This window comes from Sphaeramia orbicularis, chromosome 9 (assembly GCF_902148855.1).
Source record: "Sphaeramia orbicularis chromosome 9, fSphaOr1.1, whole genome shotgun sequence".
NCBI lineage: Eukaryota > Metazoa > Chordata > Actinopteri > Kurtiformes > Apogonidae > Sphaeramia > Sphaeramia orbicularis.
The window spans coordinates 32869628-33133803 of NC_043965.1; the positions used below are offsets into that span (position 1 = coordinate 32869628).

The 264176-nt window shown below is 39.2% G+C and overlaps 12 protein-coding genes across 29 annotated transcripts; 5 read left to right on the top strand and 7 right to left on the bottom strand.

Moving 5' to 3' along the window:
* Positions 1–13015: 13015 nt before the first annotated feature.
* On the bottom strand, positions 13016–23569 carry LOC115425676 (TBC1 domain family member 10A-like). Its single transcript, XM_030143354.1, has 9 exons — positions 23388–23569; positions 21830–21929; positions 19764–19871; positions 19357–19463; positions 19122–19236; positions 17558–17623; positions 16870–17059; positions 16590–16744; positions 13016–15495 (listed from the first exon to the last, which is right to left on the bottom strand). The coding sequence occupies exons 1-9, from the start codon at positions 23567–23569 to the stop codon at positions 14974–14976; spliced, it is 1545 nt and encodes a 514-aa protein (XP_029999214.1). The 3' UTR covers positions 13016–14973.
* Positions 23570–24387: 818 nt separating this feature from the next.
* On the bottom strand, positions 24388–29316 carry sf3a1 (splicing factor 3a, subunit 1). 2 transcript variants are annotated; one of them, XM_030142490.1, is made up of 16 exons: positions 29211–29316; positions 29045–29112; positions 28452–28560; positions 28147–28351; positions 27807–28064; positions 27629–27703; positions 27389–27539; positions 27104–27300; positions 26831–26948; positions 26436–26743; positions 26096–26341; positions 25810–26017; positions 25446–25600; positions 25036–25137; positions 24862–24933; positions 24388–24765 (listed from the first exon to the last, which is right to left on the bottom strand). In XM_030142490.1, exons 2-16 carry the CDS (start codon positions 29082–29084, stop codon positions 24664–24666), a joined length of 2346 nt encoding a protein of 781 aa, XP_029998350.1. In that variant the 5' UTR covers positions 29085–29112; positions 29211–29316; the 3' UTR covers positions 24388–24663. The 2 variants fall into 2 exon arrangements, with proteins under 2 accessions (XP_029998350.1, XP_029998349.1); XM_030142489.1 differs by having other exon boundaries at positions 28452–28558; positions 29040–29112.
* Positions 29317–29348: 32 nt separating this feature from the next.
* Positions 29349–33218, top strand: ccdc157 (coiled-coil domain containing 157). 2 transcript variants are annotated; one of them, XM_030142491.1, is made up of 10 exons: positions 29349–29651; positions 29907–30057; positions 30147–30846; positions 30926–31003; positions 31206–31375; positions 31487–31663; positions 31744–31912; positions 32311–32450; positions 32598–32692; positions 32823–33218. In XM_030142491.1, the coding sequence occupies exons 1-10, from the start codon at positions 29404–29406 to the stop codon at positions 33070–33072; spliced, it is 2178 nt and encodes a 725-aa protein (XP_029998351.1). In that variant the 5' UTR covers positions 29349–29403; the 3' UTR covers positions 33073–33218. The 2 variants fall into 2 exon arrangements, with proteins under 2 accessions (XP_029998351.1, XP_029998352.1); XM_030142492.1 differs by having other exon boundaries at positions 32598–32696; positions 32823–32893.
* Positions 33219–34377: 1159 nt separating this feature from the next.
* On the bottom strand, positions 34378–41865 carry slc7a4 (solute carrier family 7 member 4). Its single transcript, XM_030142493.1, has 5 exons — positions 41731–41865; positions 39707–40770; positions 38883–39589; positions 38580–38688; positions 34378–36559 (listed from the first exon to the last, which is right to left on the bottom strand). Exons 2-5 carry the CDS (start codon positions 40686–40688, stop codon positions 36342–36344), a joined length of 2016 nt encoding a protein of 671 aa, XP_029998353.1. The 5' UTR covers positions 40689–40770; positions 41731–41865; the 3' UTR covers positions 34378–36341.
* A 2997-nt stretch (positions 41866–44862) lies between these two features.
* On the bottom strand, positions 44863–47059 carry dgcr6 (DiGeorge syndrome critical region gene 6). 3 transcript variants are annotated; one of them, XM_030142495.1, is made up of 6 exons: positions 46930–47059; positions 46682–46788; positions 46134–46294; positions 45902–46002; positions 45674–45814; positions 44863–45528 (listed from the first exon to the last, which is right to left on the bottom strand). In XM_030142495.1, exons 2-6 carry the CDS (start codon positions 46783–46785, stop codon positions 45451–45453), a joined length of 585 nt encoding a protein of 194 aa, XP_029998355.1. In that variant the 5' UTR covers positions 46786–46788; positions 46930–47059; the 3' UTR covers positions 44863–45450. The 3 variants fall into 3 exon arrangements, with proteins under 3 accessions (XP_029998355.1, XP_029998354.1, XP_029998356.1); XM_030142494.1 differs by having other exon boundaries at positions 46682–46793; XM_030142496.1 differs by having other exon boundaries at positions 46934–47053.
* Positions 47060–47519: 460 nt separating this feature from the next.
* On the top strand, positions 47520–70223 carry rasal1 (RAS protein activator like 1). The gene is made up of 21 exons (XM_030142488.1): positions 47520–47665; positions 47937–47993; positions 51579–51692; positions 52060–52121; positions 54832–54961; positions 55520–55601; positions 56651–56791; positions 56926–57017; positions 59255–59372; positions 59514–59667; positions 61108–61172; positions 61377–61489; positions 62132–62324; positions 62505–62642; positions 64069–64213; positions 64881–65053; positions 65950–66087; positions 66350–66485; positions 67044–67164; positions 67365–67444; positions 68563–70223. Exons 1-21 carry the CDS (start codon positions 47601–47603, stop codon positions 68709–68711), a joined length of 2466 nt encoding a protein of 821 aa, XP_029998348.1. The 5' UTR covers positions 47520–47600; the 3' UTR covers positions 68712–70223.
* Positions 70224–70994: 771 nt separating this feature from the next.
* On the bottom strand, positions 70995–125009 carry dtx1 (deltex 1, E3 ubiquitin ligase). 2 transcript variants are annotated; one of them, XM_030143460.1, is made up of 10 exons: positions 124523–125009; positions 123554–124164; positions 92142–92889; positions 82439–82500; positions 82119–82250; positions 78768–78829; positions 78431–78589; positions 76875–77036; positions 75349–75438; positions 70995–75055 (listed from the first exon to the last, which is right to left on the bottom strand). In XM_030143460.1, exons 2-10 carry the CDS (start codon positions 123810–123812, stop codon positions 74831–74833), a joined length of 1899 nt encoding a protein of 632 aa, XP_029999320.1. In that variant the 5' UTR covers positions 123813–124164; positions 124523–125009; the 3' UTR covers positions 70995–74830. The 2 variants fall into 2 exon arrangements, with proteins under 2 accessions (XP_029999320.1, XP_029999319.1); XM_030143459.1 differs by having other exon boundaries at positions 82119–82280.
* Positions 125010–128968: 3959 nt separating this feature from the next.
* Positions 128969–138531, bottom strand: slc20a1a (solute carrier family 20 member 1a). The gene is made up of 11 exons (XM_030144501.1): positions 138423–138531; positions 136838–137490; positions 136618–136758; positions 135719–135804; positions 135537–135633; positions 132829–132948; positions 132516–132719; positions 131936–132407; positions 131665–131850; positions 130468–130552; positions 128969–130337 (listed from the first exon to the last, which is right to left on the bottom strand). Exons 2-11 carry the CDS (start codon positions 137187–137189, stop codon positions 130182–130184), a joined length of 1899 nt encoding a protein of 632 aa, XP_030000361.1. The 5' UTR covers positions 137190–137490; positions 138423–138531; the 3' UTR covers positions 128969–130181.
* A 2874-nt stretch (positions 138532–141405) lies between these two features.
* On the bottom strand, positions 141406–145434 carry vgll4l (vestigial like 4 like). The gene is made up of 5 exons (XM_030143783.1): positions 145233–145434; positions 143414–143537; positions 143014–143263; positions 142336–142417; positions 141406–142177 (listed from the first exon to the last, which is right to left on the bottom strand). The coding sequence occupies exons 1-5, from the start codon at positions 145297–145299 to the stop codon at positions 141876–141878; spliced, it is 825 nt and encodes a 274-aa protein (XP_029999643.1). The 5' UTR covers positions 145300–145434; the 3' UTR covers positions 141406–141875.
* Positions 145266–160187, top strand: syn1 (synapsin I). 4 transcript variants are annotated; one of them, XM_030143781.1, is made up of 14 exons: positions 145266–145270; positions 150851–151169; positions 153176–153233; positions 153808–153899; positions 154042–154198; positions 154275–154364; positions 154832–154894; positions 154987–155129; positions 155297–155371; positions 155458–155560; positions 155647–155799; positions 155945–156014; positions 156127–156643; positions 157434–160187. In XM_030143781.1, exons 2-14 carry the CDS (start codon positions 150859–150861, stop codon positions 157567–157569), a joined length of 1968 nt encoding a protein of 655 aa, XP_029999641.1. In that variant the 5' UTR covers positions 145266–145270; positions 150851–150858; the 3' UTR covers positions 157570–160187. The 4 variants fall into 4 exon arrangements, with proteins under 4 accessions (XP_029999641.1, XP_029999639.1, XP_029999642.1 ...); XM_030143779.1 differs by lacking the exon at positions 145266–145270 and adding an exon at positions 150196–150437 and having other exon boundaries at positions 150747–151169; XM_030143782.1 differs by lacking the exon at positions 145266–145270 and adding an exon at positions 150196–150437 and having other exon boundaries at positions 150747–151169; positions 157472–160187.
* A 5813-nt stretch (positions 160188–166000) lies between these two features.
* unm_hu7912 (un-named hu7912) lies at positions 166001–173528 on the top strand. The gene is made up of 2 exons (XM_030144027.1): positions 166001–166211; positions 168880–173528. The coding sequence occupies exon 2, from the start codon at positions 168928–168930 to the stop codon at positions 172141–172143; it is 3216 nt and encodes a 1071-aa protein (XP_029999887.1). The 5' UTR covers positions 166001–166211; positions 168880–168927; the 3' UTR covers positions 172144–173528.
* A 1700-nt stretch (positions 173529–175228) lies between these two features.
* gapvd1 (GTPase activating protein and VPS9 domains 1) lies at positions 175229–202442 on the top strand. 10 transcript variants are annotated; one of them, XM_030142599.1, is made up of 31 exons: positions 175229–175375; positions 177623–177656; positions 179524–179742; positions 180173–180440; positions 180543–181115; positions 181219–181302; positions 181424–181558; positions 183423–183615; positions 184204–184284; positions 184561–184584; positions 186509–186666; positions 187268–187397; positions 187592–187717; positions 187845–188018; positions 190669–190806; positions 192000–192134; positions 192798–192917; positions 193203–193280; positions 194073–194419; positions 194596–194683; positions 195481–195513; positions 196160–196231; positions 196330–196458; positions 196553–196679; positions 196782–196894; positions 197576–197735; positions 197841–198028; positions 198151–198364; positions 198803–198875; positions 198994–199191; positions 199469–199609. In XM_030142599.1, the coding sequence occupies exons 3-31, from the start codon at positions 179558–179560 to the stop codon at positions 199607–199609; spliced, it is 4485 nt and encodes a 1494-aa protein (XP_029998459.1). In that variant the 5' UTR covers positions 175229–175375; positions 177623–177656; positions 179524–179557. The 10 variants fall into 10 exon arrangements, with proteins under 10 accessions (XP_029998459.1, XP_029998460.1, XP_029998462.1 ...); XM_030142600.1 differs by lacking the exon at positions 177623–177656 and having other exon boundaries at positions 199469–202442; XM_030142602.1 differs by lacking the exon at positions 177623–177656 and having other exon boundaries at positions 196330–196455.
* The last annotated feature ends 61734 nt before the right edge of the window (positions 202443–264176 follow it).

The following is a 264176-nucleotide window of genomic DNA, read 5'->3' on the forward strand; positions in this document are numbered from 1 at the left end:
TTACGTAATCCTGCTGACAGACAGACGGACACTGGGGCAAATATGAGTGATCACATAATGTCCTTGGCAGAACAAAAAAATAGCTCCACTACTAACAGTGTGTTTTCAGTGCTGGCTCAATCCCATCAATGTCATTATGTTCAGGAAATAATGGTCTTTATCTAATCTCAAAGGACCTTTGCTATTAGCCTTCTTTCTTTCTCCTGGGTGGTGAATTTTCCTCTAAGATATAATTATTCGCAGCAGACCAGAGCTATAGCAGGGCCTGGAAGATGTCTGTCACCTGTTGTTCACACAAGCAAACATCTATACCAGGCATGGTGCTCCCCCTGCCCTTCCTGTGCTTACGTCTTTGATCAATATTTATGTGGTCACCCGTCAGCCATCAATATGTGCACCAGAGAGGGGCCCATTGTCATCTAATTACAGGCCTACTTCTCTCTGTGCTGGAGCCAGTGCTTGTGTGATTGTGATTAAAAGTCAGCTGGGGCATGCTTCGGTTTCTACTTATTCTTTCAACTGGAACCAACAGCTTGAAAACACAGCACAGGCAAACAAAGCTTTGTTCAACACACTGGAGTCGTGGCAGCGTTGATATTTTAAATGCTATTGGTGTTGACGTTTCTCTTAGATGGCAGTTCACAGACAGTAGAAGTAACGTGATTGGGCATATAATTTGTGATGAAATTGATAGCACCTGCGACATCTGGAGAGGCTGGAGCTGGATCACACATGAGCGAGAAGAGTAGAACATCAGGACAGTGGACAACAGCATCATGACCACTGTAGGGAAATAGAGCAATACTACTAAATACTTTGTCACCAGAATACAAACATAATCAAAATCAGTATATTATGTAAGAGGAACACTTTTTACACAGTTACATTTCAATATGGATCAATTCCATGTGTCACAATACAATGATTTGTATGTATATGACATGTTTTTGTTTTTTTTGTCAAAAATTCTTAAGGTCACCTCTGGTTTCTTCAGTGTACTGCAACAAGGTGCAACACCAACAAACCATTAACTTAGAAATACATTCAGATATTGACAAAAAAGATGTCCAGCGATGACAATCCTCCAAATTGAAACAATAACTGCATTATTTCCTCTAATGTATAAACATAACATGCTGCACACTTTTAATACCCCTCGGCCAAATATAGTGTAAGATTCTATTGAAAGTTACTGCCCTATCATTTAGATTACATTGTCTTTGTGTAAAACTTATTACGTACATATTTATATTTGAAAGTACTCAGATATTATAACTGCACAAGGCCATTTGACCTTGAAAAAGTAGGTCAAGGTCACCTATTTTCAATAGGCTTCTGCTCCATGCCAAGATGCATCCACAGTAAAAATTTGGTGAAGATATCTCTATACATTCCTCAGATAATGCGATCATGTTGTTGAATGGACAGACAGACGGACAGACAACAAAAGGAGAGGTAAAATGCATCACTAATTTCTCATATGCACCTGATTTAACTCAAAATACAAAAGCATAGCCTATTAGCACCGTATGATACAAGAGGATAGAGTTTCAATCGTCAATCAACTTACATTTCCACTTCAGCTGTAAATTTATGTTATAATTTAAGTTTTTTTTCAGCTATTTCATGTTGTACAAAGACAAAATTGTAAAACTGCCAGGTGTCATTTTGCTCTAAGAGGAATAGTTATGAGGAAACTACAGGACTAAACTAAATAGTTTAGTTCATTTCTCCCAGCAGACCAGCAGGTTCTGTACCATGTGACCTGGTGTTTTATAAATGCACCTATTACATTTAGCATAAGTGGTAGAACACCTCTGTTTTAGGCCTGTGGACAACCAGCACACACCTTTCCTTCTGGTCGAGCTGGTGGCAGCAGTGGCAGAGTCTGTGGTTTCTGCGAGGGCATCAACAGGGGTCTGGAACTCCACCACCATGGCAAGAGCAGCTGCTGTATGCGGGGGGTTCTTTCGCCAGGGTCATCATGGATTTCTGCCATTGCCACTGCTGCCACCAGCACAAGAGGAGTGCTGGTTATGCACAGGCCTGAAAAAGAGGTTTTCTACCACCTGCACCAAATGCAGCAGGTGCATTTGTAGAGAACACCAGGTCACATCGTACAGGACCTGCTGGTCTGTGGATGGAAATGAATTAAACTAAACTAAACTAAACTAAATACATACAGACACACACACGCACTCACACTCACACACTCTCAATCCATTTATCTGTTTCTCTCAAACACACACATACAGTACATCACATTTTCAAAGCCTCGATATTTTTCTGTTTCAAATTTGTCCATATTTTATATGTTCTGTTGTGTCTCTTTTGTTGTTGAAGCTTTCAAAGGTTTACAATCTGCACAATAAATGTTCAGACTGATGAATCAGCTGTTGATTCAAAAATTATTTTGCACACACTCACACAAACAAACAAATCACTCTTGGGGCCCCTGGTAGTCATATGGCTCCATAATATGACTCTTTAAAGTGGTTGCATCTGGTGGAATACAGTGAAAATATCAAATATCACTACGTATCTTCAAAATGAAATGTTGACATTAGAGAATACATGGTTATATATTGTAATGGCAGTGAGATTTAAAAATCTGATTTTCATGGAAGTCAATAAGATATTTTTGGCCACAAAGGTATCCAGAGGGAGCATCTGACACGACATAAAAAACACTAATAAAATCAAATCAGTTTCTTTGGCTAATCTTTGACATATCCAAAACTCTAATCACCACCAATACCCTATCCCCATACTATTTATTATGTGGAAAATAATTAATATTTGTGTATTTTTTAATAATTAATTAATTTAAATGATTAAACTGACATTTAAAGGGTTAAAATCCTGAAAAGGATTGAATGTTTGGTAGTTTTGAGTAAGTTTGAAATTGGTTACAAGATTAATGAAAAAAAAAGCCCCCCCCCAAAAAAATAAAAAACACATTGAGGTATGATGATTTAATAGCAGTTACATGCATAGATTTTTGGCACAAATTTTCCAGAGGGTAGTAAATTTAGAAGGGGGCAAGGGTTAAGAGCACGTATTCTGTAATTTATGGTTAATATACACGTTTAGATGACCCCGCCCAACACTGATCATGAGAGACAATGACAGGCAAAGTCATTGAGGTCATGTGTTATAAACTACGACTATTGTTTGTCGCAAATGATTATTAGAGCGTTGGTGTGTATGTGTGGTGTATATACTATGTCTGTGCTTGCATTTCAGTGTGTTTGTACAGTTTGTACCTTAACCTCGCTCCCTTCCTGTGATCGCTGGATTGCTTTATTTGATTTGCAAACATTTTGCAAATCCGTTCAAGATGGCCACCAAGCCTTTTGCCTGCATAAAGTCTGCAGTAAACCCATAGTGGTGGAAGGAGGATAGCTTTTCCTGAGGGAACACTCACAGGAAACACCTTCTCCTTTATTATCTTTCCTGCTGTTATCGCTGGCAGCGTCGACTCTCTGTTCTAATCTCTATGGATGGCGTAGCCTGCACGCCATCCTGACATAACTCCTCTTTCTCAGGGCCCCACTCCCTCAAGCATCTTTCTAACAAGATCATTATACTCATATTACTTTGCTATGTATTAAAATGCACAGGTGATAAGTGAAAGACATGTGACATGTTAAAAGTGTATACATTTAACCTGTTCAGCTGAAGCTTCATAAAAGCAGTTCACTGTATCTACTTATTGTCAGTGCTCTTATAATTGGAGTTAAACAGGAAAGGTCAACCTCAATAAAGCATCTGCTCATGTGTTTCTCAGTGATTAAGAATTAGTGCTTTCCTCTCATCTGCAGCAATCATGTTCTTACATCTATCACGATCTAAGGCCTGACGGGGCCTGGAGCAGATGTTAGTCTGAGGTTAAAGTTTTGGTGACAACAGTACACACATGCAATCATGGCTGCAGATGGACCACAGCAAGATTTATGATATGGCATAATGACTTCATATTAATGTATGAACCAAACCTTAGCTAAAGCTCAAAGTCCAGATGTGCTGTTGTAATATGTTACAAGACTCCTGTTACATCCAAGATGTTTAGTCCAGTAAAGAGGCTGTTTATTTTCATTCAAGTAAAGTTCAAACTAAAGTCATTGGTAAATTAAAGTTCAGGCAGTTAAAGCATTATAAGCTTCTCTTCTTACTTTGTTAGTCATCAATACTGCATCAATATTAACCCTTTCATGCACAAATTATGAGAACCTTAGTCAAGATTTTTTTCTTCAGTGTTTAGCCATGAAAAACACAATGCGATCAAGTTTTTTTTTTCTATGGAGTTACAAAAATATCCATGCATTTAATTTTTGAAGTAAAGAAACATGTTTAAAACCCAATATCAGAGAGGGATATGAAAACAATGAAATAAAAAAAATTTTAATGCTGCTAATCTGATGTCTTCTCACATTTTAACATATTCTAATGCTAGTAATGACTCACTTCATGGAGATAATATGCAAAAAAAAAAAACCTTCTTGTCTAACAAATAAAAATTGATTTAGACTCAATCATGTTACTGCAGATCAGGTTTATCAAGAACAGCAAAGTTACAGTAATGACCTGAATTACAGTGTATGGGATGGTGCATAAGCGTCCACTGTGTTGGCTGATATGGAACTAAAACAACAAAACCCATTAATATATAAGAGAACAGCTGGAGAAGAACTGTCCACTGGAGTGGACAGTGCATGAAAGGGTTAAATGTTATTTTCTTTTTGCATCGTATTTTTGTGCATTTAATGGAATAACTTATATTTGTGAACACTTATGTAGAGAATTTTAAACAACATTTTAAAGAGATGTGTAAAACAATTAAGGCTAATCTGAATTGTTGCAGGATGATAAGAATTTGCTTGGCAGACATTTTACTGTGTTTTGTTATATCTAAATTAAATTCTTTTCTCATATGTCATAATGATTCTTAAGCCAGCGAGTCAAGATGCAGAGCCATTGAGTTTCTGTACAACTGGCTTTTAAAGATTTGGACAAAAAGCAAGCAAGTAAAACATCATCACTGCCTCATTTTAAACAAATATAACATAATCAGTTTTAGCATTTTCTACATTTGAACTTTATAAAGCTAGTATTTAAATGTTTAAATGGACTTGCTCCTCAGTGTCTCTGTTAGTATATACAGTAAATAAACTGCAGCAGATCCAGATCCAGATCCAAATATCTTCCCCTCAGACATGTGAAAGGACCAAAACTCTGCAACTCACTGCTCAATCATCTGAAATGTGCCACAAACTTCCCCACCTTAAAGAGAGCCAATAAATCCTGGTTTATTCAGCAACAAACCCCTCTAATATTAAATGTGATGTGTTTTAAATGTAAATTCTTGGTATCTTGCCATGATCAGTTTTAATGAGCATTACTGAATTTCAAACAGTACTAAGGCCATACTTCATATTTTACTTTTTGATTATGTAAAAGCCCAAGTGCCGCAAATATGCATACACTACAAACACTATTACATTATGGTCTGTGTATGTGTATCTGTCCCTATCAAATAAACATTAATAAGCTGGTCACTTGTTGATTTCTAAGCAAATCTGAGCTGTAGTGTAGCTGCTCACTCAGGACTGTGCAAAGGATTTTTGCAGAAATTCCAACCTAATCCAACCCACAGAAATCAGCACAGAGGCTGATTTTGTGAATGTAGGCAACTAGGAAAATCAGCGACTATGCTCATATATTAAAAGTGCTATATATTACAATCCAAGTTCAGACAGACTTTGATAAAACAGCATTTTCCTACCATGCACCATGGTTGTGGAATAATCTTCACAAAACTGTAAAACTACATACATTCATTTCTGTTAATGATTGTAAAAGTATCATGGATAATGCAGTGAAGGCGGAATGTCACTGTTTTCCTTGATGCCATTATGGTTGAATAGATGTTATTGTGTTTTATCGTTCATTGTGTATCATGTGTTTGTTTTGTATTGTTTAAACTTTGTATGACTGCTACCTTGGCCAGGTCTCCCTTGCAAAAGAGATTTATAATCTCAATGGGGCTTCCTAGTTAAATAAAGGTAAAAAAAATAATAATAATAATAACATAGAGATAAAAATGTGATTAAAACATGTGCACTCCTTCATGTATGTTACATTTATTTATCAGTATCTATGGTCTTTTATGTGATATGATGTTATAGAATCATATTAACATGTTGAACAGCTACTGTATTCAGCAAATAGTGTGACAGAATGAATGCAGGTGTTTATACTCTTGCTCTATCTCAGTATTTACAGTTTTCTTGGCCCTATCCCTCTCTAATCACCATCTCAACTGACCTCTTTTGTGCTACATAAGGAAACTTGTGTTGCTTTTAGCTTAGGACATGCATATATTGAGGATTAGGAGCCTAAAGAGTTGGGAACTGTCCTGCAGCTGAACCCTCTCGTGATGCCTTTATGTTCATACCAAGGAAGTCGGCCCAACAGTATTAATCAACAATCAATCTATGTGAGCCCAAATCCAAAGTAATCAAACAATATTTTGCGATCAGATCCAGGCTGCAGGCTAAAACTGAAACCTGCAGCCAGCGATCTGTAACAGCACTGTTAACAAGTCCGACCGCTGAGCCCTGATCCTCCTCAATCATACCCCAGCTCGGAGATGAAGGGGCTTTGTCTGTGCAGCTCTGAAGACACAACACCCTCTGCACTGATACATGAGCTGCTGTTTCATCCACACAGCTCATAGTAAATAACAGAAAAGCCAAACTCAAGCTCTTTCCATGGGAAACAAACCTGCTTCGTGTTACTTAAGTGTGTATATCTAACCTACTCAAGTGAGGCTGTCCTCCTCACAGAACTGGACTCCAGGGCCAGTTCTTTTTAAAGGGGCCCCATCTATACATGTTGAACATCAGAATTTTTGGTTGAGTTTATGGTTCCCTCTCTGTAATGCTCAGGTTTCTCCTCATCTGGTCTACATAACACAGGAGCTGTCAGGGGGTATCCTTGGCTCCATCTCAGGGATCAGTACTGTCTGATTTAGGAGAAACCGAGGAGTGGAATACAGTTACAACACTCTACATCTAGCATCAATTAATCATTAAATCCATCATAAAGAAGGGAAAATAAAAACGGATTATCCTTAATTTGATAGGTGGTACCTTTTCATGGAGCACTGGCCACTCTGACCTCCGATCTTCTCAAACAATGTCAGGGTGGTGGAGAAAGACAAGCATTTCCTCTAAAAGACCAGCCCATAATCAGTATAATTAACCTGAGAAATCCATGCTATCACCTCAGGGCTACTATTACAGTGAAATATGTACACACACTTGGCCCTGTTTCCCTAATGTAGGCATTTCAGCAGCACAGCAGTGTCCTGGCACAGTTTCATAGTTTATCCAGCTAATAGCATCAGTCTGGAACAGTTTCCAGAGGCCATCCACGATCCAGAGATCCAGAAGGGTGATAAATCAGAATTTTAATTTCTTGCTTTTGTTTGCAATTGAAATAGAAAACAGTGGTGGGTCACTGGGTATGCATAAATCAATCAGCATGTTTCAGGTTGGATTTTCCATAGAGACAATCCTAATATACATATACGTGTTGTACACTAAAGAGATTTAGATGAAAGCATTTACACCATCAGAAAGCATTGTGTTTGTGTTAAACCTTGAGTGTCGAGAGAGACCATCAGTCCAGCAGAGCGCTGACAGTTGGAGTCATCAAAGACAGTTTACTGCTACCGCATCTCACAAAAACCCCAAACAATGGCAGGAAAGGGCTGCAAGTCTTCAGGAGATGAGCCACACACAAACATCTTCAAGCAGTATTCATTAGACTGGCGCTGATGCTGTGGGGGGGGTCCTTTCATTTCCTGTTTTTACCTCCCAGTGAAGTGATGACGATGGCCTGCGTGTGCCAACACCACTAATGACTCCAAACTTGTGAGCCGTTACTAACACAGTCATTCAATACTCTATTATGCCCAGAATGGAAGCGGTGTAGACCATGCATCCTTGGGTCTGCACATGTGTATTGGCAACAACACCTTCTCATCATTAGTGGTGACCAGAAATGATGCCAGTGACTGTGTGTCTCCAGCTTCAACACAATAGTTTATTAAGAGCCTCCTAACACAGAGGACATCCTCCCCATATGGCTCGGGGAGCCTGGCTCCAATACTAATCTGCTCCCACTGTTTATAAAATAAACAGGCCCCCAACACTAACCTACAGCCTGCCCAGTTTCCCCCCTCCTGTGCCCTCTGCATTGCATCTGGCTGACCTTTGACTTGGACTGTTTGAACTGTGCTTCCTGTCCAGTGCAGAGAATAAGACATACTGTTAAATTCTGCACAGTAGGCATTTTTCATTCAGCGGAAAAGGGGATTACCAACACATCCCCATACAGCTGGCACATATGGCAACATCCTACGCATGAGTACACAGAGGGTTAAAGCCAGAACTTTGATTATGAATGGAATGAAATAACAAAGGTGTTGTGGTTAATTAATACAAAGATGAAGAAAAACACAGCCACCACCAGTCTGTGACTATGATTTATCGGTTGGTAGCATTATTCAGTCTCTGTGGGCTGTGGGTGACAAACATGCTACAGTTTATCTTGTAATAATCCTCATTAAATGCTAACATGGAAAGACAGTATGCAACTCACATTCACACACTGGCTCACATCTGTTCCATCATAAAAAAAAATGGCACAATCAGTTATAGAATGACAGAACATTACGCTGCATTACACAGTTTAGCAACAAGAGTTCATCTTAATAAACTGACTTAATTAAAATGAACCAAAATAAAATTTGTTGAAAAGGTAAGTAACAGTAAATAATAAAAGGCAATAAAAATGATGAATACTGTTTTGATAGGACTATGCAAATGAATATTTCAGTAATAAAATGCTCCTTTAAGTGGTGTAAAATTACTTCTAATTACAAAATCTGCGCTAATGAAAGACAACAGCATTACCTTTTCAAAACAGAGGATATTTTCACAGAGACACCCCCCAACACACGCACACACGCACACGCACACACACGCACGCACGCACGCACACACACACACACACAGATTCATAAACGCCTGCCCCCCCTCTCTGGGAGTCTAGAGCCTGCTAGGCCGAGTGGTGGTGGAATGAGACGAGATAAGCCCATGGTCGGACTCCATCAACACATGAGGCTTGCCAAAGCGAGTAGAGTTACAGACAGGCACTCCTCTGGGGCTCAGTGGGAGTGGGATCGGACAGGGCTGCCCAGACACTGGGAGGCTGCTAATCTGCCCCCAGCCAGCCTGCTGATGCCCACCATCTGTGTCTGTAACTTATCACCCGCCGGCCAGGAGCCTCTGCAGGCTTTGCACAAGTAAACAAACACCTAGAGAGAGCCATTTAACGGCTAATTCTCTACCTGGCTTGGTTAATTACCGATTATCTGTCCCACCCAAAAAGCAGTGGATAGGAGCCTAAGCAAAGAAGGTATAGGCTCCTAAGAAGACCAGATAATAGGAACCTAGCTCTACTTCGTTGTCCCCTTCATACCAATCTCCTGCCTGTTTGCTTTGTGTTTTCAGGTGTTTCATTTGGCTTTGCACCATCCTACAGCCAATCTCATCAGGGTCACTGTTTTTTTTTTATGTCCAACCCAGTGCTCATGTCTTTTTATTTCACTTTCTATTCTACATAATTTGACTTTAACATTTTTTTTCTGGAATCATATTATCCCGGAAAATTCTGCATTATTTTGGAAATGGGAATCATGTAAGGTGAGGACTTTGTTATCAGACAGTATTAGTCTCCACCACCCCAAACATATTGGTGTTTATGCTCACAAACTTACTTTCCCATGTAGATTGTACTTAACTTGTACTTATTCTAGTTTATGTGCCTTGCGCTGTTTTGCTGTTACTGTTTTCCACTTCTTCAATGTTGACTTTTTCCATCTGTTATTAGTTATGTGCTACTACTGTTCACTGATGTAACTTTTATTTTCTTCTTCATGTTATGGACAATGCCTTGTGCTACTGCTTAAACTTTTGTTGACATACTCTGCATGTTTTGGGTTTTTTTCTCTGACCTGACATGGAATAGATATAGTATCATCTGCAAAGTCTTCCAACAATAGATTTCAGTGACTATTCTTATTCATATGACAAAAAGCCAGCTGTGAAAGCAGGCTCCACTGCTTCAGATTGATTCATCATCCTCATTATGAAGGGACTAGTCAGAACAAAGGTACATGAAAAACCAATTGTGACAGGTTTAAATACCCTAAAGCAGGGAGAGAAGACAGAGTCAAGTCAAGAGAGTTCAGGAGTGTCGGGAAAAATGTGTCGGGTGCGTATGGTTCGTTTACTTGACAAGACCTCACAACCATAATTGCGCATGCCTCTAGCACTTCAGAGCCATGGGATGCAGAAGGTTAAGAGGTCAGAGGGATGGGAGCAGGGGGACAACTGGAGATTAAATGAAATGCCTTAAAGTCCTCAAGCAGTGTGACGGGCCACGCAGGTGTGCAGCACTTACCCCTACATAACCCCCACACACCCATCCGTTAGAGCTGAAATATCCTTTGGGTGTAGCATCGGGCAGGTGATTAGCAGACACAATTACTCTGCCTCACTTAGCATTTTACCATTCACCCACGTGTTTGGATCTCACTTGAAAGCCTTGTTGCTTCACGTGATTTCAACGCCCAGATTGGCAGACTGAGTTGTACTAAATAGCTGCACTTTTTCACATTTTTAACATCTGCTAATGCAGGGTGGTGAGTCCACTGGGAGTAGCTGGAATGAGAACAGTGATGACATTTAAAGTACTTTGCTAAATGCACCCATGAGAATTTTGGGTTGTTATTCCACGTTAAATTTACCAGTAAGTATTAACCTTATATACAGCCATTTGTACACCATAAATGGAAGAAAAATTATACAAAGGAAACTACATGTAGGTGCCAAAACTACATCTCTAAGGTATTTGCATAAGACACGACTGAAAAGCTGAGCCTGCAGGCACTTCTCCAGACTGAAAACATTAACAGAAACAGCATTAGAAACTTACTTTAACAGTAGTCTCAGTTTATGATGGACAGAAATAGTTCACAGCAGCCAGTGGATAGAAAATATTTACAGAGCTGGAAAAAGAGCTGTCAACCTTTTATCCGAGAAGAAATCTGAAGCAACAGACTGCAGGCTGTGATTAGTATACAGACTAAAATACTAAAGATATAAATGGCAGGTATAAATATTTTTTGTCTGAACATGATGGGAGTACAGTCATTTGTAAAGCTAAGTGAGGATAATAAAGGAGAGGGCTTTTCCCTTGGCAGATGGGCATGAGGTCCAGACTGGAAGAACAACAGAGAGGTGATTCAATTATCCACCATGGCCTCTGCACAAGGATCCCCCTTCTTAAATCCTTTTCCACAAAGACTAATGTTTTCCGTTGGTGCAATAAATTACTTTTTATTCCCACTGCTGTGGGGAGTTCACCTGTGCAGACTATCACAATGCCTGCCCTCATATTTGTTACTACGGCCTTTTAATTTGACCTGAGCCAACCTGTCATGCTCCATCAAACGTGGGAATCGGATACCTCAGGAACACAGGCGCCTTTGCTTTGCGTTATGCCATCCCCCCCTGCGCTTTAACACATTGAGCCTGGGAGCAGAGAGAAAGTCACCCGCATCACATGAATCAACCACTGTGACAGGGGTCCGTTAGGTCTGGGATCACACAGAGGATCACAAGTCTCTCTTTTTACTGCTGCCTCTCCCATCTCTATGAGCTGGGGATAAGAGCGGCGGGGATGGCCCTCTAAAGGCATATATTTCCGTTGATGAAGAGATAAATCAGATCATTTCTGGAGTAAGGAAGAGAGCACAGAGAGAGCCTTCTTGGTCGTCCCCCTTTGAGATGTAAATGGACGGTGGCACTGAAAGAGGGCCAGGTGTCCAATGCAAAGAGGGAAAGCGTGACGGTGCATGCATTCCTCAGGGACCTAGACCATTAACTGTTGCTGTGCCTCATGTGGGCAAACATCAACAGATACCATAATGGTCCATAATGGCCTTGGGGGAATAGCACCGTACAGGAATGATTAATAGTTGCTATTGACAGGTACTTTCAGACAAGAGGCTTATAATACTATTCAGGCCACACAGAACTCCCAAGACTGATATTTCCTAATTGAATAGCATCTTGAATGAAAATCCCAAATTAAGTGTAAATCCTTGCTTCTGTCTGAATCACTGATCTGAGCTAGAGGTCAACAGCTGCAGGCCATGCCTTCCTCGATGATTAGACAGGAGTTAGCAGGCTTACAGAGGCCATCAAGGTAGTAATTTGCAGTTAACTCTTTAAACTCCAAGGCAAAGGTTCAAATATCCAACACCTCAAGGTGACAAAAAAGGCATTTGACAGTTAAAACCGTAAACTACCAAAAGAATAGTAACCTGTCATTATTCTAAACGAGGACTGACACCAGGAATGACCTCTTGTGGGAAGTCGTCCAAGCTGTAAAAGAAAGCTTTAAAGGTCAAATACTTGTGTCATGAATGTATACAGTGTACTCCTATACTGGCTGCCCAATCTCTTTTTTATTTCCAGGATGCACAGACAGACAGACACCAGACCATGGACTCCCTTTTTGATAAGATTTTGTACCATGAAGACGCTCTTGGGAAAGATAAGGAAGTCATCCATCAGCATAAAAAATATAAGCACTCGAGTGTTGACATTATCATCACACTGACTTAAAACTGTACAAATGGAGTCACTCAAACTAAATATCATTTTCAACCGGGTTTAGAAAGTCATAGTAATTGCAGGATGAGCTTTTTATTCCAGTTGTCTTTAAACAATGACTCTGGTGCTCCATCTGCTGGTGAAAAATAGATATTGCAAGCAAAAATGGTTTCTCTTCCCTTGTCTGCACACTTTAACACCGTTCACTTTAAGGTACTTGAAACTAAATAGATATATAAAAAAAAAGACATGTTTCAGGCTGGAGTTAAACAAAAATTTTATTTGTAGAATTTAGACTCATGATGATGCAGTTGTATCATATCCCTAGTGTAATGGTAAAATAATACCAATCTGTTTCCATTTTCAGTGGCAAAGGTTACCCCCCCATTACAGAGGAGTGAACATCTTTTTATTCTAGTGTTAGAATTTCTGATCCAAAATACACCGACCTCAGGTTTGTTTGTTTGTTTTTTGTTTTTTTTACAAACATCTCCTCTGTATTTTATCCAACTGCTCAAACATATAGCGTCATACATTGAAAAATAGATTTCATTACAAAACAAATTGTTATTTTACATGTCATATCTACACAACAAGCATTAAATTAAAATATAAAATCAGCGAAATGTGAGGTTTGTAATACAAGCAACTAAAAAACTAGAGCATACAGACAAGTGATGGTTTTGAGAATGTGTTATCTTTTAACCCTGGTGGCTTTTAGAAACTGACATACACATGCATTCTGCAAAAACGCTCTTTTATATCAACTACACCAGGCAAACATGTCATACATATGCGGTCATGCATGTCAAATCTCCCATTACCAGTTTCATTACTGTGAAAATTAGAAAACAAAAAAGAAAAAGATTGTCTGCCTAAAAAAATGCATCTCTGTATTTAAGAAATGAACCTGGTTTCAAGAGAAATGCCACAAATATACGTCTCCCCTTTCCAAAAAAAAAAACAAAAACGTAATCTCTCTCTTAATAACAAAACAGTCTGGTCACAGGTAGCGGTCATAGGTTATCTTAGTAAAACATAATCTGGATTTGCTTTGGAAATTCTAGCAAAATATAAAAACAGACCCAACATCAAGATATTTTTGCTCTGACTGGATATTTAAGCACAGCCAAGACAAAGGGTCAACACCACTGGGTGATCTCCAGCCACTCATTGGCCAAATTCTTACAAGAAAACTATGCAAAAACACACACATTATACAAATTTGCATTTGGCAAAAGACAGCTTTCAGACTGATTAGCTTTTAAGAAGGCAGGAATGTGTCATACACTGAGGAATGTCCAGTGCTCTCCCCTCTATTGCCAAAGTAAAATGAATTAATGCAGCTATTAAGTGGCTGGACGTGCCTGGCACAGTGAGTCTTTGAGTAAAACCACATCAATTCAGGGTCGGACAAAGCAAATATTTATGCTCTGGTGTGGCATCTGCAAACACAAGAAATGTCATGGTGAAATGATTCAATAAATAAACATTGTACAAAAAGATGACATGGACATGCCATCTCTTAAATTGTTAAGTTTGCAGACTAATCTGATCCAAATGTGTGATATTACAGAAAATGACAAGCCTTTGCACTCAAGGGGAAAAAAAACCTAAGAGCCATCCTGAAATGTAACCTCCCAAACTAACATCCTTGAAGAATCCCAACTCTGATGTCAGCTTTAGTAAAAAGAAACATAACTTGCAAGGCTGCCCCCTAGTGAATGAAACCCCTCATGAAAGACATGGTTTTACTTAAGTTGTAACAACACATAAAAAACAGGAGGTTACATTAGTTTTGCATACACTATAATAGTGTTCAGCTGAGTGGATTAGGAAAAAAATGCATACAATATCCCAACTTTACATCAAACTGGTCTGTGGAAATGACTTTACTCCCAAATACTCAGTAACGAGCCTCCTTTGCGAAAAGATTACAACTCATGTATGGTTTAAATAAGAGCATCAAGCATTAAGAGGTGGTAACATCAGCACCATGTGGAAAAAGTGGCGTAAGCGTCAAATAAGTTGTACACTCAGCTACGATGCTTTAGTGTATACCAACAATAACATAGGCAGAATGGTGTCTACACTGAATAACTAAATACAAAATAGTCCAATACTCATTCAAGGAAGACGAATGATGGTGGTCACTCAGACCTGCTGGATGTTGGCTGGTGTGTTTTCCACATAGAGGCACGTTTTAACTGCTGTGGAGCTACAGGTATGTATCCTGCTCTGTGCTGCTAAGGCTTTGCGTGGATCGCTTACGTGGAGATTCTTTGGCAGGAGGAAGGTCGTCTGGAGGAGGTGCAAGCTGCTGCTGCTGGTGGTGAGGTGGGAGTGTTTCAGTCTGTGGCACCGTCTCTGGCATCAGGCTGCTGGTTGGGGGTGGGGCGGGTGGCTCTGAGGGTGGTGGAGGTACAGGGTCACCGGGAAGTGGGTAAGGATTGGGGATCTCATCAATGGGCTGGGATTTCTTCATGCTCTTCTTCTTCTTGCTTTTCTTCTCCTCCTTGCCTTTCTTCAGCTGGGGAGTGGGCTGAGGCACCTCAAGTACAATTGTGGGGTTCTGCTGGAGGTCCTGGCGTCTAGGGGGGTCAGACAGCATGATGATTCGGGCGCCATGCATCCTCGGTGGTGATTTGAAGTTCAGCTCTCCATGTTTCTTCTTCCAACGCTTAAGCTGGCTGTGATGTTCTCTTTCCACATCTCGTGCTGTTACCGGAACCTCTAGAATCTGTCGTAGGAAGAAACGCATCATCAGGTCACAACTCAAGTCATTATAGAACAGAACACACCATTTTCAAAGGAAATGTGTGCCTACAACACAAGGCTATGCTGGAAAATATGCAGCATCCTCGTTTTTCCATTGGGTTCAAACTGTGAACTTTGTCAGTTAATGCCAAAGAGCCTCTGTCTGGTGCTGTGTCACCCACAGTCAAGACGGGCCACTGAATAAGAAGAGGTATTGTTAGCCTACACAGAGACTCACACAGGAACCAGACACTGGCCAAGCAGCACTCTGGTCAATTTGTCCGTGTATTTAATTCATGCTCTGAGACAGTCTTTAGCTTCCTCCTCAGCATTTGTGAACAGCCATTGTTCCATCAACTCCATACCCGCTATGAGTGACACAATGCTCTACTACACTATTAAAGGATTACAGTGGGTGGATGCAATATGCCACAAATAAAGCTTGTTTGTTTCTTTAACTGCTTTTCATAAACAGTATTTAAAATGGTTTTAATGGACTGGAAAGGCTAAGGAAGAAACTGTGAACAGACATTAATGTGTAACATATCCGTTATTACAAAATGCAGCAATGTTTTGGCATTTTTCACAACGCTTTTGTACCAAGTATTATTTTTGCTACTGCAGATATGACACCTTCAATGGAGTGTATCATCATAGCAACAATGAATGTGGTTTTAGCTTCAATGTGACAGACACAGGAACAAAGAAGGGTATTGAAAGAATGCTTGCTCTTGGTTCTCACGATCTGTGGTACCGTGTAGAAATTAATATAGTACAAATAAATATACTATATTGTAGGATTTTGGCTATTTAGAAAATAGTGGGTTTGTTCAATCCCATCTAATACAACAGTGATACAATGACAGTGACAATTCTCTCTGATCAATTATCCACAGTGTTTTCTTGTCACCTTTTGCTATTACCTCAGATCTGTTGGAACCTTGGTGAAGGTGATACCAAACTAGCAGTTATCAAGATGGCCAGTGGAATACAAAAAGGAGCATACAGTCTCACTGGTTCTATGTGATGGAAAACTGCAATATTTTGTACACCATATTGTGACTCTTGTCTCCGCACCTCTCGGACAAGAAAGCCCTCTTGCATGTATCGAGGCTCGATGGCTCTGAGAAGCTCCATTGTCTCATATTGGCCCTGGCAGGTCTTCAGTTTCTCCCGGGTCCCCAGCATGCACTTCAACAGCACCAAACCCACACGGAAGATTATCTTCACACCTGAGGGAGGGAGAAGGCCGCATAAAGGCTTCAGTTTTTGGTAGTCCCAAAAGAGACGCTCCAGTTCAGTGCTTATCTACAAGGTGTGGTACAAGTGCAGGTACGGTGCTATGAGCCAGTGTTACCATCACAGAGAAACATGTCCCAAACACGCAGCACAGAGGCCCAGGGCAACGTTCTGGAGAAGGCACACATAAACCACTCGGTCATGTAGAGGATGGGGTCAATCTTGTGTTTTTCCAGATGACGGAAGGCTAATGGGCATACACGTCGCAGCAATGCGAACAGGATCTCTCCATCTAATTGTATAGCTTCCTGAAAGAGGTACAGGTAGGAAAGCATCAACAGGGTAAACAAAAACCATTGTGCTCCATATTGTCTGGGCTGAAACTGGATCCATCAGTGGACATTCATCCATTAAAAATAAACCAGTCCATATGCATCATATTGCTGCGAGTTTAAAGGTTTCACACTGTGCATGGCAAACCAGATCTTGTAACAACTTGTTTTCAAGCTCTATGCTATGATTTCATGAGGAAACTTTTCATTATTAAAATCCAGCGTTACTGTCATGTAATTATGCAACAATGACAACGCCTCATTGTTTAAACACTTAGCTGCACACACACACAATCCCTGATACTAATGCTGCAAACGAAAATGCGTACGATCCTAGCTTAAGTACACCGAAACTCAATGTAACAATGGTTCAACAGTCAACATTTCATCTTATAAAGGCCAAGTAGATGAAGTAATATTTTTCTTCCATTTTCCAAAATGTGATGGTGTAATCACTCATTCTTGTAGTCTCACCAGGCCAGGACTGTAGTATCCAGGAAGATACTTCTCACAAATTTGGACCAGCCCCCAGAAGGCATCCTGTGGAAACAAATACAGATGATGTCAGGAAGCCAAGCAGAGTCATTTATTTTAATAGACTTTTTTGTCTTTATACTTAAAATCCCGCCACTTACTTCAAACAGCTGTAATAACGTGCTTTGGTGGTGAGTCAGTGTTGCATAAATTGCAATGTTAAAATTGAGGAACAAGGTGTGTCAAGTTATGTTCAACTCACTAAATCAAAACTGCAAAAAGTAGGAGGGTCATGTTGGGAAACAGATCAGCAGTTTGTGAATTTTTAACATTCTGCAAATATTGATCATACATTAGCTAGGTAGTCTTAATCCATGTCTGTAGCTGAAGCCACGATTTGATAAATCAATTACTTGTTGTCTGCAACCACTTTGGCCATCAATTAATTGTTTTAGTTATGTTTTGGACAACATTCTTTTTCAGGAAAATTCATGTAACTCACAATACACTGTACATACACTGTACATTGAATGAATGATTGAAAATGACTAGAGTGACAAAGCATGGCAATATAAATAGTGCTTAAGCTAATTAAAGTGATCAAATGCTTGTATGGATCAAAAGCCTCAGCCCTCAGTCTCTCCATAGCTCAGGCAGTGCCACGTGCACTATGAAATTATTTTCTTTAACTGAAAATTAAAAAGTGGATTGATAATGTGCAGTCATCTGATGTGCCCTTGCTGTGGGAAAAAGGTAGAAGAGTTGGCAGTGAGCCCAGGATAGAGACAGTCTTTGAGGGGTTTTTTTGTGTTTAAGAAACACAAAAATCCAGAAGGGATGCTGGAGGCAACAATCAGGCTAATGTTGTGTTCATGTCATATCCTTTGAACCATAATTATAAGCAGCAGAGTGTGACAAATCTGTGCCACTAGTAGTTCCAAGGGGAGGCATTAGATATTTCTCATAATCACAACAATATCCATGTGTTATGTAACAGGTACAGGTAAATATCTATCTACAAACACCTTTAAGTAAATAAGTCCTATTATCACATACAAAACAGAGATTGTGATCATTATGAATAGATTCCATTGTAACATCTTACAGGTAGACGTAAATTAAACCCACTTTCCCCCTTTATTTTTGATACTCTACACGACATACAGCTGTGACTCAAGTGCTTCTATTCTGCAGTCACCATGGCAGCATTGCTGGTATCTTAAAAGCTGATTCGCTTTTAGTGCAGTGTTTAATGACATCAACTTAACAATCTCAGAGATATAAACAGAGCATTTTACAGTCACAAATTAAATCTGAGCTGCATACGGCAACTTCTATTTAGTGCATTTCACTTTATTAGAACAAAACATGACAGGCACTAAAAATTTTATTTTTCGCCACTAGTGCAGACACCTAGTTTAGTGCTATGTAATTTAGTTTTGTGGCAGTAGTAGACATGTGGTGACAGTATGTTTACACTGGAGAAAGCAACTAAGTGGAGCTGTTCATTTGAACTTTTCTCTCTGTTTATATTTAAAGTGTTTGTGGTAGATGTGAAACATACCTCAGCAGGCATATGCATGAGTAATACAGCAGCAATGGGAGCCTGAGCCTGACAGTATCCCTCCTCTGGTCTGTACAAAGTGTAGGCCTTAAGAACACGGAACAGGTCCTGCTGCCTACAGTTCATCAAAAAATAAACACACACCCTTTAAGAAGACAAAATAAATGTCAAACGGCACTTTGTTATCTATGCCGGTGTGTAACGTCACGTTGAATCAGGCAGAATCACAGTTTACCCGTGTCCTCCTCGAGCCACAAACATCTCATGAAATGGAAACTGTCGATGGAGGTCTTTCTCAATCACATCCAGCCATTTGGGGTCCCCTGGTTGGCTATCAAGCTCCTGCAAAACATAAAGAAAACACTGTCAGAACGTTTTATTTTACATTCAGTTTTGTATTTTCCACTTCACAGTACTTTACTGAAAAGATTAAAGCAATAACCATCAAATAGTGATTACTTTTACACTATTAAAAAAAGACTAACAGTAGGGCTCTGGTCTGGTCCAAAACACACAGAGGCTGTTAAAGAAAACTAACACTGTGTTTGTGACTGACCAGTTTTCGAAAGCTTCTACTGAAACTAGTTAAAAATACAGTGAAAAAAGGAAAGTAAAGAGGAAGTGAAAACGAGAGTCTCTGACCTGAAACTTTCCTTGGTTCTGCTCTCTCTTAACCTTCCCTCCGGACAAGTAGAGCCATGCACGGCCTCTGAGGGCAGGAGGGATACCTTTCTGACACCGCAGCCTCACCTGAGCCACACGAGAAAAGAAGGTTCACAAACCACACAAACCACAGCACAGCACAAAGGGAACAACACAATGACTAGCCACAAGCCAAGAAAGGCGCAAAACAAGCTGGTGGTTTCAGTCAGTGGTGAAAGTACTGGACTTGTGACTCGGTATTCGTTCCTTTTTCTGTATAAATGCAGTTTCTGTATCGGCTTGCAGACATAAACTGAACAGAATTACCACTGTCAAATCTCTGCAGTCATTAGACAGGTTGTGGAAAAAGTCTGATTATGACAGTATGACTATAAAAGATATCTGTGGATATTAGCCTTAATTTTAGAGATTTTCTCAGTTTAAAGCTCATGAGATGTGACTTACTGCTTGTTTGGATGTTGAGCTACTGTGTCAACTTCCAAATAAAGAAATATGTCTCTGCTAACACTATTTGAGTTTTGCTGATGTGCTGGACAAAAAAATAGATGTTACTCCAGTTCTTTAATATGCCATGGATATTATACTGCACTTGGACTGCTGTATATTAACTTCAGGACAGTGGTGTTTGTTTTGTTTGATATGTAGCTGACAGGGAGAGTATAACTGCTGTTGTACAATTACTGTGTATTGGAGGCCCACAATAAGGGATCAGAAACCCTGACCACTCAACCTTTAAACCTACCCAACATGACCAGTAGATAGTATTTGTTGCCTAACTCCCTGATACTTTTCAAACTGTGTTTTTCACACTAAAGAGCCACCTTGCAGCTCAATAAAGCCATACGTTATACTTGTGGCCCCTTTATTACAGTGCTGCATGAAGTCAAAACAGCTACACCCTGAATCTGAGACAGTGAATTTGTCACATGGTACATGGAGAGATAAGGGATGGGTCATGTCCTGCCCTGCTGCTGACTCATGGAAATGAGGAGAAGTTGCAGCTCTGCACTCAACTGCTCACAGAACCAGCTAAGCAAGTGAAGCTGCAAACAACGTGCCCACAACAGTCTTGTCCTTGTGCAATCAAATAATGGGGCACAGCTATTTGCCTTGTCTAATCATGTGTACAAAACAACTCTGAATTGAGAAACTGCTGCCTGGAGACAAAGATGATAAAATAGTTGAAATAGTTGAATAGTACATTTACATTTAGGTACCTTGGAAAAAAATGATTCATTCAAGATATGGAAACTCTAAATGCATCTTACCATATGCTTCTTGTGCAGGAATTTCTCGACATTTGCAAGGTTTAGGTGCAAGACCTTTATGTTTTTGCACAGAGACGAAGCTAAAAACTATGCTGAGATTATTCTAGTACTCTGGAGAGAAAATATACCAGATATGCCTGAAGAGACTCTTTATTACCAGGAAGTACTATTCATAAAACTGGCAACAATGGCAATAATGCAATACATTCATTTCTAATTTACTTCAGTTTACTAAGGTAAATAAATTATTTTATACAAAGTATTGCACTGTGGGTTGTTTAATGCTGTTAGGCTAGCAAGTGTAACTAAGTACTTTTAGAGTGATATTTTAGAGACTAACAGTGTTCACTTACTCCACTGTTTTTCTTACACTGAACAAATAAATGTCATACGTTATATGTCATAATAACTGATGAGTTCAGATCATCTCTTGATGTCTTTGAAGCAGAACAGAACACAGTGAAAATATGTCTGACAAAATGATTCTGGGAAGATTGTGAGAGCGAGAAATTGACTTGCTACATTAAGTAAACTGCTGGCGGCTGCAGAAATCTGAACAGTAACAGTGGTGTTTACTCACAATTTTCAAAGTTAGGAGAGAATTACTTCAGGGCACGGTCTTAACCCCACCAATGAGTACACTATTTAACTATATTTGTAGACCAAGTCTAAATATTACAATGCTATTAGCCCAAAATTATGTGAAAATGACTATCTTGGCAAACAGGGAAAACCCTGCCATGAAATGCAAACAAACATGTTGCTGGGTTAACTGACCTTATCGAATCTCTTGATCATCCACTTGTCCCAGTGGCTCAGCATGTCAAGCCACTTCACCTCCCTTTGCCTGAGTACCTCTGTAGGCACATCCTGAGCTCTAAGAACACATTGGAAAAGAAATTACATTCACATTTATGCTATAGTGCAGAAAATTACCTCTTCTCTGGGACTAAGCATGGTGAAAAGTGTATATATCATCGAATTAGGTCAACCTGACATAAATCTGTCAAAGAAAGTCAAATGTCAGAGGAGGGGCTGTTTATCTTTACACATCCATCACAAGGTCTGTGTGTGGCCATCTGACACACATGAAGTCAGCAAACTTTATGGCTTAAAAATATCTACTAGATTTGTTCTGAGGACACTGTAAACATGCTAACTCAGATGTAACCCAGTTAATGGCAATGCTTGTTAAAAATCAAAGTGCAACAAGGAGTTGTCTGCCTTATGATGTAACCTGTCTTAAAATATTTACAGTCAACCAAGAAAAAAAAATGAAGGACTGCACTTTATATTCTCTGACTGAAAACGTGGGCAACCCTAGCTTATATTATGAATGAGGTCTGCTGCTTTACTATGCTATGTAATTATCTCATCAGCACAGGCCTGTAATTGTAGGGTTCAATCATCTTCAAAGAGAGCTTTTTAAAACTTAGGACAGCCCTCTTTATATAAAAAGAGGCAGTGAGGCTAGCCTATATATTGTGAATCAGTACAACAATATCTTCCACTCTAGTTTGAGCTTTAGAACCTATAATGTCATGATGGGTTAGTTCTAATTACTGCCAAGCATTGTAAGTTAAACCCTATGACTTTTGACTACCTACAAAACTAAGAGCCAAGTGAGGCCCTCCAGTAAAGAGGCACCAGAGCTGTGGTTCCAAGTCTGCCAAAACTCCAGAGAACAGGAAGCTTGAAGCCAGCGCTTGGCACAGCTTTCACTCACTCCTTCCACTATTTCAGGCCAGTAATGTAGGCTTTAGGCCCCCAGTGAAAGGACAGAGAGAAAAACAGATCACTGTAGCTTGTTTGAACGGCTGTCACTAAATTCATTTGATTAGACCAACCACAAGAGCTGCTTTGTTATCAGAAATAATCTGTAGTAATAATCAGACCAGAGAATTTACATGGTTTTCTAAAAATTTCCACACAAAATACTATAAGAGGGAAATCCATTACAAAACAAGACAAGAATCAGAAATTACACAAGCCAATTTGATAAACGTTAAAGATTAAGAATGGCATTGTTTTGTGATCCATCTCCTTCCTGTAAGTCCAAGCGTTGTTTCTTTAATATGGGCGATGCACACAGTGGACATTAAAAACACAGGGTGCCACGCAGCTGGGTGGGAACGTCTGTTGTGCACTGGCACCAAAACATCAACACTGACACAACTTGTAATGAAATGTCACCATAACACGCTGCGATCTCATCTTAAGCTGAAATGGATTTGCACAATGCTACCTATATTAAAGTTAAATTTGACCAAACATGGCAAATAACATCGATTAAATGGCATTAACGCACAACAATGTAGTGTTGAAACAAACTTACGATTCCTCCGAGTACTGTTGTGCCCCACCAATAAATCCATATTTATCCGTTTGTCTCTCGCTTGTGAAGCCGTTGATCTCAGAGTCAGATCCCAGAGAGCTTTCGTCGTCTATATGACTGCTGCTGATAGTCCGGATACTTCTTGTGTCCACTGACTGACGGCCGTTCTCTATTTTGGCCATGGTAGCTAGACAGCTAGCTGGTTAGCCAAGCTAGGTAACGTCAGCAAGCTCGTTGACAGCCCAAAGTCAAAACTGCTCCTCTCCATATGTTGTCCGATCAAACAGTATCGACGCCATGATTTCTCGATGCGAGTTAAACTTCCAAACTAATTAATCGCTATTTTACTTTTGGTAAACGCTGTCAAACGTTACAGCTGTCAGAGCCCATACATCAAAGAGGTAATGCGTTAGCTAGCTAGTTTAAGTTGAATGCTAAAGTCGGATTTAACATTAGCTAGCTAACGTCAGGTTGCTAACGTAGTCTGTGTGAACAACCCGTGCCAACACAGCCAAAACTATTTTTGTACCGCCTGCACCTTCAAACAAAGCAACTTTTACTTAACTTTCATAATCCACAAATATGTAAACTGCCTTCTTAACTATCTTAACACATTCTCAGCCAGCAGTGGTAAGGTTCGCTGCCCTGCCATCCCGAGTGCGGTGGACAGATTTAGCCTCGACCCGCAGTCTGCCGTCCTGGGCTGCTTTGAGTTCAGCCTTGACTGGATAGTACGGTCACCCCTACTGGCCGATTAGGGAACTACATCTTATGTCTGTTCTGCTCAGTGTACCAGCTCACACCTATGGTTTACACTAATAATGACAAATCCAAATAACCCGTGATATTTCAAGCAAGTCCCAAACTAATCTAAACAACTAGGTGCTTCTCTATTTACCAGCAATCTTGGGACTTTTGTGCCTCTGCTGATCAAAATGTATTCATGCTTACTTCACTTGAATCACATTAATACATTTCTTATAGTCACAAGAAAGACAACTGTTTTTATTCTTTTATTTAATGAACGTTACTGACCTCTACACAGTCTATGGTTGTCACAATTTATCAAACAACAGATTAGATTTTATTAACAATTAGTTCAACAGTGGGAAGTCATAGCAAGCCAAATCTGTGTGGGAAAACTTAACATTTAAGAATGACATGGTTTTCACATGTAAATGCTTTTACAAGTACAGTATGATTTCTTTTATAAAACTCAAATTACATGACTGAGTAAGAAAACATCCACATTGGAAATGTTGACTTGTTGCATGGCTCACTTCTTTCTTCCACCTCTCTCCTTCAGTGCCAAGTGAATGACTGAGCCATTGCACATGTTGTAATAAGCCAGAGAGTTGGAATCCTTGATAAAAATACCCTAGAAAGGAAGAAAATACACAACTCTTATTATGAAGTCATTTATATCGTTACAAATAAGACTATGATCCAAATAAAAGGTACAAGAAAAGTTTACCTCATATTGTAACTTCTGTTTTCCAGCTGGCATGCCTGTGGCTTCATGGATTTTGACTTTGATAACAGATACCTGTGGACACGTTGCATTTACAGATTGAACTGACAGTAGATGCACTGATCTATGCTCATTACACAAAGACCTAAAATATTGAATAATATAGACATGACATACCTGGTCTGTGAGTGGGACAGTGAAATTCAGCACTTGGCCGCTCAGCTTCCATTCAGTCTTATCCTGCATGTTGGGGACTTGCACTTTAACTGCCACTGGACCCTAGATGAGGAAAAATATATCATGTGAGTCCAGGTAAACCTTAGCAACTTTGGGAAGCGCAATTATTGGTGATGTGACAGGCCCAGGTAGTATTTTGTACACATGTACATGTATTTATTACATTTGCTTTATATAAGGAAGAATAAATGATGCTTATTTCATGACAGCTAAACTTAAAGGATGTTCTATACTTCCATTATTTAGAAACTAAAAAAAAAAACATTCAACACTTCACAGTACCAGAAAACATCCTTAACTTGGACTTTGGTGTTCTGTTTACATATTGCATGACATTTCTTGGCTCTAACCTTGTTTCTACGCAGAAACTCATCCTCTGGAATGAGGTTGTCCTCTGTTTTCATCTTCTTGCTGACTGGTTCATCCTCATGGGGAGGGGGTGGGTGGGCTGGAGGTGCAGGAACAGAGCTTGGGGGTTGTGGTACAGGAGGAGCTGGAACAAATGCTGGAAAAGGATGCATATTTTAATTTTAACTGAAGAAACAGGAAGACCCAACAGATAATTACAAGACAGTTAATTGTGCTGGCCAGTTTTGATTCAGTTTAATAAACAAATTTAATGACATTCCAAATAAATACATAAAACAGTCCAAAATGGAAAAATAGCTGTTATTAACAATGGATATTTAGTGTCAATAAAAAACTTAATCGTACCAGCTGGAACCACCATTGGGGGTGGTCTGGGGGCCATGATGTGGGGTGCTGAAGGTGGCATGGGAACCACATTGATGCGAGGAGCAGGAATCATGGGAGGCATTGATGTTATGACTTGGCCTGGTGCTAGGCGGACCACAGGAGCTACAGGTGGCCTTGGAATTACAGGCACAGCAGACAGCAGAGTGGTGCGCACTGGAGGAGCCACCTATTTACAAGCACATTAAGTGGTTAGAAAAAAGAAATAAAGATAATTAAGGAATGAAGTGTTCTTAAAGTAACTTACAGAGGAGGGTGGACGAGGCACTGCTGTGATAGGAGTGGGTTTAGGTAAACTGACAGAAGATGAGGGGATTGGAGGCTGATGATGAATTTCACTGGGCTTGCTTGGGCCAATTTTCTCTTTAGTGTCATCTTCTCCAACCAGCCCTTTGGCCTTGTGGATGGCTTCAATCTGCTCTTGGAGAGTGATATTGGCCTGTGCTGCTTGCTGGGTACGTGCCATACTTCCTGAATGACCATCCCATGTAACCTGGTGTGAAAAGAGGAACAACTCTATCATAATGCATTCATTTACATAAGACTACTAACAAAACCACATCATATAACCTGGTAAAAGCATGTACCTTTTCCTCTGGTTTCTGGATTTCTTCTTCACCAATCTTTTTACCAATGGCCGTTTCTTCCACACCAAAGATATCAGTACGCCTCTCAGCAAGTTGTTTCAAGCTGCTCTCAATATCCAGGCCAGGAGCATAAACTTCATCCTCTGTCTGCCTCTCTCTGATGCTGCGGTCCCTTTGCTCCAGCCAGCGTGGATCCAGAAGACCAATACGCATGTGCTCTTGCATCTTACTGGCTGGAATCTTCTCACCAGTAATTGGTGAAATGAGGTACTCATCTGGAACTGATATTGAGGGCTGAGGCTTGGAAGCTGCAAAGAATATAGAGCACAAGGTTAAAATACATTGTAATGGCATGCTATCCACAGCATATTTCCTCCTCTTTAATCATGTGTTACCTTTGGGATCATAGTCTTTGCGAATAATAACTTGGTCTGGTGTTGGGGGCAGTGGAGGTGGCATGGGGTTGTCTGGTGGCAGTGGTGCTTTCATGCCATCATCCTCTTCATCAGATCCCTGGAGACAGCAGAAAGGAAACAATGAGTTGTTATCACCACCAAGCATTTTTTGTTCTTATAAAAATAGTTTTGGCAAAACATTAGTGTCAAAATCATCACCATTATCTCAAACTTCTATTATAACTGCATTCTGTTTTTTCTCTGTTGTTTTACCTCATCCATATCCTGCACTTGTGTGTCCTGATCTGGCTGTGAGGGCTGGCCATCACGCCGATCCTCACGTTCATCCTCCTCATCCTCACTCTCAACTTCCATTTCCACCTCTTCACTTTCCCCATACTTCTCATAGCGCTCTTGGATTAGGATGCGAGCACCAAGCTCCTCTGGTGTAGTAGGTGGAGGAAAGTGGCCTGTAGACAAAGACATCATGATAGAAATGTAAATCTGGCTACAGTTAGGGCTAGTATAGTTGATTATAAACATCATGGCATATTTTACCTTGCTCATTAGGCTGGAAATCCACAGTTTCCACCACTACAAAGTCGTGCCAATCAATTTGGGCATAAGCCACTCTCTCTTTCTCCCTTTCCTCCTCCTCCTTCTTTCTCTCACGCTCCTGGAACTTTGCCCACTCAACACGATACCTCACCTGGTGATAATGTAGTACAACAGCTAATTAACATGGCAAACACACAGTTGCATACTATACTTACTCTAAACAACATCTACAAATATTACCTGGTCCATAACCTCTCTTGGATTTTCTGCCTCTTTCTTTAGCTTGTTTAGCAGGCCTTTGGGAGGGATCAGAATCTACAGGTCGAGAGACGAGGTCAAAATAAATGTCAGTCACAAAACAAGGACATAGCAAATTATCAACAATTTACCATAAAATTACCACAGTGCAGCAGCTCACCTTAGTATACTGTTCAACCAGTTTAGTAAAGTAGTTGAAAAGGCTGTGCTGTGGCCGCAAGAAATCAAACTGGTAGTTTCTCTGCTCCTTCTGCATGAGCTGAGTCAGAAACTGGCGGCCATTGCGAGCAACAAACTGGGCAGTTAGTTTGACAACGTCCAGATCAAAAGCTGAGATTGATGGAGGATCTGCAATGAATTCAAATTCTGGGGGTGGTTCTTTTGGAATCACAGTCTCCTGAATCACCTGTGACTGCACCTATTCAAAACAAAAATAACTCTGAGTAAATAGTGGCAAATAAATGAACACAATAAAAACAAAGAAAACTTTAAATGCTTACTTTTTGAGGAAGCTGTTGTTGCTGCATGGCCTGCTGCTGCATGACCTTCGGAACTGCGGCAGATGGCTCTTGTGCCTTTCCCTCCTTAAATTCATTGACTTTGTGACGATAGTAGGCATGGTAGGGGTCATTGGGGTTGAGGAAATTAAACTTTGGATTGTTGATCTCATTCTGACGGATTCTTGCTTCAAACTCAGGCCCATTCCTATGAAATGAAAAGATGGTTTGTGACTTAATTTCACATTTTTACAAACGTACTTAAGTTAAAGCTGATACATGACATAAACATATACTGAGTTCCTAACCTGGCAACAAAGCTGGCCGTCTTGTCAACAATGTTCCGGACCTCAGGAGGTGGATATATGATACCAACAATGGGTTTGGTGGCCGGAGTTTCTTCCGCTGCATCATTCTGTTGAAAAAAATATTTAAAAATTCATGATTAAAAAGCTCAGAGAGGAACTATGCACTTATCATAATCCAAATTTCGTCTATGGCCAAGTTACAAGAGAACCACACACTTAAAATTTCTTTTGACAACTTACAAAGCACACTTTATCGCCAATTATTTCATACAGTGAGTGGCACTTAGATTTTGTTTGCTGTGCTTTCCCCATTCACATAGACTAATAACCAACTAGTACAGCATTAAGTTACTTCGAAGATGACGATGAATGCAACTTTCTTTGTGGCTCATAATACATAATTAACAACATCTATTTAGCACTTTTATTAAAAAGACGCATGCCCTAGTTTCTCTGGATAATATACAAGTAAACTGTATACTCCGGACGTTGACTTATGTCAGGTAATCACCATTAACATTAATAATCCTCCAAAAATAGCATGCTAGCTAGATAGCTAACATTAGCAAACTCGCAGCAGTTACGTACCTTGTTGGTCTCCGGCTGAACAATTTGAACAGGCCCAGGCGGCATGACTGTTTTATATGAACGTAACTTTTACCTATAACAACAAACCACACATGTAGTCATTTCGAACACCCTTTATTATTTCATTATTATATAAATACACCATTTATGAGCATTAAAACCAACACTTACTGTATTTGAAGACTACTGCGTCGTGCTTTCCTTGAACCTGCTTGAATGGAGACGTACTACTTCCGGGTACGCGTCCCAAGGCATTATGGAACTTGGAGTTTTTTTAAGAGGTTGCCAGGGAGATGTGGCGTCAACAAGGTAGTATCGGCGATTTTTTACGGCTAAAAAATAAACGGAAGCCAACCCGTCAGACATGACTCAGTTTTTAGGCCGTCAGGACTGTATTGAAAGCCTCCGGAAGGATCTTGTGGACCTCCAAGGTGCCATTTTAGATGTGTTCTCCAGAACAGGACCGGTCCGTTTTTCCTCCTGGAAGTTCCCGGACAAACTCTCCTGTAATCTGGATATGGTGGCTCTGCTGGACCAGTATGACTTTGTGGACGGGGAGGATGCGTTCAACCAGCACTCCCACATTGTTTTACTGGAGCTGGTAATTGACAGGTAATGTTCTTTTGCAAGGTACTTGTACTTCAATATTTCAATTTTATTCACCATTTTACATCTAGTAAAATTGTATTTTTTGCTTCCCTACAATTGTTTAGTTATTTTTCATCTTACAGTTTCCTGTCCAGTTTTAACCATGCGTTTGGTATCAACATTTTTACTTAATTAAAGGACTTACTCCACCTATGGTTATGTCATCCAAAGAAACACTGCATTATAATGTTTTTTTTCTCTCCCCTTTGGCATAACAAGACTGCTGCTTCTTCAACAAAGCTTTAGTGTTTACATTGAGCAGCTGAAGAGCACATACAGGAGACAGCAAACTAAGGAGAAAGGATATGTGTCACTTGGTCTTGTAGTCAGAAATTACTGGAGTAATTTAGTTCAACTTGGCACTCATAAGGTACATATATTCATTTGTTTTACTACATGTCTCATGAAATAATCATAATGCAAACTGTTTTACATTTTTATGTTCTCTTTGCTTGTCAGGGTCCATACAAAGATACCAAAAAACAGGCAACAACACATATTTTTGAGTGTGATGAAACAGAGACACTGTCATGTGCCTCCTCACAATTGACTTCAAGGAGTGACTGTAGTCATTGCTCATCTGCCAGGTCTTCATCAAGGTCTTTAAAGTTTTTATCACAGAATCATGTACCTTTAAGTCCCACGCAGAGCACCCCGTGTTTTTCTAAAGTCAACACTCATAATGTAGGCTGTCAGACATTTGAATCAGCTCTTGTTCCTTGTGATGCGTGTTATCAAGTGCAATCAGTTTTGAGAAAGACAGCAGATGCTTTGGTAGAAATGTTTGAGAGTGAGGGCCTGCCTTCCTCTCTACAGCCACTCTCAGTGGCCATGCAGGAAACGATGGAACTGGGCCATATGACAGCCGGTGATGTTGCCCAGTGGGCCAGTGAGGAGCTCAGGGACATGCGGCGTCTGGCAAAACATCTACAAGACGTGCGAGGTACGGTGCAGCCTCTGAGGGACAGACTAGTGGTTGCAGAGATAGATCGGGACAGATTCAGATCTGAGATGAAAAAAGCACAGAAAGAGCTCAAAGAAAAGATGGAAAATTACCAGACCAGCACAGTCCAGCTAGAATTTTCATTGCAGAAGGCTCAGAGATCTGTAAAAGAAACAGAGCAAAGGCTACAAGAGGAGCAACAAAAACTCAAAAGAGGTACAGTAAAACCACAAATAAATGTAATGTGAATTGTACAAGATTGCATTTACAACAAAGTCATCTTTTTTTGTGACAGACATTTTATCCCTGGGGGAAAGTAATTCAAAACTGGAAGAAAAAATAGCAGCACAACAGGATACATTACATGCACTGGGTAAGAACGTGTAGGATTTTGTTTAGGTTACCCTTCTGAAATTGTTTTGCAGAACTATACTGAAGTATTACCCTTCTCAAGTAGAATACCTGTATCTGTATTGTCCAACATTTATGAATTTGTTTCAAGGGCTCTACTCTTGTCCGATGAGCACATAAAAATATACTGATGCTCTATGAGAAATCATTTTATTTTGTGACAGGGCATGAAAAGGAGGTGCTGCAAGAGAAAGTGAAAGCCTTGCAAAAAGAGGAAAAGGCCTTCCATGACCTGCAGGGCAGGATCCAACAGTTACAGAGTGAAATCTCTGAGGCTCAGCTCCTTTTTGACAAAGAGAGTGCCAAATACCACAGTGCTTGTCGTCAGCAAGAGGTCAGTGTCACAACAAACATCAGATTATTTGTTACTCTGCAGCTGGGGATCTTGACAGTAAAAGTTATGTGGCAGTTTTTCAGTGAAATGTTTCTTCTTTAATGGATCCAGTCAATGCAGGCAAAGCAGAAATCTCTATTAGAGAGAGTGGATGCCCTTGATGAGGAGTGTGAGGAGCTGCAGAGGCAGCTGGGAGAAAAAGAGGAGAGACAGACTGAGCTCCACAATCAGCTGCAGCAGATGTCAGAGGAGAAAGAACAACAGCAGGCTAAGCTTACTCAACAACAGGTACTATTACCCACAGCCCAGAATCCTGTATTTATGCCTTAACACCAAGTAGCTCAATCTGTATTACTTTTTTCCAACAGGAGTCTTTTTCTAAACTTGAGAAGGAGAAGCAGACACTGGAAACACGCATAGCAGAGCTGAAGAACAACGTGGCTGAGCTAAAGGAGCATGTGCACGCTTGTAAAGACAGGGAGAGACTCTTGGTGGCTTTTCCAGAGCTCAGCCCCCTGTCTCAAGCCCAGCCACAGAGTAAGCAATTATTTAATCATTGTGTATTTTATATCTTTTCATTAAATCTGTCACTTACTGAATGGCATAACTGGAAGGTCTGTACGCAAAAGGTTCTTTGTGCTGTGTACCTTCATCTGCATATCCAACTGACTGTGAGTGTGTTAAACATAAAACAATAAATAAAAATAACATTTGTGATCTGTATAAAAATTTTGCAAATGAGACAGAAGGTATCCTTAGCTATGGAAGTTTATATAACAATGATGACTGCTTAAAATGTGCAAATGCAGTATAACTTTCTTATATGGTGATACAACATGATAGAGTAAAGGAAAGGAAATGGTGAATGTGTTTTTTTCCAGTCAAATAATTTACTCATCTGTTTTGTTTTCATGTTAATTTTGACTTATTTAAAGGTACAGGAAATGTTATTTTGGATATGGAGCAACAACTTCAAGCCAACTGCCTTCGTATACAGGTTTTGGAACAGGAGAACACAGCCCTACAGAGCAGCCTTGTGAAACTGAAGGAAAGAGCACAATATGATGCCAGCAAAGTAGGACATGTGATTGAAATGTATTGTTAATGCTTAACGTGTATGTTATGCTTGAGTGAACTTGCAAAAACATCCTGTATCATATCGGGATGATTTGATTTTAATTATTAAATGATATAAAAATCAATAATTTGTTATTACTAACAGGAAACCTCACCTCAACAAACATGGAACAACTCTGTGCTCAGTGAAACAGAAAAGAAACATCAAAATCACATGATGCAATTGCAGAAAAATCTATTGTAGGTGCATAATATGTTTTTGTTTTTTGTTAAATATTACACAGCATAGGAGACAATGAGCACCATGTTATTAATTATTAATCATCCCACTGTTTCTCTGGTATTGTTCTATTTCTTCGGCATGCTGCAGGCAGAGCAGCAGCAGTGCGGCACACCTCGGATACAGTAACAGCAGGAAGGAAGCCACAGGAGGAGAAAGTGGTCTGGAGTCAGCTGGGTCAAAGGATAGTGTGTCCACTGCCACCTCCCCCTCCTCCATACAAATTCACCTTAAAACTCTCCACCTCAGCACAGGCTCTGCTGCTGCTAAAGGCCGCACAAAAGCACATACCTCTTCTTTTCTTTTTCACTCCAGAGGATTGAACCAGAGGAAAAAATGAATCCTTACACATGTACTGTAAATGTATAACATGACCAAGGAATCAAATTTGTATTGTGGATCTTTTGTATCAGGACTTTTGTAAATCTGAGTATGGAATGTTGAAATTTTTTCCTATATTATTAAAATGTATTATCTCTTACTGTACGTTTTCATCACGTTTATGTTCATACCACTGGCACATTGTTTTCTCATTATGTAATACTGAAATGTGCTGTATTTATGTTTATAATGAACTCTAAGTAAATAAGGAAGGCTTCTGTTTTTACTGACACTCAAACAGAGGTTAGGCTTGGGTTTCTGATATATGATAGGCCCGCATATACCTGAATGAATGGGATGGGAGATAAGTTACATGTTTCTGAGTAAACAGCCACTATTTACAATCTGAAAGCGGTGTGTACAGACTTGTGTTGATATATATTTTACAGCCATTTGATGAGGATATGGAGTGAGAGTTTCCATGGCAACGCAAGTGCTCACCGGATTCAGTCTCTGTTGAATCACAAGGCTGACCTTTCTGTCTGTCTTGTCAAGTCAATACGACAGCACACCCTCATTAGTGCCTGAAGATCAGGACTGCACAATTAAAGTCATATACATCATGTTATTTTTTTTTAATATTCTGATGTGTAATATCTATAGGAGATAGTAACTGATCATCCGTCATCTGTCTATTATGAATCACCTTACGTCTCTTGAGCATCATGTCTCTGCATTGCTAATTCAACTCACCTTTTGTTTTATTCACTTTAAAGCCTACTCATGACCTGAGGGTGACATGTTCTGAGTTCAAGCATGTAACTGAAGTTGTACTCAAGGTCTTTCACCCAGTGTCACAGATGCCAATGAACATTAGGCTACTGTTACGCATGACAAAATGATCAATTTGTACAAATCTGGTGTTTAGTCATGTTAATCTAGAGCAGTTGGCTCCTGATGACTAAAAATATTCTCACAATTATGTAACACACAAAACTAACAGTAGATGAGTTGTCTGCTTTCCTAGCACAAATATATCATGGCATTTGGTAATAAAAAATATTATTTTCACATATCAATGTTACTAAAAGCAGCTTAGTATACATTGTATGTAAACTGTAGCTCTTCAGCCACATGTAGCTTTTATTATACCTTTTGAATTAGATACAGAAAAATTCACACCTTGTAAAGAGCTGAGTATTATGACGATGAGATGTTCAGAAACTTTCAGATCTTATCGAATTTAGAAACAACCCACGTATTGAAGTCTGCAGAATGTCATTTCCAGAAGGAAGCTGCAGTCATATTAACTCATAATATGCAATTTTGTAAATGCTGCTTCAAAACATTTATTTTCAATTTATAACACAGTCTTTTGCGATTTATACAGACGTACACTATAACAGAAAGATCTGAGACCTTAATGTGCAAGTACAGGGCACAATACAGTTCATAAGTCACAAATGAACTGCATCCTCACTGTGCTTCCTGGCACAAAAAGACAGAGAAAGAAGTGAGAGGATGTTCAGCTTAAAAAAGCACCACAGTATTAACAACTGTCACTGGCCCTGACATCAAAAGCATAACACAAAAATACTAGACAATAGTTTCTGAACAGTGTGCAAAGTTGTACAAACTCTCCTGAAGCCAAGTCATTTTTGTAACTATGCCAAATAGCCTTCTTCTAAAACACTCTGTACAATGTATGGGTTTTGATGTAAAAGTCACTGGTATTTATTCTGTTTAAGAACTTTTGTCAGGTGATGAAAAGAATAACTTATTGTATCAGACTGATTACTGTAACTTTGGAAATCAGTCTGTATTGATTACAATGTATTTAAGGCCATTGGTTTGTTAAGTAACACATGCAAACACAAACAAAATGCATAACAACAGAGAAATAACCATTTTATGTGCAATTACCTATATAATAAAAAAAGAAATTATCATTTATTGACACTGTTCTTAATAAGTATAGGTTGTGGGAATGTTTGTATTTGTGCCTTTCTCTAATCTAGGTCAAACTGCAGACTGGCAACAGGGGCTGCTGCAAATCTGCCGGGATTACAGAGGCCTCACAAAGACGAAGCACATCACCATCCCAAACATAACAGCTCGTATCTGCCTGACAGTGCTTTACCCTGTGTTAGGACAGCTACTCAATAGGTTTGTGCTTCCCTTATGGTATATGTAATAATTAGCGCTCAGCATTTTTAGAAATCAGTCATATAACTATAAAGTAAAGAGCTCAAAAATGTATTTCATGCCATGCTAAAAGGTAGAGGGGGGGAAGGGGAAGGCCGTGAGAAAAAGACAAACCTGTGAAACTTAAAAGAAAAGGGTCATGGGATCAGATCTAGGGGATTAAATGACCCACTCAAGTGTTGATCAGCTAAGTAAAAGGTGAACACAAATTACTCATGACGAGGTACATGCAAAAAGTGATGGATATAAAACAGACAACAAACGGACAGCAGCAGGAAAAGGCAACTCACAAAAAAACTGAAGCTAAAGATATCTATAAAAAAGCAAAAATATTAACAGTAATAATAGAAAAATAAATACATAGTTTAAGATATAGGATTAAATCACAGAAATTGCTCCTTATGTAATAAAAGAAAGGGGTAGACTAAGAGAATCCACATCAGTATGTGTAGTTTCTCCTGAGGTTTCAGAAGGGGATTTAAGCTTGAGAAAAAGGCAAAAATGTAAACTCACACACATTTTTACATGGGTGCGAAGGTTTGTGCATTCCTCTGCTGAACTGAAAGCATGCAGCAAGTTAACACTTAGTTTACCGATGATGATATCTTCAAGAAAAAATGTGCAGTATCTTCTACCTTGCTGAGAGTGACATTTTTAGGTCCCGATCTGTATTAAAATTTAAAAACCATCCACTGAGTATACTTAACTAAAAATACAGTTTGTCACAAAGAAAGCACCATATAACCGACAAATGCATGGACTTTGATAAAGTGGCAGGTTGCAAGAAAAGAGCTGTTTCTGAAAGATAGAAGACAATTTTGGTGCTGGGAGTTACTGAACTAATAAAGCTCTCTATTGTACATTCGAGTATTACAAGGTATACAAATAAGTTTCACAATGAGACAGAGAGCGAGCATCCCATCCTGTGGTGTGCTTACATTAGCATAGCAACAAGTACAAACTGTGGCAGGCCAGTTACACACTAAAGGGAGTGAGCTAGAAAGAGTATACAAGTTATGATGCCTATGAGTGGGAGACAACAGATAATACCAGGCAGTAGTAATGACTATATTTGGTCACACATCATCTCTTTCCTGCATACTCCTCAGCAGCAGAGGCAGTGGGGGGGTTCATGTGGTGCACGGAGGTTTCCACTTGTCCATCAGGCTGGACAGACTGCACTGTCTCTACCAGGCTGCCACTGGGTAGAACCACGTACCGCGCGGCCATGTCTTTGGGCTGCAGCTCCCGCCTTCCCTCCTTACTATGCCAGATCCCATAGCCAAAATACACAAGGAGACCTGCGAAAATGACAGCGTGAAACAATGTAACTGTAATGATCATTTAAAATAATACATGCTGTATGAATTCTTGAGAAAGGCGTCATTTACACTTATTTAATTAGTGTTTAGTACTAACTGAGGGTACAGCTTATGTTAAAGTGCACGTTTTATGTCTAGTTTGGAGACATATCTTAGTTTTAGATGGTCTTTGAGTTGGTAATGTTATTACAGTATAATACATGTATTTTATTCAAACTGAAGCATGCTAGGCAACATATATGTTCACTATGATTTATTTGGTGTCTAGGACCATATTCTCAAACTATGGCTGAATCCCAATTCACCCCTTGGTCCTCCCCCTTACCCCTACCCCTTGGTTTTGCGCATACATGTGAAGGGGTAGTGTTGTCCCGATTCTCAATTAGATGGAGGGGAAGGGCTAAGGCGGAGGGCTGTTTGGCCCTCGAAACGGAGATATTTCAGGACCACACTACGAACAGAGGGGTAGAAGAAATTTCCCATAATTCTGTTTGAATCGTTGGCAAGATGGAGGTAAACACAGCCAAAAAGTGCAGCAGTGTAATGAAAGAAAGACACAAATGTATGTATTTTTTTTGTAAATAACGTAATCATTTGATCGACCGTTTAATGCTGTTTCAATGTGTTATAGACCGCATTTCTGCAGTTTAGAGTTGATAGCCGCAAAAAGATGACATAGCCCATGGAACAGAGATGGTTAGAGCTACTGACGGCATTGTGAATACTTTTGGAAACAAGTTGTTGCATCTGTTAATAGCAGCATCGAAGACTGCTGCTGATGTAACAGGTCTGGAAGGGTTGTCCCATTTCATAGGGGGATGTTTCAACCCCTAACCCTTGCAGCTCCGTTTCAAGGGGTAGTGCCAAGTACAAGGGCCAAGGGGTAGGAGTAAGTGGGAGGGCTAAGAGGTGAACTGGGATTGGGCCTTTATATACTGTACACTACAGTGGTGGAAAAAGTTTGCATGCATTTGTAATATATTGCATTAAGAATCACCCCTAAGTCATTGAACTCTACCAAGCATTGTACCATTCTGGAAACTCACATGCCTCCTTCTGGTTGTGCACTGTTCTGTCAAGGTCAAAACTGGATGTTTCTGCAGGATAATGCCCCTTGAAACGCATTCAGGGCAAGACATGTTGAAAGTATCAAGAATTTAGTTCTGTTATGGTTTCTTGTTAACTATAAAAAAGAAAATGCACCAGTTTGTGTCTGTTTGCTGCAGCCACACCTTTGATTCACAAAACATAATTTTCAGCAAATACTTCCTGACAATATTGGAGACCGTGTAAAATTTTAAGGGTGCACAAAAACTTTTTTCCATGACTGTAGTCTCATATCACATATCTCCATCAAGTCCTAAATTTTGTATCTGTATTTTAATTGTGAAGAAATCTGAACCAAACCATATTGATGATTTATATCCTCTTTACTGTTATACTTATTACTCGACTTTAAATCCACCTTATCTCTTTTCTCAGGAATGCTCATTCTGGAGGGTAAATGGTCCCTGCTTTCACTTGGGAAAACTGGTTCTGAGAGACCCTAATGCCCTGTCGAGTGTAATGTTCCATGAGTGTGCATCTTGTTAACTTGCAGCAGTCTGACAGTCGTGTTTAAATGGTTTAGTTGTGGAGAGAGGCCTTAAGCTAATGTAGCTAATCAGGTTTCCAAACTGATCCCCTTCAGAGACGGAACCTATACTGTTGTGTGAGCACCGTCTGCATCCAGACAACAGGGAAACCTTTCTATGTTTAAAACATCATAAAGCGCATAGAGCTGGCAGACAGCAGAATAATGCTATGAACAAGAAAATAACACATAATTTCCTCTGGGATTAATAACGTATTCTGAATCTGAATCTTCAAACAAATGACAAAGAAAAATTAAGTTCACGTCATGCACTGTGTGTTTGTCTTTGTGTTCTTTGTCATACACTGTATGAAAAACAAAAACTTTAGGAGCCACTTTGTCTGCCTCCATGTGGAACTTTCTTACCTATAGCAATCCATACAGTGAATCGAATCCAGGTTAGATAGCTGAGCTTCATCATGAGGAATACATTTATGAGGATACTGGCACCCGGAGACAATGGAACCAGAGGTACCTATGCAACAAAAAAATACATAAGTCATGTATATGCATTATATGTATTTTACTCAGTTAAATGGGACAGTCATGTGTCTCATGATGATCAAGTATTAATATTTGTAAAGTCAAGTCAAACAAGCAAAGTCAAACAAAAGGTATCATCAGTTACCACTGTGCACACAGTTATTTAAGAGTTATCATAAAGCTCACCTGGAATGTTTTGCTGTCACTTTGTGGCTCATGAATCCATATGAGAGCCAGGCTGATAACAAAAGCTAGACTAAAAATCACCAGCAGCATTGTGAAACTCCACATCGGCAGATGTAGTTGCTGGGTTCCAAATTCCAGCACAACACAGAGGGACACTGAGCTCACTATCAGAGTCAGCACAGAGAAGGCCACCACCTCGCCTGGCTCACAGTCCCCCAGCAGCCGGCCAAGGTATGGCTCCCAGCATGCCTTCAGCTGCCCCACACCACGCCGCTCTCTTGTCTTCTGTCTCTCCACCAGCTGGAGTTTATCAGAGAAGGACTCATACTGCTTCAGCTCACCGCTGTCCTCTGCTATCGTCTGAGACTCTGAGGGTGCAGGGGAAGGTTCAGCATTAGGGTTTGGAGATGTAGAAGCTGTACTCTTGGAGGTGGATTTGTCAGGCTGGAAGCGGAGCACAATAACGCTAGCTGCCACAAAGGTGTATGCCAACAGAGTGCCAATGGACAAGAACTGAACCAAGGCCTCCAGGTCAAAAATGAGAGCCATGGTGGCCATGAGAACTCCAAACACCAAAATCGCATTGACAGGGACTTTGGTAACAGGATTGACCCGTGCAAAAATGGAGAAGAATAACCCATCCTCTGCCATGGCGTACACAATCCGAGGAAGGGAGAATAGATTACAGAGCAGCACGGTGTTCATAGCTAAAACAGGAACACAGTTACACAGTTATTACAACACTGTAATATGCACTGCCACATGTGCATTGTTTATATTATGTATAATAGCCATTTAAATGACACTTGAAGGTTTATACTCACCACAGATGGAACCTACTGCCACCACAACTCCAGCCCAACTGTAACCACGGCGGAAGAAAGCATCTGCCAGAGCTGAGTTGGGGTCCAGTGTATGCCATGGTACCATTAGTGTGAGCACTGTGGAGACCAAGATGTAAGCTGTTGCTGCCAATCCAAGAGAGATTGCAGTAGCGATGGGAACAGCTTTCTGTGGGTTCTTTGCCTCTTCACTTGATGATGCAATTACATCAAAGCCCACAAATGCGTAGAAGCAAGTGGCTGAACCTGCCAGTATTCCAGACAACCCAAAAGGTGCAAAGCCTCCTTCTTTCTGACTCCAATTAGCTGGTTCCGCAAGCACAAAACCAAAGACCAGAATGAAAATGATGACACCCATACTAATTGTGGAGAAGATGTGGTTGAGGTAAGAGGACACTTGGACTCCAAAGGAAATGAAGAATGAGGCAACTACTAGAATCCCTGCTGCTAGTAGATCAGGATAATGGGCCAGAAAGGGGATGTTCCACTGCATAATGTGTGTCTCAGTAAAGTTTTGGATGGCATGGTTAAAAATGGAGTCCAGATAACCACTCCATGCTCTTGCCACAGCAGCACCACCAATCATGTTCTCCAGAATAACATTCCAACCAATGAGAAAAGCCCAAACTTCTCCTACAGAGACGTAGGTAAACATGTAGGCTGATCCTGTCTTGGGAATACGCGCTCCAAACTCTGCATAACAAAAGGCAGCCAATAAAGAAGCAATACCTGCAAAAAGGAAGGATATGATGACAGCAGGCCCAACCATGTCTTTAGCTACTGTGCCTGTTAGGACATAAAGCCCAGAGCCAACCATGCCACCAACTCCCAACAGAGTCAGGTCCAGTGTAGAGAGGCAGCGTTTCAGTGATGTGGCCATCATGTCATCATCCAGTGTCTTGAGCCGGTTCAGTTTCTGACAAAGGCGCACCGCTGGTGCGCAGCCTCTCGAACAAGTTGCCATAGCTACAGAATTAGACAGGCTAGGTGGGCAGGATGGTGTTGTAACAGTCACACTGGACCCATCACCTGTCTATGAAGCTGATCTGCAAGAACACAAAAAAGTGACAAAGGTCACCTCAAAATAGGAAAAAACTCCAACAACATTTAAATCCTTTGTTGTGCTCACATTTAACCATAGTATTAAATGCATTTGATGATATATTTTAAGCGTTTAGATTGACATATTTTTTACTTGCAGTAGGAGAATAAAACGTTATATTTACATTGTATTTACATGCAAAAATCTATCAAAATAAGCTGATAAGTATCCATTCCAAATCTAATGTAAACAGTTGAGGAACCATTTCCAAGTTGCGGTGTCAGCTGTTGACTACTTGAATGTTATCTGGGTTATCTGCAGGAGGCCTTTGGTGATTCTGCAGTGAGGTGTTATGTGGCAGCCTAGTGAACACTGCACAGAATAAAGCACACGTCATTCATCTGCCAATGTAAAACATGAAGAGGAAAACAAGGAACACCGATCTGATAGCAGTAACAGACGGTACGGAACATGTATCTTCTATTTATTTGTCCTAATGGATGTGACTAGTTTTTCCAATGGGCCAGACCCCGGAATCATCCTCCTGTTCCGGGCGGTTCAACATCCCATTCTTGCCCTCGGAAGGCATATGGCGACACTAGGATGCCTCTCTGTTATCATTACGTAACGCTTTATCCCCTCTAGAAATAAAGCCAGTGTCAGATGAACACGACTGACTTTTCTTTCATATTCATCCTCATTACACACACATCCACGGACACCGTCCCGCTGTAGACGGAGCAGATGAGCAATAACATAAACGGCGTTTTAAATAACAAATGAATAATTTACAACAAAATGGAAACGGACGCAGGAGGAGGCTCGGCAGCAGCTACAGTCTACTTCTGGATGCAGATACATCGCACTTGTGAATTGCGCAGGTGTGGTTATTTAACGGGACAGGCTCGGTGATACCAAAGTGAACGTGGCAGTCACTACATCACAAACACAATTATTATTTTACCGAGTTTTTGTCATGGGTCCCTCATCTGTGCAGCTGATCCAGTGCGGTTAGAAGTTGTCTCGGTGCATCGCCTAGTGATGGAGCAGAAGGTGCGCCGATGAATAAACCCAGCATGCAGAGCCAGGACTGGTCCTTAAAGGCGCAGTCACCTCCACTCCTGCTCAAAGGCTTCCCCCACCGTCCGCCCCACCCATCACACGGCGAAGGAGGAGGGTCTGGGGCCAGGACTCCCTGACAGATGCTGTCCCCCCTGCCCTCCCTTATTTATGCATTATCCATGAATACAAATCTGAATCATAAGTCTGAGTTACTGCAGTTTATGAAAAAAGAAATACAAGTTACATTAAACTATACATTAAACCAACTAATACAGATAGGCTACAATACAAAACATGCTGAATATATATTTTTTATTCTTAAATAACGGAACACTACAGAAAGCAGGACACCCAAAACTGCATGTTTCTGTGCAAATGTTCCTCCAGAGGAGATTAAGCCTTTACAGCAGGGGTCACCAACACTCCAGAACTACTATCCTGCATGTTTTAGATGTTTCCCTCTTCCAGCACAACCTGACAGCTGTTATCAGGCTTCTACAGAGCTTGATGATAGGCTTATCATATGAGTCAGGTTTGTTGGAAGAGGGATACATTTTTATTTATTTTTTTTAAATTTATGAAGAGGGATACATTTAAAACATGCAGAATAGTAGCTCTCGAGGATCAGGGCTGGTGACCCCTGCTTTAGTTACTACGTTATTCACCCTGTGGCCACCAGAGGGTCCCCTAGAGCCTATTAAATTTACCACAAGGAAGCTTTAAATGTTATTTTCTGTGCTACATCATATTGACAAGAGAATTGGGACATGTGTCTTCACATACACATGAATCATAATGACATCCTATTCTTAATCTGTAGGATTTAATATGGAATTGCTCCATTCTTTGCAGCTATAACAGCATCACGTATTCTGGGAAGGATTTCCTCAAGGTTTAGGAGTGTTTTTATGGAAATTTTTTGACAGTTCTTTCAGGCACATTTGTGAGGTCAGGCACTGATGTTGGATATGAAGGCCTAACTTGCAGTTTCCACTCTAATTCCTCCCAAAGGTGTTCTGTCAGGTTGAGGTCAGTCAAGCTCCTCCATATAAAATTCACTCATCTGTGTCTTTATGGACCTTACTTTGTGCACTGATGTAATTTTGGGACAGGAAGGGGTTGTTCCTAAACTGTTTCCAAAAAAAATTGGAAGCATGGAATTGTCCAAAATGTCTTGGTACGTTGAAAGATTAAGAGTTCCTCTCACTGAAACTAAAGGGCCAAGCCCAACACTTTGACCATTCTTTACACTTGGCACAATGCACTCAGACAAATTTGTCCTCCTGGTAACAGCCACATCCATCACATTACCAGACAGAGAAGCATGATTCATCACTCCAGAGAACACACTGCTCTAGAGTCCAGTGGCAGCTGCTTTACATCACTGCATATGCTTTAATAATAATAATAGCTTGGACTTATATAGCACCTTTCATGATACTTAAGGTCTCTTAACAAGGATAAAAGAAGGGGAGAAAAGGGAGTGGAGGTTAGGGATCAAAAGACTTGGTGAAAAGAAATGATTTGAGGTGCTTTTTGAACATGGGTAGGGATGGAGTGGTAAACTGTTCCAGAGTGTGGGAGCACTGACAGACAAAGCCCTGTCCTCAAGAGTCCACAATCTGGTGCGGGGGTTGGCCAGCAGGTGCTTGTGAGATGACTACAGGGAACATGACTGGGTATATGGGTGGAGGAGATCTGTGAGGTATTGTGATGAGGCTTTGCATTGCACTTAGTGATGTAAGGCTTGGATGTAGCCACTGGGCTACAGAAATCCATTCATTAAAGCTCTCTATGCATTGTTCTTAGGCTAATCTGAAGGCCATATGAGATTTGGAGATCCATAGCTACTGACTCTGCAAAGTTGACAACTTCTGGAAGTGACTGTAACACCTGAATTCAATGATGTGGAGGGGTGTTACAAGTTTTGGCAATATGTATGTCAGTGGTAATGAAACATAAAATGCAATATTATCTCCCAAGCCAGGTTTTTTTCACAACCAATGTAAAAATAAAACAGAAAATATATTAGGTAGTAGATAACTGCATTTTAAATTTTAATATACTAAGCCTTAAAGACCTAAACAGTCACTGGTAACCAGAAGCATCTACTGATCTAAAATGTTTAATATTTTCTGAACCACAAATCCCATCAATGCATTGAAATAATTGAGGTAAAATGCAGTTTCTCATCAGATGTGACCCATTTGGACATTCAGAGGCTCTGTGGTGAATGTGGAAAGACCGCCATCTTCTGTAACATTGATCCAGCAGCAAAATCCAGTAGTTTGATAAATGACAGTGACTGCAGATTCTTAACTTTTTCTTCAGTTTTCTATGTTTTGATTTAAAAACCTTTGAATTTACTCTGAGCTTTTATGAACATCTACATGATCAGTGAATTAAATACAGGGAAACACCTGATTTTCACAGAAAAAAATCAGAGATTTTTATAATAAATGTTGATAAATAGCCTAAGAAAAAGTTGCCACTTAGATGGTTCTAGGTCTTTGAGGGCTACACCAGGATTTAAATACAGATATATGATACAAATTAGACCAGGAAGTCTTTGGTCTGCAGGTCAATGTCCAAAAACCAAATTCTTAATATACCACTAAAACAGTCCCTGATTTTTGGACACCTGGCCTGTCATTGACACTACATTATGTCTCCATCTCAATATATCCTAAAATTAAATAAAAGTTGGACTAATTAATATTTTTTTCACCTCAAGAAACAACAAATTCACGTGTTTCTAAAAAAAAAAAAAAAAAAAAAAAATCCAATGTATTTCTAAAAAAAAACAAAAAACAAAAAAGTGATCCCCAGATGCATACTCGCTTTCCTCTATATGTCCCACTGTGATACACATTGCTCTAGTAATATTTAGAGTAAAGCTTTGAGAATGAAGTTAAATATCATAAAAAAAAAACCGTGATTGGTATCTTAACAGCATATATTCATACATAATAAAAAAAAAAACAAAAAAAACATACCACTTATTTGACAGTGGCAGCAGCAGCACCAACATATCTGTAGCAAATGAGTCCTTTATTATTGAAGGAAAGCAAACATTAAGTAGCACACACTTTTCCCTGACAAACATTTACACATTTTGCAGAAAGAGATTTGGTCTGCTTCTGTTTTATAAATGGCAAATTTAACAGAACAGTAGGGTGCACATCCTCCTAAAATAGCTTTGCCCACAGCAGAAAATGCTAAAAAGAAACTGTAGCTGCCCAAAGTGGGGTCTCTCATACATGTAAAGTGCATACACCTCAAGGTAACTCCTTCAAAGTCATTTTGAGACCCATATAAAGAAAACCACCTCGTGTCTTGCTGAATGTGACTGAACTATATGTAGCTGTCTCTTGTTACAATGTGCCACATGTTATTCAGTCACTTAACTTTGCCAAGCCACACCTTGCTACTGCTATCCTTCAGAGCAAGAAACATATTTCTTGTGTAACTGAAAACAGCCACTCTCATCACAACAGATTTTCCTGTGTGTTGAAGAGAGCGATCCTGCACATTGACCAACACATGTCAATATCTCTCAATTACTCAGACCAATCACCATCTGGTTATTGTATGGTTTGTTTTGTCACCATAGGCATCTGCTTCAAAGGACTCCAGATTGAGATTCCTTCTGTTGCAGCTTGAGAATCAGTTCAAGAAGGTTCATCTGCATTGTCAGCTCCTGAAATAAGACACAGGGTTATGCCACCTGGTGGAGATTTCACTTCATTACACAGGACAAGACTACAACCTTTTGCTGTATTTGTGGTGTTAGAATGTCCCCCTGTATTCCTAATTAAAAGGAGTAGGCTACACTAAAGGTTTACCTGTGGATTAGTGGTGATGTAAAACCCAGGGACCCCAGCTTTCTCCAAGGTGTTTTGTTGGTCTATTACTTTTTGATCCATTTCAGCCACAATCTTCTTATCCATCATCCTTTGCTCCTCTCGCACACGAATTTCCAGAGCCTAAGAATATTTGCATCTTTTAGAATACCACAAACTACACACAAGTTAACTGATAATGACAAGTTTTTTTTTCTGCCAGCGATCTACCTCTAACTCGGCTTGATGATTTGACTTGAAAAGTGCCAGGTTGTGAGATTTGCATGTCTGCAGAGCATCTTTGTGCTTCCTTACAAGATCTTGTTTAAGGGCTACACACAAAAAACAGTATTAATATAAGCATAATCGAAATAACACAAGTAGGTCATATATAGATACAGATTTGACTTCTTTTCCACAGGACAGGTATAAGCTTGCTTTTTGAAATAATTCTGTTATTCACCTTGGTGTTCACAGTGGAGCTTTTGCCTCTGATTGTACAGGTTTTTCTCGGTCAGATGCTGAATGTCCAAGAGCCCCTGTACTATTTCATAGACGGTTCCGTCTATGAGGGCCTGGGCCAGGTCACTGAGGGTGTTGTAAGACAGTCTCTGTTGGAAGGAGCTGCCCAAGCAAATAAAAAACAACAGCAAAAACCCAGTTATAAAGCGAACAAGCAACATTAACAGGTGTTGTGCCAAAGTACGTATCCCCGCTTAGAATTGTTCCCCCTGGCCGCAGGAGCATAATTTCGATTTTTTAATCTCATACTTGCGACTTTTTATCTCATATTTATGACGTATGGAAGCCCTTCCATACATAGGAAGCCCGTGTCCATCACTGAAAAAAAAAATCCCCATTGTAAGTCATAATTATGACATAAAAAGTCGAAATTAAGATCGCGCGGCCAAAGGAAACAATTCTGAGTGGGGATACGTACCTCGGCACAACACCTGTATCCAGTTCTGTGTAATACGTGGGACGTGTTTCATGAAGCTAGGTAAACAGTACCTGGGTAAGTCTTTTACTAGTGTTTGCAGTTCTGATAACAGGTAATAGTGTCTCTCCTGTTGTTTAGTAGAATCACCGTCAGTGACTCCGGGATAAGGGTCCATCTCCTAAACTAACCGAAGAGAGGAGAATAATGAACTAAACTAAACCGGGATCAACACATTCAGCTAGTTAGCTTCCACTAGCAACTTCAGCTAATTTCACCCATGACATAGTGAACATTTTCATCAATTATATAATAATATTACCCGCTGAAGACACGACTACATCTAATGATGCTCGAACACTGCTAAGATATGGACAGAACTTCTATTAAACCCTGTAAATGGAAGAAAGGACTGGTTGGAACGATGTCTACTACGGCTCACTCCACCAAGGACCCCTATAGGTGGCCAGCAAGATGCCTGCATAAATCCCACAGTACGGCGGTACTTACAGTAGCAGAAAATGCTCACCAGATGGCGCAGTGTAATGTAGAACCCGTCAGGTATGGTGACCATACATTAATGGGCATAGCAAATAAGATCAACAGCGTGTCCTAAGAGGCAGGTACATAATTCATGAATGGTGTCAAATAAAAGATCTATTACTGACTCTACTTACACCGTAAAACATGGAAATGATTATTTATTATTTTTAATTTAGTGAAGGGCCTTTTGGATTGAAATAAGCGCTGACATAAGAGTGATCTCGCCAAAATGCCGCCCAGCTGCCCACGCTGACCCACACCGCGTAACCTTCTGGTGTGGAGCTGACTGGATGCGCGCCTCTGTCGCGCGCTGCTGGTGGGCTGTGCGCCGTCACGCGCTGGAGGTGCCGTGAAATGAAGAAAACTGAGTTGCGGAGGAGAGGAGCGTTATTTATAAGAGCGTGTATGGAAACATAAAGAGAAACCGCTCCCTAGCTTTATTCGACTAAAATGGCCAAAAATACATCTCTTTATTTTCGAATTGTCGAGGGCAGGAACCTCCCGGCCAAAGACGTGTAAGTAATTTACTAATTACCTTGGGTGTTGGGCTCAAGTCTTAGATAATGCAACAGACAAGATTGCTAAACACCTGTCAGGTTAAAAGTTCAGCTCATTTTGGAAATCTTAAATTACAGATACACCTTATAGTCTGGTGTAAACTAGTTTAATGAATTCTGTGTGATATAGTTCTACTCAAATCTGCCATAGCATGTCACTAATATGTCATCCTGAGGGATCATGTCTCATGCTGCATATCTTTTTTTTTGTTGTTGTTGCTTTCACAAGCTCCGGAACCAGCGACCCATACTGCATTGTAAAAGTTGACAATGAAGTTGTGGCCAGGTGAGTGCACATCTACATACTATCCACGCTAAAGTGTCTTCTGTAGAGCTACAGATGCAGATTATACTTCACCCCCGGACCCCTGAACACACTTCATGTCGGGTCAGTTTGTCACTGTGCTCCCCATGCCCTGCACATGTAAACCCAGGTGGAGTGTGTGTGTGATCAGGACGGTGGTGCCCACGGCGTGGCCCCTCCAACATTGAAAACCTGATACTCGTTTGGCGTTTAAAACAGCGGTAGGTAACCATGGAGAGGATGCATCAATTATTGCAGGAGGCTGTGGAAGCAAGGAGAGTTCAGAGGGGCTCAGTGTGACTGCACGATGGTTTAATGTGTGATAGTGTTTTATATTAAAGTATGTCCCCAGGAAAATAATTATGTTAATTCAAACATTTCACTTGTCACCAACCCAGATTCCAATAGGGAAAAAAGTTGGTTGTGTGCTGTAACAAGAACATGGGGTGAAGAGAGTGGATTTTACTCCATCTGGCACTGTGAGGGAAAATGGCACAATGAGTCACAACAGACACTCACACTAATTATCTTGTACTTGTAGTGTTTCTGGCTAACTGACTCCTCCAGTATGATGTTCATGGATAATGTGGCTGGTGGAGTCTAGTGGGATCTAATTGGTACAATGCATTCTGCTAAACAGAATGTTTAATTATAACAAAGGGTTGAGTTACTTTGGATTATTTCAGTATTATTGAAGACACAGTGCCACAGGAAAACAGATACCTTGGATCTAACAAGATCTGTAAAAATGATATTGATATTATGACAATAATTATTTATCCAGAGCAATTATTAAAAGACACTGGTAGCATGATGTGGACTTGAAAAGCTGTACATCTTTTAGATGGATGTAGTTATGCACAGGTTAAACTTAAGGCTGGCTGATATAGCCCAAACATTACATGTAGACATTTGACAGTGTTAATGAATGACTGTTAATTAAATATTTAATTCAGATGCAGTCAAGACAAAATATGATTTCACCGAGGCCGGCGGTAGGCATGGGCAGGGGTGGGCTCAGCCCACCCAAATGTCCGTCTTGCCCACCCAATCAAAAGTTAAGGGAAAACGTTTATCCAGTAGAAAATATAACAGACTACACTACTACTGGGTCTTATTTGCGATTGAATGGGCAGCCTACAGCCCGCCCTATTCCATCAGTGATTGGTTGTCATTCTTGTTTTGCATTTCTTGAGCGCTTCATTCACTCATACAGCAGTTCACTGTCTGTCGTCCCTTTCCGAGTTGCGGGGAAATAAGCAGCCCTCCTTGGTCACTGCTACACCTGTTGAGGTCACTGCTGCACCTATCGAGGTCACTGCTGCACCTGTCGAGGTCACTGCTACACCTGTCGAGGTCACTGCTACACCTGTTGAGGTCACTGCTGCACCTATCGAGGTCACTGCTGCATCTGTCGAGGTCACAGCTGCACCTCTCGAGGTCACTGCTGCACCTATCAAGGTCACAGCTGCACCTCTCGAGATCACTGCTGCACCTGTCGAGGTCACAGCTGCACCTGTCGAGGTCACTGCTGCACCTGTCGAGGTCACAGCTACACCTTTCGAGGTTACTGCTGCACCTGTCGAGGTCACTGCTGCACCTGTCAAGGTCACTGCTACACCTGTCAAGGTCACTGCTGCACCTATCAAGGTCACTGCTACACCTATCGAGGTCACTGCTGCACCTGTCGAGGTTACTGATGCGCCTGTCGAGGTCACTGCTGCACCTGTCGAGTTTTCTGTTTAATACTGCAATTCTCTCTACTGGAGTTTCACTGTATCTGTGACTTTTTGACATGCTCTGTCTCTGGGCTCCTGCAGAGCAGCCGGCCCAGTGTGTCTATACAATGACTAAAGCAGTGCCAGTAAAACACACACATTGGACAACACAACGCCAGTAAAACACACAGTCTCTCAGTTGTCGCCCAAGGAAGATACAAAAACCAAGTGAGGGGCAAACGATCTCTGTCATTAAATTATATGAATTATTGTAATCATTTTGTCCTGTTGCTTTATATGTATGTAGTTCCACTGACATTTGAGCCTAAAGTTCAGGGTTTTAGATGGAAAAAGAAAGATTTGTTGTTTTCTTTGTCATTTGTCACTTTTCAGATTGAATTTAAATAAGACTTTTTTGTTTGTGAAATATGAAAAATATATAATTTAGTTATTTTATTTTTACTTTTGGCCCAGTTTCAGTTGTTTGTGCGGTTGTTCTGTTGTGCCACTTTTTAGTCTGAGTTTGAACAAAAGTAGACTGCCTTATTTTTGTATAAATTCTGGCTACAGTGAGAATATTTTTTTGTGTTAGTATTTAGTATTTTTTTTTTTTTTTAATTTTCCAAGCTCATCCAATGAAAAGAAATATGCATGAAGGACTTGTAAAATCATTTTTATTTTATATTAATTAGTAAATGAACACAGATGAGCTGCTCGACAATTGAATTTCTCATTGGGGATCAATAAAGTGATTCTTATTCTTAAATAAACCCCCAAACCACTTCTTTTCACTGCCATCAGGACTGCAATTCAAATTGTCAGCCTTCAGGACACTATTCAGCTTCGCTATCATCAGTACATACTAACCAAGTTGTCCACCTATTATTTCAACCAGCCAACCCTAATATGACCAGCTAGAACTGGCCTGGGATTTCACAATGTTTTTTTTTTTCCTTTTTTAAAATTTTACACTGGATGTGTAGATTATTAATAAACAAAACAGCAAAAAACAACATTTCAAAGAGTCTTACTGTGCATTATGTCTTAAAAAATTAAAAAGATTTTAAATTAAGTAAGGCACCAATATTCGCCAATGAGTAGAGGCATATAGTACATGTAACAATTAAACTGGTGGCATTTGGCATGGTGGAGATTTATAATAATAATAATTTATCTGTAATATTATGAGGCAGTAAAGGTTGATAATATAACCAAATTACTTGCTGTCAGTTCAGTTTTATTGTATACACAGCATTCAGAAAATGAATCCAATTTTGTGCATTTCACTACAAGTTGTGACAAATGGACTCTGTTTATAGTGAGCTGAAGTAAAGATAAAAATTCTCTGTGGTAGAGATGGATGCTTTAAAAAGTCCATATTTCTGGTCAGAATGAGCTGTTAATCATTATGACATAAGACAGTTTAGTTTTATGGATATGAGGAAATATTGAAAAACTGACCTTTCCCAGAAGGTGTTTTGAAGAATAAAAGAGGAAGGTTGAATGACACAGTGTAATGTCTTTCATCAGTGGAAAACTTTGGAAAATCTAATTTTTTAATGAGGTATACATGGCTTCATGTAAACAGGAACATTAGGAGGGATGTTACTTTTCATTTGCAATTATTTGGGATAATGTCTTTTTCAGAAATAGGAAAAAAAAAAACAATATTTGCATGCACACAAACATAATCATTGACACTTTTTAATAAAACACAGTTCTACCAATGTTTCCCCTGGGATGGCTGGTATCATTCTTAACTAAAACTCCAATACTGTTGTCATTATTCCTCTGGTTCCTGTTGTTTCATATAAGCCTCTAAAGTCAGCATGTAAACTGTCTTTTTCAGGACCGCCACAGTATGGAAGAACCTTAATCCTTTCTGGGGTGAAGAGTACACACTGCACCTCCCGATGGGATTCCATTCACTGTCTTTCCATGTCATGGACGAGGACACGATTGGGTAACTGTCTTGTCCATATCTGTCTGCCAACTATTCTATGTTCATCTGCAACTCCTGAATCAACAGAGCTCAGATGCTGATTCATAGTCTTCTAAGCAATCATGTTGTTGCTCATGAATTAATATGTTTGGGTTGAAAGCTCATGCACTGGTTAAATGTTTTGGAAAGTCTCCAAGCTTTGAATAAACAAACATTATCAGGCAGATGGTAGTCCAGATAGAGTGATTAAAGGTTATTTTTTTCTTCTCCTGACCACCAGTACACTATTCAATCTGTCTTCAAACCATTTAACCCCAGCAAGAGTAAACAACTCTGAAAGCATTTTGAGGACTATTTATCAATCTATTTTTTGATTGTATTTCTACAGTCATGATGATGTTATTGGAAAGATATCTCTGAGCAAAGACACGATCGGATCTCAAGCTAAAGGTAAGGCTGAAAAAAAGCACATGGGTGTACATTTCTCATGTGATGGGTCTGCAACTAGAGCTTAGAGGGCAAACATATGTGGTTTTCCAAGATGGAGTCAAAGGTCTGAGCCAATGGAGTCAAGACTTTTTTAGACTGAACCCCTGAGAATGTCTCTGAGTGAATATTCTCACTTGAGGTTATAACTATTTTTACAGCCCCTTTACTCACAGGAAACGAAGTCATCATTCACATTAACCACAGACCAACAATATAACATGACTGGTCTTTATAAACCCAGGGATTTCTTGTAATTAGATGAATATAAAGGTGCTATAAGAAGAAAAAAAATCAACTGTAGATTCAACATTTCAGACTATGTAATATGTAGATGTCCTACGCAGGCTTTCCTGAAATCTGTCACCCTGTTACCACAACAACCCACAGCTCAACATATTGCACTTAAAATGTGATTCTTTAGATGATGTTGTTTTCTGAAATTTGTGAGTGTCTATTAGATTGAGATAGCTGCATACTGAGGATTCTTACATAAAAAGCAACCTGGTATCGCCTTCACACCTGTGATTCACTACCACATGTCACTACTGAGTCATTTACTCCCTCGTAAGAATCTTCTCACATGCATGGCCATGACAGTGTACTCCTTCTTATGTTCGATATTTTTAGTTAATAAACAGAACTAGAATGGCAGACCATGCTTCATTTTCTTCTGCTTTAATATTAAACCAAATTATAACCTTTTTGTCATTCTGGTGGTTTGTGTAACTGACTCTTACCACAGTCTAACTCCAAAGTTAACCTGGAGGTAAACCACTCTTCAGTATTATAAAAAATAAAAACATATAATCCTTCTAACTTTTATTTTACCCGGCAAGACATTAAGATCAGATTCTTATTTACAATGGCAGCTTTACAAGTGATGCAAAACATCTAAAGGAGGAAGAGAGAACAGGAGGGATAAAAGCAAACAAAAGCAATGAACAATCAACCAGACAGAATCAAGGCACATAATTAACAAAACCTAGACGACAGTAAATAAACTGCAAAGGCAAGCTGAGATGACCATGAGTAGACCTTTAAAACTGTTAATCAGGAATAAACATTTACAGGTATCATTAAAAATGTCCTTATGTAGGCACTTAAAAGCTAAGACTGAGATAAATTCATCAAGTTTTAGTGTTTTTTGTTGTCATTAGCTGCAACAAACAGAGGATGAGTTGGACTGCATTTTACTTTGCTGCAGTTACTGGCTGGCGTAAGTAAAGGGGGTGGGGGAGTATTGACCGAAAATCAGTTATAAATCAGTGTGAACCTGTGGATTTTATTGGCTTCCAAAAGGAATGGATTTGTCCTTGGCTCGACCATTCCACCAAGTTTCATGACCCAGACAGACATATATATGAGTGGTCACATTAATCTCCTTGTCAGAGGTAATAAAACTGAATTTGACATGAATGAATGAATGAATTATACTTCATATAAATTATATAACAGAGTATGAAGGACAAAATTCTTTAATCATGTCTTTACATTTTGCATATAAATAGCCATTCACATTGTATCGTTACCCAAGTATACGTTGAAATATTACTAATTTCTGCTATATATTTAATTTTCATTTAATTCTTTTTAGAAAGAGTAGAATACATGAATTGTGTTAACCGTGTTGTTTATTCCTATCTATGCTTATTATCCTTAGACATTGTTCAGTTCACATGAAAAATATTTTATAGGTATGAGGCAAAGGTGTCAAACATACAGTCATGGGCCAAAACCAGCCCTCCCAAGTATTCAACCTGGCCCACAGGATGAATTTGAAAAGTATTACAAAAAATATTACACAGAAGACATTAGTAGTCAAGGGCGTCACTGAGTCTTGACAAGTTGTTCTGATCATAAAGTTAAATGCTATATTTTTCAGTTTTGGATAACTGTTGCTAAATGTTTTTGCATTAGTAGATCCACTGTGATCTGTAAGTTGTAATGCACATGTCCAAATGATAAAATGAGGCATATTATTGTTAAAATTGCACTTTTTCTTAAGGAATTTCAGATTGTTCATAGATGTTCAGATTATTTATATTTTTTTCTGAAATTAGAGTTTGCAAATGTAAACATTTTTATACTGTAATTTTACTTTTTTTTGCACTAAAACAAAGAGAAAACTTTGGAGTTGTCATTATTTATATGTTATTATGCTTTTATTTACTGGTCCAGCATAAGGTGTGACATTTCTGCATTAACACATCTATAAACATCTAAGTGGCATCATACTGACATACTTAAGCTATTTTCATTAGAATTAATGTTATAATGTGTAATCACTAAATTTAATGCTGATGAGGCTCACATTGCTGACTCCACAATTCCATGATAAATCAAACTACTTTTTTGTTATTAAAAAATCACGGGAAGGAATGCTTCTAGGACCCAAAAAAGAGTTTGTTCGAGGTGCTCTTTGGAAAAAGGGATTCATAAAGTAGATGACAAACAGGAAGACAACGCCAAGGCCCTCTCTTTAAGCATTAAAATGGCTTTATTTTGTTGACCATGCCTTGAGAATAAAGGTGTTTTAATGCTTAAAGAGAGTGCTTTGGAGTTTTCTTCCTGTTTGTCATCTACTTTTTTGTTATTATTTTGACTAAGAGCCATAGTAATAAAAATGATATACTGTGTCCTGAATGACAAATGATCTGTTTGGACTTGACAGGGTTAGATAGCTGGCTGAACTTAACGAGGGTCGACCCAGATGAGGAGGTCCAAGGGGAGATCCATCTGAGTCTGGAGCTGCTGAAAGACACAGAAAAAATCAGTTTAAGATGTCAAGTCATTGAGGCCAGGTATGAACACAACTGTAAAGAAAATGTAAGGAAGAAGAGCTCAAGGATGGACTGCAGGAGTGGGATTAGAAGGCAGGAAGCATGCATGTTGAAGTCTGTGTATCTGATGGGGTTGGGGTCAGTTTGCGAGTGTTGCTACCACCACATATCTTGTCCTACTGTATACATGTTGGTCGTTAATCATTTGATGAATTTATGTAGCTGAGATTCTTATCGCGTGGCCTGGCTCTGTCATAACTAATTCTGAGCCAAAATCTTATCACTGACACCCCGCAGGCCTCGTCGCTCGCTCCCTGAGTCATCCTGCTACTATCACACCCTCACTCACTGCAATCTCTGTGTTTCAGGCAGGGCACTAATGAGCATGTCAATCAGGGCTCGACAGTGTTACTCAAACACGCTCAGATGAAGGTGAATTAAACTTGAAAGAATGAGGTCAAGAGCAAAACAGTGGTTTCAGCCATACCACACTGAGCATTTAATTTGCAGAGCAGGTAATTGGAGTTTGTTTAGAGTTTAAGTGTTTTGAACAGTGTTTTGGTCTGGTGATATCTGCAGAGACCTTGCTCCAAGAGACATCTCTGGTACCTCTGATCCATTCGCCAGAGTTATTTTCAACAACCACAGCGCAGAAACTTCGGTAAGCTGTATGTGTGTGCATGGGCTGTATGTTCTGGGGTTGATGGAGTGAGATGTTCCTGTTCTTCTGTTGTAATTCATTGTTAGATAACACTGTTTGGATTGTCTGCATGCAGTGATAATTTACAGAGTATTTGTGACATTTCAACAGCTAATGTTTGATACTTAGCATGTAATTAAAACCAAAGTTTGTTGTCTGGATTTCAAGTTTAGCCAACTTTTTTATTACAAAAACAAAACAGTAGGAAAGCAAGGACGGGTATTCTGGCCCGCTTGATGAACACCATCGTTCCATTGTTCTTTTTTTCTTCCACTATCTAAATGATCACGTTGAAAGACTCACTTGCTACATCTGAGATGCAGTTACACCCTGAAAATAATGAGTGTTGACAAAGTCTGTTTATGAGAGTTAGCAATTTCAATACCAAGACCAACTTCTTCATGTGCACATGTCCACCAAAGCAACTTCTTTTCTGACTTCTATGCTGTCGACACTATTTTGAAAATACACTGTGGCAGTATCTTGCACTCTGCACTGCCCAAGACAAGTGTTGTTGGTTCTTAGAAAACTTTTACCACTATTCCAGGAGGGTGCCAGGACCACCTAAATAACCCTGGTACATTGCAATGAACTGTGCAGATAGAACTGGTTAATACAATACTGAAGACCAATAAATATATCAAACTGATTTGATTAAAAGTGATGTAGCAAATACTTAAATCAAAAAAATGAGATTTGAGTTTCCCTTTAGACTGTTTTTAGTTAACAAAACTTCTCCTGTCAATACTCATCTGAAAACTCTTTCTGAATAATGTTTCATTGTCAGGTTATGTAGACAGAAACAATTATAAATAGCATTGAAAAAAGGTGATGTAACTGCGTCCTGTCTTACAAAGGTTAAAAAACTCAATGCTGTTGAAGTGTTATCACGTCTTTTGTAAATTCTCTGTGGAATCCAGATTAAGAATTGCCACTTGTATGAAAGCACACTTTGTCACTTGTTTTGTCCCTTACACATTGAAGAGAAATGTGAACATTGTGGGTTTCAGATTATCAAGAAGACTAGATTTCCTCACTGGGGAGAGACTCTGGAGCTGGAGCTGGACCCACAGGAGCTGAGGGAGGAGGGGTCTGTTAATGTGGAGGTCTGGGATTGGGACATGGTGGGCAAGAATGACTTTCTAGGAAAGGTAAGGACACTGTGACTATTAAACATAATACAACAGTCATCAGACTTCAGGTCTTAGCCACTGTATAAAATCACCTTCCATTTAATAAGTTGTTGAAATCTGATATTTTTCAAGCTTGTTTGTTTTTTCCACAGGTGGAAATCCCCTTTGCTTGTTTGCACAAGACACCTCTGTTAGAGGGCTGGTTTCGTCTTTTACCCTTGGGAAATAGTGAGGGTGATGCTGGGTGAGGATTATAGGTGTGCTTGTTTGTGTTATGTGGTGAGTTTGTGTGCTTGTAGAACTGAGACAGCCATTGCTTCTGGAGTATTTTAAGACTCAACTCAAGCAGCAGCCACCAACATGTCTTTTAGAAATATATTCAAAGGAGGTATCCGTTCCCCTGTATCTTCCATGCATTTGAATAAACATTCACACATTCACAGGTGTGGAGCAGAGTCCTCTGCCAGCATCTGTTCCTTGAGATAATTTTAGAACAAAGGAAGCTGAATGAACTGCAAAAGAATAGTGTCAAATGAATCTCAGAGTTTCATTAGGAAATGAGTCACCATTTAAAGGGCTGTTAGAGGGAGCACACTGCTGTGAAGAAACTGAGACCTACTTTCATGATGGTAAAAAAAGAGAAGGAAATGTCACTGCAAAAGTTATACCCTTTGGGACATATCTGTTTCAACGTCTTGTTTGGGAAAACAGTGGAACCCTTTGACAGTTTTCTTGATCAGTGGCAGTTTGTTCAAGGCAGTAACACAGAGAAACCATAAGAAGCTATATTATTCAGTTGCAGCTTTTAAACATTTTAATACGGTCATTAAGTGTTTCCCCTTTACTACAGATTTTAGTGATCTTTGTAAAGTTATTGCAGAGTGTAGATCTGCAAGAAGACATCTCTTTGGCTGCTCACTCCACAGAAAAAGCTATTAATAATCTGATACCAAAAGACATGTTTCAAAGAACTGTGAATAAAATAAAGCAAAAATGAAAAACACAAGCAAAAATACACTATATTGCGAAAAGTATTTGCTCACCTGCCTTGACTCGCATATGAATTTAAGTGACATCCCATTCCTAGTCTATGGGGTTCAATATGAGGTTGGTCCACCCTTTGCAGCTATAACAGCTTCAGCTCTTCTGGGAAGGCTGTCCTCAAGGTTTAGGAGTGTGTTCATGGGAATTTTTGACCATTCTTCCAGAAGCACATTTGTGAGGTCACACACTGATGTTGGACAGAAGGCCTGGCTCTCCGCACTAATTCACTCCAAAGGTGTTCTATGGGGTTGAGGTCAGGACTCTGTGCAGGCCAGTCCAGTTCATCCACACCAGACTCTGTCATCCATGTCTTTATGGACCTTGCTTTGTGCACTGGTGCACAGTCATGTTGAAATAGGAAGGGGCCAGCTCTAAACTGTTCCCACAAAGTTGGGAGCATGGAATTGTGCAAAATGTCTTGGTATGCTGAAGCATTCCCAGTTCCTTTCACTGGAACTAAGGGGCCAAGCCCAGCTCCTGAAAAACAACCCCACACCATAATCCCCCCTCCACCAAACTTTATACTTGACACAATGCGGTCCCACAAGTATCGTTCTCCTGGCGACCGCCAAACCCAGACCCGTCCATCAGATTGCCAGATGGAGAAGCGCGATTGGTCACTCCAGAGAAGGCGCCTCCACTGCTCTAGAGTCCAGTGGTGGTGTGCTTTACACCACTGCATCCAGCGCTTTGCATTGCACTTGGTGATGTATGGCTTGGATGCGGCTGCCCGGCCATGGAAACCCATTCCACGAAGCTCTCTGCGCACTGTTCTTGAGCTAATCTGAAGGCCACATGAAGTTTGGAGGTCTGTAGCGATTGACTCTGCAGAAAGTTGGTGACCTCTTCGCACTATGCACCTCAGCATCCGCTGACCCCGCTCCGTCAGTTTACGTGGCCTACCACTTCGTGGCTGAGTTGTTGTTGTTCCCAAACACTTCCACTTTCTTATAATACAGCTGACAGTTGACTGTGGAATATTTAGGAGCGAGGAAATTTCACGACTGGATTTGTTGCACAGGTGGCATCTTATCACAGTTCCACGCTGGAATTCACTGAGCTCCTGAGAGCGACCCATTCTTTCATAAATGTTTGTAAAAGCAGTCTGCATGCCTAGGTGCTGGATTTTATACACCTGTGGCCATGGAAGTGATTGGAACACCTGATTCTGATTATTTGGATGGGGGAGCCAATACTTTTGGCAATATAGTGTATATAGAAATGCAAAAATGTATAATATATACTGCATACTGTATATAATATTTCAATATATAAAAATGAAGAAAATACAACCTCTGAAAAAGCTAAAATTAGTTCAGGGGTTCATGTTTATTCAATGATTTTTCTTTTGTGTAAATGTTTTATTCCATCTGGTGGTTTACCTCAGCATGGGATTTAGGAACACTGAGATTCTGTGGTATTTTCTTCTGTTCCCAGTGGAAAGCTTGGAGCGCTCCGCCTGAAGGTGCGTTTAGTGGAGGATCGTATTTTACCATCTGTGTACTATCAGCCACTCATCGACCTCCTGGTTGAGTCAGTCATTTCTCCAACGGAGGTCAGCAACTTTACCTCTGGTTATATATTCATATGCTCAGTTTTCAAATATAAAAACACACCTTTAATTGCAGGTTAGTTTATTTGAATGTTGGTCTTGGGTTCTTCTGGGCTGACACCTGAGTTTTGTTTTTCTTACCAGGTTGAGGATAGCAGTGCTTTGACCATGCTGGAGGAGGTGACAACAGTTGAGAGTCGCCAGGATGTGGCAATGACCCTGGTGAAAATCTACCTGGGTCAGGGCCTGGTGGTTCCATTCTTGGATTACCTGAACACCCGAGAGGTCAACCACACCTGTAAGCCCCAAATAACAAGATGCAACAAATCAGATTTGTCTAAAAAAGTGTCTGTAAGAGCCATTTGTGTATGTTGTATCTAACTATGATATGTAGAAAGTAAGTTTTGTAAGTTATTTTGTTGGCAGTTTGTTCTATGTTGACGACCTTGTATTTTTAGCTATAATTCAGTAAGATTAGCTTGAGATATTTCACATATGCCTACGTAGCTACAAACACTTGACATGCAATAACTGTGATTACACAACACAAACTGTTCATAAGACCTGCATTTCTCTCTGTGAGTCAGTGTTTATATTAGTCAGAGGTTGGGACATGGCAGTTTGTGGTTATTGCTCCACTCCTCATAGACCTTCTGAGGTTTGCTGCTATTTAACTCTACATTGACATTTAGGTCTCTGAATACTGGCGTCATGGTCTGTGTGTGGGAAGTTTAAGCCTACAGCACTATATTTATTACCCTGATGCCAATTACTTACCCAGTAGTCTTTTCATGGCTCCTCTGTGTGCTTTATTAGTCATGTTTTTTGCCTCCACACCACATCCTAATGTAATTCACACAGAGTTGTGCTTTGGTCTTTGAGTTTCTATTGGTGTAGTTTGAGATAATAAGCATAGTGCCTAAGTTTCCATAGCAACTCCACATGATCCTGGTAACTGGTTGATCAGGGATTGATGCCGTGAGCAGATAAGCATTAATCTTAGACACAAGGGCATGGAAATATACTGTACACTGTGCCCACTGGGCTGCCATGTAAACATATCATTTGTCATGTTGCTTGATCTCTAAGACCAACATTTCTCACCTGACAGTCAAGTCCTGTTGCCATGGAAATATCAGTATTGTCACCTTGAAGGATTTATGTAATGTTGCAGAAAGGTCAGTGTGCCCTCAGTTTTGACGTTAAGCTCTGTTTTCCTGAAGCTGATTGGCTGATGGGCATACATACGCATGCACTACATCAAAAAGAATATAAAGAATGCACACACATAAATCATGTACGTGTGCCACAAAGAGCTTTAAATGAGGGCAGAAACAAAATATCTTAATAAAAACTCCCAGTAAACTTAATGAAAGAATGTTTCAGCATGATTATGTGCCTGATGAAAATGTCTGATACTGAAATGAGGTTTTGTTACATCTGTTGAGAGATATACAACAAATACAGGGCATTCTTTGGATTTTTATGTCTGCAGTCACTCCTAAAGCTCAGAATTATTGATTTATCCTCAAGTTATGTTTCACACTTTGAACAGTAAATTACACATTTCAGCCTTGGGCACTCAATCTAGATGCAGACATTTTGATACAACAAAACAGACAACACAGCGCTTTTAATTCCAGAATGTTTGACTCAAATCCTATTTCTTGATAATGTAAGCTTCATGTTTCCTATTCTTATTAAACCAAATCAATCATTTTTTGTTCAAATCCCACAGCTGATCCAAACACATTATTTCGCTCCAACTCACTTGCTTCTAAAGCCATGGAACAGTTCATGAAGGTATGTTTGCATAAGTATTGATCCATTTTTTAATTATACCAAATGATTTTTCTGTAAAATATCTTAATTTTCAAAAGAAATTTTTACCTTCATCATTTCAAATGTCCTTCCTACTTATTTTCCACAGAGATTGTTACCCTTTATAGTCTCTGTCTGTACCAAAGTGCATGTGATTAGCTGTATATGTTATTGTTTTCCGGTCAGGCTGTTGGCATGCTGTATCTGCATGAGGTTCTGAAGCCAATCATTAATCGTATCTTTGATGAGAAGAAATATATTGAACTGGATCCATGCAAGATCGACTTGAACCGCACAAGGTATAATACAAATAATGCGTATTTCAGACCCTCAGTAATCCTCTTTAGGTTTCACAGGTGTTTTCTTTGTGTCCCAGATTAAAACAGGGAATTTGCTGATGTAGATTCATGTGTGTACTTCACAATCTGTGTGTTAAAATGGGCAAGTGGGAAGCTGCCACAGGAGACCGATCACTTCCTTTACACTTTGCCCCTGAGACGACGATATCAGTGGAAGAAAATGAAAAAAAACAAGAATGCAAAAAGGGGGAAGGCTGTTGCTTGGCAACTGCTATGAACCCCTGAGATGTCTATCTCTGACATGGAGGGAGATCCAGGATCTAAGTCTACAGTAGATCTGCTTGCCCCTATCTTATTTGTTGTCTCCAGTCTCTATCTATCTTCCTTAACAGCCTAAATCCAATACTCACTATCTGGCCTTATGTCTAATCTTTGAAATGGTATGTTCTTATATGTAATGACATTATCAGGACAAGAGGGATGATTGGTTGTATTACAAGAGCTACTATAAATTAGAGTGTACACTGTGTTAGTGTGATTATTTCGGAGCAGCTCTACAGCATGAGTATTATCACTAGTACTTTGCTATAGGACTGTTTACTTGTGTCAAATGATTGAGTGTTTCTTTCTCTGTTTCCAAAGGCGGATTTCATTTAAGGGTGCAGTGTCAGAGGCAGAGGTGCGGGACAGCAGTGTGGAGATGCTGCAGATCTATTTAACCAGCATCATTGAATCAATAGTGGGCTCAGTCGATCAGTGTCCACCAGTCATGAGAGTGGCCTTCAAACAGCTGCATAAGAGGGTAGAGGAGCAATTTGCTGAACCTGAGAACGAGGTCAGTCCGGATCAAAGCATACTGAAAACAAATTAAAGCCAGCTCTGCAGTGTGCATTAGCTACAGTATATTGATTTTACATCGTCCTTACATGGTATATGTCCATCCACAGCTCTTACACTAAAAGGAAATCCTCAGATTCATTGATATTTCTGTCAAAAATCTCCTCATTTCTTTCAGGATGTGAAGTATCTGGCAATTAGTGGATTCTTTTTCCTGCGTTTTTTTGCGCCCGCTATCCTCACACCTAAACTGTTCCAGCTGAGGGATCAGCATGCTGATACACGTACGAGCAGAACACTGTTACTACTGGCCAAGGTATCATTCAAAACACAGATCTACAAACAAACACAGCAATGAATAATTTATTCATGCCTAGACATCACACTTGAGTGCAGAAAAAGCAAACAGTTTAGATGAGCTTGCACAGCAGCTGATGTATGTTTACTGGGAGGAAATTTAATATGCAGGTGGGAATAGAAACATATATGAATCAAGAATATCACACATTGTATGCCTGTACTGGCAGTGTGAAGTATAAGACATACTGTTAGACGATTAGAATATGCAGGTATTTCAACAAAATCAACTAGAGGTAAAGCCATTTTGAATGTAATGTCAGAGCTCTGAGGTGCATATAGAAATATTAATCAAAAATGTTTTTAATATTTTCAACAATTACACTATTATGCAGGTGTTTTTTTGCATCACTGTAAGCTGGAAGCTTTGGAACACCTTCTACTGTGGGCTCAAGACTCAATTACATTTACCTGACAGCATCTCACAGCCTATGGCACCACAGCTCAGGTGTGATTTCACCTTTCAGCGATGTGAAATCACAATCATTTTTGACGCATATCGATGTATTGCATCTTTAGTTTTCTATATTTCTACAAATGACTACCTTTTCATCAGTTAATACAATCAGTGCTTAGAGAATGTTTTGAAAATTTGATTCCAACAGTCTAATAATATAAACAATGGCATCTCCTCAATAGCAGTATCTGAATGATGTGCCTCAGAACATGAAGATTACAAAAACAAAATATAAAAGTGCATTACAGGTTGAGATGTGAACATTCTCTGGCCTCATGATTCAATTTCAATGTTATGACACATCTTATGAAACATATAAACATCATATTTTGTGTCAAAATCTCATTTTAACAGGAAATAAGTCAAGTTTTAAAATACAGTCACCATTAACAGCCCTTTCCTTGTGACTCTTAGGAAAGGTGCCTTGCGGGTTGTAACTAAAAACTCACTCTGCCTTTGAATGACAGAGCCCCTGATTGTCTCAAAAATAAACACACCCCTGAAAGCATGCACATTAAAAAGAGGGGCGTCATGGTCACATTAAAAAAGTGAAACCTTGCTCTAGTGTGTGTGGTGTCTGTGGTTGCTGTCCGTGGTGCTGAAGTGCTGTTGCCATGGGTCCTTCTACAGAGAAAGGGAACATGCTATTTTTACCTCTGTGTATGCTGCGACCAGACTGTGGTTCAAAGCACAGCATCAGAGAGGGTGTAGAGAGGGACTTCCTCCTCACCCTAAGCCAGGTGTGGGCTGGACAAAGGGCCTCACAGCATGCTTGGCCTCAGGGACCCTTTTGATCTCAGACTTTGAGTTATGCAGTCACTCGCACTCAGTTACAGTCAGACTAGAAAGTCTACAAGAAGCTAGAAGAAAATGCATGCTTTGAAAAGTGAATATTAAGTGAAATTTGTTGTGTCTCTATCATTGCCAGGCTTTACAAAGTGTGGGGAACTTAGGCCTTCAGCTCGGTCATGGAAAGGAGCAATGGATGGCGCCTCTTCATCCCATCATCCTTCGTAGTGTGGCCTGTGTTAAAGACTTTCTGGACAAGTTAATCGACATAGACCATGACATTGGTAATGCTGATCACATTGAACACACCACTAAACTGGTAATGAAGAGGAAAGTTCAGAGATCATGCTGCAGAGCTCATCAGCCGCAGGCCAGGTGGTAGTGTAGCAGCTGATATCAGGATTAAGTGAAACAGCACTGTAGCCCTGTGGTGAAATATTCATAACAAGGTAGAAGCTTTGAAAAGAGATGACATGGTTAACGAGTTGGCTGGGAGTTGGAGTGAAAAGCCACAGGTGATTGTACACGCCACAGTGGTTAGCCAACGCGTCTTGGCTGCTTTCTCACCATCATGTGTCAGTAAGGCTGTTGTTGTGAAACACCTTCCCCCTTTGACATATCATGTTTCAGTCTCCTTCTGCCATCACACCCACTGTTTTCTCTTAAAGGCCAGTTTGACATTTAATGCTCTTCAGGTGGATTTGTTGGACAGAAGTGGACGTTGTTATGCCTCTTTGAAGCTGTCCTTCACATGGGCATGGAAGGAGGTTTAGATGCCATTAATAATTAAAACCTAAAAATAAAGAAATATCATATGATCTAAACATAGTGTATATTATCTTTGTTTATTGCTATAGCACCACCTTGTGTCTGCACAGGTAGACATTCCAAGTATATGAATAGTGTTTGTTTTGATCCTGTTTTGAAACTCTCCCCTTTTTTGCTCTGCAGCGACTGAGGCACCTCTGAGGGCTGTTTTCATGCCATCAGTGACAGTTAAAGAAGGATACCTCCACAAACATAAGGCAGAGGGGCCCCAACTGCTATCCAGGTTTGCCTTCAAGAAACGTTACTTCTGGTTGACGAGTGAGACGCTGTCGTATGCTAAAACCCCTGACTGGCAGGTAAGCACGAAGAAGGCAGCTGCATTGTATTCCAACATCCGTATCAGTGGAAGAAAACCTGCAAATTCTATGTTTATACATGATTCAGTCACACACTGTCATAACTATCAGAATTATCCTCAACATGCCTGACAGATAAATGCTTATTAATTCTTTTGTTTTTGTTTTTTTCACAAGTTAGAAATAAACTTTGAATCAAAGTCATGTAAAAGTGAGTCATTTATTATTAGAAGTTGATATGCCCTCTGATGATGAATTAATCACTGGGTCTGTCCTTTGAAGGACGTTATCAAGCTGGCTCATAAAAAGAGGGAACATTTTACTCATCCTCAGCTTGCTTAATGCATTTGTGTGAAGTTGTGATCTCCTTGTGAGGACATCATTAGTGTTATTAGTATTTGGTGCCTAACCTTGTGATAATGATCATTCACCAGCCAGAGACTGAGAGATACAGAGGGGACAGGCTCTCTCTAGCCCAGTAAAAAGCTCCCTCTTTGAGCCAGTCTCTGCTTTGTGTGACTGGAATAAAGGCGAGGGTTAATTGAAGGCTCTGGATATTCATGCTAACATTGCAAATCAGATTTCACACAATGTCCTGGCCCCTTTCCTCCATGTTGGAACACTCCAGTCTCAGCGAGGCAAGCTCCCATTGGAAGTGGCTGATTTACACTTTAAAGTGGCCTTCTCTGCCATGCTGATCTCATTACATCTTCTTCCTTGTTTCACAGTGTCTTATATCCTAATGCGTACAAAATATTTGAGTTCAAGACGCTGCTTCATTAATTAGCTACATGATAATATGTCACATTTATTTAAGTCAGATGTATGATCCATCATAACCAGTCTGTGTATACTCATCTTAATTGGTGTTGTGATGTGTGGTTGAATTGTTGCAGGTGCGCTCTTCAACTCCGGTTCAGTGCGTGTGTGCAGTGGAGAGGGTGGATGAAAATGCCTTTCAGCAGCAAAATGTAATGCAGGTCATCACCCAGGACAACGACGGGCAGCTGCACACCATGTACATCCAGTGCAAGGTGCATTGGTACTGACACCAGCCAGTCACAACACAACTGTTGACCTTTCTTTATTTTTCCATAAAATACTTTTGGAGCATATGGCATAATCTTGTTTTTTTGTCAGCTATTTCATCCAGAGTTCACTGTGGTAGACATACATTGAATATCAGATATAATTCTGCTGAGATTTTTCTAATATTAAAAAGCAATAGTAGTGTTTCTTGACTGATGAATCTCCTGCTTTAATTTATTATATATTTCGTGATATGCTTGTCTGTAGAATGTGAACGAGCTCAACCAGTGGCTGTCTGCGATCAGAAAAGTCAGCATCTACAATGAGCGCATGCTGCCCTCTTTCCACCCAGGAGCTCATCGCAGCGGCAAGTGGACCTGCTGCCTACAGACGGACCGTGCTGGTAATCCTACTTAAATTATTCCCGAATCTGCAAATCCTTTAACAAGGACTTGGGATGACATTGATATGTTTAACCTTTCTTTTCTTTTCTATTTTTTTTTTTTTTTTTTACTATGTTCTCTGGCATATTTTAAAGATCAGTTTGTTAGTGTGACAGAATGTGCTGAATTTCACTCACAATGGACTTATCATCAGTATTTAAACAGAATCATCAACTTCTTTGTTGCTACCTTCAAACAGTGACCCCTCAGTTTGTAGAAGATAAGTTTATGTTGCTTGAGTGGAGAATGAGAGCTCAGAATCATAATTAGATTTTTTTCTGACCAATTACAGTTTGTCAGTGTATTAGAGCGAGTATAACTCCTTGTGTAATGTGTGCACAAAGACAATTACAGTTCCTCTTAACACCAGTGGTGATGCTATATTGTTTATGTGACACATGTTAAGCCCTGGATAACGCTAATTGTCAGTACTGTGGTAAAAGTGGAGCATATATTATGTTAAAGTGCATAAGGCTCAGGTAGGGGACATGACTGTTATATAAAAGGCTGGTTCTCAGTTACAGGGTGTAGTCGAACCCACTCTGCTGTGACTCTGGGTGACTGGAGTGACCCACTGGATCCTGACGTGGAGACTCAGACTATATACAAGCAGCTTCTCCAGGGCAGAGACAAACTCAGGTTGGTGGAGAAAATAATGCTCAAATATCCTCTATCTCCTGCAGTTCACATATTGGACACTAGAGGTCTATGTTGCAGCAGTGGGAGGCACTAATGTGGCGTTACTGCTGATAATATTACTGCCACTTTATGAAAAGACAAAATAGCTTTGAGAAGATAGTCATCGATAATGTAATTAATGTTCCTTATTGATATTTCAGGAAAAAGTATCTGGAGATGCCAGACACTGATCAGACACCCAGCAATAAAGAAAAGACGATAAACTCTGACATTCATCCAGGTAAGGCTCCAGCTATTATATCTTAAAGCGCAGATATTCAACCATAGTTATGTCTGTGAAAACCCTGTTTTACAACTTTGATTAAAGATCCAATGAGTCTGTTTACAACAGAGCTCAGCAAAAGAATCACATTTTCATTATCATTGTGATATGAACATGTGGGAAAAACAAAAGCAAAAGACACAAATAAGTCTCAAGAGTTAAGTAAGTGTGACTGTTTATCACAACACATCCAAACACATAAACCAAAGCTTATTTTTCTAAAAACTTGCTGAAAATACCTTAAGATTACTTAATTATGGAAGCTGATTTCCGGATAGTTCTTATATTTCAAGAGTTTTTTTGCTAATAGTATTTTTGAAGGACAGTGTGTGACATTGAGCTTTAATTTCTTCTTATTATGTCTAATTAATGAATTGAGTATTCATGTGGAATTGTCTAATAAACTATAATCAAAATCATTTAATTTCTTTATTAAGTCAGTATAGACACTGACATTGGAGCCAGTATACACCTTTCAATGTCTGTTTAACCCTTCGAATCCTAAACAGTCACCAGCAACCAAAAGTATCTACTAATCTAAGCTTTTAACCACTAACTCTATCAATACATTGAAATAATTTAAGAAAAGTGGAGTTTCTCAGCTTTTGACCCATTTGGACATTCGAAGGATCAGTAGTGAACATGGAAACACTGTCATCCTGTACAACATTGATTCACCAGTAAAATCCATGTAACACTGATGGCAAATGCTTGTTTCTACATTCATTTCATGATGTTTTGCTGAAAAAGTAACCTTTGTCCAGTTTTCTCTGGTTTGATATAATAACCTGAATACATTCTGAGCTTTTATGAACGTCTACATGATCATCAAATTAAATATTGGAAAATCACTGGAAAATGTGAACTGCAGAGGATTATACTATAATAAATGGTGGTAAATCTCTTAGGAATGGTTAAATATAGAGGAAAAATTATTTGGAAGTCACCACAAAAATAGTTCTAGGTCTCTTAGGTTTAATGCAATACTAAACAATGTTATAACACATCTCAGATTTGTTTGTTTTTTCCATGCAGGTGTAGTCCAGTTCTTCATGCATCATTTCTCTGTCTTATAGATGGTGCAGAGAGCAATGTTCACCTCCTGAAGACAGGTCAAAGTGTTGCAGCGCGAGTGTTGGCAGTGATCGAAGACCTGGAAAAGGCTCACGTCACTTTCCAACGCAGAGAAAAGGAGGACACCACCTGTGTCATTCTGAATCCCTAGCCTGAACTTGCAGTGGGATCCACACTGATGCCCGAGGGAGGCCCAGTGTTCTGTACCAACACGAGTGAGCATCAGATATTCACTTGATTGCCGGGGAAGAAAAGTGGCCACAGGGGGCAACCTCTTCCAGCCTTTTAGAGCATTTTCCTCTGTATGAGTGAGGGGAGTTGTGTCACTTTGAATCTTTTGTATTCTCTGAGTGCCACCAACTGCAGCAGCGTCAGGGAGAGATTATGATACTTGATGATAAAGGGGGCTGAGGGACTTTGAAACATGACCTGACTTGATATTTTTTATGTAGATAAGAAGCAATCTGTTGCATGGCCTGCATCCACTTGTTGTGAAATGTGAAAAGAATTTTTTATATTTTGACATACTGTAAAGGACCCTGGTCCAATGTTTTTATGCAAAAAAGCTTGTTGTAGTGTAATGTACAGTAACTGAATGTAAGGTGTCTTTTAAATATTGCTTTTTACTAATATTTTGTATCAATGAAAGCAAGTAGTCACTGGCCGCAATGTAGCAAGCAACATTGTAGATAATACCCCTACTCTATGAATTGCCACAGTAAAACATTGCCTGTGCAGTGAGCAAAGTGAATAATATTTTAACAGTGAGTGAACACGATGTTGCTTTGGGCCCTTTATACAAAACAATGTGCTTTTGTTTGGTGCTGTCGCCAGTGCACTTCAGTTTAACTGTTTGAATCTGTCCTGCTTATTCAGAATGTTTTTTTTTTTTTTTTTGTGCAGTCTATGATACATTATTTAAGCCATTCCAAATATATGGGTAATATTTACCTGCTAAATTCATACATTTAAAAGATCAATTTGTAACGGAAGCTTCAATTGTAATACATTTTATTAAGATTTTGGTGCCACTGTATTTGGCTCACAAGTGTCAGCATAACTTTGAAATGCCAATTGTTTTGTTTTTTTAATGAAAAAAAAAAAAAACAATATTGAAGCTTTCAAGTGAAATTTGCTTATTTATGCGAGACACTTGAACTGTACATGGACATGTTGTGAAGCCATTTCTCATAGAGCGAGTAGTGTTTAGTGTCTTTTGTCTTAAGCAGAGAAGGTCAGTGACTGTAATGGAGATCAGATCTGTGATCTCAGATAGCCTCAGCAGGCCACCCTGCCTCTGAACATTACATTTTGTTCTGGTACAGCTACTGTAGTGTATTTTTGACTTTTACAGCAAGATCTGTAGAATGTTTATGTGTAATTCTTCCTGCTTTAGGGTAAAAATTATAGCATACCTGCCAGACATGACAATCAAAAGTGTACACTGAAACTGCTCTTCAGTACTATGGTTTTCTAATGATTGCTGAAACTGGCTAAAATAATCTGCTCTATTAATGTTCCCTACAGGAGGGCTTTTACGGGAAAAAAAGAAAACACTTCCTGTACTTTATTTTGCAAGTACACTAATGGTTTGTTCCAAGTGAATTGTTACTGTGAACTAAAACAAATGTATTGTTCAGTAAACTTTTCATTCATCAACAAATCTAATGAGTCCCTTTAAGTTAACGTCCATTGTTCAGTGGAAACATGTTTATTTAATGGCATTTGACCATTTTTTTGTTGCTTAGTTTGATGATCAACAGTCTGACTCAGCACAGAATGACATTCATTCATTCATGAAATTAGAAGAAATATTATTACAGATCCCAGAGCAGCCTCACGGTGACATGGTTACCACGTCACTCCTTCAAATTAATAATTTAATCAAACTGCCATCATCACAGACGTTACGATCCAACAGGACTCCAAATTTGATGTCAAACTATGCCGCACAAACAATGTTTGCAGCCGTTCTTCCTCCCGGCCTTATTTAAATGCTAATGAGATCAGACCTACCTGCAGTGATGCAGCAGCCTCTGCTGACTCTCTCATTAGGCATGAGAGGTGAACGATGAGAGGAGGCAGGGCCCAGGGTTTAGGCACCATCACTAGGTTCAGGCTGACCTCTGAGCTGCTGTGTTTGTTGAACAGGAAGCTGATTTGCTACAGGCGTTTGGAGAGTGGTCTGCCGTAGTATTCACCAGCCCTCAGCTCTTCAACACACCACCAAAATACAGAGGCCAGTGACAGTAAAATGAACGTAAAGCAAATTTACTGCCAGTGAGGACTGTTTCTGCTGCACTCCACAGCTCTAGGAAACCTCATTTATATCCATATAATGAGGTGCAGAGCACAGAGCAGCTCGGGGAAAAGGAAATGGAGGAGCTAAATGGGGGAGGGCATAAAAACAAGGAAGAGACAAGGTGACAAAAGGTCAAACAAATTACCCCTGATGAGGGCACATTTATTTTCCACAAGAAACACACAAACATGCAACAAGGTCATCACAATTCAATAAAGACTGATTAGATTAAGAAGCCCTTTATAGTTTAATCAATGTCTCTATATCTTGCTTTTAGTTGATCTTAGATTCTCTTGGTGAACCATTTTAAATAGCAATATGTAGACACTGCTTAGGAGAAATAAACCTCAAAGTCATGATTTGAAAATGTCAATTAAAATGGGCACTTAAAATGCAAAACAACCCTATGTTTTACATGTGTTCAAAAGACTGAGGAGAGCAGCCAAACGCTGTCTCATCCTTATCTGTGTAAATTAAACCCTGTCTAACTAACCGGAGTAAGATGCAGACCACAGTGCTAAATCACCAGAAGACCTGGGTGATATTTCTAATGAAGCTATGATGTTTTCATACACAAAAGCTATTATTCAATGTCAATAAACTTGCTCACAGTTTGGTTAACATGCACCTCTAGGAGAACATTACTGTATCTTTAAAGGACATGAACCTAAATTCTGTGCACTATAGCCACACTCAGCACACATCCACACATGTTCTCACAGGTACAAACATACCGTATACCCACACCAAATGTTAAGGTAGCATTAAGAGCAAGAAGTACAGTTTGCGGTGGACATTGAGAGAATACATCTGTAAATACTTCATAGGCCAGGACAAATGGTTTCTCCTCTTATCTCACTTCTAATGAAATAGAAAATAGTATGGAACAAATATTGATAAGAGCAAAACAGCAATGTTACGTAATAGTTCTTTTAAGGACAATAATTCAAAAAAGACATCAAAAATATATGTTTTCTAATACATTGCATGTGGACATCCTCAGATCTCAACCCTTTTGTTTAAAAACTTGGAGGTAGGCACCCCATAAAGAAAACATCCATTGTCATTTAAAACCAAAAATCAGCCTTGTTGCTACACATAAATCATGTTATATATATCTCAAAATAGTAAATTGCATAAACACCGTCTCTCTTGCTTATTCAGACAAACACCAAATCATCATTCCATATAGTTCTGTACACACCTGATAAGTCTAAAGGGCCTGCATCGCTCATATATAAGACTGACACGTGGAAACGGAAACGTCGAAGAAGCAGAAGAAGACATCACTCAACATGGAAAAATTTCCCTGATAGATTGGAGGCGTTCTGTCTTGCGATTCCATTTTATTAAGGGTGTCAAAAAGTAGCGAAGGAGAAAACTTGAAATGAGCCAAACAGTGACTGCTTTCAACACCTGGGTCAAAACTACACTTCAAAATTCACAGTCAGAATTTGTAAGTGTTGTTTTGGTTAAGTATCCTGTCGAGGTACCATAAAGTTGGCAAAAAACTGAAAAAATTGTTTGAATATATAATGTATGATCCTTGCTCCTTCAGTTTAAAAAACAGGTAAGACTGATTTGCAGTTGCTTTTTAACCCAGGCGTGCTGTTTTCACCTTCACACTGAAAAAAATTGCTTACTGTGTCCAGTAGAAAAAGAGAAATGGCCCATTTGGAGGAACAGCCATCTTCATGCTGCTAAAGCTCCCCCACCAATAATAAAGACACATTTACTGTATTTATTGGAGACCCACAGAGGATCAACTACACAGATTCTACATTAAGGTAACGACAGCAGCATACGCTAAGACTACTTGTATATAAGACGTCCATAACATGTCATACATATTTCAACAGTCCCTGACCCTGACAAATGTATCTTTGCCAGATTTTATGTATTCATGTTAATATGTGCCGGTATATAGATATCTGGGCCAGTCGGTATCTTTATATTTTTTTTTATATATAAGAGTATAAAAATAAATTAAACTTACACATAGACTCAAATTGAGCTTCAATTTAAAGGTACATATATCACATTTGCAAAGGTATATTATATATATTTTCCAAAGCATTGCAAGCATTATAAACATCAACTTAAAAAAAAAAACAATTCAGTTGCAAATACAATTTAAGACATTTTCCAAAAAAAAAAAAAAAAAATTGATTAAACAAAACCGTTGCCTCAAAGTGCTATGGAAGACTATGATTCACTCCAAATTAAGCCCACAGCTGGATGCCCACACGATAACCTAATCAACATTACCGCTCATTAAAATTAGATCTTCAGATAAGTATATTTATGGAGAATTATGCAGCCCTAGCTTATCTTTTATCTCCGCGTAAAGAAACATCACAAGATCTCCACCAAGGACCTTCAGAAAGTGAGTCAGTTTGCTCAGGGGCTTAAAAACCAAAGGGGGGAAAGAGGAGAATGTAGGAAAAATAGTTCCCAGTGACGCATCATCAGCCAACTACATACTAGAGCCACATTTGCATGATTTCTAGATTGAAGTGCTCTGCTGCTGCGGTTGCTGAGGATGAGGAGGAGGAGGTGAGTGGGGGCGAGGCCATACATCAGGATCGACCCTAACAACTTTGAGTACGCTCACTCAGGGAATGAGAGGCTTCACTGCTTGCTGGTAGAGCCCAGAACACCAGCGCACAGCAAACAAGCCCACAAGAGACTCACAGATGCAGGCAGGCGCGAGGGCAGCGCTGCATCAGATGGATCTCCAAGGTAAAAGAGTCTGAAAGAGGAACCTCCGTCTGCGAGGAGCGTGTTCAGTTTTTCTCCTCAAGGACTTAAAGCCAGTGTATTAATGCCTCAGAGCACGCATACACACACACAGTCACCCTCGCGCATGGTCAACATGATGGATCGTGCCAGCGCCTGGGTTTGCTCCAACAGGGAGAATAATAATGCAAGCTTTATATTCACAGAGGTCAGTGTCATCAGTGTGTCAACAAAACAAATGAGCTTGACCTTGGTGTGTTGCAAATCCTGCTACATAACCTCGTCTTTCAACACCTCTTAACAAGCATCAAACTGCCTGGTAAGATGCTTGTTGTATCAATTCCACAATTCCTCTCGTAGACAATCCTCAAGGTTAACTGCACAACAAACATTTATTAACAGATGCTTCGTAGCCTTCAGCTCTCTGGAATCTAGTTCATGCACCACATAACACTCCATATTACAAAATACCTGACCTGTCGGATCACGAGACCCTATTCCAGCCACATCCTTATCCACTCAGGTTTACATATTTTAAAGCCAAAATCCATTTGTTTCACCAAACCATGTTTCAACACTTGTTATGGGATGAGCACTGATTATTAGAGGAAAAAAGGGGGGGGGGGGGGGCAAAACAATTCATTACCTTTAATAAATTCGGAATTCTGACATTCTCTTAAATGTATTTTTAATTGATCTAAGCGACAGCTGATCCATCGACATTACACTTTATCATAGATACGCGCTGGACATTCACTATGCAGCGTTAGACTGGGCCATGCAATCTGAAATTCTTTGTTCATTCACCTTCTGAACCTGTTTTATTCTCACTAGGGTCAGGGCTGAAATTCTTCAGCTTTTACAAATACACCTTTGTATAGTTTTGGCCCTTGGTCATTTATTCCACTTTTAGTTTCAATCTTAAACAGGGTCAACAATCATTTACTTGCAGCGGGCAACATCAGTATAGAAATCTCACCTCCTCACATTCTTAAACCCACTTAGAAAATTTGGCATGGATCAAGAGTCTGCAGGGGGGGATTCTCAGGTTATATAAATCAAAATATTGATCATAACCTTATTGTTTATTTTGTTTTAGTCGCTCCTGTGCCACTACTACAGCAGAGTCATTTAGTTTGTGTGGAGTTGTCCATCATACAGTGTCCCTGTTCTCTGAGACACAGCGGGGCATGGTGGGGTGTGTTCCTGTGTTCCAGCTCAGATGGGCCTCAGTCCTTCAAGTTGTCTTCACCGACCCCCTGAGCTGACAGCTCTGTCAGGACGTTGTCCAAGTAGTTGGGGTCGGGGTAGCCATGGCCTGTCAGGTTGGAGCCAAACTCTGTCTTGTGGTGAATTTCATTCCATACCACTGTGTCTGACTCTCCAGTGGTACTGGATGTGCCGATGGTGAAGATAAGGCGTCGGTCCCAGGCCATGATCAGCAGCTTCAGGACCTGAAGGTAAAGAGATCGAATGGAAATTATCTTTTCCTTGTGGGACAAAAGAAATTAACTTCATGAAGGACTGGTGACATTTAACGTTTGATTTAGAACCATAACTTTCCCTGTCATATGTGAATATTTAAGTGCGATGGTACAAAAACAAATAAAAACCTACATCGATGCAAGCCAAACTTACACATATAAAAGTACAATCTACAGCACAGAGGCACAGCAAAGTGCATTGGAGTCCAGAGTAATTTTTTGAGCTTTCAGTCCATTGTTTCTACACTGAAGTCAACGCTTACCTTCCTGCCTTTCTCGTTGTCCGGGAGGTAGCAGTGTCGAGGGAACCCTCTTGCACTAAACTTCTTCCCAGGGTTGGGGTGCTCATTGGTCTAAAAATACCAACAACAAAAACAGTCACGACAAGTAAATATTTTTGTATTACTTTTCTCTAATTTAATTACACGAGATGAAACAATAAAACTTAACTTCTGCTTCAGTTGCTTGTTTCATCCCCTTGGGGATCAGTTTCTGAATGGAGTAGACTATGCAGTATTATCTATAGTATAAGTGCAGTTAGACGTCTGTTCAAAAACAGCTCTTTAAAACCCTCTGCCAATGCTCTATTCAGCACACTAATAGGGAATTCTAAATTTCGGTTTTTATTTTCCCTTTCTTGTCTTTGAACTCCCTTTAAAAGACAGGCAGGCTTAGTGTTCGTAGTAAGCTATGAAAGAGAGGATCCAGTGAAATACTGCATTGTGCTATGCTGACCTGACCTGCCAGATGACCTCCTGTATTTTTTCTCCCCTGGGAGATGAAACCCAGTCCATTGGTGGAAAAAAGGTCAGTTTATTGACTCTATTACAGCTCATCTCTACAGTCAGGATGAAATATGCAGCTTTCTTCCCTTTCGCAACCTTAACAAATCCTCCCACCAACCAAAAGGCAGGCTGCAAACCACACTGAAAATCTATCCTATAAATGCAAAAAATAATAGCTTTGTTAATTTGTGTTTATATCTCTATTTATTTTATATAGTGCCCATTATTTACACAAAATCTGTACAATGATGATAGTGATTATTTGTCATAGTCCTTATATGAGATGACTTAAAATTAAAATGAAATACAAATAATACAATTAATTCATTATTAACAAAAACAGTCACAATAGGAAGTCATGATATTATATTGTTAATATGCATTTATATAGTAGTAGTAAAATAGTCAAAACATTAAAGGGCAGTTCAAGTGTCTATCTGCACATGAGGCTATATTCAAGGTTTACTCTCAGGTTCTTCACTAGTGTCTCCAAATTCACACTTTTGATGGACAGAGTTCCTATGAGGATTTTAAAACAGCTCATGTCTTTATCTCTTTTTTTTAGCACTTTAGAACCAGCCCTGCATCTACGGTGAGGCTTCTTTAACTCTTGCAGAAAGGAGCAATGAACTCCAAATGTGCTAATGTCTGCCCCTATGTAAACTCATCAGTAGTCAGATCATGTGCACAAAAAGCCCAAAAAAGTAGCGCTAACTCCATTTAAAAAATACTAAATACATGTTAAATGAGCTACAGGACTCCTTCGGTCAAATGGTATCCTTTACTTTTCCTTGTGGAGACGTTCACTGCCCAGAATCATAAGAACCTTATCTTCACAGTGATTTACACAAACCCCAACACCTCACCTTTCTGCACGAATAAGTGCCCGTCAAACTTAAGCGGATAAGCGGCTGTTGTAGAGAGGACAGAGACTTAGAGAGGAGAGACAGTGGGGGACAAAAGCAGCAAGCAGTGTGGATTTTGTGAAGCAACACATTTCTGACCTGGATGCCTGCAGGAATGTCATAGACAATGCGAATGGTCTTGGAGTCTGGGTAGCCGGGCAGACAGTGAGGGATGACATGATATTCCATCTTCCCAGGAGGCTGAGTCCCGGTTTTCTCACCGTAGATGGTCTTGCATGTTGGGCACTGAAGGCTGCCATCCTGGTTGAAGATAAACATAATCACATAGTATTAAAAATAAATTAAGAGCATTATAAGATTTAGTTGGAGTATGGGTTTGATATTTAGTAGTTTTACTATTATATGTATCATTTCTTATAAGATAAAATAATAAAAGGAAAATGTGCTATATTAGCGCCAATGGAGCCCAATCTGTTTTCTACAGAATCTGATGCTGATGAACCAGATTCTGCTGCTGTAATTGTTCTACTTTTATTTATTTTATAATATATAACTTAGGGACTTCAGGGTCCTCCTTTGTTTTCTATTTTTTATTAATATTTTCTGTTAACCTCATAAGAATCAGTGCTGGGAGCTCCCTGTACTTTTTGTTTGAAGATAATATTCTTGTAATTGAATCTATTCGTAGAGGTGGTGGCATGTTGAAGGTTGGAGATATTATTTTTACTGCAAATGTATCGTCAAAAATATTAGTTATTTTTATTTTTCCTTTCTTTATTTTACCTTTATTTAACCAGGAAGTCCCATTGAGATTAGGAATCTCTTTTACAAGGTCCATGATACTTTTAAAATCATTAATAGAAATGAATGTGTGTAGTTTTACAGTTTTTTGAAGATTATTCCACGACCACGGTGCATGGTAGGAAAATGCTGTTTTTCCAAAGTCTGACAGAACTCGGGGAACAGTCAAAAGCAACCACTTGGAGGAATGTAAATGAAAACTGCTAGAGCTAACAGAAAGAAGATTACTCAGGAATTCTGGGAGTTTATCCAGCAGAGCTTTATAGATGAACATAAACCAGTGTTTTTGTCTATGGATGGTTAATGATGTCCAGCCCACTAAGTCATAGAGAATTCAGTGGTGAGTGAGAGATTTTGCATTAGAAATAAAACATAAAGAAGCATGATATACTGAATCGAGGCTCCTTAAAGTGGAGGTAGCTGCATGTCTGTACAGTAGATCACCATAATCAATAACAGGAAGACAGGTAGCTTCCACAAGTTTTTTCTTTGCAGAAAATGTGAAGCAGGATTTATTTCTAAAATAAAAGCCAATCTTCAATTTGAGTTTCTTAGCTAGATTAGAGACATGAACTTTAAAAGAGAGCTGTTCATCAATCCATATTCTCAAGTACTTATAGGAATAGGTTATGGATCTTCTTGAAGAATAATCGGTCACTGTATTTGCCCTGAAAAAAAACATCAGTTGATCCCTATAATTCATGCAGATTAATTAGTGCATGAATGATTTTATAAGTGCTGTCAGGACTGATGATTTGGTAAGAGTACAGTGTAAGTTGTTATGTGTGTACAATAATATGAAGATTTCATGACAGACAGCCATAAAACTTCACGAGGGTATAATTTAAGCGTGTGACATCATAACAATGTCTGGCTCTCAAGCCTTTACCCACCTTATTGCCATTGTTGTACATGGCCACCAGGCACAGCAGATGGTACATGTGACCACACTTGCCAAGCTTGCCCACCAGCTCTGGCTTGATGCCTTTATGCTGCAGGACGCCTTCATAGCCTGATGACATGACCAGCCTTTCCATGCAGATGGTACAGTCCTGGAATAGCCAACCAAAATACTTCAGCTGCCATTCCATGCGACTGTGTGTTGATGATACTTTCACACTTCGTTAGGACATCAAACTGTGACAGTGTGTATCTCTTGGAGGGCTTAAATCTTTTACATCGTGCATGTGTGCGTGTTTTTTCCTTCTTTTGTGTGTGTCTTTTTCTTACCTCGTCTGGCATCACTTTAATCTTCTCTGTGTATCTTCGCACAACATCCTCTGGGTTTTTCCCTTGTCATAAAATAAAACACAAGAGAGATGAGAGGCCATCAAAGAAAAGCCAAACTTGCCACTTATATCCACATACCACAAGAAAATATGAGAAGCCAATGGACCACAGGAGAGGCTTTGCCTGTCAGTTGAACACAGCTCCATGACTTGATGGATGACAAACTTTGATCCAGCTGCAGTGGCCTGGGAGTGACTACAGCCCCACTTTGTTCCCATAAATGTAAGTGAAAACAGTATACATGTCTGTGATGGTGAGCAGGAGGTCACCTTCAAACTGCCACATCACAAGCAGCCATCCTTGCCCTCTATGATAATCCCCGTGTGCAACCAGGCTAGCATGGCTGAGAGCACACCCCCAGCTTACACCCCTAATACGCTTACAGGCAACGTCTTTTACCCTGCAGCCTTTGTTTGTTCATTTGAGGGACAGCCAGCGAATAGAGGGGAGGGATGGAGAGAGAGAAAAGGAAAAACAGCCAGCAAAAAAACATTAAGGTATAAAGGGTAAGGGGAGGAGTGCAAACAGAATAAAAGGAGGAGACGACATCGAGGTTCAGTTATGCATTTTCTGCCAGTGCTATTTGAAGGCTTCATTAGTCAGATCAAAAGCCACTCTGACCTTTTTCTGTGCAAAAGCAAAGCAGGATAAGCCCAAATCTCTCTGCATGAGAATACCACATCTCCATTCCCCTCACAGCCCTTCACGATGCCTGAGTTTCACCACCTTCTCCAGACACAGATACTATTTTAACAAGCTGCCTTATTCCATAGCGACCCACCAACTTGTTTTACAGCACCAAAATTCCTAATTATTTCCAAGCAATTTTTCCAGGTTTGGTGCCATATATAGGGGGAAAACTGGATAGGTTATGACAGCAATTAGTTGGAATTTGTAACCCTCAAAGATCTAAACAACCTCAAACGTATCTACTGATCTAAAAGTTTTTATATCCTTTGATCCACTAATCCTATCAACACATAGAGATAACTGAGGTAAAATATTGTTTCTCAGCTTTTCAGTGGTCTCAGAGATGACCCTTTTGGATATTCAGATTTTCATTTAAAAAATCTGTGTAGTTTGACAATTGACAATGGTTGTAGACGTTTGTTTTTACATTCAGTTAATGACATACACAACTGTGCAGAAGTCTTACACAACCTTTAGTTTTGTTGTTTTTGTAGGATTGAAATGAGAATATATTTATTTATTTCTCATTCTCTTTTCTTCAGATACAAGACAATACAGGAATTCTGTGCATAGCTTTAAAAAGACACACAAAATACTAAACTAAATAGGATCTTAAGGTAAATGTGACTATTTAGTGTGACTCTTGACCCATGACAAGAAGCAGCACGGTTAGAAACATCTGACACATGCTGAATGAAACCTGGTGTAAAACATCAGAAAATCAATGCAATAAATCCTAGATTGTCTGAACACAAGGCACCATACCATACCATACCATACCATACCATACCAACTTTATTTATAAAGCACTTTAAAACTTTACAGCTGGCCAAAGTGCCGTACACAAATCATAAAACAAGGGAATAAATAAGTAAAACAGTGATAACACAGGGTGCAAAGCAAGCTAAGAACAACAAAATACAACCATCATAAAAACAAAGACAAATTAAAATCTGGTAAAAACAACATAGGAAATCTAACAAAAAACATCTCACTCATGGATTAAAAGCCAATGAAAAAAAAGTGTGTTTTTAGTTTTGAATGCAGCCTGCCTAACGTCTAAAGGTAACTGTTAAAAGCACATTAAAGGCATGTTAAGTGCAATGGGAGGTTACACTAAATACCACCACTCTGGTTTATAGCAGCTGTTTTTATCCCTAAAATGTGTGTTTTTACTGCTGTACATATTTTCCATATATCCAGATTTGAACTTAATACAGGCACTGAGAAATGCATATGTGTGGTCAGTAACTTTAAACCTAATGTTGGCCTAAGATAATATTATATTTTGCTGAAAAATTCACTTCTACTTCGGTTTTTTTTTTTCTGTTTTGATATAACCTTTGTATTTACTCAGAGCTTTAATGAACATCAACATGGCCAGTAAGTTAAACACAGCAAATGACATGCTTTTTCACTCAAAAATGCAAAACGCAGAGTAATAATATGATAATAAATAATGATAAATCACTTAAGGAAGGTTAAATGCTGAGAAAATGTTAATCTGGAAGTCAGCACAAAAATAGTTCTAGATCTTTAATGCTTAAGCAAATTCACTCCCTGAACATTGACTTAAGCGTAAATAGAAGCTAACTTCTAAGAAGATTTGGGTAAAGTAACGTGCTCTAAGTGAGTAAAGTATTTGGTCCATCTGTGCAGTAATGGAAAATGCTGAAAGGTTGAGTTGGAGGACAAGCTCTGGGCAATGAAAGAAACCCAACAGCCTCGCTGATCAATGTGGACAAAGACCCTCTTGGGACGCCGATGGTTTCTGGAACATCCATTGACCAAGACTTATTTAAGCTGAAAGCCATTCAACTAAACACTAGATCCTCTTTCAAACCAACTCAGCACAACAATCCCTTGTTAATTACTTTCCTCACAGCTGTCTCTGCCAATCTGTGAGTAGAGTAACATCTATAAACTGTTGAAGTCACTGTATTTATTCATTAAATCTGAGCTAGCAGTCTCAGTAACATTTTAAAGGATCCGGTTAAAATAACAGGAATGCTTTGCTAATTGACCGCACGTAGCCTCAGGGTTGTTAGATTTATTGTTAACACTCGTAGAGAATTTTAAGTCACCACAGGGAAGCGCCATTTTATTTTGTATTGTGCATGTTTCTTGTAAAAAAAAAGGTATCAAGGGGAGGCCACATCCCTACTCCCTAAAATGAAAACCAAGTCTGCTCTGATTGGTCAACTCCACCTGTAGGACCAACAAACCATAACTGCCCAGTGACTCATAGGTTGTCCACAAGGGACACAGAAATTTGAGAGAACACAGGGGACTTTATCTGAAGATAAAAAAAAAAAAAAAATCCAATTATGTTTCCATTATCAAAACAAATTTCGATTTCAATTTCATGGTTTTGCACATTTAACAACAGATTCACAGTTGATATGGAAACATCTTGCAAAGCTTGGCAGGACAGAGAGAGTCTGCTGACTGTCAGGGGTTGGTCCATTCCTCGCCTCGCTGCATTTCCGATATTTTTGCTAACATACTAAAAATACAGTGTTTCTTTCTCCTCTCCTCTCCTCTCCTCTCCTCTCCTCTCCTCTCCTCTCCTCTCCTCTCCTCTCCTCTCCTCTCTCTTACCTCTTCTCAGGTGTTTTTTCTTGGTTTTGCGGCGCATGCCATTGATCCCGGGTACAGGCTTCATGTCACTCTTGTTGATGGGTGGGGGGTGCAGTATAGGCTTGGGGGCCCGGGTCAAGCAGACTGGTAAACCTGCAGCGCACATCAGGATACCTGTCATACCTGATGTATATATACAACACACCCAATCACACAAACAAACAAACAAATACACACACAGAAAAGTGGAAAAAGCAATAAATAAGAATGCCTTTAATCATCTTGTAATATCAGCACCATATAAGTTGTTCCAAACAGCTGCAGAGCAGATGTGGCTTTACCTGCTAATGCTGGGTGCACTGGACCAGATCCAGTCAGGTTCTTTACTGGGAGAGCAGGAACCCTACAAAAGAAATGAAAGACTGTGATGACTGTCTAGATCCATAGTTTTAAATGCAACATCAGTGTCACAGAAAGCACCTTGAACTCATCTGCTCTTTTTGTGGTCAGACTAACTCCTCCAGACATGAGTGTAATCAGATAACAGAGTTTATCTTCAATTCATCTCTCAGCCTTCGTCACTGTTCTTCTTTTCTAAAATAAATACTTTTCACATTCTTAAAATAGACATATGACCTGTGCTGGACTATAATTGTCCATTTACTGCACCACAATACTTGACTTTACTTGGGAATTTCCATTTTATGCAACTTTACAGTTCTAATCCACTTCATCTCAGAGGCAAATATTGCAGCTCTATTGTATTTGTTTGACAGCATTAGTTACTTTTTCTCCATTTCCTCTAAACCTATATTCTGACATGTGTTGATGTTGAGTGTTTGTGAAAAACTGAAGTTTTCTTTATAGGTTGAGAAAATTTTCCCCCTTCTTAAGTTTTTCTGAGCTCATGAAAAGTTAACTTTTTACAGATATGTCATCCTCACAGAGCAGTGGTACTGCAAACACAGTACGATTTCAGAGAATATGATGCATTCACATCAATTAAACCACCAACAGTGTATGAAGTAGTCCAAATATGTTGAACTTTGAGCATGTAATGAAGTAAAATGTAACAAACACATTAATGTAGCAGTAAAATTAATCCAAAAACATCATATTAAAAGCACTGACATGAATCATTTACTGCACAATTCCTACTTTTTTTTTTTTTTTTTTTTTAACATTTTGCTTATAAAACATACTTGGCCACAACTTTTACTTGAATTAGAGTATTTTCAGTCTGACTACTTCTTCCACAACTGCATGTGACCTCTAAAATAGACAATAAATACTCTTCTTTGTGCATCACTGCTTATTACACCACAAGTGAGAAAACTGAGAACAGCAGCCAGTTCTTCTCTCTATGCCATGAAAAACACTGGAGATAAAATGTCACATGTGCTTCACCACAGAGACAGAGACAACTGCAATGGGATGAGACAGCCTGACTCATGTACAAAGCAGTGCAGCAGAGTCTGATTCAGAATGACATTTGGAGAGGCTGGAGTTCATGGCAAACACAGACGACAAAGACAGTTGACTTGCGCACTCTTCAAGATCTGTGGAGCAGAGCGGACAAAAGCACTCGGGGCATTAATATGAGCATACAAGTCTGAGAGTCTGTTTTTACAGGACCATAGCTTCAACTCTACCATGGCTGGGGCAACAATAAAAACCAGCTGAAGGACAAGGAAGGACTGTTTGATGAACATCAAACTTTTTTTTCCCAAAAATTCATTATACAAATCTTTGTAACAGATACATTTATACCACTCTTTGTGTGTCATATCACTTAGTGGTGTGAGCAAAATATGTGCACAGCCTTTCCCATGAGGAATCAAGACTGTCACCAATCTCCTGCTGTATATTAAAGGAGACACCTATAGTATTTATACGACATATGACCTAAAATTACCAATACAGTGTTAGGAATAAAGAGCTCTGAAATTATGCCAAAGACACCAGTGCATTGTAGACATATGAAATTAATACATTTACATTGATGAACCAGTGGATTTTTGTGACCACTAGAGGGAGTAGTGAGTCATTCTGCTGATGGTGAGGAAAACTAAGTGCCAAGATGGGATAAGAACCAATAAAAAACTAATTTTAGAATCAAATAAAGTGACAACATGATATAAGCAACAAGCAGTGTTGTTGGACATAGCTCTAAATGAAACAAATGGAGTTTGTTTATTTCGAATTTGCATTAAAACCAAACAACAAAAAGATTATATAAAAGAAAGTCCAACATTCAAAAAGGAATGTTGGAGTTTGATGTTGAAATAACATTCATTCTATACTGGTGAGTTTGATTATGAGGCTTATGAAAGGATAAACTTATATGATGTTATTATTTTTGCTAAGTTGGCCATTTGTTGATCCATGCTCAGACTAAACTGTGACAGATCTTGACCTGGTTTGGATGATTCCAAACAGATCTTCATTGCAGCTATTGAGAACACAAACCGTATAGAAAACAGATGTGATTTGTGGTTTTACTGCGCTGTTTTCTGACTAAAAACTGAGCTAAGCTAACAGAGCTAGAATGCAAACTATCAGCTGATGCAGCAAGTGAAGATTATAAGACATAGTGTTATTTTGAGCGACTATCAAAATAAGCAGCTATGAATTTTTATTTGAAGATAAGTAGTGGATGACACCATAATACAGATGTGTGATCTTTAACTCTTATTCATTGAATGATAGCCTGTGAATATATAGCGTTAATTCGTTGGTTGTTTTAGTAGTCATAAGTATGTTCTGGTATGTGACTTCCCTCTGCTGTTGATAGTTTAGACAATGAATACTACATAGAACTCCTTTAACATGTATACCTTTCCATAAACTGAAGAAATGTTATGAAATTATTTACTTAAAGGTCAAAAAAGAAATTAATATCTCTTAATTTAACTAATTACGAGTTACCCCACTAAAAATGTAAAAGTACTGCAACTTAATCAATGCAAAGTCTATATATTTTAACAAATATTTTAAAGTGAGCAATAGATTTAAACCAGCAGTGTACAGTAATGTTAATGTTCTAAGATGATGGTTCAAAAGAAAAACACTGTTGTTATATTCTACTGTGAAGAATATATATGGATTTAACCCCATAACAGACTAACATTTTCATTTCTAACTCTAATCTAAAAATTTTCCCTCAACAATTGTAACCGATAACATTTATTAAGGGATTTAACTTTTCTTTATTGCATATATACTTCTGAATCTCTCTGGTCTCGAACTGAGGGACTAAAGGCTTTGGTCCAGCAGCTTCCAGGCATTTCACAAATCCACATCAAGACACTGCTTTGATATTAGCGTGAGCCTCTGTTCTCGTGCAACAGCAGAAAGGGTGTGAGTCCTAGCTAAGGCTGATGTGTCCAATCTCATCTCTGTTTAAGGGAATACAGATACACTGTTTCTCACACTAGTGGGCCAAATACCAGGCTCAGGGTGGGACCAGCTGAATCCTGTTGTGTGAATCTGAATGGCTCAGTGAGGGAGAAAAATAGTGCACAGTGGCACATAAATAAAAAAAGAAAGCTTCTCCTGTTTCACTTCTCAAGAAAAAATACTGATTTCAGGTTTACGAAACCATGAAATGTTATACTTTGATTCATGCAAAGATTACAGTAAGTGATTTCACACTTTTAACCACAGTGCAGGAAGTATTAAAAGGTGAATCCCGCTGCTACAGTCTTTGCTTGTAACAAAAACCAGCCCGTCAATACCTCATGTCTATCCATCTTGACTGAAACCAAGAGGTTGAGTCAGAGGTTGGCAGCTTTTCTGTCTGTCTGGAAGACGAGGTAGTCTTTGTTTTCACTAGTAACAAAAAGTGAGAGCCAGAGGAAGTGAAGCAAAGAATAAAGTGTACTGGGAAACTCATTAGCTTAAGTAAAAAATTAGAACACATGTAATAGCAGGGTTTCTCTCTATTTAAACATGCACTTAGGCAAAAAGAACTAAGTGACTACGACACCCCCTTTTTAGAGTGAGTGTATAATTTAGGCTCTTCACAGAGAGCACAAATAATTTTCATTAGGAGCAGAAATGCGATGACATGCCATGAGAGCCCTTAAGACCAACTCATCAAATAAAAAACTGCAAAATAATGACCATACAGAGGATCTGTCAAGGATGTGTAATGTAACATTAATTAAAAATCCTCTTCATCTTTATCGCTTTGCATTTTCCAAACCTAGCAGGGAACTCACTATCAGCCAGAGTGCATTGCATAATAAATATGTGATGTTGATGAAACAGCTGCACACTGTGTGATTCCACAACCACCAAAAACAGCCAGGAGCACAAGTGATGATCATTATCTGCTAGATTACTCGATAAGAAGTGAGATAACACACTCACTGTATCCACTTTGTGTTTCAACAAATAGATCCACATCTTGCATTGTGCTGTACCATATATTTTTGCACATTTGTGATGCCCTGCAGGAAACTTTCTTGTGCTAGGTGTTTTTAACCAGCCGTTGAACCTGCCGCCTGTGTGCAGCTGCCACCTTCATCACACTGTGCACCCTGCTAAGCTCTTTTCTCATGACTTGTTTTAGTAGAAGTGAGCACCTCTGTGGCCACTGACCCTGTCTGTCCTAGCTGCGCCTTAAGCACTGGGGTGTATGACACATGCCACCTCCTCACACTCCGCTGACAATCGCTAATGCAGAATAACATACAGGGCTTAACTCTTGCCTACCCTCTTTTTTCTTTATTAGAAAAAACCCAGAAAACAAATCATCACTCGTGTTAAAAATCAGTGACTCACTGGAGTTGCAATAATTCAATATGGAGAATATCTGATAATTCTGAACAAAATTTCACATTGGCTGGTACTCAGATCTTGTCAGTAATTATATCTCATTGTCAGTGTAAACAATCAGAGCCCCTTCCCCTTTCCACTGCCACACTGCTGCTCAAGCATTCCACTTCTGATGAGATAGATCCACTGAACCAGTCTGAACCTAGTCACCTCTGCATTTCTTTCGCCCTGCCAACTCTCATTTTTCTCTTCCTCTTGACCTGCGCTCACTTCTTTCACTTCCCTCCCTTCAGTCTGTCTTGTCTAGAGCTGACAGCAGAAGTGGAAGAAATATTCAGGTCTTTCACTTAACTAAAAGTACTTGTAGCACAGTGTGAAATTAGTCCAAAAGTATATGTTTTGCATTCCAAACTTTAGGTGGAAAAAATTACAATCTAAAAGTAAGTAAATATGTCTGACAATTAAGTGGAGTAAAAAGAACAAAGTTTGACCCTGAAATGTCATGAAGTAGAAGTATAAAGTAGAATAAAATGGAAATACTCACAGTAAGTAATTCTAACATTGTAATTAAAGTAGCTATATGTACTATTTATACTTCAAATGTTAAAAAATTGGGACCTAAAATGATCCAAAATCATGCCAAACACATGAGCGTATTGGATTACAGAGATACAAGGGGGCTTCAAAAAGTTTGTGGAAAAAGGACAGTTGGAAAAAACAGTTGAAGTTATGTTTGTTTTTCAACATATGCTCCATCTAGGTCAATACACTTCTGTAAGCACTGGTAACGGCCTTTAAGTCCATCTGTGTAAAACTCAGGATCATGCATTTTAAACCATGTCAAAGCTATGTACTTTTTCCAAGAACTTTTTGAAGCCTCCTCTACGGATCGTTGGATTCATGTGACCACTAGAGGGAGTAGTGAGTCACTCTACTGACTTTTAGAGTCAAAGACAGTGACACTGGACGCAGCTCTACATGACAACAATGGAGTTTGATAATGAAATGGCAGCGTTTCCTCTACACGGATGAGTTTGTTTATTATAGGCTTTTGAAGGTCAGACTAAAATGTGACAGTTCTGATCCTGTGTGGACAATTCCAAACAGTTCTTTAGTGCGAGTATTGACAAGACAAACAGAAAACGTACAGAAAATGGAAGTGATTTGTGGTTTCACTGTGGCTGTTTTCTGTCTACTACCAGAGCAAAGCTAACAGATATAATGTAAACTATCAGTTGACAAAGCATGTGAAGATTATAAGACATAGCGTTATTCTGACCAACTGTCAAGATAACCAGCTGTGAGTTTTAGTTTGAAGAAGAAAACTTGATACCATATCATGAGTACTACGAGGTAAACAATGAGCTTTATACTTTATTCACTGAGTCATACAGTCTGTGGATACATAGTGGTTTTAGTAATCCTATTGAGACTTCCCCCTGCTGTTGATAATTTAGGATAAAAATACTACATTAGGGCTGAACGATATGGACAAAATTTCATATCTCGATATTCATGCCAAATACCTCGATATTGATACGATACGATATGACGGTGAAACCCAAGCATTTTTCAGAAAAATACAAACATCATAATACAAAAGAATGTGGAAAGTGCAGTTTTATTTATAAGAACTCACTGCCAGTCATCAACATAAGGTTTGTGGTTGGCTGGCCTTAGCGGTGCATTCAAGGGGCAATCGTAAAAATTTAATTTGTTGTGACTCCCAGAGCTGTACATGCAGGGCGAGCGCGGGGGAAATCTATATTGTTTATATCGTTGCTTTTTCGATATTAATATCTTAAATGTTCATACCTAGATATAGATACGATAACGATATATCTTTCAGCCCTGTACTACATATAACCCCTTTAAGTACTGACGTAGATACTTTCCACCACTTGCTGACAGAAAGTCTAACAAAAGTTGAGCTACATCTACACACAAGGATGTGTCTAAACCCGAAACCATACAGGGTACATTTAAGATGAACTTTACTTCAATGTCTACACACATTCATTCTATGGTTCACTCAAGTATTTTTCAAATGCTCTAATTTCTGACCTAAAAGCTTGCAATTAAGTGATACATCTAGTCCTTCGTACCTCTCCTATTAACCCCATATTAATTACAGCCCTGTCAGGTCAGGCCATGAGGGTCAACGTCCCTCTTCTGTCTTCTGCTCAGCACCGTCTCAATCCTGAGGGAAGCTCCCGTCTGCCTTGAGGAATTAATCAGACTGAGAACGATGTGATTCCCCAAATAGAGAGCCCACATTAGGCCTACTTAGGAAAGTGCTGATGGAGGACTAATATCTCCTCATCTGTTTATTATGCACCATAAAGACAGTGAGAGGGGGTTGCAGGGAGAGAACTCCAGGAGTGCTTAATTGCATATTGATGTGAGTAGTGGGAGGCAGAGGCAAGCCCAACCCCCTGCAACAGTAAAGGGGGAATAAGACACTTTACAATGCACCTGAATTACCCTGAGAATAAGCAATAATCACACCGAGACATTTCCAAATTTCATCAGTTTGGTCCAGATGAGCCCTCATGATTTATTCATTAATTTTGATATTAATTGTGTCTTATTGGGAGCACCAGAGCACAGCAGTGAGGCAGCCCACAGAGGGATAATGATCTCTGCACTCGACACACAGCCCTCCAGTCAAAACTCAGATGAGCTGTCTTAACACAAGGAAACTGGAGCTCTACAACTCAGCCAACAGCAGTACGTATGTGCAGCTGTGACACTTTCATCTGAAGAACACCACAGTTTTTTCCTCGCTCACTCTTATCTCTCACCTGTCTTCTTACATTTTGGCTTCGAACAGAAAGCAGCGATTCTGTCTGAAGACATGTAGCGTTAAATACTGACATGCACAGGGTGAGAGCACAAGAGGAAGTGGTTTGACTGACAGCAAGAAGCACCTGAAAAAAAAATCCCCAGAGATCTTGTGAAATCCTGTTCATTCCAGCACAAAATATGTCACGAAAACATATTGTTCAAGTCAATGAAAACTTAAAACTTCCATTATTATAAATAACTATAACCACAAATTCAGCCAAAATATAGACTATATATAATAATAAGTATAATTTTCTTAATTTTTCCCACATAATCTGATACCAGAAAACTTATTTGCCTATGTAATATATTTGTGATGTTCAAAGATACATTATTTGGGCTCTAACCACAATGACGTTCATACGTTTGTACATTCACAGTTTTATAAATAGATAGAGATGAGATTACTATAAGCCTGTTCCTGTGGTGTTTTTTATTTTGTAAACTCAGTACTTACAAGCAGCACATCTATGTCAGTCTGTGGTGTTTCCTCATGATTTCCACTCATAAACCACAGTGTGTTACGTTCATAGCAGGCTAAATGTACAGTTGTAATGTGGAGATACTATTGGTGCATCCATTGGCTAATATGATAAAATGATTTGTTGTCTCAAACCAGCAGATGGTGCCACTTCTAATAGTTATGCACAAGTGCAGAAGTGTTAAACACAGTTTGAGCACACCCCCAACACACAGACAACAACCAACTGTTTCTGGCGACAATGAGAGGATCAATATTATACAATACAATATCTGAGGCTTCACTGTCAGTGATGCCGAGGTCATAACAACACACTGTGTTCTGATGACATGTGAACAGTTAATCAATTCTCTGCAAGATTTCTGTCAAAACATTTGTACTGCCACCCCAAGAGACTACAGTCAGACCTGTAGTCATACCTGCCATGGCTGTTTGTGTATGTAAAGCAGCAGCATTAAGTCATATAAACAAGCGACAACATGCCAAATACCTTCCTTGTACCGAACACCAGTTATATTAGGGCGTGGGCGTGTGAAAACCTGATCTGATGTTTTACTTTCTGTGTGGGTTCCTCTGTTATCTGTCTGTAGCATGCTTGTGGGAACGTGCGAGGAAGTTTACACCTTAGTTTGTGTGTGTGCGCGCATGTGTGAGTATGCGTTTGTGTTTGCAAGCTCTCATGTCCTGTTGTGTGTATGTTAACCACAGTCATCCTGTATGTCGAGCCACTCGCCTGGGAACCGATGTACTGAGCTTCACCCCGTCTCTTCCTCTCTCACTCTCACTCTCTACAAAACCCCATATGCTGTGAGGTGAAAGGGTCACATTTCATCCACACTCACACCTGAGCTTTCACTGAATTCCTAAAATACAGAAAATCACATTCCTCAAAAGGTCATTGTGTGCTGTCTTTTACTTAAATCTTTGCACAAAAAGATGCATGATAACTCCACCTGCTCAGTGGCTGAAACAAGGTCATGGCCTGCTATGATGAGCACAAACCTTATACGTTTTCCTCTCAGGGACATGGAAATAGGCCACAGAAAGTGGAAGCGTGTGCCTGGGTGAAGGACAGTATTATTCAAACATGCAGTAAGTGTGTCTCTCCCTATGAGCAGCAAGAACAAAATGGAATCAAATTAGATCAGGAGAGGGTTTATTTTAGTAAAGAAAGCAGGATAGGGAGTAAAGTATCGGTTACAACACTAGACACACTTTTTTTCCTTAGTTCCTTTCACTGAATCGCTCTGAGGTCAGAGCGCTCTGCTGAAGCTCCCATTTTTCCTTGATCCATTATTCATTCTTCCCCAGTGGAGCTCTGCCTCCATGGTAAATGGTTTCCACAGTTACACCAGAGCCAGTTCCAGGTTTGACCATACACACATGACCACATCATGAAACAAAGATGCACTTGCACACATATGCAGATTGTCCACATGCAGCATCAGACTCTTTCACGTTCCGTGACACGGCAACCACAGCCTAGTGTGATAGTAACAAATTAGTTCAAAGCAGAAGCAACTGAATGATCCAGAAGAGCTGCAGTATTTCACGCCTATCGGGGCCAACATAAGCTCATTATCGAGCAGTAACCATGGTAGACACACATATATGGGAGACACAAGCTCTTCCTAAGTAAAGTCAAGCAAAAAAGACACAGCAGCTGGACCCACAGTCACAAAAAATCACCAAAAGAGGGACAGAGAATGCCAGAGTATAATACAGCAGATACATGCAGAAGGACACATTGTAAAGCAGACAAACAGAGACAGATTGTTCTTTTCATATCCTCTCATTGTCTTTGCTGAACTGGAACTACAACCAAATCTCAGCTTCATGCTTGCGCTATAATAAGTAACAGGCTACTGTAGACTTCAGAAAATGGAAATGAGAGAATAAAGGGAATACATGATAGTGCTTGTAAACATCATTACCCTGGTGGGATGGCTCCTCTGGCAGTGCCCATGGAAATGCGCTGGGTGCCCGGTCGGTTCAGGTTGTTCTGTCCGTTGATGGTGAGAGCATGGTGGCCATGGGCGGATGAAAGCGATGGCATCACAGGGGAACAGGGGAAGTTGGCATTGGACAGGGGCAACTGCACCTGTTCAGCTTTGGCTTGTCCACCTCCCACACTTATGTTATTGTTGTTGGTGCCGGAGGAGGCGGATGTGGGGGACCAGAGGGAGGTACCGGCAAAGGTGTTGCTTTGCCGCACTACAGTAAGGGTTCCTGTGGCGCCTGGGTTGCCTGCTTGGCCTCCGTAGAGCTTACGCCGCTGAGAGGCCAGGATGGCATTCGAGGCCGCTCTCGTACTGTTGACCAGGATGCATTGTTGGCAGGAGCAAGGCTGCCCCGAGCTGGCTCCTACAGGCCAGGACTGGGACTTGGGGATGGAACCCATGATAAGGGGGTATGCCAAGTCCATGCGTCTTCGGAGGCGTCGCTTGCGTTGGCTCTGCCGGTTGGTCTGAGACATGCTGTTAAAGTCGATGAGGTAGCAGAAGCCCAGAGAGGTCAGGTCCAGCCAGGGGTGCTGCTTCTCATACGCGTTTTGGATGGTCACACAAATCTCCATGTCATACGGTGTCCACGAACCGTTATCGTTCTCCCACTCCCACACCACACCTTTCCCTGGAGCTGACGAAGGCTCATAGAAGTTTCTCTGGACAGGTCTCATGGTACCTGAAAATGAAGGACAGAAGAAATGTTAATGTGGTCTGGGATTCTGGTTCTGTCTGTCTGTATATAGCTTGGTTCAGCTTTTTTCTGTAAAGTTGGCTTTTCAGCAATATTTAGGGGTCTAATGTAAACAATTTGCTGTGGTCAGTTAGACTGTGAATGTTTAAGTGAGGCCAGCAGCCAAAAAATAAATGAACTCTGAGGCTCAGGAAAACGCTAGCGAGTAGATCATGAATTTGGATTGTTTTATCACTACTGTTAAAAATGCAGCAGCTTAATGTCAGTATTGCTTTTTTAAAACTAATGGTGAATCCCAGACAGAAGTGTAATTAATAGATATTTATTAAAGCTGCAGTGGAATTAAATTACAAGAAAAGTTAACATTTTGAGCGAACATAACCTCCTACAGTTTTCTGTCCAACAAATAGACTGGATCAACTGAAGAAAAACACCTATTTTATTCACCTTTTTGAGAAGATCTGTGATTGGTTTAATTCTCCTGTCAGAGTTTACATCTTCTAAAACTTGAAAACTGAACCAAGAGGAGATGCAGAAGGTCTAGTTTTCCTCGAGACCGTAAGAAACACAATAAGCTGAAAGGTTACTATGAATTGTTTGGGCAATGATGCTAAGAAAATATGCTGTAGCTTTAATTGATCTGCACATAGGCAGAGAATTAGTTTAGTTTAAATTAATTAAAAATTAATTGGAAAACTACCAAATATTTTCTGGTTTAATTCATACAAATCAGAAATTGCATCCTACTCACAAACCCACAACATTACAGTATATCTACATTAATGGTTTGTGATGCGAGTGTGGCGTTATGCTTGACATTTAATGACACTAATGAATACACGTGCAAATGATTAAGAAAACCCATCAACAGATAAATCACTGATGACCTGCACTTGAGGCTAGATGCACTTTCAGACTTGATTCAGTTTTAGGCTCATTAACAACATTGTTGACACAGCAACCTGACCGACTGATAGGGAGGAGGCACAACACTTCACTACCTGCCTGAGGAGATGTAATTATAAAGTGTAGTGTTCAGTCTGTGAGTTAGAGTTAGTTTAGACAAAAATCTGATTCTGCTCACGCAACTAAGCCTGGATGATGTGAGGTAAACCTGTGATGTACATTACTATTATTAATATTGTGTGTGTAATAACTATATAGTTCTTAACACTGATAACCACAGCTATTTGACTTATGACTTGCTTTATATGTTTACCTGTGCTTGTACCACATTGTCTCTGTAAATATAATACCAATAAGTCTGGGAACAGCTGACCGGCTAAATGGTGTGAATTAGGGTGACTGATATACTGATACATCATGTGATGACAGAAAAAATGTGCAGTATATTGTGTTTATCATAGACCACGGAATCTCATTCACTCATTCATTCACTGTAGGGCAGGGGTGTCAAACTCATTTTAGTTCAGGGGCCACATTCACCCCAATTTAATCTCAAGTGGGCTGGAGCAGTAAAACAATAGCATGATAGCCTGTAAATAATAACAACTCCAAATTTTTCTCTTTTTTTTAAGTGCAAATAACTTTCAATTATGAAAATATTTACATTTACAAACCACCCAAACAAAAAACATGTGAATAACTTGGGGGAAAAAAAAGAAATTTCTTAAGAAAAATAAGTGCATTACGGACTGGATCTACAAAGGCACAAAACATTTAGTAACAGGCATAATATTATTACAATTGCACTTAATTTTCTTTAGACATTTCAGGTTGTTCATATTTGTTCAGGTTATTCACATTTTATTGTTAAAGGATAGTTTGTAAATGTAAATATTTTCATAATTCAATTACAAATAATTTTTTACACCAAAACAAAAAGAAAACTTTGGAATTGTCATTACTTATATGCAGAATGTAATAGTTTTTTTCCACAATAAACATCATTATTTACAGGTTATTATGCTATTATTTTTGTTGAGATCACATTGTTGTATGTGGAACCTGAACTAAAACGAGTTCAACATTCTTGACATTCTTGTTAATATCTTCAGTGTAGTTCTTGCACTTTGCAAATTCATCCCACAGGCCGGGTTGGAACCCTTGATGGGCCGGTTTTGGCCCTCGGGTCTCATGTTTGACACAACTGCTGTAGGGTCATTGCAAAGCTGATGTAGAAACAAATGACTGTTCACATTTACACCAATGGGTGATTTAAAGAGACTACTTAATCTACTGTGGTGAATGTTTTTGGATTGTAGGAGGAAGCTAGAGTACCCCTGACAGAACCCGTGTAGGTACTGGGAGAGCATGCAAACTCCACCAATATTTTTATCATTTGAGTGCTGTGTGTTCTGCCACTCAGCACAGATGCAAGCAGGAAATTTGCATGAAGGAAAAACAAATATAGAAAACACAGAAGAGAGTGACACAGATTGGGGAAATTCTGAACAGGAAATCACTTGCAAAAAAAAACTGATGAGAAAGTAATCTAATGTGATGAGGTATGGCACGGCAAAGGTGTATCATTTTGTATTGCATACTACTTATACTGTCATATAAGATTTAGGTTTCATCTCCCACCCCTAGTGTGAATAAACATATCATCCACCACCTAGTTGGTCAAATGTTCGCATGCTGACTGTCAATGAATAGCATATATGTAAATAAAATTTCATATTCATTGCTTGTTGGGCAGACATTTGCGATGTGTTTATTGCACATGTTCGGACCGTGATGCTGATGAAAATCTGATTTATCAGTTGGTAGTATAACTCTCACCTTGAGAAGTGTGTGTCAAACCACATCCATGGCATTTGGGAATTCAGACATCATATGTACAGTTCCCTATTGCCAGTCTGCTCTCTATTCCACTGTACTGCAACAGGAAAGAGGGGGGCGTAGACTCTGTAACTTTGTACCACTGCTGATGGCCACTCAGCTCCCGCCTCCATTATAACACAATTACTGTAGTCACATGGGAAATCAGGACACCTTAGCCTATCCATCTCTCAGCCGCATGTCAGCAGGAGTATCTGAGCATTTCGGTGAAAACTGTCAGAGCCTCCTTTCCCCGCCTAATTTAACGGGCAAATGCACATTTTCCTGCCAGGGGAGGACCAGGGTGATAATGGAGGGAGGGGAGTATGTACAGAAAATGAATGGGCATGGGAATGAGTAGGGGGCGGCGTAGGTAGCCGTAACCCCTCATCCCTCAGCCCGGTGCTGCTCTGGAGAATAAAACACATCAGCAGAATCAGCAAGTCTGACCTTGAGTCTCTGCTGCAGATTGCTGCTAAAGGACTTGGCTTGACGGCTAATTTCATTTGGTGCTGCTGAGAACCAGACGCATACACACACACACACACACGCAGGCTGCCCAGTGAACCGGCTGCCTCTGTCTCTCACATCTTTACTCAGTCAGCCATGCACCACTCTGCCAGCTGCATCCATGGCTGCTCACGCCTTGCTTATCTATAAATTTTTGGTGAGAAAATAATAATAATTCCAAATGAATGGACTTCGGAAACACAATGAACACAAGGTCAATAATTTCCAGTAATTTCACAGTGGGAAGCTGAGTGTCTGGAGTCCCTCGTTTCACCCTTTTATCACTGAGGCTCAAGAGGGATGCATTAGATCCAACACTTTCAGGCTGGCTGCGCGTTCTCGGCCCGATCAATAGTGCCATACAGTCTTGCTCAGTGGTAACTTTAACACAACCTTCATAAATGTTTTAACATGTGGAGATGTTTTATTCCCCCCGCATCAATTTAAACGTCTCAACTTCGGTAAAGAAGATAAACAGTGTATGTCCTATTAGTCCTGTTAATTGTTCATGATGGCTCTGATGGATCCTGGTAAGTGTGATGTTCTCAGCCCAAAGATTTTCTATAAACAGTTCAGTGGGCTCTGAGGGATGGGAGTTTAGCAGGCAGATTTTTTCAGTGTAATTAACACACGAAGAAGCTTGTTCAGCATTTATTTTACGTACACGCTAAGAGTTAAAGTGAATGCTCTGTCACATATTTCAACACACAACCTCCCTGACCTTTAACACTTTTATACTTTATATACTTATCATATTATTAAAGATAATTTGGGATTTTAACAACACGGTACTTCTTTTGATAGATTCACCCATAAATTGTATCTGTTACAATAACATTTTAGCCCCTGAAGTGCTACATGACCTGTAAGAACATGGTGGTAAAGTACAGCAAATAAAATAAATGATATACAGAGCATAGCAAATAAAAGAAAATAAAAGGGCCAGCATCTAGTGTTTGTTTAGTTTATTAAACCCATGACTTTACTTGGAGGTAAAACCAAAAGTAAAGCAAAATTATGTCCAGCAGCACTAGAGGCAACTGGTTAATTAATATAGCTTTTAGTTTGTTTGTTTTTTTCTTTTAAGTAAATGTGCTTTAATATGTCTGCTCTGAATATGATGTGACTTTGTTCAGTGTATTTCTTCTGACACACTTCTTGTTGGACTTTTATCTCATTTTTCCATGCACAAAGGCAAGAATATTTTAATATTTTGTATCAAATCATAAGCAATCTAGTAATTTAATGTATTGTAAAAAGGTGCTTATTCTTTTCTGTGTCCAGACATGAATGGAAATACCTATACCGCTCACATATATGGTATTTGTTTTGAAAATGACATAAAAGCTGTGAACTGAATATATTCACACTGACCGTCTGGTACTGTATGTTTATGTGACCACTAGAGGCAGCAGTGAGTCACTCTGTATATCTCCCATGGTGACAAAAACTAACACCATGGGGCCTTTGACCAAAGTGTCAGAAAGTGACCAGATGGGATGAGAACCACTAAGAAACAACTTTTAGAACCAAAGAAAATGACAAAGTGACAAAAGTTCAAAGCACTGTTGTTATTTTCACCAATGAACACAGCTCTAGATGAAAAGAAAGGAGTTTGTTGATGAAATTGCTGCATTTCTTCTACACGAGTGAGTTTGATTTTGAAGTTTATTAAGGTATAATGGTATTATGTGATGTTATGTTTGTACAATTTGGTGTTTTGTTTTGTTTTTTTTGTTGATTTTGAGGTGGTACGGTGGTGTGGTGGGTAGCACTTCATCCTCACATCTAGAAAATTAGGGGTTTGGTTCTTTGCCAATATGGAGCCTTTCAGTATTGAGTTTACCTTTTCAGTACTTCCCTGAGCGCTTTATTGGCAGCTCACAGCTCCAGATATAAAATGTGCTAATGCTAATGTTAGGTACTGGTGTGTATTAGGATGGACAAAATATAGAAACTGAATTTCTGATTTTAAAAAAAGTGTTATCCTTGATGAATGGTTCAGAATAAACTAAGACAGTTCTGACCTTGTTTGGATGATTCTAAACCCATCTTTAGTGCAGATGTTGGCAACACAAACCAGAAAATCAAAGAGAATTGTAGTTTTACTGTAGCTGTTTTCTGTCTAAAAACAGAACTATGCTAATAGAGCGATACCGGCAGTAAACAGTACGAGAAGATTATAAGACAGTGTTATTTAGACCGACTGTCAAAACAACCTGATATGAGTTTGTAGATGTGTGTAAACAATGAGCTTCATACTTAATTCGGTGACTGATAGAGTCTGTGGAAACTTTGCATTGATTCCTTGGTGGGTATGACGTATGATTGTTTACTTGCAAATGCACTCTCTTTTGTTTTTGTTTATTGTTATATACTTGTTGTGAAGCACACTGAGTCTGCCTTGTGCATGAAATGTGCTCTATAAATAAAGTTGAACTGAATTGAATTGAATAGATGTGGTAGCCAAAAAATCATTGTATAAGTCAGTGTATAAAATAAATTTGACAATGATTCTTGCCTATATTTCTTTTTTGAAAAATCTTCAAAACCACAATACAAAATACAAAAATATGTATTACAGAATTCTAAACATTGCTCTCTCATGCAGATGTGTACAGGTTTTTAATCGCAGACTTTGTGAGGTCATAAGTTTATATGTCACACATGAGTCGCATGGGAAGTTTTGTTCACAACTTCCAGCCCACTCACTGACACTCTGTCGTAATTTACAGTTAAAAACCTGCCTGTGCCAAAAAGCTGGGTCTGAGTCGTTGATGTTCTCTATATGACCCTTACAGCTCTTCCTGACAGGAAACCAAGCGAGAGTGGCCACTTCCTGTCCGACCCAGTGTCTTTGGCAGCCATCTTTCCCGTCCCCTCTCACATCCCTTATCCTCCCTCCCATGATGTCCTCCAGCTGTCCTTACCCGACACCACTGTGGTTCCCCTCGGGTGAGCTGTAGCGATGTGATGTATTGCCGCATCAGGTCTCTCAGTGGGACTCTAACCCCACTGTCACGCGAGGCCAGGTGGGTTCAGGGTGAGCTTGGCCGCGCTTTCACATCTTCGCTGAGGGGGAAACTTCCCGCAGTGTGTGCACCGTATGAAGCCATGCCAGTCTTGTTCTTTAATGGGTCTATTTTCCTCCAGAAGTAAAGTGTGCATCGCTCTTTAAATTGAAGGACATGCAACATTAAAGTCCAACAACCTGAGATTCCTTCAGGGAACAAACCTAGACAAGTCATACTTTGTAGTTTTTCTTTTGGTTGATGCTTTCATCAGAAGTGAAGCAAATATGGCCTGGAGATGTAATTATAACTTCAAAACAGTCATTCAGACTTCTTAAACATATCATTAATTTTGCATGTATGAAGTCCAAAAAGTGATTTACATTTGCTTCATTTAATTAGTCAATTAATTCATAGGAAAAAGACCAAAATGAAACTGTGGCTTTGACATTGAGGGACCTGATCTACTTCTACTATGATAATCTCAGGAGTGAACCAGTTTCAGTCTGCACAATGAGCATGAAATCTAATCTGAAGATGTCATTTGGGTTAGTGTTTCTTTTACACTAAGAACTACACAGTACAGACAGACTGATAATCAGACATTACCAAATACTGCACTCAACATTCAGCAGTTTAACATCATCATTAACCCATTTTTTAATCCAACATTCAGTAAAAATATTTACCAGAAATGAGTGCTTTAAAGCAGCATATGACATTTGTCACCAATTTTCCTTCAAATCTGTGAAACCCAAGTCATAACCTAAGTATGATGAATGATGAATCCAATAGTCTTTCCGTGATTACGCACCTGAATCACTTCCCTCATGGTGAACAACTTTGAAGTGTACTCCACCACAAGCCATCTGTTTGTATACATACCAAACCCAAACCCAAACCAAACCATCACTCAGGTCTTTTTGGAATTCCACGCAGACGCAGCAGCAAGAAGCAATGGATCAGTTTCCCTGTTTGTTGCTGTTGCAGCCATACTGCGGCTGTGTGGAATTCCAATTCCCACAATGCACTTTGCAACAAAATTTCCGAAAAGGCTCTAGTGACATTTTGGTTTGGTATGTAAACAAATGGACTGATTGTGATGGAGTACACTTTGAAGTTGTTCACTGTGAAGGAAGTGATTCAGGTGCGTAATCACAGAAAGACTAACAGACTTGTGATACCTTGGCTGTCACTCAGGTTTTACAGATTTGATGAAAAATTGGTGACAAATGTCATTCGCTGCTTTAAAGAAAACTGTAATAAACAGTGATGTGCCAACCTGGAATTTAACAATAAAATTCCAGTTTTGGGATGAAAAAGTGATTTTATTGTGTACACACTGTAAACTAGTATCACTGTACCAAGTATCAATTACTTATTTTAATGATGTTTTCATTGTTAGACTTGCTTTGATATGATACTAAATTGTGTAGGAATTAAACCATCTACCCATGTTAGTTTTTTTACTTTTGGTTATTGCCAATGATGAAATGTTTGAATGTCTTGTTTTGTTTTTGTGATATTTATTGGTGCATGAACTAAATGTTGCACTTACATTTTGTCATTTATTGTCAGTTGCTGTCAACAATATTTGAGTGTTTTGCTTATTTTTGTGTGAATCCTTAGAAAAATATTTGTTACAATGGTAGTAGCTAATGGGGAATCCAAAACAAACAAGTAAATAAATACAATAGTTGAATTAAAAATGTGCTAATTTGCTATAACTGGCAACCAATGTCCTGTTCACAGACTGATCACATGAATAGACTATATAAGACATAGAAGGAAGTGATGCCGACTGTTGTTTTCTGAAGTGTCTTTTGAAGGCAAGAGTTATAGTTTTGACCAATTTCTATGTTGACTCTTTGGAAAAGTGACAATTTTTGGTAGATCTGGCGGAGTGCAAGGGTTGATGGGTAAACTAATGATAAATACCAGTTCATTTATGCTGCATTTCCACTACGTGGCACCGGCTCGGCTCAACTTGACTCAACTTGGCCTTTTTGCATTTCCATTACGAAAAAGGACCTGGAATCTGGTATCCGATACTAGTTTTTTGGTATCACCTCCGCCAAGGTTCCAAGACTGGGGAACAGATACTAAAATGTGACGTGTGAACACTGCAGACCACTGATTGGTCAGACAGTCATCTCTGTGACCCGCCGTTTTACAAAAACAGATGCGGAAGTTTACAGTAAATATAGCGGTAGGTTAATCCACATGATGACAGCCTGTAAAACTACACCATTCGGTCAGGAGATTCCGTCTTTGGTGGCCGATGTAAAAATTCAGCATGAATTTGATGAGACAACACACAACAAGTGAGTTTATCAGCGACTCTCTGAGCAGACGACACAGAAGTAATGCACCGCATTGCTATGACGTCCAGGTACTGTAAAGTTGGTAGTATCCTGTAATGGAAACGGTCTTCAGGAATAGTATCTGGTACCTGAGTCGAGTCGAGCCGGTTCCATGTAGTGGAAACGCGGCATTAGTATAACTTACTAACCATAACTACAGTCAAGATGCCTGGAAAAAAAAAAAAATTCAATAAACAAAGCTCTGAAAGCCCTATAGATCAATGATTTAAAGATGAACACTTACTAGAGCGACCAAATAACATAAATGAGACCATAAGGAAGAGTGTTTTTCAATGGAAGCCAGGAGTCCTTTATCCTGACTTTATTTTGTAGCTGTCCTTGTCTGTTGTCAAGAGTAATAGTCTATTAACACTGAAATGAGAAAAATACATCTATTTCCTAGCACTTATTTATAATCGCTCCAGTTCAGTGTGAAAACTGACAAGAAATATTGTTGAAATACTATTAAGTTGTATTTGATTTGACTTGACGGTCAGCTAAAAGCTTCAAGTTTGTGTTGTGTTGACGTTATTCTAAAAGATAACAAGATTTTCTAATGTACCGCATCTGTAAAAGTGATTCTTAATACCTGAGCTCTATCAGCCCGGTATAAGTGCTGAAAAAGCACACACCAAATACTAAAGTCACCCAGAAATGAAGTAATACAAACTCAGTGCTTTGAAACTGGCAGTGACCTACACCTGTGATGTGTTATTACAGGTAAGACCGGCCTGTCTCCTGAACAGCTGCTGCAAAATGCACGACATTCAAGCTTTGTTGTCACAGAAACACTAAGGAAAGGTTTTGTTGTCATGGAAGCTGTCCCTAACGCTCAGGGGAGAAGGAGGAGGAGGGGGAGGGGGGTTGCCCATATGTGAACGTTTCTACTACTGCTTTTCCCTGAGCAGAGCACCAGCAGAGTCAATTCCTCCTCCGCTCGCTCATCTCATCTGCTGCTGACGCCAGCTTTCCCCTCGCTCTGTACCGTCTCTCCTGGCTCCTCACCAACACTGTCTCGCTGAGCCATTCTTCACATTTTCCACTCTGTCACTCACTGGACCACATCCTGCTCTCATGCAACGCTCCGCTCTTGGACGGAGAGTAGAAATCTGTGTCATTGAATTAGAGCCTGCATCACCTTGTAGTTAATGCTCTCCCTCACGCTGCTGCTTTGGGAGGAAAGGCAGATGAGAGGCACCCAGATCAAGCTCTATAATACATCCTTATAATTGACAAGCTTCTCCAATTTCCCCTGGGCGGTGTTGAGCCTATTAAAACATAGTGCTACATTTTTCCTTTTAACTACAGGAGAAGAGAGGCCAGTAACAGGTCCGGCATCATATAGCATAATGCTGTCTAAAAGGTATTTAAAGCCTGCTAATCTATGGTCTCTGCCTGAAAACTAGCAGAACTCTGTCCGAAAAAGGACGCTTGCTTGTACACTAGAGAAAACCCCTCATGTAAACAATGCCTTTTCATTATTGTTAATATTACATTTGTGCCTATGTTTCAAGTAAAATACAAACACAGACAAAAACATGGACACATTTTAATGATAAAGAAACCACTATAAAACAGACAATAAATGACTCTTCAATTCTTGTATTCTTCTAATTCCTCAGTCACTTTTAAATGATAAATAAACCAGTATAAAACAGGCAATAAATGACTCTTTTTAATCATTGCATTCTTTTAATTCCTCAGTCACATTTAAATGATAAAGAAACCACTATTTAACAGACTATAAATGGTCATTATCAGTTCTTGTATTTATTCTATTACTCATCTAGTCTATGAAAATAGCCAAAAAATACCCACTGCATGCTCTCACAGCCCGAGTTGCCATCTAAAGGCATTTATTTTTAATTTGAATGAATGAATGAATGAATGAATGAATGAATGAATGAATGAATGAATGTTTATTTCAGTTAAATACAAGATACAAAACACACACATATAAAAAAGACAACAAAACAAAACACCTACATATTAAAAAAGAAACAAACAAGCATAAAATTAACACATTTTGTAACTGAAAAAGGAAGAAGCTGAAGCCGGAGGCTTATTTCTGCTTCTCCTAATTTACAGTGATATAAAGAGAAAAGCAGTGTCAAGTTCCAATTTTAAGATTATATAATCAGTAATCTACATACACTAAAAACAACTACAATTATGAGCATATTTTTAAGAAGACATGGAGGTGAACGTAATGAGCAGATCCCAGTCCTGTGTCTGGGGGTCTGAATGTCCTTAAGCCATTTTGTCAAATTAGATTTTAACTGTTTAAAAAGTAAAACTAATGCACTTCCACATCACAGCTCCTTGGACTGAAAAGTAGCCTTCAAACTTTTCAAACTTCTATTTCAGCACTCTAAAAACTTCTTCTTACTTCTCCTCTCACTGACAGTAAAAAAAACTCTAGTGTTTCATTCCAGACTCACTAATGTCCAACAGCACTCACCAATCATGCACAGAAACATTTATCACCAAGGATGGAGATGTCAATCTCTAGATACATTCCAGCTGCAGAGATGCGACCACAGCCTGCAACACAACTCCTTTTTCATGTGGCTTTGTTACTTGAACAAGGCTCAGTAAAGCACACATTTGCTCTGTTTCTATTCTCACTTACCAGAAAACATGTTATTTTTGCTGTAACAGGCTACAGATCCCTCATGCTTCAGGGAAACATAGAAAACTGCAATCAAAAATTACATGTGAATGGAAAGGGCATGCTACAACATTTTACATCAGAAGAATTATCAGAGGTATACAGTCGCAGAAAAAATTATTAGACCTTTAAAAGTCATCAAAAACAATGGTTATGCAGTCAAGTACTAACTCCTGTGTGTGTCATGTGACTATAACAGACAGAAAAGAAAACATGGAATGCCTAAAAGCACTGTTTTTAACAGTACAATGCCATAGTTATTCATTTAAGAACTTAAGTCATTTTGGTTATTATCAAGAAAACCATGGAAAATGGCTAGAAATCAGCTCTGAAATTAAACTCTTATGAGCTTTTTTTGTTATCATTATATTTGTCCAAACAAATGTACCTTTAGTTGTACCAGGCATTAAAACGAATAAGAAGTTGAAAAAAAACAAGGGTGGTCTAATCATTTTTTCCACGACTGTACATGGCAAATTCTTTGCTTCCTCCTATGATTATTTTTTTCCCACTACATAAACATTAACTGCTGAAAAAAGCAGCGTTCATTACATTTTACTCTTCATCAAGTTTTGTTCAAACAAAACACCCTCTGAGCTGTAACCAACCGAAGATCAGTGCAGGAATAAACCATTAATTATCATTATACAGCCTTTATAATACCCTACACATAAATAGCAAACGTGATGAATATGCTAATAAATTTCACAGTATGGCGGAAATAAAATAATGAAGCGTGTTTGATGTTTTCAAATAAAACCCAGAGCCAGCTTGAAAAAAAGTTCTTTCATCTCCCAAAAAAAGGCCTTCACAAACAATAACCCGAGATGAATATTAGAGATGATGAAGAGACTTCAGCATCACAGACAGAGAAAACATCTGGCTCAAATCAGGGAGTATGAAAATAATAAGAAATGAACTTTTAAATGCTTGTACCACTGAGGATAGATATAAATCCTCTTTTTCCGTTGTCATACCTGTACATCAAAGTCGAAAAGATCTGTAAGAGCATTATCTGCTCATTAACGAATACCCAGAGATCAGAGACCATAATAATGAGGATGACAGTCTAGCATTAAGCTGGTTTAACAGTATTATACATTACAATATCTTAGCTCCCCTGCTCCTTTCTCACAAAAATCACACATTAAAGCTCATTTTCTATACTGAGATGACACTTTCATTTCCCCAGAATGCAGTTCTTTATAATGAGCTACAGTGGTGAATAGCAACTTGGATTCCCTTATGCGTCCTTGTCTCTTTGTCTGCAAATGTGATGGATGAACAAAAGCCGAGGAGCTTCTGCCGGTGGGGAGGAGAGAGGGAGGAAAGAGGAGGATGGGAAGAGGGTTGAAAGGGAACGAATGGAAAAACCATAAAGAGAGGACAGAGTTGGAGAGAAGGGAAGAAAGTATGCTGGTAGAGGTATGGAAATCAGTCAAATTAAAGATGCACTGTGATATAGACAGCATAACCAAATGTAGAGCCCAGTGAATACTCAGTCACATGTCTACTTTTTAAGATTTTCTTTTAGTGCTGTTTATACTGACTGTTTGTTGTTGTGGTTTGGTGTAGACTTTTGGATGCAACTTTTAAATAAAATGCAGCTCAGATGCACCAAACTACATGTGTTTAAAGGGGTTATCTGTAGTATTAATAGTCCAAACCATCAACAGCAGGAGGATGTTTTGTACCAGAACACATTTAGTGCTACGAAAACCACCAGTGAACCAATGTTATGTATCCACACACTGTATCACCCACTGAATACAGTTAAAAGGTCATTATTTACCGCTACGCACACCTGCACTTATGGTATTTGCAAGATTTCTCCCTCAAAAACCCCCCAAAAAACTCATTGCTGGTTATTTTGACAGTTGGTCAAAATAACACTGTGTTTTAGAATCTTCACAAGCAGCATCAGCTGATAGTTTACATTATAGCACTGTTAGTTTAGCTCTGTTTTTAGACAGAAAACAATAAAACCACAAATTATCTCAATTTTCTGTATGGTTTGTGTTGTCAGTAGCTGCACTAAAGATCACTTTGCAATCATTCAAACAAGATCTGAAGTGTCACAATCTAGTCTGAATCACAAATCAACAAATGGCGAACTTATCAAACATCGTCATATAACCTCGAGAAACTTTATATCTTCTAAAACTTCGTAATCTCACCAGTAGAGAAGAAACGCTGGGGTGCTTAACAGTGCTTCGAGCTTTTATCCCTCTGCACTTACTTTGACTCTATAAGTTAGTTCATAGGGGTTCTTGTCGCATCTTGCTACTTTCTGATGTTAGGTGTTAAGTTTCATCGCTACAGCAGACCAGCAGAGTGACTCACTACTCCCTCTAGTGGTCACTAATCTGTTAGTGTATGTGGATGCAGTCTCTAAAATCCAACACATAGGCATCTTCGGCATAACTTCAGGACTCTTTATTCTAAACACTCTAATAACACTTTTAGTCCATATTTTAAAGGTGCTGTATGTAAGAATTATGTTCCAAGTAATCATAAAACGGCCCTGACTGTTACCAGACATTAAGGAATCATGTTCATTTCAAATACTGATATCACTGACAGCAGTAGTCCAGCCAGAATACTTGCATTTGAAAAGCTAATAGTCAGCCCCTAAATAATGTTTATGTTGTCATTGTGTGTTTTGGTCTGATGCTCCACCCATCACCTATCTCCTAATCACCAAGTCAGTAGTGCTTCAGCATCCAGGTTGCCAGTTCCCACTGAGCTGCAGCTGGAACATTTCAGACCATAAATGTCTGATGTTACTAAACCTAAAAGGCCTCTTATTATTCCCAAATACGTTATGACAAAGTGAGAAACAAAACAAGGACATGTATAGGAGATGCTTTTGAAAAGTGGAGACCGAATTTGAAGACTGACGCCGGTTCTCCTGTGGTCTTTTCCCCAGCTCTCAGTGGCTCTTACTGTGTGGTGAGACTGTGGGGCCGGGCCGCGACGTTTTCTCCTGGGCCGAGCCGCAGTGTTTTCTCCCGGGCCGAGAAGAGACCACAGTCTGTCCCCAGAAGAAAACACAGCGGCCCAGTCCCGGGAGAAGAGACTGTGGCCGGGTGAAAAGACTGGTCCCGGTATAAGTATCGGTTTAGGACTCGTCGCCTGCCATGGTAGCTCCTTGTAGTAGATGTTCATGCTGGATCTGGCAACCCCTTGTCTGGGGGGAGGGGATACCAAAATACTACAGTATTTTGAATGTGACTGCAGCACCAATTTTGGCCACAATCCTACATTCGACTCCTTTAATAGTTTATAGGAGGAATATCACATTGAGCTTCTTTACTTGATGAGAAAGAAGCCATGTGCAAACTGGCCAAAGAAGATTCAGAGCTCTAGTAAAAGGGGGTAGAAAAAAATACAGTAGTAAAAAAGAAAAAAAAAAACATCAGAAGTTAGGGCTGGATGAAAGATGGGAGAGGTAAAAAGAGATTGAAGATGGTGGGTGTGGACAGAGATGAAAGGCGGCCTGAAGGAGGGGAGCAGTGAGAAGTGAAGGAATGATTATGTAGGGAGGGAGGTGAGATCCAAGGAAGCATGTGATGAGGGGAGGTTTTCTGCCAAAGAACAATAAAAAGAAGGATGTCTCACTTCGGTCCAACCTTAGAAAGTGAACACTGCAGTAAAACAGGCCCCACTAATACAGTTTTTGCTGCCAGCAAGACAAAGTGGTGAGGAAAAGTGGCTTAACTCCCTGCGCACCCGTTCCTCAGGCCTTTCAACTCTCCAAAACTCTCCCATATCCCGGCCCAGGGAGCTGGCCGGTTATGGAGCACTTGTGCAGCGTTTGCATTTACTAGAGTAACAAAAAACGAAAGAACAGGAAAAAAAAAAAATCTCAAGAAAATGAAGTTACAGTCCTGTCTACCTGCCAGATCCTGTACTGCAGTGAAGCAACAGACCCTGAAACAACCCTCTTACTCTGGATGTCGTGACTGTCCTCAGCTGATGAGTTTAAGCTCTGCCAAGGGTGTTCTCTGACTCACATTGTGCATGTGCAGGTAATAGCTGACGCACATGTATGTGTATATCTGTGTATGCATGTGTGTGTGTGTGGTGCACGCTCCTGCATGTGTCTCACTGCACGACTGCCTCCACTTCACACCACTTCAGGCTCATCAAGTCCAGCAGGAACCTTGTTAGCATGTCAGTGCCGCGCCATCACGTCAGTAACATGCACAAACACACAAAAATACACAGCTGCTTCACAGGACACAGGACGTCGAGCAGCGTCAGGAGTACAGTGTTCTGAGGAGTCACTTTCACACTTTGCAAAACAACAATGCAAGCTGACTTTTCATGCCATGATGGAAAAACAGTCTATCAATAAAACAAAACTGCAAAAAAAGATTTCCTTGATGCTGCTTTTGTCAACTTTCTTCCTCAAATATGATATTTGTTTACTATCTGCTGAACTACAGAGCCTTATTATTTTATCACAGACAGCTGCCAACTTTCGACTTCTTTTTCCTGGATGTTACAGAGCATTTTTAAACAGAAGTGCCGAGAAAAATGGTGCAAGATATCAAATAAATAAAACTTCAAGCTGAAAATTAAACAACAGCCATTACAGGAAGACAAATTCCCTCTGCCTCCACAAAAGTTGTACTGGTTGGTGATGTTACTTTAACTGACAGTAGACGAGTCCAGTTTCTGAAAATAGCACCTTGAATCAGTTAAGAACATCTACTGCATATAAGACAGATGGACAACAAGCAGAATAGAAAGAGGAACCACTTCAACACACAGCTGACACATTATGGGAAAATTCTGAAAAGTCATACTCCAGTTATACGGAAACAAAATGACACAGACGGAAAACATGATGATTGTTGTGATTCACTCAAGTACCTGTAAAATTGCTGACACTAATCAATATTTCAAAATGAATACACATCTACTATTATGCAATATTGTATTCAGCCACCAAAGAATTAGTAATAACTAATTTATGCCATAAAGTAACCCTTTATTGGGTAAGTGACTATTTTTGGTCATTTCCACACATTACAAGACAGTGACAGCAACAGTTACAGTGAGGACAGTGAGGCAACAATCTCAGGTCCAATGTGGTCTCCAGGGTCTGTAAGGTCCACCTCTGCATGAACAGTGAGTGTACCTGCTTTGTTAGGTACCATGAAGTAATGGTACTAATGTAAGGAATGATGTTCAAAAGGGATAATGTGGATGTGGACAGGTGTCTGGATCAGCACTTATGTTGTTCTAATGTTCTAAAAGTGATGTTCTAATGTTCTACAACACATGTTCCTAGTACCTTACATTTGTTTTTTATATATAATTCTTGGGTTTTTTGTGAGGAACCAAATATGGTAACTTCATTGACCTTTTTTCTACATGATAAAAATTTTAGAAAAATATCATAAAATAATAAAGTCTTGTTATGTCCTCAAATAACAGAGTAAGGTTGAAATTTTGAATTTCACAGTATTTCTATGAGTGCCCTATAAAGGGTTAAATAACTAGCCACAAATACAGTTTAAAGCATTTCTTTTTCCACTACATCTAATTATTCAGGAGTATTTAATGATATCAATTCATGTCTAAATAAGTAATATCACAAGGCAGGAGATCAGCATACATACATATATAAAACTTTTTTTTTTTTACTGCATGAATGTTTATATTTTAATTTACTTTGTGCATAATCTTTGACCTTTTTATTGTTTGCTGGTTGTTTTACATTTTATAACGTAATGGCAGGTTGAAAGTTGTCTCATGAACTGAAAGGTGACAAGTATCATTTAATTTAACTACATTTTTATAATAGCTATAGTTAAGAATTATTTCATTATATCGTGAGTATAATTTTATGAGGTTGTTATGCAAATCTCTGCTGTTTTATTTAATGATATTAAATAGAATTGGTCATTTACGTTTTTGCATTTTTGTCATAATACAGCATGTAGTGTACATATGATTAATGCTATATCTTGACATGAAAATTCAGGAACATGGTTGATATGGAAACTACCAATGCATTACTATGAATGATTACAAAAGAATCACAAAGCCATGCAGCTGACCTTGCACCTGATCAGACTACATCTGTCCTCCTGCCACATAACACAAGATAAGTGGCGCAAACCCACACATACAAATCCACACCCTGAACATGGTGCAGTATTTATCCATGACAATACAATATTTCATGTCAGCCATCACACCAGTACAACTGTGCAACAGTGAAACCTTTTGACGTACTCAGCAGAAGGATGATGGATAGATATAACACGTCAGGAGAGACTTTGAGGAATAAGCTCATGCAATTCTCCAACAGATGACCTCTACATACCTCTACATGTAACACTAACTGCTACATAACCTAACACTGCACAGTTGTTAAGCACTGCACATAACAAACAAAGCATTACAAGCAACCAAGATATTTTGTGGGAAAAAAAGAGGAAGAGGTTTTAATATATTGCATATCCACCACTAATGTACTTATTGTCTGAATATTAACCTTGAGCACATGATCCAAAAGTGTCATTATAAGCTACAAAATAAGTTCACAAATAACAATATCAGTTTCTAACATGTGACACTATAGCATTAAGGCTGTTCATGGGAGGCACAGGAAAATGCTGCTCAGATTATTACATTTGACAAATAAAAGGAGTCTGACTCATTGAGATGAACAGCATGCAGTAAATGAGTTTGCTGAGACAGGCTTTTATAACCCACTTCATGGCTGTCAGACGCAGTCAGGTCTTATCACAGGAAACGTCTGGCTACATTAAAGCAGACTGTCACTGTGCCAGTCTACACCGGTCAGCTTTCATCAGCACTGAAATGAACACGGTGTGAGAAAGGTCAGAGGGCATCAGACCATCGCACAGGGGAGAGGATTTTTTAATATATCAAAGGAAGAGATTTACCAAGCACACTGTCTCTTAGGTATGTAATAATTTTAAGGTTTTTTTTTTAATATAAGAATCTTTTCCCTGCTGAATCACAAGTGTAATCAACTCTCCTCTGTGTTAATACTGCAAAATTAATGATGAGATGAGACACTTTTTAAAATATTAATAGCTCATCTTAATAGCTCCTGCATTTGCACACTTTACCTAAATTTGACTGCTACCTGTGTAACCAGGGATGGAGTACATTTACTCAACTCATGCTTGTTGAGGCTAAATGTCAGAGGCGTGAATAAAATCAGGGTCGTGTCCCCATGGTTAAAAGATTCATCAATCTCAACATCTGAACACAAGTCCAGCTTTACCAACCTACAGGTCAGTACAGGTCAAAGCCAGTAGAGAAACTCATTTCACACAAATCCACTTGCTTAGAGGTCATCAGCTCTGCAGCAGTAAAGAACAAGGAACTGGAAACTGCTGAAATATGAATGATGCCGTCAGGGGATTCTGTGTCCTAGAGGCCGACCCCTGCTTTTACTCGCTCTGATATCGTATCATAACCAAAGCTTGTTTACAGGGTGGTATAAGTGCAGGCAGATACTGAAGCTCAATGCTCTTGAGGTTTTAATAGCTGCAAGAAATGTGCATAATTTATATGGAACTATATGATGAAAAAGTGATTTATTACATTCTGGGAAGGCTTAATCACTCTAGGATAGATAAGGGTCAACTCTGAAATTCAATTTATGTTGCTGATAGGAGCCAGAAGTAGTAGGAATATGGGTTTAAAGTGATGCACACGGTCCAAAATATACTGTACTGCACATACAAGAATGTTGGATGATTCACAGAGGCAGTGAATGTATTTATATTGTGACTACATGGGCACACTGTGAACACAGCAAGTAGAAAAAAATAAAATACACAAGTAGTTTAAGAACACTGGAGACTTTTCCTCACCGGTGTTAACCACAGACTAAAAGTATGACCAAACAGCTGCCCTGTGAGTGTTTGATACTTAAAAGTGTGTGTGCCAACGCTGACAAATTGAGTGCTGATCTTTCACATCCGACTCCTGTTCTGTGTATTCAAGCAACAGTCCCATTTTCCCACCTGTTGAGAGGTTAGTGCAAATATTCAACATCTGGGAATATGTTTCAGACAGATCCTTGGAGTAAACATTTGATCTGATGCAGCTGTCCTACTGCTACATCCAGGTTAACTCCACTCTGTCTCTGCAGATGAATATAGTTATTTTTTAATCGTCCATCATACAGTGAGGTCTAACACAGTTTTTTTGTGAAAATCCTGTGCTTTTTATAGTTCATCAGGAAGGATTTTTCATTTTTGATACACTGAGCAAATCAAAGTTACTTCAACTTGTTCTGCTTTTGCTGACTGTACTGAGCTGCTGAAGACATGATGGGCAATAATGGTGACTGGGCACCTTTGTGGTATAGTGTGTTGTGCTTTATCATTATCTGGCTCTCGAGTCTGGCTTGCTGGAAGTACTCTGCTGGAACAAAAGTGAAGATTTCCATCTCATCAGTATCAGGACTGTCATTCTCCTTTCTTCTGCTATCTGAGTGTTATCACTTTGAAAGTCCCTCTCACAAAGACAAACCTCCGAGCTGCAACAACACCCTGGAAATGGCACGTTTTGACAAAGATGCGTATCTTTTTATGTGTTATCTTCTTTTGTAGGGACCCAGTCATTTTAATACAATGACACCTTTCCTCATGTGCACATGTTCCACCAAAACAACCTCTCTCCTGAGATTATTTTGCAGTATTTTGCACCTAGCACCACCCAACAGCTGGCCAAACAACCCTGATAACTTTTACTCCCATCCTAGAATGATAGCGGAGGGTATCAGACCTACCCACAGCGCTGGCTAATTAAGTGTGAAGACAGATCTGGCTTTTGAGACTACTGGTTGTCATAAACTGTGAAAAGAGCCCCTTTTTTTTGACTCCTTCCTACAAGTGCATTGCAATAATCTGCATGTCCATCAACAAATACGTTCAATGCACCCTGGACTTCATCGAATGTACACCGGGTACAAAAGAAATTCAGTGGATTTTAGCAGATTTTAATACATTTCCATGAACTTAGAAGTGTGATAGTAACACAAAACACACAGACTACCAGGAATTATTTAACCCAGGTAAATAAATTCCTGGTAATAAAAGTTTCTGTGAATGTTAGTGGAAAAGAGGCGAAAGAATTTGTTACTGAATAAATGTCAGGCTTTCATAAAACTACATAACCAATCAGTGAAAGACTATTTTGAACAGGATGTTATAGATTTCATAGCTTAATAATATGTTGATAATCAATGTCTATCATTATGTTTTGTTTTGTTTTTTTATACTTTCTTGATTCTATTTCCTCAGTTATAAAAAATGCGTATTTCCCTAATCACTGTATCACTACGTGTCCTGCAATGTGAAGAACACACTGCACAATTCAACCTTGCTGTTGTAACTTTTTCTCTTTCGTCTTTAACAAATGTCTAAATGCATTCAATAACAAAGTAGAAGCTACTGCCATTTGAGTCCGATAAGAATTCACCTCAAGGCACTGCTGATATAAATCCTCCAGGCTTTACAAGCTGCCATTAATAATGAAATACTGAAGCAAGTGATGGTGTGTGAGGCATTCCACTGAGGAGCAACACCTGGCTTGTTTTATTCAGTGCACAGGCCACTGCAGGATGTTCCTCATACTGAACAGTCCCAGGACTTGGACTCTCACCAGGACCCATGATTTAGAAGCACTTACAGGTGACACGAAAAAGAAGGAGAGAGGGCGAGGCTGAGGGAGTCCCACATTGACATTCCACTGGGCGCCCAGGCTGCAAACAATCAAAGTAAGTGATTGTTTTCGTACATGTGGAAAGAGGTATTTCAACCTGTTATGCGCACGCGTGTGCTCGTGTCACAGTAATTCCTCCTCTTTTCTTCATTCCACACAGCCTGTGACTGCGCATTCGCAAACATCCAACGCTATACAAAAACTCAATAATGTATACATTGATGTGAAACAGAAAAAAGCATCAAATCCTCTCATTCGAAAAGCTCAGGCTGGTGAATCATAGCCATTTTCATATGATAAACAGGGTGCTTTGTCAGCAGGAACAATGTAGATATGCTACATAGGAACGTATAGCAAATTATCTTAGACAACGTGTGCCTAAAACGTGAAAATTGTGTGTGTGTGTGTGTGTGTGTGTGTGTGTGTGTGTGTGTGTGTGTGTGTGTGTGTGTGTGTGTGTGTATGTGTGTGTGTGTTTTCAGATCTTTTTTGTCCATTACAGTAGCTTACACTGGAACAATGACGACTGTCTTAGCACTAAGATGCTTTTGAGAAAGTCATTCCAGTTCCGGCTTTTGCGATTTGTCATGCTACCACTGAGCTAAAGTCGACTAAGAGTTCATTTTTGCAGAATGTGTGGAAATGTTGTAAACAGAACAAAAAGTCCTGCACTGTGTTTTGCGGTCTCTGAGACTGATCAAGGCAACTCTGAGTTTGGTTCGTTGCAAACTCTGACAGCCCAAGTTGCGTCAGCACAGCTCTGGTCTCAGTCAAACGATGCTTTCTGTAAGTGTTAAATCAGACTCTCCTGTAGATGAAAGCCACCCCAGTTGTTGCAACAGGAACACTCTGTCCCTTTTCAACATGACAGCTACCAAACACATGGTTTGAACAGTGAGTTATAAAGTCAAGATTATTCAAGATGAAAAACAAAACCTCCTGCACAGGCTGTTATACTGTACTCTGTATGTGTGAGGTCAAAAAGCGGATGAGAGGATACTCAGAGCAGACCAGGAGATAGTTAACGCCAGGAGTCTTGGGACGATACTTCATTATTATTCCAGCAGCACTAGCCATATGTGCAGACAACAGCCTCCGATGTGAGCGACCTCCCAGACTGGCCCGATAAGCAAGTGGCGCACAGAGCAGCTTTAAAGCTGCTTCTCTGATGAAGTAGTAAGATATCCACTTTACAAGTTAAAAGTGGTGACTCACTGGATCAGAAGTTAAAAGGAGATGTGGAAAGACGTGTCTGCTAACCAATGCCGGAGGCTGCCAGAAGCTTCACAGCCTGCTCACCACCGTAAAGCAATAAGGATGTCGACAGAGGAGACAGAGCACTACGACTCTGGGAACAAGGTCACAGTAATCGGACTGTATGTAACTGCTGGAAGCAACAACTTGCACAAAGCAGAGGGTTTATTAAACATTGGTGACTTAAATCAGTGTGACTGATCAATTAACAGACAAAAAATGACAAGCAACTTATAGTATAAGGTCTAATATGAAGAAAATGGCCTGATAGTTGCTAATTCCTGTTTCACATGGTTCACACAGTCATCTCCTTATTACAATTATTTGCTCTAATTGTAATTATGTTGACATGCATCTCCATTCTCTTGAATAAAAACTGCTGGATGAAGAGTGAACAGAATATTTTATCACATTATTTGATACTATTTGATATTTGTCTAAAACTCTTTTAATGGCGCCATCACTGAGACCCTTTACTTTAATTGGTACCTGTCACCATCAGTAATTTCACTGTCACTAATTTTTTTTATATTTCAGAAACTGGCTTTGTACATGTATTTCAGCTTTTCTATGTGCAATGTTTATTTTCAAGGCCTAAAATTACAAACAGAAATGTACTTCTTTTATGTGTTCCAGTGTTCTTCATCTTCACTAAGGGTATTGTATGTGTATTATTAACTACAGTTAGGCTAAACTATACCAGTGGCGTAAAAAGACAATTAAATTGCTGTTTCTATTTGCTACATTTTGTAGATAAAATGACTGATGGGATAATCAACAAAGGGCAGATTAAGTTGGGATTGATGGAGACCATCAGGAGGGCTCAGATTGGAAACTTCACAGTAACAAGACAAAAAGCAGTGTGCCTCTGTGTGAGAGTGAAAGAGCAGGGATTTGTGCACAGCTGAGGGTCTTTCCAATGTTATTATCCCCCCCTCCTCCCTGACTGTCACTTTCCATCAGGAAAACGCTCCACCTCTCCCTCTGTTCCTCTTCTCTCTTCACCTCTGTCAGCCCCCCCTCCTCCGATCCCTTTCCTGTCTCCATCCAAGTGGAATTCAGCCAGCTGGTTCTGGCTACAGCGGACCCCTGAGTACACCTTAGCTCCGCTTCGGTTCTGTTAAAGACCTTCTCTGATTAATTATGCTAATTACAAAAAGCTTTACGAGAAAAATAGGACTTGGGAATTATGTCATGTATGTTCATTTTCAGTCCATTTAAATGAGGATGAGGTCAGGTTGAGGTTTGTCTATGGAGGCTCATAAAGCAGCATGTTCCTTGTTTTACAAAAGCAAACATCATTTTTACAGTGTATAAATAAACAGCATAAATATATGTACAGAACTTCATTCTCACAGTATCACAGTCAGGAAACCAGGCTTTGCTACTGATGTATATGTGTTGTAAATTACTGATGCACACAAATGCAACAGGCACGCATTATTTTTGTGTCTTGTTGTCTTTAAATGTATAGTTTATCGGTTTTAGGCACCAGTCTTTGTTCATTCTACTTTATTCTGACGCAAGTGGGATTTCACAGTAAGAGCTGATGCATGCAGCACCTGACCTTTAGCACGTACTAGCGGGAATCCTTTTTACAGCTTCCTCCCACAGACCACCAAAACAGTTCCCACACACAGTTACTACATATGAAACTACATAAAAAAGCAAAAGCACACTGTGTCTTGTTTGACAATATATAGCATGTTCTAGTCTCACCAAGATTACAGACAGAGAACATTTCAACTAAACTTATCCCAAAACAAACATGAGACCATCTCATGACCATCTTTTTTCTACTGTTACTTTTCCCCATAGTCAATCAGAAAGGGTTTTTTTTCCTGTAAAAAAAAAAAAAAAAACAAAGGGGGGAAAAAAGGAAATAAGTCTAGAGAAGAAGTGGTTTCTCACACTGATGCAACCAAAACAAACAAAGCCCTATTCCAGCAACACAGCAGCCAACAGCTGCTGATAGGGTTATCGCTGCAGTCACACATGGGCCATCTCACAACACTGAGCACCGAGCTACTCTAATGGCCAACAATCACAAACGCCACAGATGCAGACACTGAAAGCACATTACATGCTGCAGTTTTCATTTTAAAGCAGTGCTGAAATTTGGATTTCTCTAACTTGTCAAGACAGAAAAGACAGTCTATAATAAACTGGAAGCTTTTGTATATAGTTTTCTATTTTCGGGATGAACCTTCTTTTAGGACAAGTCTGTGGAAACATGGAATCTGTGGAAGATTTTCAGAGTCAACGCTGTGAGGAGAGGAACTGTCAACTTCAATACTGTATATCGTCTAAACACTGACAGAGGATGTATTTTTTATACTTGTTCAGCAACTCAAATACTGTTGTTTACAACAGTTTCAGCTGTCTATAGTTTTACAACATTCAGCATGTGGGAACCATCATGGTGTTATGTTGTTAATCCATGTGAAAACTGGTACAAGCTGTAGCAGACTTTCTTAGTGTCATGCCAATGTATCTCAGATTTCCAAAACATGTTGTTCTGCTTTTCTGTCTATTTTCAATAACTGCTATGCTGTGTTTCGCCAACACTGTACAAAGGACGGAAGCTTAGACTGCTGTCTCTTTAGTGGCATTGGTGACAAATGAGAAGACTAAAAACTCACAGCAACAAGTAGTGTTGTATCCATAGAAACGCTGCACATAATAATGTTAACATGAAGTAACACACGGGGATGCTACTAAACGATCACTAACAGCGGAGTCCCCTGCCCTAGTTAACTGCTCATGTGTTCTGGAAATTTCAGCGATATTACCAACTATTCTTAGTGCACGCCTACACAAATATTGCACCAATCAAATTAGCGGTACTAACACTGTCATTTGCTTCCAAAAATTAATCAAACACTACTTTTTTTTTTCTTTTCTTCTCTATAATTATAACAATTATTCTAAAATTCAGATGTTCTGATTGACTTTTACTTGTAGTATTTGGTTATATTAACTTTTGCTTTTGTTGAATAAGCTTTTGAGAAACTAATCATGTTTAGCTCTGTCAGTGAAACTAGAAATGCTGTCTAAACATATTTATCCTCACAAAAATCAATACGTTTATCTCCTTTGGTATGTATTTTACTCCAGTGTGCTTCAATTACAGCTAAAAAGTAAACGCATTCTCCAGTTATATAACAGTGTCACATTTCACACGTGTGCTCGCTGGCCTCTCTGCCATGCGCCACCTCTCTATCATAAAAGAAAATATAGAAAAGATAAATGCTTAAAAGCCAGATGGTAGAACCCATAGCTGCAGTGAAAAATCCATCAGAAAGGCCACTAGTACTGGTATATGATGGAAATGGCAGATAAGCCCATGTGTTTTGCTATGGGAGTGGGTGTAGTGAAAGGGGATCAGTCCACAGCAGTGTTTAGAGGTTCAAACACCCCTCTGGGGAGGAGAACAGATCGATCCTCCTTGGCCAAGAGCCAATCCTCTCCCTGCCTTCAGCCACATATTCAGCCACACTATATATAAGCCTCTAAGCCTTTGCTCAGACTGTATATACAAAGCACTGGGGTTCAGGATTTCGCCACAGCTGGGTATTCTGCAGCAGAAGTGTATTAAGATGAACTTCAACTTTTTGAGCCAGTCACACGTGTTTGGACTATTTTCCACTGAAAAGAGCTCTTCTATATGGTCTGTGGTGTGTGCATTATCGTCATGATACTCTGATTAGAGGGAGCCATGGAGTCGCTGTGTCATTAGTCACAGCAACTTTGCCTAGTTTTTACCCACAGGAGCTCCTCCCAAAACCCACTGGAGAGCAGGGCTCCCCTAAAGGGCCTGGAGGACCATAACACAAACACCACAGCTACCACAGCTGGCAGACTGCACCTTCACATACTCACTTACTCAGTCTCATGTATACATCAAAACAAGGAACACCAAGACTGCTCAAGTCCCTTTCCTGCTCTTGCCAAACAACAGCCTCAGAGGACAAAAAAAAAACACTGGCTCTGCGACAAAATGGGTTTCCCCAAAGGGACACTCCAGAAGCTGCAACAGAGCAAGTGGCTGCGTCTGACCTGCTCAGCTTCAAAAATAGCAAACATCCCCTGTCAAACACATGCATCACAAACCACAATAAAGCAAGCTCTTTATGAAAGCATTTCTGAAACATCAAAAACAGCGACCTGGAAGCTAAGCCTCATGGGAGCTTAGATCGATGCTTGCGGCTTGGCAGAGGCTCGCTCCTGTTTGGGGACATGAAGACAGAACGCAGTGGGATACGATGATACCTACCATGCATCAACAGACAAATGTGCATCGTTTCATATCATCATTTGAGATTTATATGTGATTTTGTAACTCATTTCAAACATGTGGGAAGACAGAAAACTCAATCAATCAATCAATCAATAAACACAACTATTATATTATGGTCTATCAAGTCATAAATCACACTCCTTTCTGCAGTTTTCTTTTTGCTTTTAGAGCATTTTTCCATGTTGATGCTGGCAGGAAAATGGCATGAATGTCACACAAACAAACATGTAGGAGATTGAACATGACAAAGAATGTGGTTATTTAAAGTATGACTACTCAAAAACAGTCTTTTGTTTTTATGTTTTTGTGTTAAGATGTTTTTTTTTGTTTGATGGAGGTTCTGAATAAAAGATAAAATAATGAAACATGTAGAAGTGCGGTATACTTAATGTCTGAAGTGAACTTACAGAACATTTCCTGTATTATAATTTACACATGTTGCCATAAATTGCACATTGGCAGACAGAATATTTTGGCCACATTGCCCACCCATACAGAGGAAGATGAGGAGGACGAGGACAGGCAGTGGGTGTCCAGGATGCTGTCTGTCAGGACCTGCTGTGACAGGTTTATCCCAGCTGAGGAGGGGGGGAAATAACACACCAAATGGCACAAAGAGGAGCGATAAACGTCAGACCTGGACTCTGCACCATGGTAATGGCTGACAAACAGCTCAGCGGCTCATCTTGCAGCCAGTAAAAGCTAGACACATGTGCTGTCCTGTGTTATGTTCTCTCAGGGGGAAACACTAACAGGAGCAGCAGAAATCCAGTCAGCTCCTAATACTACTGTTTGTCTGCCAGATAAAGCATGTCCAGTGTAGAAGAATAACATTTTAAAGACAGAACCTGAAGTGAAACAACACACACCACCAGTAAATGATCAACAGTTTCAACAAAGAGTGGTAATAATTTCCTATATGTTGTTTTTTTCCATTTCGCCAAGTGTTTGTGATCTAAAAAATGTAATAGAATGTGCGTGTTAGACTTTTACAAATTTACTGCACAGCGTTCACAAAACAACAAAAACAAGTTGCTGCTTGAAGTTACCACAATGTTTTATGTTTGTTGCTATATAGACAAGTAAACTGCAATCCTTCAGTGCCTCAAACCAAAGAATTTATAACTCAGATGAGGCTGGAACACCCAGTGGTAGATGGACTCTTAAACAAACACACATGTGGAGCAACAAAAGCATGAATAAACAACTACAACTGTTGATTAAACCCACAGGGATGAGTTCTCCTTTGGAATATTTAGTATGTTTCACCATTTTAGTCCGTATTGAAGATGTTAGTTACTCTATTGACGTTATAAATTAAGGTGTTTATTCTGTAGGTGCTTCTATGAAACTGGTCCCTAAAAGCAGGACAGAGGCGCTGAAAAATTCTAACCAGATGTACACTAATGCTGTGAAACAAGTTTGGAAGCACTTTGGGTCCATTTTAAAAATAAATATTTACTGAGATAAAAGAGAAACTATACTTCAGATAAAACACATTTTTGTATTATTTTTAAACAAGAATCTGCATGTAACACGGTAAAAAGGACACGGAAATTACGTGCTACTATTTTTTTAAATGTCTTTTTATTTTCTCACAGGTACATTTTGGGAATCAAACTAATTATGCAAGGCAGAGTGTTTCACAAAAATGACCACTGCTGCAAAATCACCCACGATTTCTATGTGTTTAAATGGGCAGGTTCTACATGTAACATGAGTGGACACGATGGGTTACACACGAAACCTGGAATGAGACTGCTGATTCCTGAAAAACCTGCATGTCTGGGTTAGAAAAACCACTAGGATCATCAAATTTGACACAGTGTTTTTATTTATAACTGTATATAAGACCATTTCAAGTCATGTTTTCAAGATAAAATGCACTGACACTAGGTAGCTTTTCATGTCCCAATTTTGGTCCTATTTTTGGCCCAAAAATTTTATTAAAAATTCATTAATTTCAGGATGACTCAGAGCAAGAGTATAATTTTTTTGCATTTATCTGAGGTCATCGTTAGGTACATCCTAGGGGGAAATATGTCTGAATTTGTCTTTTATTATTGGGTCTAAAAAGCTGGTAAAGTGCCAGATACCAAAATGAATCCAGTTTCATAGAAGCACCCCTGTATGATTAGCAAATAGCTGATTGTGGCTGATGGATGGTGGATTCATACACAGTGAGGTCACCTTCTCTACATCACACAGAGGTTCCTCTACTGATGTTACGTAATGCCTCTGACTAGGAGAACAGTCTCTGAGTTAAAATGAATCTTTCCCTTTCCATGTTTCAGCTTCTCAACGAGGTGATTACACATTGTTTTTCACCATCTGCCATTTGATTTATAACTGACTCCAGTACAGTGAAATAATAGTTGTATGTCATAATTCAGAGAGCTCAGACTTGTCCAAGGCTCGCTCTCAGCAGATGTCTAAAACCTCCCCCGTATCTGTGTTTGAAACACTAGGACAGCAGGCAGGTGAATCCACACACAGAGACACAGACACAGAGAGTGGGTTGAGTCTTATTGGCGAACAGGAAAACATCTGGTCATGTTTAAAAAGGGAGCAGCGATCAGATCATAGAATCAGACTCAGCGGATCAATGAATTTAACATTACAGTAAACACTGTGTGGTACGACATTCTGTAAGCTTATTATTGTCAATGCATCCCCTGATCATGGTAATGTTTGTTCCATACACTGCTATGAATAAAAGAACTAATAATGGAGGAAAAACATGTGCTTTTATAACTGCAAATTTTAATCTATAATCTGTTGTAATCTGTGGACTGATATACAGAGATAACATGGCTGAAACCAGCAGCAGGGTCTTTTACACTGGTCTTTATGTACATTTAAATCACTATCCGCTCTGAATATAATATTTACAACTGAATAATAACACGCCTTATGAACACAGTAAGTGGGATTTAGTAAGGATCACTACACTGAGCTGAGCGGAGAACTCATTTGTCTGATGAATGCACAGACTCTTGAACGTGGTGACCTTTGGCAAGGTCATGGCATTCCAACAGCTGCATAAACACACTCCTGTATGAATAAATTATCGCTCATCTGTGTTTTTTCTGCTCTGTTGTTGTAACACCTCGGAGCTCAACCTGTGGCTCATCATCCGTGCTAGTCCCAAAGCGGTCAAGTCATCAAGAACTCGCATTTATTCCCCCGAAAGTTACATAACATTTGTGAGGCAACCACATCAAGGCCATCTTAGCTCATTCCAGTCTAAGAGGATATTAGGTCTATGCATTGGTAAGACTCTAGTGATGAAGAAGCTATGAGTTATATTGTGATATTGTGATACTGTGAGTGGGGAATTGCAATTTCCCAAAACAAAACACACCTAGTTATGCATAAAATTTGAGTAAAAATAAGTTTTGTCAAATGAATTAAGATTTGAATGGACCACTGTCATGCAATGTTACATGTTTATTAAAAGGTGTAAAAGTATAATAATAATAATAATAATAATAATAATAATAATAATAATAATAGATTAGATTTATATAGCACTTTTCTAAGAACGCACACTCAAAGCGCGTACAGAGGATCCATTATTCATTCGCTCTCACATTCACACTGTGGTAGTGGTAAACTACATTTGTATCCTGGGGCAGACTGACGGAAGCGTGGCTGCCAATTCACGCCGACAACCCCTCCGACCACCATCGAACATTCATACACATTCATACACCAGTGTGAGTAGCAGCACTGGAGGCAAGGAGGGTGAAGTGTCTTGCCCAAGGACACAACAGCACATGGACTGAGCGGGATTCGAACCGCCAACCCTTCAGTTATTGGACAACCCGCTCTACCATCTGAGCCACGGCCGCCCCAAAAGTATCACAATACCGTATCTGTATTATCTTATTCCCATAGAGGATGTGAAATTATTTGTGGTAACAAAACAGAACCTAAAGTTTCCATGTAACTTCTCACACACTCAGATCCACATCATGCCGCTACGACTTGTGTTTTCACATCCACGGTATCTGTTGCATCTTACCTGTGTCCTGCCGAAACTGGTGCATGGACTGCAGGTCAATGATGTAAGGAGAGAGCTGACCATCCACCTGCCCCAGAACCACGGTTCCTCTGGCGTCCCCCTTCAGGACATTCTCAATATGGTGGCAAACTGCTGCACTGTAGGGCCTCCAGCGCCCATGTTCATTCAGCCACTCCCAGACCACCACCCTGGCCAGGTTCTGAGGAGGGTACCCCAGACCATTGACGGGCACCAGCAACCCTGATCCAGGACGAGCCATCTCCTTTGTGGTGTCTGTAGTTCAGCTGCTGGCTTTGTCCTGGACTAGAACACCACTGCAACTCTGCCAGTCAACTGACACACTGAAGCATTGTTTATTAGCGCTGAACAGAAAAGCTTGAATCAGCTGTTACTAAGGCGGTCCACAGTTATCTCATGCTGATTTTCAAGCAAGAGATATTGCCAGAGTCATCGTCTAGAGGTACTGACTGGCTTCTGGTGCTTTGATCAGCCTCGGTCCCTCTTGTGTGTTGTGTTTGAAGTGGCAGATGTTGATATTTTGCAGCTGAATCAGGCTTCGTCTTCCACAGCCAATCACAGCAGATCAGCAGCAGGTAGACAGGACACACACTCTATGGAAAAAGACAAGAAACAGACAAGAAAGACACATGTGAGCATCCCATGAGTTATTCCTCACCAGATACACAAACCCACTCTAGTGTTTTCTTATATAGTCACATCATCTCTTCTTCTGTTTACTTTAAATGTGGAGACAAAAATCCCACACCAGCCTTAGAGAAGATGTTTCAGCAGCAGTGTGCACAAAACAGCCATATGCTACGGGATGTAATAATCCGGACGCAATCTCACTCGATGTAGAAAGCTGTTTAGACGCATTCAAAGCCAATAAAAGCAAACCAGCTAATACCAACACATCCTGAGGCTCAGATTTATTGTTTTCCAGCGCAAATCGATTGTGACCATACAGACCTGTAGGCTGCAGCTGTGGTGCCACACATCTGTCAGGTAGAGGCTGCATTTCTCAGGCTCTGGCCGAAAATCAGCTTACAAAAGAATGAAAAAACAAGGTGCAGGTCTTAGGAGACACCTGACTTTTGCACATCTGTCATACAAATACGCTTTTCCTTCATGCGAAAAGGCAGAATCCTGTCACACACGCACACCTCTGATGTGTCCGGGGATCCGCTGGTGTTCCTGAAACGCCAAACCGTCGATTTTTTTCCCCCCCCTTCCCCTGGATCTGCTACAGACTACATCAGCTTGTTGGTCCGCTCTGTTAAAGTGAATGCATGTCCCAGTTTCACGGTTTTTACAGACTGGGGTGCAGAGCCATTGAGCCACAGTCGCGCAGTAACGCTTACATCATGGATTCACGTAGTAAACACGCATTTACTGTTGCTCGCAAAATAACGCACAACGTCCAAGCGCACCTGTAAGGACCGCCGCTGAAAATGACCCAAACTGTCAATAGCAACTAAATTAGATAATAAAACTTCCGGTGTCACTTTCAGAATAAAACTGCTAGTCATTAATTATTGCGCAGAGACCAGTGGATTTGGAGAACATCAGGCGGAAGACACTGAAATAATACAAATTTGCCCATTTTGGTGCAAATTCCCCAAGAAAGATCATTGTAATTTGGCAAGCAGGAAAGATAAAAGAGAGAAAAGAAGCAAATTTCCGGTTATGAAACTGTAACTCAGTGGTGTCAAACTCATTTTGGTTCAGGGGTCACATACAGTCCAATTTAATCTCATGCAGGACCAGTGAAACACCCCAGAAATACTAATAATAACCCCAAATTTGTCTTTGTTTCAGTGCAAAAAAGGAAAATAATATTATGAATTTACATTTACAAGTTATCTTTTCACAAAAAAATATGAATAATTTGAACGACCATGAACAACCTAAAAGTAAGAGCAATTTTAACAATATTTGTGCCTGAACTTATCATTTGCATTCTTTAATACTTACAGATCACAGTAAGAAACAGGGAGAAAATAAGCAAATTTCCAGTTATGAAACTGTAACTCAGTGGTTTCAAACTCATTTTGGTTCAGGGGTCACATATAGTCCAATTTGATTTCATGCAGGACCAGTAAAACGACCCATAAATACAAATAAAAACCCCATATTTGTCTTTGTTTTAATGCAAAAAAGGAAAATTACATTATTATTATTATTATTATTATTATTATTATTATTATTATTATTATTATTATTATTATTATTATATTTAGAAAATACTCCTTTCACAAAAATATGATTAGCCTGAACACCCATGAACTACCTGAAAGTAAGAGTAATTTTAAAAATATTTTTGCCTCGACTTATCATTTACATACTTTAAAACTTACACATCACAGTAAGAAACAGGGAGAAAAGAAGCAAATTTCCGGTTATGAAACTGTAACTCAGTGGTGTCAAACTCATTTTGGTTCAGGGGTCACATATATTCCAATTTGACCTCATGCAGGACCAGTAAAATGACCCAGAAATACTCATTTTCGTTTTCATTTCATTTTATTCATTCATTCCAATCTAAATGACTAAAAAGGAGCAAGATGAAGAAAACTTATAATACCTGCCCCTTTCTGGAAATATCTGCTTACATCAGATAAGTTGCCGTTACAGCTATTATAGCAAACAGTTTACATGATAGTCAATACAAATAAAACAAATCCAACATCCATAAGTTAAATTATTTCATTACATGCTTTTATAAAGCTTCTCTATTCTTTCCTTATACAGCTTCTTAAACTGAAAAATATTTGCACAGCTCTTCTCTTCCATTACCAAAGAATTCCACATTCTGACACCCACAACAGAAATACACATTTGCTTTACATTAATCTGAACCCTTTGCAGTTTAAAATGAAACATCCTTCTATGTTCTTCATCCTGTGATACTAAAACAAATAATCTCTGCAAATTTGCAGGCAAAAGTCCGTTTCTCACACTAAACACAATCAGCACTAATAATAACCCTAATTTGTTTTTGTTTTAGTGCAAAAAAGGATAATAGTGAAAAGTTATCTTTTCACAAAAGATATGAATAACTTGAACACCCATGAACAACCTAAAAGTAAGAGCAATTTTAACAATATTGTTGCTTGTACTTATCATTTACATACTTTAATACTTACAGATCAGAAAGATCGGATAAGAAACAGGGAGAAAAGAAGCAAATTTCCAGTTATGAAACTGTAACTCACTGGTGTCAAACTCATTTTGGTTCAGGGGTCACATATATTCCAATTTGATCTCATGCAGGACCAGTAAAACGACCCAGAAATACTAATAATAACCCCAAATTTGTCTGTGTTTTAATGCAAAAAAAGGAAAATAACATTATTATTATTATTATTATATTTAGAAAATTATCCTTTCACAAAAATATGATTAACCTGAACATCCATGAACAACCTGAAAGTAAGAGCAATTTTAACAATATTTTTGCCTTGACTTATCATTTACATACTTTAAAATTTATAGATCACAGTAAGAAACAGGGAGAAAAGAAGCAAATTTCCGGTTATGAAACTGTAACTCAGTGGTGTCAAACTCATTTTGGTTCAGGGGTCACATACAGTCCAATTTAATCTCATGCAGGGCCAGTAAAACGACCCAGAAATATTAATAATAACCCCAAATTTGTCTGTGTTTTAATGCAAAATAGGAAAATAACATTATGAATTTATATTTAGAAAATTATCCTTTTACAAAAAATATGAATAACCTGAACACCCATGAACAACTTGAAAGTAAGAACAATTTATACAATATTATGCCTCGACTTATCATTTGCATACTTTAAAACTTCCACATCCCAGTGGATCTACAAAGGTACAAAACATTTGTAACAGGCATCTGGAAATGAAAAATATAGTATTTAATTTTCTGAATATTATACAACTTGTCAAGACTCAATGATACCCTTGAGTGTTAATGTCTTTCGTGTAATTTTTGCACATTGCAAATTCATCCTGTGGGCCAGATTTGACCCCATTGCACACCGGTTTGGCCATATGTGCGACACCCTGCTGTAAAGTATCTCTCAAGGTAACAAACAGGAAACGTAGATTACTCACAGAGGTACAACAACTTTCCATTAGGTAAAATCTGAGCAGAACATGTATTTTTCTCATCCTTAGTCACTTTACACAGACACATCTCTCTGTACAGAAAATATGTATGGCCTAAAGCATTTCTTTGAACATGTAAAAAATTAAAAATACATGAGCAGAATACATTTTCACAGCCAGTGTCCTCTCCCATGATCCTTTCAGATAGTAAAATGAGTCTAAAGTGAAAATACAAAGTGTACTCCATACCTAATAATGCACAAGAGAGATGATTAGTTTCTCAGGAAATTAAAAAATGAAAAAAGTAATATTGGCTCATAAAAGGTGTTCTGTCATATATTGTATTTTCCAAGGTCACTATGAGGAACCTGATAATATTATTAAGAAATTATGAACATTTCTGACAAATCATGATAGCCAGAGTAGGTTTAAAAGCAGCTATAGAACAGAAATGCAAATTTTCCACTAAATAAGTCAAGAGATTCTTTACATATCTCTTGGTGATATGGAGCTCTGAATCACAGAGGAATCATCTGCTTGTATCTGATGATGAAGGTTCAGAAGTTTAAAGCACCAGCTGTTACTGTCGAGGATACATTTCTATGTATGTTTAATTTGCATTTGTGTGCCTTGATTGAAGTGATGCATATCTGTAGTTCAGTGCTTGCAAATATGTTGTTGCTTGTAGCAGACTGAAAATATTCATGTGATCTATATGTATAATATTTCAAACCTATTGTATGAATGATTGCGATAATACATTTATAAGGATATGCGCCTAACACCTGCATCATTAGTGTTTGAGCAGCAAAAGAACAACAGTACCACCTGCTGTCGAAAGGTTAAAACTGCAAATTATTTTGTCAACCTTTAAATGAAAGTTGTGTTATCATATTGTACTTAGAGAATGTCTTGCTGACCTTATATCAGGTATAATGTTTGCATAATAAAAGCTTTGGTGAACTCTATGTATATGGTCCATGTACAAGTATGGTGAATGACTTTCTTTATTCCACCTATTTGAAATAAATGATCAATTTATTTGATATTGCTTTAACATTTTATTTCATATTCAAAACAACCTTAAATTCACAGCTACACAAACACATGAAAAAGAAAAAAGTAGATGATGGAATAAAGACAGAGTAGTAGTTCATATTTGACTCCAAAATGAAACCAAAAAAAAAAAAAATTAGGAAAACATTGCACTTATATATTTCACTTCTCATTGAAAAGTGAGTTACAAAACTAAATCATGTCATAGCCATTATTTAAAAAAATGTTTGTTTCACCTAACTCAATATATAATTTCCAGTTTGTTTGTTTTTTTCATTTATTCAGTTTAAGGTAGAAGATCCTCCTTAATAAATAGGTTAACACTTTTCTGTCATCTATACTGTGCAGAGTACCACACCTACAGTAGTTTAATGATAACTTTGTCATAATGTCCCATGAGTACACACCATCAAACATCCAGTTAATCTTTGTCACCTTCATTCCCGCTCCATGCACCAAGGTAGCAGTGCATCTTTGGTATCTGATAACATTTGGGATGAATTTGTTGTAGTATGTATTGCAGTCTATATAAATTCCTCGTATTTCATCCTCAGTAGATATGTACTTAACAGCTGTCTTCAGATCTGAGTTGTTTTCAGTGTCTTATAGTATCCAGCCGTGTCATACACTTATGCAGCTGTTTATGTCTGATCAAATACTTATCTTGACATATTTCATCGATTTTACAATGCCATACAAAACAAATTGTTGCTGTTCTTCATCAAAAAAGACACCTTTCTCACCTGTTATCTAATGACACATGGATTTGGCATATACAATGACTGCTTAAATAAAAAATAATAAAAACACAATTGTTTCTTTGACTTTGACTGTGTATAAGTAATATTATTTTCTTTAAACTTTTTTTGTTGCGTCTGTTACTGTCCACTTCAATAACAAAAGAAGCTGCACTCTTGTGCTTATGTGTCTCTTCACAGTAAAAGGACAGAGTATCAGGAGGCAGTGTTTGTTATTCTTGAGCAACAGGCAGGATCTGTGATAAGTTCAGCAACAGCACCACCTTGTGGACTCAGTAACAACAGTAAACATCAGCAGGCCCAGCAAAAGATGCTTTTGAGGTTTTTCTTGAGTTTCTTACCAGTTGTTCAAAAGTTAGTTAAATGCATTGACCTCCACTTCAGTTTCCTGTCTTATCAAATCCAAATACCAAAATAGATTTTTTTTTACATTGTTTTAATTATTAGATTTCTTCAAAATGTATTGGTATAATACAAATATACATTGGATACACAGGATCATACATGTCCTATTAAGTAGTGTGTTCAGATTCTACATTGTTTCTTGCCATTTTTCTGGAGGTAACCCTGAAAAACAATGGACTACGATTCATCCATTCATAACATTAACAAATAACAACATAAGAAACATATTTATTAGCACATTTTAATCAGTCAGTCTCATATATATATGACTTCAGGTAGTGGTCCATTAGTTGAATTAACAGTGTGCTGACAGAAGTGAGATGCTCACAGTATAATGTATATAAACAGAGCCATGATTGCAGAGCTGATCAGTCCAGAGATGGGAACTGTAACGAACCAGGCGATAAAGATGTTCCTGAACAGATGCCAGTCAACTGATTTCCTGGAGCGCAGCCATCCTACAGCCACCACTGAACCCACCTGTTTACACACGCACGCACGCACGCACGCACGCACGCACACACACACACACACACACACACACTTAAAGTTAATCAACACGTGTCAAGTGCCAGTGTTTTTATAGCATATGAACAAAGTGTTTCATTACCTTGCAGTGGGTTGTGCTGACAGGGAGGCCGATATTAGATGCCACAACAACGGTTAGTGCTGAAGCGAGTTCAATGCTGAAACCACTGCAGTGGAAGGAAAATAACAGATGTATGCTTTGACGAAAAGACAGTCAATAAAAGGTTCAGCGTGTAAGGAACTGATTGGAAAATGGAATAGAATAATGATTATTATGTTTTCTTTAGTATGTAATCACCTGACAGGAGTGGTTGTGTTTCCATTAACTTAAACTGAACTGTTTACACCCACAGATGGAGCAAGTCTAAGGTACATCGAGTCCATCATGATTCTTTAGTGGCTCAGACTAGATTTCTCCCTCTTTTTTCCCCATTTTATGGCAGATGGTATCCATTTTTAAGCTGTTAATACAGTTTCTTTTAACCCCTTTGGGTGTCAACAAGTTTATTTGCTGCATTCATTGACTGTAAGAAGTGAAGGAAACTACAGACATCCCCACTTGGTTTTTGAGCTGCCATTTTGAAGCCATTTGTTTCTGTTTTAGACATCTTTCCGGGTACAAGTGACTATATTAGGACAGAAGGAGTGGAACTGCAGGAGTGTGAGAGACATTTGCATGGTGTCATGGGTGAGTTAATGCCAAACACTAGCTTCCTGACACAGTAAAACGAACATAATCAGGCATTTGCATGACAAAGTTATTTTGCAGTGTTGTTAGGTTAACTTGTGAACCACAAATACAAATGGATATTGGACCCGAGTCACTCCCAGACGATGGCTTTTTAGATCCAACTAATGGAATTACAGCTCAAAGATAATTTGACACTGGCTCCACTTTGGAGTAGCATGCTATTATAGCAGCTCTATACAGTCTAAATTGTTGTGTATGCCCTTTTGTGAAATGCTCTAGAAACATTTGTAGAATTTAAGTAAGTACTGTACAGGTTGTCTGCAGAAACAAGTGGTTAGAAAGCAAGTACATTTCTGGTCTGTCACCGACTATGCTTGAAACCAGAATTAATTCTCATATATCCTTTACTAGAACAGACAAATGAAACACTGCAGCTAATAACAAGGACCTTTAGTGGTTTTAGTGGTCACTATAATGGACAGGGAAGTTGTATTTACCTGTTTACAATCTGCAACCTCACTGCTAGATGACGCTAAACATCACACACTGAACCATTAAAGTAATGTAAGTGATGTCAAAGTTACATACCTTGAGGGTGTAATGGGAGTAAGGTCTTTGCCCATGGTCTGAATCACCCTTCGACCCCATACCCAGAGACCAGCGCAGATACCCACACCACCATACAGCAGCAACCAAATGGGTGTGGGACTATTAGACACCACAGAGCCACTCTCATATAGAAGCCAGAGTGCCACCAGTGGACCAATTGCATTGCTAGAAATGATTAAAACATTCATTGTGAGTCCTCTAAGTCAACAGAATACATCAACATTCCTCAAAGGTTACCACCTGTACCTACCTGACATCATTTCCTCCATGAGCAAAGGAGCCAAAGCATGCTGTAAGTATTTGGAGGAACTGGAAAAGCAAGGAAACAGCTGGTTGGTCGATCTCCAGCTCATCTTCCTCCACTGTGAGGTCTTTTGCAGCCTCCAGAGCCACAGCCCCATCTTGGACTGCACTCACGGTGGTCACTGAGGAGCTGTAGCTACTGTAACTGTCCACCCGGGACCTCCTCTTCAGACTCCCATCCAGATCTCTGTATTTAGGGTCCCCTTGAATGCCATAGATGGCCATGGTGTAAGAGGTGTAGCTGTTGTTCCTTCGGATGGGCCGCTCCTCTGTATCACTGTCTCCAATGCAATCCCCAACCTTGGCCATGTGAAGCTTGTGCAGGAGGTCTTTGTAAAGTCCAGAATCTTTGTGAATGGTGTGGGACCGTCCACTGTGAGGATCTGTAATCATCATGGGGCCAACAGTGCCGTTCAAAGCTATAACAAATAAAAAGTTCAGAATTAACATCCAACCTGGATTTGTTGTGTCATGTAGAGGACAAGCTAGATTCTTTGTCTATTATTATTTTTGTTAGTGTCTCTCACCATTGCTAACATCCAGATCTTTGGTTTCCATGTCATTGTTGTCCAAATCTGCCTCCTCAGATCCACCGAGCTTGAATGCCACCTTCTGAGTGTCAGCTGGTGGGGTCTGGGGACGAGGCTGAGGTACTGGGGGCTGCTCTGCAACTGCAGGTTTACTGTTGTTATCCATCAGTGGAGTCTCACAGGGGGCAGCAGCTGTTTCTCCTGAAGTAAAATGCAACATAAAGAAGAATATGCATCTCGTATCCACCTTAAAATTAGACTTCATGAGCTCTTGAATGGGCACAAATCCCAAAGCAAAATATGTACTTACGCTTTATTTTCTTCTTGAGGCGTGGGCAGACAACAAACCAAACTACCAAAGCTGTGACGAAGGCAAAACCCAGTGAAATGCACGGCGTACCCCACCATGGCATTCTGTCAAAACCCAGTACTGCGCACACAAGACATGAAAAAGAACTCTATCTCAGATATGGACATATAGTAACTTATCTGCTGTAATTCTGATTCAAACCAATCTTCACTGGAATAATTGGATATCCTTTTACCACGGATGTCACCTCTACACCAGGGGTACCTCTTGTTAGTCATGGTCATGAAAATTACTGTAATGTAACTGATTTAGAGTCAGTTCTTGATGCAAACATGAATACACAGAAAAAAAATCTTTAAGTGGACTAAACTGAGCAAATAGGTGAGAATGCTCCACTGTGATTAATAAGTTCTTTTAAATCATAACTGATGCAATAGCTTCTCATTTCAACCATCAGTTTGTGGATAACTTAAAGACTGGACTGTGTTTCAATGGAAAAACAACATGTGGTCTGATGAGTCCAGATTAACCCTGTTCCAGAGTGATGGACGCATCAGGGGGAGAAGAGAGGCAGATAAAGTGATTACCCATCATATCTAGTGCCTACAGCTAGAGCTATGGGGGAAGTGTTATGACCTGAGGTTGGTTCAGTTGGTCAGGTCTAGGTTCAGCATCATTATATGTCCAATAGGAATATGAATATCAATGAAAAAACTGAATGACCAGGTTTGAACATCAGGGTTTTTTTTTTCTTACATGGATTTATCAGACATAAATTGTGAAAGAATGGCTCAGGAAGCACGAGACAACATTTTCCTAGACCTGAAGCTCATAGAGAATCTTTGGGATGTGCTGGAGAATACTTTACACAGTTGTCCAACTCTCTCATCATCAATACAAGGTCTTGAAATAAATGCTGTATGGCAAAAGGCGGCCCAGTGAAATATTAGAGTCTGGGTTTTTATTAATTCATTCATTTTATATTTGGCCAGGCTATGTATTTTAATTATCCCCATGGTTATGAGATTTTTAGCTTGATTTTTCTCAGAGAATCTCTTTTACATCCAAAGATTGATATTGGAGACTAAAATATTTCAAACTGAATTTATTCTGAGGTGAATAAACATGGGATCTGGTGAATTGAACTTGAACTGATTCAGGATATCAGTGGCAATAACTACTCCTATTACCATCCATCTGCATTTGCACATCTTATACTACTTTAAATTTTAAGTTCTTAGCCTTTCATACAGTATAGCTCCATTTTGTACATACTTTTTGACTGCACACCTTTATATTTTATACTTTTTTTTTTAAAGAGATGTCTGTGTCTTACTGTGTTGCTAGTTTGATCTAATTGCACTGTCTAGGGCAGAAACACCTGCAATTTTATTGTACAACTGGTGTAATGACAATAAAACCTATTCTATTCTATTCTATTCTATTCTATTCTATTCTATTCTATTCTATTCTATTCTATTCTTCTGCTTTGACAATTAATTTACAGCCAATGCTTCTTCTTCGAAACAAGAAAAAACTGTAAGATTAGAATATATTTCTAAGAATCTCTGCCTCCTTTCACAAATATAGAAACTGACATACATGTATCTTGTATGTATGGTGTGTCTACCATTTCCAAGGAAAAAATGCTATCATCACTCCAAGATAAACACACCCCTTCCCGTCTTATGACTTGCGGTCATGTGAAAATTATGTAAAAATGACTAAACATCCTGCTCTTTGGCCATAGTGTACACAGCAGTATTAGGAGGAGCATTCACTCCACAAATCAGATAGTGACCAACAGACTAGTCCTGCAACCCGGTGATAAAACACTCAACGAACACTCTGGTTAAGACCATTTAGCTGCTTTTACTTTTTTAAAGTAGATTAGTGGAGCAGCTACACTGAGTTTGTCTATGAGGGATTAAATTAGACAGGTTAAGTCAGGTTAATATGACAATATTTACTTTCTCATTCTAACTCAACTTACCTGTTTTTCCTCTTGTAGACAGTGACAGGTTAACAACTAACAAATAAAAGTAGCAGTTGCATGGACGTAACCCATCATAGATATGCATGTGAAGCCAAAGTGGCCACAGATAGTGTTAACTGAAGAGGGTGATAGCGATGATAGTTTCTGTATTACTAAACAAGTTGGCATGTGTACAGAAATGTGTCATAGCAGGAGTTATGGTGTGTTATATTCCGTGACCCACACACACCGGCCTGCAGCCTTCAGTGAAGGGCCCAGGCCAGTTGACTTCTCGATAAGTTCAATCCTGTAAATGAAACAAAAAGGAGTAGAAATTGTCCATTTAATAGTTGTATCTCTCTCAGGTTGTTGTTCAGCTGGTTTTATTTTATTGTTGATGTGTTTGCTTGCATGTCTCTAATTATTTCTAGCTTTTTAATGTTAGTATTATTATTTGAGGGCAGCAGTCCACCAAAGTTAATGATAAACCTAACATGAGCAAAACATAGAGTGCTCTGATATGTTTAAACATTTATGGAGCGGTCCTCTCCTCTTTTGACACCTACTTTTGTTCTAATGCCATCAACTCTGGTCTCTGTCTCCAGTGACACATTTATTCAGACCTCATCCAGGTCCAGGGAATTCAGCCCATTCAGCTGCTGTGTTAGTACAATGCAGCAAGCGGGAGTCAAAGGTGTAGTAGTAGTGAGTGATGAATGAATGCGGTACTCACGTGGTGCTCCTGTAAACATGATGGAGAAGAGGTTGACACCCATAGTGATGGCGTAGAAAATAGGAAGAGCTCTGAGGCCGTTGGGTACAGGATCAGCCTGTGGAGGTAATTGTGTGAGCACTCAGCGATATATTGTCAAACTACACTCATTAACCATCTATCCTGGTTAAGAAATCACTTACCTTGTTCAGAATAAATTTGCGTACGAAATAGAAGAGAATCCCTGACATGATACCTGACAGCACAGGTGACAGGAACCAGGATGCCACTTGGAGACAGAAAAAGATATTTGGAATAATATTAAAGTTCCCTTCCATTCAGAACATGCAGAATGACATGTGAGTGGATGGAGGATGTTTTCACATTCATCACTTTAAGTGGCAGGGTTTTTATAATGTAATGTCAGAAACATTTTGGGGCCAGTCGGGATATACCATGACACTTTAACGAGGTTATCATTGCATGTGCGCTTTAAATAGATTAGGTAGTAAAAGACATTTCTGATGGCAAAAAGTTAAGCTTTTAAACAAAACATTCTTTACATACTCTAATTCTTTTTAGCAATGACGAATAAGACACGTTGTAACAAGCTTACATAAATAGGGAGTCACTGAAGTCCTTTTTTTTGTTATGCAAACACCTCCTGGTTACAGACACTTGTTTATTCTGAACTATGGCACACTACCCATTTACTGGGCATGTGCTGCTAAAAATCTGAGATTTGTACACAGCCTTGGCTCTGTAAACAAAAGATATTGCACCAATCCACACTACACTATTCCAGGCTGGAAAACATCCCATTCCAGCAGCAGAGGACATTCATGCTTGTGCACGGGATAAAGGAATTTGGATTTGGGGGAGGAGCTTCTAAAGGAGCATGAGGTAACAAGTGTGTTTGTTTGGACTGAACACAAATATTGGCCTTTCTCTTACTTTAACCTTTTTTCCCATATACTATTGCTCAAAGCAGAATATTTTTTTTATCATGTCTTACAGCACAACTGGATGGGATCTTTAAGTATTTGATTGTGTTAAAAGAGGTTAAAAGATTGACGGTTGTATGTAAGCCCAGTATATTCACCAATGCGGAGCAGCTCCATCCATCTGACCCCTTGGTGACCTCTGGCTACCATGGAGAAGCCGATTGTGGCTCCAACAATGCAGTGAGTTCCAGAAATGGGGAGCTTCAGGAATGATGCAACCAGCTGCCATACAGCAGAGCCTGTGGTTCACAAACATGACCATGAAGTCACCAAATACCTTCCAAGAAAAACTTACTTCTAATATGCATCAATACTTACCACACATTGCACTTATCGACCCTGCCATCAGGACGTGCTCAGATCCATTGTACATTCGAACATCAATGATGCCCTGTCGGATGGTCTCGCTGACTTTGGCACCCAGCAGCACTGAACCCAGGGTCTCAAATATGGTAGCCAGGATGCAGGCCTGCCGCAAAGTGACCACACCGGAGCCCACTGCCGTGCCAAAGGAGTTGGCCACATCATTTGCCCCAACAGAGAACGCCAGGATAAAGGCAATGATGAAGCCTATTATCAACAGCCACATGTATCCTGACATGTCAGACTGAGAGGCCAGAGCCACTGTAGTGGCTGTCGCAAGTGTTGCTATTGTAGTTGAATCCATCATTTTATATTTATTCTTTTAATATTTGTTTAACTGAGCTAAATTCAGTGTTTGATGGTGGCCTATGAGGTAATATGTGTTTATTTATATAAAAAAAGAAAATGTGCCTGTTTAAGGGAAGGATTAATGAATCAGAAAATCTTTATCCCCCCCTTTAGTTTGGGTTTGAAAGTGCTTATGTTACAAAAATCTAAACTTATTGCTATCTAGGTATGCTTGGTTTGTACATAGGCTTCATCAAAAATTGAAAGGCTATAGAGAGGGGAAATGCATCCATTGTGATGGCGAGCCACGAATAAGAACACTGTAAAACACACACACACACACACACACACACACACACACACACACAAATTACTAGTTGTTAACACAAATTCAACAATGCACTGTTATTTATTGCTCCACAAGCTAAATTGAGTTATATATAATAAAGCTTAAAACTAGCTGACAAATAACAGCAGCGTGCATCGAACATGATTTACTCTACCACAGCAGAGGGAAGTGGTCATGATAAAGTGCTTTATAGCAGTAATAAGTCAGAACAGTTGTAAGGCACATTAAAGTTTCTCTGTCCGTATCTAGATAATGGCTCTTTGTCTCTATGAACTATTACTGCTCAGATACATTAAACTCTGTTCACAACAAAGACAGGAAGAGGATCTCCATTTGCACTCATAAATAATGCAATGTAAAATGCTTTTATTAACATTACATTCTGGAAAGAATTTCTACCACACTTTAAACAGGCTCATTTAGACTTTTTTTTGTACAAACTTCTGTGCAGTTATAGGTGTCTTTAATCTCCTGTGGTGTTTTAATAGGATTTTCTCAGATTTGGAACCATTAATAGCCACTATAAAGAAAAAAAAGAAACACTGTCTGCCAATCATTGTAGTATTTTTTTTTTATGTCTTTAAATGTTTTTGGAGCTCTTCCATTCAATACAGGTACACAGTGATTGTTACACAATTATTGTAGCACTCTCAAATTCCAGTTAGCATAGTGAAATCACACATAAATCCACTTACGACTTCAAAAAGCAACTGTAGAGCTGTAAATAATTGGCCTATTCACTGAGTTTGGTCTAATACTGACTAGTGACGATCAGTATAGAAAATAAAGGTATGTTAATCTACTTATAGTCTTGCATAATTCAGAAATGCAGTGACCACAGAGAGATATTAAACAACTAGAAACATAAATAAAACACAAACAACACAAATAGTCTGTACTCACATGTGAGACCTCAGTTTTCCGCTGTGTATTTGGCTGCAATGCTCTCTGCCGGCCCTCCTATGTAGAGTAAAAAAAAAAAAAAGAAAAAAAAAAAAAAAAAAAGGAAGGCTTCAGCAGGCTGTGACTATGCAAAGTAGTGAAGTGAATTGTCAATTGTGTGTGCTGCCTGTAATGTTTGGAGGCTCTGGGTAGTGGAGTTTATATATTAGGCAGCCGGTTGAGTGCACGCCTTTCACTTGGGTCATGGGACTGCAGCTGCCAGCTAATGTTTAGCTATTGTTTGTTGACAGGCAATGATAATTACAGCTATGTTTGATTATGTTACTTTGCTGTATATGAACAAGAAATCCCCAAATGACACTTTATAATGAAACAAAGATCTTCTGTCTATTTCTGTGTCACTAAATAAACATAAAATACTAACAATAGGCCTACTGCTGCTGCTACCAGTAATAGTAATCATCATAAAATTACTTTGAGATCTTAAAATGACTGATGTACTGTGCCACATGATCAGTATAGCCTTCACTCTGGTGCCACCTACTGGCCACATTTGGTATTTTTGCTTCACAAAAATAATAATAGCCCTGTCTCTGTATGTCAGTATGTTTAAAGCTCATGTTTCCACCACAAAAATGCTTTCACTCCCTATTTAATAACAACAAAGTACACTCCAGGCGGTGAAAAACCACCACAGTGTGCACAGCTCACTAAGCAAGTTGGTGTAACTAAGCAGAATGTGAAGTTTCAGACAGTGTTACTGATCAACTCATGGTGCTTTACCCAGAAAGTCCATGAACGTCAGCAGAATTTACTCTTTTTCCGAAATGCTACAGTGGTTCCAATTCTGCTGATAAGTTCCTTTTCATTACTCATTGTTTAACCCTGGGTAGGTGATACTGTATATATGATGGATCTGGGACTGAGGGAAATGCTACCTGTGTGGAATATTTTGACCTCTCTTAAACATCTGACCAGTTTCAAGGGAAATGACTCATAAGTCCAGTCTTTGACATGCTCAATGCTTATGTTTAATTATGCTTCAGATACAGCAAATATACAATAATAAGCAAATTTTGGGCCACCTTAAGTGAGTTACATGCTTTGGGTACAGAATTTTATGAACTCTAAGGATTCCACAGATATTTTTTATTTCATAAAACAAGGGAATTTGTAATATTTTCCATTTTTGAGTGGTTTGTCCATTTAATTATTCCCTCTGGGGTTACTGTGCTGTACAGAGAGCGACCACACAACCACAAAATCTAGGGTCAAAAACTATGAAGGTGACTCAGAATACTTTTTCAGATTTTTGACTATTTAGTTAGCTATTTACTTCTTCTACTTAGCTTTAAAAGCAGCTTTCAGCTTTGTTCCTTAAATAAGGATCTTACAGAATTTCGCAACAAATCATACACAGCTCCACAAAAGACACTGTCATTCCATGCAATCATGTTCTTAGCGGTGTATTGTAATGATTTACAAAATGCTTCTAGATTTGTTGATGGAGATCTAACTTTTGAAAGATCAGACAAAGTGAAAGACATTTCCCAGAAGACTTGTCCAACTTTCTGTGTTATGATGCACATTTAATTATAACTGTCACAGTGCAATCAAGTTAAATGGTGTTTTCTGTTATATTTGAGGCATTCAGAATAATTATCTGTTATTGTTACATTGAACTACAGTGTGCATTTGTTTTGCAGCAACATGAGAAGTTTTTCATCACAACATTCTCATGCACTGTTTTATACTGAGAGGCTGAACATATTTCATTTGTAACTCCTCTGAGACATCAAATTATGTATAAATTCGGTGAAAAGGAATAAAAATAAAATGAGATATGTGATGTTAAACACTGGTGTGGAGTCACCTCTTGTGTACCTGTGTAGTGTGTTGTGTTGCTTTGCCCACAGACCTGTGTTTTGACATGTTTGTGGTGTTCACCGTGCAACATGAGAGCATGTATCGCAACACTAGGTAAGGTTTACCTTAGGGCCTCTAGATGGCATTGGAGCCCCTGCTCAGGTTCCACTGGCTGAAGAACATACTCAATGTGGAAATACCAGTTTCAGCATTAAATGAGGGAAAAATACATTTCAGCAGCTTGATCCAGTGTTTGCCCCTGTGCGTATGGACTTGCTACTGTATTTGTTTGATGTGAAGTGGATAGAGCCACTTTGTGATTACATCAATCCATCCAATTACATTATCCTACATAATTTATGGTTTTACATAGCAATTTCAACAAAAAAAGATCCTGGATGTACATTTTCACTCATCTTTGTAAGTGGCATACACCTTTCTTTCAAAAACATTCAACTTGTCAAGACATAAAAGTTGCCTTCCAGTGCCTTAAAATTAAAACAAAGACCAGCTCTGTAATTTCAAAGACAGAAGCTTTGGAATTTTTAATGTTGCCTATCATATTTAAAGTTAGACATGATAGGGCATGCAAATAAGTAACTGAAGAGCACGGCTGGTTCTCATGCTCAGGCCTATGTTAGCCCAACCCTTCCTTTCCCTCTTCCCTCCCTCCTATCCCTTGCCAAACAGGATCTGTAGGATCTTACAGTCATTTTCTCAGGAGACAGGAATGTCAGAGCACAAGGCCCACTGCCTGCTACAACATGCACAAAGCATTCCCTCATTTACAGGAAAAAGTCCCATATGTGTTGCTCATACGTCCATTAATTTCCACTCAGTGTGTGGCAATAGAAAATGCCATGTATGCACCGGACATGTAGCAGACACAATCTGACTCACACCTGAAATTAGTTTGTCTGGTGCAACACCTTTTCCAGTTTTTATAGACTGCACAGGATGAGTTCACGACCCTCATGTTTCAAAGACTCTCATAAAAAAATTCCTAATTTTTTAATGCTATGTTATTTAACCCCCCCAAAATGTATTTTTTTGTGGGGTGATACTCAAAAATTAAAATTAAATGACAAATGCATAACAATATTTTTGGATTTGTTTATTTTTTCATTGTCTTTTCAAAGCTTTTTCATGTACAGCTTAAAAGCATAATATACAGCAGATAGGCTCATCATTTTGACTGTAAAGGACCCAAATGTATAAGAATATAAATATAATACAATAAAATTGTGTCATTCCAGCCACAACAAACACATGACACAACATCAAAGAAATGTAAAGGATTTTTTAAAGTGGATTTTTTCCTATCATCCCATGACAGCACAATCTGAGGAATCCACAAACATCAACAAACAGAGCACAGAAATGCAACAAAAGGACATCCCATTTACTGCTACATTTGTCTGCATCAGTGTGTCTCAAATTTGGACAAACAGCGGTCCAGTGTGACAGCGCTCTGGCAACTTTTTAACTGCCCTCTCAACACTTTGCCTTTGCTTAACAAGCAGAGCTGCAGTAAAAAGCTTAATGTGACAAAGTCCTTTCCCTCTCCGATCAGAGGTCATTACTGTTTTAGTTGATGGACCAGTGGGTGGGGTTTGGTGATGAGTTGCTGGCGGGTTCTTTGAGAGACTGATTTGGGCTGTGGCTGTAGGTAGGGGAGTGGGTAATGCTTGGACTGCTGGGAGGTGTCGAAGAGCAGGACGAAGACTTGGACTTAATCTGCAGCCACTTGTCTCCCAAGGCTTTGGCGAAGTGGTCATCCACAGACACGCTGATGGAAAGCTGCTGGGAGCGAGTGTTTTGGTAATTAATTCCAAGGCTTCTCTGGAAATGCTCGTCCACAACATGATCGTAGTTGCATTTGGAAATCACTGCAGTGAAAACGAGAAATGACGTCAAACACACACCTTCATACTCAACCGCAGTGACTCAATAGAAATGAGTGAACATCTATATTATGGCCTGTACGTGACAGTATGGGAGTGCCCGTCTGGAGAATGAGCTACATCAAAACAAGTGTGAGACTGACCTGATGATGGAGTCTTGTGGGTCTCAGATCTGGAGGAGGGGTTTCTTACAGAGGAGACGCAAGTGATCACAGAGGGACGCATCTAATAAAGACAATACAAAAAAAACAAATGGGTGATTAAAAGATATAAAACACAAAACAAGAGCTGTGAACTAAATGAACCTGATCATCACAGTGTTTAGTACATTTTTATTATTACTTGAACCTAAAGGCACACTCCATTCTGTTGCAAGTCAACTGTATACAAAGTTCAAATGAAAAAACGAAATTATTTAAAGAGCGATTAAACTGGTTGGGTTTGCACATGAAAGTTAGATCATTCCCAATGGGATGGCATTAACAGGTCAAAAAGAGAGCTGTCTGTTTGGTCTTGTTGATGGCATGCTTCCCTCCATTGCTCACATTTTCTTCCTGAATCCGGCTGGATTGCATAGCTCAGACAAGCTTAGACGTGTATATCCTCTTGGAAGTAGAATACCTGTACATTAAGATTCACTGAGTGAAGATAGGAGACGTACCGCTGCCTAGCCTGGAGCTACACTAACCAAGACTACAAAGAGCAAATCAAGTACAACCACTTTTCTTGAGTTAAGACAGTGCAAACATTGTTAATCTTAGATTAAACCTGAAGTTACTTTGGGACACAAGTACCTTTGTTTTTGTTGTTTTTTTAATTACCTGGATTTGACTGGCAGTCGTGTTTTTGGGCTTTTCCTCTGTATTTTCAGGATCCTTTCTTGGTTTCTTGATGAGGGCAAGTGGTTCATCCATGACTGGTGTGTAGTATACATGGTTAGGCAGGGGGCTGGTGGGACTGGGAGAAGGACTCCAGGTTGATGTGGGGCTCTGTGGGCTGCTGAATGCAGGTGGTGCTGGTGCTGTTCTCTGGACAGTTTTAGCCATGGTTCTGCTCAGTACACGCTCCCGCCTAAAATAGTGACACAACAAAAAATGTATTGTATTTTAAACTGTGACCATAAGCAATCTTATTTTTTTACTATTATTATTATTATTATTATTATTATTATTATTATTATTATTATTATTTTGAGCACATTAAGAAACAGGCTGCACAAACCTTTCCTCAAGAGTTAACCCTCTCTCATGGCTGCGTTTGCGTTTGACTGGATACACTGTTGGGGCTCTAGGCCGGTCATTTGTAATGTGTCTAAATCTATCTTCACTTCTGAGATGGGGCTGACCTGAAAAACAAAGTGCAAATATAAAATAAATACAGATGCTCTTAAAAAAACATCCATCAGATACCACAGCCATTTGCTATAATAAAGGTGCAGATATAAGCACCAGGAAATACAAAGGACATAAAATCAAGAACTAGAAATGACAGCTTATCACAGTGACAATGGTTCTTGGAGATCAGTAATGACTAACTACTTGTTTTGATCCATGTCATCTACATGCATGACTAATATTCGTGGGAAAACGTTTTTTTTTTTTTTTTTGCCACCGTTAATTGTAAACTGTTAAGCTGTAAAACTTGATTTACCTGATCAGTGAGTGTTACAACACTACACAGCTGATTCAGTTTTAACGGTAAATATTGTTTTTCTGCACCTAATTCTGGCATCAGGCCCATTCACAGAGTTAAAAGGGCGTCATCAACGTATTTTGCATTGGTGGAGTAAAACTGTCCGGATGGCTTTCAGTCTCTCAGGCTGCGAATTTTTTTGTAGAAGAGCCATGAAGATGAACACGCACACACAACGCTGAGTTTGGGCAATTACACAAGTTGAAACACATCAATGAGACACTGATGACTTCACTGGTGTAATGAAATAGAGTGATGAACAGTGCATTTACACTTGAAGTTACACTTTAAAAATCCACTTTCTTTTCTCACTGAAAGGTAAAGCATCATGATTGACACTTAGACAAGCTCAGTTACTCTTGGAGGTTTTGTTTCTCTTCAAAGACATGAAAAACCTCACATATTCAAAGCAATCATGCATACAGTCAAAACAGCAGCTTTATTAGAGAAATGTAATGGCAGTAGAAGTATTCACATTGTTTGAGAGTTTCTTTGGTGCATTGTTTAAAGAGTGCTCAGTTAACACTTCAACTTTCACATTTACTATGACAGCGGGAGTCTTTCACAACTCCCCTGACTATATTCAAATGAGAACCTCAGTACTTCAAAAGAAAAGCCCCGTCATAACAACATCAACTACCTGGCTGACATGAAACAATTAACTGTTTTGCATTGTGAAAGAAAAAAAAATTCCCAAGTGCTCAGTGCTCCCTATGCACACAATCCACATTTCCTAAAACACTCCAACACCTGTGTGCTAGTCCTTCACACAGGGTGCTATTGTGGCAGGGGAAGGGGGGGCAGGTATAACCACACCTATGCTGATTTTCTACTGCCTCGGGCATGGTTATTTCTTCCTTATTAACACAGCGAATCCACTGCCTGACCTTCTGATTTGTTTTTGAACAGATAAAGTTGTGATTCCATAGAAACACAACGTTAACAAAGGGTCACAACACCATTTATAGTGTATTTGCTTAATCTTTTCTTTCTTTAAAGCTGGAGTGTTAGTAAGTATTAAGAGAAGGAAAATATCGGAACTCTACTTTAGTTTTCTTCTTCACCAAAAGATTTAGGTTCAGAAAGTTGTGAATTAAGGCATTACTTTTTCTAAACATAACACAGCATCTGATAAATTCTACTTCATAAAATAATTCATGGGTTAAAGATTAGAAAAACAAACTAATAAAAAATAATATTCTTTGATTTTGTGATGACAGTATCTAAATGTGTGATTTAACACTTTAGGAATTTCAGACTTTCACTGATCTATGTAATATTAGTAGTTCAGAGCCATGTTAGTTAGTTACATCATAGATAATAAAATAGAAACAATATTCAAGCTTACCCTCTAAAATGTAGACTTTGAAGCCGCTGCTCATCCGAGTAATATAGTGGAAATTTGCCACTGCCATGACTCCGTGCCTTAGTCTGAGTGCAGGCAAATACAGAGACACCTTGACTGCTGGAGCTTACAGGACACAATGAGCCTCAGTTATGGATTGTATTGGGAAGGTAATGATATGCTTGGTCTGAACTCAGCCAGGTAATGTATCAGGTGAGTGCAGATAGGAGCCGTGACTTCCCTGTGACTCATTCCTGCAGTCAGATTGGCTGCTCTCTGGCCAATCAAGAGCTCTCCTTCCCTCAGTGTTGTTATTGTCCTACAGGCGGAATGTGTTCACAGGTAGGCCTTTCTCAGAGGTAGAAAGTAGTGTCATGTACCACAGAATCCACAGTGATTATAGCAAAAGAGCTTTTGTTTATTTAACACTACCTCTGTGCAAGTCACAACAGAAAAAAATGCTTAATAGTCGTAATAATCACATTTTTTTGCACAACTTTTTAGATTCCTCCCTGAAGGAAGTGAAGTGTGCCCTTTGTTTCCCTCCTTGGACTCAGCACCTGCCCCCCCCCCCCCCCCCTCGCCTAATCTGAAATCTCACCAAACTGCATTTTTTCGAGTGCTTAGCCCACCGGAGCTCCAGTCATTCCACTGACCTGCCCATACACGCACACAGCTGCACTGTGAGCCTGCCTCACCAGTAATCCAAAGGCTTTTGTTTATGGCCAGACAAAGACTCCTAAGTCCTGAAAATGCCATGAGAACAATCTAGCCTGAGCATACTGAGGAGTTTGGACACACAAACAATATCTGTGGAGGCCATTCACATACATGCTTTGTCACACAGGTACTGCAGAAAAAGCCATTGAGAGTGTAACTGATATGTTTTATGGTATCTTTGTAAATTGTATCAGTGTGAAGAGACAAAAGTGGTCCACGGTTTGTTTCAGTGGAAATCATGCTGCTGGTCTCGAAAAGTGGTGATGTGTCAGCTGCTGAAGAATCGTGGTTCAATAAGAAAACGAGTTACACGGACAAAGACAATTTATAAAAAAATCTTATGTTGGGTTCAATTTCAGCTCAACACTGCCTCCCTAAGTCATACACTGCCCATGCATGACTGTGGAACCTCAAGTAATGTGGCAAGGGAGTTTACAAAGAAAAAGAGTGTTTACTTAGTATAAAAATGTTATTTAACATGTTTGTTCACAGATTCAATGAAAAAAACAATGTAAAGAATGCAAGACTTAAATGCATGGAATCTATGAATGAGAAACTGTGTTTTATAGTCAAATCAAATCAAAACAAATTTTATTTCTATAGTCCCTCATATCTACACCAAAATGCTTCTCCGATTAGATTCCTTGGTGATCTGGGAAAATCCCAATTATTGTGAGTGCTAGAAATACTTATACATATCTAAATGATAACTTGAAAAACACAGTAGCCGTTAGTCTACACCTCTTCTATTTCCATATTATTATTAAACAGTAAACAGATGCTCTGCGATCATATAATGTCCCTGATGGAGGTACTGTATGCATGTTATTATGGACTTCTCTTTGCAAGCAACATATTTATCTTAATACTGGAAAAAATAATAACTTAGTAAAAATCAAAGTGCCTTCATGCATGTGGTGTTATTTAGTTCTAACACAATGTTCTGTAAATGTAAAAAGTCATACGTCACAAAAAATGGCACTTATTTGCAGAATTTTAAGTATTTCAAGTATTAGGGTTGAGGTGATTCTCCCTCAAGCCCCATAATGACGTCATTGTGCACATGAACATATGAACTACACAAAAGTCAGGTGAGTCTATGGGTATGTTTGTCCAATGGTGAAGGTGAATGAAAAGATGGTAATAGAGAAGCAAACGTGAAAGAAACAATAACAATTATTCCTTTCCTTAATATGCACTAGCTTAGAGCTGTTGTAATTAACTACACAAAAACAGCAAAATAGCAGTTTGACTACTTTCATTCCTATGTAACTTTGTACTAGCAGCAACACACTGCAACATTTACTTAAACACCTCATTTTATTTACATATTGTTCAACACTCCTCTTCTGTAATATTTAATGAACTACTATATCTAATGTGTATAACAGAACAAACTGTGTCAATGTGTGCAGAGCATAACTCCCAAACATATGATCAACAATATAGCATTAAAAGGAGATAATGCTCCAGATCTATAACTGCTCAAGCTGAATTTTGTAACAGAACAAGCCTCAGGGGTTTACTTAACATTCATAAAAAAATGTGGGTGAAACATGAATGTGAAGCTGGGACTAGTCTAACTTGAATGTTTTGGCTCGTTTCGAGTTTAACCTACAGTTACTTAACTAAATACGGGTGGTGGACAACATGGCCCAAGGACAGCAGACTTAATATTGAAGTGTTTTTATTTCTCACTGCAAAAAAAAAAAAACAAAAAACAGAAGGCTTATTCCTGATCTCATGACAGCAAAGACCATAGATTTGGATAAGATGAGATGAGATAAGATAAGATAAGATAAGATAAGATAAGATAAGATAGAACTTTATTCATCCCACAGGATATTATTGTGCCAGAGGTGCACAACAAAACACAATAAGAATACAACGTGCACAATGCGCAGCAGAATATATATATATATAAAAAAAACCAAGATAAAATAACAACCTACACAATGACAGCTAATGAAAACGTAACATATTACATTACATAAAGGTTGTGCAAATTAAATCATTGCAAAAATAAACTGCACCTCAGACTAGATTTAACTGAACTCTTCATAAATGGTAGTTATATCTGGAACATGATGCCAAATGACATAAAACTGATAACAGATGTCAAAACATTCACAGCAAAAGTTCAGAACTGGCTGAAAATAAAACAAGAATGTACCCACTTCTAAAATATATAATGTTTGGTGAGTACAAGCTGTTTTTCTTTTTTCTTTGAGTGTGTGAATGTGTGTGGTAGATGTGCACAGGCTTTTTTTTTTTTTTTTTTTAATTTATTATTGATGGTGTTTACTGTTTATACTGCAAATGTATTTCTCTGTTGAAAAGCCCAACCAGGGCCAGGATGCTAACTAGCTAAATGCTATATACTCTTCATCAGATGTTCTATGTCCACTAAGTTTCATTGTGTTGTCCCTAATAAATAAATGAATAAATAAATATATATTTTTTTATTTAAAAAATGTAAATCCATTCCAAACAAATGTGTTATAATTGACAAGAAGATCTGACAGTCTGATGACAGCAAGCAAAATATGGAGCATATATTGTGTAATGAATTCGATTATTTAGAAAATATCAGTCATTTTATCAAGTAGACATGTTGATGAACCACAGCTATTAGCAAAGTTAATGCAACAATGATGCATTTGATTAATTTGTCATTACATTACTCATTACAATTCTAATCATTATGTAATTATAATGATCAGATAGAATACAGGTATATTAATATCACCTGTCTCCAACAGACAGTGCGAATGTGCTTCAGTTTCCACACAGTGTAGTTTCCATAGTAGGGACCAGGATTCCCTGGAGGTCAGTGTTCCTCTCAGCCTCCGGGCATCACCATCAGGGGGCGTGTTTTATTTTTTTTATAGTCAGTATCAACTCTGCTGAAGATCAAAAGTAACAGCTTGTGTCAGCAGCCAAAAGCCACACAGTGAGTCTGCCACTGGTGTTTTATTGGACGCAGCAGGATCCAGTATCACATCAACACCCACAGGCACCATTTGAAGTCAACAACACGCTCACATCTGACAGAGAGCGACGCCCCTGTCACCCTGCTCCCGTCAGCACCACCCTCTCATCCGAGCTGAGGCTGCGTCAAGTCAGATGAAGACCAGCAGGAGCAGCACAGGAAGTGGATCAGGAACTCTGACAGAACCCTCATAGACCACAACACAATGAACAAACATTAACAAAATGAATAACTTTGTGCTGTATTTTGAGTTGGGGGTGCAATTAAGCAGTAACTTGAGATAAATCTGACTATTTCTAGGAATCTATACAAAAGTAAGCAGTCCCATCTTGAGGTTCTTGTATGTCTAAAAGGAAAACATAATTTTGGAAGCACTAGTGGCAAAAAACTGAGTGCATTTACATTATAAGTTCTGCATTTATGTACAAATTTAAGGCACTCAATTTTTTCATTTTCAGCAACTTTATTTATTTTTGTATTTATTTTTTATTTGATTTGATTTTTTTTTTTTTTTTTTTTTTTTTTTTTTACAATTTGGAGTCAAACATTGAACTCTTTACTCTGACATTTATTATATAGTGCAGTAAACTATACATATTCACAGTATAAAGTAAAAATAACAAATTTATTGAATAAATGTATAGATAATTCAAATCTATGTATATATAAAGATGCCCCTTTCATGTTTACTTTTATTATTTTTAAAGGTTTACATTTATATTTAAGGCCTATCTATAGCTTGTGTATTGTATGTATAATTATAACTATTTTACCGTTGGCTGCAGGTATCAGAAATACATTTCACTGCCCATTATACTATGTACGACTGCATGTGACAAATCTGATCTTATCTTATCTTATCTTATCTTATCTTATCTTTTCTGTTAGAAGAAAATAAAGAACCCAACAGCATAGACTCTATACAACTGTACAAATGTGCACATTAAAAGACCATGACAAATCAATGTAAACATAATACAGACAAACAGTGTGTTATTTCATGCATTGTGCAGATACCTTTGCCACTTTAAATTGTGCAGTTTTCCCTTTGTGGTTCTGGTTAAATACTTGCAGAAAATGACTTTAAATTCCTTTTTGCATTCTGCGTTAATGCAGATACTTGCCCTACAATACATTACCCTAAAAATGAAATATCCTGCACAATAACCCACCACAGCCTTTTATTTTGACAGTCATCCCCGGATGCTGTGTTGGTCCTGTTGGCTGCCTTGCCGTGGTCCAGGCTCCTTTCCCTCAGGATGACTGGGAGTGACGCAGGGCAGACGGAAAAAACTGGGGCTTGAGGGGAAGGACAGGGCGAACGGCGGTGATGCTGGAAGGACTTTGGCTTTAATCTCACAGGTTTAAAGTCTGATGTATAACCTGGTTGAACAGAGGACATGACTGCCACCTTTATGTACAGCTAGGATTTCATCTGTGCCATTAAGGAATCACCACCTCATCCTTGGGGCGGCTCAGTTTGGATCCCCTCCCAGGTAGGCTTCACCATGCTTTGCGCACAGGCTACTACACATTACTACACTATTACAGCTGCTTAGATTACTGTCATCACTTCCCAAATAGGATAATATCATTTACAGTGCATTATTATTATTATTATTTATTAAAAACAGTGTGTGGTGTATTTTCTTATTGTTTCACACATCCATTCCAGCTGGATGTGTGTTTGTGGTTTTCTATAGCCAGTTCAATAGGCTGTGAGATATAGTCACGACGTTTGGTATTTGACAGCCCGGTGATCAGATCTGCTCCTCACTGACACCTTAACACATGTTTCTTTTTAGGTTATCACTGATCCCAGACAGGGGGAAGCAGCCTAGTCATTCCATTTTTATTCCATCCACCGGGAGGATTTTGGACACCTTTTTCCATTCATTTTACTATTAAGTCTCCATCATGAACTATCTGCGTCGACGACTATCGGACAGCAATTTCATGTCCAACCTGCCCAATGGTTACATGACTGATCTCCAACGCCCCGACCCGCCGCAGCAGAGCCCCGCAGTGTCGCCTGGGCCGGAGAGGCGCCAGTCCAGCAGCCAGCAGCAGTCTGGAGGTGGAGGATCCGGCTTCTTCTCATCCATATCCAATGCTGTCAAACAAACTACAGCTGCAGCGGCTGCCACTTTGTCAGAGGCAGCTGACCGGGCAGGAGTCTCCAGCAGTGGCAAGATCCTCCTGGTTATCGACGACCAGCAAACCGACTGGTAAGAGCGGTGCGCATCGTCACAGAGGTGCCTCGTCTAGACAGAAATGTGTGCCAGACTGTGGGTTGCAGTGGCCTAACATCTAAGAAGGTCATATGATTCATCCACTGCTGTCAGGATGCATCACGTGTAGCAGCCCGTGGGCTTCTTCCTCTCACCAAAACACCTTGCAGCTCTCTCTAAGCCCTAATAGTGCCTTGGCAGAAGCGCAACAGCCTGAATGCGGAGAAGCCATTTTCATTTTGACGATCTGCTATTTCCATTTTACATTCTGTCCAAGGTTTGGAAGTGATGCCAATGCACCTGGCATATCCTGGAGCAAACATGATCATGCAGATATTTTCAAAATGAATGTGTCTAGAGAGAGAAATTGTGCTTTGGGAGGGAAAAAAAAAGTTATGCACCAGAAAATTGTCTTCACCATTAACCCTTTCATGCATAGTGGTCACTACAGTGGACAGTTACTCTACAGCAGGGGTGTCAAACTCATTTTCCTCCGGGGGCCACATTCAGCCCAATTTAATCTGAAGTGGGCCGGACCAGTAAAATAATAGCGTGATAACCAATAAATAATGACAACTCCAAATTGTTTTAGTGCAAAAATAACGTTCAATTATGCCAATATTTACATTTATAAACTATCCAAACAAAAAGGATGTGAATAACCTGAAAAACACAGAATTTGCTAAGAAATATAAGTACAATTTTATCAGTATTATGCCTCGACTTATCATTTATACGTATGCACAAAACATTTAGTAACAGGCAGAAAATTTTTAAAATTGCACTTGTATTTCTTAACAAATTCCGTTTTTCTTTTTTTTTTTTTCAGGTTATTTCCTCTTCCTTTTTGTTTGGATAGTTTGTAAATGTAAACATTTTCATTTTTGCACTAAAACAATTTGGAGTTGTCATTATTTATAGGTTATTGTGATATTATTTTTGAGTTTGATGCCCTAACTTGCACTTTGCAACCTTTGGTGGGCCGGTTTTGGCCCCCGGGCCGCATGTTTGACACCTGTGCTCTACAGCTTTAATCTTGTATATTCATGGGTTTTGTTGTTTTAGTTCCATGTCAACCAACGCAGTGGACACTTATGCATCATCTCATAAACTGCAATTCATACCATTATTGTAACATTGCTGTTCTTGATTGGTTCTTTAGTGGAAATCAATTGTTAATATTTATTTTTTGCATATTATCTCCATGAAGTGAGTAATAACTAGTATTAGAATATGTTCAAATGTGAGAAAACATCAGATTAGCTGCATTATACATGGTTTCATTTCACTGTTTTCATATCACTTTATGATATTGGGTTTTAAATACATATTTCTTTGCTTCAAGAATAAAATTCATGGTGTAGCTGAGTGGACATTTTTGTAACTCCATGAAAAACAGGTTGATTTAAAAAAAAAAAAAAAAAAAAAAAAAAAAATCAGTCACATTGTTTTTTTGTTTTTTTTCCATGCCTAAAGAGGAATAAAAACACTCAGGAAAAAAAAAAAAATCTTCATTAAGGTTCTCATAATTCATGCATGAAAGGGTTAAATATTATGCTTATTAGAGGTATATGTGCACAAGTCAGAAGTGATGAAGCACTGAACTCCAAATGTCAATATTAGACCCAAGGTTTAAATAAATGAAATACTTTGCATCAATCACAGTCAGATCCTTCTTACTGCCTGTGAATCCTTACTTTCTTCTTACCCCTTACACAAGCACAGCACAGTCTATATAATTCTCCCATTTTGGCACAAGGAGCAGATGGATTACATCTGTTATGTAGGTTAAAATAATGCTTAGGATCCCATAATTTATTTTTGTATATTGCATGAAGCCTAAAATAAAACTGAAACCGTCTAATTCCAATCTAGTGCTGACTATAGGAAAAGTAGCATTTGTGAAATGTAAGACAAATAGACAAACAGTCACTAGTAACAGAAAACAATTGCAGTATCATGTTTGTTTCTGAGTAACTGTTGGATTCAACTTTGACATGCAGGGTGAAGGTTTTCAGAGGAAGGAAAGTTCATGGGGAATATGACATCAAGGTCGAGCAGGTAGGTTTTCTGTACGCAACAATGCGACTTTTACTGTGTTTTCTTGTTTCAGCATTCAAGGTCTGATTATTGGCATTATAAGGAGCTTTGTGTTTTTTCAATAGATAACATCATTTGCAATTCTTAGCTGTGTTTGCAAAGACTTAGAATTATACATGTCTCATGGATCAGTTCACTAATGATTACCTAGTGCATCTCATTTTGTTTTGCCCTATTTTGTGAACAACCAGCAATGATTTTGCTAGGCTTGCAGAAATAGAAATGTTTACCTGATAAAAAATAAATAAATAAATAAAAAATCCTTTATTTATTCATTATACACTTAAAATTTTTATGGGTATCTGCAAAATAGCTTGTTGAAACAGTGGTGGAAGACAACACTATTACATCAGTTTTAAGATCCCTTTCTCCCTCTGAGGCCTTTTTATTGCTTCCTATTTTTGTCCTATTTGACAGAGGTGTTTCCATTATTTCCCCTGTGGGCTCTTCTCAGGGAGAACACACTTCAGAAAAAGTCTGCCATCCTATCATTGCACCTTTGTTATTATAGTGATTGAGTGTGTTGTCCTTTCAGGCAGAATTCTCTGAAATCAACCTGGTGGCAAATGCAATGGGCACGTATCATGTGGATATGGATGCAATCAGGAATGGACACAAGGTTACAAAGTAAGTAAATAACAAAATGGCCGGAGAAGAATGTGATCATGTGTGTGGTTTGGGTTCAAGTTGCCTTTTAATGTAAATACCTCACAGTGGAACATTTCCTTCTTGTAACATGTTAATGTTCTGCTAATGTTCTTTGTCTCAGGTCCTTTAAGCCAGACTTTGTGCTCATTAGACAACATGCCTTCAGTATGGACAAGAATGGTGACCACAGGAACATAGTGATTGGACTTCAGTATGCTGGAGTACCAACTGTTAACTCTTTGCACTCTGTCTATAATTTCTGTGACAAACCGTGGGTGGTAAGTGTTAATTAAATCATCTATTTGTTAGTTTTGGACATGTAACTTAAATCCTAAAACTATGTGTTTATTTCAGTTTGCTCAGATGTCAAGAATGCATAAGCAACTGGGACCAGAGGAGTTTCCACTGATAGAGCAGGTTTACTATCCGAACCATAAGGAAATGGTGAGTTCTCTCCATCTGCTCCCCTTTCTCCTCCCCCTTTCCACTTGCTCTGATGGGATATGTCGTCACACTGAACAACCCTTAAAGGGACATGCACAGATAACAACCCCCCCTCCCCCCCCTCCCCTTGACTGGGTATGAGGGTAATTCACTTCCATGTCAATATTCCATCTCATGTAACAGCTGAGACCAACCTAATTTTCTGGGGAGTGTCTTGTTTTTGTTTTAGGTTGAGTCTAAGCTGCTGAATATTTTTGTGCCAAATTGGTTTCAGTGCAGTAACAATGACACTACTGCAGAGCTGTCACCCTGCTGTCACAAGCTGACAATACTGGGCATGTTTTCAACCATCAATATGAATCAAAAGTTCCTGCAAAAATCAAGGAACCTTCTATGTGTCACTCTGATAAAAATAAAAACAGAGTAGAAATTTTTTGTCTAATTTTAGATTCTGTGTCTTGTTACAGATTACCTCACCTCGATTCCCTGTTGTTGTGAAGATGGGCCATGCTCACTCAGGAATGGGAAAGGTATTACTCATCTAAAAGGTATTATTGTGAATGCATTACATCTCGGAGCATTATATGAAATCATATTTATTTTGTAATGTTTGCGACACTAGGTGAAAGTGGACAATCAATATGATTTTCAAGATATTGCCAGTGTTGTGGCATTAACCAAGACTTACGCCACATCTGAGCCCTTCATTGATGCAAAATATGATGTCCGAATCCAGAAGATTGGCAATAATTATAAGGCATACATGTGAGTAAAATTATCAGTTTATTTAATTCATTTGTCATTCTTTTATGATTCATACAGATGATTGAATAAAGAAAGTTAATTCACAAACAACCAACAAAGCAGCATATAGCAAATAATATACATGGCCTAAAAAGTGAATCATTGTATTTTTGTTTTCTGATAAACAGGAGGACATCAATTTCTGGCAACTGGAAAACCAATACTGGCTCATCAATGCTTGAGCAGGTGGCCATGTCGGACAAGTAAGTACTAACAGATGCAGCATGAGATAAAACAACATATAGAATCTCAGTGTACTATTATAGTCCTGTTTAACTTTCTGCTGCAGGTACAGAATGTGGGTGGACTCTTGTGCAGAAATCTTTGGAGGGTTAGATATCTGTGCAGTGGAGGCTCTGCATGGCAAAGATGGCAAGGACTACATTATAGAGGTACTAGACTGGCAGCAGGATGAATGATGCCATGTTATATATGACAAAAGCAGAGCCAACTGAACCGTCATCTTGTCATTTGCTAGGTAGATGACTGTTCAATGCCACTCATTGGTGACCAGCAGGACGAAGATCGCATTCAGATTGCAGAGCTGGTTGTTTCTAGTATGAACCAGCTTGTTCCACGTACTTCCAGCCCTTCCACGATCCGTGCATCCACATCAGGACAGCCAGCACAGGTGCCCAAATCATATCTAGAAGTCATGTCCCATGAGTATTTTCAAGTCAGCAGACGTTCAGTAAACACAGCAAATACATTCACCTGTATCTATATTTACAGGTGAAGTGCATTTCATGAAACTGAAACTTTCTCTTGATTTATAGAAAGCAGCATCTCCCCAGCCTGTCTCACAACCTAAAGTACCACAGGCTCAACAGCGTCCATCACCACAAGGTATTAAGCATATCAGATAGGATATTTGTTTTTGAATATGTCTTCCATTTCCATGTCAAGGCAAGGTTAATTAATAGGCATGTGAGTGTTTTTGCTGCTTTCCCTATTGTAGGTGGTCCTCAGCAAGGGCCCCCATCTCAGCAGCGTCCACAGCCTCAAGGCCAACCTCCAGCACAGGCCCAATCAGCAACCAGTCCTGGCACCGGTGAGACCGGTGCCAAGGCAAACCAGGGACCTCCAGCCCAGCAGAGGCCTCCGAGTCAGGGAGCTCCTCCAGGCCAGAGACCTCCTTCTGGTCAGGGTTCTCCTCAGCGAAGCCAGGGAGGCTCCCCCCAGGCTCAGAGGCAATCGTCTGTTTCCCAGCAGCAGCAGAAACCTTCTCCCGGTCAGAAACCTCCAGGAGGCCAACCCCAGCAGAGGCCTCCCCCGCCTCGGCAGCTGTCACAGGGAGGCCAACAGAGGGCCCCTGGTCAGCAAGGTCGTCCTGGAGCGCCTACCACCCAGCAACCGCGACCCGCTGCCCAAGGACAGGGGGGTCCAGGAGGACGACCCCCGCTGCAGCAAAAGCCTCAGCCACCACAGAAACCAAGCCAGGACAGCCCGTCTGTGGGTGGTTCTCCACAACTAAAGTAAGTAAGATAAATGAATCGGTATTGGTTTCCGCTCTTAGAATTGAACAAATGATCTTCCTTTACTTTTTGCCTGCATCAGGATATGCATGCCACATGGAAAAACAACTCATGCTCCTTGATGAAATATGATCCACCTGAATGTGCATGATTTATTGATCCTTACATTTTTCAGTCATTCAGAAGGAGTTTGAACAAACATTTCAGAAAGCCTGAAGTGATTACAATACATAAAAACAAAAACCTACTTACAGTCGTACATAACCATAATAAATCTGCCTCAATGGTCTATGTTCTGTTCTGTGGAATTGTTTTCTGCCTGTAAATGAATAATACAATATTGAAAACCCACAAGCTTTTTCCCAAATCATTTGAAGGTATCTCCTCTGAATTGAACTTGCTCAAGTGCATAATTGTAAATTTTTTTTAATCGCAACATGAATTCATCATTGTAAGTAATCGCTAGATAACGTTGCATAAAATCTTTTTCTGAATTACCTACATTATCAAAACCAAATAAAGGCATTTGGTTTCATCAATCCCTGATCAAAACATGCATAACTTTGCATCCAGATAAGTCATTCACTATTCATATCATATTCAACAGATCAAATGATATAAAAAGTATGGTCATTCAGTAATGAATAATCATGCACTTATGTCATCTTTGAGCTGCTTCTCTCCTTTCTCTCTCTGTGCTGCCGTGTTCCTGCCTTTTCATTTCATGGGTTTGCTGCATGACTTTAATAGCCTCTTCCTCTCCTCTATTGCCATTTTCCTCTCTTTATAGCAAGTCCCAGTCTCTTACCAATACCTTCAACATTCCAGAAACCCCAGCGCCACGAGCCAGCCTTAGCCAGGATGAGGTGAAGGCTGAAACCATACGCAATCTACGCAAATCTTTTGCCAGTCTCTTCTCAGACTGAGATGGCATAAGCCCACATCCCTCCTCCTACTGACAGAAAGATGGACATGCAAACTGAAGGGCGGATCCCTTCTTTCTTCAACAAACAAGGACCAACAGGATCCCACCATGAACACTGACCCTGATATAAAAATGTACACATCGAACACCCACTGCCTAACAGTTAAAATCTTTTAAAATGAACACAAAGTAGAATACATAGTAAATTTAGGCACTGAAGTCTGAAACATTCCTTGCCTCGCCTCAAGCTCCAGTAAGTCATTTGCCCATCGTGTCACATGAACAACACAAAGCCTGCATATGCATGAACACTCACAAAAATAAGAAACAAAATAACACAATACTGCTCCCACTTGTCTGTTAGTGCTGTAAAGTCATTGTGGTCTTTATGTTGAAGCTTGGTTGGTTTTCTGAGCCGACCAAGTTAATTAACTCAGCACAGCCACACACATAGAATGTCCAGTGTTAGCTAATGCTCGATCTGTTTCAGCTTTTGAGCGCTCATGGTGACGTCTTTAGCTGCATGTCAACAGGAGACAATGGCCGCATTTCCCACCCCTCACATCGGCGCTTGTAACTGTGTCGTCTAATGTAGTTGAATTAGTTTGTAAAGTAGCCTAGTAGGTATTGTGAGTATGTTGTTGCTGCCACTTCCTGTTTTTTGTCGCACAAGAGCAAAAACCAACAAGCTCTCCATATTGAATGCATGCCTTACACAGACAAGACAGTCGAATCAAATGGAGTTGTCTCAGGGATGTCCAATTGATTGTGACACTTGTGTGTGGGTGAGGGTCTTCCATTACAGTTATATAGTGGTCGTAGTTGAGTCGTTCTTACCAGTAATGAAGGAAAAGCATACATTTTATTGAGGTAGAACATTTTATTGTTTAATATACATTTGCACAGAGAAAACACTGCAAAATTATACTTGAAAACGGTAGACAATGACTGATGTTTGAAGTCCGTATCTTCAGGTTTATTCACCTTCAAAGCAACAATCCAGTGTTCCTTTTCATGGGATGCTGCTGTGATACGTGCGGTATATGCAGGGTTGGTAACAGTCACCAAAAATGTAGTCATAGATAGTTTCATTTCATATTTGCTTGTTTTCAAAGAACTAATAAAATAATATACTGACTGTAAACCAATTTAATGGATGCACTTAATGTTATGTCAGCTAGGTTTAGCAGAGAGTTAGCACATTGTGAGTAACTTTAAACCTGAGTCTGTATTGTAAGTGCAAGTTTCTGCTTCCATATCTGCCTCGGGTTTGTAACAGGTTTACAGTCTGTAAGCAGAGGCCATACTCAGCCAAGGAATGATACATATACATGATTTATCTATATATAAGAAAATTAAATGCAATGGAATGTCAACTGTGGGATGTACCTTTGGCCTAGATTTAGCATATGTGATGTTCCTGCCACTTTCCCTTTTTGCACTGATAATACTTCTTTTTCTCACAACTCTTAAAATCCTGGTTGGTTCCATTTCCAGGCACCAAAAACGTCTTCCAGAAGGAGTGCTTTCCATTTGAATGTTTATGTAGTATGGCAATATCATGCTTTTAAGAGAAGACCCAATAGCCATAAGGTTAAAGGAGTCCTGGTTTCCCTGCAGATTCTCCATGCTGCCTGCATTGATCATTCTTTATATGTGTCCACAGTGACCTCTTGTGCTCAATGGTGCATAAATGTGTGAATGTTCTGTAACTGGTTTAACCAAATAGGTATATTGTACAGAGCTCTGATGCAGACTGTCACCTTTATCCCCCTGCTGCTATTTGTGCTTGTTGATGTTATGTGAGTCTCTAAGGTCTTTCTTTAATTTCATGTCATTTATTTATGCTTTTTTTTTTTTTTTTTAACTGCTAATTTAATTATTTTTTTTCCACGAGACATGATTGTCTTGGGGCTTCTGAGTTTATGCAACAGTTGAGACTTCATTTTAAACTTTTACTGTGACTCAGCGTCAGTACATCATCGACAGATTTATCGTGGCAGCAAAAACACTGCCAAGAGAATCAGTAAGAGGAGCCTAGTGTATTTTTAACACTCAGATTGTAATTGATGAAAATGAGCCATCTCAATTTGCAAGGATGGTTAACTTTGAAAAATGTCTTTCTGTTAGTCAGAGGCCTCTTGGCCATATTAAGACATAATATTTACAATGACATCTCTTGGGACTGACAGGTTGGGCTGTGACAGCAATGCAAAGATGTACTGTATTTATTTATGGTTTTGATATTCACAAACATTTTCTTTTAAATTAATCACATTATTTATGGTGGTATATTTGGCTGTGAATGTATTTTTCTTTGTCAAAGCTTTTTTGTTTTCTAGATGCGCTGTAAAATCATTGTGAAAAGATTAAATGTTTATGAGTTTGAGTGGAGCTGATTGTCATTCAATGCCTGCCAGATTTAACAACATAGGTACATCATAAATGTAAGTGCAAGAATCAAAAAGCTGAGGTCTTTGTTAATCAAAAAATAAATAAATTATGGTGGATTATAAATTAAATGTAAAGACTAATTGATGTTATATGCAATGTAGCTATATTATGTGAAAATGAGTATGTTATAAAAACATGCACAATAAAGTCTATGATGAACAGTGACTCTTTCCTTCTCTGCTGCTTTTCATTTATTTTCTTTTACATGCATGCTTTGCAAGTAAAACTGCTTATTTCACACAGTTTCAACACACTTATAAGTAAAACTAGGATTTCTGCCTGATTACTGTGTTGATCGTTGATAGGCATGATCAGTTTATAAAAGTGCACCTGTTCTAAAATGACACTTTGCATGTTAACTGTCTCATTCTGTTAAGATGTACAGCAGCTTGCACAGCATTTGTAACAGCATGCATACTAATGTGACCACAAGGTGGTGTTTGCTTGCAGTCTGACTACCATTGCTTTCAGTTCTGTGTGAGATTAACTAGAGTTATATAAACCATCTCATGCTGGCAAGATAAGCACTTTCTATTCATTCTATTTCATTCTATGTCATTGTATGTTTAAAATGAAATGATGACCTTAATTGCATTACCTTAATTTGGCACACTCTTTGGTTATCTGACTATAGGTCCAATCAAAACTTAATAAACTCTTAATGAATAATAGTAATTATTGCAATGTAGTAAATATCTTAGTTTTTATGTAGCCCTATTCTTTAATAATTATATGTAAGTCACCTGCTAAACAATTACAATACTGCTAATACTGAAGAGACTGTGCAACAAAGCCTCAGTTTTATTGTGTCTTCTGGGACGTATATTTTAATTGCATAAATAGATGCACCAGTGTGTGCATAATCCTTTTAAACATAACTAAGCCACCATACAGTGTGTGAACAAATGGCTCACTGAATACCAGTCATCATTATTTAGCCCAGTGTTTTTTTCCATAGCATTTTAATTCATGGTGTTGGAGGGAAGACACATGCATTGTGTTTCAGTATCTTTTTCAGTTGGGACACAAATCTGAATGATGCAGCTGCAGCTGAGAGAGACTCATACTATTATGTCTCCCCATGTGAAAAGAATGCTTGATTTTCAATGCTTTGGCTTGTACAAATTGATGGTTGTGCCCACAACTGAAAATAATAGTACAGATATTTAACTCTCTTGTATTTAAAATGACTTGTTCTGTTTTGACATTTTGTCTTGTAGGCTTTATACAAAGAGGGACAGAATTCAATTTTAATCACCAAATGGATCAATGTCTTTTTCCATTGAAAGTTTCCCTTGCAGAAGAGGCGACTGGAGCACAAAATTTAATTTGCAGGCAGCATGTTTTATAGCTCGTTGCTCATGAAAGGTCAGTAAGTTTTTTTTTTTTTTTTTTAAAGCTCTGTCTTCTCTCTTGCATTTATCTGCAGCACAGTAGGAAATACTGCCTCTTCACTAACAAACCAAAGCTTGGTCAGCTTGGTTCAGTACTTCATCTCACCAGAAAGGCCAGAAAATTACATTCTAATGATGTGGCTTCACAAATCACAACAAAAATAATGACTTTAGTGTCTTGATAGGAAACAGCAGGCTGTTATATGTCTTGGACACAGTCACTATTTGGCAAGCACTGTGATGAGCTGAGGCTTCCATTCACAAGAAGATAAGAGAAATTGTGATATTCACCCACTACAATCATATAATTTTAGTGTTGTATAGTCATTCTGATGCAACTTTTATGGCTTTGCAGGCTCAAAATAAAAGCTTCAAGGGTATTTTCACCAATAGTTTTGTCCTGTTATTCGCCTGGGAAAGACAGAGAGGAGGGGTGCTGACGACTTCTTCACTATACTAGGATATTTCCAGAGATGACCCATTTAAACAGCCAAGAAAAGCTGCAAGCACAGGTGCATCTGGCTGCAACTGTTAACTAGAAGTTATAATTACATACATTAAATTATGATGTAATCATAAACTGAACCAAATGTCAAAGTGATTTGCACATATAATTTGATGGGTGGGCTACTTGGGAGTCAAGCAAATACCTATTTAAAGCTTTGGCTTTAAATAGGAATTTGGTAGAATTAAATAAGTAGAATGAGAATAGTCTTTATTCTCCAAATATCTTCAAAGAACACAAGGAATTTTACTCCGTCTTTTTTTTAAACTATGCACTCTCTGTACAACGTAATAAACAAGCACTAAAAAGAACACAACTAAAACAGAGTTTAGATAAGTAAAATAGCATTAATTGAATTTGTTTCAAATGCTTTAGCACTCGACATTTATAAGAATGAAAAAATTGAACTGTCAGTGTACAACTGTAGGAACACATAATAGCCTTTAAAATGGAAAGTAGTGACAGTGATCTGCTGTTACACATGGCCTACAGCCTCAGACAATTAGTGCAACTCAGTACTGCTTTGCATTGTACTGCTGTGGACCAGAGTGTTAGGGATATCCATATTTAGAAAGACCTCATTGATTCTTCCTAACTAAGGCACAAAAGATTTGCTGTCCGTCCAGTGTTGAATAGCGGGACCTTAATGACAGCACTGCATGATAAAACCGCCTGATGACCTCAATCAGTGGTTGAAAATCAGAGGAAACTCGGAGAGAGAACATTTTGCTCTAAATGTAATGCAACAGCATTCTGTTTGTGTGCTGTTACATAACGATATCATAGTGACAATGTACACCCAGAAATAATTCACACCATCAGCAATGCTCCAAAAGAAAACTGCACCCAACGAGAGGCCCGGCTCTCGTTCCAAATGTGTTTCCCCTTTAATAAACTTGCACACATGACTGAGTGATTCCTTAGCCAAAATGGCAGATGATGAAGGATGAGAGAAGAGTGTGTAGTAAAGATTTAATTAAGCCTCACCGTGGGATGTCTTACTTGGACTCCAGAGACACCAGGACAGAGGAGTTTGTGTTTGCTCAGTGCAGCTGTGAATAATATCTACACTATTCTTACTTTGACCTACATGTACCGAGCAGAGGATCTGAGAATATGCCTACATGAGTACTGATCTTTTTCCAGGCACCAACCTGTCTTATTTTCATAGTGAGGCTGCCAGAGGGGGTCTCCTTATGGTAAACCTTATGTTAACTTTAAATTGTCAAGCTTTTCTTGAGAATATCTGGGACGTTCTAGATCCACATCCCACCGTACTTGACGTTTTTGCTGAATGTATGATTCAAGGGGAAGTGAAATGTGATAGTGTTGCTGAATCCTCCTACGTTGCCTCTGCAGATTGTTGTAGGTTTACAAGCAATTTGAACCTTTCTTCATTTTTTCCTCATGACGTAGATTTTTATGGTCTCCGGACTCCCATCAGCACTTTTCTTCATTCCCTTTGAAATCAATTCAGTCTCTTTTGCTCCTACTCAGTGTGGGTTACCATGGATACGACTCCCAAATGGTTTGGCTTGTACATGAATTTGTTTATGAGTGTTACTTGAAATGGGTTGGAATGTTAGTTTTTTGTGCAGCCAAAGTAAACATAATTTACTAATTAAGCTTGGGCAAAAAGAATGACGTAATAACCATATATTCTATTCCATATTCTTGATCAAGGGGTGGGGTGTGTGTGTGTGTGTGTGTGTGTGGGGGGCATATTGTAGTTGCCATTTTCACAACATTTACTGCATTATCAGCTACATGAGGACATCTAAAAGAGTGTCACTAGTAACGACTTTTCACTCAATAAAAAAGGAAAAGCCTAACAGTCTGCTGCATGTAATCTAGTCTGATCCTTCGGGAATCAAAACTACACCAATATGGAGTCTTCAGTTCCCCACTGAGCCAAAAGAGCATCCAAATACTTCAGTGGGGTTCATCTAAATCCGCACAGAAACATGTGGCCTGAGTGGTGTTTTCTGGCAGAAGAAAGTTGGACGTAGAGGATTGAGTGGTTTAATTTATAGGGAACGTAATCAGGCTTGAATTGGAATTAAGGGAAGTCTTCGTACAACTCCTAGCAGCAGCAGTATGAAGAGTCTTCTTCTATAATCCATCACTTAATGTGAGTCTACATATTTAATACACTGCTTGAAAATGTCCTGTAATATCTCAAAGAACCACCCACATCTCGACACATGTCTATCTAAGAGGTCTAAATCTGGCTGTGTGAAACATTCACCACAGGAGGGAATGTAGACAACAACCCCATATTCTCCAGGGATGCCCTATGCTACAGCCAAACCATCTCTGTCTAATGTGCTTTCCTTGTTGCTCTTTGAGGTATTATTACAGTCCAAAATAACTGACGAGAGAGAGGAGCTTTGTGTTTGCCTTCCACAATTTCTATTTTGGGCTGGACTTTGTGAAAAAATTGGGCCTGGCGATGTGTCCTCCTCACATCTCTTATATAACTGCCTACAGCAGGAACACAGCAATCACAAAGATCGCTGGTAGTCACTTAATCTGACATGAAGTTAATTGTAGAATTGAAGGCTGTTTACTGCACCAACATGGACAAAGAACTGTGTATGAACAAAGCAGAACATCCTAATTCTTACATGCCACAGCAGCATGAAAACCTGTTTGATGTGGTGCAGAGAGACTGAGGCTGAAGCTGTGGTCTGCTTTAACTGTGCTACTCTGTGGTCACATACGTCTGATTGATCCCTGTCAGAAGGGTTTCTAATCGACAGAAAGCCATTGATTTCCTCTCCACAGTGACTACGAGGTGCCTAAGACACCTGCTAGCAGCCAGCTGACAGACACTTATGCCTGCTAACCAACAGCTGACACAAACCGATGCCAATGCACTGTGCTGGAGAGGGTGAGTCACACATGCTCAGATAGATCCCACTCTTACGGATGCTGGATGCAGCACAATGTGAGATCCACTGTACTGTCATTCTGAATCATATCTCATACACGTGGTATGTCACAGATGGAGTCTTGGTTAGCAGTGGTGTTTTGTAACAGGGATGCACAGTTTTTTGTGCAAGCAGAAAAAATATAGATAATAGCAGAAAAAAACACTCAGGTCATCATCGCCTGTACTGTGTCCAAGCGATGAAAGCTGTCCTTCCTGCAACAGAATGAACTCTGTCAAAGCTAAGTATCATCAAGACCTTCAGCTTGATCAGCACAGTTCATCTGTAGTGATTTCTATCTGCCGTGGGAGTGCTTCAGTAAGCAGTTTTGCTGCGGCAGTCACATGCTCAGGTCTGGGGCTCACAGCCAGCTGTCTCCATCATCAATTCAGACAATGCAGAGAGCGTTGTCACTGTGGCGAGGTGAGACTTTGGGAAAGACATCTGTGGCACAGGAACTGTCCTGAAAAGAAGGCAGAAAATAACTGATTTTTAGACTTTGCATCAATGCAAACAACGCAGAAAATTTGCAAGTAATAAAGAACATTTTGAAGCTGTAAAGATGGTTCTCTTCGAGGATGGTGGAAAATGTCTTTTTTAATTCAAATGTACTTGTATGTACAAGTTTTCACAGCATGTTTCATCAGCCTGGTTGACTTTGATTTATTACCAGAGTAACTCTTCCATATAGGCTTGTTCCAGATTTCATGAGCGAGGTATCACATAATAAAAATGCTAAATTACAGTATATTCACAGTTGGTGTGATTTTTTTTTTTTTTTTTTCAGCACAATGTTTATTACAGGTCCAAAAGTGTAGGAGGAACTCCAGAAGTGACCAGTGTAGGATGGCAGAGCTAGGCTTGCAGACTTATCTGTCTACAAACTTTCTAAAAATGCAATTATCAGATTTGCCTGATCTGATGATAACAAAGCATTTCACACTGTAGAGAGAACACACAACCAGCACTGCCCCGGAAATGCCCTGTTGTCCTTAGGGCTATATATTCGGAGGTGAGACCGCAATGCTGCTCAGACTCTGAACACCCACCCCATCCCCATCTTTAACACCCCCCCCCCCAACCCAACACAACCAACCACGCCTCCAGAGGCACGCGCACAAGCGCAGACTCAGACACACCTCCTCCTTTCCCTCCATCACACACAAATACACACACACACAAAGACATAGGCGACTGTGGATGCTTTGCTGGATGGAGAAGACAACATGTAAGGCAACATGAAGGACGGGTGCTCAGTTCCGGGAGGATCCCAGCAGGTGCGGTAGTGTGAGGCTGCTCTCAGATCAGCTGCTGCTCCACCATGTCCACTGCATCCGATCAACTCACTGGCGACACGGTAAGGCCCCCACATATTCTATCCCCAAACTTAGCCCAACTCATCCTCCCTTGCTGCGCACTGCCGGCCTCTGTCCTGGATTGAACCCGCTGCTTCTTTCTTTCTCTGCAAATGATGTCATTCCCTGCTCAAAGGCATTGGGTCAGCCACAATGGATGGAGGGCCGTCCGTGCCGCAGCACCAAAATAAAAGGGGTGCCCAAGTGTTTGGTAACGCTTCAAGGCTTGAATGCGTCTTGGTGCGACCCCGTAGCGCGGCATCACATTTGGAAAACATGGAAAATGGTGCAAAACAGACAGAGAAGTTATTTGTTTTTGTTTTTTGTTTTTTTTTTTTGCTCCCGAATAGACGACCGTAATAAATCAATATACAGCAAATAACATTATAGGTTGCATGTAAGGCTATAGCCCCATAGAAGGAAATCTATAACCCTACAGAAAAATATCCCCCTCCAGGAAAACGCTATGATGGTGATATAATTGGTAAATCATATAATAAGGTCAGATTCAAGTCGGAATTGTGTCTCAAAGATGGATTTTGTCCCCACAGAGAATATTAGAGCAATTCATATTGATTACGAGTCCATTTTCAGACAGAGATTTTTGCCCCCTGTGTGCAACTCAGTGCTTCGTGGTTTCTTTTCTGTGTGCTGTAGCCATGGAGACAGTATGTGGCATGTGGTTAAATACTTCTGCTAGAAAGTGTAGTCTCTATTGAAGAGGAGCTGTAGACCATGAATACTGGAGGAAAGAGAACATTTACTTAGTCTAAGCAAGTCTTATACTCTAATAATAAATAAATATGTACAAATGAAACAGAAATATGCATAGTATTTCAGCTATCATACAACTTAAGTCACATAGGCAGTGCAGTATTTCTGCAAACTCATTCATACTGTCATTGCAACACCATGACTTTGGTTAAAATACCTTGTGAGATTGTATGAGGTCATCTATAGGCTACACCTTGAAAAGGAGCTAACACATCCATAGTGTTAAACACAGATGGCAGCCTGACACAGATATGTCAAGATCTTGAAATACTCACTGAATGTTGTCTCTTTAGGTCTCCATTGTACATAAATGTATCAGTCTCTTTGCTGTTTTTTTTTTTTTTTGCTCATTAATTACCAACACTATTAAGATAACCAGTAAGATGGACTAAATTACTTTTTCCAATTTGGTTTTAGTGACATTATCAGATTTTAATACCCAATTTATTGTACTAAATGTGTTATTTTCAATTTTTTAAAATTCTCTTCACATGGGTTATAGTAATAATGCATTTCCAGCTGTCATTCTGGCATGGTGAACTGATTTCACTATGTATGAATGAGTCATCTCGAGGAATGACGACATACTGTGTTGGTGATAAGAAGGCATATAGTAGGATGTAACAAATCTATCCTTAAATAAATGAGAACACTGATTATGTTCCTCTTTGAACCTTCTGCATTTTCTCAATAAATAAGAGTTACATTTTTGGATCCAAATAAATACCAATAATATCTAATATCAATGATTCTGGCTACTCTGTACTGTACATTTTATATGCGCAGGCTAAAAAGGGTATTGAAATAGGGCTTTTATTATTATGAGATTTGTTAGAACTAATGTATTTTAATCTTGTTTCAAAAGCTTATATGATTTTTTTTATGCAAACCTTGGAAGAATCTGCAATAAAAAGCAGATGGGTATGTGCAGGAATAAATTGCTTAGTTACATTAAGAGAAGCCAAACCTACTGAAAGTTCAACTGAATCAAGAAAAATATTACATTGATCAGGCAAAATAATAAAAAGCAGTGTGTTTATGTGTATGTCTGTCGAGGTTGATCATGTGTTAACAGACGTGATGTATAGGTGTGATACGGAGACATGACAGGAAGATGGCTGGTCAGTCCTTCCTCATCATGATGAACAGATGGTAACTCAGGGTTAGCTCATAGGTGAGTGCCAAAAGAAGGGCTGCGTGTTTGTGACACATAGAAATCCACTGTAGGAAGGTCTCATTTTGTCCATATTCATCTACAAATGGATGAAAATGAAATGACGTTCTATACAACAAACATCATCTTTGTAATATTTGTAAATAAAATGCAAGTATAAGCAGCAGATGACACAAATGCTTGGCTGAACTACCACCTACTGAAACTTGATCTTAGATACGATGGGATTTTTTTGTAACTCAATGTTAATAATTTGAATATTATTTTCTTCAGCAATTTAAATTTTAACCTATTAAACATAGTGCATTATTTGCAGTTCTTGTAATTGTGCCAACATACAAGTTTTGTATTTTCTCCCAGTAAAAGAATTCCAAATAATGATGCAAATCGCTGTAAACAGCTCATTATAGGACAGAGTCCTTTTAACACCCGAAGGTCATTAATACATGCTTTCAAACCGCCTCCTCAAATATGCTAAACAAAATAATATCCTGTTGTAATGCTGCTCTAATGCAGCACTTGACTGTGGTATTACATTTTCCTTCAATTTAGTTGATAAATCACCAGCTATTAGACACAAACTCTCCCACTGATCAGGTTTTTATGTAAAATTGTTGTAAGAATTGTTAATATTGCTGTAAAGTAAAGTCTGGCTGTTTTTTTGTTTCAGTACATCATACAACTTAAACCCATTAAATTGTATCTGTCTCTCTTTTTTACAGGCTGTGTTGATCATGAACCCTACTGAATGGCACTGAAGTTCCTTTAAGATGACACGAACTCATCCTCCTGATATACTGGCATCAACGTTATATCGGGACATTACTCTTAATCCCATCGCTGACCACTCCATTTCTCTCCACTCCTCCCAGCAATGTGACTTGAAAATGATTGATAAACCAGAAATCATCAATAAAAGACACTGCCGTAGCTTTGACTTCATTGAGTCTCTAGATGATCCTCAGTCCTTCTCTTCTTCAATGGAGTATCCTTACAAGAGAGCTGAAACTCAGACATTAAATAAAGATCTAATGTGGAATGGCCTGGATCAACCGGGACATCTTCGCTTTTCATCTCCTGATTTGTTTAACACCAGGCAGTTTCAGCAGCACACCCAAGACAAAAGCAGCCATCTAACGTGGTCTGATTCTAAAAAGAGAACGAGATCTAAAAGTGCTCCTAGAATCAAGGCCACCCTCACTCCTGTGCCCATCTCAGTATCTCCTCCAGGAGCCAGGAAAGGGAGGGATGCACCTCAGGCGGCATCGGATACTTTGAGAACTTCTGACACAAGTAGAGAGACATATTCTTCTAACAGGGCTTTTCTAAATGAGGTACACCCTATAAAGCTACAACCTCACTCTCCCCTCTACGTCTCAGACTGTTTTGAGGAGGATAAACCAGATAAACCAGCCATAACTCCACATGTCAGATGTCGTGTTGACATTAAACCAGATGCTGCTGTACTCCAGCACACATCAAGGCAGGTTCCCAATGTACGGACTGAGCATCTTTGGCAGAGATATTCCCAGGCCAGTAGCAGTAGAGGTTTGTATGTACCACGACAGATTGTCTCCTCACCAACGCCCACTCCGAGCGAATGCTACAGTGGAGATTTTAGACAAGGATACCACTATACCACCAGCATGTCTCCCATTTCATACCAGCATCTTGACATGCACAGAATGCCCTCACCAACAGCACCATATCTGAGTCAAGAACAAAGAGCTTACTCAAATCCTAACATACCAACTAAGTTTTTCTACACAGAGGACCCTGTTCGGTATTCGGTCCATCCCTTCTCTAGAGCATACTACCAGGATGATCGGTCCAGTCTAACCAGCCATGGCAGTACTATGACTAGTCAGTATGACCCAAGGACTCGTTGGGTGCACACCCTTCCTGTGAGGTCGTATTACACTGACCATCTTTCTAATCGAGAGCCAGCACATTCTGTATATAGCAGACCTTACTCAACAAGTGAGGCAGGGTCATACATTTCTCAAACACCGCTGTCCAGATCTTATTATGGTGAGGACAGTCGCTTCAATCCATACCATCTGAACAACTCAAGGTTGTTTTATTCCAAGCCGTTCAACTCTCCTGAGGAGCAGTACATTCCAACAAGGTTATACCATACAGAAGGCCGTCGTCGCCCTCGAATGTCCCAAGCTTTCTCTGATGACTGGTATCGCTCAAGTATATCTGGTTACTCTAACCAGTCATCCCAGCATACGCCACCAAGAGTAAGACCAGATACTACTATGCCCCCGTGGTTCACTAATAGCTGTGTGGAGACAAGTAGGTTAGGAGCTGAGGCGAAAAACCACTCCAAGTCTTGGGACAATATTCTGTATCCCCGGCATGACAGAGAGCAGTCTGTTCCTCGTGGACGTAGCTACGAGAACTTGTTTTACCAAGCGAGGCATGGAGCATCTGCTGATATTACATCCCAACCAGTTATACTGAATCTCTCAAGTTCACCAAGACGCTATGCTGCGCTTTCACTCTCCGAGAACTCATTAGAGAGGGGATCAAACAGTCCATGGAGGAACACCAAGAGTGGCCACTGGTTTGTAACTCCTGAGATCACAATAACAGATAATGACTTATGTGCAGGTAATAACAAGAGGCGTGAGGTGCACTCAGTCAGCTGGGATATGCTGGACAGCGAAAAGACACCATCTCCAGGGGTGATGCATGAGAGACAGCCATCCGACACAACAGACATTACCAAAGACAGGAAACATAACAACTTCTCCCTTCAGCAAAGTCTTGAACAGTTGGATGAGTTACTAGCTGACCTGGTGGTTGACTACAAACCACCAACAACTATCAGAAAACCAAGTGAGAACCTTTTGGACCAACTAAAACAGCTTATTACCGAAGATGATGAAAAAGAGAGAGGGTTGTCTGGACTGGATAACCTGCAGTCTTTGAGCACACAGCAAATCCCATCCAGCAAATCTAGTCCAGACACAATCAAAGACCCTGATAGTGGGTGTGATGCATTACAAAGGAGTGCTGAAGAGTGCTCTCCAGACCATAGCACAGATGAAGATGACAGCATGGTATGTGCTAACAAGAAGTGCAACAGGATGGAGACTATGTTCAATGCTTGCTTATACTTCAAATCATGTCACAGTTGCTACACCTTTTACTGCTCACGAAACTGTCGCAGGGATGACTGGGAAACCCATAAAGAGACCTGTCTCTATGGCCGTGTCAGCAGTGTGTGTCGACACACACTCAAGTTTTGCAGAGAGAATTCAGAGATCCATAAAGCCTTCTCTCGTGTTGCTAAAGCTGGCTACCTCTCCAGAGGGAGAGGCGTTCTCTTTCTGGGCTTTGCTAATCCAGAGACAGCTGACAACTTCTTGCAGGTTGGGCTGGAGAGTCTCCTCATGTCTCCCACATACTTATCTCTCAGAGAGCTAGATGGCTTCAAAGACAATCTAGGTGAATACTGCAAGGAACTGCAGCATGCAGGTAATGAATATGACCCCAATGAATGTTTCCTTTTGAATGTATCCATAGCTGTTGGTGAACTAGTGCCTAACAGACCTTCACCAAGGGTCCAAACACCAACGGTACGAAAATATGCAAAGGTGTCCTTGGCCTCCTCCAGCCCTGACAAAAAGGTACTCAAGAAGGATAATGAAATGGAAACTCTCATCCTCACTCCCCCACCAGGCACACCAGACATTGACAAGGAGGGGGAGGAGGGAAGAAAAGCAAGAGAGGTGTGCTTTGTCAATATCCAACGTGAGCTCAGGACAAGGGGAGTCTTCCTTCGTCACGAGTACCCCAACATCTATAATCAGCTGTGTGAGTTTGTGGAGAGCAACAAAAGATTCACACCAACTACTATTTACCCAATAGATAAGAGAACAGGGAAACAGTTCATGTGCATGATCATGGCTGCATCAGAGCCAAGGACACTGGACTGGGTGGGCACCCCTCATCTCTTGGATGATATTATATAGTATAGCATTAAAATGTAACAATAATGATGTCAGCTACGCTATCTGTATATACTGTAAATGTAAATACATGAGGTGATCTAGAAAATTGAAAATTATTATAGAAATATGTGACCAATCTCTCACTCTCTCTTTTCTCACTCTCTATCTGTGTCTCTTTTCTTTCTCCTTCTATTTACACAGACACACACAAACCTCCAAACAGACACATAAACAGTATATACAGACTTTGACAAGTTCCCCTTTGTTGTTTTTGGCTTGTTTTGATCCTGTTGCTCTCTGATGAGTGGATAACATGCATGTAGATTAGGCACAAACCCAGTTATCCAGGTGTTTAAGATGTCAACATGTATGATCTGTGCAGTTTCTGCAGCAGTGTATAAAGCACACAATATTTATGATGTACACATCTCAATGCCACCACAGAAAAATAGGCACAGTCAAATTTCATCAGTCAACCACTTTTGCTTTCTATTTCAGAAATGTATATTATATGTACGTTGTCACCGTGGTTGTACTATTACAACTGTTTATTAGTCCTTAGGTATATTCTAGTTGTGTAGGTATTTTTTTTAATTATTATTGCTATATTAGTTATTGTTTGATAGTCAAGAAGTACAATAAAAACACTCTTTTCCCATTTCATCAGGAATTTTAGTTGGAACATGTTTCATCTTGTAATAAGACTTGATGTCATTATCGTGCAAATTGCTTTGTTTGAAAGTGGCCTTCTGTCCAAAAAAAAAAAAAAAAAAAAAAGCATTTGACACAAAGCAATGTATAGGTTTAGCTATTTCTAAAGGCTTGACAGCTCTTGACTTAGGTTGTTTTACCTACCATTGTAAATGAACAATTATTTTGCTCAAAGCATGTTATTTATATTCAGGTATTTTAATATTGATATTGCTTATAATTAAAATGATTATGTTGATGAGATACCATTTGATGCTTAGAATTGTAAGAGATATATTATAAATATAAATATATATATATTGAATATTAGACCATTTGACCATGAGACCTTATTGTAAGTAATACCATAGTATGTTCTTAAAGAATATGCAATAAAAGAGCAACCTTAAAATATAGATATATATTGAAGAATCCTATTTTATTATTAATATTGAATTTTTCCTTGGAGCCAAGAGCTGCAAAGACTTTGTTTGCACTAAAATATAAATTATAGAATAAGAATGTTCCTAACATAGCTGCAGCACTGATCCCAGATGTGATGATATGCCTGCTTCCATTTCCATTGTTGACTAATCTAAGGTTGCTCTTTTACTTGATCAAATATCTTTGTGCAAGACCTTCCTTAACTTTCTATTTTGTGATGTTTATAACCTACCTATAAATATATAATAAATGGAATTTAATGAGTAACCTAATCAGTTTGCATTTCTGTTCAACTATTTAAGGTGGAGAACTCTCTTATTTGATAATTCTTTTAGTCTGTAATTGAGCTTTTATTTTAGGATATCAACACTAATGCTAATCTGACATGAACTCTGATGGAGGCTTGTTGTTGGGTAAAAATGTTAGTTGCTATGTCTCAGCAAAACTCGTAAATCTGTAACCTGTAGACAAACAGTTCATACTGTGGACCTCAGTGCACTCAAAAATATTTTTAGGATTTATGTTTTTTAATTGTATATAAAATGTGCATCAATGTACATGGAGTTTTAACATCATGAGCAAATAAACGTCATATTTCTCAGTCAAATGTAAATGAAATTACTAAGAACGAGAACTATAAAACATATTTTAAATCTATGAAGTTGATGTGCACATATTTGTTTTTTTATTAATTAAGATACAGCTTTGTTAGTAATGCACTGAATTTCTTTAACTGACAAATACTGTTTTAATTATATCAAATGTATTAATTTGTTTATGCTAAAACTAATCCAGATGGGTTGAAATTGTATATAGAATGAAAACAATCTTAAATATATTTTTGGAGTGTGCATGATCCATCCAAGCACCACTTTCAGCTTCCAGCTGGCTGATATTTGGAGATCCTTCTTCCTTTGCAGTGCAACTAATGAATTGTAGCACATCTCAGGCATTTAAACAGGTTATTAAATACATATGACATTAGACCACCATCTAGTGGCAAAACATTGGAAGTGCGTCCATTCTTTGCACTGGCTGCAGCATGGCAACAATATTTGCAGCATTTATTTAAGGAAATACTAAATGCATTAACAAAAATATTTGTGGCAATGAACCCCACTGATTTTGTACATTTCACATTAGGCATGTTTAATTCAGTCTGCATTCTGCTGTCTTTATTGAAAAGGTTTCGTGTAAATGTTTAAAGTGAAAACGTGCTTGCTTGCTGTTGTCTTGTTTTTATGTCACGTTTTTATTATTGTATAAGGGGTTTATGAAAGAACATCTAATTGTAGGTTGTAGGTTATAAAGTAAGTGCAGCTGAGTCAAAACATTCTTTTAATTCATCTGTTTTTGACAAAAATGAGCTGTGCTGCAGTATGAAAAGTAGGACTCTAAAAATTCGAAGAAAATGGTACAAACAAATCAAAGAGGCAAAACGTTTGAATCAGATGTCCCGGTAAACAAAATATGACTCATTTTTCATTTTATTGTTTCTTTATTGGATATAGCCCCAACTCTGCGTCCTGTCACAGGGACTTCTCGGTCAGCTTTGAGTGGACAGCAGCATGTGAGCAGCATGTCTTTTTATCTTTTTATTCAATCGATAAATTATTTAATTTATGTATTTTTTAAAAAGAGTTGGAATGGCTCTTTTCAGGGTGGTGGTGAACAAAGATTATAACCTGACTGAGGCTGAGTGGTTAAAAGAAAAATTAACAGTACAAACTCCTGACTCTGACTTTCTCCTTTCCTTACGAGATATTACCTGTATTTAGAACGTTACTGGCCATTTATTAAATATTTTTGAGAGCAGATTGACTCATCACCAGCTGCAAATACATGATTCTCAGAAATGACACCAAACAGCTCATTGAGAGGAATAACATGAAGCGTTTACTGATCCCATATTTTTGTGGATTTTCCCTTTAAAATCCTTTGCGCATGCGCGTTGCTTAGGTCTCCTCGTGATGACAGCAAATGACAGCGGTGTTCGCTCCTGCAGAAGCCAGTGTGAGTCGGCTAGCCTCCACCAAACAATTCCTCCGAGGTCAACAAATCTTTTGATCAGCTGTGTTTAGAGAGATTGTGAACAACTACCACACACTAATTACGATCGGTAAGTTGCTAAATATCCGTTAGCATATTTGGTGGATCACATTTGGTGAGTTAAAAGCTTGCAGCACTAGGCTAAGCTAACTCAGCTAACTAGCTCATCGTTAGCTTACCTAGGTGGACTAGCTGAGGTTTGGCCGAATTTAACTTGGTAATCAGGCTAATGCTAAATTAGCCAATTCACCGGTTTGTTTGCTGTGCTCTTCGCCCAACTCAACGCCAACACAAGGCTTTTTTCACTGTCTGATACCATTGTAACACCAAACTATGTGTGCGTATGTCAGTTCACATTACCTTCATAGCATTTAGCTGACTTAACATTGTTAACGCTGACGTTCATATGTTTTTCTTATTCTCAACTAATCTGGTCGTTGTCTTCACCAAGTAAGCCCAGCCATCGATACTACCCTAACCAAGTCTAGTGTTTGGTGGGTGTCTGACAGACCTTTGTGGGCTAGTGGGTTAACCAAAAGCAGTTAATCAAGGACACTTAAAGCATGTAAGTAGAAATATTTGAGCCACACACCCATTCTGACTGAGCCGAGGCTGAGTCTTAGTCTTTACATATAAACATTCAGACACAGATTGTAAGCCCTTGTTATAATGGCCTGCCGTCATCGGACAGAAGGGTTTTACCCCTGGATAATACAGATAAGTCCTTGTATTGTAGAGGTTCTGGTCATTATAAATTGTGTTGATTGCTACTATGCATCAAGCCGCCATTAATGATGATATTATGTCATTGAATCATTTCGTTTCACTCTGTTACTATTTTGCTGATGTTTCCTGTTGTATATCATTATGGATCCGCTATTTTATTTTTTATTGTCAGTCATAAAATGTTAGCAAATTGCAGACTTTAGGGGTCATTGACCTTGTCACTGAGGGTCCAAACTCATATACTCATTCTCACATAAATGCAGGACTGACGTTTTTTACACAGTTGCTTTGCCATGTGTGGCCATATTACTCAGGAGTCTATTTAAATTATATCTACCATTGACTGTTGGTCAGATTTGGTCACTTTAATGTGTGATTAAATGCTCAGATCTAGGGTGAGTCAACAGGAGCTTTTCCTCTGAACTAATGATTTTGTGAACTGGAAATAAGGTCAGTTTACTCTGTATTTTAGAATAGGAAAACTCTGAATGTCAGTGCACGTGTTTTTTTTTTTGTTTTTTTCTCATGCTCTGCATTTTGTATGATTAGTATGTGGCCCAAAATGAGTACTAATGATTCGAAGTTAATTTATTGTCAGTGCTCGTGTAATATTTGTATGTGATTTTTAATTCACCTTGAGTAAAAGTTGCAGTTTTAGAATTTGTTTGGGATAAAATGTTTGTGCCAAGATATTGCACAGTGTGAAACCAGTGTTTTCAGAATTTACTTCAGATCATTTCACTTAGTAGATAAGAATGGGAGCCATCTAGTTACATAAATGCACAGTTTAGGTTTATATCCTGTCCTTTTCTTCATTACTAAATAAGACAGTCCAACCTTAAACAGATTAAAATATAGGAAGTTGCCCTGAATTGAAATGAAATTACCCGTGCTGAATTTTTTTTAAATTTTGATGATACTTGAGCTTATGATACAGGTTGTAACACATGACAGGAATCTTGGAAAGCGTACATCTGATTTTGTTGACAACTGCATGCTTCAACATTCCTTTTAGACAGTAGCTCCCACTAGGTCAAAGCTTATGTTAAAAAAGGGTGGTCTTTTAAAAAAAAAAAATGTCAGACTGGCATAAGCACTCACTCATTGTCAGTGTTTAATAGTTTTCCATAATCAGTGCCTCTTGAAAATAATAATATTGCCCTAGAGGTGTTAAAGATTATTTATTGTACTTTCCTTACAGTTTTTAATTTCAGAGAATGTAAGAAATGCTCTGAAAGGGAAGTGTGAAGAGGATGTTATCCTGTACCTCTCAATACCTTTTGTGGAAACTGAAATCTTTTGAATGCCTATAAAAAGCACTTTGTTCAGTTGGGCTCAGCTATGAAGTGGGAGGAGTGCGTTGTGTTCCTACATGGTTATATTTTATTTATTTATTTATTTATTTTATAAAAATAGCCTCAGAAATTTCAGACATTTCTTATGATGCTTTCACAGATGTCATTTTACTTTATGGTTCAGACTGATAGTATTTAGTGTCCTATCTTTCTCTGACTATTCTTGCACAGCTCAGAACATTGCAGATTATGTCTTTCCTCTCACCGTCTGTCGTTTGGTTTCTCTTCTGCTTTAGAGTTCCTCAGTCTTCTACATGATTGAGTCACCAGGTACCTTTATGAAGTGAATTGTGTAGATGTAGTTGGCATAGGTGGCTGTGACAAGCAGCCTGTAACCTCTTTGCTAGCCACTCAGTAGCCTAGTTGCTTTTTCACTTCCGTCCAAATATGTGAGGAATGCGCTTATTTAAGAACACGAGTTCATACATGGAAGTGGAACGTGAGTGTGCTTGGTAGCCTGTTACCTATAAGAACATTTAAGTTTCAATTGCAAAGCTGTGCAGAGTTCATTCTCACAATAATTGTCAATTTAATTTGCTGAATATTTCTCTGTTAATCAATTAATTAGTCATTTGCTTTATAAAGTTCTGAAAAATATTCTTAAGTGGTTTGTATACACATCTACCCAAAAAAGAGAAAAAACAATATTCAGTCAATAATATAGCAGATCGTGTGCAGATAGTAGTAAACTTTCCTTTCCTGCTTCTAATTAGCTTTTGTTTTTTCTGTATCCCTAAATAATGTACGACTACAGTATATTCTTTAAAATATTACATAAGAATATTATACCTATACAGGTGTAGTTTTTATGTACTACTCTATATCAAATGGCACTAATAACAGGGTTAGTTGTAGGAATGTTAAGTAAGAGCAAATTGGGATTAAATCATGTAATGATGTTTTTCCCCCAATATTTAGATTACTTTATATAGCCTGCTGATGGTCTGTTAACATAAGAAAAAGCACACACAATCTAGGCTACTAGCAACCTGAGGATTATTAAGTTTATTTTTTTTTTCCACATTTAGTAGATCAGTAATCACTGTGCATCTGAGTTTGCCAAGGGAATTCAGTGTAGAGTTTGTCATTGTATGTTTAAATCAGCATAACCAATTTGATTTGCCAGACATATCAGGTCTGTTGTCGTGGTTGTCTGTTATCTTGCAAGCAATGACACTGCCTAGCCGTTATTCTCACTCAGGCAGTTTTCTCCAGTCTTATTCTCCTCCCAAAGTCTGTACTCCACAGTGTTTGCCATGTTAGCATCCAGCCACAAAGAGGCTTTGTGCAAGGGATTCACCAACAAATCATTCAAATTTCATGCATTCAGTTTGGTTTGTATGTCTTGGTTGTGTATAACTGGAAAAGGGAATCTGATTTGCATATCCTGCAGTCTTGTGTCTCCAAAAGCTTGTTAAAAAGTGTGCTTTTGCTGTTGTTATTGGGCCAGTGTGTGAAGCACGCTGAATGCAAATGATCACTTCTCTTGCATGACATTAACATCATGTGTTGAGCTAGCGTTTAACCAGACTTTTAGAGGAAAGGGAACCACTTCCTGTTTTTCCTGTGGATACAGTACTTTTCTATCCAACGTTGCTGGTTGATAATGTTGAATACTGACAGTACAGATTCAGTTTAAATAAGTAACACACGTTCATTCGAGAAGCTGCAATGATATAAGGGTTTGTCTTTTTGTTTGACTAATGGTATACATTAAGATTCACTGATCAAATGTATTTCTCTTTTAAATTTATAGTAACATGGCAAATTAAATGATCTGTAAACTGTAATCACATTTTCTGGACTTGGCTCTGTGGTTTATTCAGCTGCTGAGTGAGCAATAGCATTCTGTGTGTATACAAAATGATGAGGTGGAATGGATGAGGTGAAAGGCGCTTTACTCCCGCCGTGAACATTCTGTGTAACGGTCTTCAGACAAGGCAAACCACCTTCAGAGGACCAAAAAACATTCTGAAACTTTTCACAGGCAGAGTAGTGCTCTTGATGATGAGTGAAGTGGCTTTTATGAATAAGATTGGTGGAGTTGCCCTTGAACATAGTCAGTTAATTATTTAGAGACTGCAATTGTGAAGTAGTATTGCCATTGACTTGTTTTTTTTTCCCTACTCTGCTACAGTCATTTACCTCTCTGCCTTCGTGAGCTGTTGAAGATGGTGAAGCCAGACATCCACACTCTGGCCCACCACCTGAAGCAGGAGAGGCTGTATGTGGCGTCAGAGAAGCAGCTGATCCAAAGGCTCAACAGCGATGTGCTAAAGACAGCTGAGAGGCTGTACAGGGCTGCCTGGATCGCCAAGCAACAGAGGATCAACCTTGATCGTCTCATTCTCACTAGGTCAGATCTACTTCTAGAACATACTCTGACCTTACATCAGACTTGAGAAACATACCTGTGTGCTTTCTGTCCAGAGCTAGATAACATGGAGTGATTTCATGTTTGTCTATCAACTACAGAGCTGGAGTCAGGACATAACAGGACTAGCTAATAGAAAATCAAGCAAGACTAGCTCCTTCCAGAGTTAAAAAAAAGGATAGTAGCAGCTCTAATTTTCATTAGTGTACATCTAACTCATTATCTACATTTAATACATCTAAAACTGAGTATGATTTGCATAATTCGACACATTGAAAGTTAGGATTTAGCCAGTTGTAGTAGTGAGAGGGTTGTGCAAAATGAAAGCAGTTACTGATACAAGATATTTGTTAAAATAAATGTAATTAACAGCTAATATAGTTAGTAATTATACTAAAACTCTATTCTACAGTGCGGAGGCCTCTCCAGCCGAATGCTGCCAACATGCCAAAATGCTGGAAGATACTCAGTTTGTGGATGGCTACAAGACTCTTGGCTTTCAAGAGACGATCTATGGGGAGTTCTTGGCCAGACTCAGAGAGAACCCCAGACTGGTGGCATCCTGTCTGGTGGCAGGAGAGAGGCTGAACCAGGAACACACCCAGGGGGTCATCCACAATGTCTTCACCTCACTTTATGGCAACTGTATCATGCAGGAGGATGAGAGCTACCTGCTACAAGTAGGACTCCACTTACCTCTACAACAATGTTAAATTCTAGAATAACACGACTTGTCTCTAGATTTTCACGTTTTTAACTGGACCACTTTTGTCAACTTTTAGGTTTTGCGTTATCTGATAGAGTTTGAGCTGAAGGAGAGTGACAACCCCCGCCGTCTACTGCGACGGGGAACCTGTGCCTTCAGCATCCTTTTCAAACTCTTCTCAGAGGGCCTGTACTCTGCCAAGCTCTTCCTCACTGCAACACTTCATGAACCCATTATGCAGCTCCTGGTGGAAGATGAAGACCATCTGGAGACTGACCCGGCCAAGGTGACTGAGCGCCTTACTCCAGCCCAGCAGGAGCGCTTTGGGGAGAAAGGCTCTGAAGGCTACAGACAAAGGGTGCAGGCAGCTGTGGAGGCCAATGAAGCCAAGCTTGTAGCTTTGGTGAACAAATTCATTGGTTACTTAAAGCAGAACACCTACTGCTTTCCCCACAGTCTGCGCTGGATCGTTTCCCAAATGTATAAAACGTTGTCATGTGTGGAACGCCTTGAAGTAGGTGAGGTGCGTACCATGTGCACAGACCTGCTATTGACCTGCTTCATTTGCCCAGCTATAGTCAACCCAGAGCAGTACGGTATTATCTCAGATGCACCCATCAATGAAGTGGCTCGCTTCAATCTAATGCAGGTCAGTGGTAAAGCAAGTATTCTCTTCTTCACATCCTGTACAAACTTACTACATGTGGGACTCACTCGTCTATATGTTAATGTTTCATATCTTTCCTACACAGGTGGGACAGCTTTTGCAGCAGTTGGCCATGGCGGATGATGATGCAGACCCAAGGAGGAAAAGCAGTTTGTCCAAATTTGATAAGGTAAGCTATGCACATTGCAGTCATGCCATGTGTTAACTAATGTAATTTTATTTTAATTCCAGCTTAAGTGCATGTCTCTCCTTTTACTAAGTTCCTGTCTTGCTCTCGTTCTCAACTGCAGAGTTGTGTAGCAGCCTTTCTGGATGTAGTGATTGGAGGAAGAGCAGTCGAGACTCCGCCAATGTCCTCAATGAACCTTCTAGAAGGCCTCAGCAGGACTGCAGTCTATATTACACATAATCAGCTTCTTGCTCTGGTAAGCAGTTCTAGTATTTACAACCAAAATGTGTCATTAGTTCTGATGACAGGTGATTAGTACTGTATATTTCCCAGCCTACCATGCTACTTTTACAATGTTTAATATGCAGAGGTTAGGGTACAGACAAACAGCACATGCCCTACTTTTTTTTTTAGGAAACCTAAAATATTTAGCTTGTTGTAACTACTTAGTAGAACCTATTCAGCTGTTGTGAATTTTGAAACTGTGGCATTGTGTAATACATATCCTGTTACTGTGCTGTTGACAGTTGACTTGGGAGTTCTCGTTATCACAGTACTTTCTGTGTTTGGCCTAGTTGGCTATAATCACAAAGATATTTACTCTTTTCTTTTATTCAGTTGTTTGATCACACCTGTCTGTTACAAAAGGAAATTTTACACTCTGACTCACTCTGGCTGTGACCTTTCAGGACATCCTGCAGAGAATAAATTAGTTGCCTAGGGTGTGTGGTTTTTACTATACACAGTGAAAAATAAAATTGGATTTTATTTAGCTTGGTCCCCATTGAGGTGTAAGGTGTCTTTTTCCAGGGAGTCTTTGTCAGGACAGTAGTATCTAACAGTTTTACACAAAAAAAAGCTAAACAAAACATGTTAAGCCATAACAGCAACACAAAGGAAATGATAAAAAAGAAAATAAAAGATGATATAAACAGGCATACAGGTCATACCAGTAATGGGAGCACACACCCCCTCCGGCCAAGGGCTATGGAAAGTAGCAACATGTTTTACCTCATGGCAGTTTGTAAAATTCCTTTGAAGGCATTCATAGAAGGGAGTGTTGTAGGGTAACTGATTTTACAGCTCATTCCATACCTGGGGTGCATCAAGTTCTGTGTTGGTTTGCACATATTTTTATGATTGTGCATTAACTTGGTTCATGACAGTAGTTTCTATTCAATGTATATCATAATGGTTGTGGAGTTCTTTTGCCTTTCTCTCATTGCAAAACATGTCAGTGAACTTGTGCCACTGCTCAGTTAAATCGAGTTTAGATTCATCTACATCATAAAGTTGATAAGTGTGAACTTGCCAGAGACATATCACACCTCTGCTTAGGATAGAATATTTGTTGACACACAAACATTGATTTACTTGGATGAGGTTCTTACCAAAAATTGCTGACACACTGTCTGAACTGTAAAGGAAAGAAATTGATAATTTGCTGTAAAATAGTTGTTAGGAGAGTGCATGAAGTTTGCAAAAGTGTGTTTTTAGTATTTCTAGAGCGGAGGTTATGAGTAGAATTTGTTTAAGACTGTCCTGTCTAAAATTTTTTTGCCAGTCCATAAAGCAGGGTTCCTGCAGGGTCTTAAAAAGTCTTAAAAGTCTTGAATTTACAAATCTGCTTTAATACCTTGAAGTCTTTATGTGGTATTAAATTTAATATGGTAGGTCTTAAATTATGTTGGCATAAATTTGTTGGCTATATTGTGTTTAAATGTGTCTGGATAATATCCAAGCTGCAAAGAAAGTAACGTTAGTCAACTTGGTTTCACCTGTTCCAACGTTACAATTTATGCTGAAATTAGGAACCAATTATCGCTAACTTTGCAACCCCCAATAAGAAATGACTTGGAATGAAGGGAATCAAGGCGTTGGAGTAAATAAATACATTTTCCTAAATTCTAGAGGTCCTGAATTTTGCCAGTATGGCTGTGAAATGGGTATCAAATTCTGTCCTAAGTAGTCTTAAAAAGTCTTAAATTTTACTTGTAGAAACCTGTAGGAACCCTGACAAAGATAACTGCTCTAGAGGTAGTCAGTTGACAGCAAAAACATAGAGAGGAAGCACTTGGAATGTTATATCTGTCTCTAACGCAAATGTCTTTGGCATTTAGGTGGACTTTGTTAGGAGTGTGATGGCAGGAGACCACCTTCGGGAGGAGGAGCACATGGCCCTGGAGACCCTGCTTGCCAATGTGCCCCAGTCTAGAGCCGTGAAGAGCAACAGTCTGGAGCTCACTCCCTCCAACACCCCACAGCTCTCCCCAGCTACCACTCCTGCCAACAAGAAAAACAGACTCCCCATAGGTACCTACCTCTGTGGCCCCTAAAGCCACTGTGTTCCTGTTTCTCCAGTTTTCAGAATATGATTCAGCCTTTTTGAGATTTCAGTTGCAAGCTTTCTGCTTTACAGGAATATCATAATTTAAAACCAAAAAATTAAAGACAACCCTGTATTATTTTGTCTAATGAGAAGCAACATAAACAAGTTTATGCTGATGGCTAGTGAAAGCCTTGTGTTTTATGCGGAGCTAATGAGCTTCTTCTCTGCTTGTTAGAAAGATAATTAGCATGGCCTGGATTGAGGCTCAATTACAGAAATGACAACCAATTAAATTACCAAATATAAATGAACTCATTTTAATTGGAATAGATGGAAAGATGCATAGACTACCTTCATTAGCATTTTAAAGACAAATGATGCCGTAGCAACTCCCCCTTAATTAGAAATGAACCACTTGTGCTTGCTTCTCTGACATATGAAGTTTATATACACAATGTTGACAAGATGCTTCAAATGGTATTACTTTGATTTCTGAGTTGTACTCTGTATTCTTTCTCCAACTCCCCACCTTGTTCTTCTCCTTTCCTCCTGTGCTGCCAATGAATGACCAGGACAACACTTAGCTGCTATTACATCCTGGGACCCCACTTCCACCACTCTGTCTGCTCACATTCCATTAGTAACCCCTTTTGGTGGGTAGCCTGTCAGTGGTATTAGAGCTGGAGAGAACTTAACCACATATCTGTTGTTTCACCCAGTTTTGTGTTGGATAACCCCTCATCTAGCATCAGTCAAATCTGCACAGTGATAACCCTGCCCTGCCACTCTTATCTAGCACCGCTTTCGTCTGTGTGCTTTTGCTACACCTGCTTTGCCTTGCACAGTGCTTTAGCTCATTACTAGGGATAAGATGTTATGTCCACTCATTCCATTTTCTAAGTTTTCCTGTTTTTTGCCTCCTCATGCAGTGGAGTATGGCTGTTCATTACCAGGTAGAGTGGGGATAAATGTACATCTTCCACCTTGGTTCCTTCTGGTCTGTGCCCGGGCTGTGGTCAAAATATAGATTAGCTTTTTACTTATATACATAGCTCTGTTAGAGAAGAAGTTGAAGGCAAATAATATAGATCAAGTCAAGTAATGTTATTATAAACTCATTTCAACATGACCATTACTCAGTTATTTTAATTCTTTGAAGTTTTTCATTATCCAGTGACTGAGGTTGAAACATCAATACTGTGCACTAGAGCCTTAAAAAGCTGTATTGAAATGTGTGATACACTTCTTTACACTTGTCTGTAATCCCAGAAACAAGAAGAGTGAAGGATATTTCAACTAGAGATGCACCAGTTGGACTTTGTAGTTCCAAATAGGCCTCATTGTATAAATATCATTCTGTTATGCATAAAGCAATATCAAACTTCATTAAGTATTGGTTTCTAACTTTGTAAAACAAAATGAAACAAATGAACACATAAAATACTTATTTAATGAAATTGTAATTGTCCATAGCAACTCAGAAAAACCTATTGTTGTTGTAGTAAGTGTGAAATAATTCCAAAGGAGTTTTATTTCTATAGGGATTTATTTTGTAGGAAACTGGAGAAATGTAAGAAGACACATATTTTATTATACATCATCATTTTATTTTATATGTTTTAATCTTATAGTTTTATGTGCATAGGTTGGGTAGTAATTATTTGGACTGGCAGTGACATATCCACACAGAGAGTAATGTAGACTTGAACTAAGCAGAACCATCCAACTGTTTGAATCTGTATGGCATCAATATCTGATACCTATATTGGTATCATTGCATCTGTAATTAAAACGCACAGATTTTCATGTTTCACCAAAGCTCATACTCAATGCTGAGTTATTTTAAATGGCAAAGCTGACACTTTTTACAGGTCAGGTTTGTTTAGTTTCTGCACTGTGTGTTTTAACTGCCATACAGCTCTGGAAAACATTAAGGGATCACTAGTTTTATATGCTATTTATAGTTATTCAAGTAAAACCATAAATCTGAGAGTCTATTAAGAATTATTGTCTTTTGGAGCATTTTGTGTGTACAAAGTGGCCACAAAATGCATCCAGATCTTGAACAAAATCCTTTTGATTGTTAGGTAACACCACCAAGTTTTAATGTGGGAAGAGCTCAGAAATCTATATTTGATAGAATAACCCTGATATTTAGTCGGAGGTTTCATGAGTCTTTGAATGCATTGAACAGCTAAACTTTTCTGACAGATTGAGACATGATCCTCCTGTTGATCACATTCCAGAGGTTTCAGTGAGACACAGGTCTGGAAATTTGGAGAGGTCTCTAGAATTTTTTCCAGAGCTGGATATGTGGTATCGTCTACACTCTGCATATTTGTATGATTGATTTAAATAACTGATATCAGACAGCATGAGCAGCACTGCCTCTGCACTTCTGTCTGTCTACTGTATAAGGTTCAAATGGAATATATTTTTTGTTTAATATCTGTACTTGATCCAAAAGCTTTGTTGTTTTTTGTTTTTAAGGTACTAACACCTAAAAGGGAGACTGAGATCCTCTTGAATGTCACTCCACAGCATACATGCAAATGAGGAAACATAAGCACTGTAAAGACAAAATTAAATGAAAACAGTCTATAAAATGAATGTCATTAATAATGCAGCACAGTAACAGAAACACAGTGGTGTGACATTTCAGATTGGAGTCTTGTTTCTCTGCTTTGGCTTTAACATGTACATACTCACAGATACTATTTGATTGTCCTGAAAACTGATCTTAAAAGTAACATGTGAGTCTCCTAATACGTTGGCTGAATTCTACAACAAATTTTCTCTTCAAACATTTATCAGCATATGATTAATTTTCTTCTGAAGTTACTCTAACTCTACTAATACCTTCCAACCCAAAACCAGCAGCTGCTCGTAGCCGCAGCCGTACCAACATAGCCCAGGAGGGGGAGGCAGAGGCCAGCTCCCAGGAGTCCCTACAGGAACTGATGCCAGAAGAGGTGCTGGTGATTTCACTAGGAACTGGTCCTCAGAATGTCCCTGGAATGATGTCAGAGAATGAGGTAATGGGACTTGAATTAATGTAGTCATTTGCAGGAGAAATAGTGATGCGATAAATTCAGTGTCGTATTTTTTTCCTGTCACTGAAGGAGAGTAAAATTTCTAAGAGTTTATGTCATGCATTTTGTAGTCTGTGCTTGTAACGTTATGTGATAAGATAAATTTTAATCTACGTTGAATTAATCTATCATACAAATTTAAGTGTCTCTTGGTGCTTCTGAGTTAAGTTTTAATTCTTTTTCATAGGGATACACAAATTAGGAAAGTCGGGGTGGATAATGATTTTTAAGGTTAATTATAAACACTTATCTGAACTGTTTTAAAGTCTCAGGCCATCATTGTACAGTCGTTGAAAGTAACAGAAACAACTTTATGAAAAAAACTTTAGAAACTATAACACAGCAGATCCAGCACTAATTAATGACATGCTGTTGTATTTGACAGTAAGTGATATTCGGCAAAGGTCAGTATTTCCTAATACTGATATTTGGCTTATATCTGTTCATACCCAATTTCCACATGTATATTCATATTTTAAGTGACATTTTGTTTATACATCTTGTTTATGATCAGTGCTCCTCCTTTTTTTCTATTGCACCATAGGTTTTGAACCTGCAGATGGCTGATGGTGCCCAGGGGGATGGACATGCTGATGATACTAAACTGCATGGTAAACCAGATAAAACTCTACGCTTCTCACTCTGCAGCGACAACTTGGAAGGCATCTCAGAGGGTCAGTCTGAAGTCCCCTACCAAGACTAAAACACATACACATTGCATCTTTTTTGTATAATCTCAGCAAACATGGATTAAAATATTGCAACAGCTTAATTACGTTTTTATTTGCAATTTTCCTAACAGGTGTTTGTATAATATATGAAACTGACTACTACGTTGACTATTATGTGGATTTTTTTTGTCCATCAGGTCCATCCAATCGTTCCAACTCTGTGTCATCTCTGGACCTGGAGGGGGAATCTGTTTCTGAATTGGGAGCTGGACCATCAGGGAGCAACGGGGTAGAGGCTCTGCAGCTTTTGGAGCATGAACAGGGTAGACATATGTTTTTCACTGTGTTCTTAAAAAGTTGACTTGAAGGCGTAGATGTTTTTTTATATACAAAATATAATATAAACAAGTATTAAAAATGAAGACTATACGTTATGACATTCTCCTTTAGCTACCACACAGGACAACCTGGATGACAAACTGCGGAAGTTTGAGATCAGAGACATGATGGGCTTGACAGATGATCGGGACATCTCTGAGACAGTCAGTGAAACGTGGAGCACTGATGTTCTAGGGAGCGACTTTGACCCAAACATGGATGAAGATCGGTTGCAGGAAATAGCAGGTGGGGGCAATGGTTTACTATCTAAACTCATAGTCAATTGTACCACATTAATGAGTGAGCTGTGTTGGTGGGGTACTTCTTATGGAATGAACCTACTGCTCAGGGCTTTCAGTAACTTTTTATGAAGCAGATTTAGGGAAATGTCATCACCTTGTGGTATGTGAATGAAATAGCACCAAAAGGCAGGTCTTCAGGAAATGGCCCACACATTCCCTCCCACGTACCATATGCTTTTATATGCTGTTATTGCCATTATTTATATACAGGTAGACTCATGGCTATTATTCTATCGCTACTTTTAGTAATTTTGTGTGGTTTAAGAAGAAAAATTGTATTTGACACAATTTCATTACCCAGTAGTTCTTAACTCATGAATTATTAGTAATATTTTTTGTTTGCTTAGTTAATTACTTTTTTTAACATGTATTTCCATCCTGGTATATCCTGGTGTTTGGTAAATCTAAATTGATCCAAAATTATTTTACTGTAAGTCTTGTGAGAATATTTGAGTCTTAAATATTTATACAGAAAAGATATTTGACTATTTAGTTTAACAGACTTATTACTGTTAACTGCTTTTAATCTAAAGTCATTTTATTTTGTTGCAAATGCTGTATTCCAGGGCTTAAGAACAATTACAAATCTCGTGATCATTTCTTTTACCTGAAATTCCAAAATTAAGTACACTATAATGAATAAATCAGTCATAATGCCCTGGATGCATTTAATGTAGTGGACACACTTGATGAAAATAGAACATGCCTGTTTAAAAACACTTATTTTTATCCGTCTCTGAAAATGTCCCTTGAGGTTTGCGTTATCATACGAGCAGTTGGTAATAAACACATGCTTAATTATAATATGGTAATACCTAAACATCTACAGTAGATTGTACAGGGCTAGCTCATCCCCTGAAATTTATTGATCCCAAGCTATGACAATAACAGACAAGCTTTAGGCATAACAGGTTCATCTGTGATGTCACCTGATATGAAGGTGATTGTAGACAAAATATTTGTCTCTCCTTGTTTTTTCTCTGTCGTCCTCAGTCTCTTCCTTTACAGCCCACCCCATGCCCATCTCTCTCCTTCTCTCTTTCCCTCTCTCTGACATTCACTCAGTCCCTGCAGTCTTATTGACCTTGGTTCCTTCTCATTTGCATCCACCATTTTTCATTCTTCGGAATATGGCGTTGGGGGACTTTTCCATCATTAAGTGAATTTACAGCGATTTCCTTATGTGTTTTCTCCAAGGGATTGGGTTATGAGATGCACATTAAATATCCATTAATACCTCATTATCCCACTGATAAGATTACCATGATAATGAGGCAGAAATTCTAATTGTTTCACTTCTTGTTGTGCCACTCATTTAATCATCCACCTGAAAGACATGTACTCTGCGCCCCTACCTTGAAGACTGTAACACGGACAGCGGGATAGAGCTCTCCCACCGCCAATGAGAGCCCTGCCCCCGCCAACATCAGCACACATTGTTGCCTGGGTGCTGGCATGCTTGCATGCTCATGGCGTGCGTGTGCCATGAAGTGGAAGCATGACGTACCGGGGGGTGCAGCTCACACCGGTGGACTTTTTGGTCTTGAGCCCTCACCACTGACTCCCACTCACACCTGCTTGCTCTTTCCCCCTCCTCCACATTCTTCTGCCTTGTTAAGCTCTGGCTTCCCAAATGGAGATGGAGGGACACAGTGCTGAGGACTTTGTGGGAGGGTGGGCTAAGCGGTAATTTGGTTGTGAGTAATGTTAGGCTTAATCAACAGCTCAAAGTCGTGGCCCCGGAGGCCAGGGCAGGGTGAGATATTACCATTACCCTCTGACCTTTGGCACAGTGGTATATATGCCTGTGGGGCCCAGCATGAAATGTATGTGACCTCCAACTCTCTCGTCTCGGAATGTGAAGAGCACTGCAAGTGAGCAAACACATCCTCAAAAGCAACAGCAAAGAGGCTTTATTTGGAATTTTTTTTAATCTCATGTCAGTCGGAAATATACTGAGAGGTGCAATTTAAAATCAATAGGTTATGACGACTTCATTCAAAGGAAAATGATCGTCAATTAATTATTTCAGTCATACACTGAGACAAAAAACCGACATTGCTTTATTATAATATATTGAATACTTCAGGCCTTAAATAGCTTATCTTATACATATATTTGCTATTTACTATTATTTAGCTATATTTGGTTTAATAGGGTTGTTACTGTTATTTTGTTATTCAAAAAAAGATAATTTAATACAGAATGGAAAATTGTCATTAGTTGCACTCATATCATATAATATTTGTGGAATTGATTCTGCAGATGAAAACACAGAAATGCATGCCACTCAAAAATTTCAGTGTTAACAAAGGCATAATTTATTTAGTGGCATTTTCATACACCCAAGTTCACACATTGCTCATCTGAGAAGCTCTGAATAATTGATTAGAACTAATTACAGAATATGAATCAACACTAGTCCCCTAACAACACACAGAGGCTTTGTAAAGAACTAAAAATGTGCCTTTAAGATGACTTTGGGACTGGAGAGGCGACTTCTTGCTGGTCCAACACTTTTCCAGAACAAAAAAGCTGTTTCTCGCTGTGGATGGCGCTTTACTCTTTGTCTCTGTCCTTCTTTGTGTTCTCAGGGGCAGCTGCGGAGAACATGCTCGGCAGCCTGCTGTGTCTTCCTGGCTCAGGTTCAGTGCTGCTGGACCCCTATGGTTCCACTATCTCAGAGACCACAAGTGAGGCCTGGAGTGTGGAGGTGTTGCCTAGTGACTCAGGTGGGGCACCAGGTTCAGTCTTGAGATGTGGAACTTTGCGCTTTGACTGCTATCTTTCTGTGACTATAGTCTTGATTCTTGTGATTTATGTCCATGACAGTCTCAAATGTGTGTTTGCATGCATATTTATGTATATTTAATATAATGGGGGTTGGGGCACCAGGTGTGATTGCACTGCATTCTATACCAAAAATGTGCGCATACATCTGTAGACATATTTGTGTGCTCTTGCCTGTCTTTCAGGGCAGATCTGTGTGTGCCAGTAAAAGGCAGCTCAGGGTTTCCTTAGAGGGACCACCAGGTGTGTTTGCACCTGTGGTGGAGCAGTGGGAAGGAACGCACAAGGACAGCAGCTGTCCTCAGTCAGTTTACATGGTGTCAGTTCTTTATCTGGCTAGACTAAGCATTGCTTTCCTCTGAGACATATTGTAGTTTTTTATGACGGTAATCACTCAGGGCACCAGTAAATACAATCTTTATGTGTTCGATGTATTTCATGTATCCTAAATGTTTAACTAATGAGAGATTATGTCCTTAACTCTTGCTTTTAAAAAAACAGTGTTTCTGCGAAAATCTGGTGATTGCTTTATTAACAACGTTAAGTGTTTATTTGAAAAGCGTGAGCCTTATGTTAATTGAAGTATTACACCATTTCAATATGTGCAGTGTAGAAATGACATGCATGAGTGTCTTGATTGCTTTTTGTTCCGTTTGCTGCCCATGTGCTCCTCCGTAATAGCACAATCGGAGGCTTGCTTCAAGTAGTACGCTTGTTTCATGGCTAGGCAGCAGAAAACTACACTCAGAAGAGCACTTCACCAACACATTATTACTAACGAGCATGCAAATGAGTACTGCTGTTAGTATGGAACCTCTGGGTTGGACCCAACAGCTCCACTGGGTAGCCAAAGAATTGGCCGTACTAGCTTTATGGTTTAGTTTGGCAGTTATAAGGCATGATAATGTATGCTGTGTTTGATTTCGTGCATATGTGCACACTTGGTTTCCCAATAATCATAACAAAGGAAGGGGTGGAGTGAGAGAATGACCACCATCTGTAGCAGAGTATGCTAGATTCTTTCTTTTTAATACCATACTTTGTTTATATTTGGGTGCGAGAAATACAGATTTTCCTCTAGACAAAATGTAATTGTTTTTTCTTTTCTTTTCTTTTTTTTTTTTCTTTATTTTAGAGGCTCCAGACCTGAAGCAGGAGGAGCGTCTGCAGGAGCTGGAGAGCTGTTCAGGGGTTGGCAGTACCTCAGATGACACAGAGGTCAGAGAGGTCAGCTCGAGACCAAGCACACCAGGCTTAAGTGTTGTGTCAGGTATAAAGTTATCTACTTCTTTTAAAAAAATAACTTTTTTTAAATACGTATTTTCTCCATATCCCATGGTGTCTTTTGTGTTTTGAAAAATGTTAGTCAGACAGTGAGCTACTACTTCACATGTTAAATATCCAGGTGAAAACTTTGTTTCCCACTGTCCTTGTTTCTGTGCAGAACGGTCATATTGCTGGCAGGGCTGTTAGCGGGGGTAGTGGGGTCAGTGCGAATTTTTCTGTATGATACAGAGGTTAATGCTAGTTGTGTTTTCCCTGGGCTCAGGTGGACATGCTATGTTGACAAGCATGAAGTAGTATCCTAGATTAAGAAGCCAGCCATGACGTCCCTGGCTCAGCTCACAGGAAAACATCCCAAGGGATCAAGCCGATGGATAGTCTGCATCTGATGATCACTCTTATCTGTGTCGTTCTCCCAACCCATGGGAGCTTACGCTACCAATTTAGAGTTCCCAGTTGGTTCTCAACTGAGCGAGACCATACAGCATAGTCTAAAGAGAAAAATATCCTCATTTGTTTGAGAACCATTGAATATCCAGGTTCTTTCTCCTGACTGCTGCCAGGTTGAAGCATCTCACTGTAAAGGTGATATTGTTTTGCTTTTGTTTTGAATGTCAGAAGGGACATGCGTTTGTTTTTTGTGCTGCAGGTATCAGTGCAACCTCAGAAGACATCCCCAACAAGATCGAGGACCTGCGGTCAGAGTGCAGCTCGGATTTTGGAGGAAAGGACTCGGTGACCAGTCCAGATGGGGAGGAGGCAGGCCACGGTAGGAGAATGTCACATCAGTACCAGTGTGTATGTGGTCAAAACAGCATCAGCTAGAGCCATCAATCCCCGTCTTCACCACAGCTGCCACCAGACTAAATCACTGTTTTAGAGTGCTAAGCATTACTTAAAGTTGTGAAGGAGAGTAAAATATTTTTTGGCGTTCTTAACATTGTACAAGGTTGATTGTCTGGATAATGCGTCTTTTTTTGTACTTGTTCTAAACCAGTTTTTCAATCAACATTCTTCTGCTGTTAAGTATGTCAAGTCTTTGTCTGTATTATAGGAGCACACCATCTGACATCTCCACCATCACAGGCTGATTCCTTGCTGGCCATGTTCGATCCCCTCTCCACCGGAGAAGGTAATTTGCGCTCCCAGAATGCTCAACACCCAATCAGAGATAGAAATGACTATCATTAAATTCCGACCCTAATGTTATGGGCTCACAGAGCAGCTTGAGTGCTGCGAAATTAACCAAAAGTGAGCCTGTGCCCCCTCCCAAGTCTATTACCGGACACAATAAAGGCGTAACTGAAATGTCATTCCTCTTGGCCCATTAATTGTTTTCAGTCTTTGTTTCTCTTCATGTGTGTTTAGTTTTCAGTGCTGAGGGTAAGTGCAGGTGGAAATTGTTTGAGAGAGGAACAGTAGTGTCTGTGGCAAGGTGAAGGGATGACAGGTTGAGAGACCTCACCCCAGGCTCTTTGGCACTGTCCCCTTGTCCCACTGTGCTCATGGCACGAGGCTGCCATTGGAAGCTTTTCAGGAGAGAGAGTCTACCCTTGGAACAGGTGGCCTACCTACACCTAGGGCTCATCTCCCACTAACATCTCTCTTTAGCACTCCCCCCATTTCTAGGTGTTTTTTTCTACTCTTGTAATATGTGTAGAAACTTTTCTATAGAAATGGGTGAGATGATGAGGTACAGTGGAGCACTACTACAAATGTTTCAGTCAAACTTCAGATGTATAATAATCACAAATAAAACATCTAGACTGTCTTTATTGAGTATGCAGTGGGCTTTTAAGAGGGTAATTTAGGCTGAAAGAGAATGCAATGAAGCCTGCTCATGAATATTTAGATACTGGCCATATTCTTTCAGTAAAAACTAAAATTTGCTCAGTCTTTCATTTTGCATCTTTTATTGCTTCAGGCTCTTCCACTGGAACAATAGTGAGGCCCAAAGTGCACTATGCCAGACCCCCTCACCCTCCCCCTGACCCTCCCATCCCTGAAGCCAGTGCCCTGGGGCAGGAGACGCGCCACTCTCTCTTCACGCCTCACTGCTTGGCACAGGCCGAGCTGGAGCACACCAAGCAGCGCCACTCCTTCCCCGACAGGCTCGTCCGAAGCCGCAGCTCTGACATTGTGTGCCCAGGCCGCCGGCCCACAAGTGATCCTGGCCTTAACCGGCGGGTAGCAGTTGAAGATCGTGACCCTGCAGGGGCTTTTGCCACAGGACCGTCTTCTTCTCCCAGCAAGGACTCCCTGAAAGGAGAGGTAACCTACTGACACGATGATACTGTTGTAGACAGTTGTGTTTATTTTTATGCTAATGTGTCTCCGGAACAGCATAAAAATAAAATGTTTTACTCTGTTTTTGTTCCAGTCTTTGGTTTTTAATAAACTATGTGGTTGGGTCCCAAATTTAACTAGTTAATTTCCTTTGTTTAAAGGCTGAGGACAGAAAAGACAGTGACGATGAGAAGTCTGATCGCAACAGACCATGGTGGAAGAAACGTTTTGTGTCAGCCATTCCCAAAGGTTAGTAAACAGATCACATGGTCATTTTAAACACGTCCACTTTTCTAAATTGAAAAATGTGCTTTTGAACATTAAAAAGTGATGTGTTTGATTGCAGCACTCCTTTATTTTTTGTTGTGGAGAAAAGTTCTCTTAATCACAACTGACAGAAAATATCACACTTTAAAGAGCAGAGCGAAAGCCAATTTATAATGTGAGAAAGAGAATGATGATCCATGTTGTCCACTCCATTGCTGATGTTCCACTTGGAAAATGATGTTTCTTGTTTGAAGTTACTCCAGAGACATGTCCAGTCCTTTTTCTCTCACGTCTCACTGGCTGCAGATTTATATAGACTTTTCAAAGCTAATCAGTCATCAGAGAAGCTTTAGCTGTGTAGATTGTATGGCTGTAGCCCTCCCAGCAGTGCTGTCAGCCAGCGGCTAATGGTCATTAGATAGACCTCTCTGTCATCAGCACTGATAGATGACACATCTCTTGTTGCAGTTCTACTCTACAACCATCTCTCATACATCTGTCTGGGAAATAATGAGCTGTGCCCACATGAAATGCCTGCTTATTACTCTTTGAGATAATGATGTTTCTTAAGTAAACATTAAATTGATATTCATAAAATGGAAGACTCTTTGCTCACGGAAAAGTATAAAGCCACGTAGCCTAACAACGCCACACTCCCAGAATTCTGTAGTGTCCATTGTGTTTGTCCTGCCGCTCTGCATGGTGATGCACATTTACTCGTCCCTCAGAGCGGCAGCCTGTGTGTGAAAGGCCAACCCTGTCTGTTGTGTTCCTCACAGTGCTGTATTGGACGGCTGAGAGTGATGTCCCAGGTAATGCTTTCACGCTGTTGTCACTGAGCTAGCTTTACTGCTGGAGCCGGCGGCTGCGTGCCATGCTGCTTTGTAGATGTGCTCTTATAGCTGTAGAACTGTGATGTGACATGGTGTAGCCTGACCTCACACAGCCACACCTCATCAGTGCTTCCATTGTATCACCCCTTTTCTTTTTGTTCCCATTGTACTGTAATAAGAAAACAGAATATCAACGTAGATGCTCCATCCTGTATTTTGAGTGGTAGACGTTGTGTCTCTTTGTTTGTCCTGTTCACACCTCTGTGTTAATAGGATAAGCATTAGTAGGTTTACAGTATGTATCTCTTCAGGTGAAAGTTTTTATGAGTTGTAATGAATATTTCTGATATTCTGGCAGTATGAGCTAATGGTTTTATGTATCATCGTATATGTTTTGCTTTTCTTCAGCAGTACATTTCTACATAGAGACTTGTTAGTGTGATGCTATATATCCCACACTGAGATTCACTTTCACTACAACTCATGGAAAGTCCAAAAGATTTATCGATCAAAATGCATTTTTGATGGGCTGTCAACAGGTGACCCATGATCAGCCTCTCATCTTGGAAAAACTGAATGTTTTGCACTCAATACGGCTCACTCATCACATATCTCTCCTTTGCAGCTCCAATTGCAGCATTTCGGAAGAGGGACAAGCAGGAGAAAGACGAGATTCCTCAGGAGCGTATCCCACAAGGTCTGTTCTAGTTTGTTTTTAATTACTTTTCTGGCTAAGATAGTTCATCAAAGTGTGGTTTAATTTAAATGGATCTTGTGTGTCTGTTGTTTTGTCAGATGACCCAGTGCCCAGACAGAGTTCTCAAGCCCAGGCAGCTGAAGACATTCTGGACAAGTACAGGAACATCAAGAGGACCAGCCCAAGTGACGGAGCCACAGGTGGAGCTTCCTATGACACTACAGGAGGTCTGGAAAACAAATCTGGCAGAAGTATCTTATAAAAACATGGAGTAAATGAAAACAAGGAATTTGTATTTAATATTTCTATATACGCTGACAGACCTTTGCGTTGAGGACAGCGTGCATGACTCTCCAAGAGAGGATACTCTGCAGAACATTTCCACAGATGACCTCCCAGACTCTGCCAGCCAGACAGCACAGCAGCATGACTCCAAGTTCTCCTTTAGGTCCCATATTTGCAGAAATTTTACTTTCATTTCCAACTATTTGAAAACCACTACTGTTTATTTTAATCTTTAATTTTATTTGTTTTTTCTTTGGTCTTTTAGTGATGCCAAGAAGAAATTGAGGTTGGCATTGTGCTCTGCAGACTCTGTGGCTCTGCCCATCATGGCTCCTGCAACCACAAGAAATGGGCTACCTGACCACATGGACCCTGAAGGTAGATGCATGCTCTTGTCTGAATCTGTGTTTTTAGGGGTTTGGGATGTAGCTGTCCTTAAACTGATGAATTGCCAGAGAATAATGTGTTGCAGACTGTATTGAGGTGCCACTTTTTCCTTTCTGCCAAATTACAGAAATCTATGTTACGCTCTGCCTAGGCAGCAGGATACTAGTCCTTAAAGTTGGCAAGCATCCAACCTGCTGAAAGTGTCCCTAAGCAAAAGACACCAAATCTGTACCACCTTCACCTTCTGACTCACCTTCCAAGGTTTGGGGCTAGGTTGGAAAAGTGGGGGATGTTAAAGAGAATTCCCTCATGGTATCAATAAAATGTCACATTATTATACTGTCCTGCATATTAAATCAGCCATGTAGCCCCAGTACATAGATTAATAGGGGTACTACATATCTGAATGCCTCACAAAATAAATGACAACTTTTCCTCGCAGCAGTGCAACAAGGTACTACCATTACATTCAGTACTACTCATGACATCCAATGAAATGGTTTACAGTAAAAAAGATATATATATATATATATATATATGTATGAGACTCTATTTTTGTGGCTATCACTCACATTGTCATCTGGAGGCAACAGCTTGATCGGATTACAGCAACCAGACGGTTCTTTTTGAGCAGTGTGTCTAACGCTGTCTCCCTGTTGTCCTCTCTACCAGACAATGAGATCGTCTGCTTCCTCAAGGTCCAGCTTGCAGAGGCCATCAACCTACAGGATAAGAACCAGATGGCCCAGATTCAGGAGACCACGCGCTGTGTCAGCCGTTTTGATTCACGCACCTGCAGGAAGCTGCTGGCTGCTATTGCTGAGGATTACAGGTAAGTGCAGGGGTCTGGAGAGATGAAACGGGCAAAGTTAGGGCACCCCCTCAGTCCTTAATTTGCTCATCCCTACTGCATAATTAATTCTTTGTATTTTCTTAGAAAACGGGCACCATACATAGCCTACCTGACTAGGTGTCGTCAGGGCCTGCAGACCTCCCAGGCTCATCTGGAGAGGCTCCTCCAAAGGGTGCTGAGGGATAAGGAGGTGGCGAACCGTTACTTCACCACAGTCTGTGTTCGGCTCCTTCTTGAGCACATGGAGTCCAAGATGCTTGACTTTATTAAAGGTGTCTGATTTTTTTTATTTAGTTTGTTTTAGCATAATGGAAGTACTTCTAGCTGTTCATGTTTATTTTTTTTTCTACTGGGGGTTATAGTTCTGTCCTACACTTTATTCTTCCTCCTCCAGCGTTCCAGGGGTGCACAGCGGCTGATGACAAGACGGCATCAGTGGAGGATTTTCTGCGCTACTTGTATGGTGCCATGGCCCGTGATGCCATTTGGCAGTACGCTAGTGAGGACCAGCTGCAGGATGCCCAGATGGCGATCGAGCGCAGCGTTATGAACCGCATCTTCAAACTGGCCTTCTACCCGAACCAGGATGGAGATATTCTCAGAGACCAGTAAGTACTTGGCATCAGCAGTGTTTCTTTTTATGAAGTTTTAAAACATGCCATTATTATACTTCCTAAATTTATGTTGAAGTAATCAAATGTTTTTTTTTTTTTTATTTATTTACCCAGATAAGTGCATTTTGTTTATCACTGCAGAAGCTTTGATGTGTGAACTGGATTTCCTGTTCAAGTACAGCAGTGGGCATGTAATGTTAATCTGCTGTTTACACACTTGGTCCCAAAATGTAAAAAAATAAGAGACAGTGAAAATTTACTGTGATGATTATTGTCTGTATTTATTTGGTATGTATTGTACATGAGAATAGTAAGCGAGATTAAATCAATTTATGACATGCAGACAAAGGACTGAGTTTAACAGTTTTTTTTTTTTAAATTTCTGGAAACACTGCACCACAAAATGTACTTATAATGTTTGTGTTTTTACAGGCTTTTCCATGAACATATCCAGCGACTCACTAAAGTTGTTACAGCCAATCATAAAGCTCTTCAAATCCCAGAGGTATAATCTTGATTGTTTTTTTCTCATCATTGCTATGGCATCAGTGATGAAATAAAACACATTCAGGTACAGAAAGCCTAAAAAAAACATCTGAGCGTTTTGACTTTTCTGTTTGCAGGTTTACCTAAAAGAAGCCCCCTGGCCCTCCGCACAGTCAGAGATCAGGACCATTAACGCCTACAAGACGCCACGAGACAAAGTCCAGTGTATACTGCGCATGTGTTCCACCATTATGAACCTCCTCAGTCTGGCCAATGAGGACTCTGTCCCTGGTGCGGATGACTTTGTCCCTGTGCTCGTCTTTGTCCTCATAAGGGTAAGTGCAACTTTTTGCCAACTTAACAGGTTGAAATTTAAACACCCTTCACATTTCATCAGTAAGTGAATTCTTGTGAAACAGTATTGAGAATCATAAGATTTTTTTCCCTAAGTAACTGTATTGTAATGGCATGCTCTGTAAAGACTGCTGTCTGTTAACCTGTGCGGATAGTTTTTACATATTTTTACATATTTATGATTGTAATCTGTGTGGCATTGCGTGAGGTTCTTTCAGTGGCTAATGCGGGCCCATCCCCACATCTCCTCCCCTCCAGGCAAACCCGCCCTGCCTGCTGTCCACCGTTCAGTACATCAATAATTTCTACGCCAGCCGGCTGAGTGGGGAGGAGTGCTATTGGTGGATGCAGTTCACCGCGGCGGTGGAATTCATTAAGACCATCGACGATCGCAAGTGAAGCAGAACAGCCACCTGTATGGGCAGACTGCGGGGGAAGGAGCCGGGAGACTGGGAGACTTCCCAACCAACTGCTCCCTCTGCACAGCTAATAAAACCTGGCCCTCAGCCTGCTCTTTATTTGTATAGCCTGTACATAGCCAGAGACTTCGAAAGATTACAAAATATATATTACTGTATGTATGTGGACAAATCCAGGTTTTAGCTGTGGTAGAAAAACGGCTTTGGGGAAAATTGGCAACATATTAACTCTGATGTTGATTTGGATTTTTCCTTTTTATCTTTTTTGTCTCGTCATATTTCACTTTTGGGGTCTGTACTAGAAATTTTATATAGACGATTATCAATATGACATTAAATCAACCTAAAACATAATCCTATTGAAAGGGACCAGACTTCCTTGATGTAATCACTGATCTTTTTTTTTTTTCCCCTGAGTGAGAGGGAAGGGCTTCCAATTAAATTACAATTTAACGTTCATTAAATGCATTGTAACATAGGGATTTACAGTGCATGATGGTTACTCAGATGAGATTTAGTGACTAATAAATTCCCAAACAGTAGGGCAGCTTTTTTCATGAATTGTTTACTTCATCCAATTCCTAGACACATCTGTCAGTGACAATTTGGACAAAAGGGCCCACATATTTCTATGAAATAAAATGTATTTATTTCTGTAATTCTATTTAATGCTTTGTTTAATCTTACAGGAGAAAAATGCATATCAGGCCCATTCAACATGTCTGAGGCAAGTGATGTAATTACAATGAACTTGCTAGAAAAGAGGTAGGAAGGCACCTTAGCAACGGGTAGCCCTTAGTGGGGATGCAGGACGAACTGGATACAGGGTCGACTCGTGCACAGAGTAGTGGTGGCATGTATGGAAATATTGAAAATAGTGCCTTTGATGTGGGGCGCTCTGTACAGGCAATTATTGAGTTTTTTTCTTAAACCAGCATAGGCTGGCAGGCATTATCCTACCCCACACATACACACTCCAATGGGCCAACCACATTTCACTGAGAAACCTTTGAAACCCGAACCTTTGGAAATGGACATCACATTACTGATTGTCATAGCGTAGTACTGTGGTACTGGGTTGAACAAATATCCCCTTTGGTATTATAGATCCTACCTCAGAGTTGAAACCAATTAGCCTGATGTCAGTCTGTCTACAGTACTGTAACTGTCCTACATTGGTTGACAACAGAGTACTGGATCACTTTTGCACTGGTCAAAGGTTTGCTGTTGATTCGTTCAGTCAGTACCTTTTTCATAGTAATACATTGAGGGCAGGAGAGGAAAGGTGGGCTACTGAACTGCTGTGATACTTATTCTGATCACATCACCCTTAATTAACATAAGCCTTTGTTTTTGCGAACAATTTTGTTTCAGGCTTAGTTTCTGCTCTTAAATCTGAAATGCCACATGTGTCTACATGGGCTGAATAGTGAACTATTGGGATTTTAGCTTTCTACCTCCTCATAAGTTCGAGAAAGGGACTCCTGTTTATGTGCACTTATGTTTCTTTTTCCCAATTTAGCGTGCTGTGATCTCCCAGTGTCATTGTATCTTTCCAATTATAGTACGAGCATGTCTGATAACCCAGAAGTGACTAAAACTCCTTTTCTCTTGAAATCCTCTGCTTCATTTTTGTGCACAGATGTGCCACATGTATTATAGTTTCAATAATCCATTTCTTTTCACAGTAAATCACCTGACAGCACAATACACAGTAGGATAGAAGAGCAAATAATCAACACTATCAACTTGTTACTGACTTGCAGTTATGCTAAAGTGGTTGGTGTAGTACATGAGTGTGGTTTTTGTCTAGTGAGTGTGTGAGATGATTGTGCGATTGGACCCTCTGCCTCCTCTTGCATGAAGTCAGTGAATGGTCTATACGTTCTCAATCATGCTAAAACAGTAGAATAGGATTAGTATCTGACACAGGCCAGTAATTGAACCTGCAAGAGGATGCACAGCGTTTCTTTGTGTCTGTGATACTTGCATATCAGAACGATTTATTTTGCACAAAAGAGATGTCTTTTCCTGAAAATTTGACAGGGAGCAGTGTATTTTGAAATTTCATTACTGCTGGCCTTTACAGCCACAGCTATTTAACATAAACATATTGTAATTAAAGTAATAATGGAGTGCAAAGTTAAGGACCTGACTGTTACTCTTTCAAGCTGATGAACATTCACATTTGTGGACAGCAACGTAACAAATGTGTTTTTATATCCCTCTACAGTAGCATATGCACCAGATTCACTGAGGTACCGTGTGTATTTGCAGTATACTTCCTTGCAGGGTCTGTGTAATCAATTTGATGAGAAAACCATGCACTGGAAAATCAAGTTGCAGGTTGCATCTATACTAATTAGGTTTATGTGATGTCACTTTAATTGGAAATACATACTGCACAAATCTGATGAAATTATTTGGACCTGGCTTATGTTTCAGTGTTTCCTCAGATAACCAGTCGCAGCTACGAATGACCCCAGTGAAGTACTGATCAAAACACCTAATTATTTACAAAAACAATGTATATGACTGTGATGGCAACTGTATTTTTTAGCTCTTACTATATGCAAACCTCTAGGCGGCGGTGTCAAGTAAACAGACAAAGGTTTTCAAAGCTTTACTGCTCTGCTCCCTGTACAATTGATTCTAAAGGCTGAGCAGAGGAAAAAGTTTTACATCTTACATCTAATTTTACATTTAATTGTAAGCTTGCACAATGATGACATGCGGGAAAGCCGGTTTGTCTTTACTGTGATTATTAATGCATTATGTAATTCTTTGAAAACAATAAAAGAAGCAGAAGTTTTTTTTTTTTTTTTCTTTTTTTTTTTTTATTATTATTATTATTATTCCTCTTCTGTGGCTCTTGGTTATGCATGCATGTCCAAATACATTATGCATTTTCCCTGCAGGAGGAGTGTGTCATAACTACTGTCCATGCACAATAGTGTTTCATTAGTCTGTGGCTTCTCGGACAGTTGTAGGTATATCTGGACCACTGTTCACACAATAGCAATGATTGCAGGAAAATTTATGCATGGAATATAATTGTTAGTGGGGGCAGTGGAGCAGCATCATCCAATCTAGCAGCCACAAATAGCAACCTCTCAGCAAACATTTCATTACTGCTGACAAGTGTACGGTGGATTGTAATTGGAGATATCCCCTCATCTAAAAGCCCTCCTTACTTCACCGATTGCCTTCTCTAATACTCATCTTTTTTTCATCATAAACTTCTTCGTGGGGTGCTTTGTGTCCCCTGATGCTATCTCACAATTGTTAATTTAAATTCAGATTTTGGTGTGTGAAGTTAATTAGTTGCATAAGCCAATGGCGAGATGGGCCAGATTTGGAGACAGGATCTTTTGACTACATGGCACTTAGCTGATTTGAGATACACACTGGCTTGGTTTTTGTTTTGCATTAAACTGCACTCGTACTGCAAACTGTATTATCATTGGTTAAAAGCTTCTCCAGGGTAGAACTAATAGAAGCACACGGCTGTGTAGACATCAGGTGAAATATTCCCTTCATGAGTACAGTAGAGGCTGTTTTACAGGCGATGGCAGATGGATCCAGTGGAGGAGATGGGGAGGGGGAGGGGGTTGAATTTGTTTGACTCAACTGAGTTTTATATTAATGTAATTCTTTTTGCTTCAAGACATAAACAGGCCTGGGGTCAAATGGCTGTGGAATAACAGATGAGGAGTCCAGCAGACCTATGTGTGCATGACTTAACACATAGGGGCCAGTACAGCAAGGCCGTCCATGTCTTACACTAGCTCAAAGAATGTTAATTACATTAAGATTATTAAACTGTGCACTTAGATGTCCTCTTAAAAGCCAAAAGAGTAATATGTGCATGGGTATGATGGAATGTAAGTTATAGTCTGCTCACAAAAAAACAAAAAAACTCACACCAGGATAGAAATGTATTTAAATTTATTTGTGGGTGTACAATTTGGATTTTGAAAGAAAAAAAAAAAAAAAATTAGTAGCCTGAATTTAAAGGTAATAAAAAAACAAAAGGTGATCATTTACCTAATTTATTTAAATGTGTTTATCTTTTTGGATAATTCACTATTGAAGCTTGGAGATCTTTCCCATGCAGCTGCAATAAACACAGCAAATATCAGCATCTCTCTTTTGAATGATCGACTGTTCAGCTCGTCCACGGAACAAATGCGTGTTTTACCCTCCAGGTCCTGCAGATGGCACACGCACCATTCCCCACGACGCTCTGCAGATCTGATCTGAGAGCGGCGCAGACAAAGAACACCACGGGGCACGACGGTTTGACATTAGAAACCAGTGGGACCTGCTGTCTGGAGCAGAATCTGAGCTGTTTAGAATAGGTACTGGTCCAACAAATTATTATTATTATTATTATTATTATTATTATTATTATTATTATTATTATTATTATTATTATTATTATAGGCCATAACTTTATGTTTAACCTTATAATTATTATTGTTATTATTATTGTTATTTTATAGCAGTAGTATTAATGTAATGGTATGAAGCTATCTAAAGCATGAAAACTATACATATTATTTTTTTGTTTTTATGTCTTCCTGTTGCGATATGGATGTAAAACGTAGGCCTATTTACGCAAACAAGCGCGCGCTCTCTCGACTCCTCACGCACATATGCGCAAGTCCACGCCACTAGTGTAACTTTGTCTACATATGACTAGTGCACAAGTAATGACCAAAAATAAATAAATAAATAAATAAATAAATAAATAAATAAAAAATCTTCACTAAGGACAAAACAAACAACATAAGGCAGCAGCACGTCAATTAAATTAAAGGATAGAGTGAGGAGGGTGAGGTGGTGGGGGGGGCTGATGAAGGAGGGGGTGGGGGTGTAAATGAACAAAATGTCAAATACACATATTAAAACTTAAATGAAATAGCCGCAAGGATGCAGACAGACGAGGAGATTAAAACTCAAAGGGATACCAAGTCTCTGTGCCCTGAGGTGGTGATACTGTAAGAGATGCAAATAGGAAAACTGAGCACCATTCTCTGTAATAATTTCTGCCTAAACTACAAAGACAAACGATTGAAAAGGAGATTTGGCTCCTCCAACAAATAACAGAATAACTTTGCTTTATTATGAGGGTGCAACAGAGAGTCAATATTAAACCATGGAAACACAATAAATGCAAAAAAAAAAAAAAAAATCCAACTAAATCCATTTGTGCTACTTTAAATTTGGCAATAAAATCCCAAAATCTGCATACATATGGATACATGGCATCTCTCTCTATATATATATATTACTGCTCACTACAAGGGATATCAATTAGACAAAAGTGTCAATTACAACGGTACTTCCAAGGTTACTGTTCCTTCCTTATATTGTGCTTATATCATTAGAAAAAGAACAATTTTCACAGACACGGCTAATCACCTATGAGAGAAAGAGTGGGTGGTGACATCAAATTGAACCGTGGAAATGGAACAGGAATTAGATGCACTTAGCCATCACATGTTAATGGCAGCAATCAACAGCCAATTACCCGGCGTACTTGAGTACCTTGACAAGTGCAGGTGTACCCTACAACTAACACAGGCCTCTTTCATACATTTCCATAAATTCGACAGTAAACTCCCTCACTGATTGAGCATGCATGTTCATTGAGTTAGCAATTAAGCAATATTGTTAGGGAAGTGTCAAGTGTGGATTGTCCCTTAAGGGCAACAATAACATGTATTTTATGTGGATGCGTGTAAATCAATAAAGCTGTTATTTGTTTATATTAAAATGTCCTTTGCTGTTATAGCCTAGAGAAATGGTCACCCTCCTTATACACATGTGCTGATTTGAAAATCTATAAATGAATGTTCAGAAATGTGTGGTATTCTGAGCTTGTTATTTTTTTGTACAAGTGGACACTGCAGCGGTGTCAGTGCCTGGCATGGTCCTCATTGTGAACATGATCTAGGCTGAAAATCTGCTGCTGATGCTGATGATCTCTGTCACAGGGGTGGATTTCAGGGCTTAGCTCTGGCTGCTGCCCTGACAAATCTGGAAAAAAAGCACACACACACACACACACACACACACACACACACACACACACATACATGAATACATTGGATGAACACATCAGCCCTGTGCACGCTGTGAGGCCGGCGTCCTGGTATGACCCACTTTGATTATTCTATCCTTAAGCAACAGGTGACGGGCTTCCCTGGATGTCATCTGTGTCATTGGCCTCTGTTCAGAGACAGCGTTCAGGACCCAGGGAGAGCTGGCTGGCAACATGCCCGATCTACAAGTGAGCTGTCCTATCATTGACATCAAGTAAGCCGAAGATGTCATGTCTTCATCTTGTGAGAGTTCAATCCCCCTTTCAAGATGGATCAAGCTCTCTGTCGCTGGAGAGAGGCTGTGCAGATAAGTGTAACGGGTCATACTTCCTCCTGGGAATGTCTACAAAATTGCCCGTGGGATACAGGCATGCTTAATAAAGGCTGCCTTATTGATGATCCTGAAGCAGTAAATTGCACCAGTGTATCTGTGAATTGCATTTCCTGATACACTACAATTTAAATGTACATCCAAAACCCCTAATCGAGAAGTGCAGAGCATATTGTACAAATGTTCCCTCCTATGTCTATACGTTTCCCTGTAGAATTATGCTTTGTATGAGCTCTGCGTGGCCTGGTATTCAGACTACAGTCCATCTGGTGAATAGCAGTGAACGCTGCAGCAGTGCCGAGCTCTGATCTCAGCAGCTGGGACACAAAACCCACACTGGAAAGGTTACCAACATGTAGGAAGAACAACTGAAAGAAAATTATCTGGAGACGTATCAATATACAGATTTTAAGAGACAAAATCCAGTTTGTGAAAATTTAAAGCAACATTCTAAATTTGTCGAGGTTGGAAAAATAAACATTATTACAGAAGAAATATAAAAATAACTTCTTTTTTTTTTGCATTGACGTGATTTTATTTTTCTTGCTATTAGTTTACATATGTGAAATAATGGACATCTGATGACTAATAGGACAGTCTTTACATGAGGCAAACATATTTTATCATATTTGATATATTACAATATGACCATTGACAGTCCATTAGCTTTTAAGAATGACCTGTTCGTTTCCTCCTCTTTCTCTTTCTCTCCCCCTCTCTTTTTTTGCCCTAGAGCTACTTGACTTGTTCTACTTGACTCCTGAACCATTTTAATATCAGGCTGCCATGGGTTTCCTTCCTGTAAGCCAGTGTCTTCATATTTCTGTTTCTGCCCTCCCAGAGCAAAAGATAAAACTGGAGTACTAAGCGTGCTGTTGGTATACTCATATCAGTGTATATTAATAGAGTTAGTGACCCTGTTAATGACCCTTTTAAACACCATGGAGACTGTGCAGCGAGTGCAAATGTTGAGAAAATGTTTTTGGATTTTTCAGAGTATGATATTTGTAGAAATAATAAAATCATTGTTGTCACCTTATTTCTGAGGCTTTATAGCAAATTTTGATTTCATTTACGGACACTGTTGTAAAAAACTAGATGCTAAAATGCTAGTTCAGTTTAGTTTGGTGCTAAATGCAACAGCTAGTTAACAGTTTATATTAATCACTTTTGAAATTACATCAATAAAGCAGCCCAACGGAAAAATGGCAATTAAGCATTTATTGGCCAAACGTGATCAGTGTTGTCAGAGGTCATGTGCAGTCGTCAATGATAGTGTGTGTGTGTGTGTGTGTGGGTGTGTAAGTGTGTGTGTGCTTCTGAACACACCTACAGTTTGTATTGTTGTGTATGTTAATCCAACTTCTTCTTTATGACAAACAGCGTCTATAAAAGATGCAGCCTGCCTTACCGCCATAAACCTCTTACACTCCGTCTCTCTGTCACCGGCACTTCATTGCTTACTCACAGAGGAGTCCACAATGCTATATATTAATTAAGGGTTTCAGAAACAATAATGGTGACAATAAAGACAGTCCTCCCTCTTTGTCCTCCGCATTCTGCCGTCAGATGACATTAGGAGGCTTGTGAGAAGAGATAGGGGAGGAGGAGGGGATGGAGGAGAGATAGAGCTCCTTCTCTCTGGAATGTAATCTCCCTGATGTTACATGGTGCAGCCTAAACTGATAAATTGCAGATTAAATGGCGGCCACACTCCACTTCACCCTACAGCCTACACCACACCCCCTTAGTTCCACACATTTTTGCTATTCACTGCCTTCTTGGCCTGTCAATTCTGCCTAATCGTGAGAGGCACTAAAACACCAGGTCTTGACAGAGCCAGATCAAGAATGATGAACATCTCTCAATAGCAAAAGACTCGTGCTCCTAACTCTACTAGAAGGCTCGCATCACTTATGCAGAAATCAGCAGCGTGCCAGCATCCAGGAATTATGCCTGCTGACAGGAGATGCATGAGGTACGCATTGTGCGGCTAGGGCAGCCTTGACAAGTTATAGTTAACTGCAGCAATGGCGACCCCGAACACAAAGGATACAGCGGCTTATTAATGGTGGAGCATCCATGTCAATAATCCCTGCTTTTGGGTTGTGTCCAGAGTCATGCATCTTGCAACCACAAGTGGCACAAACAGGTTTTTACAGCATATATACACTTACCATTACACACACATATACAGAGCACACATATCCTCAGCCTGTTATGTCTGGAATTATGGGCCACAAAGCTTTCTTTTCCTGAATGAATACTGTAGGAGTATAGGGGGTGAAAACTAAAAAGGTGAATATAAATATCAATATATACATCCGTGTTTAATTATTTATCTGTTTTCACACAAAAGCCTCAGCCTAGGCAGGGGCCCCTCTGATCTAATCCATGAGCATAAATACAAAGAAATAAGTCATTAAATGCCTAACTGCATGTTGCTGATGTCGTCTATGGAAATATTTGTAATGTATATTCTAATTTTTCGGAATAAATTAGGCAGAGATGCATTTCCATGTAAATTTATTCAAGGCGAAAGGAAGAGGAGTGTGGGGGGTGCGGTAAGATCTGCCAGATTATGCATAATTGTAGTATTGTAGCCCTCATTTCTACATCTAGCTCCGTATTGCGTGGTCATTAAAATCTAAAATAATGGCAACCTCACAGCTTCTCTGTCCTAATTGCCCCTTCCATACAATTGCCTTCTCAAGACAATATGATGAAGTGTGCTGTAGTATGTGTTAATAAGATGGCATTTCTAACTGAGGAGGACAGTACTTTGGAGTTGTACTCCCCGTGTATACAAAGTACAGTGACTTCACTCACTCACTGTCTTTGCTATTTGTTCACCTTTTCACTGTGTGATGCCTTTGAGGATGAACACTCTGTAGTCCTGACATATCTGGAGGAAACTGGGATTTCAGCTTGTCTCTACTCATCTCAATACGTGGAGAAATCAAAGAGGGAAAAAGGCTCATTAATAAAAAGGCATGTCTCTAATTCACTCAGTGGTTGGAAGGGAATTTTTTAATGAAATGTAACACGTTACCTAATTGCGCGGCTGCATCCAGAGCGCAGAATACATTTCAAAGGAAAATATGCACACATTTCAAAAATAGTATCTCTCAATTGAGACCAGATACAAGTGAGAGGAAGGGAAGGATAGATCAATCTTTGTGATGATGTGTGAAAAGGGCAAGCTCCTCGCCCAGCATGTACTTTTCCTCATTACCTTTCATTTGGCAACTGAGCATCTTCCACTTGATACAAAATAAACAGTGAATACAGTGGAAGGACGTCAGTGTCTGTGTCTGTGGTGGAACCTGCAGGTCTTTATCTGAGCAGGTTTATAAACACACACTTCAGACTGAGAGCTTTAGCTATACTTCCCTGATAGAAGGTTATAATAATGTGTTTAAAGTGTCCCCCCCAGTGGACATTCTGTCCACACTGAGACTTGGTGGACTCATCATCAGCAGTTTTGCTGGTCTGATCTGTCGGTGTCCCAGAGTACGCTCCTCACAGTTTAACCCTCCCAAACATCCTCTCAGCTCATTCTGTCTCTAATGCTTAGCCATGCTTCATCTCCACATCCTTAAAAGCAGAAATTAATGACAAGCACAAAGCTGCTCATTTATAATTGCTTCATTATACTGTTGTGTTCTCCTGACAATAATGGTGTTGCTGGTGTTTTTCTAATTATATGGCATTTTTTTTGCTCGTTATCAAGGACTTCAGGTAATTGTGGAGAAAATAATGACTGCCTGCCTGCTTGCGTCCTCTGCCTCTCATGGATTGCACATCACAAACAGTCTCAGTGCAACCCGGAGCCTTATCAAGGAGGCTGTTGGGTTGCCTTATAAAACTGACTCCATTTACACCGCTAGTCATCAGTGGCCCAGTGGCTCAAACATCTCTAATGAGCAACTTGTATTCAAGTGTTTAACTCAAGGATTATGACAGATTACAATTAGCTTCTATTTTCTTGTATGAATCGCAGAATTTTCCAGTAATTTCCATTTCTTATTATTTAAATTGCCTGTCTTTAGGGCATGAAGTGATGAGGGCAGCTTGGAAGAAAAGTGTTTTATATATATATATATATATATATATATATATGAACTATTTAAAATACAAGTAATATGAGGCTTAAACAGCATGCATCAAACCACATTCTGTGACCATATATGTCTCATATGAGACGTCTCAAATATGATTTGCAAAGGTGATGATAACATCACTAATAATGCTGTCTGTGTACTGTGATTTCATTCAACTGTGGGGAGATTAGTGATTTGCATTTAATACCCGGTGTGCTCTGCTGTTCCTTTTTCATGCAACATTGCCGGATATGGATGATGACATTATAATAATTAAAGAACATTATGGACAGAGGGCGCCTTGCTATTTGCTACCATGTGTAATGGCGGCCAACACTGTTATTTCTATTTGAAGAATGCATCCAAGTGTGAAATAATAATACTCCCTCCAGGAATACCATTTTCATATTTTATTCGTCAATATAAAAAGATGAAACTGAAAAACATAATAAAAATGAACTCTCACTCTTCATTTCCATCCCCCTTTTTTTCTTCTTTTTTTTTTTTTTTAAATTCTGCTGTTGCAGCATCCAGCACCATTGCTGTCTGAAAACCTCAGAGGCAGACTTAATTAGTTGCTAAGAGAAAGCTGCCAGTGGTGGGGAGCTAAGAGAGTGGGGCAGATTTTAGTTTGCTCTGAACTTTGCTAATTATCAGGTAGGATGTAATTTTCTCCATTCCCATGAGGCGCCCAACAGAGAGCTGTACCAACTAAAAGGAAAGAAACAAGGCTAAGCCCAGAAAAAGTATGAAATATTGACTGCTCCAAACAAATCCTTTTGTTACTATTTCTCCTTCCTGATCACTTAGAGTTATTTTTTTTCTGCCGTTTCTGGAGGTGTGATTATAGACTAATGCTGTGACACATTGCAAACACTACCTGAGAGGGTGTGGGAGAGAACATTTGCACCAAGCAGTGATCATGGACAGGTGGAAACAGGATGTAGTATTGCTCAAAATGGGAAAGGCAAGCGCAGGGCGTATATCATTTATATCCTGCAATGTCTGAGCAGTGACAGGGACTGTGTTTAGCAGGTTCCTATCCCACATGCATCACATTATGATTCTGAAGTGCCTCAGACGAAAGAGGAGGTTGAATTGCCGTTGACCTGAGTGAGCTAAAATGACATAGATTCAGACAAATAGAGCACTGAGCTAAGCGGTAAAGCAAGATGGATGTCTAGTGGCAGCACATCTGCACATGCTCTCTCTCTTTCCCACTCTGTGCATTTGGTAACCTCAAACTTTTAAGATTTTCCCCAGACACACCACATCTAAAGCTGTCTGAAGATACACTTAACAGGCGTGCATCAAAGCAATTTAAAAGCCAAAAATTTACGCAATTGCTTGAACATCCTTTAGAAACACACATTGTTCTTATTGTTGCTCTGGTGTGGAGTACGTCCTCTAACTGCGGACAACTTGCCATTAAATTTCGCGACTACTCAGTGAGATTTCTCTCCGTTCTAAAATGTCAGCATGAAGTTTTCAGAGCAGCTTTTACAAGCTCCCAGTTTAAATCTTGGCAGGCTCTTCTATGTGTGAGTGTATCACCATGGTTGCAGCGTCTAATATGCACGCCCCAGTGCATTGAGAAAAGAGAGTACTTCTTCCTCACTTGGTTTAATTGTCCCTCAGAGACCTGTGGAATTGGAATCTAAGTGGAATACCAGTCTCTTTCTCCAGCCTCACCCCGACACTCCCACCCCCACACCCTCTTTCCCTTCCTCTCTACAGGGTAGGAGCGGGCGTTTGGAGACTCTTGATTTGGCCCTGTCCTTATTTCATCACAGGCATCTTCTCAGCGTGTTCCTCTCCATGGTGCTTGAGCGCCACAGCGTTAGGCTTTATTAACCCCCTAAGCAAGAAGTACCTAAGGGAGGTCAGACACTGGTCGTTAAAAATCTATTGTGACTTGTCTGAAAAATGAATAAATGAGCACATTATTTCCCCCCGTTCCACAGCCCTGGTGCACTGTTTGTCTAATCAAGTGCGGGAGTAGGCAAAGTCAACCAGGGTTGACATGCACATTTTATTTAAGTTTTTGTCTGTCAGAGGAGTTTAAACGTGTAATGAACAAAGGAGTGGTGATTTGAAATATAATCCCATTACACTGATGAAATTACAAAGACGGCGAGAGTTCACAAATCATGCTCATTGTTTTCTATCATGAGCGATGCCCCTGTTGAGGTTGTGGCGAGAGTAGGAAGGGCAGACCATGAATGAATAGTGACAGCACTGTAAGGGGATTGGGAATGCAGCACGGCCTGGCCTCGGTGCGCTTCCCTGTACTGGGAAGTGCTTTGTTTGCTAAAGGGCTTTGTTGTGGCTTCTGCTGCAGCTCAGTCAGAGTAGAGATGGGCATGTGCAGAAAATAATAATAAAAATAATAACAAATTAATATTAAAAAAAAAATTGATTCTTCTGCAAGTCCTGCTGACAAATTAAGTGAAATCACTTGATGTAATGTGCTACAGATTTGTTTCTGTCTATATTAATCCTCCCCACCAGCTAATGTGAGTATTGAAGTATGGGCAACATCAACAAATCATGATTGAACTGTTCATTTCTCTTTTGGTGTCATGCTTGCAAGATTGTGTCTTAAGGATTAATATAGTTGGGAGTACAGAGGCTGCAGAAGTCCTCTGATGTCTGCCTTTGATACGGAGGGTGCTAACAGTTAGGCCCATGGCTTTGCAAAAGTTGCAACTAACTCTAGGAAAAAATATTGGAGAAACTTCTCTTTTAGTTTTCTACAGCTTTAATTGGAAGCCTCATATGCCCCTTAAACAACATCATCTGAAGCTAATAAGACTTAAAAAGTACATCTGGCTCTAAAATGCTTACCATTTTTAACACTAATGAACTGAGGCATGCAGTAGAGATCGCCAAACTGCAGGGAGATGTACGGTATATTCTGGAGAATTCCCCTGCTGCTCAGGAGCTCATAAAACACATCTGAAGACAGGAACTTGTATCTGGTTATTCGTGTTTAATTGGAGGCACTGAGTGATGCAAACTAGGTTTTAATGCCCTCCCCTGCTGCCAGAGTACAAGTAGCATCAGTGTTGCCATCCCTTCTTTTCCATCTATCCTCACAGAAATGACCAAACATACTGCTAACAATGTCTCTTACACACTCCCTTCTAAATGTGCCACACAACATGCTGATATTGGATGCTAAATGCATTTAAATTCTGCCGTTTTGTTTTATTCTCTGGCATGTAATGGGGTGCCACAGTCTGTGTCAAGCCTGCCAAAGTAACAGTGCTACAACTCACGTGGGGACTTCATTAAATCCTGTTTGTTTGAAATTATTTTTGGTTTGTAATGTGTAGCTACATTGAGGTGTTGGGATTTATAACGTGATATTGATGTCACCAGTCCCAGGAAGTTGAGCTTCTAAAGCTTTGGAATGAGTGAAAGTTAACATTTACAACAAGTGAGCAAACTGGGTGTCATCAGTGTGATGTACGTGTAATTACATCATTCAAAACACAATGAGAGTGAGGCTCCTAAACCATAAGGGACATTTGATATTAATTTTCCTCAACTGTCATGTGTGCTCTCCAGCCAGCTTTGTCCAGTTTGGGTGAAAGGCGTGACATAACGTTCTGTCGCGTGTTGTCACACTTTCTTTAGGACTTTGATGTTCTCCATGTACAATATAATAGCTCATCCTGTAAACATGAGAACAGATTGAATAAAGAATACTTTGCTTTCCCTTGGCCCTGGAAAACAGTTCTGTCATCTGCTGTCCACGCTCATCTCAGCCCTGGGCTGGCTGTGGCGCCTTTATTCAATGTGACAGAGGAGAGCTTGGGACTCTTTCTCCTGGCACCCCGGTACGCGCCACACTGACACTCTCCTCTGAAGTGCCACATTAATTCTAATAAAGCGCTGCCTTACCAGGGCCCATGAAGACCAGGGCTGTTGGGGGGAGGCAGGGTGGGCAGACGTTGGTATAAATACCAGGCTTAATGAAGGGAGGCAGTGGTGGCGCAGGTGGTGTGGCAGTGCAGGTGGCACCTCTCGCCCCCAGGCTCCTGGGTGAGTCCACTGCCACTGCCGCTCCAGGGGGCACAGCAGCAGAGATTGCATTTTAATTACCAGGTACACCTTGTCCTCCTGATGGGTCACCGCCTTGGTGGGAGTGAGTCTGCAGACGTGCCTGTTTTCAGCCCTGCTTTATATCTACCTGCATGTTTACAATGAGATACTCCCCTAAACCTTGTAGTGTAATGCTTGAGCGTGAATAGGGAGCTTATTGTTCATGCTTGGCCTGTCACCACTCAACATAACTAATTCTGTGTATGGGAGAGACCGGCATCTTCTCTGAATTATGTGCACCTCTCTCCCTGTGGGGAGGCATCCATCCAGCCCCAGTCATTGCTAACCCTCCCCTTGAGGAGTTCTATCCACAAGGAGGTCCACACCTGTTTCCCCCAACCCCTCCTCCTCACTCTGGAAAAATCATCTCTTTCCCTCTTTCAGTGGTAACTCAAAACTCTTGACATTTCAAATGCTTTTTTAGTTAGGGGTTCGAGTTTTGTCCAAGCGCCTTACCTGGGTGAGAAATGGGTTATGGTTTTATACCAGCCATCCCTTCCATGTGTCAAGACCCTGTGCAGATGGGTGATGAGAGGGCTTGGTTGGGGGGAACAGGGGGTTGTATGTCCAGGACATGTGAAGACACCACCACCCCTCCCCTTAACACCCCCTACCTCTCTGGGGATGCTTCTGTCAGTGCACACCAGCACTCAGCAGCACAGATGTTGTTGCATTGTCTGGAGCACCAAAGCCTGGATCAGCCCAACTGGGAGCTTCTACTCATTAGCTATTGTCTCTGTGTGTCTGACTAGGCCTTTGATGAATGCAGCAGTTACCCGAAGATCAGACACCAGACAGAGAGAACAGAAAACAAACCATCTATCCATCTGCAAGATACAGTTCAAAAGATAATACGCCACTATGTTCCGCATGTTCACAGTGTGAAAATGACCATCACAGATTTATGGCAGATTACAAATTCCTGCCACACACGAACAATTTCTCAAACATTCAACTATTTGCATTCATATTGAAGGTGGCTCTTCTTTGTGGTTGTCTTTTAGCTTTTTTTTTGCAGTCAACAAACATAGTATATCATCTTTAGCTTTGTATTTACCATAAAGAGCATGGGCTCTAAGCTCCGGAAAATAAAAGGGCACCGTGTCTGCCACTTGGAAACTCTGCTTCTGTCTTTGCTTATTCACCCAGAGAAAGGCCACACTATTATTTATTTAATTCCCCCTCCTTCCTTTCCTCTCTCTTCCCCTGTATGCACCCAGCCAGCCAGTCAGCCAGCCAGCCAGTCAGTCAGCCAGCCGGGCTATGAACACATTGCGGGGCCTGAGGGCAGTACTGTGGACAACCTGCGCTGTGTTCACATGGCTGAGCAGAGAGCGAGTGAGGAAGACTGGCACGCTGAAACCAAACAGGTGTATGATTCAGAGGCGTGAGCTGTGAAGGGTGAATTTCTTATACAAGTCAATGTTGCTTTTGGACCAAACAGCAGCTTGGATCTGTCCCAGGAAACATTTACATGCATTGTGACTGTTTCTTCTATAAGCCAGAAAACATTTTTATCGTTGGTAGTGAGTTCATCAAAGGCTGTGAGTAACTTGCCAACACCATCTTACATCATTACTATAGAAAATATTAGCTTAATCAACATGTTTAACATGATTCATTGCTTTTCAAAAACACATTTGAGCAGCTTTCCAGTCATCTGCAAAGCAGTTAATACGTGGTCAGTGCAAGTCCAGTGAAGATTTCCCCTTGATGAGGTCTAAGTTTATATTTCTATGCCTTTTCGTTCAACCATCAACAGCTATTTATTTAGTATTTCAAGTTGTTTTATTATGGTTGTAAATTACTTGAGCAAATCAATATTTCCTGTCGGAGTCAAGCACTAAGTCTAAACACATTAAAAGGTAAAAATACTACCAGATCACCTGCACATTTCAGTCATGTCAGTGTTGATTTAAGAAACTCAGTGAAGTGATAATTTTCCTTTTTAACAGCCTACATTAATACTATCAGAACCTCTTTAAGTGTCCAAATGCTTGTGTTTCTTGTCATATCTGATGCATTTTTATCAGAGTAGTTTTACTAGTTTTGAACAATTTAATTGTCCTGTAAATACTGAAGGATATTCTGGTTTAGTGTTATATAAACATCAAAAGAAAGTATAAAAAAAGATGTATTAAGTGTACGTTTGTGTTAGTTTCCTTAAGTCTGTTAAGTACCTCTCAAGCTAAATATGGAATTATCATCCTCAACATCAATAACGTCACACAATTTTGATGCACTTTTTTATGAGATCACTTAATGAATACATAAGGAATAAAAATACAAAAAAAAAAAAAACTTATGGAAGTATTGAACTGTTTCATATCTTTTCCCACTGCTTTTCTACAAAAAGATATGACCCACAGTAGAAATGAGCACAGTGTTTCATAATGTAGTTTCACAAGAGACCAACAGACCTCTCCACACTTTGGAATACAGAAATGACACAATGTCCCAGAGGAGTCACTAAGAAAGTGGACATAAATCTTTGCACAGTCAGTCCTGGAAGGCTAGACCTTGGGGTTAAGATAAGAGACCATATTAGTGGTTATTAAGTGAAAGTTTCCAATCAATAGCCAGGGACGTAATCAGGGAGGGTTTAATTGCAAAGGGGAGGACATCTATTCAGGTTATTGCTGGAGCTGTCCAAAAAAGCTTCATTTTTGCCCAAGTGTCTCCCACTGACCATCTCGCACCAGCTGACCTCCCGAAAGGCCACCGCTCATATAGTGTAGAGGTGTCCGACATTTAGTGATATCATTCCAGTTTCATTCAGTTCCATTTGTATGACTCATCTCTGTGCAGTACCACAGCTTATTAGCGTTGATGCATGACATAAAATGAAGAAAAATTGTTTTGGCAGTCCACAGTGTCAAGTATATGCATGTATCGTACAGCACTCAGTCTACTTTTAAAAAGGTTTCATTTCTATTTTTAAAGACAGAACATTTTTTTAATAAAGGGAAGAATAAGATGAGCATGAGTAGAAAGTTTATCAGCCTTCCAGAAGGAAAAGCAAACTTAAGAATATAACTTCAGCTTTTATGACTGTGAATTCTCAAAAGCATTAACCTTTAGAAATGAGATTTACATCTGCATTTATCAACCTCCACCAGGTAAATAAACACCTGAGAGACCCCAAACACCCATGAAAATATTTGACTCTGGTTATATATCACCCATAAATTACCACTCCTGCAAAAATGAATCACTGAATACAAGTCATTCTTTTTCTACACTGCCCAGGACATCACAAAAGGAAATAAAGCACATTGATATGATTCAAATTAAAAGGATTTTAAACAATACTCACGCATTAATCTCTGGACAATTCATTGTATTTTTTCACTAATAGGTCTTGACTTACTAAAGTGTTTAAATATAAGGATTCAGCATTACAGATAAATTAGATCCTCACTAAGAAAATTGGGCGCATTATTCAGTGCAGTGGTTGACTCCTATCTTATTTAAAGAGTCTGCTACAACACGTTGTATGATCATAATAGGCTTGAAAACCCATTCATTCCTACAGCAGTCCTGGTCTGTGATTCTGCAGCAGGCTGTTCATTTCTGGCTCCATGTGCTGCCTGATCACCAAAATCCAAAGGCGACTTATTGCAGGGAATTTCATGCCATGAAATGATGATGATGTGAATGGATGGCTGATGCCGCGTCAAATCCAGTAGATGTCAGTAAATTGGAACATATGTTACTTAAACTATAACATCATGATAATTCTCCTCCAAGATGGCTCATAAAACTGGAATTTATTAGGCTAAATCTAGGGTGATGATAACATAGATATTTTTTAATGGAAGGTTAATGTGAGAATCAAAAGATAAAAATGGACCCTTTGGCCTTGTATCAGCTGGTTTCTACAGCGATGTGCTAAAATCTGAACATTTTTTATGCACCGTGGGGTGTTCCCCTTTCATTACATTTTATAGCTCAAAGCATAAAAATATACGGAACATTTTCATGGCTAATAAAATCCCAGATCTTTACATGATAAGCAGAATGGAGACACAGTGTAAAGGAAATCTTGCTGGAGCAAAGCTTCTGCAAAATATTCCCTCTGCTATTTGTCCCAGTGCTGTCCCACCAGAATGAGGAGTGTGTTCAGCTGCTTGCGAGCCATACCTCCTCCCAGCAGGGACCTGGAAAGCCTGCTCTGACACAAGCACACAGCGCTTCCTCTATTCCCACAGACGCACTTTTAAAATAGGCCACATTGGAGAAAACATGACTTTTCACTATTCTAATAAATGGGACCCTGCCTGTTTATTATTAATGACATCCCAGCACACTTTTCAGATTTGGTTGGTGTTACGCCATGTGAGTAATTTATATTCATGCCAGCGTGAGAGCCTGCGTGTGTATGCTTACTGTCTTTTTACTGTCAGCTATGTGTAGTAGTTCCATGAAATTTTAATGTTTACCAGGTCAGTCCTGACCTTCTTAATCCTCCTGGTTATTAATACGGTAAAGCCAACACAGAGGAACAATTAATCAAAAACACCTCTTTTCTTCCCTTTTTCACCTTTCATACATATTAATTATATTCAGCTGCCTTGGGCTGAGGAGTACATTAACATGTATGTACCAGTGCAAAGAAATAAGTCAAAAAGCAGAACTGCTCTGCCCCTACAGCGTGAGGTACTTCCCCAGGATTAGCTTTATGAGGCTGAGTGGCAGGAACTTGAACATGACAGAGCACTGATACACTTTCTTGTCCAGACAATTATCCGTGCCCTACTTTTAAAGCTAATTCTACACGGGCCCCCCAGGTTGTGTGTGAAGCATCCTGGTGGGGGGGCAGCAGTGGAGGGTGTCAGTCACAGGAGGACCAGACTGCCCCGGAGCAAAGCTGCTGGTCTCTTCTCAGAGGGAGGGGGCCAGATGATTGAAATAGAAGTTGAGATGTAGGACACATAAATAAAGAGATTTTTTTTTTTTTTTCCTGGAATACACTTCCCTCGTCTCACATTTACATAATACTCTACCATGCACACCATCACTTCTATCAGCCTCAAGGTTTATGGCGTCATGTGATGATCCATGTAGCAGCAGGATTGGCCACTATTTCACGTCAGCTTTCAAAATATTAGCACAAAACACCACATTTGTTGCAGGCAGAGAAATGTGTATGCGGTAATAAACGGTACACCCGCTCCTAATTTCTGGCTGTATTTGAGATCACATTGCATTGTACTGTAAAGAGGAAGGCCTGTTTTCCCTCGCACTCGCACTCGCACCCGTGTAGGCTATTGTACTTGCACATTGTATGACCTCCAAGGAGAGATGGAAGACAATGCGAGCGTGCTGGATGAAAGGGCATCAGAGAGCGGCTGCGTCCATGGGTGGGGGAATGGGGAGGATGGGAAGCAGATGGCAGTGGCTCTGTCCCATCAGCACAACAGAAGGGGGATTCAAGATGGCCACAGGCCCCCTTACATTAACAGCATTCAGGGAGACGCCTTATCATCCCGCCAGTGTGATATGTTTTTAACAACATCCAAACCCCCAACCCCTCATCACACTACTGGAGCTGCTGAATCAATCATCTAGGTACTTATAGTATTACATTAAAGTCAAGGGTAGAGTCTATCGCATATAGCCTAAAAATGGGATCTAGATGAGGGAATATATTCCTCAAAATGATACAGAATAAAACCGGGTTTAAGATGACGGGGCATGACCTGCCTGCTACCGGCTCCTGGTTGACTATGAATGAGGCTGCAGCTACTGAGCAGCTTGTCTGGGAGATAACCTTCAGCATCCTCCCAGCCCTTGCCTCTCCTCACAGTGTGAAGAGCATGCACTGAATAGGTGCTAATTAAGCTTTGTGAATATAAAAAAGATGCCATACTGTTGCAGCCAGAGGATGCGCAAGGAAGAAAAACACACATGTACTGCATTTTTAAAAGCACACTTCCCCCTTTTCTCCTGTCAAGACATCACAGCTAACTCCAGCAGACTGTAGGTATTTATTTTAGTGAATTTCTCTAAGTGGAAAGAGACAATTTTGGTTGAGAAATATATATGTATATAGCCACCGTAAATCAGGGGTTGAATCTAAATTGCTCATCTGATGACTTTTCCCCATGCAGCATAGTTCATCATACAGGCCCGTGACAGAGCAGCAAAAAACCAAAGAATCATGCATCTTTGCGAGTAGAAATTAATAAAAACACTATGTCAAGGAGGCAGAAAAAATGGTTTCCCCTAATGGATTCTCCACAGAAAACAGCTTTTAGACAATCAATCTTTTCTTTGAAAGCCCAATTATTTAAGTAATTGTTCCTTACAACTGCCACAGGAATTTGTCCTTTGGACACTGTAAAAGTAAGCATCTTTTGTCACTCGTAAAATGGCTCATACCATTTTTATTGTACTCATTTAATTTCTTTGCCACAGTTCTACTTAACGCCCTTTGTCTACATTTATAAAACCATTCATTCTCTATTTGTCAGAACACAGACACAAGCACCCACACCCTCACACATACGCACAAGGGTTTGTAGTATTATGGCATAATACAAAGTCATACAGAGTGCACTGTCAATCAGAGCTTTGTTTACAATCTGCAATAAACACCTGTTGACTGACAGCCCATCATTTCTATAGCTTATGGTGTTTGATTTAACGTGTCATCATATATTCAGCCTTAGTAATGGCATACAGCATGGTAACAAATAATAATAACAAATATATTTTTATATTTTTTCTTACAATTGGAAAGACGTGAATTATTCTCCACATTATTCCCTCTTCAGGAACCATTTTGTAACATTCAGTTAATCATTGCATGGGTGTTAATCTATCATTTAAAATCTGTCAAAACTCTGCATTGGAGCTACATAACGTCATATTTTTCCATCCAGCAAGAACAGTTACTCATACTTCATCTCAAATTTTTATTTTAACCTACAGGTATTATGACAGAATATTCACTTTTGTCTTTAAATAAATAAATGCAAACCACTTTCTAAAGTTAATGGAATTGGTTAGAAATTCTGCAAAACTATTTTTACCAATAATTTTTGTTTCTTGATAATTTGCTGACAGTTCTCAGCAGATGTGTCCAAATATCTGGGATACATTGAATCCACCAGGGATATCGCACCATGTGGCCATTGTGTTATATATTTTACGCTGCTGTGAGAAAAGAAAAAAAAAAAAAAAAAAAACTCTGTGGGATTGAGAAATGGAGAGGAAGGTGGAGAAAAAAAAATGTCAGTCACTTTTTATTTGGCAGTGTCCAGATGCGTGGTAATGAATGTGGAAAATGAACACACACACATACACATACACACACACACATGCATGCACGCACACACACATACACATGCACACACACATCATCAAAAAGACTGTCACCATAAAAAGGAAAATTTTTCAGCAACATCCAACACAACTACAAGTATTTCAGTGATATACAGTTTGTTACTCTCCAAGCTAACAAAAACTACTAAAAAGAGTAGATAAACTATACATATATATATATATATATATATATATATATATACATATATATATATATATATATATATATACACACACACACACACACACACACACATATATATATATATATATATATACATACATACATATAAATATATATATATCTGTATAAAGGAAAAATAACTTACTATTTTAGATGTGTGTTAGATGTGTGACCAGATTTGTGATCGGTGAATGGAAAAGTGTGAGTTAAGCCATCCTTTCATATACACATAGTTTAAGTCACAGTTACACTATCTACATATAAATTCTAAGATAAGGAAAATACAGATAATTTCACTCCAAGTACATTTTTCCTGTACCATAAGTGCATCGGCCAACAGTCTTCCAAAAATGCTTTACTTGCATCATTATTATAATTTTGTTTTGCTTGTTAGTGTCCAGGTTACTGACAGCCTGCAAAATACTGTTACAATTAGGCCTGGCAGCAGTGCCAGATGTTTCACTGAGAGGAGAGAGGGAGATGTCAAAACACCTGTCTGATCACCATGGTGCACATGCTGCAACCAGCAACAGTGCAACCAGTTCTTGTTAGTTTAGTTTCCTCTTCAAGGCCCAGACTGTGACTACGCAGTGGCAACCTCTACTGACAAAAACAGCACATTTGTTTTTTTTTTCACTGTTAGAGTGTACATGTAAAAGCCTGGGAGGGAGAATTTATCTGGTTTAAGACCAGATCATCAAATCCAGTATTCTCTTCTTTTTTTTCTTTGCTTATTTATGTGTTTATTATCTAGAGTCATCAGATTATTTTGCTCCTTTGCTCTTGTCATTCTCTCATATCAAATCTGCATGTAACTACATATCAACATAACATCTCCAATTAAATTCATGATTATTTAAATGTGACTATATTTGCCAAATTAGAACCTGGTGTATCATGGCAGATGCACATTAACACTGAATTCATTAGCTGGTTATTAACAGCATTAACTAACGATATGGTACATAAATAAAGCTCAAAACAAATCAATGGAAGTCTCTACCTGTCATCAACATGCCATCACTTTGAGAGTTTTCAGGTGTTTCGGGTGGTTTTCCATCATTAATGAACTGAGAAATATATGTTTAATTGGTTGAATACTTTGCCACAGATCAGATAAAAACTAGGGCATAATTACAGTAAAATTAAGTGTTTAAACTAAAGACTAAGCCAAAAAATAACAAGGTGTGTATATAAATATCAACTATTATGAAGTACATGATTTTAATAATACATTCAATAAAACCATAACAAACCTTCTCAAATCTCTTAAACTTTATGTTTATTGCAGAAAACCTCCATTTAAAATGTCATATTACTTTTGACATTAAACATAAAATATGATCTGCTAATATTGCTTATGTTACATATCCAAAATAAAAGCAAGCATGACTTACTTCTGAATTTTGACATCACCTCAAAGCCTGTAATAGGCAGAAATTTGTCACCATTTGTTTTTATGTTACAGCTGTTTTAACAGAGTGAAAGCACTAATAAGCAGTGAATGTTCGAGCCCTATTAACCTTACATTAACACTGTGACTTTATTTTTATGTGTTTATTAAATTCTTCTAGTGGCTTGTAGACCAATATACTAGTGTTACTCATCCTTTCAAGTGTTCATGTCAGTTACTATGGCAACCTGCACAAACTGGGGATGAGATAAGGGCCGGAGCAGTGGCCTTGAGGGAGTCGTTAAGCATCTGTCTCCTGACTCCCCCCTTCAGTCTCTGTATGGAGGAGGCTGCCAGAGAGGCAGCACATAAACAACAAAGGTGGCTCACCCTTGCTCTCTCTCCAAGGGCTGACCATCATCACGCTGAGTTAACAGTGCCACCCATTACTGCCGAGTTTGAAGGAGATGATGTGCTTCGGTTGAGGGATCAGAACGCTTCAGTGTTAGATGATTTTGTGGATCATGCTTGGAAGTGTAATGTGGTTTTATATATAACAGTGGGACAGGTTAATCTTTCATATCGGTACACTAACATTAAATATTCCACTTTCCAACTAAATCATATATTATCGGAAAAAGAAACATGCTTTTTGAACACAGCGTAAAGATTTTTGTTTTGTGTCACGTAATTCTATCTTTCATGAGTATAAAAAAGTTTTAGAATTAGCTTAAAAATTGGAAGTAAATGAAATACACCTCTATGGATGTGTCGGACAGTCAGGATCGGTGGCTAACTGTTGGCGAACCCTCACTGAGGTATATGTACTGAAAAATGAAATATTGCTTTAAATTATTCTGACTCCATCGCTGTACAAGTGTGAAGACAAGAGAGATGTCAGAGGCTAAGTTCATCAGTGGATTCTGATGAGGTTGGTGCAGCAGCCGCAGCCAGTGAGCACGCCTCACTGAGTTTCAATGCAGCTGTGCTTTTCAAGATGTTCCAATCAAGATGTTACCATTTCCTTTAGAAAAGTAAGTTTCACAACTGAAGCCAAGACCTCAAATTAGTGCTAAAAGTCTTAATAGTGCAGTCTGGTACAAAAGAGTTCACAAACCTTTAGAATCATAAGAAGCCCATTGAAATGTGAATCTTTACACAATGATGTGAGGGCGTTTTATTTGAGTATTACTTTCAACAGAACCGCACTTTAGCCACTTGTGACAATCCAATCATAAAAATACTGGACATATGTTTTATTTGAAAATATATCACAGCATTTTGACATAAAGGCAGGGTGTATTTCTGCTCACAGCCTCACTTTTTCACTCGTCAGCATCTGTCTATGGACTGAATCCAGCTTTTCTCCCTACTGAATGAATTAATCATACTCTAAACACACAAAACAGCAAGAGTCAGCTAACAAGAGGCCCCTGCTGGTTGACCACAGCGTGTCAATGTCAATAACAGCAACATTTACTGGACTCAACACCACTGCACAATGAGGACAACAATTTGGAGGCCTGATAGTCCTTAAGATACTGCCACTCAGGGTTTTACAGGGGTGCCTCTTATGTTAAAGCGCCCTGTTGCCGGCTGCTGTTTTAACTTGGAGCATCAAGGCTGCAGTCCACCTACAGCCTCACCTAGCAGTGTGGACCTGGAGCAGCCAGCCTTGCTTTAGAAACAGATGATAAATAAATCAAAGTGCACTAAGCACTGCTTCCACATGGCAATCGCCTCCTTCATAGCGTCTGCACCTCATCAATCACGCCATTGTCTGCTTGAAAGGCGAGCCTTGTAAATGTCATATCCACTCAAACCCAAGGAGAGGCGGATCAGAATGCAGCTCAGTTTTTTTTTTTCTTTCTCTCTCTCTCTTTTTTTTTTTTTTTTAATTGGATAGTGTAATTAAACTAAAAAACCCTGCTAGGCTGCCTTTTGACAGGACAGATGAAGACCCCTTTTAATAGGGCTATGAAACATATTTGTTAAAAGGATGAGGCAATATGTACCATATGATTGGGTGCCCTTATGTGTCATACTTTTCATTTATGATTAAAACCACAAAAAGGTGTCTTTATGAGAAAGGAGGGATTCTCAAAAGGGCTCAGAGCAAAAGAATAATTAATATAATTTGCCATCCAAATTATGAAATTTCTTGGAACCAATTGAAAAAGAAAGCCCCCGTATATTACGTGCACCAATCAGATGCATATATCAAAGCATATGTTCAGCAGCATTTGTGAAACATTCATCTTGGGACCAAGCGATTAAGAGAGGTAGAGCTTGTTCTTGATTAAAGTAACAACCAAGAGAGGCCAAGCTATAATATTGATTACACGCACAAACTGGATACGGGTCACTTTGCTACCCACACATGCTTTCTATTTAATTTCATTAGCAGCGTTCTTTCCTGATGTACTAATGTTACGCAAACACCAGAGGAATACATGTACGCGTACACTACAGCCACTCACTGTCACATGTTCTGGGTCATAAAAACAAGCACACGCAGTGACACACGCACATGCACATTCAATATCCTGCTCCCCTACAGTTGATTTTGATGGTTGCCGGTGAGAACCTGGCTTGAGAGGTCTCTCCCGGGAGGCAGAGTAAGGCCTCTGTACAAAAGATCGATAGGACAGGGGTGCACAAATAAATCAGCGTGCTCTAGTGACGTCTGTCATAAAGCTCCCACCACAGTTGCAGCTCTTAAGTTTATGGCGCCGTTGAGTGTTATTGCAATCTTTTGATAGCTTTGGTTAATTTATCTGATTACAAGAGCGCCCAAAGAACAAGCTGCAGTCAACCTTTCACAAGTGTTGCATCTAAGCAGCTCTGGGGGTTTAATGTAGTTGTTAAAATGGCTCACTCTGGGTAAGAAAAATGATGTGTTTTCTCTTTTCTCTTTGGAGAAGGACAGCGCATGCTTGGCACCCGTACTGTAGTTTGAAGTTAACTTTTAGAGGCCATCTAAAGGTAGATTTTAGCTGTGTAATCAAGCATTTCAAGCCAATTTCATTTTGATATAAATAGTGAAATAAGAAAAGGTATGACAGCTGAGGTCTGAGTGAACAAACAGGCAATTTTTATCTGTGTTGAAAAAAGTTTCATTGTTTTTTTTTTTTTTGGTTTTTTTTTATTCCTGATCTCATAGTGGGAGCATTTTTTGGCTTTACCATCTCACTGTTATTGGTGGCTCGACATCAGCAATGAAACCTACCCAGACAATATCAAAGTGAGGACTGTAGACCTTATCCAATGGAGCATTTGCCAAAAGTGAATGAACACGTCAGCTACCTCATGGTTTTAAATGAAACTGCATAAAGGGTTGCCCTGCCATTCTATCTACTGGCAGCCAGTGTGAATTGTGCTGGAAAATCTATTTTGGAGAGCCGGGCTTTTCAATTCAAAGGGAAAAGACTGACTGCTGTAGCGACATCAATCAAACCAGGATGCTGTGGTGGCTTTGCAACACAAGTGGAAGGTCCAGAGTTCACGGGTTAAAACAGGCAATATAGAAAAAGGTGTAGAGAAATGGCTGAGCTGGGGGGAAGACTGTTGTTGGTCTGTGCTATCTCTTCAGTGGAAGTGTTGGAGAGGTACCCCCCTCCTGTATTAGCTGGACTTCATTAATCTTCATGCCATCTTCTTTAACTAGTCATGTAGAACGGCTCAATAGAAAGCCGTATAATGGGGAAGGCCCAGTGCCAATTACTAGGTTAACATAGTGTTCAGCCCCAGTGCAACAAAGGAATGAGATGGAGGAGGAGAGCTGGCTTGCAGGGAGAGATGCACAGCATTTGAATTGACAAGAGATGCAAAATGGAAGTTCTTGCAGCTTTATTTGACTTGTAAGAAAACTCACACTTGCCAATAAAAATATATACATCACATACATGTTCCTGACAGTGCTATCCAAGAAAACATACAGGGTTAGACATTCATATCAGACCTGGCATTGTTAATCCAGAGGTGATGATTAGAGGTGCAGTGCAACAACTGATTGCATATATTTGCATTTACACTTCTGACAAGCTGGAGTGTGTGCATGTGATTTTGTATCTGCAAATAATGCTCCAATAACAGCAGAAGGGAAAAGTGAGATCTAATTTACAGCATCTCATAGGCTTCTGTTTTGCAGTGCCTGTATTATCACAGTTATTTTAGTGTGATGTTTGATTAATTCTTCACTGACATAAGATTTAAGAAACAAAAACATCTCCACTGTCATAAACCATAAATCTAGCAAAGAGAAAATCCAGTTTGTTCTTTTTCATTGTTAAAGTAAATAGTTGTTGATTGTGAGTATCACTCCTGTCATCTACAACCTCCATTTACTCTGTTTTATTCTTTATTTGACTAGAGGGGAAGTTTGCTGTGCAAACCACTTGTCATGACTGCTGTCAGAACAAGTACAGTGTTAAACTGTAGTTATTTAATTCCATGTGATTAAAATAGGACTGGGTCAGTTTGGGAAGGGCCTGTAGGCTATGGTTTTATTTAGAGGAGCAAGATTAAACTCGAGTAAAATGGAAATGTCACACCGTCATGGAAGATGCTGCGGGAGTTGTGAGAAGGATAATATTATTGTGATGTGAAGTGATAATTCCGCCCTGTCCACCCTCATTATCCAGCAGCCTAGTGTATTTTTGGCTTGCAGCTGTATGTGTGTGCTATGTGTGTACATATATACGTGTAAATGTGTGTGCAAATGCCCTTTCCTTCTCTACACATTCACTGCAAATCCACATAATATGAAACAGAGAGAAAAAAAAAACATTGGCATCTTTGCCTTTTATTGTTGTCAATATGCCTAAATTGGGGCATGAGGAGTACAAACTCTGTGTGTGTGTGTATGTGTGGCTGACTGAAAGCTGTAGTCTTGGATGCTGTATGTATGTATGTATGTATGAATTGATGATTATGTTGTGTTTGCATAAAGTCAAGTCTGTAATGTAGTCCCCCACAGTTCCCTCACCAACAACAAAACAAAGCAGAGGATCCCATCCGAATTACATGCAGAGGAGCAACACAACAGTAAAATAACAACAGCTGCAACAAACAGTAACAACCCATCCAAATGCAACACAAAGAAACTGAACAAGAGGATGATCTGGAGAGGCTCCACATTCATGCAGACCCCAGCAGTCTGAGATAAGGTGTATTTTTGTCTGGCAAGATAAGGGAGAGAAAGCAAACATATTACAGGGCTCAAAATTCTATATCTATAGCTCCTTTTCGTGAGTCCAATAATTCATTCATTCATGGCCTCTGTTTCCTCTGCCTCTTGGAACATCTGCCTCATACATACATCACTGCACTGATAAAGATCACAGACAGAATTGGTAATACACTGTGAATGGGAGACTGCAGCGCTGATTAAATAACTTCGGTGGCACAGTAAAATTGAAGCGGCCATGGGATGAAAGGGGACTTATCAGGGCTTTATTAAAGGCACTAGAGGATGATTTTAGGTTTAGGGTGATGTACACAATTTAAGTCGCAATGTCCTGCAACACTGCCAGGGGATTTAAAAAAGAAAACAAAAATTGCCTTTTTGACCTCTGTCAGCGTTTCCATCTTTTCACACACACAGTATTATCCCATATGTGCTGGGAATGAAATGATTTCTGAGGTTAGGACATGAGAGGGAGAATTTAAAAGTTTTTGAAGAGTTTGGAAATCTTCAAAGTTTCATTTTTTTCTGTTCTGCTTTTTAGGTCAAAATGTTGTCAATATAAGTAAGCAGTACTTAAAGATAAAACTACAGGGAAATTATGTCATGTTTTTTCTCCACAAATTCTTTGTGACATACTAGAGTTGATTTGTTTGGAAAGTGGATGAACATGAGTTAACCCAATCTGGTAGTGACATCTATTCAGTTACAATGAATATACATGACCACATTTCTGAATATGAATGTGTATAGTATTTATTGGATTTTATTTGCGCTGAAAGACAATTAAATTACCCCTAGATCATAAATAAAGGTAAGCTCATCTCATCATCATCTCATAAAGTGCAGCTTATGAATAGTCAACTAATGCACAACATAAACCCTGGAATCTTTAAGGTTTCCTGTTATTTTCTGTACTGTTTCTTAATAGAAGTGACCAGTTCTTAAACACAAAACTGCATGGAAATGATGTTATACTTTCTCCTTACAAATTCTGTGTTGCATACAATAGTTTGTTAATTTGGTGGGAGTTGAACAAAATCTGATACTGACTTTTATTCAGTTACATTGAATATACACGGTCACTTTCTGAATATGATTGTCTATAATATTCATAGATTTTATTTGAGCTAAGAGACAATTAAATTACCCCTAGATCATAAATAAAGGCAAACTCATCTTATCATCATCTCATGAAGTGCTGCTTACGAACGGTCAACTAATACACAACATATACCTGAAACCTTCAGGGTTGATGTTATTCCCTTTTCTTTACTGTACTGTTTCTTGGGTCAAAATGTTGTCAATAGAAATGAACAGATATTAAAGATAAAAATTATGTGAATGTGTATAATATGTATAATATTTATATTTTATTTATATTTTATAGTTATATTGAGGTACCTTTAGAGCACTCTATTTTATTAATTATTTTTATTTTCCTTTATTTAACAAGGAAGTCCCATTGAGATTAGGAATCTCTTTTGTAAGGGAAACCTGGCCAAAGAAGCAGCCATACAAAGTCCAAACAACATAAAATACATACATGATGCACAATGAACAATAAAACACAATAACAACCATTCAACCATAATGGCATCAAGAAAAACAGTGACATTTCTCCTTTACTGCATTCTCCATGATATATGACACATGAGCATAAATAAAGGTAAACTCATTCTCATGGTCATCTAATGCACAGCATAAACACCTGAACACACTTGGTTTACATGCTGTAATGCACTGAATTCCATAGTTTATATAAAACCTGACTTGGATTTACCAAATAAAGGTTTCATGTACAAATAGCCTTCCTTTGGGCATGCAGCACAGGCAGTCTGCCAGGAAAAAAAAATGCATAGGAATCCACCCTTGCCAAAATAAAACAATTTAACAGGACACATTCTTGTGGTACTATCAGCCTTCATTGTGGTTTTTATATTGAATCACTTTTCTGCACCGTTCTTGACAAACCATAAAAGTTTTCTTTTATATTTTCTGTGCAGAGGTGATGTGTAAAAGATTTCACTCAGTTGAGATTCTCTTTACATACGAATCAGAGATAGCCTCTGTGGAATTTACACAGCGCAGTTAATCCACACTGATGATCTAACAGGGATTGTCTGCACAGTATCTCCAGAGCCAAATCATACAGTATGAAACTGCATCAAATGAACAGATGGCAGTGACACGAATTAAAAGCATAGAACAATAGTAGAATATAAACCAGAAATGACACCCAAAGTGGCTGTTGATTTATAGCTCTGGTGAGTTTGGTACTGGGCTTCCATGTATATTAGTGCTACAAATCTGGGTCCATTTAGCAGGGAGATGCTCATACATACATCACCGACTCCTGCTCCAAGCCAAGGTCAGTCCTTATTGCATCAATCTTTTCAACAGAGGCTACTCCACACAGCAGCAGTTTTGTAACTGTCGCAGCTGTAATGGAATCTTTTTTCTTGCGCTTCATCTTTCTCTTATCACATGAAATATATATTCAACTTCTCTTCTTTCCCTCATTCTCCTGATTCTTTTTTATTTTATCTGTAAAACATTCCCGGGACCTCATTCCTTTTCTCCAAGTAGCACAGATTTTAACCCTTTCGGGCCAGGATCCAGGGGGATCACGGATAAAAATAATACATAGATATAACAAAATAAAAATTAAAAATACATTACATATGAGGATAAATGTATCTAATTTATTAGATGATCTCAGTCAGTGACAAGACATTATTTAAATCCAGCTTCCTCTGCAGTGTATATTAGTTCCCTCTGCAGTATATATTATTCAGAAAGTAATTTCCCAAAGGTTTTGACAGCCATAAAAGCACTTAACATTACTGCTCCACTTAAAATAGAAATGGAACGTTTCCTCAAATGGAGCCTTTTCTAAACACAAAATGTCACTCTTTCTGAATTTTCTCCAAAACTCCTCAGTGTGTTGTGCCTAATGGATGCGGTCAAAACACTCATAAAGAAGGGAAGAGTCTGAGTTACTGAATTATGAAGTGACAGTTTAAGATATTCATGCTGACTCAGTTTCTATTGTCCTGATTACTCATGCTACAGCCTCACGTCGTACTTTAATAAATGAAGAAATAATAAAATCAATCATTTTAAATAGCACCGGACCATTTACAGCGATGGAAAAAAGAGCAGACTTTTAATTGATGAACTTGACCTGCTTTTCCCTGATAACAAATTTCATTTGTTCTATAAAAATTATGCTCAAGTGACATTATTTGACGGGATCTTTATCACCTGCAGAGTAAATAAGAGTAATTTATGCTGTTTAATTTTGAGCATGGATTATAAATCACGGCTCTATCATATATTACGGTGCTTGCATTGATGAGGAAGTGAGAACGGGGCCAGCTGATTGGGTTGTTAAGGCAGCAGTACAAAGCAACAGTAACAGCAGAGACTCATTCTCCCAGCATGGTTCTTTACAGCTGGGCAGATTGATGCAGATGATAAATGATGATAAACACCTCACACAGCCAAGTGCTGAAAGATAGACTTTTAAATAAATTATAAAGCATGCATCATTAAAAATCAGCTTGATCCAGAAACAGATTACAGGTATGTATATTGTCTTCCTAGCAAATAATGTAGCCTGAGTTAATTATCATTACAGTAAATCCAGTTGTGTATTCATGCTACATTGGTTTTTGCAGTAATAACAACATGATCAAATGATACAATAAAGTATAATACATAATAATGTTAAAAAACAAGATATATTATGCTTTGATGTGACAAAATGTAATATAAATTAATACAGACATAATTTTATTTGCAAAGGCTGGTTGCAGACATCGCTCTTCTGTAGGTGAAGCCTCGTGGCGCTCTGAGGCGGTCATACTCTGTCTCTTGGCTGAGAAGACCCTCAGATCCTCTGTCAAAGAGATGGCTTCTGACAAATATCAGTCTGCAGTGATGAAGACATGACAGCTGTCAATCATGTCTTAATAACAGGGAAGCAGAGCAGCTTACTCGCCGTGGGTTTGACCTGTGAGGCCACATCGACACACATACAGTCTGATTTATACATCTATCAGCTTTTATTAACAAATATAAAACAGCAGGGGGGAGAAATATGAGTAATATCTTTTAAAACCTCGATGGAGATATTAGCATGGGATGCATTTGTGGATGCGAAGAACTTAACTGCAATATCTGGGTGAAGACAATGCTCCATAAAAACCGACAAGACTGAGAGCTGCGGAAATATTAATTGAGACTGTTTTCTCTTCGCTCAAGACTGAAATACCATTTTAAAACTGTGACAATCATATTTTTATCACTTATATGAGCAAAAATCATTAATTAAAGAAGGGGGTAGGTGATACAATTATGTATATTTTTTCAGTTATTGTTTTCCCTACAATATCTGAAACTTACAAAAAGAGAAATCTACACCAACACATACAGTTCATATTCATAGTTTGCTTTTGGTCATTAATGATTTAAAACATGAGACACAAATGTGCATTTCTTTCCTTAACCTAACTACATAGTGCAAAGCTCATTCTTAAAAAGTCCAACTAGAAACTGGAGTTGCTAATTAGCTAAAAGCTATATAATTACTGCATTGTCCATTATAAATAAACGAGAAAAAAAAAAAAATCCTGCTGTGTTAAACTTTTATGATATTTATAATTATATTTACAGGAAACAATGAACATCACCACCTAGCTACTCCATTTTCTTAAAAACTTAAGTTCAAGAAATTATTAGCCAGTGATTTGTGAAACCAGTCAGCGTCAGATAAAGCCAAACCAGACTAAAGACTATTTTCACATCCCCTTTTCTCTGACTTCAACTTCACACCATAAACACCTCCATTTGCAGCACTTAATGAGATGCAGCATCATACTGGTCTCAATACCATGCTATTCTGCATCATGTATTCAGATGAAAAAGGATTAATAATGCTCTTCCTCTCTCGTCTCATCCTGCAGAGCTTTATGAGTTCCTTCGATCCCTGCTTTCAGAAACCATTAGCGCTCCTCCTCTTGAGAGATAGAAGGCGAAGCCCGGAGCCATAGTGAGAGTCCTCTTCCTGCTCTAACTAGAAATGACACAATGTCAATAAGTATACTGATTATTCTGCCCATTTGTTTTGTGCAATGCAGTTAACGAGCTTTATTATACAAAAGACACTGTGAAAACCCAATAACCATTCTTTATCATTTGTTTTGATGAGAGTAATAGAGTGGCTCATATGAATGGTCTGCTCAGTAGAAACTTCTGTTAGAGAGGCGGTGTACTACTGTAATGGATTTGATGCATCTACAGCTGCAGGTATGAGGGTGAGCTGAGGAGAAACCCACCACGACGCTTTGTGGGATAAGAAGATCATCCTCGTCCACTCCATCGTCTTGAAGTGTTTGTGTTCCTACATCAGCTGTCCTCCCAATTCACCATTTATCTTCCTTGAACTGTCCTAACCTTTTCAAACTTCCACTTATGACAGATTCCAGATGCACTGGGCCAAACCTCAAGAAGCCAGCTAAAGTATCATACACACAACTGTCAGTATAAAAGGAGGCCTACACGTGGCCTGGCACATTGGATTGGCCCTCTTGTATACAGCCACATAAATCTCAGCAGCTTCAGACAGGTGGGAGGAGGCTCTGGCAGATGTAGCCATGAAGAATGGAGGTAGTGATGCCTCAGACAGTTCCTCTTCCCAACCTCTGGCCCCGCTCCTGTGCACAAAGCGAAAGGGTTGTGGGAGTTGGAGACAAAGTTCAGTTTTCTGGCTCTCACAGAACTTTGAGTACAGGAGTCTAGGAAAAAAAAAAGAATAATCTGACTTAACTTTGGCTGTTAAAAAGAAAAAAGTGAAAATAAATGAAGTATGCAAGTAAAGAGCTGGTAAAAATATTTTGCTTAGAGAGATTAATGACAAAGTAGCAAAATACAACTTAATATTCAGAAGTTAAACTGCTTTATATAGCATGAAACTCCAAAAAAGTAAGAAGGTGAGTTAAAAACTGAAAAAAGCGGAAGATGATTATTGTGCGGATTTTGCATTTTGAAGCTGACTGACAAACAGGACTACTACCAGTGAAGTCCAAGTTACTCCCAAATTCTATTACATGACAGATTACTTGTTAATGTTATTTAACCCTGTAAAGCCTGAACCATTAAATCATTGACAGAAAATTCCAGCTCTTTGAGACCGGAGCCTTTATTGGTCCTTCTGACCAACCAAAAAAATGTTTTTTTCAAATATCAGTTTCCATGTATGAGTTTCAATTTTGTATCATATTTAATAAATCAGGTCTCAATGCTCAAATATTATTTTTGAACAAACAAAAACATAATATAACACAATCCTGTCTAACAAATTGGTAATTCCTTTTCAAAATTGGTAAAGTTCTTCCTCCTTCCTCATTAATGACAATCATGTAGTGTCACTGGAAAGGTCTCTGGTGAATGAATTCCTCCCCCCATGTATCTAATTATATACATCAGGTTTTTCAAGAATTTTTTTTTTTTTTACACTCATCATGTAGAGGGGTTCATAACTTATGTATCAAATATGATACGTTCGGTGTTATAGGGTTAAAAGTAATTCCATACCTTACAATATTACTGTCTTAGAATTGTAATGCATTACATAACTCCGGTATTACTTTTGAGTTACATACAGACTCTTATTATAAATGGTGCGTGTGTGCAGTTGAACACCCCCCCTCCATAAATTTGTGCCCCGAAGTAAATGTGGACGGATAGTTCTGTAAGTAATGCTACAGTCTATGATGTTCAAATCCCAGCAGGGACGCTTGCATTTTTTTCAACATTTTATATGTTCAAACAGGGGGCCCAGCACGAAGGATGATGGTAGATAAATCCATAATTGATAAAGAATTCTAACTAGTCATAAAAATGTTAGCTTACCTTGTCATTGCTGATCACAGGGATCATGCTAACTAGCTTCTTAAAGCAGGGTTAGGGTTAGTAATGAGCATACGTCCATATGGACAATGTAATGTCTTCTGCCATCTTCACTCATTGGCTAAACACCAACAGGGAATAGAACTTTCCTAAAACATTTTTGATTCCTTCAGGTTTCATGGTCTTGCTGTTTTTGTTTTTTTTTTATTTTTTCATTACATTATAGAAAAAGTGTGTTGTAATGCAAGCGCTACTGAACACGTACTGAGTAAAACATTACTGAAAATTGATTAGTAATACATTACACTACTGCGTTACAGCAAAAAGTAATCTGTTACTGTAATGCATTACTTTTGTAACACATTACTCCCAACACTGGTTAACACTCATTTTCTCTAAAGTGACTCAAGCTTTTAAGCTCAATATGAATAGTGATTTCAGCGCATATTGTGGTTGTTTGTGTTGAGCTTAGTTTGACAAATACAACATTCCGCGGTCTAATCTCAGTGTTGCAATAAGCTCAAGTGAGAGATAGAAATATGAGATCTGGACTTGGATTTATGCTCTCCTATGGGGATAGCTGAGAACGTCATTTTCAACCGAAAGCTGTAAATGAGCAGTTGTGAAGCGAACTTGATTGACCGAACCTTACAGCTTGTCATCTAATCAGAGCGCTAGCCAAGTCCGTGCTGTACTTACCTTGCCATTCACTCTGTCTTGTTGTTGGAAAGCTGATGGACCAATTCATTTTTTCTTCCTTCAAAGCTAACAATGCCAACACACACATATTCAGTCAGAGAGGTTTGGAAGATTCAGTGTGCTGAGTGCTTCTCACTGGGTGTACACTACCACTTTTTAGATTGTGAATGCTTTATAATCACAAGAACAGGATACTTACTAAAAAAACTAATGACAAAACAGTAATAAGACTGAACAGGAAGAAAAAAAAAAAAAACATTTCCAACATTTCATATTAACTCACATCTTAAAGTGTATCATGAAATGTGGTGCAGCTCCATGTCACTTTGTTTTAAATTTCACAACATGGCATCTTGTCATGTCACAGAGCTCCAGTCACACATGTGGTCTCCTCCTGTAGGCAAACAGCGAGAATGATGCGGGTTAGTTATAAGAGTCACAGGAGAGATTTCACAGACCGGCTGACTGTGAACTAGTGATTTTGTAGTTTCTTTATTAACACTGGGCTGACAGCCCTGAGTAACACAGAGTACACCAGAGTCAGTTATAGGCTTAATGCAAACCCAGCAGCACAAACATAATATACAGTAGAGATACACTGGGTAGACGTAATAGACCTTTAATATCACTGTACATGAGTAACGGAATTCCACTAATCTACATTTATATACTTTAAATGCTTTTTACATCTGCAGGAAATCTATTATTTCAACATCAACACATCCAGACATTATAAACAGAATTCCTTTCAACAAAAACTAAATGAAGTTGGGTCTTTTTTATATCTGAAAATAAAAAATGTTGGAGCATTTTCCTTTATATTGTACTGAGCATATTTTCTGACATTCATTTTTTAAAATCTGCTTAGCTTTTTAATATTGTTGTGTAATATTAGTGCTTAACTCTTTGCAATATGGTCATTTTGCATTACTTTCCATACTGGTTGGAAAGTCTTATTACTTGCAAAAATTCAACAGTGTGCCACACGGCTCAGATATTTATAATCTATTATTTTACTCTTTCTGTACATCATCCTTGGTCATATTATCCATAATGTCCTTTGTCTTTGACTGTTATGCATATGATATGCAACTCCATGTCCCATAATTTCAAGAAGTAACCATAAATGGCTGCTGCCCTTTAAACATATTACGGCTGTTAAATCCATTATTATTAATATCATCATTATCATTTTGTCTTCATGCCATTGATTATTATAAATTATACACTACATTACACTACATACACTACATTTGCTAAAATCATTTATTTTTTGTTTTTGTTGATTCTCGGAGATGTTGAATAATAACTAGATGACCAAAATGATGGAAAAACAATGTTGTCACATAGCTGTCACACAGAAATATCATTTTATTCAAATGTTTTCAAATAACAGGCACCAAAAACAAAGCAATATACATGTAAAACAATTTGTCAATTGCACAAAAAAATAAAATGTGCCTCAGCCGTAATATGAGTCCATCAAAAGCAGCTCGTACTGCAGTGCAGTTGGATCCAAAGGTAGCTACACATGTAAATGAGCTTTCTGACATACTGTATAAATAATATTAATGCAGATAGCTGCATTAGCTCAGGAAAGCACCAAGTTTGAAGTGTGGATGTATGCTCTGAGGCGCAGTGGAGGTGGTTGGGGGGTGGGAGCTTTTTTCAGCCATCTCCTTGATGGGTTTGCATTTCAAAAGACCTTGGTCCAATCCATTAGGGGTGTAGGAAAACAAGATGTTCCTCTCCAGTTGGACTAATTAGGTTTTTTGAGGGAACCTTCCATATCCTTAAATTGCTGTGGGGATCCAGATGTGTAACTAGGCTAATGACTGACTGGCTAACAAAGAAAAATGGGCTATAATCCTTGAGCAGCATAATAAGTCACCTTCTGCGAGGCAGTAGTGGATAGTCATTGTCCATGTAGCTCTGCAGACTGTACCGGCCTGCCGTATATCCAACCTTGATCTGCTGTGGGGTCAAAGCATATGCAAGCTCCCCATTAGATATACTCTAAATAGAGTGATTACAAGTCTATGTGGCAACATCCTCTGTGCAGAGAGAGGAGATGAAAAGTGACCATGAGAGGATGGGAGTGGCCCGGGGGTTGAAGGGTGAGAAGGCGCGGCAGTGTTGTGATGAAGCTGGGTGTCTGCTTTGAGGAGGAGTAGAGCTGACAGAGGCCACCTCAAGAGACTCTTCATTCTCCATCAAAGAGCTGAGAAGAAGAGGCAGGGTCTGTCAGGGGTTCCCAATTCCTACAGAGCACCCACATGCTGCACCTCCCACACTAAACACCTTTAGTCAGTCTCACATAGCTCCTCATGCTGCCACAAGCCTCCAGACTCATTGGCAATGCATGACCAATCCCCAGCTCAACCATCCAAACATCACCAGAGTTTAGGCACTTAGAACATGACAGACGTGTCCACGGGCTTCATTTCCACACTGTCGGCAAACACCGGTATCATATGTAAGTCAGGTTGCAGTATTTGATAAAATCTTATTATAGTCCAGATAAAAATGTACATTACTGTTGCACATCAATATCAAACAATATTATATTATATCTGATGGAAATGCTAAACTATTGAGACAACTAAGATAAGATTTCTCCCAGTGGAAGCAGCCTGACCATATCTGGACAACCAATTTGACTTGTTCCCCCTGCAAATTGAGATTCCTTCACCTGCGCCCCCCCTCCTCTTTGAGTAAGGGCTATCAGTTTTAATTTTCCAAACTTTCCCTTTTCTGTCAAAATTGGGTCGGAGGAAAAAGGGAATATAGAGGCAGAGACCACCATTCCAAGTTTTATCTGCTCTACAAAATGCTGTTATCTTAGTGCGGTGTCAAGAACTCTATCTCTTTTTTTCCAGGTGACAGGCACAGACGAGAGATAAGATTGGAAAAGAATCCCACTCCACTGAGTAAATAAATAATCAATACTCATCTAAATGTAAATGAGAAAGTAGCCCCCTTTGATAGGAGGGTTTTTATCAACCAACCAATTTTCTACAGGCACTCACTGGGCCTCAACCAAATCACCATCATTCAGCTCCCATGTAATGGATAAGAAAGGGGAGGGGGAGGGGAGGGGGGGGTCTGTGGGGGAGAAAAGAGGAAGGGTCATCTGAGATCAGCCACATTCAGAGGGCTGCATCAATAGCACGACCACGCTGAATACTGTATGCACAAGCTCTGGTTTGTTAAATTCACATTAGAGTTATTTTAAGTATTGCATGACAGTGAAAATACAGAGCAAGAAAAATAATGAAATCAACAACAGATTTGAAAAAAAAAAAAAAAAAAAAGCTTGAGGGAGGAAAATAAAACACTTGACGGTAGTATCCGTGGCTAACATCAGATAAGAAAATATTTATAACCTGATGTCTTTTTTGGGTATATTATAAGCTTTAGATAAGACATTAAGGATATAAACATCATGCTCTCTTTTTCTTGCTTTCTTCAAAAACAGACAACCAGCAAAAGAAGAAAAGTTTGGTCAAATTTAAGCAGTTACTTGATTATCTGGTCATTTACCACATCAACATATTGGACATGACTAATATGTGAATCAGTGTTTTGCTGCAACAAGCTCATTGCGCTGTGTTTGGAAAAACTAACCAATCACATTCAGCACTGTCAAGTTAAATTCCTGCAGAGCGGCCCTCAAAAAATCAAGAAAGACAACCCCGAAGACGCTATCATTATTTCTCATGCTCTTTCATGTTAACATTTTTGATACCTCTGCACTTTCCTAACCTTTTTTGATGCTCTATGTGGGATAGGATTAGCATTTTATTGTCATCAAAATGCACTGCTCTGACTTAAAATTGATCCAATGAAAACCCTCAAATACTATTTTCCTCATCCTCATTGCATTAGGTTTTATTTCATAACTCATAGTTGTCAATAATGGAAACCATTATATAGCAGTATACTCAATAACAGAATTTTCCTGCTTGAAATGCATGCAGTATTGATTTCATGTTTTCTGGGTCCATAAGGGCAAGTAGCGTGGCGGAGGTTGTTTTACTGTACTCAGTCAGCATTGTGGAAAACAACATAGAGAGCACCCTGTGTGACTGTCTGCTAAAAGTGCAGCTCCGAGAAAATAGGACATGTAGTAAAATGGGACTTTCATTACTCATTCATACATGAAATGAGAAATTACACAAGGCGATTGAACATTAATACAAAAAGTTTTATATTTTTTTTTCATTTGTGGATTCAATTACGTGATTTTTCAGAATAAATAAGAATGAAATTAAAACATTAAAGTGTAATTTCAGGTGTAACATGTAATCAAGCATGTAATCATTTGCTGTTTATAAATGAGCAGAAGTATGTGAGCGACTGTAGTGCGCGAAAAAGAATAGTGTTTATTTTTCAATTACAGGTCATCGTAGTTTGCAGCTTAAAACGAATTTGGACAGCACTATTTTTACAACAGCTGTATCTTGTCGGGGGCTGGCACTGCACTGTGGAAGGCTCCAGGTGAAGCTGTGGTCTGTGGCCAAGCTGCGTTTGATTTTTATTGTGCTGAATTGGAATGACAGAGCAAAGCATTTCACATAGTGTGTCTTCCATTTCTTCCCTGGGATCCCTCCAAGCTAGCCTCTTGTGTCCCATGGGAAACAGACCCATCTAGCTAATATGCCATAAGCTGACAGGCCTCCTCTGAAATGTGTGTTAAAGAGCCGGGTTTGGAAACATAAAGGCATTCTTCAGAAGCTGACGCAATTTCTTTATAAAATCACACCTCTCAGTACATGCTGAATGCTCTGTTAATACAGAACTGGCACTTTAAGCACTTCCACACTGTCTTAAAAAAATACATGTACATTTTCTATGAATGACTGATGATAAATGATATGGAATAACAATATATTTTAGATGAACTTTTAAATTCAGCACATAAAGGCAAAAAAAAAAAAAAAAAGTCACAGTAATACATTTAGCTGAAAAATGTCAAGAAAATGGACTTACTGTATTATTTGCGTCTGACTTGCTGGTATCTATGCAATTTAGCAAGCACATGAAATTGCCCCAAGTTTTCCAACCTCAGCTGTAATCCGCTCAAGGAGGATTTGCAGACTGTTCCTCCAAACCATTTTAAATCAGACAGAGCTGCGAGGGGGGAAAATAACACTTTAAGAGGAAATCTTGACAGGATAGAGCAACGTTAATGTTACACCACAGCTGCTTTTGTTTAAATCCACTGCAATCACACCTCTTAAAAATATTGCATCACTGCTGGTTTATAATCTCTATGCAATTTCACTCTTTGATGGTCTTAGAGAATAAAAATGCAGTTTCTTGACTTATTTTCATAAGAATTACAGACAACCTAATGCGAACATTTATCACACAACGCATTGTGAGCTCAAATTGCGACATCTAGACTCTTTCCACACCTGCTGAGACTTCCTATTGTGTTATTCAATTTACAAAAATAAATTTAAAGTCTTAACTTTTAAGCACACGAGGCAATATTGCTGTTTCATAGAGCAATCTTTCACAAGCGCATTGTTCAACAACAATGTCAGCAGCCGTTTTAAGTCCAATACCAGAGACCATAACGCTTTTATAGTTGGTGTTGTCAACTCAATTTTCAAATTCCACCCCACACTCAAGCTCTTCTATTGAAGTGTCATCTGATCTGCTGAATTACTGACAAGGCCACAGTCATCACCATATCGCCGTGCCTTTCTCTCCAACAACACCCATCAGCAGCTACATTACGTTCACCTTAAGCCAGGGAAATAACAGCTCTGAGGACAAAAAGCTCCTTGAAGCCTGTGTGCCATCAAACTCTCAGTCCCACTCTCTTTTATCTAAAGTGGTGCATTTCACTACTCATTGCTTTATGATTGTTCTGTAGCTCATTAAATCATACAGCACAGACAAACCCGTTTTCTTTAGATACTGAAATAATTAACCAATACAGGGAGTAAATCACATGACTTATAGGCAAAGCAGTTTAGATTTCAGAGTATTTGAAATAAGACAATATTATTAAAGTAGATATTACGTCAAATTGCTGCATAGTAGGCTAATAGGTGCATTTACTGACATAAAACTGTCACCTTTACATAGATGAGACCAGTGTGATCGAGTGTTTATTATATTAGAATGTCTCTAGTATTTCATTATATCCTATTAGATGCGTTTTAATGGTCAAAGTACAGTAAATTCACTAAAGTACTGTATAATACGGCACTATATAACATTTATACTTGTAAACTATTACGTTTCAGCAGGAAATTCGTACGTTCATTTATTAATTTGAACCTTTGGAAAACAGTGTTTAACAGTAAAATGCACTTATTATACAGTACTATGCACAGTCTTAACCCACCATTCGGTTTGTTGAGGATACACAGGTATTATGATATAAGCAGAATGTACAGGAAATATGTGATAAAATGTCTAAGTAAACATTTACTCTTTGCAGGTAACATGTCTTAATCTCTTTTATTCAGACAATATGAAGTTTACTGAGCTATCTTTTCAGTTTTTTACACCAAGTTTCATTCAACACATCAGTCATTTGATATTGCTTAAGTGATTTTTTGAGAATTAGAGAATTCACATTTAATATTAATGTTTGCATGTAGAAGCCACTTAGTTTAGAGTTGTTATGCACATTTACATCTCTGGTAATATTTTGTTTCTTATATGCTATTTCTAACCCTGCAAAAACAGCAAAGCTAAAGACTTTTCCGCAATACTGTACTTTTTTTTTTTTCATATATGTATAATTTTATTTTTTTCATTTGGGAAGATACATTACAACAGAGCAAAACTACAACAAAGCACATTTGTATATCATGGCTGAAAAATCAACAATGGTAAAGCATGAAATTTAACATAAACACATTCCATCTAAGTTCTCGGTTTAGAAAAAAAACTTTTCATAAAATAAGTCTTCCTTTTTTTGTTATATTTTGTTAAATAACATACATTAGAACAAACAGATGTCACACTGTACATTTTATTTTTACTACACTTATTTGATACTCTTTACAAGAAAAACACAAAATAATATTCCTTTATGATTTGATGTAAAGTACCTACAACTTATAAAAATAGAATATTACAATATAATAATATAATCTTCTGTAATAATACTTTGAAAGGAGCCATTATTATACATAAATAGACATTTTACAGAGACCTCTACACTGACTTTTACTCACAATGGAGTATTTCTGCATGTTTTCTTCCACCCCAGGCTGACAGTATTTTTGAGCATTTTGGCTTCTCACTGAATAGAGTAGAGGTGACAGTATAATATTTATCTGTAATACACACAAGCTGTATTCCACCGGTAGCTTTTCTTTACTTAGGTCAACAAAAATAAGTTCAGTTTTTGCAGTGGTAAGACCAAGATGACCCAGAATGTATCATATGCTGCTGAAAGATTTGGCAACCTCACCTAAAACTCTGGTCCCAGGGGCGACAGAATGGCTAAGGGAGGTCCTCTGGGAAAATATCATGCTCACTATGGAGCAAAAACTGAAGGACAGAGAGTACGGCATGGAGAGGTTGCTGCTATGACCACAGGGGTAGAACAGTGACAATCAAGGGAAAGTTAAGAGGTTCCATGAGCTGGCAGAGCTATCACTGCTCATTGGAAAAACTGTCAAGGAGTACTGAGATTCAGATTCTGACAAGAAACAAGGACATTTAGTGATAGTGGCTGTTTTTCAGGCCCTTTTTATTAGGCTGCCCGTCCTGAACATACACATAAACACTATTTTGTACACAGTTTTAACCTACCTTTTTGGTGATTTATTATCATGGTCGGTTATACAGCGTCATCAAAAGCATATGCTACAATTTTTATTCTTAAAAAACAGGTCAGAGTTTCAACAAGGTTGCATGAGTTTTTGCAACAAGTCTTTGTTTTTCCTCTACAGTGAAAAAATATAAGCAAGCAGTACTTTCCAACTCTGCAATTTTCCCTCCCAGTGAAAATCTGAATTAAACTTTGAAACTAACGATGTTCACCTTCAGATGAGGAAGCCCCTGAGCTTGTATTCTTTTTTCCAAGTAATTGCACTTTTGGCCTTAGGCACCATCACTTTACAGGCCATGAGAGACCTATGTAACTACTTTATAGACCCCCTAAAAGACTGTTATCACCTCTATTATTCATTATCAAATAGCTGAGTTGAGTTTGAAAGCACTTACGTTAAGTTAGAGTAAAGAGAATCTAAAACTAATGCAGTTTTATAAAAAATGTACATGCAATAAGGTATCTTATTGCATGTACATTATTATTTTAAAGGGCGTTTCTTAAAAAGCAGACCTGGTGGGAAGGTGCACAGGGTATTTGAGCCGTATACTTTTCCAGTAATAATCCGTGGTAATGCAGCTCTCATTGTTATCATTCCACAACAAGCAAAGTAATTAATTAATTTCCGCTTTAAACCGTTAAAAGGTCAGTTCTCTCAGCCTCCCTGCAGATAATTTCTTTGGAGTTTATCCACCTTTGACATTAGAGACAGAGTAGGTTTTATGTGTTGAAATGATTCCTTATATTATCATTACTTACATTTATTATTATTTTACTAGAGACACCAATTGTAGCTGAACATACATAAATTAAAGCACTAACTGTGATGTTATGTAGATAGTATGCACAGAATAAACTCATTATTTGTGTTTGTATTTGATGAGTCTAAAAAATTATTTGTTATTACATTTGTACTCAAATAAAAGTGTTAATATGTGTAACTGTTTTTGTAGGGGTTATAGTTGGAATTTTAGAATAAACGCTCTTAAATAAAACATTTGAGTCATTATGAACATTTAATAATCAAACATCCAAACAGGTGCTGGTGACTGAAAACATCAACTGACCTAAACTGTTTAATAACTTTTGACTGACTAATCCAATCAATAAATTTAATAATGCAAGTAAAACGCTGTTTCTCACCTTTTCAACTCTGTCATGTGTGTCTTATTTGGATGTTCAGAGACTTCATAGTGAACATGGAAACCTTATAACATTCTGCAACACTGATTCACCAGTAAATTGTAGTTTGACTAATGAAAGCAGCTGTAGTCGCTTGTTTTTATGTTCATTTAATGACGTATTTTGTTGAAAAATGTATTTTTTCATCAGTTAGCTATTTTTAGAATTTTTATGAACCTTTATATGATCAGTAAATTAAATACACCTGGAAATATGTGGGCTTCACTGAAAAATATAAAGTTCAGTAGATGGTATTTAAATAGTGCATCATAAAGGTTACATCAGTGTTTTTCAACCTTGGGGTTGGGATCCCACATGGGGTCACCTGAAATTTCTAGTAATTGATAAAAATAAAAAAAAACTTACTAATAAACTAGAAATGTAATCGGAGAGCACAGAGCTCCGCCAAGGCAGATCAGTGCCCCCCCCACCCCCCAATCACCAACGAAATTTAATCATTTGTTCCTTGTGCCAGTATCAACATTTCCTGAAATTTTCATCCAAATCCGTCCATAACTTTTTGAGTTATCTTGCACACAGACAGACAGACAGACAGACAGACAGACAGACAAACCAACGTTGGCAAAAACATAACCTCCTTGGCGGAGGTAAAAATATATGGTGAGTTGAGAGAGACAATCCCAATACATAAGACATGACAAACTGTGAAGCTGAAGCTCAAGCACTGTGGTACTGTTTATCTTTCAAATGTTCATTGTGGTCAGTTTCAGATGCTGCAGCTCTTTCATAATTCATAGTTTGAGTTCTTGTTTGTTCAGTATTAATTGTCAGCCTTGTAAATCCAAGCTGGACTGACTGTACATATCCTGACCAAGGAAAATCAAATTCTCACTTTGTGCAGTAATCTACACCTGGCTTTTCTGCCTCCGTCCATAATAATGTATATTATATAGACTAAATGTTGTCGAAAATTATTGTTTATTTGCAACATAGTATAGCAAACTATTACATGATCAAAAACAAATCAATTTTAGCAAAAAAAGAAAAAAGTCTGTGTTTTGAATGTCTGGGGTCGCCAGAAATGTATGATGTTAAAATGGGGTCATGAGGCAAAAAAGGTTGGGAACCACTGTGTGAAATGTAGAGGAAGTCACCATGAAAATTGTTCTAGGTCTTTTAGGGTTTAAATAAATTATTGGTTTCTGCTTTTTTTCCACTGCAACAAACATATAAACCATAAACATCACTGAAAAGAATATAAATTTAAAACAAGTACTCAGTTTAGTTCACATACAATGCCAGAGATAATGTAGACTTAAGCATGAAAACTCACATATAACAGGTTCATGCTGTAATGAACCACCTGGAAATTAGTTAAGGGGAAAAAAAACAAAAAACAAAACTAATGAAAACAACAAAACTGTTAAAGCAGACTGTGAATCACAGTTAAGAGGAACATCAACTGCTTTACATGACTTTTCTTCCTGAATAAATATTATTCAGTAAGCAGCAGTATTTGTGCTTTTGTGAATGCTGTTTGTGCATCTGGAGCCCCCCACCCCCCCTTGTGTATACACTTGACCGAGTTACTTACATATTTTTTCCTGTGCTTTGGGTGAACTGACCCTTTACGTCGTGTGCATACAGAGTTCATTTAACAAACTGGTTCCTCCCCTACACATCTGCTCCTGGTAATGGCGGCCCCTACCAGCATTCCTGATGCTCAGGTGAGTGTTCTCCTGGTGTGAATTGCAGACCTTGTGCTGAACATTGATGCACTGCCTCCATTACCGCCTTTCCTCCTTCCGAGGAGTCGACGCTATTGTTTATGACACTGACACATGCAGTAATGGGTATTTCACTTCTGCACCTATACTGAGAGCGTGTTGAAACTGGAAACACAGATAAATATGGTGCGTATCCACTACATCAGTAAATTTCTATTTCATCAACTGAAGCATTAGACTGATCACTAGAAAAGCACAGTATAGTGCTATCATTGCTCATCGTGCATCCTGCCATTAGAAACTGAGACAAAATTACAATGTTTTCTTAAAAGACTAGAAATAATCCCATGGGTACATACAACAGTAGACACAAACTCACTCATGCTTTGTGTTTGGTCTCTGTTATTTCTGGGACTTAAGGGTTCAGGGAAATCAAGGCGCAAAACTTCTGAAAAGATTTAACTGGAACCTCTCTACAGGAAAATCATCAGACATGTAAAGATGTGTCTCGGGGGATTTGAGGAACTTCAGACATACTGTACAAGTCAGATGAATCCTGCAGTACAGTATGTCCCAGCAGACTGGGGAACATGGCAGCTGTCACTAACAAGGAGAGTCACATGCCAGTCTTCTCCTTTATGTTCAAATACAAACACAGACTCTAGTGTATTAGTGCCAGATATTTTCAATTATCTAGTGTCAACCTTTATCTCTTCACATTTACTGATGTACAGCTGGATTGATGCCTTCTCTTTTTTCATATTTCAAGCACTGTTGTACTTCAGAGAAGACGGAGGAGAAGATCACAACAGTTTCATCCAACTTTTATGTAGGTGTTTTAGATTCTGGTAGCCTGGGGGTATATGGTGCACACTGTTAAATTCTTTAACAATGCTTTTAGTAGCACAGTGTTTGCAAATAAAAACAAAGACTCAGAGGAAATGTTTGTCTTGAAGAGAATGTGTTCACAGAACAGCTTATTCATTTCAAACACTGGATCCTTTAAACTGTGGCAGGAATTATCAGTACAGATAAAAGACTGATCAAGTTTGCAGATACAGAAAAACATCAAGTCTTGTCCCAGTGTTGATGGTATATATTTGTATTACAGTGTAGCTGCAGTGCACAGCATGGTTTTACATCTCCTCAGTAGTTTTCTATTACAGTATAACAAAAAGCCTTTTTCTGTTTACATAGCAAGCTTGCATCAAGTGGAGGATTGTGCACATAAAATTACCATAATAGGCGGCCACCGAGTTTGCTAATGTGCTTCTCTGGATGATAGGGCATGCAGAGACTTGCAGAGATACAGACAGTGTAGCAAAAACAGAAAAAGGCTCACTATATCCTCATTTTTCCAGACCCTGTTTAGTACATGGGTGTGCAGCCACCCCAGGAGCAGAGAGGTTACCCCACATCTGGAGAAATGAGTTTGACCCTCTCAAAGGGCACAGGAAGTTGCCCCTGAAAGCTGCAAACAAAAGCAGCAGTGGCGAGCAGGAGCCCAGAGCGCCATTCATCGCGGCTAATGACTTGTTCATTAAGAGTGATGATGGATAAAGACTTCTCACGCTGAGATGAAATCAAGATTTATATGCGTTGTTTCCTCACCCAACTTGTGGGAAGATCATCATCATTTAATTCTATCTCTGCGGCCGGTGATGGGCATCCAGAGAGCGGGCTATCAAACGGTGCAGTCAGCTGGCAAAATCCAAAACGTGCCGTTGGCACATCTGGAGCTTGCCGTCGCAGCTGAGGGTGAGCAATGGCTGCTGGCGGGTGGCCAAATTACAGGCAGAGACGCTTCAGGACTCCATAGCCTCCACCCTGGCTTCTCCTCGTTTAGATCATCATCATTATTTATTTGCTTATTTATTATTTTTTCCATTATGTGTGCTGTGTTGCATTTCAACAGCACTTTTTATTTTTTTTCTCAGCATCAGCGTATTATCACACTGAGCTAGACCCTCGACCCACCTCTCTCTGTAGGTTCTTATCTCTAGCTGGAAATAGGCCCCAAGACACTTCATCAGTGTCCTTCACCCTGCTATCTGTGGCGCCCAACTTTTATTAAAACTTCAGCCTTTATCAGCTCCTGGGTAATTCAGGCATGACAAATTGGGCACCAGATGCCACCTCCATTTGAGGCCGCTGTACATCTCTTGCTCCCCTATCAAGACAATGGGAGGTGGCGGGCTGTAGCCTTGTGGTATATTCACCTTTAGCTCACCACATCAGGTTACTTCAACAAACTTCCTACATCCATCTGAATGCTGAATAAAGTATTTGTCATTGTGGAAGTTTCTAACTAGGCCTCTACATCAGTGCAGACCCACTCACTTCAGCCCTTTAAAAAATCTCTGTAATCTCTGGAGAATTATTGGATACTAGTTATCTTTTCAACAGCTTGGTGTCAGAGTCTAAAAAACTATTGCATTTTGTTTTAAAACGTACATTACAGACAGTCAGAGACTTGTTTTTAATCCCTTTGTTATCAGGCACAGTATTATGTTGGCAAAAAATAAGTATAATACACAACAGAAATACTGACCAGTCAGAATGGTTGTGTTCATATAGTAGCTGTAAAAAATGGTAGGGAGTAACTACATGTTATATGTAATGGCATTACTTCATTAAATGAGAAGATTTGTGCAATCTGTTACAGTTGAGTAATTAAATGACAGTTGTCATCAGAATATTGGTAGTTATCTCCAAGTACGGTATATTCTTGTTGGTAAAACACTTCTATATTGAGTGTAAATGTGACTTGCTGAAAATGTAATAAGTTACATGACACTTTAATTTTAACTGGGTATTTTGTACGTTCCATTACCCAACACACTGGAAATCAGCATCTGTTTGACAACTGACGTCAGAAGTCATTATTTTATATGTAAGACCCCTTGCGCATTAATAAATCACTGTCTTGAAAATTTGAAGTGTTCATTAAAAATAACAATTAAATAAAATGCAGAATATTATTGATGGGAGATCATGTTTTGGGGCCAGATCTGCACAATTAGCTTTTCATGAAGCCTTTGAATGCACTCAGCTTGATGACATGGACAAGAAGAGCAGTGGACAGCTCATATTTACTGCTCCCTCCCCTCCTGCACATTTCATTTTAGGCATGTTTAAAGATAGGACATTATTTATGATGCATTTAAAAGAGGGGACTGTGGTGTAGAGTTGTACTCTTAAATAAAAACCACAGCAGCTCCAGGAGAAGAATCAAGAGTCAGTGTTAATCACGTACATTAATAATCTGCAGCGTCTTATGAACAAATCTGACTGTGGTCTCTGAAACAGAAAATACACTCAGAAACTCGGGCATTCATTTTCTGATGTAATGCATAAGGGGTTTTGTAAGCAGACAGCATTCGGTGCCCTGCAGACAGACAAGCTAAGAGTTGGATCAGTTACTGGAACTCTTGAATACCATTCATAGTGATAGGGACAATATTCATTGGATATGGTCCCTACCAAAACCTGCACATCATCTGCTCCTCAGGGGATTCAGCGAGGGTCCTGCTTTTAAATAAGAATCCATGATAGAGGGGCAGCAGGCGTGAAGCATGAGATTGGAAACCAAAGGCATCACACTGGGCTGTTGGATCTTAGTGATGTTTAGCAACACATAACTCTGCACGTAGACCCTGAATTTGGCATGAGCTAGTACACACTCAAACACACGAGGGCAGCCATCCATGAGCACCATCACACACACTGCATTACACTGAGCTCTCTCCATCACAAATGCATAATGTCTTTCAAATTAGCTTACAATAATCAAAGCCTGTTCTTGCAATGATGAGATGTTGGTTCAGACAGGGAATATGTTAGGAATGAGAAAATCATGGACGACGCAACATAGATTCACTCTTATTATTCCAACTGGGTTCCATTTTAATTCCACTCTAACATCCACGTTTGGTCGTTCCATGCCCAACACAGCAGTGCTGGCCAAGTTGCCAGCTGTGTTTCAGGGCTAAAATGTGTTTTAAGAGCTGCTGCAGGATGGTAATGTGTTGTGCAACCTGCCAGCCCATGAGCATCCTGAGGCAAATGGGAGAAGCAGTGGTTAAAAAGCAGGCTTTTTTGGTTCAGAGCCAGGGAGTAATCTACCACATAAAAGCATGGCATAACCAGAGGCTATCATATGGGATATTCTTCCCCAAAGACACCATTTTTCCGAGACCTCCCATTATTTGGTGCCAATGGAATTTGGCACGGAAAGCCTTTTTTTGGCAATTAACATTCAAAATTAAAAAGCACTTTACATAGCCATGTTAAGTAAATTAGCAAACAATAGATTCATTTGTCAGTGATGCAACCATCATACAACCACAGCAAAGCAAACCCTCCACAGGAAGACAGAAAACAAGAAATGCAGTCTGACCTTAGAGACTGGGATGTGGTCTTTTTTCGCACATTTACCCATTGGTTTGAAAAATATACCTCTTCCCTGCTTGAGAAGTCTTTCATTTTGGCAATTTGTTATGTCAAATAAGTTTGCTAGGCAAACTGGACTTGGGTACAGAAGTCTGTGATGAATAGTATCCATTAAGCTGGAATCTTACAAACCTTAAAGTGAAAACATACCTAAAACAAGAGCATCATTAGGAAAATGAGCAAAGACCTGAACCTGGAGTGTTTCTGAGCGGAGATGAATGATGGCATCACACCCCGGTCCATTATAGACTCTATTTATACACAGGGACACAGAGGAGCAACACTAGTTAGAGGCTTCTCTCCAATTAGGTTATTACTGGTCTGGGAGCCTTTCTACTCAAGGAAATTTGAGAATAGAAATTGCGTCTTTAATCAAGCATAAGGAAATCTGTCAGGAAATCACATTATGTACCTCCTTATGCTGTATTTAAATTAGTATTACCATTTACAAATCGCATTACGTATATATGAATAGAAGTTCCATTTACAAAAGTGTCAAGATACTGCTCAAAGGACATCATTGGAAATAAAAGTAACGGAAATAACAAACATACCTGTTACAAGACATCAAGTTGTGTATAGTTACATAGTAAAGATATGACTGATTTGTAGAGTAAAACATCTTAAATTAAATAGAACTGTTGCTGACTTGTATGTGAACTTACTTATATCAACTTATACAAAATGTGTCCAACAATGCTCAACTTGAGGGGCATATATAATTTTATTTGATGCCATAACTCATGCTAATTTTCCTGGTAGATACAGAATATGTCAGTTAACATAATGTGAATAAAACATAAACACATAACCTCATCTAAACATAATTTCTGCAGTCAGATTTAATTTGGCAGTGCGTTGACAATGACTCCCATGATCCCACACTACTTCATGATGTCATAAAGTTTAAGCTATTATTATAGTTTTGATTGAGAGAAAAAAAATATTACATGCTGTTCAGTTACATTATACACTGTTGGCCATAAAGTGGGTTCAATTTGTTTTCAGACACATTCTTCTTTTTATTCCAATTCATACACATCAGTATTCACCTTTGATCAGGCGCAATGATTACATACTGAGTCCTAGTTACACTTTATCTGGTAAGAATAAATCACATTGTTGGAATAATTTCAAGGGAAGACGTAAAATTATTGTATTGCAACTTTATGGGCAACAGTGCAGTTTATTTTAAACCTGTTTTATTTTATAGTTTAGGATTTCCCTCAAATCCCAACGGGAATCTGATTTGTGGTTGGGTCATTTGTGACAATATTGTAATTAAGCTGTTTGTTTTTCGCTAGGTGCAGCCAGTAAAACTTGGTTCTAATATTAGGTAAAGTGTGTCCCCCATATACACAGTCTGAGTGGCAGGTCAGTGTACAGCCCTGGAATTCCCCACGCTCTTCCTCATCGCAGGACATGGTGGCCTCACTTGAAGTCGAGCGAGGAATAAAGGATTGCCTTCTGTATTTTTTCATTAGACTTTTCTTTTGTTACTGAATACATAAATCCATTGTGGCAAGATGCAATATGTATCATGGCGCTCCACCTGCGGACGTCTCATAATGGCTGCCATGTCCCTCCAGTCAGGGATGATAAGTGAACCCCCCGTGAATGTTAATGATAGTGATCATTCTGAACCAGCCCGCCTCTCCGTCTTCGCTCACAGCCTGGGTGTCACACGCAGGGTGGCAAGGTTCAAGGGACTAAAATGAAAACAAACACTGAGGGAGATATATAAATAAATAAAGAGGGAAATGAATGAATGAGTAGCTGAATGAATGAACATGCATAGCACCACAGACAAAAGCATAGGTTTGGTGTAGAAACCATAAGTGGACACACTCATTTCGAAATGTGGACGTTCTGGAAATGTTTATTAGTTTTTGTCATTTAATCCAAAAGCCATGCTACTGTTATATTTTTATTCAGTAGTAATATGCTGGACTTATTTCATTATTTACAGGGCCAGTAAACACTGGGGAGCAGGTGGGTTCAAACAGATGTGGCTGTTTACATGACCGCAATAGTCTGGGCTTCATATCTGGTCATTGCTCGTAAATAGCTTTGACAACATGCACACTTGCAGGGGCAGACAAAGGCTTGACTCAGCTAATCAGAACTGACAATACTGAAATCACAATGAGCCTTTTTCTATCAAGCACTGTGAGTCAAATGGAAGATGAGTTTAAGTACCCTGGTAATCCTGACCAGCAACCAAACAACGCACATATCCTGCACGCTGCAAAGATGTGTCCTGCCCGCTATTACATACGCAAAACCAAACCATATGACCAAACGTGAAATCGGAACCTCATTTAATTACGTCCTCTCCCACGCCCAGTTCTCTGAGACTTTCTCTGTCTCTGTCTCCTTCGGCGTGTTGTGGATTGTTTTGACCAACATAGCAGCCTCTCCAAGCAACACACCCAGCTCAAGTAACAGGCAGGGGAGAAAGCAAACACAGTGTCCATGCCAGCTCATCCCCCTCTCTACATCTCACCGCTTCCTCCTTGTCTAACTTTGCCAAAGTCCTTGGAACTTGCCAAATCCGGTCATGCCTGCTTAGCTTGCTGGACTGATTGTGCCAGAAAAGAAAATAAGACACAGATGTATACAAACTCTTGGTGGTGCCAGTGGAGAGACAGCTAATGGCTTCATCTCGACCCTCCCATTGTTGCCGGGCACAGGTGGGGATAATTAGAGATCTCTCTCCCTCCGTTTAAGGCGATTCTTTTCCAGTTGTGACAACCAAAAATGGAGGCTCAGATGCATCATCAACCTCTTTACGGCATCTCAAGGTTGGACCCTGCCTACCGATGGTTTGTGTTGGCAACAATGGAGGAAACTCGAAGTTTTCCAGAGGGACACGAGAAACATCCCGCTGGAAAAAAAGACCCCTCTGCTGTCAGGCCAAGCTGTGTCACAGAAGTAGAAGAAGCACAGGAAAACCACAGACAGAGTGCTGCGTAGCCAAGACTAATCTGCTGCTCAAAACAGCTCAAGCTTTGTAAACATTAAGAGAAAAAAAAATGACAAGCGTTGGAAACCGAATACCATCAAAAGTAAGTACACCATGAAAAATAGTTAGGTGTCTCAATCCAGATTGCTGCCTCATTTAATAATTTATGTTCCTGAACTCCAGATGTTTGAATGGGCTCCAGAGTGTGACCTCTGTCCTCTCTCTGGGAGACTTGTAATGAAATAATCCCGCTTGAGCAATTCCTGATGCAAAACGTAGTACTATCATGTAGCCTGTGTGCTTCAAAAGGCTCGAAAACCCTTTTTCCTCCGTTAGCCTGAGTGACAGCAGAGAGACATGTGTCTTCAGATGAGAAGAGGCGAGTCTCATTACGCCGTATTTGGTTGACACTGAGTGATTCAAGTGTTCCTGGACAATTCAGACACACTGATATAAAACACATTAAATGTCTTTCACAGCACTTTACCTGACACTGTTCATCTACGCTCATCTGTTATCCCTGACGAGACGGCTTTTGTCGCTGCTTTAAGTCTGGGATCAGGATAGTGATGAGCGGTGAGTAAAAAGGAGCTGTAATGAAATACACAAAGAGTAAAATAAGAACTTGGAGATCTGGAGATGTAGAAGCTTCATAGCCACCTTTCAAATTCTGAATTTGGTTTTCAGAGACAAAACAGCAACTTTTCTCTATGGATAAAAAACAGTTCAGCTCCCAGCCTTAGTCTTGGAACTGCATAATACAAAATGTTTGGAAATATTTCACTGGAAGCACAGGATGTAACAAATTTGATAGACCACATGAAGATAAAAGATTTTGGAAACTTAACTGACATTTATGGGTGTCTGATGTGGTAAAGTGTCTAAAAAATGATATTTCTAGCTGCACAGTAACCATACAGGACAGACCGTAATATTATTTTGACATCCTAGATATAAAAAAGAAGACAGTAACACAGGGAGGCATGTATATGATGTACAGTCCCTCCAGGAATGACAGGCATGATGACACAGTGAACTTAGCAACCTGAAAGACAAACACCATGACAATGAGGATTTGCAGCTCAGTCAGGAATGAGACGAGGCTCCACCTTCAACATACATATTCCAGACGTAAAACACTTGGATAGTCTTGAGTGCTACTTTCCAAAATGTGATTATGTAATGCATGCAATCACAAAAACAAAATGGATTTTTTTCATCAAAACTTGTACTTAGAGTCAAAACTGCTACTTCTGTGAGTTAAAGTAAATAGTACCTGATCAGTCACTTACGTTTAAAGTGATGGCTTGTCACTTTGTCAGACTGGGAGCGTTATCAAAAAGCAACAAACTGAAGTCAGCACCCGGAACTGAGAGTTGTAAGTCCGCAGTCAGAAATTGTTAGCCCGCATTCCTCGTCTTTGACACCGAGGCGTTGATCCTCATTCTTGCTGCAAAGACTTTGAGGTGAGAATAAGGCGAGGACAGAGATACGGTGGAGGCGGTGATAGGGCAGGTGAGTGGAGTGGATGCCAAACCCAGTGGTCAGCGGGTAACAGGGAGAGGGCGGCTGTCACATCCTGCTGACTTAGCCAAGACAGATGAGACAATCAGCAACCCAAGGCCTGGACAGCTCTTCAACCCTGCCTGCATCCTGTGTTTGAGGGCAGCTTTTCACAACATCTCAACCTGAACTCACCTTTGCCTCTCCTGCATTGCAGAGTGAAACTGCCTCTCAGGACACTTTTTCTCAAAATCTCAAAAGGTTAAAACTATTTTAAACAAAAGAAGCAATTATCATAGTAGTTATGTTACATAAAGCTGGATCAAATGTGTCGCCTGGTGGGACTAAATGCAAAAATTCTCAGACATCATCCAACCCAAATTAAGAAAGTTAAGGCCTACTGTTTTATGTCCTGTCTCTCCTATTATCTGATTTGCAGTTGAAGCAGGCAGCTGTTCAAGGAAAAAGCTCTGATAAAACAAAATGTACATGAGCTGCTCAGCACAAACAGTGTTGCCAGATGGGAAATGTTTGAAGCTGCGTATGACTTTCGCCACCAATTTTTCATCAAATCGGTAAAACCCGAGTCAAAGCCTAAGTATCATAAATCCTTAAGTCTTTCCGTGATTATGCACCTGAATCTCTTCCCTCACGGTGAACAATTTCCAAGTGCACTCCACCATCATAAACACTCCATGTGTTTACAAACAGAGCTGGTAGGTCACTCAGGCATTTTTGGAAATTTGTTGCGACGCGCATTGTGAGAAGTGGAGCTCCACGGACCTGCTTTCGCTTGGTCGACATGTTTGTTGTTGCTGTTACAGCGGCTGCGTGGAACTCCGCTTAACACACTGCATGTCGCGACAAATTTCCAAAAATGCCCGTGTTACCTACCAGCTCTGTTTGTAAACAAATGAATTTTTTATGGTGGAATATACTTTGAAATTGTTCACTGTGAGGGAAGAGATTCAAATGCGTAATCATGGAAAAACTTTTGGATTCATGATACTTTAGTTATGACTTTGGTTTTACAGATTTGATGAAAAATTGGTGGCAAAAGTCATATGCAGCTTCAAGTATTGTGGCAGAGGTTTACAGTTATTGTAGTTTACCAAAAAACTAAAAAATAAATCTGCCATATCTGGGACAAAAACCACAGATTTACATTTGATTTATATATAGTACTGGCCTGTAAGTTACTGTATTCAGTATAAAACACTCTGTTGACCATAAAGTTGGAATAATTTTGTTTTCAGTCACTTTTTGTTGTTTTTGTTCACCTTTGACCAGATGCAATAATTGCATTTACAGTTACACTTTATCTGTCAAGAATAAATCACATTGTCATTTCATTAGAAGAGGTAAAAAAATATTCAATTCCAACTTTTTGGGCAATAGTGTATTTTGCATTTCTGACTGATAAAGACAGAATTAATAAATAGTTAATAAAAGCAGTATCCATGTGTCAACTTCATTATGACAAGTATAACTGGCTTGTACGATATATAATGAGAAGTTATACATGAACTAATATCCATATTTACTATTGTTTTTGTTTATGTTGGGAAATTTAGGAAAATACGTATTATAGCTACTAATACTAATATATTAGCTGGTGAATATACATTGTTGCCCATGAAGTTGGAATAAAACATTTTTACCTCTCCTCATGAAATGATGGTGACAATGTGATTTATTGTTGATAAATAAAGTGTAACGGATTCAATATGTAATCATTGCATCTGGTCAAAGGTGACTAGTGATGTGTATAAATAGGAATAAAAAGAGGAATGTGTCTGAAAACAAAGTTATTCAAACTTTATGGACAACAGTGTAGTTGCAACAACTAAACTTTCTTTCCATAACAGTGGGAGATGTATTTTGTTATGCCCTTTCATCTCTCTCTCTCATTTAAACAGTCTTTTAATAAGTAATATACATCTAAAAGTCACATAAAAGTCCTTATAATACACAAATGGAACATAATGAGTATAAATCAAAGTTTGGGTTCTTCTTGTTAGTGAGTGAAATATTAATGTCTACAAGTATGTACTGGACCGGTTGTTAGCAGAAGAGTTTATCAGAAATGTAGAGTAAATTTCCTAAAGACTAACATCAATAAAGGAGGTGTGAGACAGGGGCAACCAATCATCTGCACCGTTGTCTCATTTGTTTGTGATAATTATACCAAGGTGTCACAATTAATTTGACAATGACATATACACGCTGGAAATCCCAACGCAGTGCACCTTAGGCTCAACTTCAGACACGTTCCTTTTATTTATTTCATACACGTTCTTATACATTCTCGTGCTGCGAATGATGACCTTAATATGTCCCAACATCTGAAAAAGAGAAAGTTTCGGAGTAAGTGTGTGTCGGTGTGTGTATCAAAAATCTTCTAAAGACCATGCTGGACCCCAGGCCAGCTTCCAGCCTCTTTCCTAATTGCATTGATTTTTAGCACAGTAAATCTAGCTGTGTCACAATCTGCACTCCCCAGGCATGATGTAGTGCTCCAACGCCAGCCTGCACGTCTGCTCCCAAATTTGCTGGCTCAAAATTTGAACTGTAATAGCATGATTAATGGTTAAATTAATTAATTGCTAAATGTATGCTAATTGTTTAATTGGTTGCCTGATCTATATAAGATCATTTATAAATTAAATGAGTTGATTTACAAAGTTTATTGATTAAATGTGACAATGAGTTATACGGCTGACTACCTGATTTGCAATTTTCCCAATTAAATTCACAAAGCTCTTTAAAGTGTGGTTTTGCAAAATGTGCTCTATCCAAGTGATCTACACCAGACCTGACACTGCTGTACTTATTTATGAAATCAGACAGCTGATAATGATACATTAATATTAATGCCAACTGTAAATTTTCATATTGCTCAACAGAAACCAATCCAAGAGCATTTGTCATTGGAAATCCACCTATATTTCACATTTTTAATGCAAATTAAAGTGGAAGTCTTCGGTAAGGTCAAGTATGTGGGAAGATCAGGTTTTTTTGACTGTGTGTGCTACAGGTGAATAATCTTGGGAAGACACGTCAAGGACAATAAGCGAAAGATTTAGAAATAAACTATACAGTTTTACATACTCCTATAATTTTAGATACATATGACATTTTATCTACTTATCAAGAGTTGGATGAGACTGACACGTGTTTCTGTATTCACAAAATGCAAATAGGACAATATTTAAAAGGATGGATTTTAATATTTCTTCATTTATTTACGTACGAAGTGAGGCTGTAGCATGAGTAATCAGCATGAATATCTTAATTTATATTTTACTCATGCTGGAGTCTGCACTCCTACTCTAATATCAAGGTTCATTTGTGTCATTTTCAAACTGCATAAGTGTTGTATTACTCTATAAATATGTATGTAAACGGACCTTCCTCAACTGACTCAAACATTTGCTAAATAAATTGTATCTTTTGTAGGATTTTTTTTTTTTTTTTTACAAAAATCAAGGGTTCAGTCCCTGTGATTTAGAGGAACTCACATGTATTAAATACAATCTGCTCTCCTCCAGCTGCCCTTAATGGAATTTATCAGTTCACTTACTTCAGTGTTTTTGCCTTCATTTCATTACTTGTTAGCTCAGTCTAATCAGAATTCATGTATTTAACCTAACCATTTGAGACTGTATTTTGTTGTGTTTTTGTTTGTTTGTGTGTGTTTACTTTTTTTTTTTTAATCTTATTTTTTCTCTTGTGGGTATTTTTTTCCTTCTCTGTAATTCTATGTAAGTTACATATTATGTCACTATTTTGTTCTTTGTATTTGAACTATTATGTATAAAAAGGAAAAAAAAAAAAAAACTGGATGAATGTATGCCTTTGTACCTTCATCCTCCATATCCACAGTGACCGGTGCCTTGGCATTTAGCATGTGCTGAAACTGGCCCAAGGATGATAAACAAAAACACATGTTCCGAGAGCGAGACAGAGTGACCCATCTGGGTAATTTGTTGTGGCCAAAACTTGTATGTGTGAAGCATAAAGCACACGGTGAGTGTTCGCAAAAGGGCACTGCTGTCTGAGTGAACACAGGAAGTCCTTTTCATGCAAACAGATAAGTTCCAAAAATGAAATCCAGGTTTTTTGCTGAATTCACAACTGCCAAGAATCCTACCTTCAGACACATTCATCTTCTTTGTCTTGTCTCCCACCGTCTGTTTATTCTGGCATTCATCAGTGCCATTACTGCCATGCCCGTCAGTTCTCTTCGAGGAAAATGAAAAACAGCAGTCATTTTAAGGTGCAGGCTAAAGGTTAGTTCATGTAGAGGGAGTTGGGCACATCATTCCTTATATGTGTTTCGCTCATGCTGGTGTAATAGATCCTGTGTGTACACGTTAGAGCAAAACGGGGCTGGAAGTTCATCAAATGCTCCTCAGTTTAACCCATAAAGACCCAGTGCTACTTCTGTGATAGTCCCCAAATGAATTTTTCTCTATTTCTACCTTTCTTAACTGACTTATCACCAATTTTCTTTTATAAAATTATCCTCTGTATTTTGCATTTTTTGTGTAAATCATGTATTTTCCTGTTTAATTCACAGATCATGTAGATGTTCAAGAAAAGTCAGAATAAATTAAAACTTAATTGTATCAAAACAAAGAAAAATGAAGAAAAAGTTATTTTTTAGCAAAGATATTGCTAACTGAATGTAAAAACATGTGTATCCATCCACTGTCATTGATCCAACTCCATGGGTTTTACTGGTGAATCAATGTTGTAGAGGATGACAGTGTTTCCACGGTAACTATGGAGCCTCCGAACATCCAAATGGGTCATATCTGATGACCATGAAAAGATGAAAAACTGCATTTTACACCAATTATTTCCATGCATTGATAGGATTAGTGGATCAACAGGTATTAAACAGTTTATATCTGTAGATGGTTTGTGTCACCGGTGGCTGTTTGGGTCTCTGTGAGCTCATGTTTAAGTTGTAACAAAGGTCAAGAAAGGGGGTAAAGAAAATTGCAGCAGGAATGTAAGGATGTAATACAATGTTTAAATGGTTGACAAAAGCCTGACTACACACTTTCTCCCACAGCCCAAGTGTCCTCTATCTCACACATGACAGTTATGAGGATATTTACCCCCTGAAAAATCTCTCCATGAAAGAAAGTCATTCTTTTCCTTCTCAAATGCCTCATTAGATTATATTCATTCCTGCGAGTAAATGAAGACCAATTAGCTCTGTTAAATTCTCAAAAAGGCCACAATGGCAATAAAATGGAATGATTGTGCAGGTGGCAAACATTGCCTTGTCTTCGGGAGAGGAATGCACTTTTGCTAATGTTGGTGATGTTGGTCCAGAGGTTACATTGGGAAGCTTGTGGTGATTTTTTTGAGCTTTTTGTAGTTCCTCGGAGGTGATGAATGGCAATGGGTATAGTGCCAGTAGCGATGTCTCTAGAAGTAGCTTATTCTGTGCTGCCAAGCATGATTTATGACAAGAAAGGGAGGGGAGAATCTCTGACTTCACCATTTGCCCTCCTGCACTTTTCCATATCGTCCAAAAGGAGTTTGGGGCTATTGGATTGACATAGCAACTGCACACATCTGGTTTAGAGATATAGCCAGGCGCGTTTTTAGCCAACAACCATTTGAAGGAAATAGGTGGAAATGGGAAAATGGAAATATGATGTGGCAAAAGAGGGAATAGTATCCGTGACATACATTATTTTTTACTTTTTTACAGTGTTGGCTTTCAGGAATTTGTTTTCAAGTCATCTATAACTCAGGATCAGAATAATGTGCTTGTGGGCTTTTTCATTTAAATGTCCATTATAGAAGGGATATATCTTCACAGCATATGTTCTCACACACAGAAATACTGAATGCTGACTGGTGGGCATTAGCAGCAACCCACCCTGATTCAAATAACATAACAGTGCTGAGTGCAAGTTTTCTGTAGGGCGTGTCAATTGAAATATTACTGCAATTGGCAAAAGTGGAAGAGTTAAGTTGACTTTTTTTTTTTTTTTTAAATGCAGAAATAAAATCCATGCACAGAATTTATTTACAGTAAAAAGGTTACTAAGGTGGTGACTTGATTTCTCAGATTCATTTGACTTGACTGTTAAATGGAAAAGAAATTATGTACTCTAAACCCATAAACATATGCAAAATACTATAAACTGTGACACTTAGTGCTTCGTGTCTGCACCAAAAACTCAGATTTGTAGCATTAAAGTGGGATTCTGTGACCCTGTAGCCACAGGCCATTAGTCCATTCAAACATGAGTTCAGAAATTTACTTTAGTTTGTTTTTCTTCAGCCATAAAGTCCTGACGTCATCTGATTAAGCTACAAACAATCCCCTCTAATATACAACAGCTATGATAAATTCAATGCTAATGATGCAACTTCAGTCTGGATTCTGATGTAGCATTTTATTGTTCAGTGATGCTTTTAAGGACCTCTGTCTTCTTAAATAACATTCATATAAAATCAATGCGGTTAAAATGTTCAAGGAGGATTTGAGCACTGTAAGGATGAATGAGACATCCAGAAACTGTATTAATTTCAGCTGTATGTGGCGTCATATTTAGATTTAATAGAAAGTTTTTAATGAAGCAGATTGGAAAAGGGATCCTTGCCTCCATTACCAGATGATGGATAACTCATAAAGGTTAGCAGCCACTCATTAACACTCTCTTAAATTACGAAAGTACTTGCAGCTTTTTTTTCTCCACCTTTCATTTTTCCCCTTAAATGAGATAAAATAATATTGAGAGGATGAGTGTTGAATCAAGTCCAACCATAATTAAATACACTGAAGGGGTGAAAGTGTTCTCTAGTGATGGTAATGTTGGAAAATGTTGCTGGGTGTTAACATCATGCAAGGCACTTACGTTCCATCCACACGGCTGTCTGTGGAAGTGTGATGGATAAGTGGCATGGATGGATGTACTCTACTGTTTTCAATGTTGGGGTGGATACTTCTGAAATGTAATAGGCTCTAGATTATGAATTGCCCTGTTAAAAAAAGTCATAATTACTGCATTACTACTTTAATTACTCCATCGAAGTATTTTAATTTATTACATTTGGTTGCGTTTAATTACTTTTCTAACTAAGCCAATAAAAGCGGTTAGGGTTCTCTTTCTTCATCATAGGCGTAAAACAGAAGTGTGAGGCTAAAATGCATGTATTAGAACTGGGTTGAAATGGAACATCATACAGTGTCTACTTTCTAGTGGTTAAAACCAGACTGTGTATAATTAAAGGAAGGAGAAACCATTATCCTGCCACACTAAGCCAGAAGTTTGAGAGTTGATTGTCACCATGGTGACTTTTTGAAGTGGAAGTGTCTAGATTTGGACAAAAGGGGTGGAGCTGAAGGAGTGCAAGGGGTTATGGGTGAGCTAATGCTAAGTGCTAGCTCACTCACGTTGTAAAATAACTTCAGTCTTATTAGTGGAACCTATTAACCATGACCACAATGGAGCTGTCTGTTTGTCTGTGTGTGTGTGTGTGTGTGTGTGTGTGTGTGTGTGTGTGTGTATAGATAGATAGATAGATAGATAGATAGATAGATAGATAGATAGATAGATAGATAGATAGATAGATAGGTGCCATTAAAGGTACTGTGAGGACTATCCATTTGAAGTGGATTGCAGTGACACCTTTGACCAGAATTGCTTTTCCGGGACAAAGACTCCACTTCCCATGAGCACTAGCACCTACAGTTGTAAGGGCATAGCTCTGGCCTAAGCGTACATTTGTTTTGAAGCTAATGAATAAAGAGCAGATCTTTCATACAACTCTGGATTTCTTTTTTCAAGACAGCAAATTGCAAGATGCAAAGCAAAGAGGTAATGTATTTATTTGTGTTACTTAGCGCTATTGTTTGAAACAAGACAACAAGCAGACTTCATAAAGTCAGTTTGTAGCATAGTTTAGTGTCCAGAAGGTGAGCAGACTATCTGTTTAGTGTTACTCACAGACTGGTGCTCTAAGACGTGTCCAAATAATAAACATTTGCACTAGCTTTTCCATAAAGTATTCAACCATTTTCAGAAATGACTTCAGTCATTCAACATCTTCAGTTCAGTGCTAGCTGCTTCAGCCCTCTACATTCACAGCACAGTTTCTTCAGAAGTTGCAACTCTACTTTTAGAATTGTCTTGTTCCCTAAGGGCAGTTTAGTATCCAGGCCCCAGCATGAACATTAAAGCTGCGTATGAGTTTCGTCATCAATTTTTCATCAAATCTGTTAAACCTGAGTCATAGGCTGGGACTCAGGATTTACAGATTTGATGAAAAATTGGTGATGAAAGTCATACGCAGCTTTAAACTCCATACAGAACCATTTCAGTCTCACCTTACAAAGCCCTTAGTTTGGGACTGAAACAACGCTGCAAATAAAACAGATTTCCGACGTCACAGAGCTAGCCCTGTGGCTAACACAGAAGCGTTTACTAAGTGTTTGACTGAGCTACCAACCGCCACTATGGTAAAACCAATGTTCCAGTGCATATGTATAAAGAACAGAAGCATCCTATACCTGTGGAGAAGGAAGAGGGCCAACTCCAGGTCTGTTTTCATTCCTT

Coding starts and splice junctions, on each gene's coding strand:
- LOC115425676 (XM_030143354.1), bottom strand. CDS start 23,569: ATGGCCAAAATAGAGAACGGCCGTCAGTCAGTGGACACAAGAAGTATC. Junction 21,930..23,387: donor CAACAGTACTCGGAGGAATC/GTAAGTTTGTTT, acceptor ATGTGTTCTTAG/AGCTCAGGATGTGCCTACAG. Junction 19,872..21,829: donor TGATCAAGAGATTCGATAAG/GTCAGTTAACCC, acceptor CGTGTGGCTCAG/GTGAGGCTGCGGTGTCAGAA.
- sf3a1 (XM_030142489.1), bottom strand. CDS start 29,084: ATGCCGCCTGGGCCTGTTCAAATTGTTCAGCCGGAGACCAACAAG. Junction 28,065..28,146: donor AACAACAGCTTCCTCAAAAA/GTAAGCATTTAA, acceptor TGTTTTGAATAG/GTGCAGTCACAGGTGATTCA. Junction 25,138..25,445: donor AGTTTCTGCGTAGAAACAAG/GTTAGAGCCAAG, acceptor TTCCTCATCTAG/GGTCCAGTGGCAGTTAAAGT.
- ccdc157 (XM_030142491.1), top strand. CDS start 29,404: ATGACTCAGTTTTTAGGCCGTCAGGACTGTATTGAAAGCCTCCGGAAG. Junction 31,913..32,310: donor GTCTCAAGCCCAGCCACAGA/GTAAGCAATTAT, acceptor ACTTATTTAAAG/GTACAGGAAATGTTATTTTG. Junction 32,693..32,822: donor CAATTGCAGAAAAATCTATT/GTAGGTGCATAA, acceptor GGCATGCTGCAG/GCAGAGCAGCAGCAGTGCGG.
- slc7a4 (XM_030142493.1), bottom strand. CDS start 40,688: ATGGCAACTTGTTCGAGAGGCTGCGCACCAGCGGTGCGCCTTTGTCAG. Junction 39,590..39,706: donor GGCAGTAGGTTCCATCTGTG/GTGAGTATAAAC, acceptor TTCCTGTTTTAG/CTATGAACACCGTGCTGCTC. Junction 38,689..38,882: donor GTGACAGCAAAACATTCCAG/GTGAGCTTTATG, acceptor TTTGTTGCATAG/GTACCTCTGGTTCCATTGTC.
- dgcr6 (XM_030142495.1), bottom strand. CDS start 46,785: ATGGACCCTTATCCCGGAGTCACTGACGGTGATTCTACTAAACAACAG. Junction 46,295..46,681: donor CTAGTAAAAGACTTACCCAG/GTACTGTTTACC, acceptor TTGCTTGGGCAG/CTCCTTCCAACAGAGACTGT. Junction 46,003..46,133: donor GCTCCACTGTGAACACCAAG/GTGAATAACAGA, acceptor TTTTGTGTGTAG/CCCTTAAACAAGATCTTGTA.
- rasal1 (XM_030142488.1), top strand. CDS start 47,601: ATGGCCAAAAATACATCTCTTTATTTTCGAATTGTCGAGGGCAGGAAC. Junction 66,088..66,349: donor CCATGTACATCCAGTGCAAG/GTGCATTGGTAC, acceptor GCTTGTCTGTAG/AATGTGAACGAGCTCAACCA. Junction 66,486..67,043: donor CCTACAGACGGACCGTGCTG/GTAATCCTACTT, acceptor GCTGGTTCTCAG/TTACAGGGTGTAGTCGAACC.
- dtx1 (XM_030143459.1), bottom strand. CDS start 123,812: ATGGCTCGTCCTGGATCAGGGTTGCTGGTGCCCGTCAATGGTCTGGGG. Junction 92,890..123,553: donor CCAGTTTCGGCAGGACACAG/GTAAGATGCAAC, acceptor CTTCATTTTCAG/GTACCATGAGACCTGTCCAG. Junction 77,037..78,430: donor TGTACAACAATGGCAATAAG/GTGGGTAAAGGC, acceptor ATCTTCAACCAG/GATGGCAGCCTTCAGTGCCC.
- slc20a1a (XM_030144501.1), bottom strand. CDS start 137,189: ATGATGGATTCAACTACAATAGCAACACTTGCGACAGCCACTACAGTG. Junction 135,634..135,718: donor GCAAATTTATTCTGAACAAG/GTAAGTGATTTC, acceptor TTACCTCCACAG/GCTGATCCTGTACCCAACGG. Junction 131,851..131,935: donor CATGGAGGAAATGATGTCAG/GTAGGTACAGGT, acceptor AATCATTTCTAG/CAATGCAATTGGTCCACTGG.
- vgll4l (XM_030143783.1), bottom strand. CDS start 145,299: ATGGCAGTGGCAAATTTCCACTATATTACTCGGATGAGCAGCGGCTTC. Junction 143,264..143,413: donor GGGTTAACTCTTGAGGAAAG/GTTTGTGCAGCC, acceptor TCACTATTTTAG/GCGGGAGCGTGTACTGAGCA. Junction 142,178..142,335: donor CCACAAGACTCCATCATCAG/GTCAGTCTCACA, acceptor TTTTCACTGCAG/TGATTTCCAAATGCAACTAC.
- syn1 (XM_030143781.1), top strand. CDS start 150,859: ATGAACTATCTGCGTCGACGACTATCGGACAGCAATTTCATGTCCAAC. Junction 154,365..154,831: donor ATCCGAACCATAAGGAAATG/GTGAGTTCTCTC, acceptor GTCTTGTTACAG/ATTACCTCACCTCGATTCCC. Junction 155,130..155,296: donor AATAATTATAAGGCATACAT/GTGAGTAAAATT, acceptor TCTGATAAACAG/GAGGACATCAATTTCTGGCA.
- unm_hu7912 (XM_030144027.1), top strand. CDS start 168,928: ATGACACGAACTCATCCTCCTGATATACTGGCATCAACGTTATATCGG.
- gapvd1 (XM_030142600.1), top strand. CDS start 179,558: ATGGTGAAGCCAGACATCCACACTCTGGCCCACCACCTGAAGCAGGAG. Junction 187,718..187,844: donor GCTTTTGGAGCATGAACAGG/GTAGACATATGT, acceptor ATTCTCCTTTAG/CTACCACACAGGACAACCTG. Junction 192,918..193,202: donor TGGGGAGGAGGCAGGCCACG/GTAGGAGAATGT, acceptor TCTGTATTATAG/GAGCACACCATCTGACATCT.